A 250,041-nucleotide genomic window follows, 5' to 3' on the forward strand; every position below is an offset into this window, starting at 1 on the left:
TAAGAAAACTAGCTTTTCTATCCTTGGTTCCCTTACTTCCCCTTGAACGCCAAATACTTCCCAGCCTTTACCAAGTTAACATGGACCCCACAATGCTCTCATAACATGCCCTTGGATGCCTCTGCTTCTGCAGCCACCTGTACTGCCAAGCCTCAAGACTCGTGGGAACTTGATAGTCCAATGTCCTAAAGTTCCAGTATTCAAAGGCTGATTAAAATAAAACCAATTACTAAAATTCAGCCTTAACTGTATGTTACTTTGAAAACTGAAAAAAAAAATCTGGTCCATTCGAATTGCATTGACTTGAGATCAATGTTAATATTTTATAACTAGGGACTCTTTATTCTTTACAAAGCCCTTTCCCTGCTTTGTTGTCTTGCTCAGGAGGGTTGATAGTGAGCCTAGAACTTCCTCCAGTGGGACTGCATATGGCAAATCCAGAAAACATCACCCTGACATTTGCTCTCATAGCATATTTACTGCTTGGGAATCTGAAGTCATATCAAGTAACTTTCTAAATCTGTTCCGTGTATTTATGTTCACTTGCCCTGAGCCTTCATAACTTCATGGATTTCAGTCATTTTCTCCTCAGTCCTTACATAGAAGTTCTGAATCTTTTTAGATTGTCCTTTAACCTGGACCTAGCCACCAATCACTTCTAAAAATGGGTCCATGGTACTGACTTCGTACGTGGGAAGAGATGAGCTTCTTTCCCCAGATCTAAATCCCTGCGGGGGAAGGGTAAGATTTAGCCTTATTCTCTTTATACATGTCTGGAGGGAAATTGGTAGCTGTTAAGCACAGGATAAGATAGAATTCACGGGTCTCCGGTCAGGGAGGCGGACAGCTTCACTGAAAAGCCTTTCTCCTCTCTTATGGGTGATGCCTGCAAACTCTCAAGGGCCTGCAGTAATTGTTTGCAGCTTCACTAGATGTCACTTCACTGTGCCCTTCTGAGAAGTCTGTCATCCAGCAATACTCTACACAAATGCTCTCCTAATGAGACAGTGAACTTGAGATACAGACAGACCTTTTCCCAAAGCAATATTTTCATGATCTGCAGAGTAGGAAGAAAAATATTCTTAAAATCAGCAATGAAAGTTCTTAGCCCAATCTCCTCTTAGAAGTGTTTATCTCCTCTCTACTTCCCAGGCCAAAGGTTGTAAATCTGATAGTGCATGCTCGATAATCACTAAATCTTTGGCAGATTATATTTTTCCAAAGATGGCTGCACCAATTTATATATCCCATCCCACATGTTCCCCTTACAATGCAATGGACAATCCTGTCACTAACATGTGGCTCTGAACCTGGGTGAGCTTGAATCCGCCCTCACAGGTAGAGTATGGCAGAAGTGATGCTGAGTGACCTCTGAGGTTAGGTCATACAGAGGATACAGCATCCACCTGGCTCTCTCTTTTAGGACACTCGTCCTTGAAACCCAGCCACCATGCTGCGAGTAAGCCCAACTAGACCATGCAGGGAACTACTGTCTCAACTGGCACCTAATAGTGACTGCTACTCGTAGCTGAGTGAGTGAGCCTTCAGATGATTCCAGTTCCCAGCCTTTCTGTCTCTACCTGATGGCACAGACATCACGGAGCAGGACAAACTATCCTTGCTGTGCCCATTCCAAATTCATTACCCACAGAATATGAGAGCATAATAAATGTCTGTTTTGTTCCAGTAAATTTTCAGGTGATTTGTTATGCAACCATAGGAACTGGAACAAAACATTTCCAGTCATTTTATCTCTCTTTTTATTTGATCTTTATTTGATCTTTATAGTTCTCTTAGAGTGACTTTTCGAACAACCTGAGGTTTACATGCTTGCATCTAGGGTAGTGGTAAGATTATTTCTGTCCATCTGCATTTCAACAAAATAGAATTTTGCTTCTCCAGTTGTAAAATGGGCGAGGGATCAAGAACCAGTGGCCTGCAGGGCTGGTGTGCATCCTAAAGACAAATGAGGAAGAATCTCTTTAGTAAGGAAAAGAGCGGGTGAGGAATAAGCTGGGAATGTCGTGGAAATATTAAGTAGCAGTAAGAATAAGATCTCTCTAATAACCTTTCTGTAATTGAGAGAGTTTTCATTTTAATTCTCACTTCTTTAGTTCCAAAGAGACCCTAACTGGACTTCCCTTTTCTGTCTACATTCGCACCCCCTAGGTATGCTCATCTAGCCTTTAGTTTTGAATCTCTCCTTTCTGACAACTTTCAAATTTTCATCTTCAGCGCAGCCTTGTCCCTAAACTCTTGACTCATGTATCCATCTGCCTATGCGACATCTCCAATTGATGTCGAGCAGGCATCTCAAACTCAGCTTGTCCAAAAAATGGAAACCTGATGTTCCTCCCCAAACCTGTTCCTCTCCCTGCCTTCTCCATCTCAGCTGATGGCAATTCTATCCTTTCCCTGGCTCAGGACAAAATCCCTGACATCTCCTTGATCTCTCCTTCACAAATCACAACATGTCCATCAGCAAATCCTATCAGCTCTAGTCTCAAATCATATCCAAAATCCAACCACTTCTCATGACCTCCACCACTAGCAATCCAGTCTGAGCCAACATCATCTCTTGCCTGGATTATTGCAACAGCCTCCTAACTGGTCTCCCTGCTTCCACCCTTGCCTTCCATCCTAGGGTGGTCTGTTTTCACCCCAGATGCCAGAATGATTCTTTAAGAATGTGAGTCAAATCATATGCTTCCTCTGCTAAGAATCCTCTAAGGCTTTGCATCTCATTCATAATAAAAGCCAAAATCCTTCAAATGGTGAATAAAGCCCTGCATGATTGGCCCCACTGCTCCTTTCTTACCCCTCTCCCCCTTGCTCACTTTGCTCCAGGCTCACTGGCTTCCTGACTGTTCCTAGAAGATGCCAAGCACTCTCCAGCACTAGTGCTTTGGGGCTTGCTCATCTCTCCACCTAGAACTATCTTCTTCCCTTCCCCGCCAACCTGCCCCATGTTTGTATGGCTCATTTCCCACCTCCTTCACCTTATCAATTCCCCAAATTGATAGGGTGATGAGGCCTTGCCTCACTACCCTATTTACAAGAAGAAATACCATGCCCTGGTTCCTCTTTCCTGTTTTATTTTTCTCCAAAGTACATATTGCCCCAACATTACATAAATAAATAATTAAACCTGTTTGTTCATTCACTTGTTGTACATTTAGAATGTATGTTCCATTAGAGCAGGGATATTTGTTTGGGTCTAATTTGCATATTGCTGAATTTCCAATGCCCAGAATAGTTTCTAGCATATAGTAGTCACATAGATGACCAAAAGAGTATACACCTGCTCATGAATGAATGCACAAACAAAGGAACCATTGGACCATAGTCAATTCAAAGCCAAGCACCACCTGAGCAGGAGGCAGAAGACATACAGAGAGCTTTGGACAATGCACACATCTCCCTGGCCTGTTCCTGCTTCCTCAAGTTGCACTGGAAACTCTCCTGGGTGCAGAGTAATGGCAGAAAGACCTGATGGCCTTGGGTCACCTTTATCTCCAAGGAGACACAGCATTTTCAAAAGTGCAAGCTTTGATGCCGGAGGTTTGATTTTAAAGTCCACTAACACTTTGGGTGATTCTGAACAAGTTACCCATGCCAAGTCTTGTTTTCCTTACCTGTAAAATAAAGATAATATCTGTTGTTTTTCATAGGGGATGCAATGACGATTAAATGAGCTAACGTATGGAAACAAGGAGTAAATAAATATAAGTTGTGATTGTATAAGAGAACAATACATTTGTATAAGAGATTGATTTGACCCTACTTACCAATTGACAAAGTCACACATTCATTGTAATTGATGGATATGTAATTTACACATTACATATTTTATTTTACATTACATACAATATTTTAGTACACACCAGTGGCGGTTATTTTACATACATTATTTTATTTTATTCTAATAAAACTCTTGTGAAGTAAATATTACAAGTCATTGTATTTATTTATTTTAAAGAAATTTATTTTTAAGTTGAAACATATTGATTGTACATACTTATGGGGTACAGAGTTATACTTCAATACATGTATACAATGTTTGATGATCAAAGCAGAGTAATTAGGATATTCATCATCACAAAACTTCATCATTTTTTTGGTGATGAGAACATTTGATCTCCTCTCTTTCAGCCATTTGAGGACAGATAATAAATTATAGATACCTAGCACTATTGTACACCACTAGAACTTATGTTTCCTGTCTAGCTGCAATTTTACAACAGTCATTTTAAAGTGACTTCAGATAACCTAAGTGAGGTTCAGAGAGCTGAAGTAACTTGCCCAAACTCACATGGTCATACAGCTAGGAATTACAAAGCCATTTCCAAAACACCAATCAATTCTCTTAGATTTTGAAAATTGACCTCTCTACACATGATAGTTCAATGTGTTAAAGGCAGGTGTTCCACATAAAATGTGGATGAAAGGGACTTTACAGTTGAAAGTGAAATGTTTAATTAAAATTCATAGAAAATGGGGAAAGCCCGATACAAAAAAATACATAATGTATGGTTCCATTCATATGAAATTCTAGAACAGGCAAAAACAAGCTATGGTGATAAAATCAAAATTGTGATTGCATCATGGGGGAGGATTGGGAGTTGGTTGGGAAGGGGCAAAGGGAATTTACTGGGGAGATAGAAATCTTCTAAATCTTTATAGTGGGTTACATGGTATATGCATTTATCAAAACTCATCAGACCATATACTTAAGATGTATGCATTTCACTGTATAAAATTACATTTCAATTTTAAAAGTGTAAAGTCATAGAAAGAAAAATGAATTTTAGACTTGCATCCCAACTGAAAAATAATAGCACTGTTTTAGGGGCTGTTATTGAACCTTAGAAAAATTCAGTGCTGTAGGTTCGGAAATCAAACTCATCTTTGAGATGAATAAGGTGAAGTGCATAACGTGAAGTGACTTTTGTGGTCCACACAAGTAGCAGTGATGGAGCTGGGATTCAAACCCACTCTACTGCAGCTGTCACTGGAGAGGGCTTGTTGTGACAGCGGTGAAGCTGGAAAGCAAAGATTTGGTTCTTCTGTTGCAAATATATACCACGTTTCTAGGCACAGCATCATGCAGTTGAAGAGAATGTATGAATACTAAGTAGCCAGTCCAAACTTTGTTCGAAGAGGTACCTTAGAAGAAAATTACAAATAAAGATAATAATCTGTGGAACCACAGGGACAGAAATAAAGATGAGACTTTGTTTCATATGCCCCAATGCATTTTATTTCTGTTTATTCATATTTCACCTTACTTAAAATTTTTAAAAAATATTTAATATTATCTTCACAGGACTAAATGAAGTAAACATATGGCTTTGAGTTGTAACAAAGAATGAATGTTATATTGAGCAGCCATCATAACCTAGACTGAGTCATTTCAAATGAATCCCATTTAAACTAACGTGGAAGCTTTAGCCATGTTACATTGTGTAGCCTATTTTTAATGCATCTCTCTATGTACGATAGTTTTTACTTAAGGTGGAAGATGAAGCAAGAATAAAAATGTCACAGAATAGTTAGGAGCCTTATGGTACATTATTTCCCAATAGTTCCTTTCTTTAATGATTTGGTTACATCTTTCTTAGTGAGGCAAAATGCTAGGCAATTTAAATTCACACAACCAAATAGTACATAGCCAACTTAGCATGCAGAGGGTTGGAAAAGGAAACTCATATGGATCAGGAAGGATATTAAATGCCATAAAGAAACAACAGAAAGGAAATAATAACAGAATCTTGCTTACCCCTATAACTATGGGGAGTAAATATTTCCTTGATATTTTTCTCAAAAGAGATGTTAAACAGAAAGGCCTCTAAGGAGAAAAGCATTTATTTGGATGAAAGAAACATGAATAAAAGATACATGATATAAATAATGTAATGTCAAAGAATATAAGTGGTGCATGTAAAACTAGAAACACCCTAAACTACAGTGCAGAGGAGTTCACATCTTTTACAGGCCTTAGAACAGTGCTATCCACTAGAACTTTCTGTGATGATGGAAATGTTCTATATCTACTCTGTCCAGTATGGTAAGCTGCTAGCCACATGTAGTTAGGTGAGCATTTGAAATGTGGCTAGAGTGACTAAATTTTAAGTTTCATCTAATTCTAATTCAGTTAAATGTAAATAACTGCATGTGATGAATGGCTATTGCTATTGGACAGTACAACTTTGGAATGGTTTCAAAGAAATAGATAAACATTCAAAACCGACCTTATCTTCAAAGAAACCCCTGCTGACTCAGTCATTTCCCAAACTGACTTTTGAACATCAGACTTGTGTTCTGTATGGTTTAAAGGTTCCTATTTGTTGTAGACACTTGCTGTTCTCAGGGGGAACTTACAGCCAAGTCTGATGAGAGGTTAGCCCACAGTAATGAAATGGACTGTGACATTTGGAGACACTCTCACTCCTTCCTTTGATCCATGAGAATCCCAGAGCATAGCCTGACACACAGTTGATGTAGACCTTTATCTGATTCTTAGATTCTAAACCGAGAAAATAACAAGGTCTCCTGTTGGGTTTCTTGAGAAGAAAATAAAATAGGTCTGACAGCCTGGCCTCCTTTGGCAAGAGCTTGTTGCTCTTACTAACAGATTTCTTCTGTGTGGTCAGCTCCTCTACATGCTACAGCTTTATAATCCTCTATAATATTCTAACTTTCTACCCTCTCCTGAATAAATTTAGTCGTTGGTGGAAATGACCCATAGAATCTATGCAGTGAAATTCATTTCAATCAGCCAATGCATTAGGCTTTAGTTATGAAAAGGCTGTGAAATTTAGCTAGAGATGAAAAGCGGATTTCACTTAATCTACTGGTAATAACTGCCTGGAGCAGTTAATAGTAATAAATTAATAATGTCCTGAGATGCCTCGAAGTACATTTAGGTTTAGTGGAAAATCATGTTGTGATCATTTAGTAATGTCTTCCATGGCCTCATAAATGGGGATTTGTGGCTCCTGTGCTATGTATCTGCCATTCCTATGTGGGGCAATGTAAGGATAAGAGGATACACAATTGAGTAAAATATAATCTAAACACACTAAATATCCTACATGCGAACATCATAGGTACGATATGAGCATGGAGATAATAGAGATCCATTGCAACTGGAAATATTGTGGATGGCACCATGCAAGAGGTGGCATTTGAGCTGAGTCCTCAACAATGAGTGGGCTGGAGAGTGAATAAGGAAGGCAAAGGCATTACCAGCAACAACAGACACAGGAATGCACAGCATGTCAGAGGAAGGGCAAATGTTGCGTGACAAAGAAAGAAAGGGCTACATTAAAAGATAATACAAAAGAGAAAATGCGGAGTCAAATCCAGAAAGGCACTGAGGACTTGCTATGGAGTTATTTTTGGTAGTGACAGGTAACCAGAAAATTTTTTGAGCAAAGTTATAGCATGGTCAGATCTGTATTTCAGAAAGATAAGTTTGACTGCCATGAGTAGTATGGATAGATGAAACAGGATGTCAAAGGTAGCAAGTTATCCAATTAATTTATTTGTAACAGGAGCCTCACAAAATTCCAAAACTAAATTGAGAGGCCTTGCTATTCCCATCACTGTTGGTTGCTACTCCAACAACCATTTTCTCTTCATTATTAATTTATAAAATCTTCATATTGTTCAGACAGCAAAATGAACAAAGAAGTTGGGCCTTTTACCTCAGGAGTGGAATTATTATTGGCTCATAAAATCCATTTAGGTGTATCCCAGTTCTGGACAAAAAAAAAACAAAGCAAAGACTGCTGGGAGGACTTTGGGTATGGTAAAGGTTTTTCTCCATGATAAAAATGTATATGGCAAAAAGATCTACTTCTTCTTTCTGCCCAGAAAACAGCTATGTGAGAATGTGATGCCTAGAACAATGACAGCCACATTGCAACCATGAGACAATAAATTAAGGTGGAAAACATAGCACATAGGAAGATGGCAGAGGGGAAAGATAGCAAAAATATGGGTACTCGATAACATCACTGAGAAATAGCTGTTATGTGACATGATTAAATGTTTGTATTGATTAAGATACTGTTAGTCAAAAGAAGTGTTCTAGTGATATGTTTCATCACACACGCGCGCGCACACACAATATGTGTATAGGGCAAAATCATAATCCTTTAGCAAAATGAAACACATAAGCCATGATCCACAATTCACCCTGGCTCTTTACTTGGCAGCATTTTCCCAACCACAATGCAAGGAGATGAAATGTGAGCTGAGAGCAGTGTATTGTTATGCTGAGGAGACACAGATCCGATTTTAGCACTGCTGAGGGAACTGAAATTTGCGGAGCTGGGTATCAGAGAGAATAAAGTTGGCTAGATATGGAGAGGGTGGAGGAAAATCTGTGTGAGTCTTGGGTTGTTGGTTGAAGGCTAGGCTGCACATGCTCAGGAAAAGACCTCATAAGGCCTAATAGAAAGTGGCTACTGCAGGGCTATGACTTGATGGTAGGTAGTAAAAGTTGTGCAATGTCAGCAGACAGTTACAGCCCAGCCAGAATGGAGAGGACTCATGGAGTACCTCAGGCATTCAGTTGAAATCCCTGAGAGGCCATAATTTAAGAGTAAGAGCCACACCATAGAGTAAGATCCATATCCTAGGAGTAAGGACAAAACCAGAATAGAATTGATCTAGTAAATCTAAAGCAAAGTCTGATAAGATCAAAATTTTTTATTATAATTTAACTGCTTACTAGAACAAAACTAAATAGCCTTTAAACAGTTCAACATATTCAAGACTCCTTACAGTGTATCATCATAATTTCCAGCATACAATAGAAATTACTAGACTCATGAAGAGGAGTAAAAAATGTCACCAACTTGAAAAAGCAACCTGTAGAAACAGACTGTAAGCTATCTCAGATTTCGAATTTGAAGACAAGGACTTTAAAACAGACATAATTATATTTGAGGATTTAAAAGGGAAAAATGAACTTAATAAATAAACAGATGGGGAATTCTCAAAAGAAAAAAAAACACAATAAGAACTAAAGCAAAACAAAGAAAACTATTTAAAAATGGCAATTCAAAAACTGAAAAGTACAATATCTGAAATGAAAATTTCATGGTGTGAGCTTAAAAGAACATGGAGTACTGCAGACTCATCCAAATTGAGGAACAGAGAATCCAGCCTCAATGACCTGTAGGATAATACGAAGTGCTCCAACATACGTGTAACTAGAGTCTGAAAAAGAGAGGAAACTGGGCATAAAAATATTTGAAGACATGGTGCCAAAAAAAAAAAAAAAGTCCCAAATTTGGGGGCAGTGGGAAATAAAGTCCCAAATTTGGGGGCAGTGGGAAATCACACTACAGATCTTTTAAAAAGAAGATGAAAAACTAGGAACATAATAATCAACTGCTAAAAAACAAAGGTAAATAGATCATCTTAAAACAGCCAGAGAGAAAAGACATACAATGGTACAACAATTAAAATGATGGCCTTTCTATATCCAGCAAAGTTATCCTTCAAAAGTGAGGATGAAATAAAAATATTTTTTCAGAAAAATGAAAGTTGACAGAATTATTACTAGCAGACAGACCTACACTACAAGAAATTCTGATAGAAGTTCTTTAGATTAAAGGGAAATTATACCAGATAAAAATTTATATTTGCTAGAGATAGTAAAACTGTAGGTGAATATAAAAGACTATTTTTTATCTTTCTTAATTTCTTACAAGAAACAAGAGTGTGGAAATAATAATAATAAGGTAATTATAGTCTAGAGTTTGGAGGATATGTAGAAATAAATTACAGTATATGAAAATGGAGTACAAAAAACAAAGAAGGAAAATGGAATTATATTATGTAAGTTTCTTATACGTGATGTGATACAGTATTAATCCTAGGTAAAGAAAACATAGGAGAAACACTTCAGGAAATAGGACTGGGCACAGACTTCATGAATACGACCCCAAAAGCACGGGCAACCAAAGAAAAAATAAACAAATGGGATTATATCAAACTAAAAAGCTTCTGCACAGCAAAAGAAACAATTAACAGAGTTAAAAGACAACCAACAGAGTGGGAGAAAATATTTGCAAAATATACATCTGACAAAGGATTAATATCCAGAATATATAAGGAACTCAAACAACTTTACAAGAAAAAAACAATCAACCCAATTAAAAAGTGGGCAAAAGAGCTAAGTAGGCATTTCTCTAAGGAAGATATACAAATGACCAACAAACATATGAAAAAATGCTCAACATCACTCAGCATCCGGGAAATGCAAATCAAAACCACATTGAGATACCATCTAACCCCAGTTAGGATGGCTAAAATCCAAAAGACCCTGAATGATAAATGCTGGCAAGGTTGCGGAGAAAAAGGAACTCTCATACATTGTTGGTGGGACTGCAAAATGGTACAGCCTCTATGGAAAATGGTATGGAGGTTCCTCAAACAATTGCAGATAGATCTACCATACGACCCAGCTATCCCACTGTTGGGAATATACCCAGAGGAATGGAAATCATCAAGTCGAAGGTATACCTGTTCCCCAATGTTCATCGCAGCACTCTTTACAATAGCCAAGAGTTGGAACCAGCCCAAATGTCCATCAACAGATGAGTGGATACGGAAAATGTGGTACATCTACACAATGGAATACTACTCAGCTATAAAAACGAATGAAATACTGCCATTTGCAACAACATGGATGGACCTTGAGAGAATTATATTAAGTGAAACGAGTCAGTCACAGAAAGAGAAATACCACATGTTCTCACTTATTGGTGGGAGATAAAAACTAATATATAATTCACACACACACACACACACACAAAAAAAAAAAAAAAAACCAGGGGGGCGGGAAGAAGATATAACAACCACAATTACTTGAAGTTGATACGACAAGCAAACAGAAAGGACATTGTTGGTGGGGAGGGGGAGAAGGAGGAGGGAGGTAGGTTTTGGTGATGGGCAACAATAATCAGCCACAATGTATATCGACATAATAAAATTTAAAAAATAAATAAATAAACAAAACCATTTTCTTCTCCCACATCAAAAAAATAAAAATAAAATAAATAAAATAAAAAATATAAAAAAATTTTAAAAATTACTTTCGAAAAAAAAATCCTAGGTAAACAGTTACAAGATAAGGATGCATATTTTAATCCCTAGAACAGCTAACTAAAAAAAGAAAATACAAATAGGTCTGGCTAAAAAGTCATTAAAGGAAATAAAAGGAAATAGTGGAAAAATATTTAATTAATACAAAAATAAGGCAGGAAAGGAGGAAAAGAACAAATGAAAAGAATGGAAAACAAAAAGCAAGATGTTAGACTTAAAAAATGTCATATCAGTAATGATTTTAAGTGTAATTCGACTAAACACTCCAATATAAAATGGATATTGTCAGACTAAATGCATGTGTAGTCTACATGAGATACACTTTAAATACTCTCAGATAGGTCTAAAGTAAAAAAATAATAATAATTATGCATGTAAACTATATGCATTGAAAAGTTGGCACAGCTATGTTAATATTAGATTTGCCTAATACTAATATTAGACAATGTAGATTTGAAGACAACAGTTATCACCAGAAATCTTAAAAAGAGAGAAATTTTATAATAATAAGAGTGTTAATTCATCAGGAAAAGAACAATCCTAAATGTGCATATAGCAAAACAAAAAGCAGCTTCAGGAAAGATGGAGCAAAATCTGACAGATATGTAGAAATAGATAAAACCACATTATAGCTGGAGATTTTAAGAACCTCTCTTAGAAACTGATAAAAAGTAGTAATTAAAAGAAAAAGAAAAGGCATAGAAGATTTGGACAATACTGTCAACCTACTTGAACTAATTGACATTTATCAGATATACCCAAAACTGCAGAACTGCATTCTTTTTAGCTACACATGGAACATTCAGCAAGGTAGACCATCTAGGGCTGAAAATAAGTCTTAATAAATTCCAAAACATTGAAATCTTACAGAGAATGTGTCTGACCCAAGTGGAATTAAATTAGAAATCAATAAAATTAGATTTTTAGAAAAGCCTGAAATAGTTGGAAATTAAATAACACTTCTAAATACTCCATGAGTCGTAGAATAAATCACAAGGAAAATTAGAAAATATTTTTAACTGAATGATAATGGAAAACACCACCTATCAAAATGTATGTGATGCAGCCAAACAAGATTTAGAGGAAAATTTATAGCTTTAAATGCTCAATTAGTAAAGAAGAAAGAATTAAAATTTAAAAATCTAACTTTACACCTTAAGAAGCCAGAAGAAGAAAAGCAGTAAGTAGAAGTAAGGAAATAAAAAAAAAAAAAAAAAAGGTAAGAGCAGAAATCAATGAAAAAAAATAGAGAAAATTAAGAAAGTTAAAATTTGATTTCTTAAAATAATTAATAAAATTGACAAGCCTCTAGCAAGACTAAAAAGGAAAAGAAAATTCACAAATTAATTGATAGCAGAAGTGAAAGTGGGGATATCACCATAGGTTCTACAGACATTGAAAGGAAAATAAGGGAACTTTATGAACAAATTTATGCCAATAAATTTGACAACTTAGATGAAATGAACAAATTCTTTGAAAAACACAACTTGCTAAAACTGGCAAAAGAAAAAAATTGCATAGCTTTACATTTGCATAGCTCTGTAACTGCTGAAGAAACTGAATTTGTGATTAAAATTCCTCCCGTAAGAAACTTTAAAGCACAAATATTTACACTGGTATATTGCAACATACATATAAGAAAGCAATATTATCAATCTTACACAAACATTTTCAGAAAATAGAGGCAGGAACACTTTCCAACACTGGACAACTTTTGTAAGGCCAGTTTAGCACTGATACAAAACCTCATAAGAAAATTCAAAGAATAGAAAGTAGTGTACCAATATCCCTGAGGTACATAGGTTCAAAAATCTTTAACAACACATTATCAAGTGAAATCTAACAGTATACAAAAAAGCTTAATGAACCACGAGCAAGTGAGATTTGTTCCTGGATTGTAAAGTAGATTTAACGTTTGAAAATCAATTAATGTAAATCAGTACATTAACAAAATATGGGAGACAAATCAGAATTTTTTTCAATAGGCACAGAAAAGGCATTTGACAAAATACAGTGGATACTCATGATGACTTTGGAAGGTGATGGATATGTTTATTACCTTGATTGTGGCAATAGTTTCACAGGTACATGCATAACCAAATTCATCAAATTGTATACAATAAATATGTGCAATTTTTTGTATATCAATTATGTTTCAATATAACCATTTAAAAAAAACTCTCATTCAAGCCAGAATAAAGAGGAGTTTCCTCCATCTGATAAAAGGCATCAACAAAAAAACCTGCAAATAATGTTTTCCTTAATGGTGAAATATTGAATATTTCCACCCTTGTTACACTTTCCTCTGTGAAATGGAGACGAAAAAAGAAAGGATTACTCCAAGCGCCATAAATGCCACGAGAGGCCCGAAGTGACTGCCTTTCAGCAACTCCCCTGTTAGGAGGAGAAAGCTGAATGTGACAGCCCTGATTTGATTTCTGACCCACTACACACCCTAAGACTGGGAGCAAGATGTCCGTTCTCACCTGAAGACCTACTAATGCATTAAAGCAAGAAAAAGAAATAAAAAGCATAAAGTTTGGAAGGAAGAAGGAAAGCTGTCTTTATTCATCTCAACAAGACTATATATATAAAACATTTTAAAGAACTCACAAAAGAATGGTGGAACTAATACATTTAATAAAGTCACAGGAAAGAAGATCAACATACAAAAATCAGCTTTGTTTCTATATACGTAGAAAATAGGGTCTTAAATGTGGTATGTATGAACAATGAAATACTACTTTGCCATAAAAAGGAATGAAATTCTGCCATTTGCAGCAACATGAATGAACTTAGAGAAAATTATGTTAAGTGAAATAAGCCAAGTACAGAAAGAGAAATACCCCATGTCCTCACTCATAAGTAAGAGCTAAAAAAATAATAATAATAAAATAAATAAACAACAACAAAAAAAGAAAGATACAACAATAACAATAATTCTTAGAACTTTCAAAAGGAGAGAATAGAACTGAGGCCACCAGAGGTCGGAAAGTAGGAAGGAGAAGGGGGTTAGGGAGAAACTGGTAAAGGGCTACAAAAAATGTTTACATTGTGTAATGATAAATTTTTTAAAAAAATACCATCTAAAGTATATATCCAAAAGAATTGAAGGCGGGGATTTGAGCACATATTTGTACACCCATGTTCATAGCAACATTATTCACAATAGTCAAAAGGTGGAAGCAACCCATACATCCATCAACAGATGAATGGATAAACAAAATGTGGCATATACATGCAATGGATTATTATTCAGCCTTAAAAAAGAAGAAAATTCTGACACATGTTACAACATGGATGAACCTTGAAGACATTATGCTAAGTGAAATACGCCAGCCACAAAAGAACAAATACTGTATGATTCCACTTATGTGAGGTTCTAGAATAGTCAAGGTCATAAAGACAGAAAGTAGAATGGTGGTTGCCAGGGCTGGGGGGAGGGGAGAATTGAGAGTTATTGTTTAATTGTATGGAGTTTCAGTTTAGAAAGATGAAAAAAGTTCTGGAGATGAATGTGGTGAGGGTGGCACAACAATGTGAATGTACTTAATGACGCTGAACCGAACACTTAAAAATGGTTAAAATATATATAAAACTTAGGAATAAATTTAGCAACGACTTACACACCAAAACCTATAAAACATTGCTTAGAGAAATTAAAGATTACCTCAGTAAATGGAAGGAAAAAAATAATGTTGGAGACTCACCCTACCTGATTTTAAAACTTATTGTAATGGTACAGTAATCAAGACAATGTGGTATTAGTGGACAGACAGAGGAATAGATTAATAGAACAGATTAGAGAGTCCAGAAATAGAACACACATTTATATTCAATAGATTTTGGACACGTAGCTAAGGTAATTCAAAGCTGGCACACCTGAATAACTATACAAAAAACTATTAACATGAGCTGAATTATAAACCTAAATGCAAAAGCTTCAAGGAGACTACATATGGTTTGGGATTGAGCCCAAGAATTTGTATTTTGAACAAATTTCCCAGGTGATGTTCATGCTGCTGTTCATGCATTCAGGGACCATATTTTATCATTATTTTTTAACAGCCTGGTACAAGAAAAAATACATTTTAACTTTTTTTTTCACTCAAATCTTTTCCTGAATAAATAGAAGGTAAAACAATAACTTTCTAGGAATAAATTAAAACTATTAATAACTTAGAATCAAGTAGAAATGATAGCAGCTGTGAAGAAACACCCTTTTCACACATACAATTGCCAAGATTGAATCATGAAGAACTAGAAAACCTAAAGAGACCAAGAATGAGTAATGAGATTATAGCAGTAATAAAAAGTCTCCCAACAAAGAAAACCCTAGGACCAGACGGCTTCACTGCCAAATTCTGCCAAATGTTTAAAGAACTAATACCAAATCTTCTCAAACTCTTCCAAAAATTGAAGAGGAGGGAATACTTCCAAACTTATTCTAAAGGCCAGGATTATCCTGATACTAAAACCAAAAAAAGACACAACAGAAAAAGAAAACTACAGGCCAATATTCCTAATGAACATAAATGCAAAAATCCTGAACAAAATACTAACAAACCAAATTCGACAACACATTAAAAAGATAATTCACCATGATTAAGTGGGATTCATCCCAGAGATACAGGGATGATTCAATATACACAAATGAATAAATGTGATACATCATATCAACAGAATGAAGGGCAAAAACCATATGATCATTTCAATAGATGCAGGAAAACATTTGATAAAATTCAACACTGCTTCATAATAAAAACACTCAACAAATTATGTATGGAAGGAATGTACCTCAACATAGTAAAGGCCATATACAACAAACCCACAGCTCATGTCCTACTGTGTGTACAAAAGTCAAAGTCCTTTCCTCTTAGATCTGGAGCAAGACAAAGATGGCCACCTTCCCCACTCTTATTCAACATAGAACTGGAAGTTCTAGCCAGTGCAATAAGGCAAGAGAAAGCAATAAAGGGCATCCAAATTGGAAAAAAGGAAGTCAAACTATCCCTATTTGCAGATGAAATGATCATATACATAGAAAACCCTTAAGACGCCACCAAAAAATTACTAGAACTAATAAATGAATTCAGTAAAGTGGCAGGATACAAAATCAACACACAAAAATCAGTAGCCTTCCTATAGGACAATAGCAAAATATCTGATGGAGAAATCAAGAAAGTAATCCCATTCACTATAGCTACCAAAAAAATGTAATACGTATAAAAATGAAAACTATAAAACACTGGTGAAAGAAAATGAAGAAGACATAAAAAAATGGAAACATATCCCATGTTCATGGGTTGGAAAAATTAATATCTTCAAAATATTCATATTAACCAAAGCAATCTACAGATTCAATACCATCTCTATCAAAACACCAATGACATCCTTCACAGAAATAGAAAAAAATCTTAAAATTTGTATTGAACCACAAAAGACCCAGAATAGCCAAAGCAATCTTAAACAAAAAGAACGAAGTTGGAGGCATCTCACTACCTGACTTCAAAATATACTATAAAGCTATAGTAAGCAAAACAGCATGGTACTGGCATAAAAACAGACAAGTAGACCAATGGAACAGAGAGCTCAGAAATAAACCCATGCATTTACAGCCAACTTATTTTTGACAATGGTGCCAAACATACATAATGGGGAAAGGACAGCCTCTTCAATACATGGTTCTGGAAAAACTGTATATTCATATTCAGAAGATTGAAACTAGACTCCTATCTCTCGCCATACACAAAAATCAACACAAAATGGATTAAAACCCTAAATTTAAGACCCAAAGCTATGAAACTACTAGAAGAAAACATAGGGCAAATGCTACACAACATGGGAGTGGGTAGTGCTTTTTTGAACAAGACTGCAAAGGCACAGACAGCTAAAGCAGAAATATGCAAATGGGACTACATCAAACTAAAAAGGTTCTACACAGCAAAGGACAAAATAAGAAAGTAAAGAGACAATCTACAGAACAGGAGAAAGTGTGTGCAAACTACATATCAGGCAAGGGGCTAATATCTAGAACATATGACAAACTCAAACAACTCAATAGCAAAAAAAACAACCCAGGCAAAAGACCTGAACAGACATTTCCAAAAGAAGACATACAGATGGCCAACAGGCACATTTTTAAAAATGCTCAACATAACTAATCATCAAGGAAATTCCAATTAAAACCATGATGAGATACCCTCTCATTCCAGTTAGAATGGTTATCAAAAAGAGAAAGCAACAAATGCTGGCAAAAATGTGGAGAAAAGGGAAGTCTCCTACATTGCAGATGGGAGTGTAAATTGGTACAGCCACTGTTGAAAACAGTATGGAGGTACCTCAGAGAACTAAAAACAGATCCACTTTATGATTCGGCTCTCCCACTACTGGGTATATACCCAAAGGAAATGACATCAATGCAGCCACATGGATGGAACTGGAGACCGTCACATTAAGTGATGTAAGTCAGGCACAGAAAAACAAATACCTCATGTTCTCACTCATATGTGGAATCTAAAAAAAACAAAACAACTAAACAAAAAGTGGTTCTCATAGAAGTAGAGAGCAGAATAATGGCTACCAGAGGCTAGGAGGGAAGGGAGAGTGGTGGATTAAAGGGTACAAAACTATGCTATCTACCCCAAGTGAATCATTGTGCAGTATAAGCATGTATTTAAACAATACACTGTACCCCCAAAATATGTGCAATTAAATATTAAAATAAAATCTAAAAAAGAAACAAAAGAAACATCCTTTTGCACCATGTTGATTTTAGAACTAGAAAGTCACAGTTTTTGGATAAGTCTAACTGGGGGATATCATATACCAAGAGAAATTTATTGCATCAGTGACATGCCCTAACTCAAAGAAAAAATAATAATGCATATAATATGTACCCTTGCTTGTGTGCTCAACATGAAGATATGATATTCAAAATATAATTCAAAGTGGTGGCCCACTCTCGCTAGATTGTGCTTCAAGATGAAATATCACTGCCAATTCCCCAGGTTAGAAAAACCGCTGTGTGCAAAGATTTTCCTATTATTCATCCACATTTTTAGATTTTTGTCATTACAATCACACTCCATACCATGTTTCTTTTTCCTGCTTTCTTTTAAGTTGTATCCCTGTAGTTTGCAGTTACTGCATACTCCTTGAGCAGCAAATGGGCTTCAAGCAAATAGGTTGCATCAAGGAATTTTATAAAGGGGACCTGACAGGTGATGATCTTACAGAGAGGCACGAAGAGTGCCAGGGTTAGAACATCGGCTGTGGAGTCAGGCAACCCTGAGTTCAAATCCTGTTCTACCATTTAAGTAGAAATGATTTCTGGAGCAGTTTCCTCAACCACTTCAAGTCTCAGTTTTCTCATCTGTAAAATGAGTTCTTGTGAAATTAAGTGAGACAATGTGTAGAAAGTACTCAGCCCATTGTGAGTAGCTATCGTTAAATGTCACTGGGATAATACATTAAATTACATAAATGTGCATTTCTTTGTATTTTCACATGAAGCATCTCATTAGCCAATATAAAGCATTAATCTGGGAAGTGGGTTAACAGGAAGTATGTAGTAGTGCAAAGGGGAGGGAAGACAATTAGGAGCATAACTGCAAAAACATAATGTCTCCCATTCTTTTCCCACAGTTCACAGGACCAGCAGTGGAAAGCTCTGCGTGTTCCACCTCCTCAGTACCGCATGCTCTTTCTCTACCTACTGGGCATAAAGTACAATTCTATGACCTCACCTTCCATGCCTACTTCTTGCAGTGTTAAAGGAGAGATCAAGGTGACATAGACTGGACTCATGAGTTTCCACCTGCCTTAGGATGAAATGAATGCTGAAGGTAGGACCCACCAAGGAAGAGAGAGGCGATCTCACAGCTTCCATGGGCAGCGTGGGTCAGGGGCTGGATGGACACTAAGAGGAGTCTGCAGTGCCAAGAAGAATGACATGAATCCAAGTTATCCAGACCCAATCGAGACAAAAAGACTAGTTGCAACAGCCCTATCTGTCAGCAACAGACATAAGCAGAACATCCAGGGATGGGGCCTGTTATTCTCATCTTTGAATCCGTGCCCTTTGCAACCTGACTTTGCAGCCCCTCCTGTTGGGCCAATGTTCCAGCAGACTGAACAGCAAGTGCAAAGGCCCTAGGCAAGAAGAAGCTTGACAGTGCTCAAGAAACAGAGAAGGCCAGTGTGGCTGGAGTGCGGTGAGAAGGGCGTTGGGGAGTGATGTAAGATGAAGTCATTGAGAGTGCACCCCAGACCACATACAGCCTTTTAGACTAGGAAATCCCTGCAACAGTAGGATGAAAACCTAAACCACCATGGCCTGCTCCCACATGAGTACAGCTGGACCTATTGTTAAAATACTAAAATGCTTTCATTCCAGTTGATAAATAGCTATTGTGCTGATCCCCCCAAAAATGTTCACGCAGTCCTGGCCAATCAACCCCCTCTCTAAGGACCCTAAACCTCCCGTGATCCTGTAATTATCAGTCCATTTTTGTGTTGATATAACAGAGTACCTGAGACTGGGTAATTTGTAAAGAATAGAGGCTTATTTGGCTTATGATTCTGGGACAGCTGCATCTGGTGCGGGCCTCAGGCTGCTTCTACTCATGGCAGAAAGTGACAGGCAGCTGGCAGGTACAAGCAGATCACATGGTGAGAGGAAGCAAGAGAGAGAGAGGGGAGGTGCCAGGGTCTTTTAAACAAACAGCTCTTGGGGGAACTAATAGAGCGAGAACTCACTCATTACCCCTACCCCCAGGAAGAGCATTAATCCATTCATGAGAGATCTGCCCCCATGACTCAAATAGCTTCCAACACTGCCACATTGGGGATCAGAGTCCCACATGAGTTTTGAGGGGACAATAACATCCAAACCCTATCACATAATTTAAAGATTCAGGGCACATAGAGGACTCTAACACTCTGATCTAGTGCCACGAGTGTAGAAGTGATTAAAGATTTTGAACATCACTCCTAGGCAAAAGGGAGAGCATTTCTTTATTGACATCTTGATGAAATTTGGAATAAGCATCAATTCACAATCAATCAATATTTATTTATCTCCATCTATAGGTCAGGAGGCTTTATAGGCATCAGGGATGAGTGAGAGCAAACACACCAGTTACTGCCCTCACAAAGCTTAGAGTTTAGCATTTAGGCAAATTATTGCCTGCAGGTAGAAAGTTTTAGACAGTAACTCTCAACTTACACTGCACATCGAGTCATTGGAGAGCTTTAAAAAGTACTAATGACTAGGTCCCACCCCCATAGATCTGCTTTAATTGCTCTGAGGTGTGGCCAGGGCACTGGAAATTTTTAAAAGCTCCCCAGGTGATTCAGTGTGTAGCCAGGGCTGAGAACCTCTCAGAGAGATATGAACCAACATGGATAACAGATTGACTTTTTAGTAAAGTCTGTGGAAGTGAACCTGAGGAGTTAAGTTTTTACTGCATAATAACTAATAAAGAAAAAGTAAGATGAAAATGATTCCTTAAAAGATGTTTTTCAGAGAGTTCTGGAGGTAGAATGGTCCCGTCAAAGTGGCAGTCCTGACTCAACATTAGGCAGGTCAATTACTTGTATTCTACCAAAACATAGCAAAACTCTGGGCTTTTTAAAAATTGAATTCCTCAAGAGAAGGAATTCTAAAAATGAACTCTCCTACTACACCCCACCCACATGACTTGTCCCTTCTTGAGCTGCATGTCCCACCCAAAGCTAGTTGTTCAGCCGAAGGAGCAGGCATATGCTAAGAACTCCAAGCCATGGGTAAGGATTCTAGTCCCAAAGGTTAGGAACCAAGACCCAGTGGATTTAGATTGCTTTCCAGATGGATTTCTTACCTTTCCAATTGCTTTCCAGTTGCTTCCCTAAGCTACCCATCAAGTGACAAATGGTTAAGATGAAACAGAATTAAAAACACCTATAAAAGGTTTGACCCGATGGAGAGTGCAGAGCAAATGTTGAAAGGGAAACACGTACCCAATGCTGGCTGCAGAATAGGTATTTTCTAGATTCATTGGGTCACAGAGAGGCAGCAAAGCACGTTCTAGGACAACGAATGTGCTCGGTGCTAGATCTTGATTATCCATTCCAACGAAGAGGAACAATGTTGTGGGTTTTCCGAAACAGCAGCTAACTCTAATATCAGTTTGGTTTTGACTCCGGAAATCACTACTGGGTAAATAATAAAGATACCCAGTATTGCTGAGCATATTTCAACTGGGTAGTGTGGAATGTGGCCAAGAAGAGAGAAAGTGGCTTAGGATTTCAAAACTCACGGGAAAAGCCCACAGAACAGAAACATTTCAGTGGAAATAACAGAGCCCTGACTTGTGATTTTGAAGGCAAGAATCCTTGTCTCTGGTTTATCATGACCAAATGTGCCACCCTGGGGAAGTAACTTTTCTGTGACTCGGTTTCCTCATTTAAAAAAAATTATTTATTATTTGCATATTCATTCTTACAAATTGTGATATTTCCTTATGCCCTTTGCCCAACCTATCACCTTCAACCTCCCTCCCTTCCTCCCACCCATCTCTAGTAGCCTTAGGTTTATTCTCTCCTTCTGAAAGTTCAATATATTGTTGTAGCATTTTCTTTTTTTCTTTCCTTCTTTCCTTTCTTCCTTCCTTCTTCCCTCCCTCCCTTCTTTCCTAGCAGCCAATTATGAGTGAGAACATGTGGTATTTCTGTTTCTTTCTTTGTCTGGCTTATTTCACTTAACATAATTTTTTCCAGACTCATCCATGTTGTTGCAAATGGCAGAATTTCATTCTTTTTTATGGCTGAGTACTATTCCATTGTGTAGATATACCATGTTTTCCTTATCCAGCTGTCCATCAATGGACACTTAGGTTGGTTCCATATCTTGGCTATTGTAAATAGAGCTGCAGTGAACATGGGAGTGCAGGTATCCCTTCAACATGATAGTTGCCTCATTTTTTAAATGAGAGGATTGGACTTAAATGATCTCCAGTAAGATGAATGGGTAAAATAGAATTTGATATCTTCATGTGAGAAAAAGAGAAAATATTGATATGTGGAGCCTGAAGATTGCTGGAGGGAGAGAGGAGTAGCCAAACTTGCATCTGGAGCCCAAGACACTCCTAGGGGAAGAGATCAAGACCCCCACACTTTGCCTCAAAAATTAAAATTAGCCAGCAGCTGCCAAGGTGAGCCAAGACCCATGTGGCACCAGGGTTCAGTCTAAGGCCCGAAGGGAAGTGCCCAAAGCCCAGCAGCCAATGAGGTGAGCCAAGACCCTTGCAGCACTGGGGTCTAATCTAAGGCCCTGGGGGAAAGGGAAGAGCACACAGCCCAGCAGCTACCAAGGTGAGCCAAGCCCCATGTGGCAGGCACCAGGGCTCAGTCTAAGGCCCTGGGGGAGGGGGGGCAGGGAAGTGCACACAGTCCAGCAGGTGTTGAGGTGAGTCAAGACCTGCACAGCACCAGGGGCTCAGTCTATGGCCATGGAAAGCTGGAACAGGAGCCAAGGTGGTGTAATATAGACACTGCCACACCTTCTGTTACCACAAGAACAGTTCACCACCACAGTAGCAGCCAGGGCCACTCTACAGGCAATTTGCCACTCATTTGACTACATTGATATAAGAAGAATCACGAGAAGAGCCTGCAAATAGAGGAGGAAATCTTTATTCTCATAGCCAACCCCAGAGTAACAGAAAAAGCAAGACCTCTCCCAGGTGACCAAACATCAACAAAAAAAATACTAGAACTACAAACAAACAAGAAGATATGACAGCACCAAAGAAATATAGTAATGCTCCAATTCCAGACCCCATAGAACAGGGAATCCTTGAAATGTCAGAAAAGGAATTCTGAACAATGATCTTAAGAAATCTTGAAGAAATAAAAGACGACTCAAATAGAGAACACAAGAAACAAGAAAAAACATCCAGAATATGAAGAAGGAGATTTACAAAGAAATTCATACCTTAAAAAAGAGTGTAGCAAAATTCCTAGAAATGAAGGATTCACTCAATGAAATAAAAAACACAACAGAGAGTTTGAGCAGCAAACGAGTGCAAGCAGAAGAAAGAATTTCAGATCTTGAAGATGGTCTTTTCAAAATAACCCAGGCAGACAAAAAAAAAAAAGCAAAAAAGAATTTAAAATAATGAAGAAAATCTGAGAGAGATACCCAACAACCTCAAGCACTCTACCATCCGAATTGTGGGTATTCCAGAAGGGGAGGAGAAAGGAAACGGTATTGAAAATCTATTCAAGGAAATAATAACAGAAAACTTGCCAGGTATAGGGAGAGATACAGACCTTCAGATCCAGGAAGCTCAAAGGTCCCCAAACAGACTCAATCCAAAAAGATCCTCTCCAAGACACATTATAGTCAAATTTGCAAAGCTCAAAGACAAAGAGAAAATTCTAAAAGCAGCAAGAGAAAAGCATCAAGTCACCTATAAGGAAACCCCCATTCAGACTAACAGCAGACTTTTCAACTGAAACCTACAGGACAGAAGAAAGTAGAATGATATATTCAAAACAATAAAAGAAAAAAATTGCCAGCCAAGAATTTTTCACCCAGCAAGCCTCTCCCTCAGAAATGAAGCAGAAATAGTGTATTTCCCAGACAAACAAAAATTGTGGGAGTTCACCACCACACGACCAGCTCTGCAAGAAATTCTCAAGGGAGTCCTGCATCTGGAATTTGAATAATGGTAACCACTATCACAAATACACAAGAAAGAGCAAAACCTGCCATTAAAAAAAAAAATGCCAGTGAGAAAGAGTAAGAAGCTAAATCATGCCACCTCAAATTTACAACTAACATTGAAGAAGAGAAATAAAAGGGGAAGTAATGATCAAAAGATAATTGAAACATCTAAACAAAAAGCAATTAAATGGCAGGAATTAAACAATACCTCTCAATAACCACCCTAAATGTGAATGGATTAAACTCCCCATTCAAAAGGCACAGATTGACTGATCAGATTAAAAAGCTAGACCCAAGTATATGCTGTCTTCAAGAGACCCATCTCACCTATAGAGACACACACAGACTAAAAATGAAGGGATGGAAAAAGATATACCATGCAAACAGAAACCCAAAACAAGCAGGAGTAGTTATTCTTATATCAGATAAAATAGACTTTAAACCAAAAAACATAAGAGACAAAGAAGGCCACTATACAATGATAAAAGGATCTATCCAGCTAGAAGACATAACAAACATAAACATGTGTGCACCCAATACTGGAGCACTCAGATATTTAAAGCAAACACTCTGAGACCTAAAGAAAAACATAGGACCTAATACGTTAATAGTGGGGGACCTGAACACCCCTCTCTCAGTATGGGACAGATCTTCCAGGCAACAAATCAACAAAGAGACACAGGATTTAGACTACATCCTAAACCAACTAGACCTGGCAGATATATACAGAACAATTTCACCCAACAAGTAGAGAATATACTTTCTTCTCATCAACACATGGAGCATTCTCCAGGATAGACCACATACTAGGTCACAAATCTAGTCTCAGCAAATTTGAAAAAATCGAAATCATTCCAAGTATCTTTTCAGACCACAGTGGACTAAAACTAGAAATCAATAACAAGCAAAATCTTCGAAAATATACAAATACATGGAAACTAAACAATAGGCTCCTGAATGACCTATGGGTCCAAGAAGAAATTAAAAAGGAAATTAAAAAATTTCTTGAAACTAATGAAAATAAAGATACATCATACCAAAACCTGTGAGATACTGCAAAAGCAGTACTAGGAGGCAAATTTATTGCAATAAATGCTTACATTAAAGGAATGGAAAGACTTCAAATAAACGACCTAACACTACGCCTCAAAGAACTTGAAAAGCAGCGACAATCCAAACTTAAATGTAGTAGATGGAAAGAATTAAGATCAGAGCAGAACTAAATGAAATGGAGACCCAAAAAAGATAGAAAAGATCAATGAAACAAAAAGTTGGTTTTCTGAGAAGATAAATAAAATAAACAAACCATTAACTGGGTTAAAAACTGCCATGCTATGGCAAGGCCTGGAATCCTCACAGCACCAACTGTCTAGCTCTTTTACCTGCCAGTAATCCTGCACCGAGTGGGCTGATTGTTGAGCTAGGGCTGGTCCTGGAGCTCCCAGACTCCTCAAGCCCATTCACAGACTGGGTCACAAACCCTTCATATGCCAGGCTGGGTCACCAGACCCCTTCACTCAGGTCTGTGAGCTAGGTAACCAGCCAAAAGGTCCTTGGATTCATATGTTGGAAAGCATGGCTATGCGGGGCAGATGCCCAAGGCTGACACCCGCCTGCCTGCTTCACTAAAACTCCTCTCTACTCTCTCTCTCTCTCTCTAAAGAATAGCAGCAAAACTAAAAAGATACATTGGCACTCATGCTCACTAACTACACACACATACACACACACACACACACACACACACACACACAATTTGCTTACAAATGATGTGCTAAAACCACTCCCAACTGGACCCAAGGCAAGGGCCCTGACCAAACTATTCTATTTTCCCAACAATCCATCCCTTCAGTGTCCTTGCCATACAATCTACATGTTCAGAATCTTCCATGACATTCCCTTAGCGAGGATAAATGACCCTTACATTTACATACTACACATTCCATCCCAGTCCCAAAAGTCTTTAGCTTGTTGCAGCACCAACTCACAAGTTGAAAGTCTCCTCTGAGACAAAAGGCCAAAGTCCTTCCAGCCATGAACCTGTAAAGAGTCAAAAACAAGTTTATCTACTTCCAAGATACAGTAGGACAGACACTGGGTACACATTCCCATTCCAGAAGGGAGGAATAGAAAGGAAAAACAGCCCCCAAACAAATCCAAAACCCAAACAGGGCAAACATTAAGCACACTGGGGCACCTGGACACCTAAATTGTTGGGCAACCTCACTCCTAAAGCTCCACCAAGTGCAGCCCATTGAGCTGCCCTGGTGCCAGCAGCTTTTCCAGGCTGGCACTGCACATTGCCAGCAGCCCCATAGTTCTGGGCTCCTGGTGGCCGTCCCACCATCCTGGCTTCACTAGACATCTCCTCAGTGGGGGTTCTCTGTAGGGGCTGTGACTCCACTTTTCTGCTCCACACTGCTCCATAGATAACCTCTGCAGTGGGTCCACCCCTGCAGCAGGTCTCTGCCTGAGTCCCCAGGCTTTTTCACACATCTTCCAAAATCTAGGCAGAGGTTGCCATGCCTCCACTGATCTTACATACTGCTGGCCTGCAAACTTAACACAACGTGAATGCCACCAAGGTTTTCAGAATTTTTCCTTTGGAGGTGCTGAGGCAGGATTGCTCCAGCCAGAGTGGCTGGGATGCAGGGAACAGTTTGCCAAGGGCAATGACACCTCAGGTCTGCCCTCCAGAACAAACCTGGGGCATTCTCCCAGCTTCTCAAAGGCCCTCAGGGCCTGTGAAGGGTGGGGCATCCATCCAGACTTCTCAAATGCCTTTAGGACATTCTTTCCCATTGTCTTGGCTCTTAGCATCTGGCTGCCTCACCACCAAGATAATGTCTTTAGCAAACAGTTTATCTGCTTCACCCTTGTGTTTTTCTTGGGCTCTCTGCTTCTCTATCACATGGTCAGGCTGCAGATTTTCCAAATCTTTATGCTCTGCTTCCCTTTACATTCTGGCCTTTTAATTACTTCAATCAGCTCAGCTTACACCAGCTACTCATTCAGTCTCAGGCAGTTTTTTGCAGCATTCTCCTACAGTTAAAACAGCTGTATTTGCCCAGTCCATCAAGGAGTGGCTGCCTCGCCCTTGTGCATATCTGCAGCTCTTTTGTAACCACTGCCACAGAGACAGGCACGTAGTAACAGAGGCTAACTTTTCCACCTTTTCACCAGGTAAAAACATACTTGAAATTCTGCAGTGGCACCCATCCTCTAGTCATCTGCCCATCTGCATGTGGCACTTTTTTCTCAGGTTTTATGGCGCCTGGCTGGCCATTGGGTTTAAGTGGCACCCTCTGAGCCATTTGCCTTCAGACAAACGCAACATGCATTTACTACATTGTCTCTAAAGTACGTTACACCATCCGCCCCTAGATCTCATAGCTGGAGCAGCCAGGGGCTCTCCCTGTTGCTGCAGCTTTACTGTCTCAATTTCTTATGCACACCAGGTCGTGTCTGGAGATGCACAGTTTCCCCAACTCACCACTGGGTTGGTCATCTTCCCCGGTGTGAGAGGTAGAACTGGCCAGTCGCTGCACAGCATCCTTCAGGACATTCATCCATGCTTCCAAGGACTCTGCTTTCTGCCACAAATCTTAATCAGTTTGCAGTGTAGTGAGCAATAGCTAGGCCCCGGTCAGCAGAAAAGTGGCCACTGGGTACCACATGCTCAAGGACAGCCACATTTCCTCTTTCTTCTAAGGGCTTTTGGCTCCTGTACCTGCTCAGAATCCTGTCACAGACTAGGCCAATTGTGGCGTAACCCTGCTGATGATGCCAATTGTGGAGCCATGGCTCTTGGGCTATGGCTAATGTCTGGAATCCCAGCACCAATTGTCTAGCTCTTTTACCTGTCAGTAATCCTGCACTGACTGGGCCGATTGTTGTGCTAGAGCTGGGTCTGGAGTTCCTAGACACTTCAAGCCCATTCACAGACTGGATCACAAATCCTTCATACACCAGGCTGGGTCACCAGATCCCTTCATACAGGTCTATGAGCTAGGTAACTGGCCAAAAGGTCCTTGGAGCCACACATTGGAAAGCATGGCTGTGCGGAGCGGATGCCTGAGGCCAACGCCTGCCTGCCTGCTTCACTAAAACTCCTCTCTACTCTCTTTCTCTAAAGAACACAAGAATAGCAACAAAACTAAAAAGATACATTGGCACACATGCTCACTAACTACACACACACACACACAATTTGCTTACAAAGGATGTGCTAAAACCATTCCCAACTGGACCCAAGGTGAGGGCACTGACCAAACTATTCTATTTTCCCAACAAAAACAAAAAAAGAAAAGATCCAAATAACAAAAATCAGAAATGAAGAGGGAGACATTACAACCGGTACCACAGAAATACAAAGAATCCTTAGAGACCACTATAAACTACTGTATGACAACAAATATGAAGACCTGGAAGATATGGATAAGTTTCTGGACACATACAAACTACCCAGACTGAACCAAGAAGAGATAAAAAATCTGAGCAGACTAATAACAAATAATGAGATTGAAGCGGTAATCAGCAATCTTCCAACAAAGAAAAGACCAGGTCTGGATGGCTTTACAGCTGAATTCTACCAAACCTTTAAAGGAGAATTAATACCAATCCTCCTCAAACTATTCAAAAAAACTGAAACAGAAGCCATTCTATCAAAGTCATTATATGAGGCCAGTATAACTCTCATTCCAAAACCAGATAAAGACAACAAAAAAGAAAATTACAGGCCAATATCCTTGATGAACATAGATGCAAAATTTCTCAACAAAATATTAGCAATCAGAATACAGTAACAAATTTTAAAAAATTATACACCATAATCAAGTGGGATTCATCCCAGGGATGCAAGGATAGTTCAACATACAAAAGTCAATAAATGTGATACATCACATCAACAAACTCAAGGACAAAAACCACATGATTATCTCAATAGATGCTGAAAAAGCATTTGACGGAATTCAACATCCCTTCATGATAAAGACTCTCAACAAATTAGGTATAAAGGAAAATATGCCAACACAATAAAAGTCATCTATGACAAGCCCACCACCAGTAGCATTCTGAGTGGGGAAAAACTGAAGGCTTTTTCCTTAAGAACAGGAACAACACAAGGATGCCCACTCTCACCACTTCTGTTTAACATAGTACCAGAGGTACTAGCCAGAGCAACCAGGCGAAAGGAAGAAATAAAGGGCATCCAGATTGGAAAAGACGAAGTCAAAATGTCCCTATTTGCAGATGACATGATACTATATAGAGAAAAACCTAAAGACTCTATCAAAAACTCCTGGAGCTGGTTAATAATTTCAGTAACATTGCAGGATACAAAATAAATGCCCCCAAATCAGTTGCATTTATATTCTCTGATAATTAGCTAACAGAAAGAGAAATCAAGAAAGTAAGCCCATTTACAACAGTCACAAAAACAAAACAAAACAAAAAAAACCTAGGAATCAACTTAACCAAGGAGGTGAAAGATCTCTACAATGAGAACTAAAAACCACTATTGAAAGATACTAAAGAAGACACAAAAAGATGGAAAGACATTCCACGCTCTTGGATTGGAAGAATTAACATTGTGAAAATATCTATACTACCCAAAGTGATCTACAGATTCAATGTAGTCTCCATCAAAATACCAATGACATTATTCACAGAAATGGAAAAAACAATCTCAACATTCATATGGAACAACAAAAGACCCCGAATAGCCAAAGCAATCCTGAGCAAAAAAAATTAAGCTGGAGGTGTAACACTACCTGACTTCAAATTATATTACAAAACTATAGTAACCAGAATGGCATGGTACTGGCATAGAAATAGACACTCAGATTAGCAAAGCAGAATAGAGAACCCAGAAATCACCCATCAGGCTTACAGCCATCTGATATTTGACAAAGGGGAAAAAAACATACACTGGGGAAAAGACTGCCTCTTCAATAAGTGGTGCTGGGAAAACTGGATATCCGCATGCAGAAGAATGAAACTAGATATGCATATCTCACCATACACTAAAATCAACTCAAAATAGATTAGAGACTTAAGTATAAGACCTGAAACTGTAAAATTACTAAGGGAAAATTTAGGTGAAACACTTCAGGAACTAAGTCTGGGCACAGACTTTATGAACATGAACCTGAAAGCACAAGCAATAAAAGAAAAAAATAAACAAACAGGACTATATCAAACTAAAAAGCTTCTGCGCAGCAAAGGAAACCATCAACAGAGTGAAACTACAACCTACAGAGTAGGAGAAAATTTTTGCTAACTATTCATCTAACAAGGGATTAATATCCAGAATATACAAGGAACTCAAGCAATTACACAGTAAAAAAATAAATAACTCAATTAAAAAATGGGCAAAAGGACTGAACAGACATTTTTCAAAGGAAGACATACAAATGGCCAATAGGTACATGAAAAAATGCTCAACATCACTAGTCATCAGGGAAATGCAAATTGAAACCACATTGAGATATCATCTCACCCCACTTAGACTGGCTATAATCAAAAAGAGAGAATAACAAATGCTGGTGAGAATGTGAAGAGTGCTCCTGCACTCTTGGAGGGACTGTAAATTACTACAACCACTATGGAGAACAGTATGGAGGTTTCTCAAACAACTACAGACAGATCTTCCATACAATCCAGTAATCCCACTTCTGAGTATGTACCCAAAGGAATGGAAATCACCATGTCGAAGGGATACCTGCCCTCCCATGTTCATCGCAGCTCTGTTCACAATAGCCAAGATATGGAACCAATCTAAACGTCCATTGATGGATGATTGGATAAGGAAAATGTGGTGTATATATACACCATGGAATACTACTCTGCCATAAAAAAGAATGAAATTCTCCCATTTGCAACAAAATGGATGAGCTTGGAGAAACTTATGTTGAGTGAAATAAGCAAAGCACAGAGGGATAAATACCACATGTACTCACTCATAAATGGGAGCTAAGAGAGAAAGAAGGAAGGAAAAACCACAGTGGGGTGGTGGACTTGCAGAGGGAGAGAACACATCTAGGGATACAAAGTGGAGTGGGGAAAGGGGGATGGGGAGAAGGGTTGGGGATAATTAGGGGGATAATTGGGCAGGGGACAGGGAGTACAGTCACAATGTGTAGTAATAGGCATGCTGCCAGTATGGATCTGGCCATCACGTCTTAAGCACGAGTGGTGACAATTTGCCCTGTACCCCATGAATATTCATAATCAATCAATCAATAAAAATTAGTCAGGGTGGACTGGGGGTGGCCCTGAGCAAAGCCCAGAGTCAGAAAAGGACCATGAGACCCCTCGGATAAACTCATCACCAAGGAGAAAAGATAGAACCACCAGCCTAGTCTCTGTACAGACTAGGAGCTTGAAAAGGCATGTGCTTTAGGAACAGTCAGGCAGTGCACGCTGGGACTGGATCCAACCCAGGGACTGGGTAGTAGATTTGAGTACTGGAGAAGTGGCTGTGTGGGTGGATATGAGGAACTATGATGGGAGTCCAGGCCAGGTTAGTCTGGAGCCCTCTCCTGGCTGAACTTACCCCTGAGGGCCTTTCTCTTGGTCTTCTGTCTTTGGTGCAAAGTGGTAACCATCTTCAAAACCATACTCCCCTGAAACACGGAAGGCCTCAGCCTCAGTCCTCACATTGGACTGATATCAAGGAGTAGGTGTGGGGTAAAGAAACAAACAAACTGTAAATGACAGCAACACCAGTTGATATAAAATTATTTCTCTGCTGTTAAGTTATATTTGATTATTTTTAGTAATTGCAGAGTATTCCATCATATGGAATATTGAGCTGGTCTCCAAAGGGTTGCACTTTCAACATAAGAGTACGAATGTCCCATGGGACACACAAGGAAAGAGGCACCATGTGAGAGAGCCAGAAATAAAACCAGCAGCAAAATGAAACCCATACAAAACCTCCAATGTTAGAGTCATTATATAAGTTTGACAATAGATTTCAAGGACGAAAGAAAGTCTTAAAAATATGAGGAAAGAAACAGCAGATTTGACACTGGTATAAGTCTCTGAGAAGGCAGTTCACCCTGTAGCCATCTGGAGTTGTAACCATAGGGAAAAAGATAAAACACTTGAAAAATCTGGAAAATCCGAAAGTAACCACTTTGTGTGACAAGTGCACATTAATCAGTCCTTCAACTCATCTCCTTATAGACAAGAAAAGTTAAACCCAAGCTATACATGCAAGCTATTAAAAAAAATCAACACCTGTGTACACTAAAATGTTTTGTATTACAGATGGACTTCCATAAATACAAAAATCAGTTGACGTGTGCTGAAAATGAAGCATCAGATTTCTTGACTTTTTCTTCATGAGTTCACAAAACCAAAACCGGACAGTAAAATATAGCCATCAGGAAGCGACGGTTCACAAGGAGATTTCAGAACATCAGCAATCACATTTCCATACTATTCAAGGAACATGACCCATCCAAATAAGAAAGTCAACTATCACCTTTATGAATAATATTTCAATCTTAACAGTCTTACCACTGGGTTTATATGTACAAGATCCACAATTTTCACAGTTCTCTAAGTCTTTGTTGCTCGAGGTATGTTCCGTGGACCACAGAATAAGCATCACCTGGATATTTGTTAGAAACACAGAATCTCAGGAACCACCCCAGACCTACTAAATTAGACTCTGAATTTTAAAAAGATCTTCAGTGATTCATGTGGTTGTTCAGATTTGAGAAGCACTGGTCTAAAATTCTCACTGTCCTACCTAGTAGGTGATAGCCATGCTTTTAGAGAAATATGTGTGTGTAAAATTGTTTAACTTTTTATTTTGTAATAATGTCAGATTTATGAAAAAGTTGCAAGATAGTACAGTTTGCTCCCATATCTTTACATCTTACATAACCATAATACAATTATCAAAATAAAAATTTATTCAACACTATTATTACAAACCTTATTTAATTTTCACCAAATGTCCTACTAAAGGCTTTTTTTTTTTTTTTCAGTCCAGGACCCAATCCAGGACCACACATTGCCTTTGGCTGCCATGACTCCTTAGTCTCTGTTAATCTGGAACTGTTTACAGCAGTGCTGTTTGTGATGATGAAAATATTTTGTGTCTGCACTGCCCAGTACAGTAGCCACTTGTCACACATGGCTACTGAGCACTTGAAATGTGGCTGGTGCAACAGGGAAACTGAATTTTAAATTTTATTTAACGTAAATTTAAATTTAAATAGAAGATATTACCGTTTTAACATTCCAAACGCAAATGTTTTTAGCCAGGAGATCCCAGTCTGAAAATCTCTTTAAGCAAAGCACAATGAACAGTCATTTCATAAATATGCAAGGAGGACACTTACTCAAGCCTAGTCATAGTATTGCTTGGCAGGACACAAAAGGTCCTTCATAATTCAGCCCTATACGGTCTCTGCAGCCTCACCATCTGCCTCTGCCTACACCACCAGTGCACCCACCGCCCCACCATAATGAGCTCTTCACCATCCCCTGAACAGTGCCAACCCCTCACATGGCAACTCATGCACAGGCTCCTCTGCCTCATAGGCAGGGTGACCATGTAACTCACCATTCACTGGACACTTGCGGGAATGAAAGGGAATGCTGCTAAGAATTACAAGGAAATAACCTGGACTGTTCTGGGAAAACATGGACACCCTACTTATGGATCTTTCCCCTCAGGTAAACTCGTTTTCTTACAGAACAGAGACAAAGGTCATCTATTAGCAGATAAAGTCCTTGCTGTCATGGAGCTTTAAACAAACAAAGATGGAAAATGAGAAAGTAAACAATTAATGAACAAAATAATTAAAGACTGATAAAGTTTTGCAGAAAACTTTGAAACAGTGAAGTAATGCAGAGCATAGAGGAAGAGTGGTCAGGAAGACCTGTTGAGGAGAAGACATTTCGCTGGAGACCTTAATGTCCAGACAGGGCTGGGCATGCCAAGATGTGGGGACAGAGTGGTATTGACAGATGACCCATGAGGTCTTTGCTATGTGAAGGAGCAGACTCCATAAAAAAGGGGGATCCATTGGAGGTTTTCAGCAAGGGGATGAAATGGTCTGATTCACAGTCTAGGGAAAAGAATCAGAAAGAAGGAGACTGTGGCTCCCAAGCCCACTGAAGGAGGGGGATGAATGATGTGTCTGGCAGAGGTCAAAATTAGTAAAGGCAGGAAAAGGGAAACAGGAACACTGGAAAGAACAGTTCTTGTACCTGCTCCAGACTAGAGGTGGTAGAGGTGGTGCTGAGAACAGACAGTGCCAGGACTGGCTCACATGGATGGCAGAGGAATTTTCCTAAAACTCCAGGGAGGTCAGAGGGCAGTAGCAAGAAGACCTGAAATGGAAGAAATCTTGCTTAGTCAAGAAAGGCTAATGTAGAATTTACTTTTAAACAAATTTATTATGATCAAAATTTATCTCAGGCTAAGTAAAGCTCACTGGGAATTGAGCTGACTTGACACTGTAAGTGGAAGAGGCAATTTGGGCTGTTGGATATTTTCTTTCTGCAGAAATGCTCCAGAGTGATGACTATTTGGCAATTCTGTATTTTATGAGCTTTGTATTGAGTTCCATTTATCTATATGTCTATCCTTTTGCCAATAACTCCATCTTTATAAAACATTTTACAAACACTTAGTTTTAGAATAAGTTTTAAAATCAGGCAGTGTGGATCCTCCAACTTTGTTCTTTTTCAAAATTGTTTTTCCTAATCTGCAACTCCATCTTTAAAATCTTTTAAAAAATATTTTGTGGAAAATTTCTCATATTTATTACATATAGCTGATTCACTTACTTACATCTGGAAAAAAGAAAATAAAAAAAAAAAAAGAAGAACTGTCAGTAAGGAATACTTTGGCCTGCAAGGAACGGATTGTTTAATTTTCATGCCTTAAATAAAGAGGAGTTTATGTTTCTCCACAAAGAGGTAGTCTGAAGATAGGTGTCTGCTGGTATTGGTTTGGTGGTTCAACAACGTCAGGGCCAACTTCTCTGTGGGTCTCTTGACTGCTCCCTCGTGGGCACAAAATGACAGCTATAGCTGCTGCCATCTTATCCATTCAAGGTAGAAAAAAAAGAAAAAATTTAAAATGGGAGAAGGGTAACTTATGTCTCCTTGTCCAGAGTTGTGTCAAATAACCTCCTCTGGCTGCAAGAGAGGTTGGGAAAGTGAGCATTTTGGGGTTTTCAGACTGTATAATAGACATAGGCCAGGAAGAAGGAGGTTTGATATGAGCATTGGGAGTGCCAACCTCTGGGGCAACTGCCAAGAAGATTGATGAGAGATAACTAAAAAAAAATTTTTCATTGAATTCTGCCTCCCCCTGTACCCCCCCAAAATTAGCAGAGGAACCAGTGATAAAAATCTTAGGCCATGTCACTTTCCTTCTCAACATAGGATGAGAACCAACTCAGTGCCCCCTGATTTTGCCTCTCCCTGCCATGAGAGTTAATCCTCCCCCAGCATTCTGTAGCACTCACACAGTCTCTGAGAGTCAGAGAGACCAGCTAGAAAAACAAACCGAGTCTATTGCTAAAGGACAAGAGTGACATTATAATCAGTAGACAGTATAGCTCTCTTTAATAAATTTTCAAGGAAAGAATGTTGGATTTCAATGCATGCCCATGAGTTGCCCATTTCAGCCCCTGGATGGGGAAAATTGGGCATTTCTCCATTTCTCTCATTCATTTATAGGACTCCTGGGTGCCAGGCACTGGGGGTTTTCATTCCTCTTCTCTTTGTTATTGTCCTCTGTCCTATTTTCTTAGATTACTATTCTCTCCAAGTGTATATGGGAATATGTGTGTGTGTAAACGTATAAGAGAACATGTCATAACTGCAGCTACCTCCAGGGCCATTAAGAGCACTGCTCACACCCCTCTGAGAAGGAAAGCTTGGGAAGGCATGAAAGAATCAGGACCCAAGAGCCATCTTGAGGAGTGCTCCTTCTTACAATATTCATGTACTTATTCATCCATTTGTTTATTTAATAAATATTTATTGAGCCCATTTGCTAGATTCTGGAGATGTCATGGTGAACATATAGACAAGTCTATCCTCAACAAGCTTATAATTGTTGTGGGACAATGTCTTTGAAATACTAACCAAAGTTATTTTCTCCCAATTGTTCACTTTTTTCTTCTACTCCCACTGAAGTAGCTAGACTTTGCTCATTGCCTCAGGGGAGAGATGTAGATAGCGGATAAAGAAGACTTCCTATACTTTAGGGGAATAGAAATGACATCAGGCATAGTCAAAATGTTGGCATGAACAGGGCTTCATCCCACACAGATACCCCACTAGATGAAAAATGATTCCTCTGAGCTAAAGGGGAGAGACAGGGGATTGTCATAGACCAGTGAGGACAGGAAGGAGCAATCCAGGAGGAATTGGAAGAATACAAGGTGTATCCAATGACCATAGTGAGGAGAACCCAGGAACCAGATGGTAGCCAAGGGTGGGTTTGCCAACACGTTGGGAGCACCACCCATCGCCCACAGCTGGCCCTATACCAACCATCCTTTCTTTGGGCATCCAAAATCCATGCTTTTCTTCTTCTCCATGGGTATAGAGTTAGACTGTATTTCCCAGCCTCCCTTGCCATTGGATGAAGCCACATCATGAGCCAGTGAGTTCTGGCCAATGGTTGCAGGAAGAGCTGAGGTTATAGTGAGAGACTGTAGCCCCACTGGGTGGGTAGCCATGTGCTCACTCAATGTGCTGTCATGCCAGAAGGGATAGCGCCTGACTAGTTAAGCAAATTCAAAACCTAACAAATAAGGACTTTTCCCAGACACGATCTAAGTGCTACGGAGGGTGGGAGAGAGAGGCACTCAAATAATTTCATCCTTTGCCCATTCTTATTAGCTATTAATAATAACAATAGCTAACATTATGGAGCTCCTTGTGCTAGGCCCTGTGCTAAGGAATGCATGTGTGTTCTCTCATTTAAGCTTATTAGAGTTCTGTGAAATAGGTACTACTATTACCTCAGTTTACTAATGTTAAGGCTCAGAGATTAGTACCTTGCCCAAGGTCAGATCTCTAGTAGTATATACTCAAATCCAGCTCTGTCCTGACTCCAGGGACCAGACTTCTACCCATAAAAGCTAGTGCTGTATTGAGAATTTTGAAGAGGCATTGGGCTTAGTGGGGTAGAGTCAGGTGGGTGCAATATGGCAAGTCATGCATTTGCCACCTCTGTATTAGTACTAAATGCTTCCAAAATATATAGATCCTATTTAAATAAAAGTTGATGTTAGGATTAAGCCTCTCTCACCTAGCTATCTTTCTGTAAACTGAGTGCGTTATAATCACGCTGCCTTAGTCTAAATGATAAATCACTGTGAATAGCATTTAACTTAGAATAACAAAAAAGCATAATTATTGTACTTTATAATTTTTAATATGATATTGTTATGGACTGAATGTTTATGTCTCCCCTAAATTCATTTGTTGAAAGCCCACCTGAAACGTATTGGGAAATGGGGCCTTTGGGAGGTAATTAGGATTCGAAGAGGTCATGAGGGCTGCCCTCATGAATAGGACAAGTGCCCTTATAAGAGCCACAAGAGAGCTCATTGCTCACTGCTCCCTGCTCGCTGCCACATGAGAATACAACAAGAATTCAATAGTCTGCAGCTCAGAAGAGAGCCCTCACCAGAGCTCGACCACGCTGGCACCCTGATCTTGGACTTCAGCCTACGGAAATGTAAGAAATAAATTTCTGTTGTTTATGAGCCACCCAGTCTATGGTACTTTGTTATAGCAAACTGAACTAAGACAGATACCATATTCATATTCTAATGGCTGGTTATATTTTTCAGGCTGATTAACCAGAAAGAATATTATTTAAAGAATCTAGTACATGAGGGCCTCCAGACACCTTAACACAAAAATTCTAAAAATATTATAAAAGATTAAAAATCTTTGAGGAATGCCATGAGGGATATTGAAAAACTGACATTTAGGCATTGCGGCCTTTGGAACCAAGGCAAAAGATGCCCAAGCCTATGCTTTTTTTGAAAGGATCATATGGATTTGGACAGGGAGCATCTTGAAAGTTAAAAATAGGAAAGATCTCTGCCTTTCCCTCAAGTTGTTTTTGGGCTGCACAAGTACCTGGAATTCTTTGCACCCCCTTAAGGAGGGGTGGACAACTTGCCATCCTGGCCAGCAGAGCCTGAAAGCTAGATTTAATTTGATTTGGTAGCAATGTAATATTTCTGGGAAAACTGATATTTCTGGGAAAACTGATACAGGCATATCTCGCTTTACTGTGCTTCACTTTACTGTGCTTAGCAGATACTACGTTTTTTGTAAATGGAAGGTTTATGGCAACCAAGTCAAGTAAGTCTCCCGGCACCATTTTTCCAATAACATATATATTTTTTGGCAATAAAGTATTTTCTAAATTAAAAAAAATAAAAAATAAAAATAAAAACCTTTGAGAGCCTCTTCTCTTCAGAGCTTAACTGAGGAGCTGCATCAGGCTAGAAAATGGTTCTGGGGCTAAGCCAAGCTTTAGCCGTCATAGAAAGGCTGCACTGAAACAGAAGAGCATCATGTCTGGGAGCCCAGTGTTAACTGGCATAAACCAGCATTGTTATTCCTGAATGTTCTCATGAGAAAAGGGCATTTAAAATTACTAACATGATTTTCTTGTCCTCATATCCATTCCTTACCCCAGTGGGGGAAAATGTTTATTCTTCTTACGTAGTTTGCTCTTTTTTATGTTGCCAAATGTCTTGTGATAATGTTATATTTGATAGATCTCTTATTGAGAAGTTGCCAGCAACCAAAAGATAATTAGCTCAGTCTTCCAGGCATATAGAAAAACCAGAGGGTAGACTATGTGCAATTCATCGGAAATAGTGTCCAACTGTTCACATCTCAATGAAATTTGCTGGAGTTATGAACAATTCTACATCTTAAAAATGCCTTGTACAATAGAATTTTTTGCTGAAAAGAGAATAGGAGTGTTGCAGGACTACGCAGGTATCTTAGTTTGGGTAGCTATAACAAATCACCATAGACTGGGTGGATTAAACAGCAAACATTTATGTTTTACAGTTCTGGAGGCTGGAAGTCTGAGATCGGGGTGCCAGCCAATTCCGTGTCTGGTGAAGGCCCTCTTCCAGGTTTCAGTCTGCTGACTTCTCTGAGTCATATCACATGATGAAAAGAGAGAAAGCTAGATCTCTGGCCTTTTCTTATAAGGTACTAATCCCATTCATGAGAGCTCTACCCTGGTAATTTAATTGCCTCCCAAAGGCCCCACCTCCAAATATTGTCACATTGGGGATTAGATTTCAACATATGAACTTTGGGGAAACACAAACATTCTGGCCATGACAACAGGGACTCAACAAACATTCAGGAGATGTCTGCTTGGTCAGGCACATTGCCAAACTCTGAGGATATAAAGAATTATAAGACCTAAGGGAATTCACAGTCTAATGAAGGGAGGAGATAAGACTTTATATAGCAACTCTTCTACCCTTCTTTTGTTTTTTTTTGCAGCTGGCCAATAAGGGGAACTGAACCCTTGACTTTGGTGTTATCAGCACCAGCTCTAACCAAGTGAGCTAACCAGCCTATATACTAACTCTTACAGTGAGAAAAAAGTGGTTAGTATATACGAGGGTACTTCAAAAGTTCGTGAAAAAATGGAATTAAAAGATAATACAAATCTTTTCATGAATTCATGTATATTATATTAGTTCTCAACGTTGTGGTCCCTAGACCAACAGCATCGGCGTCAGCTAGGAATTTGTTAAAATGCAGATTCCCAGTCCCTACCCAGCACCTAGCTTAACAACTGCCCTACAGGTGATTCTGATCCACATTAATGTTTAGAAAGCACTGGTTCAGCAAAACATTCTTTCCTCTAGCATAAATAGAAGGAAGCCGAGTAAAAGGGAAGGGAAGATGGTTCTGGAGACAGGAGAGGTGTCGTAGGTTGCACCACAACACACTAGTTGAAAGAAAAGGAAAGGAGGCAGGTAACTTGAGACAATACATAGGCAGGAGGGCCCCTCTCAAAGACAAAGAACCTCTTTGTGTCACTCTGATTCTGAGGATCAAATATCAACTTTCCAAAGTAACTAACTCAAAGACAACCTGCAGTCTTCTGGTTGTAGACACCAGATGAATTGATGCTCTTCCAAAATCCAAACTGTGACATAATTGAAAAATATGGTTATTAAGCAGCTGCTTGTTCATCACTGTGAATTTAAAGACCTTTAGAGAGGTCACATCTTTGCATATGGTCTGATTCTTCCTGAAGCTGTTGGCAACATAGCTGCTTACAGATTGCTGTGCTGTAGCACCAGCATGAGAATTTAAGGAATGCCATGCTATGCCAGCCAGTCCATCTGAGATTTCTTGCTGAGATAGGCCCCAGGGGGGACTTTGTGGAGAAGGCACAGTTCTTCTTTAAAACTTAAAATTAGAAGTTAAGAGTCTACCTAAACACCCACAAAACTTCCCTAATCTGAGTCTATTGTGAATGAATGACCTAAATCACTTTCAGCCAAATTATATGTTGTCTTCACTTCTTCTTGGGTTAGTGATTTCTTTTTGTTGACTTTCTATGCAAAATAGGACAATTTCTCTTTCTATTGACTTTAATTCAATTTTTCTGGTTTTGATCTTCAAAAAAGTCCCCCCATCCCAGTTCTAATAGACAAGATTTCATAAACAACACCTGTTCAAACTATCCTGACTTGATTTTATAAACTTTTGGTCATGTCTCCATGGCCTTTTACTTTCTAAACTAGAAAATGTTTTTATTTTCTCCTGAAAAGAATCCATTTGGAGGAAAGAATTAAACTTGACTACAGATTATCTGGACTTGATTTCCAAATTTCCCACTTGCTAGCTAAGTGAACATGGGCAAATTAACCTCTGAATCAGTTTCTTCTCCATTAAATGTCAATACTAACAAAATATCTCACGTGATAATTATGAGAATTAAATAAGATAAAACGTGTGACTCAGGGCATAGACTAAACTGCTGTAACAAAGAGAACCTAATATATAAGAACTTAAATAAGAAAGAAATCTATTTCTTATGTAATATTCTGGAAGTAATGTGCAATTCAGGTCTCAAAGGAACCTCTATATCCTCCATCCGTAGCTTTCATTTGTGGACGGATCATCTCCCAGCCAGCAGCGTGGGGAAAGAGATAGGGTGGCAGAGAGCTTCCTCTTTAAGGTGTGACCCAGAAACCATACACATCACTGTTGCTTACATCCCATTGGCCAGAATGTGGTCACATGGCCACATCTAGCAGCAAGAGAGGCTGGGAAATGTAGTCTCTATCTGGATGACCATATCTCAGTTAAAATTGTGGGAAAAGTGATCTATTACTAACAGAAAAGAGAAAATAGTTATTGGGAAATAATGAACAATTTATTCCAGTTACTCTCTCACTATTACATAAATTACTATTATGGTTAAACAAAACAAAACAAAACAAAACTTAACATTTTATTCCTGATCCCCCTTCCTACATACAAAGACGCCCATATAGCCAGCACCTTTGATGACTAAAAAATGAGTTCTTCGAAGGCATAGGACAATGTCTTTTTCATCTGCACATCTCCAGAAACTAACACAGAATTATTCTTAATAAATGTCTGAAAAAGTAAACAACGACAGTCACTTCTAGAGCCCTTATATGGGTAAAACCTCTTTAGTAACATGTGGATTATAGACTTTCCATATTTTAATAAACTATGCTACACCATATGCAAGGGTACTTCAGAAAGTTCTTGGAAAAATAGAATCAAAAGATAATACAAATCTTTCCATGAACTTTTTAAAGTACCTTCATATATGGCACTGTTGGCCATACCTACCATATGATTCAAAAGGTTGCGCAGTAAATCACTTTAGTATTTTCTTCCTATGTAGTATTTTTGAGGGAAAAAGAGTGATGTCTTAAAAAATAAAAAATAAAAATTTTTTTTAAATAAGGAAAAAAACCTATCTCTCAAAGCACAATCATGTTCTCTCAAGCTGAAGATTTAAATCAAATATAAAGCCATCAATTAAAAAAAAATTATCATCCATTTTCTTGGCAGTTAGAGGAAACCTAGTGCAGAAGCAGCCATTGGGAACCATATAATTGGGCCTACTCAGCTGTGTAGTAATATTTTGTAAGCCATCTCTCTTTATAACTAGTTCCAGAATGGACCTGTTTTGCCTGAGGTTTGGCAAACCAACCGAAAGGATTCACAATCTCTCAAATCTCAGAATCTACATGTTATTTGTGGCTGCACAAGGTGAGTAGTCTGGGAAAGACTGACTTAACTAGAATGGGAAGGAAATCTAGCTTGAGACTAGAGAGGAATTTAACATTATTGGGCATCTATTCTGTGTCCAACATTGTGCTAGGGCCATTCAAATACATTATCTAACTTAGTTCTGATAACAACCTTAAATGAGATAGGCATGAGATGGGCAGAGGTTGAAGTTGGGCTTTAATGCAGTTTTATTAAGGCCTCAGCTGATCCGATGGGGAGCTCTAGAGCTGTGAGAGTCCTTGAGAGTTGTCCTGAGTGGGGGTGAGTGGGCTGGAATTTTATACTCCCATGTTGACCAGTTGGATGCAGCCTGCAGTAACTGGGGGAAATAAGTTCTTCAGTCCTGAATAGGGATCTTAGCAACATACCACAGGGTCTGCTGCAGTCAACCAACCTGGAAGTAAAAAAGCCAGAATATGAACACAGCTCTAATTTCAAAGCTCATATACTTTTTCACTCATTTGTCCCAGTAAGCAATCAGCCAATTGGGTACCTATTCATTTTACCCTTTTAGAAAATGGGAAGTAGGGAAATGATTTGTATGCTGGTTCTGGAAATATGGCCTTGATGTCTTGACATCATGAGAATTTTCCTAGTTTTATGTAGATAATTCAACCTTGCATAGATTATCCTTTGTTATAATGAAGACCTTTTATAAGGTTACCCACAAGAATTTCTTTACTTCTTAAACTAGATTCAACCAAAACAATAAGTATGCTAAATACTTAAAACATACTCTACGTAGGCTGATTCATTAGATAACTTCGAAATGCTTCATCTTAGAATTCAGGAATAATTGAATAGCATTACTGTGTCAGATGTGTGATATTCATTTTTAAATATATTGATCACCTAATGCCTGGTTAAGGACAGATAGTGGTTCAGAAAAAAGATGTGCAATAATTCAGAAAGCCTTAATGAAATGTATATGCCCCTCACCTCAATATGGAAAGCTATAAAGTATAGCTAAAATCTATCAGCCAGCCATGTTCTTCAACTTGAAAGTTGTCATGAAACAGAAAGTTGTCATGACTGGGCCAAAGTAAACCCACGGCAGATAAAGCATTCATCCATTTAACAAATATTTATGGAAGACCTATGACATGAAAGGATCAGTGTTAAGGACTCTAAGCACCCTAGCCATGACTTTGCTCTTCCAGAGCAATTTGGTCAGCTTTCCAGCAGCATCATAATGGAATCATCTCGCTACCTTGTTTTAGAGCAAGCATCCATTCTTGGTAACAAATGAAGCCAAATATCCTTGTGAAATGTTTTCATATATGTATAAAATTATTATCTAGGGTTTAGATGGTATGAAATTCTGCAATTTGTGTTTAGGAAAATCAAAAGTACTGGCATTTCTGTTCTCCCTTTCAAGCTAGCGTGAGCAAAAAGCAAGTCATGTATTACAAAGTGTACACTGAAAAAGATTGAGATTATTTAAGGACATCTGGAAATATTTTTCACTTGTATATGGTATTACATTATAATTTAGGTCTGCCCTTCACCAAATGTGCCCCAAGCACTGAAATGTTTTCTTTCCTCTAGTGCAATGGTTCTCGTAGGTGGTCCCCAATCAGCAGGCACCAATATCACCTGAGAACTTGTTAGAAATGCAGATTATTGGATCTCTCCAAGATCCACTCAGAAACTGTGGGGGTAGAGCCCAGCAACATGTGTGTTGTTAACAAGCTCTCCAGGAGATTCTGATGCATGCTCAAGTTTCAGAATCATGGTTGTAAGATTACAGATTAAACTATGCTTTTCAATTTCTGTTCAATAAATGTTTATTTGGGGTCATGTAATAATACTACACTTTATTCAACCTTTACCAATGGCACTTGTGCATCATATATAGTTATTTTTAAAAACACATTTACATGATACTTCATATTATGTATGTTGGGTACAATTGTGTTTTCACTAGCTTACTAGATGATTCTGATGAACTCTCAAGTTTAAGAAGTACTGCTCTAACTCATTACCCATTAGTCCTGCCCGAAACAAAAACCTAGTATGATCCATAGTAAAAAAACACAAATGTTGTATACCTCTTTAAAGACAAGAGGCAAACAAAGATCTAAGAATTCTTGGCAGCACAGAGCATCTTGCTGCATTTCCAGGTAATGAAGTGCATCAGCTAGAGTAGCAAATTCTGCATAAGAACACATGGGTTTGAGCCCCAGTTCTTGGACCTCCTGGCTGTTGCTTCTTGGGATGTCATTTAATCTTCATAAGTTATTTCCTCATCTATAAAAGGAGGGTGTTGCCATGAGGATCTCTATAGTGACTTCCAGCTCTTCATTTCTGTGATTCTGAGCATCTCATCAATATGTGTATTACTACCATTTTGGAGATGCCCGTATTATCATTTTTTCCTTTTCATGCTATTACTCAAAAGCATATCAAGAATATCTTACAACTCATTGAGAACACAACCGAAGTGAGCAAAGGATATGCGCAGACATTTCTACAAAGAAGATATACAAAATGGCCAGTAAGCACATGAGAAGACGCTCAGCATCATTAGCCATCAGGGAAATGGGAAATACGATTTTTTTTTTTTTTTTGTCTTTTTTGTGACTGGCGCTCAGCCAGTGAGTGCACCGGCCAGTCCTATATAGGATCCGAACCTGCGGCGGGAGCGTCGCTGCGCTCCCAGCGCCGCACTCTCCAGAGTGCGCCACGGGCTCGGCCCCGGGAAATACAATTTAAAAAATTTTTTTTATTCAAAATATTTTAACATTTACTTGTACGTATTTGTGGGATACAGGGTGTTTTTTCAATTCATGCACATACTGCACAATGATTCACTTAGGGTACAGAGCATAGTTTTGTACCCATTAGTCCACCACTTCTCCTCCTCTCCCCCTGCCCCCCAGCCTCTGGTAACCATTATTCTATACTACTCTCTACTTCTACGATAATCACTTTTTTTTAAGATTCCACGTGTGAGTGATATCACGTGGTATTTGTCTTTCTGTGCCTGAGTTACTTCACTTATGATAGTTTCCAGTTCCATGTTGCTGCAAATGATAGGATGTGATTTTTTTTTACAGCTGAATAGTAATCCATTTGTATATATACCACAGTTTTTTTGTTTTGTTTTGTTTTATCCATGCATCTATTGGGACATTTAGGCTGATTACATATCTTGGCTATTGTGAACAGCGCTTTGATGAACATAGGAGTGCAGGTGTCTTTTTCATATATTATTTCATTTTCTTTGGGTATATACTGGGGGATTGCTGGGGATCTTAAGGTAGATCTATTTTTAGTTCTCTGAGGAACCTCTATACTGTTTTCCACAATGACTGTACCACTTTATATTCCCACCAACAATGTAGAATAATTCCTTTTTTTCCACATCCTTACCAGAATTTGTTATTTTTTGTCTTGTTGATAATAGTCATTCTACTTGCAGTGAGATAGCTCATTATAGTTTTAATTTGCGTCTCCCTGATGATTAGTGATGTTCAGCATTTTTTCATGTGTCTTCTGGCCATTTGCATGTCTTTTGAGAAATGTTTGTTCAAGTATTTTGCCCATTTCTTAATTGGGTTATTTGCTTTTTTGCTCTTGAGTTGTTTGAGTTCCTTATATATTCTGGATAGTAGCCTCTTGTCTGATGTGTAATTTACAAACACTTTTTCCCATTCTGTTGATCGTGTCCCTTGCTGTGCTGAAGCTTTTTAGATTGATGTAGTCCCATTTGTGTATTTTTGTTTTAGTTGCCCGTGCCTTTGTAGTCTCACTCAAAAAAGCGCTGCCCACTCCCATTTTGTGTAGTATTTCTCCTATGTTTTTGAGATACCACTTCACAGACATTAGAATGACTAAAACAAAAAAGACTGACAATAAGTGTTGGCAAGGATGTGGAGAAATCAGAATGCTGATGCACATTAGTGGGAATGTAAAATGGTACAGCTGCTTGGAATACAGTTTGGCAGTTCCTCAAAAAGTTAAACATAGACTTTTCATATGACCCAATAATTGTACTCCCAGGTATAAACCCAAAAGAATTGAAAACATATGTCTCAAAAAGTTCTACACAAATATTTATAGCAGCATTGCTCACAATAGCCAAAAATTGAAAACAATACAAACCTCCATCAATGATGAATGGATAAATAAAATATTGTATACCCATATAATGGAATATTTTTCAACAATAAAAAGGAATGAAGTATGGATACATGTGAAAATGTGGTTGAACCGCCAAAATATCATGCCAATTGAAAGAAGACAGTCACTACATATTGCAAGACTGCCTATTGTATGATTCCAATTGATTTTATATGCAATGTTCAAAATAGGCAAATCCACAAAAATCCATAGAGATGAAAAGCAGATTCATGGTCACTTAGGGCTGGAAAGGCTGAAGGTAAATTGGGCAGGGGTGTCACTGGTAAAGGGTCTGGGGTTTCTTTTTGGATGATGAAAATGTTCTGAAATTGTGGTGACACAATTCTGTAAATATACTGGAAACCATTATATTGCACACTTTAAATAGGTGAGTTTTACGGTATATGAATTATATCTCAATAAAGCTATTACATAAGAACAAAAGCATATCATAACTTTCTCCCCTGCTCCACTTCTCCCCTTGTCATATCCAATGAACATCAGTAAAATACTAAACTAATGCCTTCATAACTGTGGTAGTCTGGAATGACAGTGCCATCCTACTGTATCTCATTCATTATCTGAATACTTAAGCAATCTGGATGCAGTGTAGATGGCCAACACGTAATTCTGTTACTTTTATTCAAACCAAACTCCTAACAAAAGACATTTACTAAGATTAATGCTGGAAGCTGGCTCTTTTTTTATGATTATACTGGAAATGACCATTTCCAGTTAATGGCACACTATGAATTAAGCATAAACAGGACAGCCACAGAATGAGCAAACATTTCTCAATTCTTTGTTTAAGCTTTGAATTCATTCAGTGTGAATTCTAAAAGTGAATGTGAGGGTTTGCAAAAAAGAAACTTTATCCCTTCTTAGCTCATTGGCTTTTTAAGTCACATACAAATAATGCTTTGAAAACCTTTGCTAAATTATGCACAGGAAAATAAATAACAATCTAGGAAGCAAATTTCTAAAAGACTATAATGATGAGACTAATCACTGTCATAAATTGGGCCTTACAGAGCAGGCCAAATGTCTGTGGCAATTATCCATACCTATTTATTTGCTCAAGCTTAGGTAGATAGACCAAAAGACATTCCTCGTGAAAGTCTCCATGACGAAGTTTTCCTTAATCATATCAGAAATTCAAATTTCCTTTCTTAATAACGCAGGGCCAGAGGACATGATTTTCATTATGGAAAGGACCATGGATGCATGAGGACATTCTAGAAATCGGGCCAAATAGTATTTTAAGACATCAAGAGCTAGTAAGAATTTGTATTATATTTAACTGCAGGTTACAGTAAAACAAAATTTTTAAGAAGCGAGAGAATAAATAGTTGATTCCTGATCATTTATTATGGCCTAGCCTATCAGACTGACCAGAAATCACATCTGTAGAGACTATGTTTTGTATAATTGCTAACACTTGAGGGGATGAGTGACTGCTTTAAGAAGCTTAAATTTATAGACTCTGTCCTCATAAAAAATGTAAGCAGGCATAAGTTTTTGTATATAATTTCTTGAATATATCTCAAGGCGGCTCCATAGATAATAGGTTAAGAATCTAAGAAAACTTTTAAGAAGGACCAGATAACCAGATATACCATGACACACCCTGGCTCCAATGAAAAAAATCTGACACCAAATGTTGGCAAGAATATGGAAAAACTGGAAGTGTCGTACACTTTGGGAAACTGACAACTTCTTAAAAAGTTGAACATACATCATCTACACTATGACCCAGCAATTCCACTCCTAGGTATTTACCGCCCCCCAAAACAAAAACGTATGTTTTCTTAGCCTTTTTCTTAGTAGCTAAAAACTAGAAACAACCCAAATGGCCATCAACAAGAGGATGGACAAATAAACTGTGGTATATTCATATAACAGAATTCTACATAGAAGAAATTTTAAAAGTGCTACTTATGTCCACAACAATATGGTTGAATTTCAAAAACATTATACTAAAGGGATGAAGCCAAACACCAGAGAGTAGGAAGTTCTAGAAGAGACCAAACTAACACTCAGCAACAGCAAGCAGAACAATGGTTACTTCTGAAGTGTGTGATGGACTGGAAGGGGCACAGGGGACCTTTCTGGGGTGATGGAGATATTCTATGTCTTGACAGAAGTGTGGATTACACAGGTGTATGCATTTGTCAAAATTGATTGAACCGTGCACTTAAGACCTGTGCATTACACTTTATAAAATGAAGTGAATTTTTAAATAAAAATATTTTTAGAAAACACATGAATTAGGGAATTGTATATTATCAGTAAAGGTAAGAGATTCAGATTTTTTTCTACTACATATTTAGGCATGTGTTAGTAAAAGCAAAGGGAGATGTGGAAAGAGTTGTTTCTTTAAATCACAGAGACGTTATATTTGAATGTGTATAACTGCAGACACACAGAGGATGACACCTTTAGTAGAAATGTGACTTTGTACTTTTATAACATTGTTTTGGTATCTTCCTACATCTCTTGTTTGATTCTCATAGTAACCCTGTAGGGGAAGCAGTATGATTGTCGCACATTGTGCAGATGAGGAAATTGAGGTTCAAAGAGGTTGAGGGGTGTACCCAAGTTCACACAATCCACTTATGGCAGAGCTGGGAACACAACCTTTATTTTCTAAGAGAAATTTAGTACTCTTAGTCCTTTCGGACTGTTATAACAAAATACCATAGACTGGGTAGCTTTTAAACAACAGAGAGTTATTTCCCACAGCTCTGGAGGCTGGGAAGTCCAAGATCAAGGCACTGGCAGGTTCAGTGTCTGGTGAGGGCCCATTTCCTGGCTCACAGATGATGCCTTCTCTCTGTGTGCTCACATGGGGAAAGGAGCAAGGAGGTCTATAAAGTGCCTCTTTCATAAGGGCACTAATATGATTCATGAGGGTTCTGCTTTCATGAAATAATAACCTCCCAAAGACTCCACCTCCTAATACCATCACCTTGGGGGGTTACTATTTCAACATATGAATTTCGAGGGAACACAAGCATTTAGATCATAACACATTCACTTTACCTCCATTGTTTTAGAGAAGGAAAAGTTAAAACAGCCAGAGAAAAAACATGAGTTAGATTCCAGAACACGGATATTATTTACCAAATTAAAAATCGAATGTGTCTAGTACACATTGTTAAGAGCCTCTACAGCATAGGGCTCAATAATACTTTTTTCACTGAAAAATCACAGTTAGCCCATGCCAACAAGTCTCTGGGTTAGTTTGAGTTTTTCTATTAATCAGTATCATGCTTTACTAATAATTTAAGGATATAAGTACTAAAGAGGCTGTGATAGTTAATTTTGTGTGTCAACTTGATTGGGCCACAGAGTGCCCAGACACTTGGTCAAGCATTATTCCGAGTGTGTCTGTGAGGGTGTTTCTGGATGAGATCACCATTTGAATTGGTAGAATGAGTAAAGCAGATTTCTTTCCCTAACATGGCTGGGCCTCATCCAGGAAGGTGAGGGCCTGAATCGAGCAAAAGGCCAACCGTCCTCTGAATAAGAAAGAATTCCTCCGGCCTGACTGCCTTGAGCTGGATCACTGGCTCTTTCTGGGTCTCAATCCTGCTGGCTTTCAGATTGAAACTACACCATTGGCTCTCCTGCCTCTCTGCCTGCTGACTGCAGATCTGGGGACTTGTTATTGTCAGCCTCCATACTTGCGTAAGCCAATTCCTTATAATAAAATCTATATATAAATCTCTTCAATGGTTCTGTTTCTCTGGAGAGCCCTGACTAATAGCGAGGGCCTGGCACAGCAGGGAGAAATCCAGGACATGAAGTGTGGCTCCCTGGGTCATCTGTCCTGTGACGCACATGGACTCTGGCCCAGTGCAATGATGGGGTCTCTAAAGAGATTTGTGGGATACCTCATACAGCAGGGAGATTTTAGTTTATGAATAATCTCCATGTTATGCCCAGATCATTATATAAATTAGACAAAATTCTCCAAGGAGCATGCCTCATAAATCCATAGATTCTAGGTTAGTTTTCCTTAAGTAAACCCAATGCAGAGTCGTTTCTGCTAAAAGTTTTCTATAGGCAAGGACCCTCCTCCTAGCAAATCTCATTAGTTTGTTTACCAGGAGGTCAATCATTGGCATGTTTATAAGAAGATTACATTCACTCATTTGCTTTCATTCTCTCCTAGGAGTGTCTTCCAGGTAACAGGAGAGAAATGGATCACAGTTCAGCTTCTTAACTTATTGCCTCCCCAGGAATGAAATCCAAGCGATACACTACAGTCTAACCCTGCCACATGTCAGATCTCTGGATCTCTAGCCACTGGGGGCTTTTCATGAGGGGACTGGAGGGGACCTCTGAGCAGAGCCATGCCAAGGATCAGGTAATTTGGTCCATGATGCTGGGAGAGACTTAGGGAAGAGAGGTAGGGGGAACTACTGCTACATAAACAAAAAAATGAAATACCAGAGTCCATTTATTGTGGGCTCACTAACACAATCTCATAAAAGAATATTACCTTCGATTTTACTGTTGCGGATCTGAGGCTCAAAGAGGTTGAGTAGCTCGCCCAAGTTCCAACAGTAAGAAAGAGGCTAAGCCAAAATTGAAACACAAAATACTTTGAGGCCCAATCTCTACTGCAAATTGCCCCTCACCCTTTCTGTACCTTAAGATGCTGCAGCTGGGACTCTGCAAACCACATTTTTGTTTTCCAGCTTCACGCTCTACCAATAGAGGATGCTAGAGGAAGACTGCAAGGCTGATGGAGGGAGCAAGGACGTGCTTTTCCCCTTTGCTTCCTGTTCCTGTGTGTCACCCCAGCAACGCCTCTTCACCCCAACATTAGCAGGATCTTTCTTCAGCAGCAGCAGAATCCAGTTTTCAGTTTCTCTGTCTCTTGTAAAAGTAGCCTCATTGCCCTCTCAGTGGCACCAGCACCAGCCAGCCTGGGCCTCCTCAGAGATCTAGGTCGCAGCCCCCAGACCAGAATCTGAGTTTCTAAGTTTTAATAATTCTAACCTCCTCCATCTGTTCCCCCAACCCTAAGGAATGTAGCTTACATCCTGCAATTGCTACCTTCCTGACACCTGTGTTCTCGTTTTGCATTTCTAATTACGTACTTAACAATTCTTTACATTAAATTTCCCCAGTTCAAATAGCTGGCGTGGTGTCTGTCTTCCAACTCTGACTTCTACCATCCATCTCTTCTTCTACCATCCATCTCTGCTGTCTGCTCCTCAACCACGTCCTCCAATACCAAGGCCAAGTGGTCGGACTGTGATTCTCCCCCTAATTTTAGTTGTGTTTGGAGTGTGGAGTCCGAGGAAGAAAAACAAAGTTTATTTAACTAGTATCCTTCTTGTCAATTTACAAATTGACAAATTTGACAACTGACAAATTGACACAATCAAATACAGAACATTTCTATCACCACTTCCCACACACACACACACACAATTTTCTCATGCCTATTTTCAGTTCATCCTTCCCTCCACTCTGGACCCCAGGCAACCAACCACTTATCTGCTTCCTGTCACTACAAAGTAGTTTACATTTTCCAGGATTTTATATAAATGGAATCATACAGTATGTCATCTTCTGTATCTTGCTTCTTTCACTCAGCATAATGACTTCAAGATTTGTCCATGTTGCTACATTTATCAATAGTTTAGTTTTTTTATTGCTAAGTAATAGTCTATCATATGGATGTACCATAATTTTTTTTATCCATTCACTTGGGTAATTTCCTGTTGTGGTTATTATGACTAAAGCTGCTATGAATATTTACGTGTAGTCATGAGCCATAAAATCATGTTTTGGTCGGTGACAGACCACATACACAATGGTGCCCAGAGCAATAGGCTGTACAATATAGCCTAGGTGTGTAGTAAGTTTGCACGACAATAAAATCACCTAACATCGCATTTCTCAGAACATATCCCCATCATTAAGCAGTGTGTGACTGGTATAAACCTTTGTGTGGTAGATACCTAGGACTGAAGATATGTTATTTTTAAATTGAAGTGTAACATACACACAGTAAAGTGCACAAGTCTTAAGTATACAGATCGATAATTTCTTACATCCATATGCACCTGTGTAACACCACCCAGATTAAGATTTAGAACATTTTCAACACCGTGGAAAATACCCCTGTGCCTCTGCCCAATCAGAAGATACCTACAGAGGTCACCACTATTCTAACTTCTGCCTCCATTGATTAGTTTTGCTTTATTCAGACATCATATAAATGGAATTATAGAATATGTGTACACTCTGTTGTGTCTGGCTTCTCTTTCTCAGTATACGTCTATCATATTGTGAATAGTTGTAGTTCATTCTTATTGCAGTTCAGTGCAACATTGTATGAATATACCACATTTATCTATTCATTCTGTTGTTGATAGATGTAAGGATTGATTACAGTTTTCTTTCTCTTATGAATATAACCACTATGGACATTCTTGTACATGACTTTGATAAACATTGTTTTCAATGTTTTCTTGACCCAGGAATGGGATTGTTGGGTCATAGGGAAGGCTTATGTCTAGCTTTCCAACGTGATTATATCAATTTACACACCTACCACCAGTGTATGACAATTCCAATTACTCCATATCCTCATCAATACTTGGCATTGAAGGTCTTTTTAATTTTAGTCATTCTTGTAGTTGTGTAGAGGGACCTCATTGTTTTAACTTGCATTTCCCTGATAAAAAATATGTTGAAGGTACATGAAAAAATGCTCAACATCACTAGTCATCAGGGAAATGCAAATTAAAAGCACATTGAGATATCATCTCACCTCAACTAGACTGGCTGTAATCAAAAAAATGGAGAATAACAAATGCTGAAAAGGGTGTGGAGAGAAGGTAACACTACTACACTCTTGGTGGGACTGTAAATTAGCATAGCCACTACGGAAAACAGTATGGAGGTTTCTCAAACAACTATGGATAGATCTTCCATACAATTCAGCAATCCCACTTCTGGGTATATACCCAAAGGAATGGAAATCATCGTGTCAGAGGGATACCTGCACTTCCATGTTCATCGCAGCTCTGTTTACAATAGCCAAGACATGTAACTAACCTAAATGTCCATCAATGGATGAGTGGATAAGGAAAATGTGGTATCTATACACCATGGGATACTACTCTGTCATAAAAAAGAATGAAATTCTCCCATTTGCAACAACATGGATGAGCTTGGAGAAACTTATGTTGAGTGAAACAAGCAAAGCCCAGAGGGATAAATACCACATGTACTCACTCATAAGTGGGAGCTAAGAGAGAGGGAAGGAAAGAAAGACCACAGTGGTGTGTTGGACTTGCAGAGGGAGAAAGCACACCTAGGGATACAAAATGGAGTGAGGAAAGGGGGATGGGGAAGGAGGTCAGGGATAATTGAGGGGATAATTGGGTGGGGGACACGGGGTATAATCACAATTTGTGGTAATGGGAATGCTGCCGATATGGATTAGGCCATCACATGTTGGGCATGAGTGGTGGCAATCAGCTTTGTATCTCATGAATATTCATAACTAATTTTAAAAGTTTTGCATTAAAAAATATGTCGAGAACTTTTTCATATACTTAGTGGCCATTTGGATATACTCTTTAGGGAAGTGTCTATTCAAGGTTTCTGTCCATTTTTTATGAGTTGTTTGCTTTATTGTTGATTTGTAGGAGTTCTTTCTATATTGTAGATATAAATCATTTTTTAGATATAGGTAATGGCAAATATCTTCTAGTCTGTGGCATTTTCACTCTCTTCAGTGTTTTTTGATGACAGAATTTCTTTTTTTTTTATTCTTTTTATTTTTTTCTGACCAGTAAGGGGATCGCAACCCCCGCATGGTGTCGTCTGCACCACGCTCAGCCAGTGAGCGCACCAGCCATCCCTACATAGGATCCGAACCCGCAGCCTTGGTGCTACCAGTGCTGCACTCTCCCGAGTGAGCCACAGGGCCAGCCCCAGAATTTCTTATTTTAATGAAGCCTAATTTATCAACCTTTGCCTTTATGACGAGTATTATTTGTATCCTCTTTACGAAACCTTTGCTTTTCCCTAGGTTACACTCACTTAAAATTACTTAACTGATGTGAAATTTTAGGGGTGTAAGGACTGAGGTTCACATACTATATGATGAATTTTAGATCCTGTGCTGTACCAGACGGCCCTGGCATCCATATATGGAGAAGGGTGGGACATTCTCACAAAATAAGGAACAAAGAGAGCAGTTTGGGTCAGTCTGGGGTAAAAGGTAGAGAAAAAGCTCAAGAGAGAAGGAAAGAGCATGAGGGAAGTGGGGAAGAGTGGAAAGATGAGATGGAGAGAAGTGGAGAGAGGAAGAGAGGAAGAGGGTGAGTGGTAGAGGGGGAGCCTTCCCAGTCTGAGCCAGGTGTGATGCCTTCTCAGGAATCTGGGCACTCGGGCCCAGAAGGGCCAGCCAAGGGGACAGGACTAGAGTCAGAGAACCAAAAACAAGATAGGGGTCCCTTTCCCAGCCCTCTCAACACTCCCTTCTCTCTGTGTGCTCAGGCCAATGAGCACCACCCTTGAAAAACGTTTTTTAAAACATTGGCTGATTTTGTTATAAGAAATTTTTATTTCCCAAGGATGCACTAACTAAAACATCATGACATTAATGTGTACCTGAAGACACATCTAGGTTATGGCCAATATCCAGACATTAACCTGGGCAAAATGTGTAGTAATTAGAAATGTGGGCTTTGGATTCACATAAACCAGGTGCTGTTACTTACCTGCTCCTATCCTTGGGCAAGTTACTCAACATTAGTTCCCCCAACCCACAACCCACACACACACATACACATCGCCACAAACAACAACCCATGAGTACAGCAATATTTTTATACATTTTTTTTATAATCACTTTTTGGATGATCTCATTCACCCCTACAGCTCTGAATACTATTGATTGATTGATTACTTCCAATGTATATCTCCAATCCGGACCTCTTCCCTGAACTTACATATTCAACTGCTTACTTGACATCCTCTGCTGTCTAATAGGCATCTAAAATGTAATGTATCAAAAATTGAGCTCCTGATATTCTCCCTCATCTAGCACCTCCTGCAACCTTCCCCCTCCCAGGTATTGGCAACCCCTTTCTTCCATTTTCTCAGGCCTTAAACCTGGTGTCCTTCTTGACTTCTCCTTACATTCCTACTTCTCTCTCACAGGCAACACTGGGTTCAGTAGTAAATTCCTTTGGATCTACTTTCAGAATAAATCCAGAATGCCATCAGTTTCCATTACTCCCTATACTATACATTATACTGTTTTGTCTTGTTTATTTATTATTGTCTGTTCCCCTCTTAGAAGGTAAGCTTCAAGAGGGTAAAGAATTTTTGTATACTTTATATACTAATTCTCAGTGCTTAAAACAGTGCCCGGCATGTAACAGGTACTCAATATATATTTGTTGGATAAATGAATCAACAAATAAATACTTATGTAATAGATGAAGAAACCGAGACTCAGAGAAGATGAGTAACTTGCCCAAGGACAGGCGCAGGTAAGTAATGGCACCTAGATTTATGTGAATCCGAAGGCCACATTTATAATTACTACGCATTTTATCCAAGTTAATTTCTAGATATTGGCCATAACTAGATGTGTCTTCAGGTACACATTAATGTTCTTGGAAAAATCAAATTAAAAGATAATACAAGTCTTTCCATAAACTTTTTGAACTACCCTCATTGTACTAAGAGCTTTATTTATTGATTGCTTAATATATGCCACATGCTGTACTAAACGATTTATATCTTTTAACTCATTTAATTTTCTAGGAAGTAGGTGATATTATTTTCTCCATGTTTAAAAGTCTATATTTGCCCAAAGTCACAGAATTAGTATGGAGTAAAAGTTGGATTTGAACCCAAAACCTTATATGTTCTTAACCATATACTTCATCTCATATCATCTAATATAAAAAAACTAATGCCCGTTGGTCATTCTAACACATGATAAGCACTTAATTAAATGTTTCCTCCCAACACTACTAATCAGTTTGTACAATAATGGACAATAATGTGTTTGACAATGGCTTTGAGATCCTCAGTTTCATGGGCATGTTAATAATCATAATAACAGTTCTAATAGAGTTATTATTACTCAACTAGTAGAGCATGTATAAGGGCCAAATGAGGTAAGGCCTAAAGAAGTGGGCTGTAGGTGGCTCCATACTTGTTAGAGAGCATTATCGTTATCACTTTGAAATGAGTCTGGATTTTGGGAATATGACAGAAGCACTTCAAATGAGTTCTGCTCATGAAATACACACTCCAGTTGCACAGAAGTGTTGCACTTTAGAGAAAGTGTTCTTTCTGTGAGATGTTTGACCTTGACTAGGGACTCATGTTTCAACAACTGGCTGTTCATAAACTGGAATGTAAACTGAAGTACCTAACACACAGAAATAAAAATCAAGTATTTCCACAATGGCAGAAATTTTTTAAATGGATTTTGAATAGTTTTCTTTCATTTTCACTGTTGGGTATCTCAATATTCAATTGTCTTATTAAATTTATGGACTGCTGTAAAAGCATTTTTCTTGGGTGCAAAGCATTTGCATCACCATTTTTCAGTTTTGATGTCAGAAAATGTTCCTATACATAACATGCATTCCCAGTATATTTGGGAATTTGACCCGGTATCCCAAATGCCTAGTCTGTGTTTTCTTAGGAGTAAACAAACAGGTAGACAACATGGAATTTGAAGTCAGAAGATGAGCATTAAATTCTGACACATAAGTTTTTAAGACGTTCAGCACTAAAACATGTTTTTTTCTTCTCTGGGTTACTTCACTGACCATCAGTCAGCAGAGTTTTGTCAGGAGCTTTTCACTCAAAACAATACTATACAGAAAACACAGATCTACAACCAACTAAACATCCATTGCCCCAATTGTATGCTTCTCCCTGTACCCTATACACTAAAGAAATGAAAAATATATTTAAAAGTTGTAGTCCTTGCTCTCTAGCAGCCACAATCTATGTCCAAAACTAAACATAGATGACAAATAATTTTGAACAATTATAAATAAAATTTAAAGAAAAATAAACAAGATGAGAATGACCATGATTTAATGTGTGAAAGAAACTTGAAGTGAAGGGAAAAAATTCCAGAATCGTCAGGGAAGAGTTCATTGATGTCGATCAAAGGTAGCTTCATTCATTGCACTGTTTTATTTTCCACCAAAGATTTCATGAGTTTCTGCAGCCACAGCCATCGGATGATCTCTGATAGATATTTCAATGCTCTGTGACTCAGTTTCTTCATATAGCCAATGCAAAATAATACTCCTTTTTTCTTATAAAATCCACAGGGTGATAGTTAGAAAATATTGAGAAATATCTTGTTTTACTTTTGCAGGTATATTTGAGGTCTTAAATTGTTTATAGACACTTTTATCTATGATAATTAAAAATGGCACAGTGAGCCAACTGGTCTTTGCAGGCTAGACTTAAGGTCGTCTAAAATAAAAATCCTATGATAAAGTGGATTCACACAGAATTGTGAATGAAGGTTACAGGTTTTTAAACATTCAGTCAGCATTTTTAATGTATCAGGAGTGGGATGTTGAGAAATAAATCAGTAAAGTGTTTCTAGCAGCAAATAATGGCTTTCTTTCTCTGTCTTTTTTTTTTTTTAAATTAAGTTTTTGAAAAGATCAGGTCAAAATTAATTAACTCTATCGTTGCCAGAAGCATCTGAGCCATTTATTTTTCTCTGTGTGGGAAGCAGAGATTGCCCTGGTCAATTTTCAGGTGAAAGACATTAGAAGGAGTTCTTCCTTCTAATTCAACCCATGGAAGGGGCCTAGGAAAGGTTTGTCAAATAAATTAAAAGGTAAATGAAAGAATCAGTCACTGGTTAAAAATAGATATGTATGTACTAAAAATGATCTTGCTTTTTTGGGAGGGAATGATCTGTCATTATTACTGTATTTGCCAAGTATTTTTCTGTTATAAAAGGGAAGGTATAGGACCTTAGAGTTTGCTTCAAGGTAGCTGCCTGAAAGACAAATTATCAAACAACTTGGGGATATAAGGAGCTCAAGACCTGTCAATATTCTCAGCCCTACTCATAAGCTGAGAACTACAGAAATTCCTAACAAGAAACAGGAATTTACCATGAGGTTTAAATAGTAGCTCCAGTTGAAATAGAATGAGATGAAAAATCTGTGCTGGAGGCAGCTGAGAAACAACAGGAAATTGATAGGGCCCTTGGAAGGGGGTCTCCATGAAGGGCCCCCATCAGACAACTCGACACAGACCCACAGGTGAATAGACAGTTAGAACCAGACCTTATAGCTTGCTGGTAATTATGGTTCAGACAGACTGGATAGGATGGAAAGATATGGAGCAGAGTCGAGGATAGGACTTCCAGGAGTCATCACTACTTGTAGGTCAAGGAAGAGTAAAGGAGACACCAGACCAATGAGCTGAAGCTGGTGGCAGCTACGTGTGCAGAGGAACGAGGACACCTGCCCTGCAGGACTCACAGGGGCCAATCTTCTAGGAAGAAATTCAGCACAGGCCAGTGACAAAGAATTCAGCTCCAGGATCTAAACCCAAGGTAGGTTCCTACTTGAAGTTTAGGAGAGGAATTAAAACGTCCCCCAAGAGGCCACGCACAGTGGTGGGCCAGAGAGGAGGAAAGCCCTAGACAGCTTACTTGACAGCTTCTCTCAGGGGCCTGAAGGGAACTTCAAACTCAGCATATTAGAAACAAAAACTCATGATCGACTCCTGAAAACCGGGTCCTCCACCTTTCATTGCTTCCTAACTCAGCAAATGGAATCCCCATTTCTCAGTCTCATAACCAGAATACTAGGCCTCACCCTGGCTGTCCTCTACCCAACTCTCTGTATCTGTCTCTTCTTAAATGCAACTGTTGCTCTCCATCTCTACTATGATGCTACTTCAAGCCACTGGTTTGTATGGATTCAGAAGTAGCCTCCCAACTAATGTCCCCAACCGCTCTTGGCCCTACAATCTGTTTTCTACCATGCAGACAGAGCAGACCTCTTTCCAAAATGCACATTGACCGTGTAATACCACTGGTCACAACCTTTCAAAGGCCTCTCATTGTCTGGGTGATTTACAAACCCAGAATGCTCTGGCTCCTGCCCACTTCTCTAGCCTCTCCTAGTTCCACACTGCTCCTCGGCAATCTGTTCTGGCCACTGTGTCCTTCTCTTTAAGTCCTTGGCACTCACTAAATTTTGTCTTGCCCATAGGTCTTTTCATTTAGGAATTCCATCTCATCCTTTCAGACTTTAGCTCAAACAGCTTCTCCAGGGAGAACTTTTCTTGACCTTCCTGGTCAGGTAAAGTCTCCCTTTCCCAGGTTCTCATTGTTAGGGAATCTCTCCTGTGTAGCTCTTCTCACAGTTGCTATTTTACATTGACACTCATGATTTGTTTTTAGCACTCTTAGTATTTCTCCTAGATTCTCTAAATTCCATGAGTACAAGGTAAGAGTGTGTTTTTGCTCGCCACTGGACCCCCAGCTCTCACAAGAGAGAAAGCAGGCCAAGCATTGTTGAGAACCGAACGAATGGCAGAGATGGATCCAGAGGGAGAACCAGGGAGCTGTCTTCCTGCCTCTGGTCTCTCTTACAGATGACTAGGAATAAATTAAAAACATGGCTTATTTTGTCACATATTGCTCCACTAGCTCAGGAATGGCTTGGTGAATGCCCTAAGATTTGATTGCAGCAGGGTGAGGTCTCTGGTTTAATTCTGTCAGGAGACAAGGTTTCAGACACTGTTCATCAGCATCTTTTTGGTCTCATTGATAAAATGAGGATTTTTTTTCCTCCTGTAATGTAAGTGGAATCTTAATGACAGCTCATTTTTGAGATGTGTAGAGTACAATGATTGTGAAACCTAAGACAATGGAGAAAAATTCCCATGACAATTTTTATCATTTTAGGCCAGAAATAAAAGAGAAAAGATATTTTAAAGACCTTATTAATGAGATAATCTAGAAGAATCATTGTGAGAAAAAGAATTTTTTAAATAACATGTAATATCTACACGTATTTTCTGCTGGAGAAGAAACTCTCTTTTTCAAGTTCCCATATTAACAACTCACAAAGATAAAATAAGTGAGAAATCATATATTCAGGTTGCTTTAATTCACGATATTCATATTTCAGACCAAAACCTATTTCTATCAAAGTTCCAGATTTAATATATAATTTTCAAATAATCCACAATAAATATTTAAAATACGAATCCATATTACTTTGTTTCTAAAGCCAATGTTTATTTGTTATAATAATGAAGTCTGCTCTTGTTAGGCGTCTTTAGAAATTCCAGAAGGTTTTGTTTTAAAGCATCAAAACTATTGAGAAATAAACAGACAAGCTTTTACAGGCAGAACTCACACACACACTCACAGGCACACACACTCACCCTCACAGCTTTAATAAATCACTAACAATATTAACACAACTCATTTATGGAGTGCTTACTATGTGCCAGCCCCGTGATGAACACTTACTTCATGAATATGATCTCCTGCCATCCACCACAATTTTGTGAAGCAGATTCTATTTCTGTTCTCATTTTATCATTCTTTTTATAACTGACAAAATACTAAGGCTTAAAAGGGTTAAACAAATTGCTTGAGGTCATATCCATGAAGGGAAATAACCTTGGTTAAATAAAACATTTGTCTGAAATGAAACAATTACTATGTGAACAGACTAAATTGTTGGTTGTTGATTGTTGATTGATTTTAGCAGAGTTGCTGAAGGTCTGGCTTTACCATCCACGCATATGCACAGGACCTAAAATACCAAGGGCTGAAAGAAGGAAATAACTACAGAACAAACGAGATGCTGATTAATGCATCACCCTTTCCATCCCAAATAAATATTTCCATTTATCTCATTCATACGATTATAATTCAAAAGCTAAAAACATAACCCTGTAGAAAATATGAATTAATAGCTTGCTGTGAATAAATGTTGACTTGATCTCTGATTAATGTTCTGGAAATGATTAGAGTTGGTTCTGGTGGAGTGGTCTTTCCTGGTTGCTGAATTTTGAGGTGTGCAAATCTAAAGGTCAACATGAATAGACATAATCATCAAACCACTGGGTCAGTTGCACTCTGGATGACCAGCACTCCGGAGGGCCACTGTCATTTACTGTTTCTATTTCCCATGGGAGTTTTAGTTAAATTCTTAAAGTCATGTTAGGAAATGACTAAGAAATTTTGCCTTTCCTGATGTAAAAAGATGCCCAATTCAGGGCCAGGATTTGCAAGGTAATTACCATAGAGCGTGGCATTATTTCCATATTTGTCAGGGACCATCTTTTCCCCTGTAGAAAGTATGTGTCCTCACTCCATTCTACTGCTATGTGCCAGCAAGACCCCTGACGCTGCTCTTGACACAGCCAACATCATTCTTTAAGCATCACAAAGCATATTGTCAAAAAAAAATTCTGCCGGATCACCTCTACCAAACTGACACACATGTTATGTTAATGTCAGAGCCAGACTGGCAAGGCACTAGAATGTCAGAATGCAGTCTGCACTTCTTTACTGTAACCATTGCTGAGCAATCGTATTTCTGATTATGTAATTCTATTTTAGAAGCTGTGATACATACTTCAATATTCCCTGAGCACTACTGGAATACTTTTCTCTTGACCTAGAAAGGGAAAACCATAATAGGCTTCCTGCTGAATTAACTCCCAAAAAAGAACTGTTTGGTAAATTTAGTTATTTAACAACATCTCTATTTCTATTTTCATTAAGAAAAATGTGGCAAAAGGAAAACAAGTTTTGCCTTTGCCTAGTGCTTCTACAGATGAAGCTCATTCTTAGCATTGGGTCATAGAGGCAACTCTGGACTGGGTGCCAGAAACTGAATTCTAGATATCGTGCACCCTTTCAACCTGCTGAGGACCTCATAGATACTCTCCCTCCATGGCTTAGCTTATTCACCTTTGAAATGGGCTCATAGTAGAAATCCTACACCAACTCATTTCTATCATCTGCAGCAATAGTCATTGGTCCAAGTTTTCCAAAAACAAACAACAGGCACTTACCTTAATAAAATAGAAAAGGTAACTGCCAGTACTGGCACTGTAGTTTATTCTATGAGAATCTGACTGAACACTTTAATGTTCTATAGGAGATGATGATGGAAAAAACAGGCAACTTTGCTAGGCTGGGCTCTCTGAGTTAAATATATCTACTGTACTTTTAAAGTCCTGCATTCCATATCTTATTTCCTTATTAATATTCAGAAAGATTCTCAAAAAGTTTTATATGCCTTTATCTTCCTATATGTCTATATAGACACTTCTGTGTGGTTGAAACATGTTTACAGAGAAAGTCACTGAATTAATAGCATTTAGTTGAGACCTTTTTTATTGATAGCTACAAGAACTACATGGTGTCCAAACAACAGTTCATCTAACTTGAAATAAATCTAGATAATAACAAGCTTTCCACACAGCTCACAGAGAGTAATTTAGTCCACAAAGGTCGTTGGATCCGTTCCGTTCCTTATGCCCTGCAGTAGTTAACAAGAGTGTGGATGGCATGTTTATCACTGTAAATGCTAGAATGTTGTTTTTTTCATTCATCACTTCAACTACTTACTTAGTTTGGCATAACAAAGCACAGGCTTAAAATGCAGCAGCAAGATTCTCTTCTAATTAAAAAGCTGTATGCATCTCTGAGAGTTCTGAGCAACGCTTTTTATGTCTTTGTTTACCTTGTTCTAAAATGAAATGACAATTCATTTTTCATAAATAGGCTGAAAATTCTCTGCAGCAGATATTTTTTCCTTTGAAGTAAATTTAAAAGAGGTTTTGAGATGTATATATATTTTTCCTTAAGTAGCAAATGGAAAATACCGCCAAAAGTTTTGCCTTCTGACATCTGGTAGAAAGTCTTGTAAAGCAGGATCCACTCTATAGACAAATGATAAATAAACTCTCTGAAAGCCATAATTTGTATCTCTTTTTAAACATACAATTTTCCACATGCTAGAGTTTGAAGGCTTCTTTCCTGTCATATTGGAAACACAATCAAATCATTGCTTTAGAACAAGAAAGCATGTTGGCTCATGGACTAATAAATTTTATGCTAAAACGTATAAATTTTGAAGTGGGCTGCTTTTCATTTTGAGGTAGCCATGCTTTGAATTTACTTACTAATTTCCTTTACTCAGTGTGGTGCTATAGAAGAACTCTAAAGTAGAAGGCAAGAGACTCCAGGTTCTGGTCTGGCCCCTAGCATTAATTTTTAGGAAATTACTAACTTTTGAGAAAATACTGAAACTCTTTGGGCCTTAGTTCTCACAACTACAAGACTAGACAAGATAGTTTTCAAATCTTCCATGTCTATAATGAGTCTATGATTTTACAATCCAAAGGAAGCAACTTGATGTAAGAAAGATGGTTTGAATTAATAAGGAATATTTGTGAATTCTGGTATTCACTACCAAAAGGAGTAGCTGCCCGTGGTAAAATTTCAGAAAGCACAGCCATGTCTGACATGTGTCTGATAGAAAGGCTATATCTCATTAGATGTATCTCATTCATTAATTAAGATTTGTCTTCCTTAATTTTCCCAGGTATTACACACACGGCAATTTAATCTTTTTTCAATGACATATCTTTTATTTTAGGAAATTGTTTTTCTTAAATATAATAAATAAACTTTTACCATAAAAGGGAAATGACACATGCATTTTTTATTACATTTTTAACTCCCACGGATATATAAAAAGAAAGAAAAGGGATCTATACCTACCACGCAATATGTATACTAAAGTAACTTATAGGCATAATACTTTGCATTTAATTATACTTACCTAGGAGTCTCATACATTTTGAATATTTATCTGTGTTTTATTCATGGAGAAACAGGCAGAGGATAAGCGTGGGACTTACTCATGAATATATAGTAGTTGCTGAGCAGGTCAAGATGAAAATCCTTATTCCACGATCCCAGCAAAAGGTGTTATGCTTAGCTCACCACTGCTACCTTCCCCGGCCTCTGAAATTTTACTATTGCTGTATTTCTAAATGTCTTTATAGCTTTGACAAAAATTTTGACCAAAACCCCTAACAACATCATAAATCATAAGCAAAACTCACAAGCAAAAACAAAATAATATGGGTATAAAATAAGACAAATGGCTAATATCTTTAATTTAAATTTTAAATTTCCAAAACGAATTCATAGAAAATGAAGATAGGATCCTATGAATAAGTCATAGATAAATGAGCATAGTATGTGAACTGGCTATTCAAAAACGAGGAAAACAAATTTAATAAATATATTTTAAAAGTTTAAACTTGTTAATGATAATTTTAAAAAACACAAATTGACACTGCAAGAAATACTTTCTTTAACATGTCAAAGGAGAAAAGATTTTAAAGAACAATAGTATTCAATGAGTGGACACGATGACATAGATATTCTCATATGCTGCTGGGGGGGAATCTAAATAGTCACATTCTTTTCTGAAAAGCATGCAGGGATACAGTGTGCATTAAGAGTCTTAAAAGACGCTCCATACTATTCTGATAATCAATAATTGTTTTCACACTCATTGTTTTTACGATAAGAAAAAATAAAAGAAACAACAAAACATATTATGGAAAAAAAAAAAGTTTCATACTCTCTGGCCCAGTAATTCTCCTTTAGGAATGCACCCAAAAGAAATAACCTAAAAGGCACATATATGAAAGTACTTCAAAAAGTTTGTGGGAGAAGTAGAAGTAAAAGATAATATGAATCTTTCCATGAATTGTTTATGTAAAAAAATTTTTCATTGCAAATATTATTTATAACAGCAGAGGGGGTGGGGGGGGAGAGAGAGAGAGAGAGAGAATAACCTAGATGTCCAAAAATAAAGGAATTGTTACATAAATTATGGCACATTCATAGCATAGAAAGTCATATAGCCCCTAATATTATTTATGAAGTGTTTCCAATAATGTGAAAAATTGATGAAATAGTGTTGGAGGTGGGATCAAGTCACAAAGCAATACATATAACATGATCCCAAGTATGTTCATATTAGACAGATCATAGACCTAAACATAAAAACTAATATCATTAAGGTTTTCAAAGAAAATATAGGACAGTGTTTTCATAACATGGGGTAAGCAAGGATTTCTCAGGCAGAATGTATAAAGTGATAACCATGGAGGAAAATTTTGATAAATTAGACTTTGTCAAACTTTAAAACTTGTGCTCATCAAAAGACAGCATTAATAAAATGAATAGGAAAGCAGCGGAGCCATTTCCCTGGGGTCCTGAGACAGGAGCTAAGGGCCGGCCCCCAGCCCCCTGCAACAACATCTTAGAATGTACTTATTAGCCACTTGTGTTTCTTTGGGGTGTGTGACTTATCTGCTCATGTCCTTCACCACATTTCTGGCTTAGATTTTTCTAATTCATTTTTAAGGGGTTTTCTTTTGCATTAAGGATGTTAACCTTTGAGTGTTAAATTTGTTCGTAATTAATTGACTTTAAACTTAATTTGTGATATTTTCCTTTGTTTCTATGTTGAGAAAATAATTTTCTACCTAAACATTAAATAAGAATAAATAAAATAAAATAAAATAAAAGGTAACACGAAGGTCATGGGTTTGGATCCCTGTACCAGCTAGCTGCAAAAAATAAATAAATAAGTAAAATAAAACATAGTAAGTTACAAAAAAGAAAAAGAATAGGCAAGCCACAGACATACAGAAAATGCCATAAATCATATGTCTGACAAAGGACTTATACTACAACTTAGTAACAGTAATAATCAATTGAAAATAGGTAAAATCACAGCAGACACTTCACAGAGGAAAATATACAAATGACCAACAAGCACGTTAAAAAAGTGTTCCACATCATTAGTCATCAGGGAAATATAAACTAAAATCTCAAAGAAATATTATTACACATCCACTAGAATGGTTAAAACACACATGTACTCTATGACTCAGCAATTGCATTCGGCATTGATCCAAGAGAAATCAAAATTTATATCCAAGAAAAGGCTTGCACAAGAATGTTCACAGCAGTTCAAGTCACAATAGCCCAAAACTGGAATCAATTCAAATGCCCATCAACATAAGAATAAACAAATTATAACATATTCATATAATGGAATACTACTGAGCAACGAAATCATGCAATAGATAAGTCTCAAAGATATGACATTGAATGAAAGAAACACAAAAGACAACATACTGAATTATTTATCTATATGAATTTCTACAATAGGCAACACTAATATGAGGTAAAAAAAAAAAATATATTAAAATAGTGATTACCTCAAGGAAGGGAAGAAGAGCATGAGGGATTGTTTGGAAAGAGACAGGAGGGAATTTTCTGGGTAGATTAATATATTCCCTGTCATGCTAGTGTGCATGTATTCGTTTTTCAGGGCTGCCATAACAAAATACCACAGACTGGGTGGCTAAAACAACCAAAATTTATTTCTCACAGTTTTGAAGGCTGGGACTCCCAGTTCAAGATGCTGTCAAGGCAGGTTTCATTCTGAGGCCTCTTAGCTGGTAGGTGGCTGCAATCACGCTGTGTGACCATGTGGCCTCTTCTTTGTGCATGCGCAGAGAGAGAGAGAGAGAGATTGATCTGGTATCTCCTCCTGTTCTGAGAAGGACACAAGCCCTATCAGATTGAGGCCCCAAACTTATGACCTTACTTAACCTTTATTACATTCTTATAGGCCTGTCTCCAAATACAGTCACACTAGGGGTTAAGGCTTCAACATACAAATTTTAGGGGAACACAATTTAGTCCATAACAGTTCATTTGTCAACACTGTATGGTTAAAAATTTTCTTTTCAATGTTTATAAATTCTACCTTGAAAATTTTGTAAAAAAAATTATAAAAATAAATTGAGGGTTGGAAAGTGGGTAGAAAAATGGATGAAATAATTAGTTGAGATGATAGACTGTTGAACAATTTTGAACTTTGGTGATATGTACATGGGATTCATTATTCTATCTACTTTGTATATGTCTGAAATTTTTTATAATAAAAAGTCTAATAAGCCAAGAAAAATGGCATGTGTCAATAGAAGATACTTCATAGAGATAAAAATTCTGTGTGATGTTCTCCTGAATTAAGCTCTTGTGGGCTATGCTTGTATTGTGTTTCTTGCAGCAGGTCACCTTCTGGGCTTGAGTTACTCATCTAGAGAATGCATTCATTATACAGACTTTTTGGGTGCTAATTAATACAACAGATGCTAGGCGCTAAGGTGGGTTCAACTCACATGATCACAAAAGTTCTGTTCAGCATTTACATTCTATAACCATTTTTGTTATAAAATGCAGGTCACCCTCTCTTTTGCCACATATAATTTTCATTAGTTTTTGCCTTTATATCTTGTGTTTATTGTTCCTTCTTGTGGAGATAAGATTCAACAGGCCAGAGCAACAGTCATCTTTCAGCATATTTGTTTTCTACTGAAGTCTTTTGGTCTAGTAAGATTTCTGGAAGATTAATATGTTCAAGAAAACAGATGGCAGTAGGGGGAATTTTATAAAAAGACGGTACTCCATTTCAAGGAATTAAATTAAAACCCTAGTATAAATAAGTAAATATAACTAAATGAAGAAAAACTCTATGAGTTCAATAGATAATTCTAAAGACAGATTAAACTCAAATAAGTATTAGTGAAAGTAAAGACAGTTCAGTATAAAATATCCAGACTGAAGTACAGTAAATATAAAAAATGGAAAATGCAGAAAATACGTAAGAGACACATGGGATAGAGTGAAAAAGTCAAACACATACATTTAATTAAAGAACTAGAATAGGAGGACAGAGAAAATTGGGCAAAAACAGGATTTGAAGAGAGATTGGCTGAGGATTTGCAAAAATGACCAAACTAAGACTTCAAGTCTTAGTGTCTTGGTCTGTTTTTGTGTTGCTATAACAGAATACCTGAGACTGGGTAATTTATAAAGAAAAGAAGCTTATGTGCTTCTGAGACAGCTTCATTTGGCAGGAGCCTCAGGCTGCTTCCAGTCATGGTGGAAAGCAGAAGGGCAGCAGGTGTGTGTAAGGATATTGCATGGCCAGAGAAGCAGCCAGAGAGAGAGGGGATGTGCCAGGTTCTTTTTGACAACCAGCTTTCATGGAAACTGATTGAGTGAGAACTCACTCCCTGCCTCCAAGGAGGGCATTTATCTATTCATGAGGGATCCACCCCCATGACCCAAACATGTCCCATTAGGGTCTACCTCCCAATACTGCCACATTGGAGATCAGATTTCAACATGAGTTTTGGAGGGCCGAGCATATCCAAACTATAGCATCTAGGCTAAAGAAACTCTAAAATCCCAAGCAGGATGAAAAAAAATCATAGTTGGACTACTGAAAATGAAAGATAAGGAGAAAATGAAAAAGCAGCCAGAAGAAAAAAAAAGAAAGATTATCTTCAAAGACTCAGCCTTGAGACCTTAGTGGACTATTAAACATAAGCAGTGGGAGCTATGGAATCAATGGGATGAGATATTTAAAATGTTGAAAGAAAAACTGCCAGCCAAGAATTCCATACTCAGCAAAAATATCCTTCATAAAAGAAAATGAAATGAAGATGTTTTAAGATAGACAAAAATAGAGAGAATCTGTCACCAGCTGACTCTCACTAAAAAAAATACTAAAGGGAGTTTTTCGGGTAAATAAAAATGACCCCAAATGGAAGCAGGCGGTCATGGCAAGTATAAAGAGCAACAGAAAGGGTAAAAAGGGCACAGATATGTGTAAATATGAACTACATAAAAACAATTGTCTTAGATTTAAAATACAGAGCGAATTAAAATGCATGGCAACAAAAGTGCAGAAGTCGAAGGTAGGGCCAAGAAGTTTAAGTTTTCAAATTCTTACATTATCTGAGAAGTGCTAAAAGTTCTAATTCACAATAAACTCTAATAAGCCAAGAAAACGTGTTGAAATGTTTATAGTAATTACTAAAAGATTAATACCCAAATGTATAACAAGCTAATATAAAGAGATGAAATAATATTTTAAAATACTTAATCAATGAGGACAAGTTATATACATTTTTTCTTTTTTCCTTTTAAGTGGAAGAAGACTCCAGCATCTGTTGGATATAAGTTTCTGGTTATTTTGAGGGGGAAAAAAAAGACAAGAAAAGAAATTAAGTCACAAGTATCGATAATAAATATTGTCAATATATATGTGGCTTATGTAACTACTGTATTTTAGTCCACCAAGTTACAGAAGAAAAATTACCCAGGATAGAAACTTTGTGATAGAGTTCAATAATATATGAAAATTATTTCTAAAGAGAGAAAAGTAATTTCAAAAACATAGCTAGTTCTGGGGAAGCCAATTTCCTCTAAGAAGCTGAAACATTGAGGAGAGTTTATTGCAGAGGAGAGAATGACAAATATTACTTTTTAGGAGATGACGGGAAGCCTGAAGTTTTATTTCTTGAGGCGAAGAAGGATATAATTTACTCAAAGGATGTTTGTTTCCAATTCAGGGAAATAGTATTTCATAGATGTGGTTTTATCCTCTGAGGCTTTACTGTAGCAATGTTCTGTGAGACCATGCTAGAATTAAGAATTTTTATACCTTCAGTAACTGAATCTCCCAGTGGGGATGATCTCTTCAAAGGGGATGTTTTTACTTGGAGATATTACAGCAAAGTCTCTCAAGGAGGGTTATGTGTTTGTACGTAAGTACACATGCACACACACACACACTCACACACACACACTCACACACTCACACACACTCACACACACACTCACACACACTCTCACACACTCACACACACACTCACACATACACACACTCACACACACACATACACACACTCTCACACACACACTCACACGCACACACTCACGCACACTCACACGCACACACTCACACACACACATACACACACTCACTCACTCACACTCACACACACTCACACACATACACACACTCACACACACACACTCACACACTCACACACACTCACACACACACATACACACACTCACACACATACACACACACTCACTCACTCACACTCACACACACACACACACACACTGGCATTAGTGGAAGTAACTGACTTATTATGGACGTTCCACATACTGAGATTTCAAGATAACAGAAATTTCTCTCACAAAGGGCCACCAATGTCTTTTTTAAGAAAACATATTAACTATGTAGTACGGAAATTTAAAAGAAAACTCATATACACTTCCCAATACTGTATATTTAAACCCACTAGAAACAACATAATATATACTTTTACAGACAATTAAGGAATCATTACTACGAGCATTGATTTTACTATCCTATAATGTTCTCAGGGACAATAGAAGTGTTTTTTCTTTTTTTAATTCACCTGTCTAATTTTTATAGTTTCCTGCATCCTCCCTTGACTTCAGGCCACGGCTGCTGTTTTTACTACTCCAGTGTTTCTGCTTTGTCCAGTGTTTTCTCACCTGCTGTAAATTTGGAAGCCAGTATCCCCCACAGAAGTCCATAGGATCTTCGTGGAGAGCTTCCTCTATGTCAAAGCTTCGGAAAGTCTCAGGGATTAACTGGAAAGGATGATCTCACCTGTGAATTAGGTGAATGGTGAACATGAAAAATGCATACACTTTTACGGAAATTGCTTTTCTCCTTTTCCACTTATAGGTTTTGGGTGGTATTTTCTATAGCTGAGGCTTCCTTATAAGCGAACTACATGGAAGCGACAATTATATGGTTGTTGATTTTTATTAATGATGCATGTAATGTCAGAACCTTCTTCTGTCTGAACTTCAACTCTTTAACTCTCTCAGGAAATTGGTTCTATTTAGTTTCTGGATGCAAGGGGGAGGAGTGGGGTGGGAGGTGAGGGAGAAAGGAGCCACTATTGGCTGAGCCACCGTTAGGCATCCTGCTATGTAAAGCTGAGTCATCACTGTGCTACCTCATTTAATTCTTATAGCCAGTCTATGAGGTACACATAGCCAACTCCATTTTACAGTTACGGAGGGGAAAAAGTAACAGAAAAAAAAGCAAGGCTCAGAGAGGTAAGGATCTTGCCAAAACTCACACTGCCAGAAGATAACAGAGCTAGGATTCCAACCCAGGTGTGTCTCACTTCCTCCTTCTTTTCCTTCCACAGTGTCGAAGCTTCAGAAGGTCTCAGGGATTAACTGGAAAGGACCAGTGCTGGGGAAGGTACTATGGTGAAAGCATAGCTCCAGCATTCTGAGCAATATTGCCGTGGCTCTAAAACTGCACAGAGAGGGAAAAGATGGTGTAATAATCTAAAATCCTCTAAAAGTGAAAAATCCTAAGTAATGAACTGTGTATATAGGTGAAAGATTAACAATAGATTTTATATGAATCTGAAGATTCTTCTTACATGGTATTTTTAAACTGCCCTAAAGGGAAATTTTGGATAACTACCAAGGATTAAAATTAACCCACGTAAGGTGGAGGGTGAGGCAAGGTCAGTGGACTTGAACCTCTGGAAACTCTATCTAGTGACTGAGAATCATGTAAATCTGAATAAACTGGCTTGGTGGAGGTGGTAAGATCCTATTGGTAAGTCACAAGTGTGACTTAATTACCCAATTTGAAGATTAAATGGTGTAAGGGAAAAGACTGTAACTACCCTTCTCTGGGAAAGTTTAGAAGATGAGCTTTCACTGAGTATAATTTGAGTTGTAGATGAATTTCCAGTGGAAGGAGAGCATTTGACAAAGGGCAGCATAGAAATGGACAGAAGGGAGAAATTCATGGGTGGGAGGATGAATTCAAATATCCCTTGTGCACAAACAGCAGCTGGCCTCATGGCTGATAGAGCCACTGAAAACCCAAACATAGTGGAAGAACAGCAGAGGACATAGATTCAGGAAGGCTCCCTGAGACCAACAGGAATGGAGAAAACATTAACTATAGGTAATGAAAAGTGATTAAGCAAACTACTCCCCGTGTGCTAGACCCTGTAATTTTGTGCTACCCATTAATGCTTTGTCAAGACTAAAATCATATTCTATTCTGATTATGTTTCCTCCACCCTAAAAAATAACTCTTCTTTTCATTTTCAGCATAGCATTTTTTGGGCGTCTTGTTTTGTCCTGTTTTGGTTCAATTTGGTTTGTGAGTATGTTAGTATCTAATAAGGTGATATACAGGAGACAATGCAGATGCCCCTAGAAAGAAACTGAAGAAGACACGAATAAATAGAAACGTATCTCCTGTTCATGAATTAGAAGAATTAACATTGTTAAAATGTCCATACTACCCAAAGCAATCTACAGGTACAGTGCAGTCCCTATCAAAATTTCAATGACGTATTTCACAAAAAAAAGAAAATAACAATTCTAAGATTTGTATGAAACCACGAGAGACCCCAGATAGCCAAAGCAATCTTGAGCAAAAAGAACAAGACTAGAGACATCACACTAACTGATTTCAAAATATACCACAAAGCTATAGTAATCAATACAGCATCTTACTAGCATAAAAACAAGCACATAGGCCAATGGAACATAATCTAGAGCCCAGATATAAATTCACACATTTACAGTCAGTTGATTTTTGACAAAGGCACCAAGAATGCACAATAGGTAAAATACAGTCTCTTCAATAACTGGTGTTGGGAAAACTGATTATCCACATGCAGAAAGAGTGAAATTGGACCTTATCTCATCCTTCATAAAAAATCAACTCGAAGTAGATTAAAAACTTAAATGTAAGACCTGAAACTATAAAACTACTAGAAGAAAATAGAAGGAAAGCTCCATGACATAGGTCTGAGCAATGATTTTTTGGATATAACTCCCAAAACACAGGCAACAAAAGCAAAAATAGACAAATGGGATTACATCAAATTCAAAATCTTCTGCAGCGCAAAGGAAACCATCAGTAGAGTGAAGAGACAACCTATAAAATGGGAGAAAATATTTGCAAACTGTCTGATAAGGGGTTAATATCCAAAACATATATGGAATTTAACTCAATGGTAAGAAAGCAAATAACCTGATTAAAAAATGAACAAAAATATCTGAAAGGATGTGCCTACATTAATTAGCTTGAATGGACATTTCTCAAAATAAAACATACAAATAGCCAAGAGGTATATAAAAAAATGCTCAACATCACTAATCATCAGGGAAATGCAAATTAAAACCACAATGAGATATTGTCTCATGCCTGTTAGACTGGCTGTTATGAGAAAGAAGAGATAAGCATTGGTGAGGATGTGGAGAAAAGGAAGTCCTTGCACACTGTTGATGGGAATGTCAATTAGTACCACCATATGGAAAACAGTATGGAGGGCTGCGAAAAACTAAACATAGAACTACCATATGACCCCACTACTGGGTATATATATATCCAAAGGAAACTAAATCAGTATGTCAAATTATCTGCAGTCCCTATTCAGTGCAGTATTATTCACAATAGCCAAGATATGGAACCAACCTACGTGTCCATCAACTGATTAGTGGATAAGGAAAATGTGATACATATATGCAATGGAATACTATTCAACCTTTAAAGAGAGGAAATTCTGTCATTTGTGAGAACATGTATGAACCTGGAAAACACTGTGCTAAGTGAAATAAGACAGGCAAAGAAAGGCAAATATTGCATGATCTCACTTACATGTGGAATCTAAAAAAAGGAGAACTCATACAGCAGACAGTAGAATGGTGGTAGTTACCAGGGGCTGGGGGCAAAGTAGGGTTGGGGAATTGGGGAGATGCTGGTCAAAGGATACAGAATTTCTGTTAAGCAGGAGAGATACATTCAAGAGATATAGTGTACAACATGGTGATCATAGTTAGTAACAACATACTGTATACTTGAAAATTGCTGAGTAGATTTTAAGTGTTCTCACCACACAAAATAATAAGTGTGTAAGATAATGCATATGTTAATTAGCTTGATTTAGCCATTCCACAATGTATACATATTTCAAAACACCATAAATATATGAAATTTTCATCTGTCGATTTAAAAAATAAATAAATAAATAAATAAAAGTCTGGCATTTCCTGCCTTTGACCACAGAATCTAACAGACCATCGACCATCTCCACAGAACGGTTTGACTCTGATTCAAAATGCAATAGCCAGAAAACAGTTAAGGACACTATTTTTTAAAATTTAATTTAATTAAAATATATAAATATTTTTATTTATATATATAAATAAATAAAATAAATATATTTGCTATCATATTCTTAACAAAACCCATTGCAGCTCTTTTTAAAGCATGACCTTCTAAATGTCCATAAATTTACTTAGATCAAGGTGAAATATCCTGGGGCAACTCTATCTTTAGAGAACATATTTCATGAGGAATGGACACTCCATATTAAAAAATATTCTTATCCAACTTCCCTGACCACTGCATCTCTCTGTTGTCTTTATTTCACCCTGTACTTACACAGGCACCAAACTCCTCTTCTTTACCAACTCATTAAAAAAATCCAATCACATCGATCTTTATCTGAGTTTGTAATTCAGCCATTTCTCTAATCTCTTTTCCTTCTCCTTTACTGTTTTCTTCAATCTCCTCTCTTTCCTTATTTAAACTAATTCAGTGTGCCCCCTATCAGTCAGGATAGGCAAGGTTCTGCTGTGGTACAACACAATCCCAAGATCAGTGGCATAATACACACATTTACAGAGGAATGAGCCCTTCTTTGATGTCCCTTGACATTAGCAATAGAGGTCATGTGAGTCTAAGCTTAACATTTTTATCTTTCACACCATGGATAGTTATTCAGATATTGAAAATATTATAAGATGCCAAGGTGGACTTTATGGTTCTGTAAAAGGGGCAGTTAACTTTATTTTGTCCTAATGTTCCTAAATCAGTATTTGCTTCAGAATCAGATAGGGACTTCATTTTTTAAATTTTTTCATTTTTTAATTTATCAATATACAATGTCGTTGATTTTTGTGTCCCTTTACCAATTCTTCCTTTTCAAAATGGCGACTTTAAAAAATTCAGATGTGTGAGCCTCATTCACAAATATTTTGATCCAATGGATTTGATGTGGGGTCCAGGACTCTAAATTTTTAAGTAGCTCCTCGGGTAGTTTTGAAAATTATCCAGGTTTGAGAATTACCCTTGTAATCCAGGGGTCAGCAAACTACAGCCTCCAAGCCAAATCCAGCCTGCCCCGTCTTTGTACATAAAATTTTACTGGAATGCAGCCATGCCATTCATTTGTATATGGTGGAGGATTGCTTTTCTGCTATTAATGGCAGAATATGAGTAAAGTGACAGAGACCATATGGCCTGCAAAGACTGAAATACTTACTATCAGATCCTTACAGAAAAAGCTTGTCCACCTCTGCTCTTGTCTGTTTTATAACAAAGTCCCAGAGTTATATTATTACTTGTGATGGGAACTAAGTAACGCAATGTAGATGATCACTAATAAACAACACATAGACAGAATTCTTTACAATCATTTCCCATGAAAAAGGTGATCCTTTTTCACACATACAAATTACCAGCCAAATTAGTTTTTTCCTGAGTTATACTGACCCCTAATGGTAAAATGTTGAATCATGGATGCTTAAGCAGACTAGTTGTTCCCTGCAGTTAATTACTGAAATTAGAGTCATATTTATAGACTTCAAAGTAAGGGATTTAGAAGTAATAGTTTACTTGGTAGAACTGATCAGGACAAAATAGCCTGGGAGAAATTTGGCAATTTTAATGAGAACTAGAATCCCTTCCTTTCACAAAGTTTCATTCTCTTCAAAGACTATTACTCAATGAAGCATTTCCAATTAGTTCATTTATTCCAAGGTGATAAATTTTCCTGGGGACATTATGACCATTTGTGATGCCATATCTCTTTATCTCTTTCTCTCTCCCTTTTATTTTTACTTTTATTTTTTGCAGCTGGCCAGTACGGAGATCCGAACTCTTGACCTTGGTCATATACATATCTAAAGTTAAAGTACAATACTATGTATGTGGTCAAAAGTACCTGTGCATTCACTATGATGAACTGTGAAGGAAGGAAAAAAGGCTCAAACAGGAATCTGGATGCATGCAAACATATGCCAAGATGGTTACCAAAGGGGATTGCATACATGTTGGGAATAATGAGGTAACAGTGATGGAACAATTGGTTTTCAACCTTGACTAGTGCTTAAAATCCTCTGCGGGGCTTTAAAAAGATGACAGCCAGACCCCAACCCCTAAAGATTCTGATCTAATTGGTGTGGGGTGAGGTAGCAGTCTTTATTTTTTTTTAAGTTCTCTAGGTGATTATAACGTGCAACCAAGTTTAAGACTAGAGCAGTGTTTCTCAAATTTTAATATATATTCAAATAACCTGGGGGATCTTTTTAATCTGCAAATTGTGAAATTGTGACCTTGTAGGTCTGTGATGGCATCCAGGAATCTGATTCCTCATAAGCTTCAAGATGATGCTGCCACTGCTGTTTGTGAACCATGCTTTGAGTAGCAAGGAATCAGGTCATCCCTAGCCACAATTTTTATGCTATCTCTTTGTTGCTGAGATCTTAGAGTACATACGTATCACCTGGTAGCTAACTAAACATGCAAATTTGCAGGCTCTGTTCTTAAATTAAAATTCAGTATATCTTAAGTTTTAACAAGTGTCTTTAGTGATTCTGAGATTCTTAAGCTGAGTACTAAATTCCACAAGCTGTAGGAAGTTAATGTGGTTTGGTTATTTGTTGGAGAGAAGGGGTGATGGCTATTTTATTTTATTATGCAAGCATAATTATGGAAGTGTTCAGCTGAGGTACATTCCTCAGTACCAAAGGAGGTACTAAGATGCAAAATTTTTCAAAGGAGTTGGTCAGAAACCTCTTGGACTATCCTTAAACCCTTGATCCACATTGAGGGTACAAAAATAGGTTGTTAGAGATCAGAAGGATTTGAAGAGGTAGAAAGTTCTTAAGGTACCATAAAGATGAAAACGTTTCCCTTTATCTCGGGAGATGATCAGTAGAACTTGATACATACCTTCTGGATTTTGTGGAAGACAAAAGCCTGGCGTCTGACTCCCTCCTGAAGAAAATCTTAAGGGTGAGAGAAGGGATGACTAGCCACTTTGATGGAGGATGTGAAGGAAAGGTCACTTTGCAGTTAGGATTGGCCTGCATTCCCAGAGCTCACTGAGAGAAAGGCTGTGCTGACTACTGTAGATGTTGTGATGACTTGATCCCTAGCTACTGGAAGTGCTGCCAGCAGACAGTCCTCAGCTGTCAGTCCCCACAGGGATTACCTCGGCTAAATAGAGCCAATGACTGACCTAAGTGGGGGGCATAAAGTTCCAGCTCCCCACCCAAGTTCAGGACAACTCAGGTGGGCCGTCCCAGCTTCAGAACTTCCTGTGAGGCTGGTTGGTTGAGGTTTCTGTTGAGACTGTAGAACAGCTCAACTTCTCCTTCTGTCCAGTCTTGCTTCTTTCGTTTTCTTTCCGTAGGTGTTGATACAAAGAGCATTCCCTAGTAAACAGCTTGCGTAGTTATCTCCATCTCAGTCTGCTTCCTAGGAAACCTGACCTGCAACATCCATGGATCAGATGTGGGTCCACAAGCAAGTGAACCAGCGAGGATTATTTTAGGTCTGTCCAACGAGGACCCTGGAAGGATGAACGAACACCAGCAGAGAGGATGCTTAGGGTTTCCCTGGATTCTTTATAGCTGGTGAAGGAGTGAGCAACAGCTGGAATAGAGCTGCATCAGCCCCGGTCAAGGAAATTCTAGATTAAAGATCTACAGTCATGGGGGCAAGGGGAGAGGTATTTTGAAGAACTTACAAAATTGCTCAGGAAGACAAGAGACAGCTTTAACAGTTCACTAAGTCCAAAGAGCACCCACATCCAGCTCACAGCAGTGTCAATCAGACAGAGCCTTTCCTGCTCCCTTTTCTATCTTAGGGCTCCAGATCTGGAAAGATTAGTAACCTCAGTTAGCAGGTGGAGGGGCAAGAACACATGATAGGGTAAGAAAGAAGATGCCAACGCTACCCTGGCGTTAACTTTCTAGAGCAATTTCCCCCTCCCCATTTCTTTTCTCTTTTCATATCACCTAAACCCACCATTCACCCAAATGCTATAATACTCTGCCTTTCCCTTTATTTGGTGAGATGCCCCACAGTTCCTCTGGTGAACGGTCTCCAGTGTCTCTGTCTCCAGTGTCATTGTCCCTGGTGGTCTCACGCTGTAAAGCCTAAAAGCTCTTTGTTGGCTGGCACCATGTCTTGCTGGTTATTCTATCTACATGCACACTGAGAGGCACACAGCAGTCACTCAATACACGTCTCCGATTTCCCAGTTGCCTCAGGAAAGGAACACGAGGTCAGGAGCGGCGGCAGCTACAGAATCAGCGGCAGCGCAGGTGGAGCCCGTGACCTGTGCTTTCTGTCACCCCGCCAGCCTCGCCGGTCACGTCCCATCCCTACGCCTCCAATTCCTCTCTCCTCGTACCGCCCGCTCTCCTCGCCCCGCGCTCCCCTTACTTCGGTCCTGCCCCGCCCCGTCCTGTAGCCCCGCCCCACCCCACTGCCCCGCTCCGCCCCGCCCTCCCTGTTGCCCTGCCGAGCCGCCCCGCTCGCTCCGCCCATCCTACTGCCCCGCCCCGCTCCGCCTCGCTCTCCCTGTTGCCCCGCCCCGTCCTGCTGCCCCGCCCCGTCCTGCAGCCCCGCCCCACCCTGCAGCCCCGCCCCACCCTGCTCGCCCGCCCACCCTACTGCTCCGCTAAGCCTCGCCCCGCCCATCCTACTGCCCCGCCCCTTCCCGCTCGCCCCGCCCCCTGCCGCCGCGCTCCGCCTCGCCCTCCTGTTGCCCCGCCCCGCCCTGCTGCTCCGCCCCGCCCCGCCCCGCCCTGTTGCCCCGCTCGCCCCGCCCTGTTGCCCCGCTCGCCCCGCCCCGCTCCGCTCGCCTCATCCCGCTAGCCTCCCGGTAGCTGCGGCTGCCGGCGCCATGGGGACCGCCTCATCGCTCGTGAACCCCGGAGGCGGGGAGGTGATCGAGGACACGTACGGAGCGGGCGGCGGCGAAGCCTGCGAGATCCCGGTGGAGGTGAAGCCCAAGGCCCGCCTGCTGCGTAACTCGTTCCGCCGGGGTGCGGGGGCGGCGGCGGGGGCCGGGCCCGGGTCGCTGCCCCGCGGGGCGGGCGGCGGCGGGCTGCTGGGGGCCAGCTTCAAGTCCACGGGCTCTTCGGTGCCAGAGCTGGAGTACGCGGCGGCCGAGTTCGAGCGGCTCAAGAAGGAGTACGAGATCTTCCGGGTCAGCAAGAACCAGGAGTTGCTGTCCATGGGCCGCCGAGAGGCCAAGCTGGACACGGAGAACAAGCGGCTGCGGGCCGAGCTGCAGGTAACACCGGGAAACCGAGGCCGGGGCGGCCTGCCCACAGCCGCGCAGCCGCTCGGCCGCACTTGTCCCTCCTGTCTCCTCTCCAAACCAAGAAGTTTCCAAAGTTGGGCGGAAACCTCATTTTAATTTCAGGGACCATATTCTCTCTGGGTGTAAACTGATTCCTTAACAACTCCCCTCCCCATTTTCTATTTCTGGTTCATTCATTCAGACACCTCTAAGCAGTTAGCCCTAGAGGGTCCTGAGCAGCAAATGCCAGTCTCCAGGGGGCTCCTGGGAAGTAGGTTCACACAAAGTACACACACACGACTGCTGAAATCTGTTAGCCACTCGACAAACTCTTCCTAGGAGTTCACACTCCCTTCCCCCCAATTTTACATACCTCCAAGGGCCTCATGTCTCGTTTTTTGTGAAGTTCCATAGGTCTTGGGTTTTAATGATCTGCACATGAATTTTTCTGGAAGCCTCCTGACTTTCACCTTAACTGCTGTTGTTGAAAACCTTCCCTAGATGTAAGGTAGTCAAATTCCTTTAGTCCGTATGATTAATTTACTCTAAAAGCAATTATTGCATGCCCTCCATGTAGCAGATCCATTTTAACTGTGAGCAAAGTTCTAAGACGTCATGCCATTGGTTTGGGGCTCCTCTGATGGTTTCTGTGTTGTTTGTTTATGGCAGCTCAATAGTTCCTGGGCTCAACACAGTAGGAAATGAATAAATACCTGACTGATTTTTCTAAAAGGAAGAAGCCTCCTTCCTTCTAGTTTAGGGTTCTTCTAGTCTGGTTTTTATAACCCCCCTCATTAGCTTTTCTGTAATTAGCACTGTTATCTGGGAAGACACACTAATCCACATTCTATCTGTTGTCTTACTGATTTTCCTACTGGGCAACTTTAATGCACCTGCATGTATAAAATGGACTTGTGCATTTCAGATGTCTAATTTCATGTGTCCAAGCCACTGCCCAACAGACACTGCACATAGGAAACCACTATGAGATGGCAGAGTGCAGTAAAGGTTGACAAATGTCATAATCCCAGGTTACTCCTGTTACCAATCCTGATTTCTTATGTAACCCATTTGGTTCCTTTCTCGCATATGTAGGCACAAAAAACAATTCTTCCGTATTTATTTCAGTCATTCAATCAGACATTTACTAGAGGCCTTCAGTGTATCAGGCACTGTGAATGGCTCAGGGGATAGTGAGATAAATAAAATGTAGTGCCAAGGAGCACAGTCTCCCAGAATTAATTATCCTTCAAGTTAAGCCTTGCAAATTGTACTTATTATTCTGTTAAAGATAGAAAAACTGAGGTGTATGGAAGTTTAAAAGCTAATGCAGTATTTCAAAGAAAAAGTATTAATTTCCATTGAAAGTTAAATTTTGAAGTGTCTTCTTTTGCTATAGTGCAAGCCTGTTTGCATATTTTTCCATTATATGTTTGAATGAAATGGCAACAAGCAATTCTTGAGAACTGGTAAGATAGTAAGCAGATTGTTAAAATTGTAAGATATGTAACATATATGTAAGAATGTAAAATTTGGAAGAAAGACTATTTTTGTTAGGAAATAACAGGGTAAATTATTCCAGGCACTTCAAAAAACTTATCAGAAGATACTCCGGGAAAAAGAAAGTGCCTTAGAAGCAAAATACCAAGCAATGGAGAGAGCAGCTACATTTGAACATGACAGAGATAAAGTTAAAAGGCAATTCAAGGTAAATTCCTTACATTTTTACCCTCAAAGTGATATGGAATAAAAACAGTATATTTTAAAAGTTCATACAATACTGCAAAGGATAAATAGAAGTAAATCATATAGAATTCATGAAAATCATAAGAACTGGAATAGAGTACTTTTAAAATTTTTTTGAGTTTGGACATGGTAAACTTGAGATAGTTTCAAAAAAAGTATAAAAGTGGATATTTTAATAGGGACTTTGAAAAAAAAAAAGGAAGGTGTTTCTGTATGGGAGAAAGCCTTTAGTAATGTTTGGGGATGTTGTGTGTAGGAGAACATTACTGGTATATAATGGGAGGGAGACAAATTTGCTAAATATCATGCAGCACACATAACAGTCCTGCACCATGGACACATATCTGGCCAGAATTGCAGTGGGTTCCAGTTACAAAACTGGAAGGTGAAGGTACTGGAATATTTATCTTACAAAGGAGGAGACTGAGGACAAAATGAATATTGATTTTATGAATGAAAGATTTTCCCCTTAAGAGTTGGTGACACACTTTTTGATTATGAAAAAGATTTCAAAATTAAGATTCTCCTTTTTAAAGATTTTTAGGGAGACCAAAGAAAATGAAATTCAAGACTTATTGAGGGCCAAGCGGGAGTTGGAGACCAAACTTCAGAGGCTACAGGCTCAGGGGATCCAAATATTTGATCCTGGGGAGTCTGATTCAGATGACAACTGTACAGATGTTACTGGTAAATTTCCTATTTATAATTTGAGCTTTCAGCATAGCTGTAAGGATATTGTAGAGCCAACTTTGAATCCTGCTAGGTGAGGGTACTTCAGAAAATTTGTGGAAAAATAGAATTAAAAGATAATACGAATTCTTTCATGAACTTTTTGCAGACCCCTCAGATTCCTTTTACTAACCTATGTTAGGTAGGTCATTGTTTTGACTGTTGTTATGAACAGAATTGCATGTTCTTTCTCTCTTTCTTAGCTGTTAGGGCACCTCTTCTCCACGAACTATATGAAGTCAGGGGCTGAAGTTCCTTCTGTCTTGTTGCTCTGCCAACCCTAACCCATAGCTTTTCTCTCTCTGGTCTAAGATAGCTGCTCCAGGTCCCACCATCACATCTGCATTTTAGCCAAGAAGGAGAAGGAAGGGAAGAACACATTCCTTTCCTCCAAGGTACAACCTGAGAAATATACAGATCACTTCTGCTCAAATCCCATTAGCCAGAACTATACCTAAGAAGACTGGAAGGTGTAATCTATAGCAAGGCAGACATGTTTTCAACTAACATGTGGGATTCAGTTACTAAAGGAAGAAAGGGGGAATGGATATTGGAGTTAGTAATGTCTGCACCATTATTTTTCCACATAATGATGTATTCTTGGCAACTGTCATTTAGAATTACCTGCATTATGTTTTACTGAGTGGTTTCCAATGTACTTCTGTGAACGATTCAAAAAGTTTGTTTTATAATTAAACATATAAAATACGTTTTTCTACAAATAAAGAAAAGCCTTAAATCATAAAATGAAAGGATTCATTGTAGTCACGATAGTAATTGTGACTGATACTGAAAAAAGAAAAAGATTCTATTCTAAATGCAGTGGGGAAATTTAGTCACTCTCGTTTATAAGGAACTGTAATTATATTCTTAAAGACTAATTCACTTTGGAGAAAATATGATAACTGACAATTTCTTCTTAATTTTCATTTTAATATCATTGGAATCTGACCAAAATACTGGGACTTTTAGTACTAACTTTTGAGAAAAAAATGAAGTGATTCTTAGTGGCCAAAAGTGACTGAGAAAATGCTTTTATGCCCTCACATTGGTGTTAGTGATTATTTCAGTATCGACATGATCAAATGTACAGTTTTCCAAAACTATTGTGATTGCCTTGGCAACTTAACAGAAACAAGTTAACATTCCCTTGTAGTTCTTTCTTGTTCATGTATTGGTTTGAACATGAAGAAGGAATGCTTGCAGGAATGTCACCGATTTGAGATGCAAAGAACTACAAATAGGAAGCTAAGTTTTGCTAGAGATTTAGCCCAAATAGCAGTTCACTTGTATCCGGTCAAGGATGCCATGTAGATATTCGGGCAAACATAATTCATTATAAAATCATCAACATGTTTTTAAATAACTATTGATTTGGACATTAATTTTGTTGCTCCAGGAGGTTAAGAAGGATGTACTCCCTGCTGTAAAGAGCTTACATTCTAATGAATTACAAATATTAATTACTAGTGTGTTAGTAACAGTCTGCCTTTGAAGTTCTTTCCTCCAGATCTTAATCGATAACTAAGCTATACAGTTAGGAATGGTTTTTAGAATTTTCTGTGTGTATTTTTAACTACCCTTTTATTAGAATTTCTTTGTTTATTGTATTCTTACTTCTTTTCATCTTTCTCTTTTTAATCCCCTCTTTGAATTTGGGATGATAACCAGAATTATGTTATCCAAAAGAACTTTGCCAAAAGTTGGTGGCAAAGTAGCTTCAAAATCATTGTTTGAATATTTATTGTGTTTACAATATTGCAGTATTTTTTTTTTAAATTAGAAATCCTGTTTAGTATATGTCATGAGTTTTTGAACATTCAGTAATTTGGTTTTCACAAGAGAAAAATCTCTTGCTTTAACAGCTTCTGGAACCCAATGTGAATATTGGACTGGTGGAGCCTTGGGAAGTGAGCCTTCCATAGGGAGTATGATCCAACTGCAACAGTCCTTCAGAGGCCCTGAGTTTGCCCACAGTTCTATAGATGTGGAAGGACCCTTTGCAAACGTTAACAGAGGTAACATATGCCGTGTACAAGTTACTTGCCTAGTGGCAGTGACTGTTCATATTCTGTAGTCTTGTGCTAGAAGAGCAGTCATCAGCAGAGCATGATATTTGTGTTTGGGTGGCTTTCATTGACAAACCATCATGCACTGGTGCTGTAACTAACCAGGGTGATGAGGTTACATAATTCATATTGGGATCAGATGATGCTCCAGCCAACCGAGCCAGCCAGGTTCTCATAACTGTGCTTCTGCTCTAAATTCTCAGGTGAGCAGTAAGTGTCTAATGTAGATTAACTGAGAAACAGTAGGTTTTAGTCTTTCCCTCTGCTTCTGTGATGGTGTGGAAGGTTAGAGCAGGTTATGAAGCAAGATGCAAAAAGCCCTATGAGGTGATGTAATATTCTTAATCAAAAGAATATTTTCATTATTTTTATAGAATCTTATGTCTAAAACAGCTCTAGGATCTGTTCAGAATTTCAATATCAGTGCAGACCTAACAAGTTACAAATAGCTCTACTCTTTTTTCTTAAAACTATAGAATTATTTCTCTATCAGCAAAATGAAAATCATTTTTTAAATTGTGCTTTTTGAATTAGCCAAATATGTCTTAAAATTTTCATTTTTACTAAATAGCATAAGACTCTTTTTCACTTAATGCCATTCTTGAACTTTCTTTTCTTTTTTTCTTTTTTTTTTAAAAAGATGACCGGTAAGGGGATCTTAACCCTTGACTTGGTGTTGTCAGAACCACGCTCTCCCAAGTGAGCCACGGGCCGGCCCTCATTCTTGAACTTTCTTTTGACTCAGTATATTTCAAGAATAATAAGAAGGTAGAACTATGGGTCAGCCTCAGGATGTAGGCTCCCCTCAACTAGCAAACTAACTAAACAGTTCATGTAAAGTAGTCCCATGACATTTGACTGGAACCACTGGTACCCCAGGAAAGACCACTAAGTGGCATTCATTGCTTGAAGCCCCAGGATAGAATTTGAGGTTAGAGAACTAATTGCCTTCTAATATGTTATTGTAGAAGCTATGTCAGTATTAACATGTGAGGGCAGATTCTATTCTATGATGCCTATTGTGTTTTTTCAGACTTTTTGGAATCATGTCAAATGTGTTCTGGTACTTTTTTCATGGACATATGAGAAATTTTATTTTCAGATGACTGGGATGTTGCTGTTGCTAGTTTACTGCAAGTCACTCCCTTGTTTTCCCATTCTTTGTGGAGTAACACTGTCAAATGTTACCTCATTCATACAGATGAGACTCAGCCTGAAATGGATCTTTTCCTTAAGGTGAGGCTATTCATAAATTCTATATTCACCAATTTAAAATACAAGTTAATATTATATTTATCACACTGCTGTATCTAAACCAAATAGTTTACTGCCTACTAGATTATATGTCTTAAACAGTAGGAAACATCTTGGGCTTTTCTTGAGATAAAATCTTATTCAGTATTGCATTATATACAAAGAAGGGTAGGTGGTGAATCGAGGCTTTTTCTTTTTTTTTAATTTCTGGGAGTATCTTTCTTAGGACAGGAGCTGAGACAGTAGAAGAAGGTTCTTACTGGTTGTAGTTTTGAATATCAACTTAAGGTGTTGGAACCTTATGTTTTTTGAATATTTTATTACATATAATCTACAGTATTTAAGACCCTTGTTCATCGTGCCTACTTTAGTTACTGTCTGCCAGCTCTATCCTTGAATTTGTTTCAGATAGTAACAAAACATAATCCTTTCATGTTTTTTAGTTTTTAAGGCAGCCATGGAAGTTATTCTAATGCCGGGGTTGGCAAACTGTAGCCTGTTGGCTAACATGGCCTGTTGCCTGTTTTTGTGTGGCTCATGGCTAAGACTGGTTTTCACATTTTAAATAGTTGAAAAAAAAAATCAAAAGAATAATATTTTGTGACATGTGAAAATTATATGAAATGGAAATTTTAGTGTTTATAAATAAAATTTTATTGGAGTATTGCCACATGCATTTGTTTATGTATCAACTGTAGCTGCATTACAATGGCACTTTAGTGGCAGAGTAAATTGTGACAGAAACTGAATAGACTGCAAAGACCCCTGCTGAAATGGCCAAGTTGTTAAGCTGTTATTATTCTTTTAAAAGTATTTGCCATCTGACCCTTAACAGAAAAAGTTTGCTTGCAACTGTTCCAAGTGAATTTTAAATAAATCTCCATGTCTCATGTGTACCTGCTACATTAACATCCTCCAGATTGTTGATTAATGAATTCATTTAGCTTTCCATTGTGACATTACTCAATTTTGCCTAAAAGATAACATATTTTAAAGCCCAAAGCTTCCATACAGTAATTGAATATAGGTTATTCCCAAGGACATTTTGAGGGTATTACTAATTTCTTGCATAATAATATTCATCAATACTTAGTAACCTAATTTATTATAGACCAACATGCTTTTAACATATCTCTCTTCTTTAGTGTTCTAATATATTGGTGGATGCTATTTACTATGTAAATCTATATTTTGTGGTCTTTATAACAATTAAGTAAATTTTCACAGTAATAATAATGACAAAAAGAAACAAATACCAAACCAAGATAGCCTAATACTTATTCCTGTTGTTTTAAATTTATTATAAATCACTTTCTGAGCTAGGAAAGAGGCAAGTTGTTAAGCTATTATTATGTATGTCTTAGAGGGAAACTTGCCTCTTCAAGATTTTCTTTAAAATGTGATTGTAGTATTAGTTTTTACATTTCATATTAGAAAATATCCAATATAACCAGTTCTAAAGTATGCTTTTTTAAGTAGTGTGAATCTCACTAGACCTTTAGTTAAATATGTTATGCTTTTATATGTTTTAATTTGTTTTTAGGACTATGCACCTAAACTTAAAAGAATGTACGAGACAATGGGATATTTTTTCCATGCTGTTTATTTTCCAATAGATGTTGAAAATCAATATCTCACTCTAAGGAAATGGGAAATTGAGAAGAGTTCTTTGGTTATTTTATTTATGCACTTAACTTTACCAAGGTAAGCTGAAAAAAATCTATAATTTATTACAGGCATTAAGTTGTAAATAGAACTGAGATTGCCAAAAGAACATCAAAGTTAAGCTTTAATTGCATTGTTATAATCAAAAACAACCTTGAAATTTAATAAATTTTATAACTGTTTTACACTTAAATGACATAATGAATTAGAAGTTTTATACTTTTAGACATATTTAATAGGTCATATGATCAACATCATTAATGTAAAGATCATTTTAATCAGGGATTGGCAAACTGGCCTGAAGGCAAAATCCAGCCAGGCGTCTGCTTTTATAAATAAAGTTTTATTGAAACACAGCCATGATAATTCATTTATGTATTTTCCATGACTGCTTTCATATTACACCAACAGAATTGAGCAGTTACAACAAACTGTATGTCCTGCACAGCCTGAAATGTCATTTGTTGTTACATTATTCTTTAATCCTTGAAAACAACTCTTTTCTTTACCTTAAATAAACTTATTTAATAAAATATTGTACATTATTTTTACATTTCTAGCATTTATTTTTGTCTTTCTAATTTTAAACTCTTAATATTTCCCTTCTCATTTCTTTCATATTTAATTACTTTTGCTTGACAGATTTCAGTTTATTTTATTTAAAATTTTTGTATGGGGCCGAGCCCGTGGCGCACTTGGGAGAGGGCGGCGCTGGGAGCAGGGCGACGCTCCCACCGCGGGTTCGGATCCTATATAGGAATGGCCGGTGCACTCACTGGCTGAGTGCCGGTCACGAAAAAGACAAAAATAAATAAATAAATAAATAAATAAATAAAATGCTCTCACGCACACCCCCTCATGCAAGCCCCTGAACCACTCATGAGTCCTATGTTGCCCAGTCCCTGAGAGGGTACCCATGGTGGCAGTGTGGTGGAGCACAAAAAAATAATAAAATAAATAAATAAATAAATAAAATTTTTGTATGTATTTATATGTTTTTTTAGATGGCTGGCTGGTGCAGGCATCCAAACCCTTGAGCTTGGTGTTATCAGCACCACCCCCTCCCAAGTGAGCTAACCTGCCAGCCCTAATATTTTATATTTTTAAAAATGTTATTCTTTTTAAAAAATAAGAATTTTAATTTCTTAAATAAATCTTGTTTTAGCCTTTGCCTTGCCTTTATTTTGCTTAAATTTTTCTTATTCCATTTGTTTATTATTGTATTTTATTACTTGGGTTTTTTCCCATGGCTGTCAAGAAGTGTAGCAGTAGGGATGGCTTCACACCTGAAAGGCTGTTAGAGCCTGTTTCTCTCAGGTTGCTCTTTCACTTCCTCATGGCTCCCCCATCCTTCCCAAAAGGCGAATCTAGAAAAATCTCCCCTGAGCAGCTTGGGAGCTCCATGGAGAAACACTTCTCATCAATAATTACTCCTTGTGTGTAAATGATACAGAGTGACTTAAAACTTTGGGGTTGATAATTCTTGTGTGTTAACTTGGAAATTATATATTTATAAATAGAATTTTGTTTTCCATTTATTTGCAAAGTCTTATGAGTCTGGTTCATTATTTTGAGCCATGTTTAATAATATTTTTGAGATTTTTTTAGGTTTAAAATATAAAAGTAAGTTATATATTCTTTACAGTTTAATTTATTATGCTTACTCTCATTGTTGGTTAATGAACACACTGTATTTTAAGACTAACTTGGAACAGAGCTGTGAAAATACCTATTTTTGGAAAGCTTCACTTGTTCTGCAGCTGGGCCTTTTCTGGCCACTTGTCATTGCAGTAAAACCCCAATATTGGCGTTTATGCTGATCAACAAACTGTTTGCTGCCACGGTGCAGTGTAGCACAAGAAATGCTGATTTCCATTCTAGCTTTTTATTGGAAGACTGTGAAGAAGCTTTTCTGAAAAACCCTGAAGGAAAACCAAGATTAATTTATCATCGTTTGGAGGATGGGAAAATCAGTTCCGACTCTGTCCAGCAATTTATTGATCAAGTTTCCAACCTAAACAAGACCAACAAAGCCAAGGTAACATTCACAGAGTTTTTCACAGAACATGCTTGGCAGAGGGAAGAGCTAGCGCAGAGTACATGAGGTGGGCATGAGCTTGGCGCATTTGGGGTGGGAAGGGAGCCCGTGTGGCTGGAGCAGAGTGAGTGAGGGGGGAGTTGTAGGAGAGGTGGCCCCTGATTAATTGAGAAGAGCCGTGGAGCCCATTTTAAGGACCTTGTTTTTTTTCACTTGGAGTGAGATGGGGAGCCATCGGAGGACTTTAAGAGGAATGACAGGACCTGACATGATCATCTGACAATGATCTCTTTGGCTGCTGTGTTGAGAATAGGCACTAGTTTGGAGGGTAGTGTGCCGAGGCTGAGAGCTGTTGTGGTTGTGCAGGAGAGAGATTACTGGTAGCTCGGACCAAGGTGGTAGTAGAGCAGATGATGAGAAATGGTAGGATTCCAGATAAATTTTGACAGTAGAACAGACTGATTGTGAACTGTGATAAAAAGAGAAGAATAAGTAGCAATATGTGGCCAGAAAGAGTATGATCTGTGAGTGGACAAATCATATTGTTTTCTGTGCTTTTCTCCCAAGACCAGAGTCCTTCTATGTACTGACCAAAGATTCGTATAAGGAGGAGACTTTTTATAGTGACCTTTCCTAAGAGCATTGGGAAAAGCAAAAAGCTGATGATGGGTGTGAGAGAAATTTGCTCATCCCTAGATGCATGGTAGGATAATTTTTAGAATAGAAATGACAGGCTTTTCATTACTGCACATTGAAATAACTTGGTAGATGTTTATAGTTAATGGGAAGAATACAGTTGAAAACAACTCTAGGAGCTGGACAATGTTTTTATTACTCTGTGCCCAACCAGAAAAGATCAAATGAGAATACAAGCATTTTTTTTTTAACATCATTTAGTATTGAAAAGATAGCTTAAGACCAGCATGACATATTAAACCAAAGAGCCTGAGACAAAAAGAAATGTATTTTTATTATAATCTACAGAGCCATTTTATTCTTTGTTTTAATTATTTTAGCATCAGCCTGGTCCACTTAGTCCCACAAAAAATATATATTACTTGATCTTTTGTATGTTTATTCTATTTATCAATATTACTTTTTAGAAATTAGTACACTGGAAGGATGAATTTATTTTATTAAAATAGGAGTAAAATAAGATCTCTCTACCATGATTATAAATATAAATGTAGGATGAATCCCATGCTGGTTCCCTTGATATGTTTTGTAAAATCATTGCCTTATTCTAATTTTATCAAATATTAATCCTTTATTAGTAATACACATGTTTTTTACAAGTGGGTCATTCTTCTTTCAGCAAACTCCATTACTGTTTTACATAGCGAAATATTATTTTGCTCTTTTGTTTTGTAAAGTTACAGCTTTACAGGCATAAAAATTGATTTTGATGCATTTTGAAGGGAATGTATATTGGAAATTCATAAGGCAAAATTTGGACACTAGGGCAAAAAAGTGTATACTTTTTGTTTTATTTGCACCATTGTTCACATTAAATTCCTTGTGTGACCTTGGACAAGTTACTTAACTTGCCTCAGTTTCCTCTTCTGAAAAATGGGGGTAATAATAGTATCTCCCTCATAAGGTTGTTGTGAGGATAAATGAACTAATATATGTAAAGTACTTTGAATAGTTCCTGACACATAAGCACTATGAGTGTTTATCACCACCTCCTGCTATTATTGTTTTTTCTTGTTATTGTTAAACATCTTTTTTTTCCCCAGATCATTGATCACTCAGGAGATCCTGCAGAAGGGGTATATAAAATTTACACTTGTGTAGAAAAGATTATTAAACAGGTAAATATACATTCCCTGTAAGATGTCACTTAAATCATTTTAAGAATGTTTACTACAAAATTGAGTCTTCCAGAGAAAACCACTTGTTTGTGTTTTTGAAAACAATATCTAGGGAAGTGCCCTTGTTTCTGTCTGGGTGATCGTGGTATTACTAGGGCCATGTTTCATCTCTCATCTGTCTCACAGAGCTGTTTGATGCTTCAGCACCTGTGAAGTGTAAAGGTGTTACAAAAGTCCTAGCTAAAAAGTATTTGAGAGAAAAAATTCATTTTATTCAACAGAGAGGATCCTCATAGTCTGTGTGCATTTTGAATTTTTATATATTAGAAATGTCCTTAAATTTTCCCAGCACGTTGTCCCTAACAGCAGAGAGGAATGAAAGCATGCCTCTATGGGGATAAGAACAAGGACCATAGAGGGGTCTTGAGCTGAAAGTTTCTATGAAGTATTATGTATTATCTTGAAAATTTATGTGAGTTATGTATTCTGCTTGATATTATGCCTGTGTTTATGTTTAATATAAAAAATTATTTTAAATTATGTATCAGTAAAAATACTCATAATTATAATAAAAAAAGAAAAAGACCTGCCTGCTCCCATCTTCAAGTAAAATGGGCACAGTAGGAAGCTGTACCATATGTAGCCTGTGGGTACCTGTACTCCTGACACCTTCCCCAGGGAACCAGGGGCCCTATTTGAGAAGTAAGGGATTAGATTACCTTTTCTAATTAAGTTGTATTATAGGTATGATGATTTGTTATTAGAGAAGAAGAGTGATCCCCAAAACATAATGATATGACATCTTCAATACATTTTGTTTAGTACTCTCTAGTATGAAGATTATCATTGTCAATTTTGATCTTCTCAATAACCTTGTGAATTTTAGGACCAAGATAAATAAAATTAATTGAGCAGAACAAATGGCAGCAAGTGAAACGACATATTTACCATCTTTAATGCTTGAAGGACAACATATTTTTAGTGATCTAATATTAAAGACTAGATATGACAGCAGAGATATTTGATATCAAGAAATCCCATCATATAATTAAATTCTTATAGTATATTTCTTAGGCATTACCACAACCTTTATAATTATTCACCAGCCAGATATAACCAAAGATATTGTGTACATTTTTCAGAAAACAAATCCCATGGGAGTCAAATATTCTTCTAACTTTATTATTATTATTTTTTTTGTCATTTTTGTGACCGGCCGCCCAGTGAGCGCACCGGCCATCCCTATATAGGATCTGAACCCGCGGCGGGAACGCTGCTGCGCTCCCAGCGCCGCACTCTCCCGAGTGCACCACGGGGTCGGCCCTAACTTTATTTTTAATAAACAGAAGTCTTTGGTTTTTTTATCTTAATATTTTTATTTCTTTATTTTTAAATTAGTGTTTATTTTTGTAGTTGTAAATTTACTCTTGTAGGCATTATACAAAGGCCAAGGGTTTGGACGTGCCCTACTCAGTAGGTGAAGCCCACTTCATGCTAACCCTGTGTGCTAACCCCTGCTACCAGGTCTTTATGTTCATTTCGTGTGCTTTTTCTTTGTGTTCAGGACATATTGGGCTTTGAGAACACAGACCTGGAGACTAAGGATTTGGGCAGTGAAGATTCCGTCCCAGAAGAAGATGATTTTGGTGATGTCCTGTGGGACATCCATGATGAACAAGAGCAAATGGAAGCTTTTCAGCAGGCTTCTAATTCAGCCCATGAGTTGGGATTTGAGAAAGTAAGCTTTTGGAGTATTGCTCCAATAAAGATCAGTCACCATTTCAAGGCTGTGTTATGATTGTGTTTTCAGCTAAATATAGTCAAGGTTTGTGATTGTGTTGTCTGCTCTCATGGCTTGATTATCCGTGTTGAGACATGCTTAGGTTTGTATCTTATGAAAGATATGTGAGATTCAAATATACTTATGAACACCAACCATTTTTAGTTACAGATTAGGATTTGTCAGCTGCATGTTCATTATGCCACCATCTGCATCTCATCCAAACCAGGATTAGGATAACTAGGAAACATGATAAGAATAGTAGGCTTTCTGTTCTTCCAATTCTTAAAGGAATCAAAATATCAAACCTTCAGAAAACAAAGTACAGTAGTTCATGCAATAGCAGATCAGTCTGTCTTTATTGGTCTAACCAGCATTCTTAAATATCTAAACAGATTAATAGAATTTGAAGTGTACAAAGAAATCTATGTCCACATTCAAAAAATAATGTTAAAAAATTTATGTAAGAAATAATATTTTAAAGAATAGTATAGTAGCTAACATTAACAGTTGTATTATTATTGAACTTTTATGATTTAGACTGTGTTTATGTCCCAGTTCCATCATTTCCTAATTGGATTGTGATCAAGTTACTTGGCCATTCTAAACTTTGACTTTCTTGTCTATAAAATGAGAATAACTAATAGTACCCACCTCATAGGGTTGTTAAGCACTGAGCACAGTACCTGACACATGATAAATGTTGAATTAGTCATTATTTTATAAAAGATGTGTTGCTATTGTTATTTTATAAATGAAGAAACTGAGGTTCAGATTATGGTCTCCTGAGAGCACACAGAGAGTAGACTGCAGATGTGGAATTTGACCCTAGGTCTTTGCTTTTTGTTCTGTAGCAGGGGGCCTTAACTTGGGAGCCATGGATCCATAAATGGGCTTTATGTGGGCCCATGAACTAAATTGTAAGGATTTATGAGGTAATTAATCAGTAAAGCTCTTCCTTTTCTCCCTCAGAAGCATTGTTGCTATCAGGATGATTTGAATTCCTGGAGAATATATTCTGTACTTAGATATAACAAGCAGAAAAATAAAAAATACATACCAAGTAATCATTTATTGTAGTTCCTGGAGAATTTTGCTACCCTAAAGTTAGCACAACCTACATATTTCAAATTTTTAAAATTCCTCATTAGCTACCATTTAGGCCACTGGTACACTTAATAAACTTCTCAACCCCCAAGACAGCTTTGGAAACTTCTTAATAAGTACTAAGATATTTTGGTTTTCTTAGTGTGTCCTTTTCAGCTCTGAATGAGTTTTGAGTGTCTGGGGAAAGCCTGGGGAATATGGGTTCTTGGACTTGGCATGGAACTCACTTAAGTTCAGAAAGCTCCCTGGCAGCCTATTCTAACCTGATTCTCTGGGACAGGTTGGGAGACTCCAGGGCCCCAGAGGAACCCTGCTCTTGTTTGGACCTGATCTCGGCAAGAAATTCCTGGAAACTGAGGTGGTCTCTAGGACAGGTGTTTGTTCTTCTGACCAGGAACTAGGATGCCTGTGGGAATCCTCAAGGCCTTCTGTGGTACTTTCTGTGGTTTAGGGGCTACAGTGTGATACAGCGGACTCCCTGCAGCATTTGCAAAACATCTGAATGTTGTAAAACCCCCACAGGGGTCTGAAGTGTTGTCTCTACCCTTTTACAGCAATGCTATATGTAGAAGAAATTGGGGCCCATTCTTAGTTTACTACTTTAGGCATATTTCACAAACCATAAAAATAAGCAGTTATGAGGGTGCTGTCAACCAAATGGAGATTTCATTTTCTCATACAGCTTTTCTCCAATGTTTTCAGAGGATAACCAGAAGTTGACTGTTTTTAATATTCTCAGACGCATGTGCTTTCTCACAATTTAATTTGTTTTTGTTTCTAGTATTATCAACGCCTTAATGATCTTGTGGCAGCACCAGCCCCGATTCCACCCCTTCTGGTGTCTGGAGGGCCAGGTTCCGGAAAGTCCCTTCTTTTATCAAAGTGGTATGATGCAGTGCAGTTCAATTATTCTTATCGTTGTCATCGTTTGAATTACTGGATTCATTCAGCAAGATGTATTGCATGTCTGCCTTTCTGAATGGCCTGTACTAAAAATTTTTAAAAGCACAAAGGAGTAGAATAATAGGTTCACGCCCTGAAGGTATAGAATTTGGATGTCAGAGAGAAGACAAAGAATGAGAAAGGAAGTGTAAGCATTCATGATTATGAACATAAGTTATGTAGGTAAGAGCTACAGCAATGCTATGTAAGGGAGTAGCAGTGTGTTGTGGAGTTAGGTGGATTATAGAGGGATGTGCCTTTATTTTCAATTATTAGCTTCATCTTAAAAGTTTCATTGGGATTTTAAATATTTGGAACAAGACAAACACAGACTATTTAGGGTAAAATGAATCCTAAAGAACATCAAAATTTAAAATAAACTTTGCTATGAATGCAATCTAGTCCTACAAATTAAGGACTAAGGTTCATATAAGCTAATAAATTTCCTTATAAATTTTTAATTTCATTATATTATTTTAAAATAAGTAAGGAATTTTTTTTCTCACATTTATTATTTACATTGAAGGTTTCGCATATATCGTTGTTTCCTTTTAATTACCCTTTTATTTAAAGTTATATTTGGAAGCTAACATTTTTGTATCAGTTAAAAGTTAATGCTTAGTTTACTAATACCTTAACCTCCAATGTAAATTATTTTGGTTTATGTTAGTTGACATCAATTTGTAATTAAAATGAATCTATAATTTTTTTTAAATGTATTTAAAAGGATCAAAAAATGGAGTAAAAACAGAAGTCTACATATTTATTCAAAAGTGACTGACCATGTCATCGCTGACAGCTAGGCAGCATTTGATGTTTATTGAACTGTGAGTTCTTTTTTGCTGACATTAAAGGAGCTTCATCAGTCTTGTAAAAGTCCTGTCTTTCTTTCAGGATTCAATTACAACAGAAGAATTCACCTAACACGTTGATTCTTTCTCATTTCGTGGGGAGGCCCATGTCAACCAGCTCAGAGTCTTCCTTGATTATTAAACGACTAACTCTAAAGGTGTAGTATGCCATCTTTTAGAATTGTCAGAATTTTATTTAGATTCAGAAATTGTTGGGACTAATAGGTACCTAATGATAAACCAATTTGCAGTATTATTCACTTATTTTGGTTTTGTGTAAGGTTAAAAATAATATTGGGTACAATCAGGTCCTCTTGGTCACTCAGTTTTGGTTTAAAAAATAGGGATAGAGTATAAGTACTTAACGTGTTCTCCTCTTATAGTTGATGCAGCACTCTTGGTCAGTATCTGCTCTGATATTAGATCCTGCTAAGCTTCTGGAAGAATTTCCACGTTGGCTAGAAAAACTCTCTGCTCGTCATCAAGGCAGTATCATCATCATCATTGATTCTATAGATCAAGTGCAGGTACTGTTTTCATTTTGTAAGCTATTTATACATTCAAAAATAGACAAAATATCAGTAATGGCTATAGCAGGCATTTAAATTATATGTTTGTGAGAAGAAAATATTGATGTTGTTTCTTTCGTTTATGTTATTTTAATTTCTAGGGAGGAAGCACGTGCATAAAAAAGATGTCCTCTGTGCCAGTAGATGCTAGAATTTTATTAGGAAAGACCAACTGAATTTACACAATTAGCAGAGACTGTTCATTTTGACATGTTTTTAGGCCCTTAACATTTTCTTAAGTGTCCAGAGTTCAGATTGGTAATAATAGTGTTTTGTGACTTGTTCTTTTAAAATTCTACGATAAATCATCCAAAATAAGATTTTTATCAATAATAATAAGGGAAACTTAACAAGAATTTTATTTTATTCGGGGAGCTATTTTATTTTATTTGGGGAGCTGTTAATTTTGAAATATTTTCATTAATGAATTAAATTTTGTTTTTATATTTTTAAGCAAGTTGAAAAACACATGAAGTGGCTGATAGACCCACTGCCGGTGAATGTGAGAGTAATTGTCTCTGTGAATGTAGAAACGTGCCCTCCGGCCTGGAGGTACGAGGCTAACTTCAGCTCTTTCAGATACATGAAGTGTTTTAAGAACACACCAAAAAGGTTTTTGATAGGAGTTTATGTTTTTTATGTTTTTCATCTAAGTGGCAGTGAGGATGGGGAGAAGTGGATGAATTCAAGAAGAAGATACAATACATAGCATTTGGCGGGAGGTTAGATCTGGGATGTGAAAGAAAAGGACGAGGCTAGGATGACTCCTGAGTTTCTGAGTTAAGAAATTAAGTACATTGTGGTTTCATGAGCTGAAATAGGAAACACAAGGACAGGCAGGCTTATGGGGGAAGGTGGTGAGTTTAGTTCTTGGACATGGTTAGTTTGAGTTGCCAATTGGAGCTTCAAGTAATGATATCTGGTAGGCAATTAAATTTGTGGGTGGGCCAGGCTAGGAATAATAAACCAGACACCTATTATCTTGAAATGCCGGCTGACTTTAACAGGCCTCAAAAGAGGGATACTATGGTTGAATGCCATAGGGCAGTGTTTCTCAACCTATTTTTGTCCCCTAAGGAGCCTTTTTAGACATTTTCTTTCTAATAGCCATCTCCCCCCCAAACCCCTGCCCAAGAAATTTTACTACCACACATATACTGGATATCAGTTTATGTGTATAAACAGATATGTTTGTGAATTTTTGCTTTATACTTAAAAGGAGATTTTTTTCAATATCCACCCCCCCACAAGAAACGATTTTCACTGCCACATTGAGAATGCATGTTGTAATAATTTAATTACAATGGCATTGTGAGTACTTTGCGGGCAAAGATTGTGTTTTGTACCGTCTCTCATAGGTACTAATACCTATGTTTGGTTTTACTGAGTATAGAACACAAACCTAGAAATGTTTTACCACTTCTTGTCTGATGTGTGTGCTATTTATTTTATTACACTTTTTGAGGGCTGGCCCGTGGCTCATTCGGGAGAGTGTGGTGCTGACACTTTTTGTTGTGATTAATTGCTGAAAGTAATGAAACATACGTTAGAATGAATGAATGAAATTAAATTACTTATGATTAACAAATTAGTTTTGCCTATTTTTTAAAGACAGTATAAAAAAATTAATTCTTATAATGGATTTTAACTTGGGTTGTGGATAGATTCCAGTTCTTGTTACATTATTAGAATTTTATTTTTCTTTTCTTTCATTAAAAGGTTGTGGCCTACACTTCATCTGGATCCTTTGAACCCAAAAGATGCAAAATCTATTATAATTGCAGAATGCCACTCTGTAGACATTAAATTGAGTAAAGAGCAGGTATTTTTAATTTTAATGTTATCCTTTACTGTCTATCAGCTTTCCTATAAAATATCTTACATGAGACTTAAAATAGAATATTAGGAGCTATGTTGTTATAAGGAAAATTGGAGTGTAGTAATTACTTTAGTAACTTCATTCTCTCTTAAACTAACAACAGATACAGAAGAAGCAATAAAAAGATTTTTAGTCTTAAGATTTACTTTACTATATATTAAGCAGGTATTTTAAAAGTGAAAAAGTGTCTTTATATTGGCTGTGTCTGCGATCTGCAGTTAGAAGGCTGACCATAGCAACTACACAGCGTAATGTCACTGATGAGTTGGCAGGAATGGTGTTATTTCTGCTGGGATATTTGTTGATGGCTCAGTAGTAAAGACTGCTTAATTCCAGGGTGGTTTTTGTTTTGTTTTTTTTTTTTTTTTGGTAAACTGGTGCAGGAGAAGAAGCTAGAACGACACTGTCGTTCTGCTACAACCTGCAATGCCCTTTATGTCACACTTTTCGGCAAAATGATTGCACGGTAAGTAGTGCTTATTTTACATGACCTTTTGCATGTTTTGTATCTGCTGAGACCACCTCCTCACCTGTGAAATTGAGAACTGATCATTACAAGTTTCCTGAGCCACTCACATTCTGTGTATTCTAATAGTGATACTAACATTCTGTGAGAATGTGACATTCGACTGAAGGTTGATTAGCTGTGACTTACCAGAACTTGTTGATAGATGTGTCTAATTTTCATTACACTAACCCTTTCCCTACTGGGAGCTGCAAAATAAGGCCATTGTCACCCTCATTTGGAGCACACCCATGAGTGCTCATTATCATTTGCTTGAAGCCCTGGCTTTGGGAAAGTGAGTAGACAACTGAGGTGCAGAATGTTAGTCAGGTGTCCTCCAATATCGGTAGGGAGGTGTGTAGGTAGGAATTTTTAATTGTCTCTGTTCTCAAATCCTGATAAAGTTTTTATCCTAAAATGGTTCTAGTTTAGATATCCACTAGTAATCTGCCTTGAGGTAAGCGTTAGAATGTTTTACTACTTTTATTTCTTCTGTACAACTTCACTCTACTTTTTCTATTTTCAGCTAAAAGTAAAAAGGATTAACACTTTTTTTGGTATTCATCACAATAGATAGTAATCCCAGCCAATTCACATTTTCACACACTGAATCAAGAACTCTTGTCTCTTAATTCTACATTCTCATCTTGGCACCAGATTTGAAATGAAAAAGAAATCTTCTGTAACTGTAAATTGTTCATGATATTTTGAGAATCCTTTCCCACAGAGTTGTGGCGATGTGTCTGCCCTCTGTGAACATCAGTAGTATAATAAGTAAAATTAAGAGTGTGAGTCATTTTCCATATATTGCATAATATATATTGAAAGTGTATTTTAAGAGGGACTATGGACCCTTTTCTTTTTTTCTCTCTACTTTATACATCTTTATATTTTAAAAAGAAACTACTGGTAAATATTATGTAATATTTTAAAACAAGTCTGTCTACTGATTTTTCTTTAGCTGATGATTTCAAAATTCTGGCTCTACACAAATTTAATTTGCATGGCCAACTAACAATTACTTATTATTTCCCTGCTTCCTCTATGTAGGCGGGCATGCTTTCGAATGACAAGAACTATGTTTCACTTATTTTTATGTTCCATAATGCATAGTAATTGAAGTCTCAGCATGTTTATTGAATTGAATTAAATGGTATACTAAAATAAACTTGATGACTCTAGTACCCCGTAAAAGTACTATTTTCCTGTATCATGTTTTATTGAATTCCTATTATAAGTTTCAGTACAAGAAATAGAGATCACATTGTTTTTTATCTACCCCAAATTTTTCACAGATATTGGCAGTCTTTAAGAAATTTAATGTATTCTCAATTCCAACAGCGCTGGGAGAGCAGGCAATTTAGATAAGATCCTTCATCAGTGTTTCCAGTGTCATGATACGGTTTCACTGTATAGACTTGTTCTGCGCTCTATCCAGGAGTCTGTGGCAAATGATGTGGATAAAGATCTAATGAAACAGGTAAAGTGCAATAAACTTATGGAAGGAAGATTAGCTTTCCTTGTTTGTATTTGTGTATGAATTGAAGTAAATAATAATTCTTTTTAAATTTGTGCTTAAATATATTTTAAGCATATACAGGAATGAATGCTGGTAGCCATAGTGTACTTGTGAAAATTTGCATTTTCCTGATTATCATTGAGATTTATCATCTTTCCTTATTTATTGACTATCCTTGTTTTCTCTTATGTGAATTGCTGGTTCAAGTCTTACCCATTTTTTAATTGGGTTGTTTGTCTCTTTTCTTATTGAACTGTAGGAGTTCTTAAATGTTCTGCACGTTGAATAACAACCCTTTGTTACAGAGTTTGCAAATAAATGTCTTTTTCTTGTTTCTTGTCTTTTAACTTTATGTTGTCATTCATTACACAAAGTTTTATTTTGATGAAGTCAGTTTTATCAACAGTTTCCTTTGGTTTATGCCTTCTGTATCTTTAAAAAATCCTTTATTTCCATTAAAGTGTTCACATATGTAAAATTTCCTTCACAAAGTTTTACAGTTTTGCTCTTCATGTCTAAGTCCTTAGCTCATGTTGATTTATTTTTGTTTATTGTATGAATAAGGAATTTACTTTTTAATCTTTTGTTAATATGGCTAATGAATTGCTCTTTTTACTAAGTAATACATCTTTTCTGCTGATTTGGAATGCCACCTGACAAATATCAAGCTCACATATAAATGTGGGTCTGTTTCTAGGTTCTTCTGTTCCAGTTTTGCCTATTTTTTGCCAGTACCACACCGAAGTTTACTTTAAAGTTATTAGAACTTTAAAGTAAGCTTTGATATTTGGTTAGGCAAGTTCCCCTTTATTATTATTCTTCACAATTATCTTTGCTAATTTTCCATATTTATTTTTAGAATTGGCTTTGCAAGTGCCATGGTAACTCATTTTAAGATGTTAATTGGGATTGCATTGAATTTAGAGATTAAGTTGGGGAGAATTATCATATAAATCTTCCCCTCCATGGGCAACTAAATAACTCTCCATTATTTAGTCATCTTCTTTAATGCCTTTCAATAATGTTTTATCTTCTTCCTCATAAAGGTCATGCACATCTATTGTTCAGATTTGTTTCTAGGTACTTTATAATTAAAATAACATTTTTAATTGTTTGATGTATTTAATTTTGGTTTTTGAAAATTTATTTTATATTGAGCAACCTTGCTGAACTCTTATAGTTGAACCTGGATCCATTTCTATATTAATTTCTCAGTTGGTGGTTCCTGGGGTTTTGACACCTCATCCCATCCCCAAGCCCACAGCTTCCTTTGTACTTTCTTCATGTCTGTGAGCTGTTTTTCCCATGCACCCCTTCACTGAGGGTATAGCTTTTTGAAGGTCCTGGTATTGGCAAGCATTCTAGTTCCCACTCCTTAAGGGCTCAGCTTCCATCCCCACTGTGGGTGTGAAACCAAAGCACTAAGTTCCTGGCACTGCTGCCTGTCCTCCATCTCCACTTCCCCCAAGACAGTAGTTCCAACACTTAGCCCTCTGATTTTCAGTTTCCTATCATTTTCGGCACCTGGGAGATTTCCCTTTCTTTTTGGCAGGCTGCACTATTGGAAATGTTTTGTTATATGTTGTCAGATATTCATAAGGTGTTTGTAGTAGGAGGGCTGTTTTCTTCCACTGTCTTTCCATAATGGGAATTCTCTCATTAGTTTTAATATCTTTTATGCAATTTTAATTTTCACGAAACTTTTTTGTGTGTGTGTGTTATCTTTGGTGTGCTAAATTTTATATGAGCACTATCTTATTCTTGATCAATGCCTTTTGGACAGCATGTTTTATTGTAAGAAATCTGTTTCTTGGTTTATTAAATCATTTGAATTATAAGTTTTTTAAGAAGTTTATAAGAATTATAGAAATTTTAATGGCTGTTAGTTATAGAGGTGCTTTATGATCACTGTTAATGTGTTTTTCTATCTAGATTCTCTGCCTCGTCAATGTTAGTCACAATGGTGTGAGTGAATCAGAATTGATGGAACTCTATCCTGAGATGTCCTGGGCTGTCTTGACCTCCCTTATTCACAGTTTACACAAAATGTGTTTATTGACTTATGGTTGTGGTTTGCTCAGGTTTCAACATCTACAGGTAAATGTTATTTTAAGCATCTTTTAATATGATTTTTTTACTTATAAATGTCAATATATCATTCTATGTTATTTTATACCATGTTTATTTTAAATGTTTCACTTACAAGACAAAAATATGAAATTTGGTTGTACAATTTTTATTTGCAATGATATTAGGTTAAATGTGGCTAATATTATGTTCATACAGTACCTTTATGAAATGGGTATTACTTTAAAAGGTGGTTTCTGCAGGATGAGTAAGTTCTAGAGATCTGATGTACAACATTGTCCCTATAATTAACAGTATGGCATTGTACACTTAAAAATTTATTTAGAGGGTAGATCTCATATTAAGTGTTCTTACCACGATAAAATTTTTAAAATTTAGGGCCGAGCCCGTGGCGCACTTGGTAGGGTGCTGCGCTGGGAGCGCGGCGATCCTCCCGCCGCGGGTTCGGATCCTATATAGGACTGACCGGTGCACTCACTGGCTGAGTGCCGGTCACGAAAAAACGACAAAAAAAAAAAAAAAAAAAAAAAAAAAAAAAAAATTTTTAAAATTTAGAGAAGAAAAGCCTGTTACAAAGATTAGAAAAACAAAAAAAGGTAGTTTATTTCTGGAAGAGAAAAACATTTTTTTGAACTTTATGTTTCATCGAACTGTTGGTATTATTATATGTATTAAGAGCTTGTACTCTGGAAGTCAGTCAGCATCCTTTCATTACCCAGCTCTTCACAGCTTAATAGCTATCTTATCCCGGGCAAATTTTAAGCCCAGGGCAGACTTTTTCAGTTTACCACAGGGGTTGTGAAGAGAATTAATAAAGATGGTCAGTGGTCCTTGTGAGATACTGGACATGATGTCTAGCACATAGTAGTAAATCTTTAGGAACTGTTGACTAATATACAGTAGGGCCTCTGCATCCATGGGTTCAGCCAACCACAGATCAGAAATATTCAGAAAAAAATTGTGTCTGAACTGAATACATACGGATATTTTTCTTGTCATTATTCCCTAAACAATACAGTGTAATAACTATTTACATAGCATTTATATTGTATTAGGTATTAGTAATCTAGAGATGATTTAAAGTGTATGGGATTTGTGTAGTTTATATGCAAATTCTATGCCATTTTATATCAGGGACTTGAGCATCTGAGGATTTTTATATCCGCAGGAAGTCCTGGAACCAATACCCCACAGATACTGAGGGGAGACTAATTCTTATCATCTACAGTGCCGTGACTGACATATATATGTGTACAAATGAAAATGAAGGCTTTATTTGAGTATCCTGTATTATATTTTTAGATAAGAAATGTTTGTAATTTTACAGCCTTATCTTTCTCCTTTTTGTGTAACACTTGAATATAATTTACTCTTCTTATAACTTTTCACTTCACATATCTGAGATTTTTTAATGTATTAACTAAAAGTTTGAATTGTTTTGAGTTCTTAAATATTAGTACAGGATTTTTTTCCTAATATCAGTTTATCACATAAATATATCCTGAATTTTAAAATATACTAATGTTATTTCTATTGTACAACTATAAAGTTGAAATGATTGTAAATTCCTTTTTACAAATTTATAGTTAGATGTGTAGTGATTTACATAAAATAGAATGCAAAATTTTTTCTTTTTCTCTCTAGGCTTGGGAAACCGTGAGACTGGAGTACATGGAAAGTCCCACCACTATTTCTTCATATAGGCAAAAGCTAATCAACTATTTCACCTTGCAGCTAAGGTACTATAAATTCCATATTATTTTTCTGTAACTTCTGCAACACACCCTACCTTTGTGCCCTTATTTCTTTTTCTTAGATTTTAACTTAAAATATAAAAATTTAATTATTACAACAAAGATTAAATCCTCTCCCTATTCTGTTAATGTCAAAAGAAGAAAAGATGATTTTGTGTTTTAATATTCTGCTGAAGGTTTAAACTGAAGTGAAATTAATGCAGGATCATCTTATTGTTTTTATTTTAGTCCAGTTTAATAGTTTAAAATATGTGTGCATGTATCTGTGTGTATTTGGGTCCAGTGAGTGTTTTTTTTTAAATAGTTCAATTTTAGGAAGATACCTTTAGAGTTTGGTTGATGGTCCTGAATATTACTGAATTTACTTTCATAGGTAAATTGGAAAAGCTTCTGATTTAGGCCTAACCTTCTCAGAATTGGATTATACTTAAAGAGTCAGAGATATGTTAAATATATTTTTCTTCCTTCAACATTGGTCTGAAGCCTTTTAGAAGCAGTTTCATTGTAGGAAGAGATGATTGAGCGTTGACTACTCTTTCTAATAGTCAGGACAGAGTGACTTGGAGAAGTGCAGATGAACTCCCTTGGCTTTATCAGCAGCAGGGAAGTAAACAGAAGTTGCACGATTGCCTTCTCAATCTCTTTGTGTCTCAAAATCTTTATAAGAGGTAAGAAACTTATCATAGAATATCTTTCCCCCAAAAGACAGATTTCAACAGTTGTTCAGTTGTTCAATTTAAGAAAAAACAGCATTTTAAACTTGAAAATTAGTTCAGTTTTGGTGGTACCTGAACTACAGTGTGGGAGAAATTAATAAAGTTTGCAAATTGCTGTGAAATCTACTTTTTCCAAGAGGAAAACATAGAGTATTACTGCTTCATAAAAACAGGGCTGGAATGACCTTGGGACAACTTTTTATCTTATTCTTGCATTTAAGCAGGTCTCAGTCTGAACGTCCCAGAGAGGTAGTGTATGATGTCTGCTTCTCAGGGCCTTCAGGTATCTCAAAGTGTAGATTTCAAACCAGACTCTGGGCTCTAAATAGGATCTGACTGGTATTGAATTTAGAGAAAAGATTACCCTGATTGATAAGTGTATTCTGTTTGTCTCTCCTGGTATGTTTGAGTTTATCAGTGGCAGAACGACCTTTTTACTTCTAACCTACTAAGCCTCAGGAGGGGGTTTTTCTGCCTCACTTAGAAATTTAGACATTTATCGTAAAATAGCTACATAATTTGTTTTGTTCCCAAGTGAACTCTCAAATTTTTGTTGCACCTCCTAAATCATTTCTGATCCCCTTTCCAATTTTTCATGATTTCTTTGAAATCAGGTTTGTTCTTTAGTTTACCAGCTCTCCCATCCTACTTAATATCATTTACAGATGAATAAGCTTACTTTTGTCATTCAATTACATGATAAAAATGCGAAGTGGATACTCTGTGATAGTTTGCCTGTGTTTCGTTAGTTTCTTCTGTTCTAATTTCCATCATTTAAAATAATTTCTTGGGTGAACTCAGCAGTTGACTGCATATCATGAAAGGTTTAAAAAGGATTCAGATAAATTTTCATTGGTGAGTAACCATGATATTAGTAATAGCCAACACTATGGAGTACTTACTATGTGCTGTAATCTTAACTGCAACACCTGAGGCAGTTAATGTTGGTGTCCGCATTTCTGCACATTAGGTCAGACATCATGCTCAAGATCACAGAGCTAGGAAGCAGTGAGACTCAGATGACAATCTGAGTCTTGCCTCACTATACTACACTTGCCTTCTAATAAATTGTCAATAACTTGATATGAATTCTGGCATTTTCACTCTATAGTGGATTTTAAAGTCTGTTTTTCATTAAATTACTGTTATTTGTTGAAACAGAGGACACTTTGCTGAGTTGCTGAGTTATTGGCAGTTTGTTGGGAAGGACAAAAGCGCAATGGCAACAGAATACTTTGATTCATTGAAGCAGTATGAGAAAAACTGTGAAGGCGAGGAGAACATGATTTGCTTAGCTGATCTTTATGAAACCCTGGGGAGATTTCTCAAGGATCTAGGCCTTCTCAGTCAGGTAACCTCAAAGGGGAGTCAGAGACAGGGTGGGTTTTTCATGTTTACTCTTTTCTCCTTCTTCCAAGGAGTTAATGTAGCTTTCATTTTTTGTGCTGAGTTCTTTAATGTTTAATCAGATGACAGATCTTACAGCATTTCACTCACTTTTTTTTTTATAAGATAATTTATTATACATGTATGTGGGGTACAAAGTTGGCTTTCAATAGTTGTGTACAGTGTGTGATGGTCAGATCGGATAGTTAGCTTGTTCATCATTACAATACGTAATCACTCTTTGTGTCTGTTAAACAATTTCTCATTTCGCTCACTTTCATTGGCCTTTGACCTTTTTTCCCCAGGCTGTGGTGCCTTTGCAGAGGTCTCTAGAAATTCGAGAAACAGGTTTAGATCCAGATCACCCAAGAGTAGCTCAGTCCCTCCACCAACTAGCAAGTGTGTATGTGCAGTGGAAGAAGTTTGGCAATGCAGAACAACTGTATAAACAGGCATTGGAAATCTCAGAAAATGCTTATGGTGTGGACCATCTACATACTGCTCGTGAACTTGAGGCACTTGCAACTTTGTATCAGAAACAAAATAAGTAAGATTTAGATCAGTAATATTCTGAATGTATGAATGGGATTTACAGTTTTATAATGTACTCATGTGGTAGGCTTTGCTTTGTGGCTGTGTACTTTTCCTTATCCTATACATCATGTTCAAATAATATTTCTTGGTCTGGGTCTTCATGGGGTAAGCAGAGAAAATTAGAAGTACAAGTTTCATCTCTATTTAAAGATGTGTGAAGGATAGGGCATGGACTTTGGAGTCATATAGTCCTGCGTTTGAATCCTGGCTTATTCACTGACTAGCTTTGTAATATTGAGTGCATTACTAATACAGGGTCATCAAACCATTGCCCACAGGCCGAGTCCAATTCTGTAAATAAGGTTTTATTGGAACACAGCCACATTTTTTTCCCCTTACATATTATCTGTGGTTGCTTCCATGCTTTCATGGCAGAGTTTAGTTGCAACAGAGACCACATGGCCCACAAAGCCTAAAATATTAACTAGCCAAAAATAAATAAAGTTTGCCGATCCCTGCTATAATAAAAAGTCTCTTATATCTAATAGGCACCCACTGAATGGCATCTCTTCCTTTATCAGATATTATTTCTTTTGCTCCATCGTAAGTGATACATATTGGAACTTTTTCTTTTGTCTTTTAGAAGTATTGTTTCACACAAGTTTTATGTGAATTTCACATTTATATTGGACCAAAAATTAGCCTGTGCAGAACGAGATGCATAGCATACTAAAATTTTGAATTTTCATTTAGTTAGGTTGTCCTTTAGAGATTCAGAATGTTAAATAAGTTAAAAACAGTTAAATATCAGTTACTTAAAGGATTGATTTATTTTTTGTCAAATTTTGTTTCATGAATGCTTTTTTTTTGGAGATTTTAAATTTCATATGACTATCACTTCCAGAATAATGCTATAGTTAATAGCCAAAAATGGTTTTACACTATGTAAGAAGTGCTTTCTTTTCACTGAATAATTATGCTTTGAAAATGTTTCTTTTATTTGACTTAATGTACTTTTTTTTTTTAAGATATGAACAAGCTGAGCATTTTAGGAAAAAGTCCTTTAAAATTCGTCAGAAAGCTACAAGGAGAAAAGGCAACTTGGTAATGAGAGATTTCTTTTGTTTTGTGTTTTGAACCAAAGAGGAAAAGAGATTTCTGAATATCTCAAGTACATAAACCTCACATGTTTAAAAGCTTTAGATTTTAAAGTGACTTCTAAAAAAGTACTGATTAACATTTTTTTACTTATAATACATGTTTATTAGTATTACTGAGAAGTACAACTTACTAGACTTTTAAAAAGTTGAACTATAAAGTTCATTTACTAAGACATACAACTTAGTAAACTTTTAAAAAGTTGAACTATAAAGTTCATTTGAAGGTTACACTTTTGGAAGATGGAATTTAAAGCTACTTCAATTGTTTTCTTTAAAGGTTGGAAAAGGGAATAAAAGAAGTTGTTAACGTTTTATATTATATTCAAGTGTGAAGAAATTCTTCCCCTTGAACACAAAAAATTATTTTCATTTTTGTAGGTTATTCATAAAATCTAAATATAGCATATTTGTTTGTTTTAACTGAAAATGCTATGTGTATGTTTAAGTACCTGATGTTTAAGTGTTTTGAGAATGGGGTTGGTAAATATGTACAAGTTAATTCTGTTCTCTAGTCCTTTTTAAGAAGCATTTTGAGACATAGTTTACTGTGCTAAAATATAACATTTTCACAAAATTGTTTTTAATGAATCTTAGAATGTGTTGCCATGTGAAAATATATGTGTGTATTCTTAATAACCATTAAATTAATTCAGTGTGATGCTTAAAATAATTATCATCTAGATTAAAGGGAAAAAAAGGAGAAAGGGTTTTTTTAGGACTCCAATATATTGTTTCAAAATCAAAGATTGCTCCTACTTAGTGATTGTTTTTAATTTTTTGTGTTTGCTCTAGTATGGATTTGCCCTTTTACGTAGACGGGCTCTGCAGTTAGAAGAGCTTACATTAGGTAAGGACACGCCTGATAATGCTCGGACCCTCAATGAACTAGGTGTTCTCTACTATCTACAAAATAACCTGGAGTGAGTAGCATGGCATTTTCTCTACTGTTTTCTTTCACATTGTTTCTCAACTAAAAAGTTATTCTGTAGCTTCCCTAGTATGTATTATATATTTATGAAAAGTGAGTTTGTTTAGATACTGTACATGAGACCTCACAAAAGAAGAAACTTGGGACTAATGGAGAATAAAGAAAAGAATGCAGATGGCTGCTAGTTTTATTCATTAGTTTATTAGGAGACTCAAATGGCATTTTGAGTTAAAAGACTCAAAATAGCATTTATATTTATACTTTCTGAAAAAGAAGTGTTTTTGGATTTCTTCGGATGTCAGAAAAATGTAACAAATATTTAGCACACTTCACACAAGTTTCTTTTATTTAAAATTGTTAGTACTAACTCCTAAGGAAGAACTAGTGAATACCAAAATCTTTTGTTTGACTTTGTCAGATAATTTTGAAATATAAAAAATGTTTTGAAAAATATCTATATATTTGTCTTTTAGAAATGAAGTGGAGAATTGAGGCAGTGATCCCAAAGGCAATCATCCCATACTTTAGGCTCTCAAACTATCAGGAAAAGGGCAGGAAGGAATGGGAATGGGAGAGTGGGTTTTGAGGGGAATCCTTCATTTTAACTTGGATCTGAGAATAAAAATGATTCATTTCTCCACTTAATTAGGGCTCACGATTCTGACGTCTAGAAAATAAATTGTTTAAACCATTTTGGGGTTGTTTTCATAGAATAGCCGACCAGTTTCTGAAGCGTTCCTTAGAAATGAGGGAGCGAGTTCTAGGACCAGATCACCCTGACTGTGCCCAGTCTTTGAATAATCTGGCAGCTCTATGCAATGAAAAGAAACAATATGATAAAGCAGAAGAACTTTATGAAAGAGCTTTAGACATTCGGAGGCGTGCGTTAGCTCCTGATCACCCTTCTTTGGCATATACAGTGAAGCATCTTGCAATCTTGTATAAGAAGATGGTAAGTCATCCTTGGAATGCTTACATGTTTTATAACATATCAATTAAGCCTTAATTACTAGCAACAAAATTATTTGTCTTTCTGATGCATAGATTATTTTATATAAGCTTTTAAAATCATGATTTAATTTTTTAACAAAGAGCTGAGTAGAACATTTAAAAATATTATTTCAGACTTAAGATTCTGGTTTGATTTTGTTAAAATACTTTCCAAATATAAATGTATTCATCAGCATTCTAATTCAAACTTACTTTGTATTTCAGAAATTCTAAAATTCCACCAGTATTAAATTTGCTGTGTAAAGCCACCATAAACATAACAAATACCCAAGTGTCAGGACTGCAGGAGAGGTCTTTGTAGTTTCTTAAATGAACATTTTTATCTCACTCTTTTTTGGCTTTGCCTATAATTAAACGTAAACTTTCTTTGCTGTAGGTTTCTAACCTGAGTGATGTTTGGAATTTTTATAGCTGTTCTCCAAAACAAATGCCAGGGAAGTCTGCTTTCATTTAGTACAGTTACAGAACTTCATAGATTGTCTTTAGCCTTTGTGGGACTCTTTCCAGTGATCCTGGCACTGAAGTTGGTTTTAGTAAGGAGGGTACATTGTTAAGCTATTTCTGCTTAACTTTGAAGAAAAAGAAATAATTAAGAAAACCTGGAAGGGATTTAGTGGAAAATGAGTTTTTTATTTTGTTTTGTTTTGTTTTTTTGGTGGCTGGCCAGTAAAGGGAGAGTTTTTTATTTTGATGTGGTCTCCAAATTATGTGCAGTAGCAATTCTACTTTAACTTGCATCTTTTTACTATATTAGAACAATGAGTAATAATGAGTGATTCTAAAAGGCTTTCTGAATTATCAAAGAAAATGTTTTTATACTTGGTATAGCTTTACTTACATATTCTATTAAATTTTCAGTTATCTATAAAGTTAACCATTAAACTGGGAGGAAATGCTTCTGATTTTTTTTCCCTCAAAATTACCTTTTAATATGAAATTTTATTTATGGAAAAAGCTCTGATAAAAGATAGTATTTATAGCCTTAATATTTTTGTTAGATTTCACTTTTGTTTTTTAGGGAAAACTTGACAAAGCTGTACCTTTGTATGAATTGGCTGTTGAAATTCGACAGAAATCCTTTGGCCCAAAGCACCCTAGTGTAGCTACTGCCTTGGTGAACTTAGCTGTTCTCTATAGCCAAATGGTAAGTTCCCACATTTTAACTCTTTATAAATGAATGATCTTAAGGTATAAAATATAAACATGGAAAAAAAATATATATATATAAACATGAGTTAGATATGGCACAGTAAAAATAAAATTTAAGTTTATTATTTATCTTCTAATGCTTCCTTTAATACTTGAGAAATTATTGAAGTTAGATTTTTAAGATGGTCTCTTCCTCTTAGTGTAAAACACCAACTGTTTAGTTCAGAGCATAGCCTTAGTTTTTAAATTCTGGAGATGTTCTACATCTCTCTATATAATATCGTCTTTAAACTTTTGGCATTTGCCCATTGATGGGTAAGAAACGGGTGTGGGTACCCATTGGGCAATAAAGAAATAGGTTTTGTGCTTATGTTACTGGATTATGGTCAAATGATTACCGAGCCAGGTCTAAAACTTAGGTATCTGACTTTCTCTTCATAAATTAAATTAATAAATTTAATAAATTTAATAAATAAATCTGTTTATTCACTTCTTTTAAGAGGATATTACCATTTTTAAAGTGCTTACAAAGTAGGCCAGCATAGTCTAGAATACATTAATGGTAATTTTAGGAACCTAGTATGTTTAAGTGAGCATTATTACTTTTTTTATAAGAAAAAACACATTGAAGCTTTGCCACTATATGAAAGAGCATTAAAGATTTATGAAGACAGCCTGGGTCGGATGCATCCTCGAGTTGGAGAAACATTAAAAAATTTAGCTGTGCTTAGGTAAGAATTTTTTTTACTTTTCTCATACAGCCCAACTCTTTCAAAATAGCTTGTATTTAAATCATCATAGAGAAGCACAAAATACTTATTGCCGAATATGTTTTCTCTTGGAGCAGGGAGGTGTTGGTTTTTGTTGCTCAACCTCAAGTGATACTAAAGTAATATCCAGAAGTGAAATGAAGGCTGCATGATCTATATTGCAGGGGAGTGTATCATGGCAAATAGTGAAGGATGGTACATTTACCTACCTCTGGGAGTAATATGGGCAATTTGCTGTCCTCAAAGCTAATTTACCATTAAATTTATGTTGACTTTTGCTTGCTCATTTGTGTTTCTCTCAAGATACAGAGAATACCTAACTTCCCTTTGCAGTTTCACTGCATCCATTACAACATAGTCTTAATGGTGTCCATATGAAACACTGAAATGTTCCACAGTACAGATGGAAAGGAGATGAGCTTGGATATTCTATTTTACTGGTCTCCCTAAATGAATGCCCTGGAAAAAGGGGAAAAATGAGCAATTATTCATAACTTGTTTTTCTGTATCCCGTAACATCATTCACAAATGGAAAGAGATTATATTCTCATTTTAAGAGTTTTTTCTTCTCTCAAAGCTATGAAGAAGGGGACTTTGAAAAAGCTGCTGAACTATACAAAAGGGCAATGGAAATAAAAGAAGCAGAAACGTCACTCTTGGGTGGAAAAGCTCCTTCACGACATTCGTCAAGTGGAGACACATTTAGCTTAAAAACTCATTCTCCTAATGTTTTCCTTCAGGTACCAAGGTAATAGCAGCAGTTACAATTCTTTGAAAATGTACCTTAGCATAAAATAATTAGACATTGGAACATTAGAATTTGAAACAAAAGTTTTTAAGAAAATGTATTTTTACTACTTAGTGTGATTTAGTATTTGTATGAAATCGTATTGGACTACATGACATTTGAAGTTGTGATTGTGTCTGTTTTGTTTAAAAGAATTGATTTTCCCATTGTGTGGGATTCAAGGATGTAGACACATTAGAATTCTAAGATGACATGGAGAGTAGATCATGAGAGGATCTGTCTCTGTTTCACAAGACCTGGCGGAGCAATTAAGACAAGGATTCAAGAATTCTATGACTCTGTTTAAATCTCTCAAGAGCTACTTTAGCCTCACCATTCACTTTGTGCTTTTCAGTAGTAGAGTGGCCCAATTCTCTACCTCAAAGGAATGTTTTAAGGATTGAAGGGATAATGTTTATGTAAGGTTTGAATTGTCTCCAATGAAACAAATTATTCACAGGAATACCTGATTGTTACATTTAAAAATTTTTTATTCTACCTTTTCCTTGAGCAGATTGGGCCAGTCCCTCTGATTTCTCTGCCCTTTATGTTGTATTGTTTATTACTGTGTAGTATGTATATGCATAATGTCTGAAGTCATTAATACAGTAAGGGGTCAACTCTTGAGCATTCTTTGACCTTCCCTAAAATATGGATATGACATTCTCCTCTATCTTCTTTCTTAAATGGCCTAAATCTGTCTCTTCATTTACCTCAAACTCAAATTAGTCTGCCATTTTTATACTGAAAATATTTTTTATAGATTCTATAAAAACGGCCACATTTTGGATATTACTTTATGCCATTTTTATGTTTATATATAATACCTTCATCAATTTTAATACTCGTAAGATTCCAACATGTATTAATTGTAAAAGTGAAAGATGTGATAACCATATTTCACTATTTTAAATAAAAGTGCAATTTCAAGGTTTTTTCCCACTGTAGTTTATACAAGAGAGGTACATTTTGCATAATTATTTAAGAAATACATCAAACATTAAAAAAAAGATTTGCATGTTGTCAATACTCACTATGTAGTTTGATCAACTTAACCTTGGTGACTCCATACAGTTTTAGTTAATGTTCTTTGAGGCCTGGCTACTCATATGGTCGTCCACAAGCTGGTGTCATCACCACCCAAGTTTATGAAAAATTCCAACTCAGGCTTCTCCCCAGACCTACTGAATCAGAATCTGCATTTTAGCTAGACCCCAGGTTATTCATATGCACATAAGTTTGAAAGGCAGTGGTATAACTCTAAGGCACTATTGTGTTGACTTAAAATAAATTAGGCAGGATCATAAAAGCATCCACCTTTCCCCTTTTGGGAGAAGTTCAAGAGGGGAAAAAAATAAAATATCTTTCTTGGTTTGCCAGCTATAAAAGGCAGAAAGTAATTGAGTTCACAAATATACCTGACATTGATCTTAGAATTAAGCTATGAGAGCTTAAAGATTGATTATTTAGTGATATAAGTAATTTGATACATTGTAAGTAATGCATTAAGTTCACCACCTTAAAAAAACTGTTTTAGGAAATAATCAGAGACTAGTACTATAGAAGAACCCTGAAAAAAGGAAAAAACTAGCCAAAGGATAGTATGGATGTATTCTTTTACCTCCAAAATTTGGACTTGAAAAACAGACAAAAAAGCAGAAACTTCTAATATTATTCAAAGTGACTTTATGGTAAAACTTAATTATACTTGGGGGATGACAACTCTATACCTTTCAAAAGAATCAAGTATAAATACAATAAACTATATTTTGATCTTAGTGTTTATTGTACTACCAACTCAGATGTTTTTATGTAGAATGCCTACTTCAAAAGGTAAAAACAGCTCAGTTATCTCTTCGAGTGTATTTGTGTGTACATGTGTATTTGAGGTTCTCAAATAGGAGTATTGTGTTTACATTAATACATAACTCATAATGAATAGGTCGACTACAAATCTGAATTGGTAGTATCCAAATTATGCTAGTTATAATTAATGTTCATTCATCAGTACTTTCCAGAAAGGGAAATATGAAAGAAATATGTGATGGGGGGGGTAGGGAGGAGGTATTGAAACTTCATTAACAAATATATATATCCTTAAAATATCCTTAAATATTTTTATTTTATTATTTTTTTTTTTTTTTTGTCGTTTTTTCGTGACCGGCACTCAGCCAGTGAGTGCACCGGTCAGTCCTATATAGGATCCGAACCCGCGGCGGGAGCGTCGCCGCGCTGCCAGCGCAGCACTCTACCAAGTGCGCCACGGGCTCGGCCCATCCTTAAATATTTTTAAGTGGTTACCTTTTTGTATTGATCAGTGTGTTTGTAAGTAAGTATCCAGGGAGTATTATTAAAAGAATAAACCCATAACACATATTCCTTCTGGTACATTTGAATAGAACCATAAATGAACTTCCCATTAACAATGAGAAAAGAAAGTTGAATATATTGTTAGTTTTACTATCATTTAGAATCTTTGTACTAAGGCAGTTTTGAGATTGCTTTTCAGTCTTTCACATAAGAATCAATAGTGTTACATATCTGGTTAAACATGATGGGTTTAGGGCCGACCCTGTGGCTCACTTGGGGGAGTGCGGCACTGGGAGCGCCAAGGCCGCGGGTTCGGATCCTATATAGGGATGGCCGGTGTGCTCACTGGCTGAGCGTGGTGCAGGCAACACCAAGCCGAGGGTTGCAATCCCCTTGCCAGTCACAAAAAAAAAAAAAAAAAAAAACATGATGGGTTTATTTAGTAATGCAAAATTCAGTGATGATTAATTTCCCATAATCAACTGCGTACATAAAGAAGTTTTCATAGCATGCAGACTATCAAGAGAGCCCTCTAGGTATCAACAGATACCTGTTACCAGATTTTTTTCTGTTTAAAAAAAATCCCATAGTTTTTAATAAAATATACTAGACACACACACAAAAAATAAGATTTGGCAAGTTAAAGAGCAGATAAAAGGCCTTTAGAAGATGGTGAATTCTAGATATTATACTTTATCATATAAAATTTTGTAGTTAAACCTTACCAAATTTGCGTACCAGAGTTTCCAGAGGGGAATTAGTTTAGAAAGACTTCATTTTTGAAATTCAAAACATTTTTAGTAACTAGAAAAGCTATTTTACAGTTGAATACCCTAAATTTTTAAAAAATGGTAAAAGACCTACCAAGGCAACATAAATTTCAAGTTAGAAAAACTATCCCCCTACTTTCCTGACTTCACTGTAAACATAAGAATCACAGTATAATCCTAGAATCTCAAAACTAACATATTGAACGTATTTGATATTTGAAACTTTCTGAAATCAGTTTTAGAACTTTATTTTACAAGTGGGGAATGTACTTTTAATTTTTTACTAACATTTTTCCCCCTAGCGGTACAATTTAGGTATTCATGTCTTCAAAGTAAAAATCATCAAAATAGGAGATTAGCACAGAAACAGCCTCTTGTAAAGGTTATACTTGCATGTTATTTATTGGTCTCCAATCCATTGGGAATGTATGTTAGCCAAGGTTCTTTAAGCCTTCATTATTTGTATGAAGTTCCAGAAAAACCCAGTTTATATCAATTTATAGTTTAGTGGTCATGATAAGGGGAAATGATACATCATTTATCTGATGAATATATTTCAGTCATTAGAAAGGCAATTCAGAACTCTTTTATGTCCACTATTCAGGACAAACTTTGCCAATCTCTCACTACCTCGACAATCAAATTTAAATGACGTATTCAGGAGTAGCCCATATGATAGGTATAATCTGGGTGATCTTAGTCTAGGTGGAATGATTTCTATTTCTTGGTCAGTGCAGAGTATAATCTGTTCTTCTGAAAGTACTTTTAACTGTCTATCCATGAAGACAGCTTCCTTTTATTTGCCTTTGTCTTATTTTGAATATACATATAAATCACAAGTTTACAAACTTTTCCAGTGACTTGTATTTCATCAGGAAATATTTGAGAGGATGTTTTTATTTTATAGGTTGACTATTTTAAATTCACTGTTGGTCAAGTTAGTAGTGGGCAATTTTCTTGTAGAGAGCAATTCCAAACACAATAAGTAGATTCTTTCTAGCTCTAATCAACAGGTTGTACCTCTCATCCTTCTCCCTAAATTTGAGGATCATGTACTACTTTACTGTCCATATCCTCAGGCAACAGACCACAAGGGATTACTAGAAAGAAAAAATATAGGATCAGGCTGGTACTACTACTCCCTCGAAAAGACCAAAGCATTTCAATGGCTATGTTTTCAATAATATTTATAACTGCCTACAATAGTCCTTTGAAGTTTTCTTACTACAATGAAACATACATTTTAGTAGAATTATTTAGTTGGAGGGGGGAGCAACAAGTAACATAATATTTCCAAAAAGTAAAACAATTCAGTGAAGATTATATATCAATTAATGTTGCTCTAAGTTTTATCTGCTTTAAGTTTTGTTTTATTTCAAGAGAATAGATTTAACAAAGAAAATAAAATATATGCCAGTCCATTATCTACATATTCTTCATCTTGGCCATGAGGTCTTCCAAGCTTTCACTAGAATCTTCCACTGTTACCTCAGGTATTGAATCTTCTTGCTGTCAACAAATAAGGGAAATATAGTGAAAAAAGAGCCATATGAAAATTCTTGATGCTCAAAAATAAATGATCAGGATGCTTTAACCATTCTCAACAAATTTATAAAGTAAATTTTCTTTAATAAATATGCCTTCTTATTTTTAAGAGACAAAGTCCTTTACTCTCCTCACCAGTCTTTTGATTGACATAGCAGTAATTTCAATAATCTTAACATCTCTACTTACATATTTTTAAATGATATTGTGGCTAAAACTATCAATATACAAAAATGATATCTTCAGTCAAAATCTATTATATTTGATCCATTAATGTGTGAATAAAACCATTTCATGTCCTTGTTTTCAAACACTTTAAAATAAACTATGCATATCTCCATATTAACACTGAATATTTCTGTCTTTATCACATCCTAATGCCTACAGTGTAAATTATCCAAACCAGGAAGTACTGCATTGGTATTACAAAATAGAATGAAGATGAAAGAAGATAAATATACATTTTCTCTTATATGATTATTTACTTATGGGTAAGTCAGATTTTAGAAGTACCTTTTTTGGAATTGTATATGCCACTGTGATTCCTTCAGGTAAGTCAGGAACTGGACCTGAAGAATTTTTTAGTTCCTCTTCTGAAACTTCTGATACTAGCTCAATACCTGTAGAGTTAAATTTGATCCTATAACAGTTTTTAAGAAACTTAATAAGCAATAATTATTCAAAATGTCTATAATCTTATAATTATATTCCCTGCCAAAAAAAGAATTTTTTATGCTACCATTTCAATTTATAAAAAAATTCCTACCCCACTCATTATCTTCATGTATTATCTCTTCCTCTTCTTGTTCAATCTCCTGTTTGGGCAGTGCTGCTACTTTTTTCTGTAGAAATAAAGCAGTAACAAAATGTTTTTTCTCATCACGCTTTTTATCTTACCAAAAGCAGGAAAGGACTTTCATTTTTGAAGTATGGTGAATAAATTAAAACTATAAAAATCCGGAATCCATTTATCTTCCAAATCTGTTTCTATTTTTTTAAGTTATTATCCTATGCAATGTAATCCCTCATACATTCTGACATTGACATATACCTTATATTCTTCCTGCTGCTTCCTGCAATTTCTGTCATCACACTGAGGATTTGGCTTCATGGACATAGTAGGAAAAAAATCCTGCATTGCATTGTATCCAAGGTAAAAACTAACAGTACCAAAATTTAACAGAAACCTAGAAAATAAATCAAAGTTGACTTAAATAAAGAAATAAAACCATAAAAGTACTAGAAGAAAGTAACTGAATTTTTAAAAAATGATTTGGAAGTAGGTAATGATTTTTATAACATGCAGCCCACAAATTTTCCTGTTTATAGGGCCTGGCTCAAAATAAATGATCGAATATTTATTGAATGAATGAAGGAAGGAAAAGATTACTCCATTTCATCAACTGTAGAACACACTATTATTTTTCAAACCTCTAATAAAGATAAAATGCTGGCAATTAAATTATGACATGTCAACAACTTTAAAAAGCATACTGATTTCAGAGACGTAAAAATGTGGAAGTATTTTAAAAGCACCTGAGGTGTGTACCTACTTTAATTTTTAAAAAAATTTTACATATAACTTACTGTAAGGTACATAATCTTAAATGTACAGCTCAATAAAATTTTATACAAGTCTTCTGTGTAACCACAGAAGGAACCAGATCAAGATAGAAAGCATTTCCAGTATCCCATAAAGCTCCTTTGTGCACCCTTCCCAGTCAAATCTGATTCCTTTTAAAAGCTTCTGTAAAGAAGAAAAATCATGTACAAAAGCTAAATGACAAGAGGAAAAATGTTTGCAAATGCATGTTCATATATACATAGAGCAGAGGATATTAGCAGACAATTCACAGAAAAATATAAGTGCTCAACCCTTTTCACAAATAAGTGAAAAATAAAATGCTTGTTTTTTACTGACCAGATTGACAAAGATTAAGAGTTTGATGACACTAAATGTTAAAGGTATGGGTGAACTAGGTACTACACTATGATGGAAATGTACAATCCTTCTGTAGGAGAAATTTAGTAATATCTGTCAAAGTAGATATTGCATAAACTCAAATTCCACTTCTAAAAATTTGTACTATATAAAAATCTAGTATTCAAAGATATATGCAAGATGTTATCTGCAACTTGTTAATAATAACAAAAAAATTTAAGTAGCCTAAATGTCCATTAATAGAGGGCTGGCTAAATATGACACATCTTTAAGAGAACACTTCATAGCCATGATTTTTTTCCATTTTTTTTTTTTGTACCATACTACAAAAAGTTTTGTTTAGACAGGCCACCAGTTTGTACAGGCTATTTGCTCTTAGGTGAAATAGCCCTGGACTGTTGCCTTGAGAATTCTTAAATATGCTTTCTACAGTTTCTTTGCTGGCGACTGACATTTCTCACTGATATCAGGGTGCCTCCTTATATCATGTTGCAGTTTGTTCTTGTTATATTGGAGGCTTAGGAACTATAATTAAGCTTATTAAAATTGTAAAATGAGAAAAAAAATGGCCTTAATTAGGGAACACCCACAGGGGCTCTGCTTTTAATAAAGTATGAGCTGGTTCATATACTCTTTAACATAAATTTTAGCTTTTTTCCTTCTTTTTAGCTATAATTTAGATAGTGTAGTTGCTGGATATGTTTGATTAATGCTTAATCACATTCAGATTATTTTTAGTAAGACTTAAATCAAGGTAGAGAAACAAGTTTGTTCATATCCAAGTCTTCACCCATTGGTCAGACCTGCAGAGATTTAAACCATTTGGTTAATGCTCCATAAATACACCAGTATGACTGTACCATTTAACAAGAACTATTCCAAATGCAGGGAGTAACTGACATTCTTATATATTCATATATGAATATGTACACACAGACGTATATATTAACATGTGATATTAATGTATTTAAATTAAGATATTGATATACATTTATGTGTAAAAGTACACATATACATATTTAAAATAAAATATACACATATGTAGTACACATACATAAAAAATATTTAAAATTAAATGTAAATTTAAAATAACAAAATTCTATACTTAGCCCATAATTTCAATCTTTGAAATGCTTCATGAAATATATTTATTTTTATCAAAAGCATACAAGACTATTCAGAAAAATTAACCCTCACTTACTTTAACACGTTTTGTACCAAGATCCCAGCAACTACTCCCATAGTGGTAGGAAGACTGGCTGCACAAACACCTTCTCGTTTCAGAGTTTTTTCATCAATATTTGCAGCAACTACAAGTGGTGGAGCACACTATATGAACAAGAATAGAAGAAAACACATTTTAAATGAAAGAGGGAAAATGTATGACATGTTCCAAATACAATTCCATCACATTAAGTTTGTTTTCTCTTGTGACTTGTAATACATTTTCAATGCCCCTCTGAACTCTAGTACCTAACAGTGAGAAATAATCCAAAGTGAATAATGCATACCGCAAAACAAGCAGATTCTCCAGGAATTATGAGCTGTATATGCCCTGAAACCGCATTTTCACTGACCCCAGATTCCATCCATGTTTGTCCAAGTTCATTACAAGCCTTAGTAGAAATTAGTTGACAAAGAAGATCATAAAAAAGCACGAAATAATTTACTGTAAATTCTTTTCCTGAAAAATTAGGGTTTAACTAAATGGATTACCAAGGGTTCTTTAAAATTAATTTTTAGAATAAATGAAGAAAGTTGTAAATAATGGAATATCTTGGCAATTACACTCTATCTAAAGAATAAACTGACAGCCTTTAAGAAGCAGCCAGTAATATTTATTAAATTGAACCACAGTTTATTGGATTTGTCAGGTTAATGAAAAGATTTTTCTAAAATAATAGCAGCAACAAAATAATGCCAAACTATCACTTGAAATGTTAAAAACAATAATTCAACACAAAAAATTCATTATTTTTGAGAAACTGTGTTTTTAGGCAATTTATACATATCTATACATTTACAAAATAAAGTAACAAAAGTTAAAACTAGTGCTAAGAAAAAGTAATATATAGAATTTATTTTGAAAATTATATATCAGCAGTATTTGCTAGTTTAGTTTCCTCTTAGCATAAAAGAGAGCAGGATACTGTAACATATGTCACACCAGCAAGGCTAGACAGGTCCCACAGCTATTAGAATAAATTTTAAAAGTAGGCTAAAAGAACATTATAATTAAATAAGATACATAAAAAGTTAAATTCAGAACTATTTTTAGGATGGGGGTTATATACTGATAGTATACAGGAAAATAGATAAATCCATGAGTATAACATCTTACACAGCAGGAATACTCACTGTATTTATTGTCATGCGAGCTTCAAAATTGTCCACACAGCTAAGAACCAGATCAACAGGTTTTCCTTCTTCTAACCCACCATTACTAGTCAAAAAAATAAACTTTATTTGAGAAAAAAAATCAATATGCAAAATACATTCTAATTAGACTCTGTTTAGTCACACATTTATTCTTTCATTAAGTGAGTATAATTATAACATAGTATTTAATATTAAAGATCCCATATATATCAAACATTGAATAACTATGATAAATAAGATCAATGATACTGTAGCAGTACTTCTTTTACGAGAAGTATGAGGGTGAAGGAAGTATAAAGTCTGTTCACAAGTTACCATTTCCCTATCAGCTTTCACAGACTTTTATTCATGCTTCATTACACGTATAAATATAATAAAAGCTAACTGAATTCAATTCACTATTTCAGTGGTGTTCCAAGAGTCACTGAAGAATACTGTTTTCAGACAGAACTGTAATCTAGAACACAGAACGTAAAATTGAGGATCCTTGTTTATATCACTAATTTACAGAGGGTTTTTTTTGTTTGTCTTTTGTTTTTGGTGAGGGCAATATATACTTTTTACTGAGCTTCTAATACATACACATTACACAAAAATTTTTTGAAAACAGAAAAATATTTATCAATCTGCTAATTCATTTAATTAATCAATACATTTTTCCAATAATAGATTTTTTTTAACTTTTTTATTTTTTATTTTTTTGGCAGCTGACCAGTACAGGGATTGAACCCTGGATCTTGGTGTTATCAGCACCACATTCTAACCAACTGAGCTAACCGGCAAGCCCTCAATAACAGATTTTCTAATAATACTTGTTTAACTGAACTAGACATTTCACAAAATATTCATAAAGAAAAATTTTACCTTATTCTATCCATGAAATGTTGAAAGTTTTCCACTGTGGTTATATTGTAATTGTGTACTTCAAAAAGAACATCAGGATTAATGTTCCTAAGAGGGAAAAAGGGAATGATTATAAGAACTACTAGCAGGAATAGTATAAAAAAGCAGAAAGGAAAAAGTTGAAAGAGCTAAAGAGCATTTAATATACATTAGAGAAGTCAAGCTATTCAAAGAAAATCCAAAGTCCTCTTTTACCTTTTTGTTCCACTATAAGGACTAGTTTCAAAAATGTGGATTGTCATAAAGATTACAAAAATGTAATTAACTCTAACTTGTGTCAATCTATGTGCTGGGAAGTAAACTTTTACCACGTCTGGTAGCTATACCTTAACCTGACAGAAGAGTGTCTTTGTTCCTTATTCAATTCAGGACAAGTGTGTTTGGGGCCACAAAGAATGTTCCAAGTGCAGGGGCTGGCAAATCTGGCCTGTCAGCTGATTTTGTACAGCCTTCAAGCTAAGAATGGTTTTTACATTTTTAAGCAATTGAGAAAAATATCAAAAGAAGAATAGTATTTCATGACATGAAAATTATATAAAATTTAAACTGAGTTCAAAAATAAAGGTTTATTAGAGCACAGATATACTCATTTTTGTGTTGGCTACAGCTGCTATCATACTACAACTACATTAGTTGAGCAGCTGCAACAGAGACCACAGGGTCTACTAAAATATCTAGCCCCATGCAGAAAAAGTTTGGCAATCCATGTCCAAGAGGTGGAATTCTTTTATAAGTGAAATCTGCATTTTTATAGAGAAAAATTCAGTTCTATTTCTATATCAAGTTAACTCAAACCAAGTACACAAAGTAAGATTTCACTTGCTATCTTATTTACCTCAAAGTATGTTCTGCTGCTTGAACTTTACTTAATCCTGCTTGATGAGGTTGGAAGAAAAGTCTATTCATGTTGGCCAGTTCCACCTTGTCATAGTCAAAGAGTAGCAACTAAAATGAAAATAGTAGTATTCTGATGAAGAACATACCAAAAAATTAAAAAGAGCAAAGAATAAACTAGCGGACTTGACGTTTGATGGGTTTAACAGTTTGATAATAGTATTGGCTAACACTAAAACAGTAGGTGCCATATTTCAATTCATTGAATGCTCATGTTAGGTAAGTACATTGGTACTGTTAGCCTCCTTTTAGAAATGAGGCAACTAGGTCACTTGTCCAAAGTCCCCTTAGCTAATATGTAGTGGAAATGGAATTTAAATTCAGGCATTCTCAATCCAGCACCTGCACCCTAAACACAATGCTGTGCTGCCTCTCTAAATTATTCACTGAGAAATTAACATTCATTCCATCTCATTGCAATTTTTAAAAATTGTGCCAAAATCCTATTTCATTCCAATTTTTTGCTAAAAGCCAAGAACCCATTGGATAAATTAAATCTTTAAGGAAGAAAAAAACAAATTCTGTAACTTAAATCTATAGTATAATCTGACTTCTTTTGTGAGTATGACACAATATATATCCATGCCATAGCTGAAACATTATTCCAAATAGAATTACTAACCAATCATAATTTTTGTTTCCTGCCATATTCTTGGGCCTATTTCAAACAGCATTTCACACACACACACACACACACACACACACACACACACACACACAACTCTCTCTCTCTCTCTCTCTCTCTCTCTCTCTCTAAAATGGCCGGAAAATCATATCTTATCAGTAAGAACAGGTTAGAGCCATTGATTTCCAAGGTCCCTTTCTGATCTAAAATTCTGTCAGGGTAATACAATTTTCAGCATCCTAAATTTAATAATAAAAAGAAGAATGGGATTTTCTTCTTCTCAATACAGAAACTAAAAAGAAAAAATTTAACCCAGCACATAGTAACACCCAGATAACACATAATATCTTGCTAGAAAAGATCTCAGTTATGCCCTCTAAGAAAATGTTCTAACCTTACTTATAGTCTCCAAAACATGGTTTATTTAAGCTCATTCAACAAATATTTATTAGGTCGGGCCAAGTATACATTTGTGTTTCTTCCTCATAACTTGTTGATGAGTAAGTTTCAGGAAATACTAAACCTGGGAACAGGAGGAGTGAATTGTAACTCTGCTGCTAATTAGCTCTGATCAGAGGTAAATCCCTTTTACTTTTAGGCCTATATTGTCATCTGTAAAATAAAGCAGCTAATCTACATCTGGTGACCCAGGGTGCACCAGATACTTTCAGGGATAAGAAATGTGCTCTGGGTCTCCTATCCTCTAACTTGCCTATTTAACCCCATGAATTAGCTTCTCGTCTATTTGTCCTAAAAGTTTAAGAAAGAGTTTTTGAAACTTAGGTGTGTAGATTTTTAGTTCACAAGCCTGACTGCAAACTGGAATCACTTGGAGAATGTAAAAAAAATACAGATGTCTGTGTCTTATTCCCAGAGATTCTGATTTATTTACTATGGGGGGCAGTCTGGACATCAGAATTTTTGAAAACTTCTAGTGATTCTAATTACAGCAGCATTTGATAACTACTGTTCTAGATCTTCACTATTCAAAATGGGGCCTGATCTAGCAGCATCAGAATTACCTGGAACTTGTTAAAGGAGTAAGAACATTTCCCCAGTTTTAATATGCATATGAAATCACCTAGGGATCTTTTTAAAATACACATTCTGATTTAGTATGTCTGGGGTGGGGCCTCTGAGAGTCTTCATTTCTAAGAAGCTCCCATGCTATGCTGCTGCTACTGTCTTGGGAACCAAACTTGGAGTAGGAAGGCTTTAGTAGTTCTTAAAGCATGGTCCCCAGAATACCAGAATCAGGATCACCTGGGACCTTGTTAGAAATGTCAGTTATTAGGTCGGCCTGACATCTACAGAATCCAAATCACTGGGGTAGGATCTGGCAATCTATGTTTTAAAAAGTCTTCCAATTGATTCTGATAATATACTCAAACTTGAAAACAACTGATTTCAGTGATCTCTAATATCCCTAGTTGATCAATCAGGGTATTTAAGTCAGCTATAAGCAATTTTTGGCCTACTTTGGTAAACCTCTTGAAAGATATTAAAATCTTAATAAACATTTTCAGTATTTTGGTTTATCTTTTCTACACTGATAAATGAGTACCAATTTTGAAACCACTTTAAGAATTTGGAGTGACCACTACTGCTGCTGGAGGCGGCAGCTGCTGCTGCTAGTACCCCCGGGACCCTCTGCAAGGCCACTGCCACCACTGGACCTGTAAGCTGCTGCCACTGAGGAAGCAGAGGACTGAGCTCATGTCATCTGCCAACAGTTCCCGGAATCATTCCCAGTTACCTAGCATGGACCTGCGTGTGAGGGGTCTAGGGACCCAGTCTGTACAATGGGTTTGAAGAGTCTGAGCCCTAGCTCTGACAACATATATGGAAACTTAGTATAACTAAAATAAATAATGAAATATTTTGGCTTTAGTTATGATTTGCCTTACTTAAGAGTACCCCAAACAAAAAAGTCCCTGAACACAATTAGGTAGTCCTTGTTTAATTTGCAATAATATCAACTTTTGTCTGGGCATGTCTCAACCCTTTGGGTAGAAAGAACAAACTGAATAAATACACTACAAACCAATAAACCATTAGTAATGAGAAAAAAATCTAATTTGTACCTGATTTACATCCAGCAGTGAGTAGTTCCCTATAAGATAGGCAACAAAAAATGTTTTTACCTTACCAATGCCACATCTTGTCAGCATTTCAGCAGTCACACTACCAACGCCACCAACACCTACTATTGCTACAGCAAAGGTACGGATTTTCTGTGAAATACAAAATTATATGTGTCAGTAACTTCATCAGATGTCACCAGAAATTATTTTCATTTATTGAAATTGTCTTCAAAAACTTGGAAAGGTTTATCATACCTCATAGTCATTTACAATTCCCATTCGCTTCAATGCCATCAGGCGGCTTAAAACAAAGGGGAAAAAAACATTTTAAAGCTTACAATGTTTAGTTAATAGTGATATAGACAGATATATTTCATCACAGAATAAACACCAAAACTCATTACTAATCCATTAAAAGAAGACTTTCAGCTGGCTTTTACCAGATTAAATTACCTGGGTAACTTTAAAATCACTGATACCTGAGTACCCTCCCAGGTGTAGCCTGTGAAACAAGGTTTTGTTATTGTTATTTTTTTAAAGCTCCTCATATGTTCTAATGTTCAGCCAAGACTGAGATCTACTGACTTAAATGTTAAGGATTAAAGTGAAATCCAACATTTTTCCATGCCTTGTTAGCATGTGTAAATATTTAATGTATTATACTCAGATCGCCATGATCAGAATAAGCTCATGTCTGGAATTCCATTCACTTGTTGCCTCTCCCCATATGGATGTCTGCTTTTAGTAAGCACCGATTGTATGCCAAGGAGTCTAAGAGGTACTTTAGTTACTGCTAATCTATTACACACACACACACACAGTTTAAAACTATATATGTATATATACAATTCCCATTCATTTACACTTTAAGGAATCAAATAGTTCTACCAGGTGTATCAGGAAATTCAGCAGCCCTCTGGCCCCCACCCCATTTTCCTCTTCTCCCTCACTTTCAACTGTATTACATTATCTCTAAGATGCTTTCATTGTTATTTCTTGATTTTCAGTTTTAGGCATTATCGGAAGAATTACTCTTACTATCTGTCCCTACTGCATGTAGACATTTCCCATTCTGCCAGCCTCCTGTATGGTCATTTTGGTTAGATGTAAAATGTTCACAACTGGGCTATGCAGCATATTAGAACTTACCCTTTCCTCTACAACTCCCACCCTTGAAGTTGATAACTGTCCTTATGCTATATATATCACTCATCAGTTTCCTATGTATTTTCAAATTAAACCCCAACACTCCACTAATCTAAAATTCCTCTAGATATGTTCATATGCATGAGGTGTTCTATCAATTTCATTTTTAAAGATGAATCTCCTAGAATCTGACATGGTGTCTCTAGAATTGCTGCAAACACAGCTGCTCCCTTCTTCATTAAACTACAAATTCTCTTCATTTCTTTATCCTGTATTAATCCCCTGCTTCCTATGTACTATAGGTTCAGTGGTTCTAAAGTGTGGTCTATGGATCAGCAACATCATCACCTAGGAATTTGCTAGAAATGCAATTTCTTGGGCCCCAACCCTATAATCACCACTGAATCAGAAACCTTGGGAATAGAGCCTAACAATCTGTTTTAACCAGCCCTCCAAGTAATTCTGATGCACATTAAAGTCTGAAAGCCTCTGCTGTAGATTAATTTATTCTTTTGTGGTTGGAAGAACATCTTCCAGTAGCTTTGCAAAGGATACAACAAAGAAATTTTGTGAACTCACATGTCTGAAAATGTTCTTTATCAAAATTCTATTCTTTGTAAAACAACAAATGGTATATAATTGTATGATGTAAGCTAATGTAAGGTTGAGGTAATAGCTACGCCAATTGTAAAGCTATGCCATTTGTCAGGTTAGGGGTTATGGCCCACAGACCCTTCAAACCTGTTGTACGGACTGGGTCACCAGACCCCTCACATGTCAGGCTGGGTCACCAGACCCCTCACACGCAGGTCCACGCTAGGTAATTGGGAAAGATCCCAGGAGCCATTTGCAGATGATATGACCTCAGTCCGCAGCAGAAGCAGCAGTGGCGGCAGCAATGTCGGTGGCCTCTTGGAGGGTCCCAGGGGCCCTGGCAGCAACAGCTTGCAACAGCCTCCAGCAGCAGTCCTAGCAGACCCTCCAGGGGCATCCTGGGGGTGGGGTGGGGGGCCTGTGAATCGGAGCCACTCATCCTTTATACTTAAGTCCATAACCCAGGACACCTAGGTGCACACACGCATCTATATCGGACAATAGCTAAGGAACACCTGGGCGCATGTGCATATTTACATCAAATGCTTGGCAAGATTCTGAACATCTGAAGGGCTCTGACCATTTTCCTATATTTCCCCTACAGCTACACACTCTAACTTGGTATAGACGTCTAAAGTTGGAAAGAATCTTCCTTCAAAATTTCTAAGGTATTGCTCCAGTGTCTTCTAACTTCTGATATTTCACACTGTGCCTCAGTTTGAATCTGTTCTTAAACATTGTGCTGAGTATTTGATGGACCCTTTCAAACTAGAAACTCACATTTTTCAGTTCTGAGAAATTTCCTTTAAGAATTTGGTGATTTTCTTGTTTGGTTTGTTTTTCCTGGACTATCTTTCTGGAACTCTTACTATTGGAAAGTCGAACCTCCTGGGCTGGTCCTTTACTCTTCTTTCTCCAACTTTGCATTGTTTTAGTTTTCTGCTGGATGATTTCTTTCAACTTTATTTTTCAACCCTTCTATTGAGATTTTCATTTGTTACTGTCTCCATTTGTAAGAACTCTTTTTAATCATCTGAATGATGCTTTTTATGGCACCTTGTTCCTATTTCATTTATAAAATATCTTCTGTGAGGATACTAATAATTTGGGGAGATGTGTTTCCCTTACATAGTCTATCCAAGTTGCTATTTTTATTCTTTCATGTTAGGAGCTTCTCTCATTCTTTGTTCTGCTCATATTTAAAAGTGGGACATTAATAAAGGTAAGGATGTGGGCAATACTTATTTGACTTTGGGCTTCACTGTAGGATGATCTGACCAGGCTGTTCAGTTGAGAAACCCACAAAGTCAGCCGGTATATTTTGGTCTTTCTTCTTAGCTTTATTAGATTCGCTTAAGGAGAATCTTTCAAACTCCAACCGGAAAGGTCCAGGCTGTCCACTGGTGGAAGTTAAGTGAAGAAACAAAGGCTGGGAATCCCAACATGCAGTATGTAGACACAGTTTACCCCTTGCTTTGAGTACAAAGACCTGCTCCAATTATTAACAGAAATCTTGTATTTTACTCTCTCCAGTGAATAAATTTCTAGTATTCTCTCCTGATAGGGAATGGGCATTTGCCCACCCACCTACAGTGGCCCTGGGAACCTGTTTCTTCAACAGACTTTCAACCAAAAGTTTTTTAGCCTTACCTAGAACCCTTCTATAGAAGTACCTATGCCTATTCCTGAGTGGTATACACCGGGATGCAGCCTTCAGATTTGTCTTCCTTGAGTATTAAATCAGTTATCCTTCATCCATCCCTCATTTAGTTTCCAAAATTGTTACTATAAATTAAGTAGACACCCTCTAATTTTTCAGTGGGGGGTTATTCCTTTTAAAAAAATTCCTTTACTATCAGTTTAGTGGAGTTGGATAGAAAATGATAGTAAATTCCTGTAATCAATCTGCCATCTTTACCTTGATGCTCCATTTAATCTCTACAAATAACCGCAAGAAGAATGCATTGCAACCCCCTTTTACAGATGAGGGAAAAGATTCAGGTTAGTTAACTGCCCAAGATCAGCTAACTGGCAAATAGTATTCAGAGCTGGGCTTCTGAACCAGGATTTGAAACCAAATTTCCTGATCTCAAAGCCTCTGCTTGAGTCTCATTTCTCCATATGCTTATATTTATATTCTATACCACATAATTTCACCGTGGTGGTGTTTGATCATCATTCTACATCCATTTAGTCTCCCAAACTAAAGCAAAGGAACTTTGAAGGTCAGGGCCTTTATATTTCTTTTGTATTGCTTGATGCAATTAAAATGGTGTGGAACACAGACAAACTCCTTTCCCATACTTTTTGCGATTAACCCTGTACTTTCCTTATCATAATTCTTACCACCTGAGTTGCAATTGTATGTTTATCTTTCTATCTCATACTCATCTGGTAAGCTCTGGAGGAAAAAGACTGTGTCTACTTTATATCTGCAGTGTCTGCACATAAGAAATATTCAACAAAAGGTAAATAATACCAAGGAAAGCTGAAGATAAAAAAGTGCTCAAATATTTGCTGAATGAACAACGATTCAAAACATTAAGGCTGACCTTTATTAAATGTCCATATGCTAGTGAACAGCTTTGGGTGTCAAGTGCCTTCTCCTATATAGCAATTTTAATAGAGGCAAATGAGAGAAAATACTACGTTTAAACTTGAGTGCTGAAAGTTTTTTGATTATTACAATGTAAAGGATCATCTCACATTAAAATAATTTCTGAAAGATGACTGAAAATATGACCATATTCCTTTGCTTTTTATTTTTTGAGAGAAAATTTCAGTCTTCATTTGTAAAATTAAAAATGTTTAAAGATGTCAAATGGAAGTTTCCACTCATTCTGATTAGAGATGTCAGTTCACGCTTATTTGATCTCTAAAAATTTTGGATTATTAACCCTTTATATTTGGCAACAGTTAAAACAGCACACTGTAAAATTTCCAGAGGCTTTGTATGTCACAAACCACTAAAACCTTTTTTAAAAATCAAAACTCTCATAATCTTTAAAGGAAAAGAGCAACAATAACTAATCTGCCCTATTTCACCTACATTATGACTACCCAGTTTTTAGCCACACTTCTTAATGGCTTATTTTTTTCTGGGGAGAAAGTTCTGTGTGAATCTTGGATTAAGAAAAACCTAATACCAGTCCGGGCCTTATTACTCACTACTATATCTATGGCCTAAGGAAGCTCTCTAAGCCTCAGTCTTCTCACCTAGAAAATGGGTGTAACACCGTAACAATCTCATAGGGTTGTGTTGAGAAGAGACAATGCATGGGATGTGCTTAGCACGTAGTGAAAGCTCAACAACTGCTTGCTACTAAATGGACTGAGCAATAAAGTCTTGTACAAGGTTTGCCATGTACAAGTGCTATTCTAAGAACCTTACACGTACTTTTTCAATCAGAACTACAACAAAGATAGATATTACCATCAACCCCATTTTACAGGTAAGAAACTGAAGCAGAGAGGTTCAGAACTTGCCCAAGGTTACCCAGCTTCTAAGAGAACTGGGATTTAAATCCAGTCGGTCCGGCTGTAGAGCCCTTACCCTTAACCACTGCGCTCCATTCCGCCAGCTGAATTGACAAGCCGTGTCAGGAAAGGAGAGGAACGGGCAGGCCTGGTAAAGTCGAATGATTTGAGATGCTAAAAACACCCTAACACCTCAAATTAAGGCTAATGTCTCTCTCCCTCGCCCCGCCCCCCCCATTTAAGATACATAGAGATGTCTTTATGAAATCCGAAGTTTATGTTTAGCGGGTCTTACACTTGGTGTCATCTTCTGAACCTTCTCACTATCAATTTTACATAGACCGAGGCGGAGTAACTAACAGAGGCAAGGGCGATAGGAAGCCGGACACATGTCCTCAGCAGGCCCAGAAGCAAGCAGCACCATATGGCTGACTCGCTTGGGTCTTCTGAAAATGAGAAAGATCTTCTGACCAGCACTAAGATGTAGCCTTGCCGGTTTGGAAACTGAACCCCCAGACCCAGCACAGGGTGGCGGAAGGCCGTGTGAGCGGGCGGGGAAGCGCCTCACTCCTGACCACACGGAGACCCTGACTCCGGCGCCCTCGCCTGCCTCCGACCCGCGGCGCAGGTCACCTGTACGGATTGGAATCCACCACCTCTGGGCTCATCTTCTCGATGCGGGCCCGGCTGCCCCCTCCATCGCCGCCCCCCAGGACCCGCCGACTTCTCTCCTGGGCGAGTTCCCGCTCCAGCTCCTGTACGCGCTGCTGCAGCCGCTCCACAGACTCGGCCATGGCTGGGACCCCGGCCGCCAACGCTCCCAGCCCTGGCCTTCGCCGCCGCCGCCGCCGCCGCCGCTCCACGCTGCTCGGCTGGGCGGGCGAGGGGTGTGCGAAGAGGCACCCAACCGCCGCCTTCCTAGCCCAGAGCGCCGCCGGGGAAGCGGCCGCAGCGCCACACAGACACGTCTCGGCCGCTCCCACCGGCATCCCGCGGCACCGCTTCCGGTGCGCCGCCGTCATGACTCCCCCTCCGCGGAATCCACCTCTTTTGGGTTCCTTCTTCACTGGATCTGCTAGACCTGGCCGCGGCAGGACCACGGCCATAAGGCCCAGAGCAGGAGGCCTGCGATGGGGCCTTTCTAACCCGGCGGCTAAGAGAAACACCAGGATATTTTATTCCTAGGCTTGACGTCCTGACCGGCCCTTTTCTGAAGGGGATCCTATAGGTCTTCCGCCTGCCTGTGCATTAAATTTGGGGGTGGAGAAGCCTCTGCGTTCTTATTCTCCCGTAGCGACGACGGTGGCTTTGCTTTCTTTAAAATCGAGGCCTCCAAATCCTAACGCTGACTGAAAATGTTAAATCCGAACACACGCTGGGAACTTCTGGCATTTCCCTACTAGAGTGTCCAGGGCCAGCGTTGCTCAGCAACGGCGTCCAGTGTGTGTGATTGGCGGGAGCCAGGCCCCGCCCCGGCCTCTCCCGACGCTTTAGGGCGGCGCTGCTCAACCTTCGGGACTTAGCTGTTGGAGACCCGTGGGTTCCACGTCTCCGTGGCCTGCGGTGTAGGCGGCGGTCATGGCGGCGGGTGCCACCGGCGAGCCGGAGATGGCTGAAGTGCTGCCCCAGCACAAGTTCGACCTCAAGTCCCTAGAGGTCTACCTAAACCAGCACCTGCCTGGTTTTGGGGCCGAGCCCGAAGCCACTCTGACCGTTGCCCAGTACAGGTATCGAGCCCGGCCTTCGCCTCCAGCAGAAACAAATCTGTGCATTGTGCTTTCCTTCCTCTGGCTCTGGGTGGGTTCTGTTTTCTAGATCCTGATTTCTTTTGCTTGCAGTGACGCCCCTGCGGGCAGGAGCTGCTATTGCCGTCCCCCTGCGTTCCGTTCGAGGGGATATTGCTAACTCGAGGGCAGTAATGCAAACACAGTAACATTCACTATTCCACTAGGTGAAGGAATCTTTGTCAAAAGGTTGAAATTGAGTGCCTCGAGGATTCACCGAGGTCATTGAGGGTGGACGTTCTTTGGAAATGGATTCCTTCTCTGACCTTTTGTTGCTATAACCATTAAATCTTTTACTGAGAAGCTGGTGTAATTCCATTTAATCGGCCGTTTTTCCGGCGGCTGCGTTAATGGCACCTGCTGGAAGATCTGGATTCGAATCTTAGATCTTTCGCTTAGCAAGTCACAGCACCATTTGGGGCCTAAGTGGTTTTTTTTGAAGCGAGAGACTAGAATTGAATGAGATAATCCTGAGAGGTTAGTCCCCCCTCACCCCCGTTGAATCTGGCTTTAGTCTGATGCCTTATAATAATAAATTTTTTAAGCCTTATTCTAAAAATCGCATTTTTAGAAACACAGGACTGTAGAAAGAGTCCTAGCTTGCAAAAAGCTACATCTGCCACTTAACGTCTGGGAGTTAAACTATGTTAAGCAAACTCGGAGAACTAGTTTCCTCATTTGTAACACAGGAAAACTGCCTGTTCTGATTAGTGCTGATAATGAAGTAGTATGGGCTGAGATGAAATGAAGGGCTTAAACATTGCAACAGCACTGTATACTAGTGGCATTTTATCACTGGCACTTATATTCTTTAACTACTGATTTTAGTGAAAAGGAAAATAGTAAAGAGATGGGTCAGGGCGAGTTTTGTAGTTGTAGAATAAAAAGGTCCCATATTCTAGCAGATACTGGGAGATGGAGAAGGTGGAATAAAGAATAGCTGAGGTTTCTAGCCTGGAAGCTTTGTGTTGTAAACAAAATTAAACAGATCAAAGTTCAAATTTCAACTGTTCTACTTGCTGTGAAATTGACAAGTTACCCTTTGAGCAACAAGTCCTGCTTTGCCAAGGAGGGCGGTAGTAAATCTCATCTTGTAGGATTGTTGGAGAGTTATCTAACAAAGATATTTAATTCTGAACTAAGTTGAATGTTAAGCATAATCGTGCTCAGTAAATCAAATTAGTTCTGGTATAAAAATTGCTTCTAGGGCGGACTGGTTAGCTCGGTTGGTTAGAGCATGGTGCGGATTAACACCAGGGTCCAGGGTACGATCCCTGTACTGGCCAGCCACCAAAAAAAAAAAAAAAAATTGCTTACAGAAATGTTATGTAAGCTAGATTTCATACATATGTATGGAACTATGGATCCCACAGAGAATACACAGTCATTTCCAGGACACATTAAAAAGTTTATGAAAATTGAAGACACATTAGGCCACCAAGGAAGTCTGAATAATTCCAAAGTATCAATCTTTGAAAAAAACATTTCACAATGTAAATGCCAAAAATTTGACAGAAGACAGCTAACAAATACATGTTGAGAAACTAATTGATTCACTGATTAAAGAGCCGATAATCTATACAGATAATAGTTTATCAAAGTTCATTATACAAAAGCAATTGTACTTTTATACTTTAGCAACAGTTAAAATGAAATTTTCAAAAAGCTATTGTTAATAAGAGCATCAAAACATAAATTACCTAAATATTAATCAAAAAATAAATAAATAAATAAAAGATGTTCAAGACCTTTGTAGAGAAAATGACAAAACTGTATTAGGAACTTAGAAAGAATTTTAAAAATTGAGAGTTGTCATGTACATCAAAAAGAAAATCCAATATTGTAAATTTTTATTTCATCTGATCTATAAATTAAATGCAATAGCAATTGAAATCCTATTTTTTTTCTCTAATTTGAAAAATTGCTCCTAAATTTTATGTGTAAGAGCAAAGATCTAAAAATAGTGGAAACACTTCTAAAGAAAAAGGTTGGAAATTTGAGTTAAGATGGCATGATATTAGCACATAGACGATGAAAAAGAACAGAGTTCACAAAAAGACCCACATACAGAATTTTGATATATGACAGTGCTGGTATTGAGAGTCAGTGGAGGGAAAAGAAGATCTTTTCAAGAAATTATACTGCGATAATTTTTGTCCATATGAAAAAATTGAAATTAGACTCCTTACTCTAGCTTGGCACAGTTCCAGGTGGATAAAAGACTTGAATGTTAAAGGCAAAACTATAAATGTTTGGAAGATACATAAGATACGATCTTTATGACTTTAGATTACAGAAGAAATTCTTTAAAAGGACAAAAGCAGAAACCGTAAAGGAAATGACTGATACATTTTTATTAAGACTCCTTAAAGAAAGTGAAAAGAGAATAGGAAATATTTTCAGTTCATATAATGGATTAAAGATTAATTTCCACAATATGAAGAACTACAATAGCTCAGCAAATGGCTGAAAGACTTGAAGACGCTCGACCTCATTACACTGTAGTAATAAGGGAAAGGCAAATTTGGAAAAACAATGACATACCATTTCACACCAACAAATTGACTTTTTAAAAAAATCTGAATATCAAGCATTGGTCAGGATATTGAGCAACAGGGATTCATGTAGGGGTGTGAACTAGTATAGCCACCATTGGAACACAACTTGGCATCATCTTGTAAAGATGAGATTGAAAAGGTATGCATGCCCCATGACCCAGCAATTCTACGAGTATTCCTAGGTGAATATTCTAGAGAAATTCTTTTACTGGGGTATCAGAAAATAATCTACAAAAATGTACATTGCACTGTTTGTCATAGCAAAAAATCCAGGAAACAACACAGTGTTTATCGATAGTAGAATGGATGAATAAATTGTAGTATAATCATATAATGGAAAATCTTACAGCAGTGAAAATGATTCAGCTACAGCTATACACGAAACATAATCAAAAACGTGTATATTGTTTATGGATATAAACTTCAAGGAAATGATAAATGTAAAATTTAGGACAGTAACTCTGAAAGGGAGGAACACACAGAGGGCTTCAAAGAAATGGTAATTTTCACAGGGTAGTGACTACACTGGTGTTCGTCGTATTATTCCTTATGCCTTATACATTTTTGGAAACATTCTTTTTTATGCAAAATTTATTTTTAATAAATTTTTTAAATCAGGTTGAGCCTCTTCAAGTCTTTCAGCCATTTGTCTGTTGAGCTATTGTAGTTCTTCATAGTTCTGCAAATTAACCTTTAATCCATTATATGCACTGAAAATATTTCCTTTTCTCTTTTCACTTTCTTTAAGGAGTCTTTAAGGAGTCAAAATTTATTTTTAATAAATTTTTATTAAATAGCAAATAATTGTAAATACAAAATATTGAGAGATAATAATGAAAGTATTATTTCACCTGATACAACAAAACTTGTGACTTGAAGCTGAGTGCCTAATATGTATCTGGCACTGTCCCAACCACTGGGGATATAACAAACAGATTTTGCCTTCTTGGAGCTTCCGTTCTATTTGAAGAAGACAGACAATAAACAAAATCCATTTCTAAGTATTACAATGTGGTAGAGGTTGATATGTACTCTAGGGAAAAAGAGAATAGGAAATGTATGGGGGTGGGGCAGGAAGGCTTCATTGAGAAGGTGGCATTCAGCAAAGACGTGAAGGAGATGAGGACGTGCGCAGTGTAAATATCTGGGAGAATATTGCTGTAGACAGAGAGGACCGCTCATGCAAGGGCCCTGAAGGGAGAGTGTGCCTAGTGTGCAGAGGGAAGCAGGCAAAGGTGCCTGCAGTAGTGTAAGCAAGGGCACCAGGGGCCCTGACAGCCCTTTTAAAGACTTTGGTCTTTGATTTGAGATGGGGAGAGATTAGAGGTTTCTAAGCAGAGGAGGGAAGTAATTTGTCTTTTTTTTTTTTAAACAAAATCTCTGCCTATTGTGTTGAGAGTTGACTGAAGGGGGCAAAGGCAGAGGCAAGGAAACCAGTGTTTTACAATGTTCCTGTAGAGATACACGAGAGTACTTCAAAAAGTTAGTGGAAAGGTTCATATTAGTATTTTTTTTTTCTATTTTTACACGAACTTCTGAAAGAACCCTCATATTAGTTGCGTGGGCCGGAATGGTAGAATAAGTGAGCACTGGTCATAGTCTAGGTATATTTTGAAGGATTTACTAGCTGGTTAATGGTGGGGTAGGAAAGGAAGAGACAAAGATTATTCCATTTTTGCCTTGGTAACTGGAAGTATGGGGTTTTCATGAACTGAGATAGAGATGACTATAGAAAAGCAGATTTGAGGGGGAATATCAGGAACTCAGTTGTGGAATGTTAAGTTTCAACATGCCTTTTAGACATCAAAGTGAATATGTACAGTAAGCAGTTGGATATATGAATCTGGAGATCAGGGACTAGACATATAAATTTGGGAGTCATTGACATAGAGAAGGTATTGAAAGCCATGAGATTAGAAAATGAGTGAGTCTATGTAAAGAGGAGGTTTGGTTCGTGGCACCTCAATATTAAGAAGTTGGAGAATTAAGAGAAACCTGTCTGAGAAGATGTAGCCAGACAGGTAGGGGAAAACCATGGTTTGTGTTAGTGACCTTGAAAAAGTAGTTTTAGCGGAAAGATGGGAATGAAAACTTGTTTGAAATGAGTTCGAGACAGAATAAGAGAAAGAGAATTGGAGCAGGAAGCGTAAACAACTCGAGGAGTTTTTCTACAAAGAGGAGGGGGAAATGAGGTCAAGAGAAGGCTTTTAAAAATATATAACAGCATTTTTGTATGCTGATGGCAGTGATCTGGAAGAGAAAAAAATTGTGCAGCTCTTTACAATAGCCAAGAGTTGGAACCAGCCCAAATGCCCATCATCAGATGAGTGGATACGGAAAATGTGGTACATCTACACAATGGAATACTACTCAGCTATAAAAACGAATGAAATACTGCCATTTGCAACAACATGGATGGACCTCGAGAGAATTATATTAAGTGAAACAAGTCAGGCAGAGAAAGAGAAATACCACATGTTCTCACTTATTGGTGGGAGCTAAAAATTAATATATAAATTCACACACACACATACACACATACACACACAGACGGGGGGGGAAGAAGATATAAGAACCACAATTATTTGAAGTTGATACAACAAACAAACAGAAAGGACATGGTTGGGGGGGAGGGGGGGAGGGGGGAGGGAGGTTTTGGTGATGGGGAGTATTAATCAGCTACAATGTATATCGACAAAATAAAATTTTTAAAAAAATAAAAATTAAAAAATTAAAAAAAATTGTGCAGGAGAGAGGACTGGAAGAACAGAAGGCAAGAATAGTCTGGGATCTAATTCACAAGAGAAGGTATTGTCCTTAGGACTGTGAACATTCTTCTGTACACTCTGGAGAGAAGACAGAATAAGTGGGTACAGATGATTGCACGCAGTATATCTAGTAGTGTAAGCTTGCCGAAGTTCTCTTCTGATCACTCCTATTTTTTCATTGAAATAGAAAGCCAGGTAATTAGCTGAGACTGAAGATATATAAGAAAGTGCTGGAGGTTTGGGGAGATAGGAGAAATTTATGAAACAGTCATCCAAGAGCACGGGAGAATAAATGCGCTAAAGAAATATGTTATGACTGCCAGGTGGGGTTCACTTTGAGGTTCATGGTCATGAATTTGAAGCATAGTTATTTTTGTAGATATTACTGGTGCTTTGCCCAGATTCTCTTGGATACCTTTTTACACACCCTGCTTTATCACCTCTTGCTGCCAATAACCAGCACCCATGGCTGTTTTTTGGAGAACTGCCCTTGGGCTACTGGAGCTTCCTTTGGCCTGAATGTTGTAGTCCCTGAGATGGCCCTTGACCAATAGTGATTCAGGCACGTGAACTCTCCGTCAAGAGTAACTGACACTGCAGAGTTCCGCCCATGCCCCACCCCACCCACACCCCCATGAGATCAGGCTGAATGAACCCTCTAAGGGACTTTGTCTTAGATCACACCCTTGCTTGGCTTTCTCCCCTTCCCCTGATCTGCTTCCCTCAATTCCTTCTTAGTTTCCCAAGCCTTTCCTTAATAAGTCGCTTGTACACACATTTTCTTTTTTTCCTCAGGGTCTGCTTCTTGGGAACGTAACCTAAAACAGTAATTATAGCTGTTTATTTCTTTCTCCAGCTACACTGTTATATGAGTGCAAGCAAAGAATTGGATTTAATCAGGATGGGGGTTTTGCGAAGCAAATACCATGAAGCGAGAAAAGGGCAAGTATTTTGCAGGTGTATTCAAGGTAGTGGTTGTGTAATTTGCCATCAAATTTAAGCTAGTTACAGAAGGACGTGGTGCGGGGAGCGGAGATGAAGGGCAGTGTGATCAATGGATGATAGGTCCTAGGAATGAAGGATTGTTGGAAACTAGTACTAGCAAGAGTGAGTGGAAAGATAAGAGATCAGAGATAGGAATGCTTAAAAAGTAGGATTATGCAATACTTGAATTGTTAATATTGATAAGGTATAGGATATAACTCCTAGAATGAGTGGCTGAAATAGTGACAAGGAAAATATCACTAGAGGAGGAAAATTCAATGAACTGACAATCCTGAGTGTTAAAATAGACATCTATGTGGATTTTAAAATCATTAATAAAGATAGGAGTAGTGTTAATGAGAACAACAGTGACTCTAGCTAAAATCCTGAAGAGATGAGGAGGAGTGATCTGAGAATTAGTGATCTGTGTTGCAGGGGCACAGTGGAAGGGTGTCAGGAGTTAGGGGTCAGTTGGGGAGGGGTGGGAATTATAAGGCAGTAGACAAGTGGTAACGAGAATTTGAGACTTCCCAAATTTTTGATGATATAAACAGAAATAAAGAACACAATGAGACCAATTCTGCTACTCTTAAAGCAGCACAGTGCTATGAGTGATAGAAATGGGAAGGGATAGGTATTTGGGACCTAGAAGGGGCAGTCTTAGAGTAAACGCTCTGAGCTTACTTTTTTTTTTTTTCAAATGATGCAATTTAAAAATGCTTTGTTCTCTAACGTGATTTGTACTTTCCACTTATTTACTATATGGGTAAAGTACAGCTGTATTCTCTTTCCCTGTGTATATTCAGGTATTCAAAATATCTGGTAATATGTTAAATAGCAGCTCAAATATGATTTTTAAAAAGCTGCCACTGAGCTGACTTCCTACAAATCAGGGTCGTTCAAATATCATGACAGTGTTCATGTTCAAACGTCATGTTGTGTTTTGGTTGGCTTAGTCTGTTTCTGTAGTTACAGTTCCCAAAGAGGCACCTCCAGAGGAATGAGCAACCACTCCCAGGGGAGCCCCTAGCAAAGAACCTAGCATGGTGCTTGCTGTCTGGTACACTGTGATAATGATGGGATTTTGGACCCTCTCCAGTTCTTTCTGCTGATGTTAAATTCTTCCTTCTCAGTAATCTGATTCTTGACCAGCCATTTGATGATTCCATTGCAGTTGTCAAGAATCTTCTGTTTGACTTCATCTTTGATTCTTCTTTGAAGTTTCTCGTCTTGCACTGTGGCCTATTGAATACACAGGATCTGAGCAATTTCTTAGGTTATATTTCATGTCTTTGCTTCTCATCTTCAACTTCATACTTTTAAGCCTCTTGGAACATATGCTCAGTGTTTTCCATGTTCAAACACTGTGGCATTGGTCTTTTAATCTTCTCTTTTCTTAATCTCTTATCTACTGCAGACACATTAGAGATGCTATTGGCATCAATATCAAAAGTTACTTCAATCTTTGGAAATCCTAAGGGTGCAGGAAGTATGCCTGTGATTTCAAATTTCCCAGTCTGGTTGTTATCCTTCATCACTGTAAATTGATTTCATAAACCAGAATGAGCAAACCAAACTGGGTGTCGGAGTAGATGGTGACAGTCTGAGACTGTTTGGTATGAACAGTTGTATTGCACTTGATCAGAATAGTCATGACTCTGCCATAGGTTTCAATTCCAAAGGAAAAGGAGTGATATTAAAGAGAAGCACATCTGAATATCTTCAAAGTTATTTCTGAACAAGGGACAAGGTGGCTGCCTGGATAGGTGTAAACATACTGACATCCGGATCGGGGTTGATGCTTTTTTTCAATCCCTTTCTGTTGAAAAAGTCCTGTAGGGATTTCTGGGTTTCTGAAGTTTGGAGATGCAGTTGGAACCACCCACTAGGATGATGATGCCGTGGGTCTAAGACTTATCCACCATGATACGAATAAAGGGTTAAAAAAAAAAAAAAAAAAACCTTTTTTCCTTCTCTGTGGACAAATTTCGTTAACTTTCTAATTCTTTTCCTCTGGAAATTTGGTAAAGGTGGTGTACAGCTGTGTTTCTAGGCAATATTTATGGTAAAAGTAACATCTAATTGTTAAACTGCATCAGAATTGGAATGTCTGTAAATGAGCTATACATGTCTGGTGAGAAGTCATAGCTTTGGGCTTCCCTTAGTGAGTTTTTGCCACTGGTTATGTCCCTTGCTAGGGCCTTGGAAGCTGTGCCCAAAGGACTGCTACTAGAGATAATAGTTCCTGTGGAGTATGAGGCTTTGCTGTGGTCTGAATGTTTATGTCCCCCCAAAATTCATATGTTGAAATCCTTACCCCCAAGACGATGATATTAAGAGGTAGATGCCTTAAGGAGATGATTAGATCATGAGGGCAGAGCCCTCATGAATGGGATTAGTGCTATAAAAGAAGCCCCAGAGAAATGCCTTGGCCCTTCTACCACATGAACAAAGAGCAAGAAAGCACCATCTATAAGAAAGTGAACCCTCACCAGACCCCAGATCTGCTGGCTCCTTGATCTTGGACTTCTCAGGCTCCAGAACTGTGAGAAATAAATTTCTATTGTTTATAAGTTATCCAGTCTATGATATTTTGTTGTAGCAGCCCAAATGGACGAAGACGGGCTTCTAAGCCAGCGTGGCATCCATATTCACCTGTTGCCTTGTCTCATTCCTTCATACCTGAGCTGTCACTAAGAGGGGACAGGAGGCATAGAGTAGACCCTAGACTGCTACATGGATTACTGTGAGGACTCTGCTGAAGAAACTCATCTGATGCTGCTCAGCTGCGTACTGTGTTTTGTTAGTGTGCTCGTAAGTGGACTGATGCTAAGTGTCCTGTTAGGGTCTTGTGAGACTGACTGTCTGGTCAAAGTCTGTTCCAACCAAATGCGTGTCCCTTAAATGCAAACATCCCATCTTTGTTAGCAAAGGTGAGGCAAATCAAAAGTACGACCTCTTAGGTTATAGGTCAGCACATGTCTTTCAGCACCAAATGTCTTGTCCAAGTCCTAAGCAACAATTATGACCATGGGCTCATTGATGATTCTTATATTGAAACCATCAGTGGTTCCAGAGTATTTAGAGGGCTGATGCTTGGAGTGGTTGAATTTATCCAGTACTGTGTTGACAGCATTGGTGATGATCTTCCCATGCAGGTGAACTTATGTAGTTGTTTTTTTTTTTTTTTTTTTTTTTTTTGTCTTTGTTAGAACCACGGGGTAGATATTTCCTCAGAAGGGAAGCTTTTAGCTTTTTTTGGTTTTGAGATAAAATTCACATAACATAAAATTCACAATTTTAACAATCTAAAAATGTATAATTCAGTTCTTTTTAGTATATTCACAATGTTGTACAACAATTACCATGGTCTAATTTCAAAACATCTCCATCTCCCCAAGAAGAAACCCATTCCTCCCAATTCCTTTCTCCCCCTATACCCTAGCAGCCACTAATTTACTTTACATCACTATGGATTTGCCTATTCTAGATATTTCATAGAAATGTAATCACATAATATGTGTCTTTTGTGACTGGCTTCTTTCACTTAGAATAATGTTTTCAAGGTTCATTTGTGTCCTAGCATGTATCGACATTTCATTCCTTTTATGGCTGAGTAATATTCTGTTGTATGATATACCACGTTTTGTTTATCCATTCATCTGCTGATATTTATCATTCATCTGCTGACATTTGGGTTGTTTCCAGTATTTGGCTAATGTCAGTAGTGCTGCTGTGAGCATTTATGTACAAGTTTTTATGTGAACTTTATGTTTTCAATTATCTTGCATATATGTAGGAGCGGACTTGCTTAGTCACGTGGTAACTCTGTCTTCAACAAGAAGCTTTTAGTTTTCCCTTTATATTTCATCTGGGTCATTTGCCATCATGAGAGATCAGTGCTTCATATATGAGTTTAGAACTGCCTCATGAAAAATGCGTGTAATCAGACATTTCACATTTTAAAATAATGTTTTAAAGGTTCGTTGCAACTTGAGTCTTTGCAGGATCACAGATAAATTGTCTCATGTCAATAAAGACAGCATGGCTTGAGGTGGTCCCATTTTCTGACCACTGGCAATTATCTCCACTTTCCTACAGAATTAGATGGTGCCAAGATCAGTGCTCTTTGATGTGATTGCTGAGGAGGATGGGTCTGGCTTGTAGGAGAAAGACATAGACACTGGAGCTGCTGCTACATTCAATCTGGGCTTGCTCTTGTTCTTTCCTCATGAAAGATGGAGTCCTGGGAAGAACCTTCAAAGATCTTTTTCCCTACTTTCCCTATTACCTATTATCTTAGGGATTGATTCTTCTCTTTATTTAGTTTAGGGTCTCTGTTTTATACGGTTGCATTTTTCAAAAGCTGGGTGATTCTTAACTGTCCATATTATAAGTAAAGGTGTAGATTGAATAGTTTTGGTAGCTGGAGTGTATATCCTTAGTCCATGTGAGAATTTCTGTTCATCTGGCAGGGAAAGCCAGTGCCCTGGTGTCTGTTAAGTTACCTGGGGCAGTTGCACTTACCTGGCCCAGATGCCCACTCTGGGACCTCGCTGATTAGAGCTCCTGTAGTAGAGAGCTGTACTCAGGTGCTGGCCTCTGTGACGCATTATGGGGGTTATCTCTCCAAGGGCAGATGAGGGGGCACTAACCCAGCTGTTCCAGCATCCTTTAATTCATTTTGTGACTGATCACTTACAGTATCTTCTCTCTTAGATCAAGGCATTTTTCTAGAGGTATTTCTGGTAAAACTTATGATGTGTAGACAGGGGGTAGGGTCTTCTCTTCTACCTGTGTAGGTTATTGATTCTCCAGCTGCCAGTTGCCATCTGCTTTAATAACCTCCAGAAGCTCATGTTGTGAGCTGCTGGTAACACCCCACTTGGCTTTCCAGCATTGAGATGGATTTATTTTCATTTCCTGTTTCTTCTAACATTTCAGTAGGATTTGGAGAAGAAGGAAAAGATAATCCATATAATAAACCTTTTCTTTACTTTTATCTAGATTCGGACAGTCCAATCCAACCTTTTATCTCCAGAAGGGCATTCAAGCATATGTACTCAGGAAAAAACCACCAGGTTCACTTCTACCTAAAGCACATAAGGTATGGTATACAAATATAATGATAAATTCTTTGGTGACACATAAATGCTTTTTACATAAACAAAAACAATTTAAATTTCTTTAAAAAATCATCTTATGATTACTAAATAATAGAAAGTACATTTTATTTCTAGTTAAAATTTCACTTGAATTGTATCCCTTTTTAATTTTAAAAGGATTTGGAGTTGAAAACTTAGGCTATCTTCAGGCTATTAATCTTGAGCAATAGCCAGTCTTCTTGTGGATTTGATTCCTTCCTATTCCTTGGCTAGAATTACAGTCAGCCAGTGAATATTTTCAGTGCTATTCATGTATAGATGTTTTGTTTTTGTCATATATTTAAGTTATTATAACAGTATCTACTCACTGAATTTTTTTTTGACATGCTATGTCTCCATTCATTTAGTTCATCTTTGTTTTCTCTTAGCATATTTTATATTTTCATTGTAGAAATCTTACAAATCTTTCCTTAGATTTATTCTTAGACATTGATGATTTTTGCTGCTGTTGTAATGGTGTTTTATTTATTTATTTATTTCCCACAAAACAAGTCTTAATACATTTAAAAAGACTAAGATCATAGAAAATAAGTTCTCTGACTAATCACAGAGGGAAATTTAGAAAATTTACAAATGTGTAGAGTTAAACAACACGCTTCAGTCTACACTCATACCAGCCTGAACGTGCCTGATCTTGTTTGATCTCAGAAACAACTCTCTTTCCTAAATAAACAATGGGTAGAAAGAAAAATCACAGGGAAATTAGAGAGTACTTTGAGATAAAGATCAAAGTGCAACATCTCAGAATTTATAGGATGCAGGGCTCATGCAGTGCTTAGAGGAAAATTTATACTTGTAAACATCTACATTAAAAATAAGAAAAATCTCAAATCAGTAACGTAAACTTCTACCTTAAGAAAATAGAAAAAGAAAACTAAACCAAAAGCAAATATAAGTAGGAAATAACAAAGATCACAACAGAAATATTTAAAATAGTGAATTAAAAAACAATAGAGAAAATCAACAAAACTGAAAGTTGATTCTTTAAAAAGATCACCAAAATTTGCAAACCTTTATCTAGACTGACCAAGAAAAAAAAAAGAGAAAATTGAAATTACTAAAATCAGAAATAAAGCAGGGACATTATTATATGGTCATTATGGTTTTTCGTGGTGGTAAGATGTAGTTTCTTTCTCTTTCTCATTTGTGTTTTTGTTCTACCACTGGGTTTTGTTCTTTCTTGTGTATTTTTGGTAGCGATTATATATTTTTTCATTCCAGATGCAAGACTCCCTTGAGGATTTCTTGTAAGGTCTAGTCATGTGGTGGTGAACTCCCCACTTTTTTTTTCTGGAAAATACACTATTTTCCCCTCATTTCTTTTTTTTTTTTTTAAAGATGACCGGTAAGGGGATCTTAACCCTTGACTTGGTGTTGTCAGCACCACACTCACCCAGTGAGCGAACCGGCCATCCGTATATGGGATCCGAACCTGGGGCCTTGGTGTTATCAGCACCGCACTCTGCCGAGTGAGCCACGGGCCGGCCCTTCCCCTCATTTCTGAAGGATAGCCTTGCTGAGTATAGTATTCTTGGCTGGCATTTTTTTTTCTTTTAGTGTTTTGAATATATCATCCCATTTTTTTCTGGCCTGGAGAGTTTCTGTTGAGAAGTCTGCTGTTAGTCTGATAGGGGCTCCCTTATAAGTGGCTTGACCTTTTTTTCTTGCTTCTTTTAAGATTTTCTCTTTGTCTTTGAGCTTTGCCAGTTTGACTATAATATGTCTTAGGATATTTTTGGGTTGAATCTGTTTGGAGATCTATGAGCCTCCTGGATCTGAAGGTCCATGTCTGTCCCTATGCCTGGGAAATTTTCCATTATTATTTCGTTGAATAATTTTTCAATGCCTTTTCCTTTCTCCTCTCCTTCTGGAACACCCGTGATTCAAATGTTTGTGTGCTTAAGGTTGTCTGCTAGTTCTCTTAGGTTTTCTTCATTTTTTTGAATTATTTTTTCCTGTTTTTTTTTCTGTCTGCCTGGGTTATTTTGAAAAGACTACCTTCAAGATCAGATATTCTTTTTTCTGCTTATTCTAGTCTGCTGCTTAGGCTATCAGCTGTGGTTTTTATTTTGTTGATTGAATCTTTCAGTTCCATGAGTTCTGCTACATTCTTTTTTAAGGTATTAATCTCTTTGTAAATATCCTCCTTCATATCCTGGATTTTTTTTTTTTTTCCTCATTTCATTATGTTGTCTAACTGAGTCTTCTTGTATCTCAGTGAGTTTCCTTAAGATTGTTGCTTGGAATTCCTTTTCAGTCATTTCAAGGGCTTCCTACTCTATAGAGTCTGGTATCTGAAAACTATTGTATTCTTTTTTTATTGTATTCTTTTGGTGGTGTCATGTTTTCTTGGGTTTTTGTATTTCTATTATCTTCACATTGATGTCTGGTTATCTGGTAGAGCAGTTGTTTCTTCTACTATTTTGGAGTGGGCTTTCAGGAGAGAGACATCCTCTTCTTTTTCTGGTCTCTGCTGGTGACTCTCTGTGTATCAGTGCAGTTGAGTGTCTGGTGGGCCTCCTGCCCGATGGCTGTGGCTACTGCTGTGGTGTCGAGCCATGTTTTCAGCAGCCATGACTGTGGCAGTGGTTGTGGTGGGCCACCCACTCAGAAGTGGTATTTTCAGCATTCTCTCTTGCCTGCTTCCAGGTGGAGGGGACTGCCCTTAGCTCCTGCCTAGGACAGTGGGCATCTTCTCTTGCCTGCTTCTGGGCAGTGGGGGCTGCCTTTGACTCCTGCCTGGCCCCCCAGGCCTACTCTCTTTCCTGCTTCTGGGAGGAGAAGACTGTCCTTGTTTCCTGCCTGGGCCCCTGGGCCTGCTCTTTCGCCTGCTTCTGGATGGAAAGGGCTGCCTTCAGCTCCTCTCACTGAATTATTTTAATATATTTGCTATGGCAATCTTCTAATCTTTTGGTGATAAAAAGAAAGATTTAAATAAGCATTTTATAGTATTCCCTAAATATTAGACTTAGAATTATAAAAGGTTTTTGTTAAGAACTAACTTGTTCTGTTTTCAAGAAAACAGATGTTATCTGTGGATGTTTACAGAACAGGAGAGGATAGAAATAAAAGTACTGGAGAACATTAAAAGCACTATACCTGTATTAATCCGTTTGTGTTGCTATAACAGAAATACCCGAGACTGGGTAATTTATAAAGAGGTTTATTTTGCTTACAATTCTGGGACAGTTGCATCTGGCACGAGCCTCAGGCTGCTTCTACTCATGGCGGAAAATGGCAGGCAGCTGGCAGGTGTGAGCAGATCACATGGCAAGAGGAAGTGAGAGAGAGAGAGAGAGAGAGAGAGGAGGTGCTAGGGTCTTTTTAAACAACCAGCTCTCACAGGGATTAATAGAGCGAGAACTCACTCACTACCCCTCCTCCCCCAGGGAGAGCATTAATCCATTCATGAGGGATCTGCCCCCATGACTCAATCAGTTTCCAACACTGCCACGTAGGGGGTCAAATTTCCACATGAGTTTTAGAGGGGACAGCACATCAAAACTCCATCATTCTGCCCCTGGCCCCCCAAAGCTCATGTTCCTCTCACATACAAAATACAATTATTCTATCCCAAAAGTCCCAAAAGTCTTAGCTTGTTCCAGCACCAACTTAAAAGTCCAAAGTCCAAAGTTTCATCTGAGACCAAAGGCAAAGCTCCTTCTAGCTGTGAACCTGTAAAAATCAATACCAAATTTATCTACTGCAAAGATACAATGATGGAACAGACATTGGATACACATTCCCATTCCAAAAGGGAAGAATAGGCCAGAAGAAAGGAGAAACAGGCCCCAAACAGGTCTGAAAGCCAGCAGGGCAGACATTAAGTCTTAAAGTTCCAAAATAATCTTCTTTGACTACAAGTCCTGCATCCTGGGCACAATTGGGCATCTGGGTCCCCAAAGCATCAGGCAGCCTCACTCTCACAGCTCTGCCAGGCACAGCCCAGTGGGCTGCACTGGTGCCTATGGCTTTTCTAGGCCAGTATTGCACTTTTCCAGTAGCCCTGCAGTAGGGTCCTGGCTACAGCCCCGCTGCCTTGGCTCTACTAGACATTTCCCTGGTGGGGGCTCTCTCTGGGGGCTCCAACTCCATTTTCCTGCTCAGCATTGCTCTAGTAGATGGCCTCTGCAGTGACTCCACCCCTGCAGCAAGTCTCTGCCTGGGCCCCCAGGCAAAATTTTCCATACATCCTCTGGAATCTGGGTGTAGGCTGCCATGCCTCCACTACTCTCATGTCCTGCTTGCCTGCAGACTTAACACAATGTGGACACCACCAAGATTTCCGGCTCCTACTTTCCAGAACTGCTGCATGAATCACACTTGAGGTTGCTCCAGCCAGAGCAGCTGGGATGCAGGGAGCAGGTTCCCGAGGGCAGCTGCGCCCCAGGTCTCTCCTCTGGGACAACTCAGTCCTTGTAGGCCTCAGGGTCTGTGATGGGTGGGGCACCCTTCCAGACTTCTCAAATGCCTGCAGGGCTTTTTTCACATTGTCCTGGTTACTAGCATCTGGCTGCCTTACCACCAAGATAATGTCTTTAGTTACCAGTTTATCTGCTTCACCCTTGCATTGTTCTCCTGCTCTCTGCTTCTCTACTACATGGCCAGGCTGCAAATTTTCCAAATCTTTATGCTTCTGCTTTCCTTTTAAATTCTGACTTTACATCATGCCTTTGCTTCCATAACTCAGAGTAGGCTGATAAAAGTAACCATGCAGCTTCCTTAATGCTTTCCTGCTTAGAATTTTCTTTGGCCAAATGTTCTAGTTCACAACTCTTAAGTCCCACCTTCCACAAAGTCCAAGGGCATGGACACAGTGCAGCCAGGTTCCTTGCTATGGTGTAGCAAGGGTTATCTTTTGTCCAATTCCCAATAAATTCCTCATTTCTATCTGAGGCCTCATCATCCACATGGTCTTTACTGTCCACATTTCTATCAGCATTCTGGTCACAACCATTTAACCAGTCTCTAAAATGTTCCAAACATTCTCTCATCTTTTTGTCTTCTTCTAAGTCCTCCAAACTCCTCTAACCTTTGCCTATTACCCAGTTCCAAAGCTGCATCCACATTTTCAGATGTCTGTATAGCAACATCCAATTTTCTGTATCAATTTTCTGTATTAGTCCATTTGTGTTGCTATAACAGAAATACCTGAGACTGGGTAATTTATAAAGAACAGAGGTTTATTTGGCTTATGATTCTGGGACAGTTGCATCTGGCACAGGCATCAGGCTGCTTCTGCTCATGGCGGAAAGTGGCAGGCAGCCAGCAGGTACAAGCAGATCACATGGCAAGAGGAAGCAAGAGAGAGAGAGAAGGTGCCAGGGTCTTTTTAAACAACCAGCTCTCACAGGAATTAATAGAGCGAGAACTCAGTCACTACCCCTCCTCCCCCAGGGAGAGCATTAATCCATTCATGAAGGATCTGCCCCCATGACTCAATCAGTTTCCAACACTGCCACATTGGGAATCAAATTTCCACATGAGTTTTGGAGCGGACAACACATCCAAACTCCATCAATACCTATTAGTGTATTGCTGTAATCTTGTATATCAGGTGCTTCCCAAACCCAGCTCACCAGGGAAAGACCACTGAGGAATGGGCTTAATATCACAGTAATAGAAAATACAGATTCTGACTTTCTTGATAGCCTCATATTCCCACAAACATGAAGTAATTTGAATGCTTAAGATTAAAAAGTTGGGTAAGTTTTATTAAATCTCAGTATGGCATGGCTGAAGGAGAATCTCCACCCATGCCCAGAGATTTATGCTCTAGTAAACAGCTCTTGGGCTCTCTTCTTGATGATATCCTATCAGCACACATCAGAACATTACTTAATGCTCTCAGTCCAGGTACAGCTCCCAGGATTTAGAGCACTTTGTTTCAGCTCTCTTCATTTTTCCCAAGTCTGCATTGAAAAAAGCAATGCTGCCCCTCTGCCATCTATTTTGTGTCTCCCTAACTCTTCTGTTCTCTTCCCCCAACCGCCCTCCACTCGTTTCCCAACATCAGGGTGGTTATAAACACTTCTTTCTATGGCCATTGGCATTGCTGGCTGCTCTCACCTCAGACATGGGTTTAGCTACTCACCTGTTCTGCTTATTTACAGCAACAGCTGCTTTACTCCTTAAAGTCAAAGTGAGCTGCATGTTTTCCCTTTCTTGGAAGAGGTCAGTTATCGTTGCCTGAGTCTGGGGCAAGGTGACTTAACATGTAGATGAGTCATCCTTACTTGGTCTGTATCACAGCTCTGCTGTAAGCCATGCTGTTCAGGGAAAGGCCCACACAACCGTCCTAGCTGACAAGGCTATTTTCTTCTCACTATCTTATCTGGGCTCCTGGTTCGGTACCAGTTTGCTTTTAGTTGCCTAATTTCTCAGGAGTTTTGTTGAGTTTCACAGTGGCTATGCTACCAGAAAGGATCCCATACTCCTGCGCTGGAAGCACATGGCTTCATTGGTCTCCAGAATGGGCAGGAGCTTTTCCCTTCTCACCACCACCCACCTGCCTCCCCCAGCTCCCTGTTGCTGACTGTGGTAGAGTGCTAGAATAGAGACTTGCCTGAGTCCCCTGGAGAGTTATGAAAGAATGAGAGCAAGCCAGTGAGCAGAACTGCTGAGAACAAAGAAATGGAAACAAAGAGATTTTCATGATAAATTCTGTGAAATATTGTGGTCAGTAACTATTTGCCTTCACATTACCAGAGCCAGGATTAAGCCATCTTTTTATCCTAATTAAATTATCATTTTTTAGTATTGGTCTAATTTCTAATTATAATGATTACAATAAGACTACTATTAAGGAAATCATTACTATTATCCTCTGGATTATTTGTTGACACTGTTTTACAGTTGATTTCTAGCCTTACAGTTAACTCATGAGTAGTTATTAAATTTCTGTATTTCTCATTTTTAATAATCCATCATTCTGTTTAGATCGATAGAGAATTTAAAGTCCAAAAAGCTTTGTTTTCAGTTGGATTCCCCGTTCCCAAGCCTTTGCTGTACTGCAGTGATGCTTCTGTCATTGGAACAGAATTTTACGTGATGGAACATGTGCAGGTAAGTTAACACGTAATCTTATTTTGTTGTTGCTTTTATTTTTAATTATGGAGTTAGTTATGATGTTTTATTATATAAAGTTTTATTATTATATTAATAAATGATATATATTTTTTCCAACATTTTAGGTAACTTAGTTGCTTTTTTAAGGGCTCAAAATTTTGTTTTAATTTGAGCACACACGATGAGGGAGGAACAGAATATAGACTAGGAACAAATTAGTAATTAGGGTGTATTGACTCATTCTTAAATTTTCCACCAGGTGTCAGTAAAGAGCTATATGTAATGGCAATACCCAAATTGTCCAGAAGGTAGCAGGGGTTTGAAAACCGACTCCGCAAAGACTAACAAGTCATTGAGAACAATAACTTTAAATTGTTTTTTAATTTGTGTTTGTAAAATGTAAGCTTAAAATAGTTTTGGCTTTTAGGTTCATCTTGACATGTATTCCCTTTGAAATGTATACTCAGATTAAACATGTTTCACAAATGAATGTTTTTCTAGCATATTACTACGAAGTATTGGTTTTGGTTGCAAAACATTTAAATTATTTGTTGTAATCATTTTCATAGGGTCGAATCTTTCGTAATTTCACAATTCCTGGTGTTAGCCCAGCAGAACGCTCAGCCATATATGTGGCCATGATCGAAACCTTGGCTCAGATACATTCCTTGAATATACAGTCATTGCAGCTGGAAGAATATGGTACAGGTGCTGGGTACTGCAAAAGACAGGTAATGCTTCCACATAGACATCTACTTTTTTCAAGTTCCTGGAAATAATATACATTATTCGTCAAAATAAAAACATTATTGTATAGTTTTCTGAAACTTGGTTATGACTTTTAACATTATCTTTCAGACTGACTTATTTTTAGCATAAAATTATTTAATATTTTTAGATCAGATTTTGTTCAACAAAATCTTCTGTTTCAGACTCTGCATTTACCAATATATTTTCTATACAGTTTCTAAGTAGGGCTAGCAGATGCTATTTATTAAGCTTGACTGTGTGTTTAATACCTGCTGAGTACTGTGTTAAATATCAAGAAAATAGAAATAGGTTCTTCCCCTAAAAGAACTTGTGAGCATTTCTGAGAGATCTATACACGAATCTCATGTACATGAAACTTGAGAATGTATAAAAGAATATATAATCTAGTAGTAAATTGTTTGGCACTCCTCACAAAAGCTGTGCCATCTGGAGGGTCGAGATTGGTGTGCCCTTGCTTAGGTGGGGAAAGCTTCTTGGGAGAGATATGCCTTACAATGAATATTTAAGGAAAGATAAAATTTAGAGTGTTGGAGAAGAGATGGTGAGCATTTCAAATCAAAGGAAAGCAAGACCAGATGTGTATGGGACTATTTCCCTTGGCAAGCATGTCATTTTGGGGGGCTGAGAGAGAGAAAAGAACTAAGGTTTAGAGAGTATGGCACTTTATGCCTGATCAGGTAATACACAAGTAAGCGGCTTACACATAATTTAAACCCAGGTCAGTATGACTCCAGAAATAAAGATCTTTGCTCTATTGCACTATATTGAGCAGAGATACCTTGGGAAATGGAGAGAGATATATAATATAGTAAATAATATGGTTCCACTTTTTGGAGGACTTTGAAGTTGATTTCTTTGCATTCATTTCTAAGAACAATATAATAGTCTTTTCATCTACTCATACCTATAATATATTTAGAAGATTGAAAAGTAAAAATCTCCCTTTTCCTGGCCACCAGTTTCCCTTTCTCAAGGGTTGCTTATTTCTTGTGATCCCTTCCAGAAACTGTCTATGCCTAATTATTTGTGCACATGTATGTGTATGCATTTTTTTTTTCTTCCATAAAATAGTTGCTGAGTAAAGACTAGAACCCACGTCACTTGACATCTAGGCCAGTATATTTTTCCCTGAGAAAAGCAAGGTAAGTAAAACGGAACTAGATGGAAGAGAGACTTAAATGTTTAGGTTTCTAGTTTGATATAAGCGTCTTGAGCGTTTAGGAGTAAAACGAAATTTGATATAATTGAATTTTGTTATATAATTGCTGGATCTTACATTCCACTTTTAGCTCTATTATTTTTCTTATTTATATCTCTTTAGGTATCAATCTGGACAAAGCAATATCAAGCTGCAGCTCATCAGGACATTCCTGCCATGAAACAGCTATCTGAGTGGCTAATGAAAAACTTGCCAGATAATGACAATGAGGAGAAGTTGATTCATGGAGATTTCAGACTAGATAACATAATTTTTCATCCTAAAGAGGTACTATAAGCCAGCTGGACAGTTGGCTCAGTTGGTTCAAGTGCCGCCTTATAGCACCAAGGTCAAGGGTTAGGATCCCTGTACGGGTCAGCTGCCAAAAAAAATAAAATGAACAAAGAGGTTCTATAAGCATGTTTACAATAAATTGAGTAGGTCTGATATGAGACACAAGTACTGAGTAGATGTTCCCCCCAGAGACTGACGGAGCCCAACCCATCCCCATTCTTGCACTTAGGACTGTCTTCACCACTCAAAATTTTTAGAAATGAGGCCTACAGATTTTCTAGCAAACGTAGCTGCCTACCTTTTAGGCTGGTTGTAATGCTAAGTGGTTCTTGATTTACTGCTTAAAAAGGATTTGGGAATTTTGCATCCATGTTGCTGTTTTCTTCAAAGAAGTTTTTCATCTACCACCTAAAATATTTAGCTTATCCATGTTCTTGCTGTTTTTTCTGGTTCATTTACCTTTCTCTGGGTTCTTTTATCCTATGTCATGAAGAATTTTTAATTTATTCTAATTTCAGAAGATAGAATTCCAAAATCCTCTTTTGAGACCTCAAAAGAGTTGCGTGAGATTAATGTAATCTTGCTCTTTGTAAATGTACACAGTGTGCTCTTTATAAAGAGTACAAACAAATCAAAGCTGCAATCCTCCACTGAGCACAGACAATGAGGCCTAGGATTAGAGGGGTATAGTGGGAATGAGGAAGCCTCTACGGTTCTCCTTTCCCTAACCGTATGCCTCTGGGCATGCCACTTGGCACTTAGTATTCCTACATGAATGTGAAAGATTTACAGTTCCCTGAGTCCTGCTTCTCAGAGGAGGATTTTCTGGGTCATTAGTTTTCTCAGAATGCTAAGATGTTTTAGGGCAGGAAGAGCTGCTCTAAATTTATGTGCTAATAAGCTCCAGGGTTTCATGTTCTTTCCCTATAGGAAGAGGACGGGGAAATACCATTATAAATTGCGTTGTTGTCATAATTCAAAGCAATACTACATCAATTGAAAGTCAAAAATAATATAAAGACACATGATCATGTTTACCACCAGGACAGAAAATTTTTCATAGAAAAGTCAATTTGGGTATTAAATTATGTATCTGTAATTTTTTGTGTGTGTAACTTGTTGTGAGTGACACCGGTGAATTCTGAATTTGAACTTTGTCAGCTATGTACCCTTAAATTAGGAAAATTAAACAATGCTAATTTATAACCTGAAAAAATTACAAAAGCTTATATCTCAAAACATAGTAGGATCTGGCTTATACAGTTATCATCCCCTCAGATACCAAAATTCACAAATGCTCAAGTGCATTATATAAAATGGTGTATAGTATTTGCCTATAACCTAGGCACATCCTCCCTTATACTTTAGATCATCTCTAGATTACTTAGAATACCTAATATAATGTAAATGCTATGTAAATAGCTGCTATACTGTATTGTTTTTTAATTGCTTTTTTTTAATTTTTTTTTTTTTTTTTCAAATATTTTCAGTCTACAGTTGGTTGAATCTGCAGATGGGGAACCCACAGATACAGAGGGCTGATAGTATTTGATCTATATCATTTGATTCATTAATATTTTAAGAGCCTATTTTTAAATTTAATATGTTCTATAACTGTAGTACTTTTCTGTTCTTAAGCAAGTAGGGAAAAATCCAGACCTGAATCTCCTAATGGATTATGTGTTGTTTATTGAGATGTTTAAATTTTAGGATTAATCATAATATGCTGAAAACAATGGTAAACTACCATAATTACCAAATTGTTTTTCCCCTTTTGTATTTAATCTCATATTTAAAAATCATTTCTTATAGGACTACAGTTGACAAACAGGTATCATTTTCTGTCAGACAAGCAGGGTTTTCAATAGTTTGGGAGAGATATTTAAAAATATATGTATATCAAAAGGCATAGCTTTTAGTTATTGAGTTGCAATACTAATTTGTTAACATAAATCATTATCTTTTAATGTTTTAGGGTTATATAGTAGTTAGTAAAATGTCTTCTATTTTATACCCAGTAATCTCATAAATATTAGTTAAATCAATTTTGATCAATTTCTGCCTCCTATAAATATTGTAGCTAATTCTTCATGGAAAGTAACATATGGTTGGTAGAATTCAAGTTAACTAGCACTTATTCATTATCAGCTATGTTCCCTGAAACATGGGGCTGGAAAAGAAATATTTAGCTTTAATGAGCTCAAAATAGAGATGGAGAGAAAAGATACCCAGCTAACAGCAAGAGAACAATATATACCCAGGTGCTGAAGTATTTCACACAAAGTGACTGCAAGAGCAGTCAAACAAGGAAAGATATCCACCCTGGACTGGCATTAAGAGCTTTAAATTTTAATTTTAGTTAATAGTTTATCTTTTCTACCTTTTTAAAAAAATTTTACAAGTAAATAGGAAATTAGGCTATTTTTCTTTTTCAAAATATTTTAACATTTGTACATATTTGTAGGGTACAGTGTGTTGTTTCAGTACATGCATATACTGCACAATGATTCGCTTAGGGTAGATAACATAGTTTTGTACCCATTAGTCCACCTCTTTTCCTCCTCCTCCTCCTCCCCCAGCTCCCTACCCTCTGCCTCTGGTAACCATTATTCTGCTGTCTACTTCTATGCGAACCACTTTTTTTTTTTTTTTTTAGATTCCACCTATGAATGGTATCATTCAGTATTTGTCTTTTTGTGCCTGACTTTGTTAATGTGATGGTTTCCAGTTCCATCCATGTTTCTGCAAATGATAGGATATCTTTTTTTTTTTTTTTAATCTATACCTTAGTAGTATGTATCACACAGTTTTTTAATCCATTCATCCGTTTATGGACATTTAGGTTGATTCCATCTCTGGCTATTGTGAATAGTGCTGCAATGAACATGGGAGTGCAGGTCTTTTTGACATATTGATTTCATTTTGTTTGGGTATATACTCAGTAGTGGGATAGCTGGGTTGTAGGGTAAATCTATTTTTAGTTCTCTGAGGAAACTCCATACTGTTTTCCACAGTGGCTGTACCAATTTACATTCCTACCGGCAATGTAGGAAAGTTCCTTATTCTTCTCATCCCCACCAGCATTTGCTATTTTTGGTCTTGTTGGTAATAGTCATTCTAACTGGAGTGAGATGATATCATTGTGGTTTTAATTTGCATTTCCCTGATGATTAGTGATGTTGAACATCTTTTCATGTGCCAGTTGGCCATTTGTATGTCTTCTTTTGAGAAATGTCTGTTCAGGTCCTTTGCCCATTTTTTGATTGGGTTATTTGGCTTTTTGCAATTGAGTTAAGTTTCATATTTATACTGGATATTAGCTCATTGTCTGATGTGTGGTTTGCGAACACTTGCTCCCATTTTGTAGGTTGTCTCTTCACTTTATTGACAGTGTTTCTCACTGTACAGAAGCTTTTTAGTTTGATGTAGTCCAATTTATGTATTTTTGCTTTAGTTTCCTGTTCCTTTGTAGTCTCACTCAAAAAAGCACTGTCCACTCCCATTTTGTGTAGTGTTTCCCCTATGTTTTCTTCTAGTAGTTTCATAGATGCGGGTCTTAAATTTAGGTCTTTGATCCATTTTGAATTGATTTTTGTGTATGGTGAGAGGTAGAGGTCTAGTTTCAATCTTCTGCATGTGGATATCCAGTTTTTCCAGCACCATTTGTTGAGGAGACTGTTTCTTTTTTCATCAGGTCCACAAATTACAGAGTCAGCCCCTGGGTTATATAGCAAGTTGAGTATGTGTATGTATATGCTTACTTGTGTATATATTTCTAGGGATATGATTGAAAGCTTTCTTTTTTTTCTTTAAGGTTAAGGATTTTGTCTTTATTTTTTCTTATCTTTGCATCTAGAGTTCATATGGTACATGATCAATAAATGAGAACCTACTAGACTAGGAGCTCCTTTAAAGCAGAGATGAATCTTTTCATCTTTATGTAGCAGGTGCTTACATGATTCTGAATGAATCTATGTTGAAAGAATTGATTTTAGTCAATTAATCACTAAGTAACTATTTCCATCTTATACATTTATGCTTAATGTTAATTCCCTAGCAGTGCGACCTTAAATCAAATTACTTAGCTCCTCTCTATGCCTGTTTTTAACTTTTTATTTTGAAATAAATATAGACTCACAAGAAGTTATAAAAATAGTACAGAGTAGTCCTGCATATCTATCATTCACATTCCCCAAAATGGATCTTACACAACTGCAGTATATTGTCAAAGCCAGGAAATTGACACTGTGTGCCTTTTAAATTGAAAAAAAAAAAACCAAAAAACCTGAAATTACAGCTTTGCTGGGCAGCTAAAATGAAGTAATTGATATGGAGCAACTAGCTGGTCACTGCACATTGCTGATGCCCAACTTATTTCAGTTACACTCCCTTTTCCATTCTGGTTTCCTGGTTTCCCCTCTGATTACCTAGTCTACTTTTCTAAGGCTGCCTGTCAAGCTCTATCTTTCAGAAAAATATTAAGGTATAAATAAATCTTTTATAATATGTACTAAAATTTAAACAGTGGTTGTAAGGGAAGAAATTATAGGAAACTTATAATCATACATTTCTGTAATGTTTAAGGTTTGAGGTTTTTTGTTTTTTAAAACAACAGCATATTTTATTTTTATCTTGAAAGCATAATAAGGAAGAAAACAAAAACAATTTTAAATGACAAATCTTCTAGGAATGTGTGGGGTAATCCAGTAAGTGATTACTAATGGGTGTGGCAAAACAGCAGCATATTAAAATTCAGTTTCACAATGCCTAGTTATTTCCAGTTACTTATTTGTCAAGCATTTAAAGCATGTTTGAGCGAGTATTTCAGTAGTACAGCATGCTCACTACAATGTTTAAAAGAAATACAGTTTTCCTGGAAAATATTGTTGATTTTCCAAATATAAATCTTCCTGGTGGAGCAATGTTTAAGATTTTGGAGTTTGATGTAAAACCAGAATAATGGCATTTCGACTTGAAAAACATACATATTTAATTAGAAAAAGATAAATTGAGAGATATTTCATCTGCATTCATTCCTTAGTACTCAAATGGATTTAAGGTAACAGATGTCATCTGCCTTGCAGCCTTTTATGTATAACTTATGAAGAAAAAAATAATTTAATATGCAAAATAAAACTTGTATCTTTAAGGGATTTTTGTTTTTAATTTCCCCATGGTCTCTAAAATATCAGTGTAGCTGGAGAAAAGCATAGTTATAAAATTTAATTTTATAATTACAAAATATGTAGGGATTTTTTTTCAAACATTTTACTGTACAGATATTTTTAAAATGTTCTTTAGTAAATGCTTTTTAGTAGTTAATTAATTTGTGCTGTTACAACATATTACTACTATACATGGGGTGGCTTAAACAACAAACACTTGGGCCGACCCTGTGGCTCACTTGGGAGAGTGCGGCGCTGGGAGCGCCGAGGCCGCAGGTTCGGATCCTACATGGGGATGGCCCGTGCGCTCACTGGCTGAGCGTGGTGCGGACGACACTGAGCCAAGGGGTTACGATCCCCTTACTAGTCACAAAAAAAAAAAGCAACAAATACTTATTTCTCACAGTTATGAAGGCTGGGAAGTCCAAGATCAAGGTGCTGAGAGACCAAGTGTCAGTGAGGCCTGCTTCCTGGTTTGCAGATGGCCATTTTCTTGCTGTGTTCTCACATGGTGGAGAGAGAGAAAAAAAAAAAAAGGAAGAAAGTTCTTTCTTTTCTCTTCTTATAAAGGCATAAATCCCATCTCAAGGGCCTTACCCTCATGACCTAATTACCTCCCAAAGGCCCCAATCCCTAATACCATCCATTGAGGGTTAAGATTTCAACATACAGATTTTGGGGGAACACAAATATTCTTTATCTACTATTTTTTTTGATTATGTTTTGTTTTGAAAGGTAATACTCGTACATATTAATAAAATTCAATAGTGTAAAAAAGATACATAGAAAAATAAACCTTTCTCTATAGAAGATAATCAACAAAATGAAAAGCTTTCAGTTGTGCTGAGGTCTCAGAAAAATTGTCAGAAATGATTTTATTAATAAGTTCTTTAGCGGCAGGAAGATAAACTAATAAATGTTTATGTCAACCACTAGGAGTTATGTTGAGCTTTTTATAGCTGTGAACACAAACGGTTGAATGTCCTGTGTTCTTAACATAAGGACATGTATTCCTTTGATACATGTTGTTACGAAGTAGGAAGATAAAAGCTTTCTGTTTTATTGGTTCCAAATGACATAATGATTACTTTATCATGTTGCTGTATAATGGTGAATTTTTTATTCATAAAAAGCCAGTATCTTTTATAACAATTATTATTATTATTATTTTTTTTGTCTTTTTGTGACCGGTAAGGGGATCGCAACCCTTGGCTTGGTGTCGCCCGAACCGCACTCAGCCAGTGAGCACACCGGCCATTCCTATATAGGATCCGAACCAGCGGAGGGAGCGCCGCTGTGCTCCCAAGTGCTGCACTCTCCCGAGTGCGCCACGGGGCAGCACAACAATTATGTTTTTAATCTATAGCATGAAATAACTTATTTTAAAAAGTACTATTGCTGTAACAGTGTATATTTGTTACGTGGTTAGCGTCATCACCCAACCAAATGCTTAATTATATATAGCATAGCATGGATTCTTGAAGTATAAGTAATTAGTAATAATTAGAATTTCTTCTTTACAATTACTCCCAGTTGAGAAATTTCAACTACTTTTGCCTCTGCTCATTAGTAGAGATATTAAGGCTGTGTAAAATAAAATGCAGATGGATTGATGGCCAGTAATGGAACCAGAGGACTTGGCTCTACACAATCAGGGTAATTGGTTATTTCATAAATGAGATGTGCCACGATGGGTAAAGACCTCAACTATGGCATCAGATTGACTTTTGATGGAAAATAGGATTTTGAACATACTCTATTTCATTTTTATTTCCGTATTTTATTTGTTTTGAATTTTAATATGTTAAAGACCTCTATTTTTTTATTTCAGTCCCGAGTCACAGCAGTAGTGGACTGGGAGCTCTCAACCATTGGTCATCCTTTGTCAGACTTAGCTCATCTTTCCATGTTCTACTTTTGGCCAAGGACAGTTCCACTGATAAATCAATATCCTGATATTCAAGAAAATATAGGTATAAAAACATAATGTTGTCTAAATTGCTATTAAGATAAAATTAAAATTAATAATTAAAAATATATAATTATCTTTGCAATTTGAGAGAAATCAGTTCTTTATTGATTTTTCTGAATTTAGCATTCCAGAAAAGTAATCTTTTCTATATAATGTTCTTTTGGGAATCAACACTTAGAATATGTTTTGTTGTGTGGATTAATGGCTATATGTTTTATATATATAAATAAAACAAAATATAGTATATATTATATTATATACATTATATATATATGTTCCATATTGACATTTTGAAATATTCACCATGACATTTTTATTAAAGTTTATATTACATGCTCTTTTCATAGGGATACCATCAATGGAAGAACTGATTTCTATATATTGCCGCTGCAGGGGAATTAGTTCTATTCTTCCTAACTGGAATTTCTTCCTTTCCCTTTCATATTTTAAAATGGCTGGAATAGCACAGGTAATTAATTGTATTATACATGGATTTAACCATTGTTTACTATTGCACTGTTGGTAATATTTTCTGGTCTTCAGGGTTTTTATATTCTTTATCCTTAGATCATTTTGCTTCTCATAATGACAAGTATGAAAGATGGGTAAAATATAAATCCAGAATTTATAGATAGGAATTTGGCAAGGGAAAAATTTGAGTAGCAAAGTGTGTTATCACTTTTTTGTACAATAAACTTACAAAATGGAGGGAGGGAGAGGGAAAGATGAAATGACAAAAAGATAAAAGCATGTGAGAATTGGTCATTTCCTGAATATCCAGTTTAAGAAAAAGCTAAAATCTTTTGATTATCTCTGCTTCAGACTATAAAATCACTTATTAACCAGGGCTGATGATAAGGGAAGAATTATCTTTGTATTTCCTAGAGGCTAACACAGTACCTAGCATATAATATGCTCTCAATATGTTTTTAAGTGAATAGATGAATGAAATTTTTCATACCCCTGCTTTATTTCTTTTTCTTTTTTTCTTTTTTTTTTTTTTTTTCTGACCAGTAAGGGTATCGCAACCTTTGGCATGGTCTGCACCACGCTCAGCCAGTGAGCGCACTGGCCATCCCTATATAGGATCCGAACCTGCGGCCTCAGCACTACCAGCGCCACACTCTCCCGAGTGAGCCACGGGGCCAGCCCAAAATTTTTCATTTTCTAACAGCCATATTTATATGATTACTTTTGAGAGGAAATTGAGCACAAATTTAGTTCTTTTCTAAGTACGTTTAATTCAAACAAATGCCTTCTTTTTAATACTAATCCAGTTTTCAGGTACTCTGAATCTTGGGGTTTAAGAAACTGAGATGCTTCATCAGTGGCAAGGGGCTAGGATTTAGAGGAAGAATAGGTAAATAAGAGATTTTAGAAACAAAAAAGAGTGAGAAAAGAAAGATTAAGGAAAATTCTGGTTATTTTTTCTTGTACTCAGAGTTCATGCTATTCACGAACAACTGAAATGTGTCTTCTAGGAAATAGTTTTGTTAAATCTCATCCTGTATTCTAAGAGTTGATCATGCTGAATGAATGGGTTTCTCAAAATGGGTACGTTTCTGTATCTGTCAGTTTCCACAGATTGCATACCAAATAGGCTTTAAGTTTAAAATGGCTTTTCATTTCAGATAAAAGTTTGACATGGATTGATTGAAATTAAAATGTACATCATAAACTATATGGCAGTAACTTTAGAAATGATATACATTCCATTCTAACTGAAAATAGGAAATTGGAAATGGTGGAAAATGATTATAGTGTTTTATTGCATAAAGAATTATATAATGAAGATAAAATAATGGAATTCAGTTGTTTGTGTTTGGGGGATAGAGAGGGTTTATTACGTTGGAAGTACAGAAATGAAGAATTATGATATAAAAACGGATTAGCATTGAACTAACACTGTTCAAAGGAGACAGTTTTACCTAAATAAGAGGTCCAAAAATTGTAAAATATTCTTAGAGGTCAGCTCATTGTGCTTTCTTTTGTCTTTGATCTTATTTGGTTTCTTTAGATATACCCCTGCTATAGAGGGAGGTGAGTGATCTTTAGAGGTGATGTAACTTGCAAATTTGGTGTTTTCGGTAACTGATGAGATCATTTTTAAGTTTGGTTTGATTATCAGTTACAGTTCTGCTAGGATGAGAGTGTATTAACTAGATGATGCAAGTATGACTCTTTAATTTGAGAGGTATAATTATCTTTGCATATAATTACTTTTGCAAATGCATTGATAATCTGATTTACACCTTTATACCCTCTGAGTTTAGTACTCCATATAGCTGAGAAACAGTGGAAAGACTGATTGGAGGGTTGAAGGACAGTTTTCAATGAATTTTAATTGCTCTATGTTAATTTACTTACAGGGAGTATATAGTAGATATCTTCTGGGAAATAATTCATCTGAGGATAGCTTTCTGTTTGCCAATGTTGTGCAACCTTTGGCAGAAACTGGATTACAACTCTCAAAAAGGTAAGGAAAACAGATTCCTTGGCTAACTCAAAAAGTGCCTTTAATAGGTGTATGAAAGTTGGCTAGAGAGTAAGAATTATTTTTATTGCTTACACCAGGATCCCTGCTACCAATCTCAGTAGTCTTTTTGGTAAATCTCTTAAATACCTAAAAATAAACTAACCTGGAATATAAAGAAAATTCCCATATTTATGGTTGAAGGTACTTTTTTTTTTTTTGCCATCTTGAATGTGTAAACTTTTAAGAATATAGATAAAACTCCCAAATGTTTTCTTCTAATATTTGTTACTTAAATATACCCATTTAAAATCGTGTGCTATATAAGATGACTTATATAGCACACGATGTGCTATATAAGATGGCTTATTAATTTAGAAATATTGCTTTCTTCCACCGTCACATCTCATGAAATTTTATTCAGACATTTCATAAGCATCTTTGAAATTCATGCCTCCATCAGTGAAACACTTTTTGAGGCATGTAACATTCCCATTACTTACTGAATGCATGTATGATGGTGTCCCCAGAAATTCTGCCTAAGCCACAAGAATCCGTGGCATAATGTTAGGACAGTTGTGTTTTTTTTACAATTCATCTTCTGGATGGATATTTGTGATCTCCACAACATAACAACTGACTGTGTTGTGCTTCACAATGACCTTAAAAGGTCCTCTTTATAATGACATCCAGCAGTTATATTTATGAGGCACATACTAAGAATAGTGATTAAGCTCAATTTCTTTGTTTCCTCTTTTAGAGATTCTGACAGATTACTTCAATAAAGATTTAAAACTGATATTGATTGAGGTCATGCCAGGCTTATATGTTTTCCCCAAATAGTTCTTTAAGCATTAAAGTTTCATTTTCAATATAAAGTGATTCTGCATTCACCTCATAATATGAAAGACTTAAAAAAAAAAAAGTACAAAATATGGCAACTCCTTCTGAGGGATATTTTTGGGGAGCTGGGGGAGGCTTTACATTGTGTTTAGAAATGTATAATAATGAATTTGAACATCTTTGTAAAAGACATTTGTTTGGTTGGGGGGGTTTTTTTGGGTAAAGGACTTTCAGTGCTGCACTACCACAGACTGATACCACCAGACAGTTGTTTGTACAGACTAGGAAAGGCCAGGAAGTTCTGACTAAGGTGAAGCATTTCATGAAACAACACATCCTTCCTGCTGAAAAGGTGAGTATTGTACAAACAATCTATTTGTGCTAAAGGCCTATTGATGGATACTTCTGTTATCTCTGCTTAACGCATTTGTGCTAAAGGCCTATTGATGGATACTTCTGTTATCTCTGCTTAACGCATTTGTGCTAAAGGCCTATTGATGGATACTTGTGGTATCTCTGCTTGTAGAACTATAGTGTCATTTTCTTTGCAGTCAGTCCCTACCCAGATTCCTCACCTCACCTTAGCACTGAGACTGAAAAATTCCAATCTTCTAACATATGCCAAGGGAAGGCACAGATAAGTCGGTGGAATTTAAATTAAGCCAAAAGGAATTAGTAGTTTATAAAGTTGGTAGTCTAAATATATTAGAGTAAAACACTGCTTTGGGGGTGTTTTCTTAAGGCAATGACTTTCAGCTTTTTTTTTTTTTTTTTTGATATGGATCCCTTTGAGAACTGTAGACTATACAAGATGGACATACCCAGAAAAGTTTACTTATCATTTCAGGCTGTTTACAGATACTGCCCTTCTTTCTCATAAGCTACTATTTTAAGGTGCTAAGTTTCAGTAAGTTAACTGAGGGTAGAGAGGCAACATGGTACCTTCATTTATTCAGTTAACAAATAATTATTGGGTACCCAGTGATGTGTTAGACACCTGGGGAGCCACTGAATGTAAAAGAAAGAACAAGACAGACAGGGCTTCAGCTCCTATGGAGCTTATACTTCAGCAGGAAAGGAAGACATTAAATAAGAGATGATAAGTGCCAAGAAAGAAAGAATAGATAAAAGCTCTTATGAAATATGTAAGAGAGGGGGAGGTGGGACCGGGTATGTATGTGGGTAGAATACTGGTGTAGAAATTGTAAGGGCTTGATTCTAGTCGATTCCCGCCACAAGTTAGGTAATCTTGTGTCAGGCAGTCTTATCTGGCCCCATTTTCTTCATCTACAGTGTGAGTAGGTATAACTAGATATACAGTAAATCTATGATTCCGAGGGGTCTAGAGCTACACTGGCAAAATCAAATAGAGAACTGAAAAAGACCAAAATTCTTGCAACAAAAGTGTTCAGAACTGATACGTTTGTAGGGCAATTAGTTGTTGTTGCTTGAATTAAATAATTACTATATTTTTAGTAAATATCTGGTTTGAGATTACAGGAGGGGGACACATCAGGAAACTAAAGGTTTTGAAAAGAGAATAGAAATTAGATTTAGAAAGCAGATTGGATATCCCTACCCAAGGATAAATTGTAACAGAGAAAACTACATCTCAAAAGAATTTTTAAATAAGAGAAGGTTGTAACATAGACAGTAACCATTTTTTCACAGTAGAGTCCCCTGTGATTGGCTGGTCTGGAGAGCAAGAATGAGAAGAGGAAGAGAAATCAAGATGTTTGGTTGAAAAATTACCTACAGACGGGCTGCTTGGGTGAACAACTCTGCATAGCAATGTTTGCTTTAGACAGAAGTCTGCAATAGTACTCTTTTAAAAAAGCGAATGATCTGTTTTTGAGAAGCCATGGCTTCAGAAGCATGAGGGTTAGTCCCCTGGAATAGGGTCTTCCACAATTTGGCTTTTTTTTTTTTTTTGGTGGGGAGTTGAGCAGAGACCCTCGCTTGCCTGTCAGCCTACCTGATTCCTACCTGCTTACTCTAAAATGAAGCCTGTCTGTTAGCTTGCTAGTTCTTGCAACCAGCCCATCATTCAGAGGAGAGGCCAGAATTGGCAGAGGAGAGCAAGCAGGCTTTCTCTCTCATTCATAAATGTGAATAGGCATTCAAGGGAAACTGCAGCTTAGAAGAGGAGTGTCACAGGTTGGGATGTGATACATCTGCTGAACTTAGTATCGTGCATCTATTAAAATGTTTACAAAGAATGCGCAATAAAATAAAATGGTTTATAATAAGTAAAAAGTAGCCTATAGCTTTAAGGGGAAGATTGTCAGTGTTTTGTGTGGCAAGGAAAACCACGATTATATGATCTTTGCAGATCTTTCAAATCTGGGACATATCCACATCTGATAATATGAGCTTCTTTTAGAAACTGTACCAATGTCAGTAAAAATGTTTATCCTGTATAATGACTCTGAACACTACTCGTCCTTGTCTGTGGAACATATACATTTGGAGTGATATCTAGAGAAAAGTAAATAGCTATTTCAAAATGGAAAGGGGGAAAACTTATATAAAATTTAATCCAATATTATTATAACTAAGTTTACAAAAAACCAAACCGTCATGTCTAGAAAATAAGATTATATCATATAATACACAAATATTTAAATATTTACAGTCTGTATCTTTAGCTACTGAGATTCTTGATTATATTTTTCTTTTCATTTTTACATATTTTTCAAATTTTCTATAATGAGAATAAGTAAGTTTCATTTCAACTATGCTAATGACCTCTTGCAACTCCTTAAATATCATAAAATGACAACATATAAACCTATTATCTATGAAAATGTTAAAAGCCTATTCTTCTTTTTTAAAATGGATAAGGGACCTCAAAAATATCACTAAAATCGTAACTAGCAACATCACATATTACTGAGAACACACTTTTAACATGATGGTAACATTAATCATACTTTCCTTCTGAGTCTAATAATGTGCTGGGGAGGAACTGTTGCTTTTTTCTAGTAGACTTAAGTTTAAAGTGAAAAACATATACCAAAATTATTTGTAGGCTTAGATTTAAGATTCTGAACCAACATACTCCGAAGTAGTATCTCAATCAGTGAATGAGGAAGTAACATGTTAAAGGTGATATTTTGGGAAGGCACCATGTATATGTTCTGCTTTTGTCTTTCACCAATAAGTTATTTTTCATACTGTAAGAACTAAAGATGGCTCTTTGTAATGATGTATTTTATTTATTCTGATTCCTTCCATGCCATAAATAAGTTTTGCAAATCTCCAAATGGATAAACTTTAGAACATGAAGTATTAAATAATACAAGTTTTTAAATAATTATATAAATGCTGGCATCATATCAAAGCTACCCAGAAATGAGGAAATTGTAAATGTTTTGCATAATATATTTTTTATCAATCACAATAGCATTGACTATTTCCATGGCATTATGAGGGATGGAAATAATAAGTAACCCCAAACAGGAACAACTTTAGCTGACTTCCTGACTGAGTTGACAAGGGCCGTTCGTCCTGGTGCCTTTGAAAGAGCAGACCTTTGCCTTCTTGAAATTTTCACTGTATACCACAGTACTCTGAACTAACTATGTTTCAGTGAAAGGGACATTCTAGTACATTGCTTGTGTGAGTGTAAATTGGTAAAACAGTTTTGGAAAATAATTTGATAATATGGATTGATAGTTTTGACAATGTTCATAGACTTTAATCCAGTAATTCTACTATCCTACATGTGATAGGTACAGAGATGGTATAACAGCAAAATATTGGAGAATGCCATTATAGTTCAGTATTTTCAATCTATCTTTATACTTTTCGTTGCACAAATTAGGGATTGTTATTGTTTTATTGGGCTAGTTTTTAATTTAGATTTATCCACATATTTATCACTTTATTACTATTCCTTCTTGCAACACAAATGTTTCTTCTAGGATAAATTTTCTTTAGTGAGAATCTTCCAGTGAACTTTTCTTTTGCTTATCTTTCTCTTTTATTTATTTATTTATTGGTAAAACCTTTAATTTGCGCTAATTCTTGAAAGGTAGTTTTATTGGATATAGAATTCTAGGTTGACAGGTATTTCCTCTCAGCAATTGAAGATATTATCTCAGTGATTTCTGGCTTCATTTGCTGCTGTGGGAAGTCAGGTCTCAATGTTAATTGTTGTTTAGTTATCAGTAGTCTTTCTTTTTTCCCTCCTCTTTATCCTTTTAAGAGATTTTCTTTCTCTTGGATGTTCTGCAGTTTTCCTGTGCTCTGGCTTCATTGTGCTTTCTGAAGTTGAGGATTGGTGTCTTTTATAAGTTCTGGAAGCTTCTTAGAATAATTTTTCCAAATATCGCCTCTCTCATCTAGGGATCCAATTAGACTTATGTTAGAGCTTCTCTCTGAATCTATCATATCCCTTAACCACTCATCTCTTACTTTTCTTGAATTTCTGTCCTTTATCCTGAGTAATTTCTTCAGATCTTTCTTCCAGTTTATTTTGTTTTCAGCTGTATTTAATCTGCGTTTCAACCATCCATAGAATAGTAGTTCTCAAAGTCTGGAGTGTGTTGGAATTGCTTACAGAGCTAAGAGGGAACACAGAAGCCCAGGCTCTCTGAAGTAGGATAGGACCTAGGCCCCTGTGTTTTTACCAAGTATCCCAAGTGATTCTGACGACCACCAAAACTTGAGAACCACTGCCATAGAGTTTTTAACTTTCATCACTATGGTTTTCTTTTCCTCAAGTTGCATTCAGTTCTTTTTTAAATTTTCCTGTTTACTTTTGATAGTCGTTTGTAATACTTTTAATTCCCTCCTTTATTCTTGAAATTTACTGAACACAAATATCTTATACCCTGTACCTGATCATTTATCTATAGCCTTTGGGAAGTGTGATTCTGTTTGTTCAATTATTGTTTTTGCTAATTCTTGCTAATGGTGGCTTGTTTCCTTGAGTGATAAGTAATTTTTCATTCTGAACTCATGTTTTTAGAATGGAATTTTATCTGTGGGAGTTATTAAGCCTTTTGTTTAAAGCTCTTTTCTCTAGAGAGGATTTGCTTTTGCTTCTGCCAGGTGTTTATAGGCATTGTCACCAGGAAAACTGTAATCTTAATTTTTGGCTTGAAGTTGAAGAGCCCCACAAGTCTGTGAATTCTGTCCTGAACTTGGGTGAAGGCAGGCTTCAGGTTAGAAATATGTTTTGTTTTGTTTTATCTTTTCTATTCCACCAAGAACTAAGACCTATGTGTAAGTCTTAGTCTCAGTCCACCTCCAAGGGCAAAGGGGTTTTTTTACTTTGTTTTTTTCTTTTTTTCAGTTAGGTTTTATCCATCAAGCATCCTGGCTTTGGTGGAGGGAAGAGGTGATCTCGGATCCTCCCTCTTGCCATTTTTGGGGGCATTTGGCTATATCTCCTGATCCCTGCTTATGTGGTTCATCAAAACCCAGGGCCTAGAATAACAGATCGGCCTGCATCCCCTGGACAAACTTGGCTCCAGTGCTCGCCCACAGCTGGAAAGTCAGTGTTTTTTGTTCCTAGCCTCTAAGGAATTTTCTTATTTTCCTTCCAGCATGGCTATGCATTACTAAATATATTTCTAAATTGTTTTTAATATTTTACCTAGCATTTCTACTTGAGGGGTTTCTATGTCCATGTAGTGTGCCATATTGCTGGAAATGGAACACTAAAATCTTGGCATAAGATTTTAGAAATCTACTGTCTAGTACTGAGGCAGCATAATTTTGTGAGGAGCAAATCTTTAGAATTCTTTATGCTTCTACATCTGTTTTTAAAAAGATATGTTACTGATTTAATAGCAGCTAAAGAAAGATTCTTCACCTAAAAATGTTTCTTTTGGATATCAGCAGTTTATGACATTGTTTGCTTTGTATTAACTTTAGCTAATTAATTTTTTTCCTCTTATCACTTTAAGGAGGTAATTGAGTTCTTTGTTCAAAATGAAAATTCACTGGAGAAGTGGAGAAAACCTTTAGTGATTGATAAACTCAAGGTAAAAAAAAAAATAAGAAAATCTTTAACATTGGATAATTCATTTGCAAGTGTTTTTTGAGACCTTAGTTTTGTTGTTGTTTTTGTTATGTATGTAGAGGATAATTATATCAATAATAACTTTTAAAAAGAAACTTAAAAAATATAATCTATAATATACAAATTAAGCTACATAGTGTTCTATATATGGTATGCAATAAAAACAGCCTCTTACAGCTGTTTAAAGAAAAAAATATGATCAAAACTAGTCATTATCAGTTATCACTGAATTGAAACTGTTGTCAAAGCAGGGCATTTGTCCCACATGGGTTTAATCCAAATTTCATATTCTCAAATCTTAACAGCAACATATATAAGAAACTGAAATGCACAAATAGCATATTTGGCATAATTATACTCAGATGTGGGAAATTTTGTAACAGTTCTGATTAAATAAAAAGTTCTCAAGTACCAAATTTAGTTTTTCAGCCAAATTTAAGGAAACTTGGAGGAAAAAGCATTTCTTTTCTTTAAGAGTTAAGATGATAAGTTGATTTATAATGAATTAGTAACTGCTTGATTTTGTACACTTTAGGATACAATGAAATAAATAACTCTGTTTTTTTTAATTTCAAAAAGCATAAATACCAATATTTTTTGAAAGGTAAACTATTTTAGGTCATGGTAAATTATGATCACTCTGGCATGTTCATCCCCTTGACAGGAAATGGCCAAAGCAGAGGGCCTCTGGAACTTGTTTTTACCAGCTGTAAGCGGTCTCAGCCAGGTGGACTATGCCTTGATTGCTGAAGAAACAGGAAGATGCTTTTTTGCTGCAGATGTCTTTAACTGCCAAGCACCAGGTTACTACATTAATTAACAACAGAATTTCCTCTAATAGTTTGAGCAGTGTTTAAAATCTGTTTTATGACAAGGAAGTTTTTCTATGCAAAGTCATTGATTTATAAATTTGGCTATAATTTTACTTTTCAGTTATTTTGGTTTAAATATTAAAAAAAAGGTTTGACATTCTCATTAGGCTATTCTTCTGTTAAACATCATTACATTAAGAATATTGGTGAGGACAATTCTCTACCAAAGGGATTGGTAAAATAAGGATCCCAGTTTCCTGAGTGGGGATTGGATATTTTTATGGCTAGTTGGAATGGATATGTATTAGTCCATTTCTATTGCTTATAACAAAGTACGTGGAACTGGGTAATTTATAAAGAAAATGAAATTTATTGCTTACAGTTTCAGAGGCTGGGAAGTCCAAAGTCCAGGGAACACAGCTGGCGAAGACTTCTTTGGTGGTCACTTCAGTGACAACAGGGTATCATATTGCAAAAATGGCAGGCAGAGAGAGAGGACTTCTCATGTGCTCTTCTTTTAAAGCCCTCAGAACCACGCCCCTGACCACCATTATTAATCCACTCACTGTGGCAAGGTCCTACAGTCTAATCACCTCTTCAAGGTCCCACTTTTCATTTACCATAATAGGATTTCCCACCCTCAACATCTAACAGTGGGGATTAGGTTTGGGGGGGGACATTCAACCTAAGGGAGGATAGGTAGTTCCAAATCTTTTCAGTAGCCTCACTATCTCTCCATTCATTCACCAAGTATTTATCGATTCCCTGCTGTGTGCCAAGCACTGATGTTCTAGAGATGATTTGTCAGTGAATAAAATGCACAAATTTGCCTGCTTTCAAGGATCTAATTCTAATAGAGACAAAAATAAACAATAAATATAATAAGTAAATTATGTAGTAAGTTGGAAGATGGAAAGTGTTTTGGGGAAAAAAAGAGCAGGGTAGGGGAGCTTTGCAATGCTGAGGGAATATGGGTTACAATTTAAAATAGAATGGTCAGGATAGGCCTCATTGAGAAAACATTTGATAAAGACATTTGATAAAGACTTAAAAAGGTGATTGAGTTACCTGTGCCATCATCTGGGGGAAGAGTTTTCATGGCAGAGGGAACAGAAAATACAAAGGCTCTACAGGGCAAAACTGTGATTGGTGTATTCTAGGAATAGCCAAGGAGGCTGGTGTGGCCAGGGAAGAATAGCAGGAGAAGAGATCAGAGAGGAAAGGGCCTCATGTGTTGGGGACGTATACCTTCAGTGGAATGAGGAGCCAGACATTGGGCATTTTGAGTAGAGTAGTGACAATATGAAACTTCAGTTTTAAAAGGATCACTTTAGCTGCCCTGTTGAGAATTGACAAAAGAAGGGAAGGAGGAAAGCAGGGAGCCTGTTGCAGTAATGCTGGTGAGAGGTGATGGTGGTTCAGACTGGGGTAGTAGCAATGGAGGGGGTGGTAAGTGGCAAGATTATGAATGTATTCCAAAGGCAGAGCCAAGAGGATTTCTTGACTGGATATAGGGTACTAATGGGGGAGTCAAGGATGCCTCCAAAGGCTTTGATGTGAAAAAGTGGAAAAATGAAGAAAGGACGTCAAGGTTTCTTAAAGTAAAATGGAAGGAGTAAACCTAGAATGTAATCTATACTGGAGGTGTTTTTAAACCTGGATTTGCAGAAGAGCCATCTAAGTAATTTTTGAAAAATCCAGGTTCCCAGGCTCCATCCCTAGAGATTCTGATCCAGTGTATCTAGGGTAGACTCTGGGAATGTCTCTCTTTTTTTTCCAGGTTACCGTGGTTATTCTAATGCTACCAGTGAAGGACTAGCACTTGATTTGTAATAGGTTGATTATGGTACAATATCCAATACGAGTATTGTCCCTACACAAGTTAGGCCACAGTATTGCCTTTTGTGCTTATTGTATGGCCCTGGTGCTAAAGCTATCCCAAAGAGAGTTATTACAGGATTAAGCTGCCAAAAAGAGGTATATGGGACTATATTGGACTTCTGAGAGAAAACGCATTCTGGATTTTGCAAAGTGGTTCCACACTGGACTTTGACTCTCTCATTTTTGGCACTATTAAGATAGTTTGTAAACTTCTGGTGATGGTTGAACTTGGCCCTGGCATGGTTTTCCCTCCTCCAAACACTGATTTATGAAATTACTGCTGTACTATATTGTAATACAATAATGAGGCTATTGTAAAAGTAATCTAGACGCAAGAGTTTCTAAAGATTTCATATCAATTGTGTGTCTGTTACATCATACTACATAGGTAGCATGTCTTTGTGGAAAGAGAACTGAACAGATTTTGTGGAAAGGGAACTGTGGAAGGATAGTCTTTTAGTTTACAACTCTTTTGATTGCTACGCCTAGTAAGAAATATATTTTATATTATGATCCAGTATATAGTATATGAAGTTGTGTGTATGTGTTCATGGATGGATGGATGAAGGGATAGATAAATAGATATACTTGTATATTACTGAAACAAAGGTTTCATGAAACAATACTTTTCCATACTACGCACAGGGCATTCAGATATTCACCACTGAGTTTAATCTAATGTAGTGTATTTTGTTCTATTTTACTTTTTAGAGAATGCTAGCCATATTCCATTAAATTTACTTCATTATGCACCAGTGTGTTATAATATGAAAAATAATGCTACAGAAGACTTTCTCCTTTGCAGACCCAGCTCTGCCACTATTTTCCATTTGACCTGTGAACTCACTTTTCACTAGATGGTCATGGATTTTTTTCTAGTATTAAAATTTCATGAGTCTCACAGTTGTACTATCTAAATGATATATCCAAATTGCTGAAATTTTAAAACAGGGCAGGGAAGTATATTTTCTTTGACTAAAGAATGATCAGCAACTCTCCTAAGCAAGCAAGATGAGTAAAATTGTAAGTACAAAACTAGGTGTTTTCTTTTTGTGGCAGAGATATCTTCATGAAGCCCTTGGCATTGTGTTTTGGAGCATTTCCAAAGCAGATAGAGAAGGGAATGTAACTGATGCTGATTAAATACTTTGAGAGATTTCTTAAATATGAAAGATTAATTTCCACCCAGATCATTTTCCAAGTAGTTATAAAAGCCTATGGGAAACATATGTAGTCTTCCAATTTGTCTTTTTTTTTTTTTTTTTTTTTTTTGCCCTTCAGTAAGTCATACAGTATTGTATACCAGAATGTTGAAAATAGCAATTAAATGCTAAAGCTATTCTAACTGGAAAGTTTTGGGGCCTTTGGGCTGATTTTTTTTTAAATAGGAAAAAAAAATTTTGTTGAATTAATTTATATAGGCTTTTCCCCCCAATCCAAAAATGATAAACTTAGCCAGCTTCTCAGAATAAACTAATTATTTTTAGAATTTTTTAGTTCAATATTTACCTTATTTGAACTATAACAAGTAACACTGAATTTAAAACAAGTAAAAGAAAACAGTGAACATTATTAATTATAACTTAGGACTCATATTCTCCCTCAGTCAAAAAGAATATTAAGCTTGTATTAATCTACTAGGAATTTTGTGCATCTTGATATAAAATTGGCTATTAGGAGTATCCTAATATCCTGAGAAATTTAACTTAGACTTAACTCAGTTTTCATAGGCATTTCAAAGTCACTGTAAGAAGCGATATTGAAAAATTCTTCCTCAAAATCTGCTGAGTAATCAGTACTCAAGGGAAAGGTTTTAGACAGTTATTTTTAGAAATTTGATAGGAATGAAAATCAGAGGAAGGCATCTAGAACATTTTGCTCCATAGCAGATCTGAAGCATTCTTTTTTAGCCAAGGGTGACATTACGGTGTGTCATGTATTAAACAACCTCTGGGAGTTGAAGAGGGCCTTTGATGTTCCCTACTGCCATTTTCTGTCCAGGGCAGGGATTCTAGCTTTAGCATCCTTGAGAGATGACCTAGTACTTTAATAGGTGGTATGGGGTGCACAAAAATAAGAGCAATGGTAGAGATACAAAGACAATTGTTGCTATGTGGGTTCAGAAGAAGTCAGGGGTATTTCTTACTGGGTAATCAGAGATTCTCCTCAGAGGAGGTGGCTAGTAAGCAGGAATTTACTTATGAATGATTGGTAGAATTTCACCTGAGAGAAGGCTTGGCCCAAGCAAACACATGGAAGTTAGAAAGCACAGGGTGTGTTTGAGGAACAGCAAATAGACTTAAGGGCTGGAATCTCAGTAGGACATGTAATGTTCTTTGTTCCCCAGGAGCATTGCAATCACCTCTAACAGGGCACATTTGCAATATGACTGGCAAGGTTTAGGCTAGTAAGTTTTTCCTTCAGTCCTAATTGAGTTAAACCTCATTAAAGCCATGCTTCATTGGGATGGACTAGACCTTCAAGAGTCTGTGATTCAGAACAATTTGAATAAATATGCACCAAATGCCATGTACTTGTAACTTTTCATGCCATGTCATCATTGTAAGTAATATGTACTATATGTTTCAAAAATATTTTTGTTAGCAAACATTTGCTTTAAAACAATGCATGTCTGTATTATCTACATAAAATTGTGGATTTCATTCATATTGGTAAATTTTTTAAATGCAAAACAGATGTTCTTTCTTATGTATAGACACTGGGAACATGGAGGTACTGCACCTATATGGAAGTGAGGAGCAAAAGCAGCAATGGCTTGAGCCTCTTCTTCAAGGGAACATTGCCTCCTGCTTCTGTATGACAGGTAAAAGCACATCACCGTTCTCCGGTTGTGCACTCAGTCATCCGGAAGTTGTTATAAATGAGATGAAGAAGTGTGGGATGTGGCTCTGTGTTTCAATCAAATTTGCCCATGGCCAGAAATTTGACTATGTTTTGAGCCCAGTTTTAAATTGGGACATTTTTAAGTGTGCAGAATAAAATTGTCCTCCCCTTTGGGAGGACACCAGATGATGTTTTATGGTAGCTTGTTTTAGCATTAGCAGCAGAGTAAACTTAGTTTCATAGTCTTTTGACTTGCATTTCTAAAATTGCCATCTATGGATATTTAAGATCTTTTTTACCCTTATGTATGAAATATTCACCTTTGTGATAATTTTATGTTGATACTTACAAAATACTCAACTCTTCTATAAACCCATAACCACATTCATGTAACCTTTATTATAATATATTGCCATATTATTGTTTTATTATTAGTTCCTGTTAACCTCTTCCTGTGCCTAATTTATAAACTAAACTTTATCACAGGCATGTATGTATGGGAGAAAAAACGTAGTGAATTTATATATATATATATATATATATATATATATATATATATATATATATAAAGAGTTCTGTACTCTCCACAGTTTCAGGCATCCGGTGGTGGTCCTGGAATGTATCCCATGTGGATAAGGGGGGACTACTGCAAATTGGTGAAAGCGTTTGTGATGGAATTCGCAAGGCACAGTTAGAAATTACTTAAGACAGTAAACAATATGGTGGGGCACTGGCCAGTATTTATTACAGATTTCCACTGTGAGAAGTAGAAAATAATATTTTCATCTACTTTTAATGATTGGAGAAAAAAACTGAGTGAGTTATATCCCAAGTCATATATCAATGAAGAAGCCAAGAACACAGTTCAAAATACTAATCCCCAGTGTTCTATATACTTCATTCATTTATTCTTCCAATGCGCATTTATTGAATACCTACTATGTGTAGGGTATGGGAGAATCAGGGTGGAATGAGGGAAGGATAGGAAGATGAAAAAGACGAGGATGCCTCTGTTATCAAAGAGTTTACATTCTCTTATCTAAGCCTATTTTGCAAACTATCTGCCTGCCTGTAAATTCAGCCTTTGTTTATTTATAGAGCCTGATGTAGCTTCAAGTGATGCCACAAATATTGAATGTAGCATCCAACGAGATGGAGATAGCTATGTAATTAATGGCAAGAAATGGTGGAGCAGTGGTGAGTGTTCAGCATAATCTTTTCATTTAACAGATTGATTCTTTGTGCCAGATGCTGTGCTAGAATCCTTTGATATAGTTATTGTTTCATAATCATAATTCTTAGAATTTTACTTTTGAAAACATTTTCAAATTTAGAAATAGTAATTAAAAGGAAAAGTAACTTTAAAATAACATGGCCTGATTAGTTGATGTTTATTTTAAGAGCAGAAAACACGTTTTTTTTTTTAATTTGAGAGATAAAATTTGTTAGTGTGTACTGTTTTTGACCAATGTAATTCGTATCAAAATTTAATTTTAATAGGGGCATATTACATGGATTATAATAACTTTTTTATAATTTTTAAAAAGATTAGCTGTATATGTTATTAAAAATAATTTATTGTGGTACATATTTTTATTGCTTAAAAATACAAGCACTTTATGCATGGGAGAATACATTTTTTAGTCATCCCTCAGTAACAGACTCATAAATGGATGAGTTCTTTAGGAAGTTATAAAAATTGGAACCCACATAAATTTGGTAATCTCAGGACTGCTTCTAGAGCATACATGATAAACCTAACATTATCAGGATAACTAGTTGATACTAAAAAAAGTTGACATCATGGAAGCAAATTATGTGTGTAGAAACATAATAGGAATGTACTGAAAGACCAGAAAAGCTTATTTTTGTATTTTGTATTTTTTTTGGTCGTTAGCTGTTATTTTTTCTGGAATTTTATAAAATTACTTACACATCACTAAGCATCAGGGAAATGCAAATCAAAACCACATTGAGATTTTATCTCACCCCAGTTAGACTGGCCATTGTCAAAAAGACAGAGAATAACAAATGCTGGCAAGGATGCGGAAAAAGGGGAACCCTCTTAACTGTTGGTGGGACTGTAAATTAGTGCAGCCATTATGGAAAGCAGTATGGAGGTTCCTTAAACAACTACAGACAGAACTGCTATATGATCCAACAATCCCACTGCTGGATGTATACCCAAAGGAATGGAAATCATCATGTTGAAGAGATACCTGCACTCCCATGTTTATTGCAGGTCTATTTACAATAGATCAGTAGAGTTGGGACCAACCTAAATGTCCATGGACAGACAACTGGATAAGGAAAATGTGTTACACACACACACACACACACACACACACACAAACACAGTGGAATACTTTGCTGTAAAAAAGAAAGAAGTTCTTCCATTCACAGCAACATGGATGAACTTAGAGAAAATTATAAGTGACGTAAGCCAGGCACAGAAAGAGAAATACTGCATGTCCTCACTCATAAGTGGGAGCTAAAGAAAAAGAAAGAAAGAAAGGAAAATACAACAATCACAATAATTCACTGAACTTTCAAAAGGAGAGAACAGAATTGAGGCCAACAGAAGTGGGAAAGGGGGAGGGTGGGATTTAGCAAGAAATTGGTAAAGGGCCACAAAAAATGCTTACAATGTGTAAGGTTGACTATACTAATTATCCTCATTTGAGTATCACATTATTGCACACAAGTATTGATATTCAACACTGTATTCCACAAATATGTACAATCAATTATGTTTCAATAAAAAAAATAGGAAAAAAAATTGTTTTGCTGCATAATTATTCAAGTACTAAAATTATGCAGGAAAATTGTTCTTGTATTAAAATTTAGATGATTGAAAATAATTATAAGTGCCTCAAAATGATCCTCTTTATTAGTCTGTTTTAGATGGTCTAACTTATAGCATAGTAGGCTTTTTTCTTTTTAAAAGCTTTTTTTATTTTTAAATTATTATAAATTCACAGGAAGTTACAAAAATAGTAAAGAATAGTCCTGAGTATCCTTCACCCAGTTTCCTGGAATGGTTCCATCTTACATAATTATGGTATAATATCAAAACCAGGAAACTCAAATTGGCACAATGTATGTGTATAGTTCTATGTCATGGTATCACATGTGTAGGTTGGTGTAATCAGTACTGCAATCAAGATGCAAAACTATTTCATCACCACAAAGATCTTCCTCTTTATAGCATAGTGGTTTTTATTTTTTTATTTTTTATGCCTGTCACTACTATTTTCCTGTATTGTTACTTTTAATTTTGAGGTTTTGTATACTTATCATCTTGTTTCCTCTTCTCCTTGGCTTCTATCCTTGCCCCACTCCTTAACCCTTTCTTTGTTACAAGTTGCAACCATAGTATTTGTGATTTCAGTGTCCGAATAATGCAGATGTTTTATCTGAGGGGAAGCATCATTCATGTGTATCCAAGCAAAAGGCAGAGCAGTTTTACATTTAAATGCTAAAAGTACTGGTTGGCTCTGTAGGACTCTCAGAATCGAAAGCAATCTCCTCCACATTTTGTCTTTGTCTTCTCCAGGACCCATATTTCTTGGCCACTTTCATAATGTAGTTTTTAAAAGAGGCTCCCATAAAAACATATAGGACTGGGTTGAGGCAGCTGTGAAAGAGTGCGATGCTCTCTGTGATTTGGATGGCAACATCCATGCGTTTGCTCAGGTCACAGTCGGTGATCAAGGAGTAGATGATGTCTATGGCTCGGCAGAACTTGACAATGTTATAAGGCAGCTGAGTGACAATGAAAACTATAACCACTGTGAGCAGAACTTTGAGGGGTCGAGATTTCTTAATGTTTGGTGTCTTGATGAGTGTCCTTGCTGTGATAAAGTAGCACACCCCCATAATAAGGAAGGGCACTACAAATCCGATGCAGATCTCTAGCATTTGAATCAGTGCTTTCATTGATGTTCCTAGGTGGTGAGGAAAGATGGGAATGCATCTATCATTGCCATTTACTGTGTAAAAAACCAGCTGGGGTATACTCAGCAGGATGGCAGCCATCCAGACACAGAAACAGATGATCCAGCCTGGTTTTCCCACTCCTGATTGACCAGGGGCTTTAGTTACTGCCGAGTATCTGTCTATGCTGATACAAGCCAGAAACTGCATTCCAGAGACAAAGTTTACTGTGTACAAGGCTGAAGTTACTTTGCACATCATTTTCCCTAAAACCCAACCATGAACTGCGTTAACTGCCCAAAAAGGCAGAGTGAAAAGGAGGAGTAAATCTGCCACTGCCAAATTCAGGATGTACACGTCTGTTTTGGTTCTCTGTTTCTTGTAATAGGTGTAAATTGCCACTACTATGGAATTTCCTGCAAGTCCAATGATGAAAGCTATCGTGAGGAAGGCAGGCAGGAAAATGCTTGCAAATTTTCTGACTTCTTCTTTTATGCAGATCACTTCGTACTGACTGTAGTCGTGAGTGCCATTCGTTTCATTTTCCTCATAGTAGTAATCTATTGACTGGTTCTGTTCCAAAGCCATGGCTGCAGTCTAGATGGCAAAAAGAGTACAGGATTCTCGTTTTAATAGTGCTTAAAAGGAAACAGTTTTATCCAGCACATGTTTTATTGTTTCCCCAGATAACAGATCTTTGCTGTAACATATCTGAGACTGAATCTGGCACTCTTTGAAATGCTTTAATGGGAGCCACATTGGAGCATATTCCCAAGATTAGTCATTCATTCTCTGTTTTTAAAACACTGTGTGTAGGAGCTGGGATTTACACAGGGATGATAAACATAAAATCCTGGGGAATTTTATAAATATTTAAATCCTATGTAAAAAGTTTTTAAAATATGAAAAATTTAGTCAGAGTTCAAATAAAAATAAAAAGTTTATAATCTTTACCTACATAACTTTGTGAGTCTTATGGAGTATATCTACCATAAATTAAATTAAAAATTTAAATAAATTATTTTATTTAAAATTTATTTTATTTTTTATTTTTATGTTACTTGTTTACAAATTTAATTTAAATAAGCTAAATAAATTTTCTCACCATTTGTACTGAATTTCACTAGTTAGTTTCCATAAAACAAGGTCTCCTTTGGTCAACTTCCCTCCAAAACCTATTACTAGTTGCTTATTGTAAACTATCTTTTGGTAGCACCACTGTCCTCCTCATTATCCAAGTTGTGATCTGCACCATCCTTGACTTCTCTCTTACCTTCACCCCTGATTTCTAAGCAGTCCCTACGTTCTGACTTTACCTTCCAAATACATCTGGAATCTGTCTCCTCCTTTTAATCTGCACTCTTTGGCACATGTGCACAATTTGACCATTGTGCTTCTCACCTGGCCTACTGAAGTATCTTTCTAACTGTTATCCTACTGTTGTGATTTCTCCTTACTACCTCTTCGTCAAAAACATTTTTCTTACTGCCACCCAACTGTTTCTATCTCTAAATTGCCAATTTGTCACTCCCCTACTGAGCTCCTCACCTGGAAGACACATCACTTCACCTGAAAGACATAACCCAAGCTCCTTAGCATGATGTCCAAGGCGCTCTCTGTAATGTGGTGCCACCCACCTCTCCGTACTCTGTGCCCCACATTGTAGACAATGCTAGTACTGATGTTCCAGCAGTTGTCTGGCACACACCACGCAGCAGCATGTGTCTGCATCAGTGCTCATTCTATTCTTTTATCTGACATAGTTTCCTGCCCTTCCCTTGAAGGGCCAATTCCTACTCAGTTAATTTGGATGTCACCTCCCCAGAAGAATCAAGTATCAATCTCTACATACCTCTCAAAGAAAAGATGTGTTTCCCAGACTACCTTGTCTCTCTGTGCTCTAAGTTCCCCAAAGTGTGATCTGTTTGATTTGTGTTTGTATTTAAAACCTTCTTACCATGCCTGGCACACACTAGCTTCTCAGTAAATATTTGTCAAATTAAAGTTTTTCCAGCAGGTATAAAGCTGTTACTCTGGGATGGATAGATGATATGCCAGAAATCTCCTGTCTCAACAAATTGTACTATATTGGCTATTAGCACCCCATAGTATTAAGATAAGCTTACATAGAATTCACAAGTTTTAAAATATACATAGTAATGACTTCCAATGTTGTTATTATAGTACTGAGTTTTGGTTTGCTTTTTTCTTTTTTTAGCCTTTCTTCCTTTTGATATTTTTATCCTTTGAAGAATTTTAAATAATCTTATGGAATCAGTAATGAAAACATTATTTTCAAAACAGTGTGTCAACTTATGGTACATTGTCAAAAGGACATTCTTATACTTGCTAATCCATTTTGAATGAGTAAAGCAAAGTAAAGAAGGCCCCCTGAGGAAAGATACCTCATAAAAGAACTGCTTTCATTACGCAAAAACCAGGTGCCAACAGTTTAAAATGATAATATTTATAATTCAGATTATTTGAAAAGTTCCAATCAGGAAGACTACTCTGGTCTACATTTTCTTATGCATTAATTATTAACACAATATGAACTTTGTTCTCTTTTTTTTTTCATCACAGAAGTGTTGAACCTGATGATAAGGAATAATATGAGCAAATAATATAAGATATTAAAGAAGTATATTTTTAGGAATTAACTTTACTGAAAATGTGAATAAATAATAGTAGGAATGGAAATTATTTGTGGAAATGATCCTTCTGGCAGATACATAGAAATACTTTTAAATGTCTTTACAATTAATATAAGGAAAAAATTAGTGTTTGTGAAAGAAAGCAGAAAAAAATGGTATAGCAAAACCTATTTTCTCATTATCAAAGTTTTACTGACAAGTAATGCTATTTAAAATGATACTCTCTTCTTGCTATATTCAGATTTTCATTTTAAAGTGTACAGCTGTTTTGAAATAGCACTTTTTGAACATGTAAACATTTAAACTTTTATGCATCAAGACTCCCACTCTATAGGTAAATATACAAAGTCTTTGGGCTTAAAGAAACATTATACCCAAGTCAGAATGAGGAAAGAAAGAACCAACCTGTGTCAGTCAGCAGAGGAGCTGTCTTGAGTGCAGAGTGAAATCAAATGCCCTCTCTAACTCCAACTGCTTTTGCGACTGCTTTTGTTTTCACTTTGCACCCCGCCTTTATCTTGCATCCAGGAGGGCTTTCCTGAAATTTAACCTTGTGAGCACTTGATTTTCTTATTTTTTTGTAAAACCATCCTGTGAAGTCAAATTTAAGTTCTTAAGTGTCCTAGGTAACAAATCTGAAAGAATTCCATCTTATTTTTAAAACTAAAACCTTTTAGAGTTTCCTGTAGGGAATAAGTGCCTGCAGCTAAGCAACTGACTGCCAAACCAAAAGGAGAATCCATCCCAGCGCATTCAGGCAGCCAGCCAGCGAGCCCTTGTAGAGGTCCTCTCTCAAGTTATCTCATCTAGTAAAGAAAACAAAAATGATTTTAACCCAGAGAATTATCTTTTTGAAGATTAAATTATGAAAGACTAAATTATAAGTAATCATTAGGCATTTGTAGTAGAACTTAATATTTTTATGCCACATCATTTAATATTTTACTTAATCTATTAGTCCCTTCCTGGCTTCATTGTACCCTTTCTCTGTCCTTGACCCAGAATGTGTCTTCCCCCATGGATTTAAATTCTTTTGCCTTCTTGTAACCTCTTTCTTCAAAGGCCGGAATATATACCTTCAAAATCTTTCTGTCTAGGGAGGCTGTTTATTTTTCCCACACTTCCAAACAAACAGAAGAGAAAGAAGAGAAACATATGCAAATTTGGCCTTCGTGGTCTATTTGAACTTGATTCGCCTCACATTTGCATGGCAGTTGCTTTATTTATTTTCTCATGCAAGGCCAGGCTCAGTCTCCACCTGCAGGTTATTTCAGACCCGTGTCATTTTTTCTCCAAGTAACTGACCTAACTAACCCTCTTGTTGATTGACAGAAGAGCCTCATTAGGGCCTCTGTGTTCCTTTATATACCCTCAGAATATGGCTGAGGGTACAGCCAGATTCTCCTCCTTGTTATCTACCACTCTTTGAAGAAGCATCATCTGCATACAGCTAAACCAGCTCACCAAGAAAAAAAAAAGTGCCTGGATTTGTGGCGTTTGCTATTTTCCATGGTGTAACTATTCCCACCATGACCAATTTCAAGCTACCAACATAAAGTCACTGAATGCAAAGTTGCTAAGAGGTGAACGTAATTAGCATTCCTAAGCAGGCTCTAGCACAGTTCTTCCAAAAGAGGCATCCCCTCTCCCTACCATGACTGATCATTCCTCTGATCTCTTTCTACCTTCTAAAGGATACTGCTCTTAATGTTATCCCTGCCGAGGCTAGACTATCTGGTCTCTCCTCTTACCTCTTATTCTTCATGATCTTCTATGTATTGGGGCAGGAGGAAAGGAGCAAGCAACCCTCCACTGAATTCTCACAGTGGCCTACAAGATCCCACAGGTCTGCTACCATCCCTCATTGTCTCTCTGATCTCACTTCCTACTACTTGCTCCTTTGCCCACTTGTTCTGCCACATCACTCTCTTTGCTATTTTGAAGCACACCGGGCACAGTCCTGCTCAGGGCTTTCATGCTGGCTTTTCTGTTTGCCTGGAATGTGCTTTCTCTTAATATTTGCAAGGCTTATTCCCTCATCTCTTTCAAGTCTTTGCCCAATCATCACCTTCTCATTGGCCTACTGAAATAGGCCTTTGCCCACCTATACTCCCAATCCACCTTACCCATTGCACTAACTATATTGTAATGTACCGTATCATTTATAGTATGTTTTCTGTCTACTGTCTCTCACCCTGTATTAGAATGTAAGCTTCATCAGAACAAAGACTTTAGTTTGCTTTGTTCACTGATATATCCTAAGTGCCTAGAACAGTGCCTGGCACGTAATAGGTGCTCAATAAATATTTTGAATTAATAAAAAATCCTACTGTTTATTTTGATTATTATCCCATTTTACTTGCCCTTGATACGATACTTGTGCTTCTTTAATGACTAGTCTATGACTGCAGCCTCCATAATTATCAATTACATAATTTCTTTGATCTATCTGTATGATATACAAGACTAACTTGTGGGTCTTTGCACTTACTGTTACTCCTATCTAAAATACTCCTCCAATTCCACTTTAGATCCCTAACTCCTATTTAGGATTCAAATTCAGGTCTGACCTTATCATTAATTAATCCAGGAAGCCTTTGTAACCCTTCTAGATTATATCAAATATACCTACTCTTTATTCCTATAGCACCAACTCACTCTATTGTTAGTACTTATTAAAATTTTGTCTTCCATAGCTATCTTGTACCCTGCTGTATCTGCAGCATTTAGCTTATCCTCCACAGACATGTAAGTTCAGCAGTGGAGCTGGAATTTTGAATTCAGTTCTTTAGTCTTAAACTTTCCATTTTATCATACTAGCTCGTATACATCTTTGTTATTCCATGATCCCATCTATTATAGAATCTTGATACTGTTTTATAGATATTTGAAATTATCCTCTCTTTCCCTTGTTTACCCCTCCCCCAACTACCACATGCTTTCTTATAAATAGCATTCCTTTCTTGTAAATCGGTTTTAATACTATAATCTTTACATCTTTTGAATTTGCATATCATTTTTGCTAACTCAAACACATACCAGCCCTTGGGGCATAAAAGATCTCAGGATGGAGCAGCTTCTAGTAGTATGTGTATGAATGCTGTGAATAAATCATGGTGAAGCTAGCTCACTGGCAGGCCTTTCCAGTATTTTCCTCTTCTCCAGACAAAACTAGGAGAGATGGTGGTAATGGGGGGAGATTTGACAAAATATAAAAGGCAATCACGGGCCGAGCCCGTGGCGCACTCAGGAGAATGCGGCGCTGGGAGCGTGGCGAGGCTCCCACTGCGGGTTCGGATCCTATATAGGAATGGCCAGTGCACTCACTGGCTGAGTACGGGTCATGAAAAAGACAAAAAATAAAAAATAAAAAATAAAAGGCAATCACATATATTGAAGAATAGGGAGAGGTATCGCTCACCTTTGGCAAGTTTTCAAAGTACTGACTTTATGTTTCTTTAGTGCCTTCTTTTCTGTACCTCTCTTCCACTTCTACTCATATCCCTAAGAACTGAGTCCTTATGATTTCAGTTTGCTGCTCACCACAAATGGTCTCCCACTCTTACCTTTCCTGACATAGCAATGTCCCTTGTTCCTGAAGAATCTTTATTTCCACACCCCTTCTCATCCCTCCTCCTCTAGTGTCATTTTCCTCAGTAATAGATGTTTGGAAAGCAATTTGTCTAAACTATATACTACATTATCACTGAAAATATCATTGATATTTACATGTGTATTGAGCATTTAAATAATCTTATGATTTCTCTTAATTGTCTGTATTATATATTGAATTCATGTTGTATATGATTTTTTTACTTAACATTTTTGCTTGAAAAAAATCCTTAAGTTATTCCAAACTCACTATAAATGGTATTTTTTGTAGCTAAATAGTATCTTGTTGTATGGATTATTATAATTTGCTTTACCATTCTCCTATCATAGACCTTTTAGAACTGTTATTACAAATAATGTTATGGAGAGCATCTTTGTAGATATTGGAGGAAACTGAACTTAATCTAATCTTACTGTAGAATGTTGAAGAATGTTACTAACCAAATATAACTATCCCTTTTTTTCTTACACAAAAGATAGCATTCTTACTATTCACACTGAATAATAATCCTGGAGTTCTTTCGTATCAGTGCACAGAAAGCTGCTTTATTCTTTTTAGAACAGTTCCATTATGTGGACATATCACATTGTAGTTCAACAATCTGCTCTTGTTGAACAGCCTCCTATTGTCTCCTATAGGATTATGCCCATTTCTTTGAAAATACAAACAATGCTACTGCAATGAATAATCTTGTTCATCTGTCATTTTATACAGAAACGTCTGTATCTGTAGTATAAACCCCAGAAGTTGAATTCATGGGTCAAATATTAAATGAATCCATAATTTTGGTGGATATTGCCCAATTCTGGTAATGTGGGATGGTATTACTTTGTTCTTCCACTAGTAATGTATGGAAGTGCCTATTCCGCTAAAACCTTGCCGTCAGAATGTGCTGTTTTACCACCCCTTTGTTTTCTAAATGACTTTTGACAGATTCGGTATTTCCTTACCCTGCCCTTGCCAGTCATATGTAAAATACTGGATAATAAACTGCTGTAGAGTATTATCTTTGCTAGTTAATAGGTAAAATGGCATTTCATTATTGCTTTACTCTGCATGTATTTGATTTGTGATAAAGTTAAACGTTTTAAAAAACCTCTTTATTCTTATTTTCTCTTTTTACAGTTGTGTTCTGCCCATTTTTACACTGACTTTTAGGTATTCTTTATATTCTAAGGATATCAGTATTGTATACATTTTATCATAAATGTTGAAATATTTTCCCCAAATTGGTTTTTGCTTTTTAATTTTGTTTTTTAATGTACAACAGTTGTATGTAGACAAACTGATCTTTTCCTTTTGATTTCATTTATCATTTTTAAGATTTAAAACTCTTTCCAATCCAGAGATTTGATAAATATTAGATTATTTTTCTTCTTTTTTTATGGTTTACGTATTTAAATTATTTTAAAAAATTTAACTCTGATCTACTTGGAATTTTGATCCAGTCATGTTCTGTAATAACAACAGCAATAGCAGCAGCATGTAACATTTATTAAATACTTATTAGTTAGATATAAACCTTCCTAGAGGTTGATTCAGTGAATTTCAAGTGGTCTTTCCCCCATTAAAATTAACACATGCTTCAAGACAACACATGGGATTATTATTTTTTTTATTACCTATGGAATTGTATGATAAACATTGTTATATACAAGTGAGAATTTTATTGTAAATGGTGTTTAACTCAAAATGGTTTTTATTTCAATTTGAATTGTTAATATTAAAGCTAAAACCAAATGAAGTTTAAGTATTTCAGCTCAGAAATTCAATGAGGGTAGAAGAAACAGCCTTGAGGCTTTGTGGATGACTAACTGTGCTTTGTATTACGTAATTGTTTCTATCACTTCCTTAATTGTTACAGACCACATTCATACCAAATAGTCATGTTTTTTTCTCCTCTTGTCAACTTACCTTTTTTGTTAGAAAATGATTTTATTTGATAACCATGTGGTTGTAAGAGGCTAAGAAATTAAAAATTATCAGCAAACATCAGGGAGATGTAATTTTCAGCCTGACAATTCTGGCACTTAAACAGTCTTGAAATACCACAGAGCCTAGATTACAAACAATCTTTTTATCTTTGTCATGTGTTTTCATTCACAAAGGTCTGTGACACAGCAGATATGTTTAAATGTTCTCTGGTCTATTCAGATTTCCCCTAATATATTTCACTTATGACATTTGGCATCCTGTTCATTAACTAAAATGATAAAAAAGAAAAAAAAAAAAACTCTTTAGAAGAAGGGTGTTTCAGCTGCTGCACCTGCCAAATTCTGCTTACAGCAAAGAGGAGATGATATATTTGTGAGGGGTTTTTCTTATTTTTCTGAATCATTAAGTTTAAGTCAAAATATTTCAAATTTTACAAATTACGCACCCACCCTTACTTCCTCTATTTAACGATTACAAAAAGAGAGCCAAGTTAGAAGTTTTATTTTCTAGAATCTGAATTGTTCTCCATATTAGATTGAGCAAGGCAGAATCAAAGAATTATTTGCCTTGTTTCTTGATTTTCTTCAGAATTTACCTGTCTGAAATCTATTGGGCATTTATATAATGCTGGGGCAATAGTATTTCATGATAGAAAGAACAAGGCAAGAAATGATATTAGGAAGTATTAGAGAAAAAATATATGTATTCTGAATATTAGAAAAAGAGGGCTTCTCCTTCCCCCTTCTTCCATCCATTTCCTTCCTCTTTCCCCTCTCCTCTCCCTCCCAACTGTTCTGCAACATCCTAGAATGTAAAAAATATTAATAAAATTACATTTTCTTTAAAAAAAAAAAAGAAAGAAAGAAAGAAAAAGGGCTTTGCCCCAGAATTCAAAGGAATTGTAGAGAAAATTTTACTTTTTAAAGATTTTATTGTGTGTTATTTCAGACCAGTAAAACCTTAAAAGATTTACCTAAAATGTTCTTGAGTGCCAGGATGAAAAGGAAAGTTCTCTAATGAAAATGAACCCCAAATATGCCTCATGTCCTAATCTGACTTTCAGAAGTACACCCACCAAGGAGACAATGCATTATGTGGGACAAAGTAACCTCAGCCCTTCAGCCAATAGGCCTCACGGTAGCGGTCAACACTTCCTACAACTAAAAACCACAAAAACAGCCCCAAGAAGAAAAATATCCATTTGAAAAATTAAAAGTGAGCCACTCTGTAAAAGATCCTTCCTCTATAATGTCTAACTAAAAATCAAAGCATGCTTGCATATTATTGCACAGCTAGGGCCAATGAAGGGTAAAAATTTCCTACAGCTGAGCATTTTCAGATAAGGAATTCTAGCTGAGATCCACAATGAAATGTAAGTATTATAATCTGCTGTTGAATCATCCTAAATTCTTTGGGTTATTTAAGAATCTAATTCTCAGATTAGTGCACTTCATTTTTGTCTTAGTTTATTTGGGCTGCTGTAACACAATACTATAAACTGGGTAGCTTATAAACAATGGAAATTTATTCTCACAGTTTGGGAGGCTGGGAAGTCCAAGACCAGGTTTCTGGTGAGGACTCTCTTGCTCTTAGATGGCACCTTCTTGCTGTGTCCTCATGGTAGAAGGGATGACCACATTCCCTCAGGCCTCTTTTATAAGGATGTTAATCCCATTTTAATCATCAAATCTCCTCCTTTAGGACATAATTACCTCCCCAAGGCTCCAACTCCAAATACCATCAAGTCATGGTTAGGATTTCAACATATGAATTCAGCAGGGGGTGGGGAGGACACAAACATTCAGGCCATAGTAATTTTTTTTAACCTGTTAGCACCTTTAAAACTCAGAAAGACACACTCTTATGAATAAAAACAATGATACACAGTTTGGAAATTCAGACAAGTTTCAATAAATGAGGACAGTCAAGTAGACTCACGATGAAAAGTATGACATCTGAGACTTTTACAACTTTGAAATATGTGAATGAGGGATTTTTTTTTTCTCTTTGGGCAAATGAAAATGGTCCTTTCAGAAGTGACTAAAAAGTAGATTCCAGTAAATTGAAGAAACCCAAATTACAATCATTTTAAAACTATTTCATTTTAATGTTTATATTTTACTTTGCATGTATAATTCACAGTACAGAAAAATTGAGGGGATAAGAATTTTAAGCTTGTGGTTTTATTGGTTTTGAAATTTTAGAGCATCTGTGATTTCTAATTCTGCTTATACGACCATATTTAGAGGTGAGCATTGCATTTCTCAAACTTCAGCTGAAAAATATATTCATATTCAAATATACATGATTATATAAGAAACTATCACACTGGGTAGATGAAGACCTGGTTTTTGTAAAGTTTAAAGGCAAGAACTCTAGGGGAGTTCCCCTTCTCCTAGGGTTGGAGTGTTGGAGTAAACACTTAAAATTGACCTTCCCACATATAATAGTTAAAGAGCTACAAAAAAAAAAAAATAACTACCTGAAATTCTCTGAGGAATGAACAAAAGCAAGCTGATTTTGTAGGGGAGTCAAAACGTGGAAGATGAGATAGGCACAGGTGAGTTTTCCATTTTTAGACTTTAGCCTGAGAACATAGTGTGGTACCAAAAAGCTGAAGCTTCTCTGGAAAACTCAGGTGTCTGTGTCCTGGGGAGCCAGAGGACAGTATCAGGGGTAGCCATTGCTGTGGAAAATAAGCGGGGTGGGTGATTATTCCTAAAAAGGAGAAAGCTAGAAAAGGGAGCTCTGGTAAACTTTGTCCAGGTCTGTGGCTAACTTCTGAACCAAAGTCATGCACAGGGCAAACTCAAAGCATATCACAGCTAAGTAACGAACTAAATTGAAAATTGTTATTCTACCCACCTAACTGAGACAGACTCTGCAGTTCTACTCTACCTAAGTTAATGGCCTGATAAAATAAAAATATCAGCCCTTTTTGGAGGAATATGACAAAATCCAGAGTTTTAAGACAAAAGATTGACAATGTCCAGAATACAATCTGAAATTTCTCAACAAATGAAGAATAAGGAAGATGTGGCCCATTTTCAAAGGGAATGGCCAACCCCCAAATGAGTCAGATATTGGAATTATGGGACAAGGACTTAAGACCGCTGTTATAAGTTTGCTCAATGCGATTAAGAAAAATAAAAAGATAGGAAATATCAGAAGAGAAATAGAAAACATAAAAAAGAACCAAACAGACATATTACAACCAAAAGTAAAATATCTGAAAATAAATTCACAATAGTCATAATGGAGATGACAGAAGAAAGAGTTAATGAAAATAGACTGATGGAAATTATCCAATTTGAAGAAAAAATTGAAAGAAACAGAGTCTTAGGGACTCTTTAGTGAAAAGGTCTGAAATGTGTGTAACTGGAATTCCAGAAGAAGAGGAGAGAGGGAGAGATTAATATTTTTAAAAAGAACAATAAGAGAAAATCTTCACGACATTGGTCTGGGCTGTGATTTCTTGGATATGACCCAAAAGTATAGGCAAACACAAGCAAAAATAGACAAATGGTATTGCATCCAACTAAAAAGCTTTTGTACAACAAAGGAAACAATAAAGTGAAGATAAACCACACATTGGGAGGCAAATATTTGCAAATCATATATAGGATAAGGGGCCAATCTTCCAAACAATAAGAGGAACTCAAACCAGTCAATAATAAAACAAAAATGCGTAAAAATGGGAAAGGACTTGAATAGACATTCCTCAAAAGAAGACATACAAAAAGGCCAACAGATACATGAAAAAAAAAAAAAGCTCAACATCTCTAATCATTAGAGAAATGCAAATTAAGACTACAGTGAGATATCATGTCACACCTGTTACATTGGCTATTATCAAAAAGATGAAATACAAGTGTTGGTGAGGGTGTGGAGAAAAGGGAATGCTTATACCTTGTCGGTGGTATTGTAAGTTAGTACAGCCATTTTGTTACTTTTGTTTTTTATTTAAATTTATTAATTTGTTTTTTACATTCTAAGATATTGTGGAGCAGTTGAAGGGGAAGGAGAGAGGGGAAGGGGGAAATAGGATGGGAGAAGGAGGAAGTGGGGATGGTCAAGGCCCATGGCACCTTCCTCATTCCTGCATGGGAGACCAGGGGGCTTCTAGCGGTAGCTCAGTTATTGCTGGGCTGGATGGAGATGTCAGGGAGGTGTGGCCGAAGACTTCGGCCACCCACCACCCCGGCTCAGGAGCCAGGGTGTTTCCAGTGATGAATTGGTGCTCATTGCTGGGCTAGTTTCAGATGTTGGGGGACATGGCCAAGCCCAGTGGCCCACCCCCACTACCCCAACTTGGGAGCCCAGGGCACTTCCAGCGGCGGCTTGGTGGTTGTTGCTGGGCTGGTTGCAGATGTTGGCATGGCATGGCTAAGGCCCTCAGCTGCCCACCACCCCAGCTCAGGAGCCCAGGGTGCTTCTAGCAGCAGCTCAGTTGGTCATCAGTGGGCTGGTTGCAGATGTCAGGGGTTGTGGCTGAAGCCCTTGGCACCCAATCACCCCAGCTCTGGAGCCCAGGGTATTTCCTGCCATGGCTCAGTGGTCATTGCTAGACTGGTTGCAGATGTTGGGAGAGCATGACTGTGGCCCTTGGTCCCCCACTGCCCCAGCTTAGGAGCCTGGGGCACTTCCAGTGGCAACCTGGTGGTCATCGTTGGGCTGGGTGTGGTCAGCAGGGGGGCATGACTGAGGCCCCCAGCCCTCCTCCCTCCCTTAATTGGGGGCTCAGGGGACTTCCAGTCCTTCTAGGTTTTATAGGTGTTCTTTGGTGGTGTTAGACCTTTACTAGTTGATATCAAACTTTGTCTCTGATCTGTGGGTATTTTGTTTTTTCTTTCAGTTCCGTGTTGGATTATTCACTGTTCCCACCACTTAACTCTGCACTGGAACTAATTTGTTTTCCTTTGGTTACTTCTAAAATGGGGGAACTTCCTGTGGGGACCAGCACTTGAGCCCTGTAGTTGAGCTAAATTGCTGCTTTGCCGCTGATTCCCTGGGGAAAGCTTTTTGTGTAGCTCAGGTTTTAATTCTTGACCTCGTATGTACTTCCGGGTCTTGTGAGTTCTGGTACATGTGGGTTGTGTGGGAACTCTGGCCTTGGCCTGAGTCTTTTCAGTAAACTGCACTCCGTGCAGTTCTGTATTTCTGACCAGTCTCCACTGAGTGGTCCTGCGCTGATTGGGAGGCAGGTCAGCTGTCCCTGCTGTGCCCCAGTGCTTCCCTGGTGGGCCCATCTCCCCTGCTGCCAGCACTTCAAACACTTTCCATGTGACGGGCCATGTGCCATTCCCTTGTGATGACTCACCGGCCTCTGAGTGGCTCCTTTTTTCAGTTGTCTGTGGCCCCTGGCTCCTAGGTGGGTCCCCAAGAACCCTATTAGTGGTCTTGCTGGCCTGGGGGCCACCAAGGCCCTCTTCTCTCCTGATGCCTCCAAGTAACTTCATATGAAGGGCACCGCAGCGGCTTTTGCCAGCTCTTGCTCCGTGCACTCACCAGCTCAAGGCTTGATGCGGCTAGTAGCCCCAGCTTGGCTGTCATTGTTTTTTAATAGTTGTAAATTGGTTGATTTGTGGGAGAGAGTGATGCTGGGGACCACCTATTCTGCCATCTTGACCAGAAGCCAGTATGGCCATTTTTGAAAACAGTATGGAGGTTCCTCAAAAATCTAAAATTAGAAACACCATGTGGCACTAGAGCTCAGGGGAAGAGGAGGAGAGACCTACAGAGTGCACAAAGGCAGGAAAAGCCCCGATGAGAGAAAGAAAAAACGCTCCAATCATTTCAAATCCCAGCCACTTCAAGGAACTCCACCCAGAGGAACTGAAATCAGTATGTCAAAGAAATATCTGCACTCTTATGTTCATTGCAGCATTATTCATAATAGCCAAGATATGGAATCAACCTAAATGTCCGTCAGTGGAAGAATGGATTAAAGAAATGTGGTATATATACAGGATGGAATATTGCCTTAAAAACAAACACAAAAGGAAAATGAAATTCTGTCATTTGCAACAATATGGGTGAAGTAGGAAGACATGTTAAGTGAGGTGAGTCAGGCACAGAAAGATGAATACCATATGATCTAACTTACATGTAGAATCTAAAAACGCCAAACTCGTAGGAGAGTAGAATGATGGTTACCAGGGGCTGGGTGGACAGGGGAAGGGTTGATGTTGGTCAATGGGTGCAAAATGTCAGTTAGATAGGAATAAGTCTGGAATTGTATTGTACAGCATGGTGACTATTGTTAATAATAATGTACTGTATATTTCAAAGTAACTAAAATGGAGGGTTTTAAGTGTTCTCACCACAAGGAAATGATAAATATTTGAGGTGATGAATATGCTAGTTAGCCTGATTTGATCATTTCACAATATATACATATATCAAAACATCACATTGTACCCTATGAATATATACAATTATTACTTACTAAATAAAAATAAAATAAAACTTAAAAACAAAACTCTAAAAATTCTAAAACTGCCATTTATTATTAGTTGATAAAAAGTAAGTGTGCTTAACCTGAATTAAGGGCCTTTGTTATCTAATGTCAGTTTACATACTACAGACTTTTTGAGGCATTGTATTCTACTTGAACATTACATTTTTCTCAGTTATATTTATGAAAATGCTTGCATTTTTCTTTTAATGAAAAACAGATTTATTTCTTTTCAATATAATAGCTTCCCATTTTATTTTATTTGAAACAATTGAATTTAGAAATGAGATTATGTTCAAATTCCCAGAAGAGTGAAGAAAATGGTTTTGGTTTCTGTCTCATACATAATACAGACAATAAATCATGTATTGGGGAAGAAAATGGGAGACAATTTGCCTAACATATTAGTTATCTGATTACAGTGTAGCATCTATTGGCCAGATTAAAATTTTTTTCCTTAATTTCCTGTTCCAGTTAATTAAAAGGCCTCTCCCTTCCTTCCTAGTCATAGATAAAATCACATATACGTGTATATGATTGCGTATTCTTACAATTCTGATGGTTGCAACTTTGGAGAAAACAGTCTTGTGATTCAGGCTCTAAGTCAGTCCAAGGTAAATCCGTATCCCACCATCAGCTTGGTGATGAACAGAATCACCCATTTTAGGTACACTGCCTTCCTCCCTAACCTCTTTTTTCCAGATTAAATCTATTTTAGGTATTTTTATCAGTTTAAGTGTTTTATCAGGCTTAGTGTACATGTAGGATTTCTGAAGGTGTGTATTATCACATAGAAGTGTGGAAATGCCCCAGTATAAGCGTGAAATGACTCCTCCACAGCCTGCAGATTAAATGTTCAGATTAAAAGGTTAGGAAAGAAAAATAAAGAAAACGTATTATAGTTCATTTAGCAAGCTTCTCAGTCTCCTTCTCCTACAATTGGGATCTACAGATTTGTTTACAAAATGGTAGGTTAGTTTCTTCTTTAATGTTTTTTAAAGTTATTGTTATTATTATCCAATTAGAAACCATAACAAATGAGAAAATATCCAAGAGCATACTGTTTCCTCTTCCTCCACATCCCAATACCATACCCTAGAGAAAACTCTTTTAACTGTTTCTGGTTTTAGTTCTCTGGTTTCTCCTATAATTTTAGGTAAAATGCTTTTTTCTCTCTCTCAATTTATTCATTTTATACACTATCCATTGGCTGTCCAATTTGAGAAGTAACAATTGAGCTCATTTATACTATAACTCTCTGCCCTTTCTTAATGTAGATATTTTATTATTTTAATTTTTTAATTTTTTTAAACCTTAAATAACTGTTGTCTCTCTGCATCCTCATTTGACAGAATCTCTTCAAATGAAGAGATTCAAGGTCTGCTTTCTAATACAAGGATATGAATTCTCTTACCCTCTTCTCTATGTTTTTCCTTCCCTTCCTTATTGTAACATGCATCAGCTGCAGCTTCTACTTCTGCGTTGTTAGGATTACTAACATTTATGTTCTTTCTTGCAACCGCAATCATTGCTGACCAAAGGATGACTCCACACTTTGTAAACCAGCACAAAGCACTTAACTTATAGGACTATGTAAATACTGTTCAATGTTGGTCTAAGTAGTGTGTTAGATTTTGTGTCATTCTGTAACTAATGCAATATAAAATCATCTGGGCCATTCTAAGAAATGTTTCTACCATCAAGGTTAACTAGGTACACTCTGTATTTTACTTAAATTCATGCCATATGATATTTGTTTTATATTTGGATCACAGTTCACTTGTACATTTAAAAATTGTTCTCCTGGAGTTTCTAACTGCCATTTTTCTTTAATTGCATCATTTGCTTTTATATCTCCTTCCCCTTAACACGTGCACCTCTAAATTGCATCTTTAATTCTACTGACTGACTTTCTTTTCTGAAGCCCTCTCTCTTGAAATCTTTAGTCTTCCTTTTCCAGTCTCGACTGATTATCCTAGGATTTCCTACAATCTGGAATGATTATCATTTAGGCATACCTTGGTGCAATTATCCTAGGATTTCCATATATTTCTTTCCTAAGACCCACTATCTTTTTTTTTTTTTTAATTTCATTTTGTCGATATACATTGTGGCTGATTATTGCTCCCCATCACCAAAACCTCCCTCCCTTCTCCCTCCCCCCCTCTCCCCCAACAATGTCCTTTCTGTTTGCTTGTCGTATCAACTTCAAGTAATTGTGGTTGTTATATCTTCTTCCGCCCCCCCCCCGGTTTTGTGTGTGTGTGTGTGTGTGTGTGTGTGTGTGTGTGTGTGTGTGTGTGTGAATTTATTTATTTATTTATTTATCTATTTTATTATTTTTTTTTTTAATTTTTATTTTGTCGATATACATTGTGGCTGATAGTTGCTCCCCATCACCAAAACCTCCCTCCCTTCTCCCTCCCCCCCTCCCCCCCAACAATGTCCTTTCTGTTTGCTTCTCGTATCAACTTCAAATAATTGTGGTTGTTATATCTTCTTCCCCCCCCCGGTTTTGTGTGTGTGTGTGTGTGTGTGTGTGAATTTATATATTAATTTTTAGCTCCCACCAATAAGTGAGAACATGTGGTATTTCTCTTTCTGTGCCTGACTTGTTTCACTTAATATAATTCTCTCAAGGTCCATCCATGTTGTTGCAAATGGCAGTATTTCATTCGTTTTTATAGCTGAGTAGTATTCCATTGTGTAGATGTACCACATTTTCCGTATCCACTCATCTGATGATGGGCATTTGGGCTGGTTCCAACTCTTGGCTATTGTAAAGAGTGCTGCGATGAACATTGGGGAACAGGTATACCTTCGACTTGATGATTTCCATTCCTCTGGGTATATTCCCAACAGTGGGATAGCTGGGTCGTATGGTAGGTCTATCTGCAATTGTTTGAGGAACCTCCATACCATTTTCCATAGAGGCTGCACCATTTTGCCATCCCACCAACAATGTATGAGAGTTCCTTTTTCTAAGCAACCTCGCCAGCATTTATCGTTCAGAGTCTTTTGGATTTTAGCCATCCTAACTGGGGTTAGATGGTATCTCAGTGTGGTTTTGATTTGCATTTCCCGGATGCTGAGTGATGTTGAGCATTTTTTCATATGTCTGTTGGCCATTTGTATATCTTCCTTAGAGAAATGCCTACTTAGCTCTTTTGCCCATTTTTTAATTGGGTTGCTTGTTTTCTTCTTGTAAAGTTGTTTGAGTTCCTTATATATTCTGGATATTAATCCTTTGTCAGATGTATATTTTGCAAATATTTTCTCCCACTCTGTTGGTTGTCTTTTAACTCTGTTAATTGTTTCTTTTGCTGTGCAGAAGCTTTTTAGTTTGATATAATCCCATTTGTTTATTTTTCCTTTGGTTGCCCGTGCTTTTGGGGTCGTATTCATGAAGTCTGTGTCCAGTCCTATTTCCTGAAGTGTTTCTCCTATGTTTTCTTTAAGAAGTTTTATTGTTTCGGGGTGTATATTTAAATCCTTAATCCATTTTGAGTTGATTTTAGTATATGGTGAGAGGTATGGATCTAGTTTCATTCTCCTGCATATGGATATCCAGTTATACCAGCACCATTTGCTGAAGAGGCCGTCCCTTCCTCAGTGACTAGGCTTGGTGCCTTTGTCAAAGATCAGATGGCAGTAAGTGTGTGGGGTGATTTCTGGATTCTCTATTCTATTCCATTGGTCAGTGTGTCTGTTTTTATGCCAGTACCATACTGTTTTGGTTATTATAGATTTGTAGTATAGCTTAAAGTCAGGTAGTGTTATGCCTCCAGCTTTATTTTTTTTGCTCAGCATTGCTTTGGCTATGCGTGGTCTTTTATTGTTCCATATAAATGACTGGATAGTTTTTTCCATTTCTGAGAAAAATGTCTTTGGAATTTTGATGGGGATTGCATTGAATTTGTATATCACTTTGGGTAGTATGGACATTTTCACTATGTTGATTCTTCCAATCCAAGAGCATAGGATATCTTTCCATCTTCTTGTATCCTCTCTAATTTCTCTCAGCAGTGGTTTGTAGTTCTCATTATAGAGATTTTTCACCTCCTTGGTTAACTCAATTCCTAAGTATTTTATTTTTTTGGTGGCTATTGTAAATGGGCAGGCTTTCTTGATTTCTCGTTCTGCATGTTCACTATTGGAGCAAAGAAATGCTACTGATTTTTGTGTGTTGATTTTGTATCCTGGTACTGTGCTGAAATCATTTATCAATTCCAAGAGTTTTTTTGTAGAGGTTTTAGGCTGTTCGATATATAGGATCATGTCATCTGCAAACAGGGACAGTTTGACTTCCTCTTTTCCAATCTGGATGCCCTTTATTTCCTTCTCTTCTCTGATTGCTCTGGCTAGTACTGCCAACACTATGTTGAATAGGAGTGGTGAGAGTGGGCATCCTTGTCTAGTTCCTGTTCTTAAAGGAAAAGCTTTCAGCTTTTGCCCATTCAGGATGATATTGGCTGTAGGTTTGGCATATATGGCTTTAATTATGTTGAGATACTTTCCCTCTATACCTAACTTATAGAGGGTCTTTGTCATGAATGAGTGCTGAATTTTATCAAATGCTTTTTCAGCATCTATAGAGATGATCATATGGTCCTTGTGTTTGAGTTTATTAATATGGTGTATCACATTTATTGATTTGCGTATGTTGAACCAACCTTGCATCCCTGGGATGAATCCCACTTGATCGTGATGAATAATTTTACGTATGTGTTGCTGTATTCTGTTTGCTAGTAATTTAGTGAGGATTTTTGCATCTATATTCATCAAGGATATTGGCCTGTAGTTTTCTTTTTTGGTTATATCTTTACCTGGTTTTGGTATCAGGATGATGTTTGCTTCATAGAATGAGTTTGGGAGATTTGCGTCCGTTTCAATCTTTTGGAATAGTTTGTAAAGAATCGGTGTCAATTCCTCTTTGAATGTTTGGTAAAATTCTGCTGTGAATCGATCTGGTCCTGGGCTTTTCTTTGTTGGGAGCCTTCTGATAACAGCTTCAATCTTCTTTATTGTTATTGGTCTGTTCAAATTTTCTACGTCTTCACGGTTCAGTTTTGGGAGCTTGTGTGTGTCCAGAAATTTATCCATTTCCTCCAGATTTTCAAATTTGTTGGCGTATAGTTGTTTATAGTAGTCTCGAATGATTCCTTGTATTTCAGATGAATCAGTTGTAATATCGCCTTTTTCATTTCTAATTTTTGTTATTTGAGTCTTCTCTCTTCTTTTTTTTGTTAGCCATGCTAATGGTTTGTCAATTTTATTTATCTTTTCAAAAAACCAACTTTTTGATTAGTTGATCTTTTGAATTGTTTTTTGGTTTTCAATTTCATTCAGTTCTGCTCTGATCTTAATGATTTCTTTCCGTCTGCTAACTTTAGGTTTGGATTGTTCTTGTTTTTCTAGTTCTTTAAGGTGAAGTGTTAGGTTGTTCGCTTGCCATTTTTCCAGTCTTCTGAAGTGAGTGTTTAATGCAATAAATTTTCCCCTCAATACTGCTTTTGCAGTATCCCACAGGTTTTGGTATGATGTATCATTGTTTTCATTAGTTTCAATAAATTTTTTGATTTCCTGCTTGATTTCTTCTTGGACCCATATGTCATTAAGTAGAATGCTGTTTAATTTCCATGTGTTTGTATAGTTTCCAGAGTTTCGTTTGTTATTAATTTCTAGTTTTAATCCATTGTGGTCTGAGAGGATACTTGGGATAATTCCAATTTTTTTGAATTTATTGAGACTTGATTTGTGACCTAATATGTGATCTATCCTGGAGAATGATCCATGTGCTGATGAGAAGAATGAATATTCTGAGGTTGTTGGGTGGAATGTTCTGTAGATATCTGCCAATTCCAATTGGTCTAGAGTCTTGTTTAGATCTTGTGTTTCTCTACTGATTCTTTGCCTAGATGATCTGTCTAATATTGACAGTGGGGTGTTCAGGTCCCCTGCTATTATGGTATTAGTGTCTATTTCCTTCTTTAGGTCTAATAGAGTTTGTTTTATAAATCTGGCTGCTCCAACATTGGGTGCGTACATGTTTATGATTGTTATGTCTTCTTGATGGATCAGTCCTTTTATCATTAAGTAGTGTCACTCATTGTCTCTTTTTATGGTTTTTAGTTTGAAGTCTATTTTGTCAGATATCAGAATAGCTACTCCAGCTCGTTTTTCTTTTCTGTTTGCATGGTAAATCTTTTTCCATCCTTTCACTCTTAGTCTATGTGAATCTTTATGGGTGAGGTGGGTCTCTTGTAGGCAGCCTATAGTTGGGTCCTCCTTTTTGATCCAGTCAGCCAGTCTGTGTCTTTTGATTGGGGAATTTAAGCCTTTTACATTAAGAGTTGTTATTGAAAGGTGTTGATTTATTCCTAGCATTTTATTGGTTGTTTGGTTGTCTTAGGTGTCTTTTGTTCCTTGCTTTCTGATTTACTGTTTGTTTTCTGTGTTTGTTGGTTCCTTAGGTTGTAGATAGCATTTTTGTTTGCTTGTTTTCTCTTCATGAATGCCATTTTTATTATACTAGTGGGTATTGATTTTTCTTGGGTTTTTATGGCAGTGGTAGTTATTTTTCAGGAACCAAACCCAGTACTCCCTTGAGGATTTCTTGTAAGGGTAGTCGTGTGGTAGTGAACTCCCGCAGTTTTTGTTTGTCTGAGAAATATACTATTTGCCCTTCATTTCGGAAGGATAGCCTTGCAGGGTAGAGTATTCTTGGCTGGCAATCTTTGTCTTTTAGTATTTTTGAAAATATCATCCCATTCCTTTCTAGCTTTTAGGGTTTGTGATGAAAAGTCTGATGTTAGCCTGATTGGGGTTCCCTTATAGGTGATTTGACACTTCTCTCTTGCAGCTTTTAAGATTCTCTCTTTGTCTCTGAGTTTTGCCAATTTGACTATGACATGTCTTGGAGAAGGCCTTTTTGGGTTGAATACCTTTGGAGATCATTGAGCTTCCAGGATGTGAAGATCTGTGACTTTTCCTATACCTGGGAAGTTTTCTGCCACTATTTTGTTGAATATGTTTTCAATGCAATCTCCATTTTCCTCCCCTTCTGGAATACCCATGACTCGGATATTTGAGCGCTTAAGGTTGTCTGATATCTCTCTCAGATTTTCTTCAATGTCCTTGATTCTTTTTTCTTTCTTTTTGTCTGCTTGTGTTATTTCAAACAGCCCATCTTCAAGTTCAGAGGTTCTCTCTTCAACTTCGACAGGCCTGCTGGTCAAACTCTCCATTGTGTTTTTTAGTTCGCTGAATAACTTCTTCAATTCAGCAAGTTCTGCTACATTTTTTTTCAGGACATTGATTTCTTTGTACATTTCCTCTTTCAGATCCTGTATACTTTTCCTCATTTCATCATGATGTCTAGCTGTGTTTTCTTGTATCTCATTCAGTTTCCTTAGAATTATCACTTGAAATTCCTTGTCAGTCATTTCAAGGGCTTCTTGTTCTATAGGATCTAGAGTTTGAGATTTATTAACTTTTGGTGGTGTACTTTCTTGATTTTTTGTATTTCTGGTATCTTTTTTTTGATGTTTATTCATTGTGGCAGTGGGTTTCACAGTCCACCAGTTTGAGACTAATGACTAACTAGGATGTTGCTGTGGTTGCCAATTTCGTATGGCTACCTCCGTGACTGCTCAGTTGGCCTCTAGTGCCTTGTGTGTGTGGTTGCCTCGGGTCTTGGGCTTCTCTGGGGAGCCACCTTTCTGGTCAGCTTGGACTCTGCTGGGCTGGTGGATCACGTACCACAGGGTGTGTGATCACTGTTGAGCTTTCACTCCCTGTGCAGGACTTCTCCCTGTTCCTTGTGCTCTGGCCCAGGCTGTTGGATTGTGCAGTGGCGACCCCACAGGGTGTGTGGTTTCTGTCGAGTCTCCACCTCCCTGGCCGCACATCTCCCCACTCTGTGCACACTGTGCTGGGCTGGGGCGTGTCTTCTGCACCCCTCGTCTATCAGCTGGGCCTTCAAGACCCTGCCCGGCACCGCCTCACCCAGGAAGTCTACCAGGTTTCTGCTAGGCACAGACGACTGGTCGCTCTGGGTGCCTTTGTAGCACTGTGTAGATCTTTCTCGGGACTTGTTCACCTTTGTATCCCCCCAGTATAAACCGAGTCTAGCGCCCGCCTGCAGCCAGCTCTCCGGAAGGTTCAAGCGGACCTGGGAACTCTCCTACCACACTATTCCCAACCAGAAATTTGTTAGGCTTTTTTCTGAACTGGTGGCCGCAGAGATGGTATCTGCCTCCCAGTAACAGGAAGTTTACCGGGGGCCGGAGTCCAGGGTGTGGTGGAGTGACAGTCGGCCCGCCTGTACTTCCTTGCCCTCCCGACACTGCCCGAGGACGCCCCCCGCCACCAACCTGCCAGAGAACCGCGGAGGGAGTGGGAGGGGAGGCCGGCCCGCAGGCTCCGGAAAGCCCCGTGCCGGGCCAAGCAGGTGGGAAGGCTCAGTGAGGGCCGAGCCGGGCGGAGCTGCCAGCACCTTGGAAACTGGAGGCAGCCCCGGGGCGGTGAGTGGCCTGGTGATGCAGGCGGGAGCCGGGTGGGCATTCACCCCCCGAACAGAGCTGTGCCAGGGGTCACTCACAGTGTTGTGCCAGGTCGGGCGCTCACTCTCTGCCTCTGGTTTGCCGCCTTCCCCGTTCTCGGCTGCTGCCGCCTTGGGCTGTTCAGTCACGGCGCGGCTCGGGCGCTCCCAGGAATCTTCTTTAATGCTGGCCTGAAACCTCGAATCCTGAATAAGGCAGCTGGCCGCCTTCAGCGCGGCCCTGGCCTCCGGGATCCTGTCTGCATCCACAGCAGCCCTGGTGCCGTGTTCCCTGTTTCGAGACTCACTTTTGCAGCTAAGAAACAATTCTTTTCCTGCTCCACACTTCAAAGCTGTTGCCTGTAAATGAGGCAGCCTCTCCTGCCGAGGGCAAAGTAGCAGTCACCCCCCACGACCGGCCACCAGCAGTGGTCCTCCCTTAAGAGATGGCAAGAGGAAGGTCCACAAGTTTCCCGGCTGCCTGAGGCCCCGTGGCTGCCTTTTCCACCTCAGCTACTCCGCGCCAACCGCCGCAGCCACCGCTATCTTGAAACGCCCCCTCGACCCACTATCTTTTGGATCCTAGGACTTCCTTTTTCTTGATTTACTCCCTTATTTTACTTGAGAACATTCTTAACTTTTTGAGGAAAAAAGTGCATAATAGGTAAATTCTCTGAGATCTTGCATATTATGAATATGTATTTATTCTGCCTTCGCAGAAACTGATAGTTTGGATAGGTATAGAATTCTAGGTTGGACTATTCGTTTTCATCCAGCATCCCTTGTGGTTGATGAGAATTCTGATGCCAGTCTAATCCTCATTCCTTTTAGGTGGCATGTTTGTCTCTGAAACCTTTTAGGATTTTCTCTTTATTACTGATGTTTTGAAATGTCACAAGCACATATCTGATAGATTCTTCTTGCCAGTCAATGGCTCTTTCAATCTGAAGATTTTCTTCAGTTTTAGAACATTTTCTTTAATATATATTTCCTGATAAAATCTTTCCTTCTTTTTTCTGTTTTCTCTTTCTTGGGTTCCTTTTACTCTGATGTTGGACCTCACGTTTTGGCTTTAAGTGTCTCATCTTTGCTCTCCTAGTTTTAGACTCTTTTTCCCCTACTTAAGAGAATTTTTTAGATTTAATTTTTAGTGTTTCTGTTAAACTTTGTGTTTTAACAATTATATGCTAATCTCTAAACATTTTTATGCTCTTGTTCTCAGGTTGTTCCTGTTTCATTGCACCCATTTCTGGTTTTATGGTTACAATACATTTAGATCTCTCATATTACATTAACTAGAGTTTTTGTTGTGTGGTTTAGCTCAATTTTTGTTTGTTTGTTAGGTTCTCTCTGTTTTCTGTTTTATTTCATTCCTTTGTGGTCAGTTTTCTAGCTTACTTTGGCCAGTCATTCTATTTAATGCTGAGGGTTCTCTTCACATGCCACAGATCCTTGGTTTTCTGTTTATACTTGAAAAAAGAAAGGATAACTGGTTGAAGTTTTCTCTGTTATTAATACAGAGCTCTTTTCCAGCCATGTTTCTTTTCTGCACAGGAATTCTTTTAGAAAACTCTTAGAGGAGCAGGGCTCAGATTCACTTTAGGGTCAACTGATGAGAGGCTAATTTTGAGTTTTTTGTTTGTTTGTTGTGTTTTGTTTTTGTTTTGTTTTTGGTGGCTGGCCTGTTTGGGGATCCAAACCCTTGACTATGGTCAGCACCATGTTCTAACAAAGTGAGCTAACCAGCCAGCCCTCAATTTCTTTTTAACACACTATATATATTCTCCTTCAGTCTAAGCATCAGATACCTACCTTGAGAGTACCAACTGCTACATTTGCCTGCTTATAAATCTTTGACTAATCCCTCTTTTTTAATCTCACTTCTTAGTCCTACTTTCTGAATCTGAGGCCAGAACCCTCTCTTTCAATTCCTTACATCGTTTTCTAGACCCTAACTTCTCTGCCCATTTCATTGGTTAACTTGCCTCCACCTGTTTTCCAGGTATTTATTGGAATCTGTCATCAGCTGGTGGCCACTAACACTCCCAATCCTGTGCCTCATCTTCTCCACTTCCTTTTCTGTTATAGTTATGCCTTCATTGTACTTTTATATTTTTATTTCAATGGGATCTCAGGAGCAATGGGAGGCAAACACATATTTCTGCCATTTTGAATCTCTCCAAGTTGGCTTGAGAAAAGCTACCAGCTTAGTTTCCATTCTGAACTTTAGGAAATTCTTGATTATTTCCATTGTATAGTCTTCTCTGTTTATTTAGTATCTCCGTGGATAGACTGAAAAGTCTACAAGAGCTATAGTTATACATGCTGTTTCATTTGTTTCTTCTATAGAGCCAGAGACTCAACTGTAAGGAGTTTCAGGATCTCAAATGTCGGTGCTAGTGTTTAAGTGCTAGACCCCTTCTCTCTAACTTTACTCTTCAGTTCTGTCTCCTCTCCTGTTTCTTTAAGTCTACTTGCCTTGGTCTCTGTTTCTTGCCCAATCACCTTTCTTCTCCTAGGACTGCTTCTTCAGTAGGTCCTCTTCCCAATCCTTTCTCAGTCTATGGAGGTAAAGCAGCTTTTTCCTCTCAGTCCTCCCTTCCCTTACTCCTGACATTCACCATCATGTGAGCTGTTTGCAGACACTTAATAGGCCATCCATATTTCTCCTTCGTATTCCTTCTCTGCAGTAAGGTTTCCCAGGAATAACTGAATAATTTTGAGACTCAACAATTTTCAATTCATGGCCAATATTTCTTAATCCCTATTCCCATTCCTTCTTTTCCTCATATTATTTTGAAACAAACACGAGATAACACATCATTTCCTTCTCAAATATTTTAGTATGTACCTCAATAAGGGCTCTTTAAAAAATATAACCACAATACCATTATCACACCTAAAATTACTTATTATCATTGCATATCTAGTAAGTATTCATATTTCTAATTGTTTCGTAATTGCTATTACTTTTTGTTTGATGAATTAGGTTCCAAGGAAAGTGTAAAAATTGCTATTGGTCGATATGCCTTTTAAGTCTTTTTTAATCTATAAGCTACCTCTCCATCTCTCTTTTTTCTTTTTATTGCAATTTAATTGTTGGAGAAACTGGGTTTGTTGCCTTGTTGGTTTTTCACAGTCTAGATTTTATGATTTCATTCCCTGCAGTGTTCTTTACCATGTTCCATGGAGTTTATCCTTTCAACTCCTGGGATTTTATGGTGTTATTCAACCATTTGACATAATTTCTAATATTTCTTTAGTATCTCATGTCTTATATGATCTTTATATGATCTCAAATCTCTCAGACTCTTTTTATAAGAAATTAGAAAAAAAAATCTAATAATTTATCTGAGACTTTGTATAGATGTGTTTAACTTAGTCTAATCCAGTTGTTTGTGGCCTTGTAATTAGAAAGCCTGTTAAATGGTAGTCTCCCTGAGGGACCAGGGGCTTAGACTTACTAGTGAACATGAAATATACTTTTTGCAAGAAAGCCCCTTGGGGAATTGCCAGAGACCTCTGTACTGTGATAAAATCAAATATTATATTAAAATGAGAATAACTTATTTTCACATTTATGACCCTAAATAAACCAATAAATGAGAACCTAGGCTTAATAAAGGTGGAATCAGAGCCTCATATATGTGTACATATAAAATTTATATTATATATAAGGCATATAATTATATTAGACATATAAAATTTCACAACCTTTCTAGCAAGCTAATGTCTGAAATTGTGTATGGGAGAGCATCATTTTGTCTTAAGAGTTGTAGCTGTTTCATGCTTCTATAACTTTTTGTTATTTTTGTGCAGCAACTGTCATTGATGGAGTCCATTCTTGGCCTTGCCTAATCATTTTTCTTGGGTGACAGTGTTGTTCGTAAGCTTTATTATTTTAATGAATCAAGAATTTTCTCCCTATTTGTTTTTTGCCAAAAATAAACTTGGAAGGATTAGAACCTTCAGGGTGAAATGTCAAACTGGAAATTTCCTTTTATCATGTTTTCTGCTCATTTCCCCCTGGTTTTAGGAGCTGGGAATCCCAAGTGCAAAATTGCAATTGTTTTGGGAAGAACTAAAACAACTTCTGTATCCAGGTAATAAAACAATTTTGATTGAGAACTCTATGTAGGAATAAGAGTCAATCTTTCTCTCTACCCACTTAATTTACTTAAAATGCACCATTTGGGCTCACAAATCATAGTGTAAAATTTTTATTATCAGATTAAATGTCATGTATTTGTATTTCACAAGTATTTTGCTAAAAGATATATTTGGAAAACATTTTAGGGAGTGTTGCTGTACATTCTTCACTGTGGAATTTCTGGCATTAGAAAGTGTTGTGGAATCACGGAGCTGTTCCAATCAGATAATTTAACATAGAATTCTTCAGAACTGCCTGTAATAATGAAGTGATTAGGTGTTTAGATTGAAGGCAATAGTCTTGAAATGTTTAATTTTGTATACCAGTTCCCAGTTACCATTTTGAGCAATGAGAGCCATCAAACAACTTCCACTTATTTACAAATCATTGTTTTGGTTCCAGATCACAGCCTGCATCAGACTGTGCTTGGTGTATGTCTTTTACACAGTTCCCATTCCAGCCATCATTGCTTACATGATTATGTGACAACAGCAACAACAAAGAGGCAATTGCAACTCTACCTAACATTTGTTTTATTTTTCCTCTTAGCAAACTTTTCCTAAGAGTGTTTTTCTTTTGACTAGACACAAACAGCACAGCATGATTCTTGTTCCTATGAACACACCTGGAGTACAAGTAATAAGGCCTTTGTCAGTTTTTGGCTACATGGGTAAGTACCCAATAAACATATCCATGCATTAGCAAGCAGGAAGCCTAGAATATGCAGTAACATTGAAGGGAATAGATAGCATTTTAATGGATGAGATGTAAAATGCCAGTGGAGTTGAGAATGGAGAAAATAAAAAGAGGTAGGGCAGCATTCTACTTCATTTTGTTCACTTTTTGGGAAAGGGCAGATTGTATTCAAGGAATTGCAACTCTAACCACCAGTCTTCTCTCTATCATTCATGAGAATGGGTCAATGAAATAGACATAGATAAATTAAAACTAGGTAATCCACCATAAAATTCATTTTTGTCTCCAAGTTTAGCTTCCTTAATCAATCAGCCTACAGGATCAATATGCAATGACTTTTCATTTATTTGAGTGTAAAACTTTTCCTTCCTTCTGCCCATGGGTGGAATTTCTAAGAAGCAAGGAAACTTTGTTTCCTGCCACCCACTCTGTGCACATCCGTTGTATCTGTGCTACTCAGGCCCTCCACTCAGCAAGTATTTATTGAGTGTCAAGTACTGTTCTAGGTGTTTGGAATGCATTAGTGAACACAACTAAGATCCTTGCCCTCATGGAGCTTACATGCTGGTGAAAGGAGGTGGTTTACTACAAATATATAAATAAGTAAAATAGCATGTTAGCAGATGGTAAATGCTATGAGAAAGTTGATTGGATTTCAGGTTCTGTGGTGACACTGGCTTTCTCTCTGCTGTTGAATATGACTAATGATACATTCAAGTAGCAGATATAAGACTTGCAGTTTTATAGAACATTTGACATCCTCACCTCCTGTAGGATGCAGCTATAGGAACATACCCACAGGTTAAGTGTAGGTTGTTGAGTTGTAGAGCAATGGCCTGAAAGACACTAAAAATGGTTTTGTAATACAGGTTAGCTACAAGTACCCACCATTGCAGAGCTTATGTTTGAATTTTCAGTGTAACAAACTCACCAACATCTCTCTAACTCATTATGTCCAAGGCCAAAGGGAACAGGGTCGAGAAGGTTATCATTAATGTCTGTTCTGCAGGAAGAGCATGTGGAATTAGCCTGAGCTTATCTCTAGAACTCAGCAGGGAGGAGGGTTGATGCAAAGACACAAGCGTGAATATGTTCCTAGTATCAGCGGTTCAGATGCCAGCATTTTCAAGAGGCAAACACACTGTGGAACAAGTGTAGACTGGGAGTAAACATACCTCAAGGTCCAGGCTCTGCTTTGTCACTAATGCTGAACCGGCTTTGTCTCTTCAAGTAGGCCCTTTGCATTTTCAGGCATCTGTTTCTACAAAGATAAAATAAGAAATATGAATTACATTACTCACTTGCAGTTGTTGAAACATTGAACCTTTTTTCTCCACATTAAATTTTCTTTGGATTTTTTTTTTTTTTTCCAAGCATAATTTTCTTTTCTAATCAAAATTTTCTTTGGAGTCCATATATAAAACATTTCAGAGGAGAAGCAATAATAGAACCATTATAAAATAGTCTGGTTGGAATTGTGGAGACCAGTCTTGCTTTTTCATAGTTCTACAACTTCAGAGAATAAATCAGAAAATCTCTGGATCAAATGATTTCTAAAATCTCTTCTAACTTAAACAGTTGATGAGTTTTCTGGACTGCTGGGTATTGAGGGTTCAGGACTGAGGTCTGCCTAGGAATGTCCATGACATATGGATCTTTTAAATCCTACTTTCTTTGAGTAATTATAGTTCAGCAGATTAATTACATGTGATCTCTTTTTTGGTCAACTGATTTTTATCTTTAAAATTTTATTTTCTGTTTTATAGATCATTTCCATGGAGGACATTTTGAGATCCATTTTAATCAAGTGCGAGTTCCTGCAACAAATTTAATATTAGGTAAGACAAGTTTGGAAAAATGATTCTTAATATTTTCAGGTCTAAATCTGGAAAAGATATGCAGCTTACCTTAATTTAGATACTTTCCTCTCTTATTCATTTATCAAGGAAAAATTTTTCATTTTTTCATTTTGTGGATTTTCTTACATGAAATAAGATTTTATTTAATTGTTGGATATGGTTTTATATATCACATCAATTGAAAACATAGCTAAATATAAAAATTACACAATTCAGAGCAACACTCTTTTACCTAAGCATGATCTGTAGGCCTCTACTTGTTTTAAGAAAACCTCAATACTTTTTGAATTCAAGTCTTATATACAAGTTAGAAGCATAAATAACTTTCAACACTGCATGCCTGGAACGTCTCCACCCTCTTGCTTATTGGAATCCTACCCAACATTCAAAAAACATTAAATGCCTCCTTTTTCGGGAATGTTTTTGTCTTTCTTTCTCACCCCATCCACTCAACAAGCCCCTAATACCTGCCAGGCCCTAAGAGTACAGTGGTGAACAGACAATCTCTCCTTCCTTTACCTTTGTTTCTCTCTGTAGCCTTTATCTTTGTCTCTGCTTCTGAATTCTAAATTCCTAGTATAGGGACTGTGTCTTGTACACCTTTGTAACTATTGCAGCACTAATAAAGTAGCTTATGTATACAGTAAGTACTCAAAGACAGCTTTTAAATTTGATTGGAGTGTTTAATGATGGTGGTTTTTAAGACATAGAGATCAAAATTCCCATAAATGTATAATAAGCCTTATTCTACAACTGACTTTTTTCTTACCAGAATGCCGTTTTTATTGAGGGATGCTCATTTTCCCAGGATTTGTATAAATAACAAGAGGGCCATTTTCATGTTCTTTTTTTTTTCTCACAGGTGAAGGCAGGGGATTTGAAATTTCCCAAGGCCGCCTTGGGCCTGGCAGAATCCACCACTGTATGAGAACAGTAGGTGTGGCAGAATGTGCTCTGCAGATCATGTGCGAACGGGCAGCACAAAGGGTAGCCTTTAAGAAGAAACTGTATGCACACGTAAGGATGGTTACTTACTTGGATTTGTTGTAGCCCAGTGCACTATACTAACCTCGAACAAAAACATTACTTGCTGGGAGAGAGATTTCCTCTACATGAACAAAGTGATTCTTTTCCATAACGCCTGTTTATGTTTGTACTTAAATATAGTCTGATGAGAGGTATTTATCTTTGTGAAAGATTAAATAGCTCCTATACTGCTTCAACACCTCCACACACAAGGAGTGTGGACAATTCCTTCGACTTTCTCAGACTTTTGTTCTCTAGAGAACGTGGTACCTTGGAACTCTCTGTGGACATTAAGAGTCTGTCATAAGGAAGAGGGATTTTCCTTGTTCTTTCGTTTTCTGGAAGGAATTGGGACAAATAAGTGTAAAGGTATTAGAAAACAGCGCCAAAACTCAGTGAGAGGAGGAACATTCTGATAGAGAAATTTCAAAATGGAGTGGACTGCTTCAGAAGGAAGTGAGTTCCATGTTACTGGAGAAATGCAAATAGAAATGGGACCCGCATTTGATGGGATGTTCACAGTTTTTTGAAGTTTCATCTGTGGTTTACAAAGCACTATAAACATAGTTATATGTGGGCAATATAATCAAAATTAGGAAATGTATCAAGAGGGAAAAGAGGTTATCATTTCAGATGTCCTTGGAAAGCTTTTTACAGAGAAGTGGGATATCCAGATCATCCCCAAAAAGCCCTACTAGTTTTTTAAGAAGGCAAGAAAAAATTGTTAAATATTTAATATTTATTATTGCTGATATGTTAGTTTAGGTCAAACTTGTGGTGATAGAATTGTATTGTGTTTGCTAGACTTGTATATTTTAGTATCTTGGTCCCCTTGTAAAGTATATTTATGACCATCGTAAAATATTGCAGTATATTTTTTACTTTAAATTCTTATAGGCTGGGCTGGCTGGTTCACTCAGTTGTTTAGAGCACAATGTTATAACACCAAGGTCAAGGATTTGGATCCCCACACCGGCCAGCCACCAAAAAAAAAAAAATTCTTATAGGCTGTATTCGCTTTTTGTGAAGTATTATTCAGCATAGATATGATTTATTTGTATAATTGTTCTTATGAGAAAATACAGACTGCTTTATGACACCACACCTGGGAGTAATTTGTGGGGAACCTCTTTAGTATATGATGAAGGTGAAGGCAAGAGGGTCAGGTGTCAAATGGGCACTGCAGGAAGAGGTGAGAAAATGTAACCTTTTGGGGCCATGGTTAGAGCCCCTGCTGCTGCCACCAAACAGGTACTAAAGAGTTGCTCTTGGCACCAACCATTACTTCTTCCCCTTTTCTCTTTTCAAGCTTGCCTTGCAAACCCTGGAGTGAGGTGAAGGGTAGACACAGTAAAGTTCACAGACATGCATCTCGAACACACAAAATCACTCTTCCCTTCTGCCTTTTTAAAGTTAATGTGTCATACAGAGCAAGCCTGGGCTTTCTAAAAATATGCCTCTCTTCACTGGAAACTTTTCACATCTGGCACAAATAAAATGATCTGGCAGAAGCAAAAAGAGATGCATGAGCATGTCAAAAACAAAACTCTGCCCTTTTTTTTTTTTTTTCCAGTTTGTGAAAGGAACATTCCATTTCCCTGAATTTGTAGACTCCTTCCAGCTACCTTATAAATTATTCCAGGCTCTAAATCAAAAAGTTGCCAATTAAAGTTCTGTCTTTGTAAATAAATTTGGCAGTTCCCTAGAGAACTCAGATTCTGCTCACTTAACCCTTTTCAGCAAATCTAGGGTCTGCAGAGACCCTGCTGAGAACACTTTATTCTAGAGCTGAGAAGTAAATGCATTTTGAGTCTGTTCATGAAGTTTGGATTACCCAGTTTACAACCATCAAAGAAATATTCTTTGACTGCCGGCAGCTTGTTTGAAATTGTTAATTCAGAGCCATGTTTCAACCTCTAGAACAGTACCGTCCAATAGAAATATACTGAGTCACAAATGTAATTTTAAATTCTCTAGTAGCAACATCTTTAAAAAGTAAAAATAAATAGATGAAATTAATTTTAATGACGTATTTTATTTAACCCAATATATCCAAAATGTTATTTCAACATGAAATCAATATAAAATATTATTAATGAGATATTTTATATCCTTTCTTAATGCTGATTTTTCAAGATTACACCTATAGTATGTCTCAATTCAGACTAGGCATATTTCGTTAGTGGCTGTCATACTAAACATCATTGCTCTAGGGAAACTCTAAACATGTGCTGTTGAAGAAATGTACTAGAGCAAACATGGCCAAACATAAAAATAGCTGTGGAAGGTTAATGTGGCTTGAATCAAATCACTGTAATAGTCATCTGGTCTAACTCATCATAACAAACCAATTATTCATTATAAACACCAATTCTGTGTTTACAATTGGGAACCCAAAGAACCCATTACAGTCAACTAGAAGCATTTATTTCGTATGTCCCCTGAGTTTCAGTGCTGAATTCTGAATGTCTGGATGCTTGTGGAATTTGTGATAAGGTTTGGTTTTCATAGTTTCCACTTACCTCCCCTGTTCTCTTCCAAGTTCTGAAAGATGGGGAAAACTCAGAGAATGTTCATTAAGTTAAATGAGAAGCACGTACCAGGTTTTTAAAATTATTTTTATTTTGAGATAATTATAGATTAACATGTAGATATAAGAAATACAGAGAGATCCCTTGTACTCTTTACCCAGTTTCCTCCAATGGTAACATCTTGCAAAACTATATGAGAACCCAGATGTTGTCATAGCTACTCAACATTTCCATCACTACAAGGAGCCTTCCTGTTGCCCTTTTATAACCACATCTACTTTGCTCCCACCCCCACCTTCTCATTATTTCCTGGCAACCACTAATCTGTTCTTCATTTTCATAATTTTGCCTTCCAAGAATAGAATCTTATAGTATATGAACTTTTGGGATTGGCTTTTTTTCACTCAGCATAATTCTTTGGATATTCACCCAGGTTATGTGTATTAGTTGTTGGTTCCTTTTTTTGTTGAGTAATATTCCTTGGTATGGATATACTACAGGATGTCTGGTTGTTTCTAGTCTGGGACTGTTACAAATAAAGCTGCTATAAAACACTTGAGTAGGTTTTTGTGTGAACTTAAGTTTTCATTTCTGAGATAAATGCCCAAGAGTGCAGTTACTGGGTCATAGGGTTGTTGCAAGCTTAGTTTCTTAAGAAACTGCCAAATTATTTTATATTTTTCACCCTCACTAACTCTGTGTGAGTGATCCAGTCTCTCCACATCTCTACCAACATATGGTGTCATCATGATTTTCTTATTTTAGCCATTCTGATAGGCTTGTAGTGATATCTCATTCTGGCTTTAATTTATATTACCCTAATGGTTTATCACGTTGAACATCTTCTCATGTGCTCATCTGTCATCTTATGTCCTCTTTCAGTTTATATCTTATGCCCATGTTCTAACTGGACTGTTCGTTTTTTTACTGTTGAGTTTGAGCATTCTTTATATATTCTAAAGACCATCCTCTGACAGACATGTGGTTTGCAAATATTTTCTCCCACTCAGCTTTTCTTTTTATCCTCTTAACAAGGTCTTTCACAGATGAGAAGTATTTCATTTTAATGAACTCTAATTTGTCAAGTTTTGCTTTTATGGGTCATGCTTTGGTGTCAAGTCTAAGAACTCTTTGCCTTGCCCTATATCCTGAATACTTTATTCTATAATTTTTTTCTACAAAAGTTTGACATTTTACATTTGAGTCTACAATACATACATTTTGAGTTAATTTTTGTATAAGGTATGAGACTTAGGTCAAGGTTTATTTTTTGGGTTATGGGCCTCCATTGCTTCAGCAACATTTGTTGAAAAGGCTATGTTTCCTTCATTGGATTGCTTTTGTGCCTTTTTCAAAAACTAGTCAGACATATTTGTATGGGTCTATTTCTGGGTGTTTTGTCTTAATTTTCCGTGTGTCTGTCTCTCTGCCAGCACCTCATCATCTTGATTACTGTAGTTACGTAACTAGTCTTGAAATAAACTAGACTGATTCCTCTTAATTTATTCTTCTCTTTCGAAAATGTTTCAGCTATTCTGGTTCCTTTGCCTTTCCATATAATTTTTAAATTAATCTTGTCTATATCTGCAAAAAAGTTTTGCTGAAATTTTGATAGGAAATGTGTTAAACCTATACTCATATATCAGTTTAGGGAGAATTGGTATCTTTACTATGTTGAGTTTTGTATTCCATGAACATGGTATGTCTATCCATTTATTTAACTTTGCTTTCTCTCATCATCTGTGTGTAGCTTTCAGCATATAGGACCTATACATGTTTTGTTATGTTTACACATAAATATTTCAGTTTATGAGCAGTTATAAATGGTATTGTGTTATTAATTTGTGTCCATGTGTCTATTACTAGTATATAAAAATCTGTTAATTTTGGTATGTTTATTTTGTATTCTGTGACCTTGCTGAACTCACTTATGAGTTCTAGGAGTTTTTGTAGATAGGTTAGGATTTTACATAGATAATCATGTCATCTGCAAATAAAATACAGTTTTATTTCTTCTTTTCTGATATGTATACCTTTTATTTCCTGTCCTTGCCTTACTGAAGTAACTAGAACTTCCACCACTAGGTTGAATAAGAGTGGTGAGAACTGACATCCTTATCTTGTTTCTGATCTTAGGGGAACTTTAAGTATAATGATAACTGTAAGTTTTTTACAGATTTTTTTTATCAAGTTGAGTTCCCTTCTACAACTTTTTTTCTGAGACTTTTTATCATGAATGAGCATTGACTTTTGACCAGTCCTTTTTCCTTATTGATTTATATAACCATGTGATTTTTCTTCCTTAGCTTGTAAATATTGTGAAATACATTGATTGATTTTCATATACTGAACCAGCTTTGCATCCTTGAAATAATCCCACTTTGTCATGCTATATAATTATTTTTATATATTGCTGAATTCTATTTGCTAATCTTTTGTCAATGATTTTTGCACCTGTATGCATGAGGGATATTGATCCATAGTTTCCTTTTTTGTATTTATCTGGTTTTGTATTTATCAAGGCAACACTGGCTTTCCAAAATGATTTGGGAAGTATTCCACTCCTTTTACTTTCTGGAAGAGACAGTCTGGAATTGGTGTCAATTTTTCTTTAAACATTTAGTAAAGTTCTTCAGTGAAAGTATCTGGGACTAGAGATTTGAGGAATTGGGGGAGTGTTAAATTTTAAATTAAAGTTTGTAATAGTTTTAGGGCTTTTCAAATTATTTATTTTATATTGGATGAGTTGTGGTCATTTATGTTTTTTGAGGAAGTAGTCCATTTTGTCCAAGCTGTCAATTTTATATGTTTAGAGTTGTTCACATATTTTTCTATTATCCTATTGATGTCTGCAGGGTTTACAGTCATATCCCCTGTTTCATTCTTGATATTGATAATTTGTGCCTCATTTTTCTTTTGTCTTGCTAGAGGTTTAGCAATTTTATTGATCTTTTTCAAAGAGTATAATTATTATTAATATGTAAAATTATACAATATAGTAATTAATATGTTATGTCTTAACATTAACAAGATCTTTGTTTCATTGATTTTCTCCAAGTTTTTTGTTTTCAATTTTATTTATTCTTGCTCATTATTTCCTTTTGCTTTCTTTGGGTTTATTTTACTCTTCTTTTTCTAGGTTCTTAAGGTAGCACAGATTATCAATTTGATATTTTTCTTTTTCTCTAACATGTGCATTTAGTGCTGTATATTTACCTCTCAGCACTGCTTTACCTGTGTCTCACAAATTTTGATATGTTGCATTTTCATGTTCATTCAGTTTTGTGTGTTTTTAAATTTCCCTTGAGACTCCTCTTTGATCCACGGATTATTTAGAATTGTGTCACTTGATTTCCAAGTAGTTTGGAGAAGTTCCTATTTTCTTTCTGTTTCTAGTTTGATGCCATCATGATCACAGAACAAACTTTGTATTATTTCAGTTCTTCTAAGTTTGCTGAGGCTTATTTTATGGCCCAGGATATGGTTTATCTTATTTTGTGGGTACATGAAAACAATGTGTATTCTGTTGGTGGTGGTGGAGTGTACTATAAATGTCAATTAGATCCTTTTGGTTGATAGTGTAGAGTTCATCTATGTCCTTGAAGATTTTCTGTTTAATTGTTCTGTCAATTTTGAGAGAGGGATGTTGAAGTCTTCAACTGTAATTGTGGATTTGTCTACTGCTTCTTTCAGTCATTTGAGATTTTTTACGTACATTTCCAGCAGGTCTGTTGTTTTGTCCCTACACATTTAGGATTGCTATGTCTTCTTAATGGAATGACCCTTTTATCGTTAATAAAATGACCCTCTCTGTCTCTGCTAATTTTCTTTGCTCTGAAGTTTACTTTATCTGATATTTGATTAATATTTGCATGCTATATCTTATTTTTTAAAAAGTTTTTTTTGCTTTCAACCTGTTTATATAATTATATTTGAACTTTCTTCTAGATAGCATGTAATTTTGTCATAATTTTTAATCCACTGTATCATTCTTTGTCTTTATAATAATTAATATGTTAGGGAGTAAGTGTGCCATTTTATTTTTTGTTTTCTGTTTGTTCTGTTGTTTCTGTTTTCTTTTTTTCGTGCAGTGCTGTGGGTTAATTTAATGTTTTTAGAACTCAATTTGATTTATTTATAGTGTTTCTTGAGTGTATTTCTTTGTATAGCTCTTGTGGTGCTTGCTCTAGGTATTACATTATATATACATAATGTACACTGTATATACAACTATATGTATTTTATAAGAGTCTACTGGTGTCATAATCTTACCAGTTTGAGTATAGAAATTTCACCTCCCTTTAAGTCCCTTCCCCCATTTATACTTGTCTTACCTATTTCCTCTATATACATTTAGAATGACAGTATTATAATTTTTGCCTTCACCATCAAACATAATTTAGAAAATTCAAGAGGAATAAGAAAAACAGTTGTATTTAACCATGTTTTTACTTACCATTTTCTTTCTTCTTTCATGATTTTCCAAGGTTTCTTCTTTCGTCCTTTCCTTTCAGTTTCGAGAACTTCCTTTAGTCATTCTTTTAGGGTCTACGGGTGGTGAATTCTGTTTTTCTTCATCTGAGAATGTCTTGATTTCTCTTCATTCCTCAAGGATATCCTCTTTGGGTATAGAATTCGATGTTGACAATTTCTTTTTTTTTTTTTTTCCCAGCACTTGAAAAATATTGTGCCCTTCTGATACTTCGCTCTCTCTCTGTCCTTCTGCTCCCTCCATGTATATGTCTCCCTTACAGGTAAGATATCATTATTCTCTGGCTGCTTTCAGGATTTTTTTCTTCATGTTTAGTTTTCAGAAGTTTAATTACGATGTGTGTTGGTATGGTTTTCTTGGGTTTGTCCTACTTTGGAATCACCTAGCTTCTTGAATCTGTAGGCTTAGGTCTCTTGCCAAAGTTGCGAACTTTTCAACCATTATTTCTTCAAGTACTTTTAAAAAATTAAATTTATGTTTTTCTTAATTGAAACATAATTGTATAGGTTTATGGGGTACAATGTGATATTTGGGTACATGTATACAATGTACAATGATCAAATCAGGGTAATTAGCATATCCATCACATCAAACATTTGTTATTTCTTTGTGTGGGGAACATTCAAAATTCTCTTTACTAGCAATTTGAAATTATACAATAAATTGTTGTTAACTGTAGTCTCCCTTTAGTGCTATAGAACAGTAGAACTTAATCTTCCTATCTAGCTGCAATTCTGTATTCACTGACTATGATTTCCCTGTGTCCCCTCCCCCTTACCTTTTCCAGCCCCTAGTAACCACTCTTCTATGAGATCAACTTTTTTAGCTTTCACATGTGAGTGAGAACACACAGTATTTCTTTTTCTATGCCTAGCTTATTTTACTTAACATAATTTTCTCCTTGCTCATCCATGCTGCTACAAATGGCAGGATTTCTTTCTTATGGCTGAGTAGTATTCCATTGTGTATATATATCACATTTTCTTATATGTTGGCTATTTGTTTCTTGGCTATTGTGAATCAAGCTGTGATAAACATGGGAATGCAAGTATCCCTTTGATATGTTGATTTTCTTTACTTTGGATATATACCCAGTGGTCAGATTGCCGGATTGTATGGTAGTTTTATTCATAGTTTTTTGAGAAACCTCCATACTGTTTCCATAATGGCTGTACTGATTTACAATCCACCAACAATATATGAGTTCCCTTTTTTTCCACATCCTCACCAGCATTTATTTTCTATCTTTTTCATAATAGCAATTCTAACTAGGGTGAGATGATATCTCATTGTGGTTTTGATTTGCATTTCTCTGATGATTAGTGATGTTGCACATTTTTAGTTATTTGTTTAAATTTATTTATTCACATATTTATTGTTACAAATCATATTCTTTATGCCCCTTATCCAATCTCCCCTCTCCCCCTCCTCCCTTCATGTTTCACATTTTTCAAATATCTGTTGACCATTCATGCGTCTTCTTTTAAGAAATCTATTTAGCTTATATGCCCATATTTTAATCAGATTGTTTGTTCTTTGCTACTGAGTTGTTTGAGTTCCTTGTATATTCTGGATATTAATCCCTTATAGGATGAACAGTTTGCAGATATTTTCTCCTATTCTGGAGGATGTCTCTTCACTCTGTGGATCATTTCTTTTGCTGTGCAGAAACTGTTTGGTTTGATATAATCTCATATATTTGTTTTTGCTTTTTTTTTTGCCTATGCTTTTGAGGTCTCATTCATAAAACCTTTGCACAGTCCAATGTCCTAAAGCATTTTCCCTGTGTTTTCTTCTGTTTGTTTCATAGATTCAGGTCTCATATTTCAGTCTTTAATCCATTTTGAGTTGATTTTTTTAAATGGTGATAGGTGGGGGTCTAGCTTCATTCTTCTACATATAGATTTCCAGTTTTCCCAGTACCATTTATTGAAGAAACTGTCCTTTCCCCAATGTATGTCCTTGGTGCCTTTGTCAAAAATCAGTTGGCTGCAGGTACATGGATTTATTTCTGGATTCTCTATTCTGTTCCATTGGTCTATGTGTCTGTTTTTGTGCCAGTACCATGCTGTTTTGGTTACTATTGCTTTGTAATATACTTTGAAGTCAGTCAATGTGATGCTTCCCACTTTGCTGTTTTTGCTCAATATTGCTTTGGCTATTCAGGGTCTTTTGTGGTTTCTTATAAATTTTAGGATTATTTTTTCTTTTTCCATGAAGAATGTCATTGTTAGTTTGATGGGACTGCATTATATCCATAGATCGCTTTGGGTAGTATGGTCATTTAATAGTATTGATTCGTCTGATCCAGAAACATGGATTGTCTTTTCATCATTTGTATCTTCCTTAATTTCTTTAATCAGCATTTTACAGTTTTCCTTGTAGAGATCTTTTCCTTCCTTCATTACATTTATTTCTAGGCTTTCTTTTTGTCTCTATTGTAAATGGGATTGCTTTCTTGATTTCTTTTTTGCTAGCTCATTGCTGATGTATAGGAATTCTACTGATTTTTGTATGTTGATTTTGTATCCTGAAACTCTATTGGGTTTGTTTATCAGGTCTAAGTGTCTTTTTAGTAGAGTCTTTAGGTTTCTCTCTATATAAAATCATGTCATCTGCAAACAGGGACAATTTGACTTCCTTCTTTCCAATTTGAATGTCCTTTATTTATTTCTCTTGCCTGGTTGTTCTGCCTAGTACTTCTGGTACTATGTTAAACAAGAGTGGTGAGAGTGGGCATCCTTGTCTTGTTCCATTGCTTAGGAAAAAAGGTTCAGCTTTTCTCCATTCACTATGATGTTAGCTGTGGATTTGTCATATATAGCATTTATTACGTTGAGATACTTCCCATAATTTGTTGATTGTTTCTGTCATAAAAGGATATTTAGTTTTATCACATGCTTTTTATGTGTCTATCAAGGTGATCATATTTTTTTTGTTTTATTCTCTTGTGATGTATCACATTTTTTGAAGTCCAATGCGCTATCCATTGCGCTACGGAGCCACCTATGTATCACATTTTTTGATTTGCATATGGTGAACCATTTTTGCATCCCTGGCATAAATCCCACTGGATCATGATCTATAAACCTTTTGATGTGCTGCTGGATTTGGTTTGCTAGTATTTTATTGAGGATTTTTGCAGCTCCATTCATTAGGGATATTGCTCTATAGTTTTCTTTTTTTGTTGTGTCCTGTGTGGTTTTGGTATCAGGGTAATGTTCGACTCATAGAATGAGTTTAGACGAATTCTGTCCACTTCAATTATTTGAAATAGTAGGAAAAAACGTTGGTATTAGTTCTTTAACATTTTGGTAGAACTTGGTAGTAAACCTATCTGTTTCTGGGTGTTTTATTGTTGGGAGATGTTTTATTACTGATTCATCTCATTATTCAATCTTATTATTTGTTATTGGTCTGTTCAGTTTTTCTGTTTCTTCTTGAGTCAATCTTAGTATGTCATATGTGTCCAAATATTCTTCCATTTTCTCTAGGTGTTCAAATTTGCTGGTATATAATTGTTCATAATAGTCTCTAATGATCTCTTGTATTTCAGTGGTATCAGTGGTAATGTATTCTTTTGCATTTCTGATTTTATTTGAGTCTTTTCTCTTTTTTCTTGGTTAGTCTAGCTAATGGTTTGTCAATTTTATCTTTTCAAAAACCAATCTTTTTGTTTAACTGATATTTTGTGTTGTATTTTTGTTCTTAATTTCATTTATTTCTGCTCTGATTATTATTGGGGTTTTTTTGTTTGTTTTCTTTTTTACTTACCTTGAGTTTTGTTTGTTCTTGCTTTTCTAGTTCCTTTAGGTGCATCATTAGGTTGTTTTTTGAAATCTTTCTATTTATTTTATGTAGGTGTTTATTGCTATACAATTTCCTCTTTATACAGCCTTGGCTGTATCCCACAGGTTTTGGTATATTGTGTTTCTGTCTTCTTTCAAGAAATTTATTAATTTCCTTCTTAATCTCTTTCTTCACATGTTGGTCATTCAGGAGCATGTTGGTTAATTTTCATGTATCTGCAGTTTCAAAAGTTTTTCTTGTTATTGATTTCTAGTTTAACGCATTGTGGTCAGAAAAGATACTTGATATAATTTTGATTTTGTTGAACTTGTTTTGTGGCCTAACATATGGTCAGTCCTGGAGAATGTTCCATATGCTGGTGAAAAGAATGTATATTCTGCTGCTGTTGAATAAAATGTTCTGTATGTGTCCGTTCCATTTGGTCTATGATACAATTTAAAATCCAATGTTTCTTTGTTGATTAACTGTCTTATTGATTTGTCCAATGCTGAGAGTAGGTGTTGAAGTCCCCAACTATTATTGTGTTAGTGTCTGTCTTTCCCTTTAGTTCTGATATTATTTGCTTGGGTACATGTATATTTATAATTGTTATATCCTGTTGCTGAATTGATCCTTTTATCATTATGTGTTGCTCTTCTTCATCTCTTTGTACACTTTTTGATTTAAAGGCACATTATAGTCAAACAGTCAAGCTATTTGTGCTTGCTTTTGGTTTCCATTTGTGTGGAATATCTTTTTTGTATCCCTTCATTTTCAGTCTATGTATTTCTTTATAGGTAAAGTGAGTTTCTTGAAGGAAGCATCAAGTTGGGTCATGTTTTTTTAACCCATTCATTCTATGTCTTTTAATTGAGGCACTTAATCTGTTTATAAGGTTATTATTGATAGGTGAGATCTTAACTCTCTTGTTATTTTGTTGATGGTATTCTGATTGATTTGTATACCCATTGTTCCTTCCTCTCTCTCTTATTGCTTATTTTATGTGGTTTGGTGGTTTTCTGTGTTAATATGATTTTATTTCTCACTCTTTCTAATTTGTGTATCTTCTGTACCAGTGAGTTTTATGCGATTGTGTTCTTAATGTTTATATCACTCTTTCTCTTCTGGATGTAGGACTCCCTAAACATTTCTTGTAAGGCCAGTCCTAGTGGTGATGAATTTCCTTAGTTTTTGCTTGTCTGAGAAAGCCTTTATTTCTCCTTAATTTCTGAAGGATAGCTTTGCTGGGTATAGAATTGGCTAGCAGTTTTTATCTTTTAGTGCTCTAAATATATAGTCTCGTTCTCTCCTGGCCTATAATGTTTCTGCTGAGACATCTGCTCTTAGTTTAATGGGGACTCCCTCATATGTGACTTGATGCCTTTCTCTTGATGTTTTTAGAATTTTCTCTTTATCTTTGACTTTTGACAGTTTGACTATAATGTGCCTCAGTGAGGACCTTTTAGGATTGAATCTATTTGGGGTGGGTCCTTTGAGCTTCCTGGATTTGGGTGTCCATATTTCTAGCAAAACTTGGGAAGTATTCCACTATTATTTCATTAAATAGATTTTCTTTTTTTTTTTCTTTTTCTTCTTCTTCAACACCCATAATTCAAATATTTGTTCAGTTAATATTCCTATAATCTTCATAATAATTTTATGTTCAGTCCCATAAGTCCTGTAAGCTTTATTCTTTTCTTTTCTTTCTTTTTTTTTTTAATGTATGACTGGTTTTTATTTCAAAAACCCTATATTCAAGTTCTGCAGTTTATTCCTTCTGCTCAATCTAGTCTGTTGTTGAAACTTCCTGTTATATTTTTTATTTCATTCATTGAATTCTTCAGCCTTAAGATTTATTTTTATTCCTTTGTTGTTGTTTTTTTAATGATATATCTGTCTCTTTGTAAAATTTTTCATTCAGATCATGAGTATTTGGATGCAACAGGGCAGCCTTCTGTGTGGCAGTGGCTCTTGAGGGTGTGGTAGGGTGAGGCTGTTCCCAGGATGGCTATCAGAGATAAGCTTGGGTGTAGAGAACCAGCCTGCTATATGGTGGTGGTTCCTCGGGGTTGTTGAACCATCCCCATGCTGAAATTGTGCTGAGAATTATCTAGTTTACTTATAAGCAGCTCCAGTACCATACATTTAGTCAAGTTTCAGTGAGAGCATATGAGGACCAATGAGGAGTAGTTTGACAGTAAGACAGATGTTCAGTTCAGCTATCTTGACCACAGACATTAAAATATCCCAAACAAATTACTTTTCTGAGCAAATAAGATTTCTCTCTAAAACCCTCCAATTTTAGCTGTATTATGGCCATATGGCTAGGCTGGTATATATCAAATGAATTTCCATTTCCATTTAAAAATATATATAGAGAGTAAGACTTTATCAACAATCCTTGGCCTAGAGAATGTTTTCACCAAACTGCAAGGCCATGTTTCATGTACACACCAGACTCTAGCTTATCTCCTTCTTTTTTCTCCCCTCCAGGAGGTTGTAGCTCACTGGATTGCTGAAAGCCGCATTGCCATTGAGGAGATCCGTTTGTTGACCCTGAAAGCCGCCCACCTCATTGACACTCTGGGCAGTGCTGGTGCTAAGAAGGAGGTAAGACTTCCCCCCATCACCTCCCAAGACCACCAACTGCTGAGCCTTCTCCAGTTCTCCTGCCCATTGGGCATTTCTGGTTTCCTGGCACTTTGATGGCACTCAGAAGCTCCCGTGTGGTTTTAGTTTAAAGATTATAAATGTCTGTCACTTGCTAGTTTTTTCACCAGGCTGCTTTAGGGAATGATTTTTAGGATGCAGAATATCTTTAGCATCCATGAGATGTAGCAACTAGGCTTTATACAGACCTGGAATTAACTGTACTCACTATGCCACTTTCTGCTAGCCTTGTGACCATGAGCAAAGTATCTAACCTTTCCGCCTATGGCCTAGGGTTCTGTGAAGAGTAACCAAGATGATATATGTATAATGCATAGCACAATGCTGCCACATAGTAAAGGCACCCCTGCCTTCTTATGTTTCTGGCTTGTATGGAATAAGGACATAATCATTTGATTCTAAAATCCCATAAAATTGCTAAGAAAAAATTGATTAGTGGAGAAAAGACCCTTGAACTCTTTTTATGATTTCTAAGGTGATAAGTGTGACTTATCAGCTGCCTAAAATCCTTTTGGAAACAGGCAAATCATAAATAAATGAATAAAATGTGATTTGGAAGAGGTATCTCTTTCCAACAGAAGGTCTATATTGACTGAAATATGACCATTAACTGGCATTACAGCAGACCTCTTTGTTGGCTTTCATCAGAGATCCTGTTTTAGGGGTGACTTGGGTGTGGAAAAGTTTCATTGTCTCATTTCACAAAGAAAATACAGATTATATCAAATCCTGCCACATTGTGTATATTCTAAGAAAGGAGCATTCTTTTCATATCTTGCTTATGTAGATTGCAATGGTCAAAGTGGCTGCCCCACGAGCTGTCTGCAAAATCATTGACCTGGCCATTCAGGTGTGTGGAGGTGCAGGTGTTTCCCAGGATTACCCTCTGGCTAACATGTGAGTAGATGCCATTTAAACTATCATCTACATTTGATAGGCTTGGAGTTAAAAATCTTCAGATGTCTTGACATTAAATGTAAAATAAGGAAATAAAGATACTTTAAAGTGTAGTAGAAGACTAAATGAAGTGATATAGGTACTTTAATATAGAGCTCAGCACCAAGAAGTAGTTGCTTTTATTATTACAATCATCATTTCACTCCATTATGTTAACTTTTACACTTAGGGGACCCTCTGAGGATCCTGGGCTATAGATATATAGCATGGGGTTTTGCCCAGGGCACAGAGACAGTCAACAGGGGCCCAGAGCCAGGCTCTGTGTGCACTTAAGACAGTTTACCATCCACACAGGGAGGCCACAGCTGCATCTGCAGTGCACATGCCAGCGAGCATCCAGATTCTGGTGGCTGGGAGGCAAGAAAGAACATTCTACCTTCTGTGCACACTTAGTCACAGTGCCTCCTTCTCCATCACAGTGGAAATAGAGTCTCATGCCCCACCAATTTTTACCTTGAGAAAGAATTAAATATATAGTATCATACCAGTCACTGCCTATTGGCTTACCAAAGATATTTCTTAGTTCTAGCAACTTGTAGTAACCTGTAGCAAACCAAGAATGAGATTAACCCAACTGCACTTTGCCAATTAAGATTTTGCTTTCCCATCCTTTTACTGACCACCTGCCAAAAAAAAAAAGATACCACTTTCCCAAATTGGGAAATTTAAAATAACATTTCAGAAGCCCTTTGGCTTACTTTCCTTTATTTTCCTTGTACTCTTTTTCTTATCCCTGCCTTGGCAGGATTACAAGAATTAATATAGTCTTGACTGAGAGTCAGAGTGACTAATGTTAAAGTACCATGTTTCTCTTTGGCAGCTCTTGTGATCTCTGCTCTTTTTGTTTTTCCAGGTATGCCCTAACCCGGTCTTTGCGCTTAGCAGACGGACCTGATGAAGTCCACCTCTCAGCAATTGCAAAAATGGAGCTGCAGGACCAAGCCAAAGGGTTGACAGCCAAGATGTAAGGAGAGTAACACCACCATCTCTCTTGGGCAGAAACTCTCCTTTATACAAATTTAACCTGCCCCAGCATTTGAATCTCATATTTTGCAGCAGGTTGAGCACAGGGTTAAATATTCACTTGTGGTAAAGATTTAGTCTGTTTTGATAAGTGGCTTTTATAGTCTCTAGGGTTAAATAAGAACTTCTGTAGCTGTTGTCATTTAGTCTATTTCCTAAGTAGCTTAGCATTAACTTTTTAAACACAACTTGAAAAGAGATCATGAAGTAAATTGGAGTGCCAAAGCATAGACAAATATTTTTACTTTCTAATTTTCAGGAATTGTTCTGATTTTCAGGAATTGTTCTATGTAAGTAAGTAACTCCAGGAATTGCTTTGGAAAAAAATACAGTGGGATCCCTTTTTCTTTGTTTTATTTTATTTTTTTTTTATGGTACTCCTTTTTAACACTGTTTTTTTTAGGGGTTAGTTTAACACTTTGCAGTAATGTTTGCTCTAGAGAAAGAAGCATGACTGGGTTGTTTTAGAATTCATGCAATTATAAGATTCTTCATAATTCAACAGGAAGCAGTTATGCATAAAATCTGAATGCAGTGAAAGTTTACTAGAAAACATGGCATATTATAAGGAAATATAATTAAGAACCACTTTAATTATTTATAAAACATTGATGAGAACACTGGACAGTTTGAGCTACAAGAAAGTTTTTTTTTGTTTCCAAAAGGAATTAAAGACAGTCTGCTCTGAATGCCATCATGTTAATAGCAACACCCCATGGTGTTAATAGCAAATGTTCTTGTGGCTGTCTGTGTCAGCTCTGTCCTATATAGTATAGCTATTGGCTGCATGTGACTATCAAGCACTTGAAATGTGGCTAGTGCAGCTGAGGAACTGAATTTTTAATTTTTTAAAATTTTAATTAATTTGAATATCAATTCTCAACTCAGTTATTGGAAAACTTTTAAGTATGCTTGGAATAAATTGGGTATGTGAACCATAGTTTTTCAATTGTACCCAGTTACTTTTTCAACTGTAAATTTTATGACATCTAAATACAGAGCAAGTATTTTGAATGAAAATTTAGTATCCAAATAAAAAAATAGAGTAAGTATAAAATACATACCAGATTTTGAAGAGTTAGCATGAAAAAAATGCAGAATATCTCATTAATATTTGCTTATATTGTTACACATTAAAATTATATTGTAGATATATTGAGTTAAATAAAATATATTATTAAAATTAATTCCGACTGTTTCCTGTTGCCTTTTTCATGTGGATGCCATTGGAATGACAACTGGTAAATTTTTAAATTTTCAAATAAAAGTATTTTTATTCCTAAAACTTTTAACCTTGTTTAGTTAGAAAGTATGCATATCACATGAATTTGTTGATGTCCAGAAAGTCTTTCCATCATGATTTAAATTTCTTCTTGGGGAGGGGAGCATGAATTTAGCAAAAACCTGGACTCTGATCCATGTGTGGGGTGGGGCCTCTCAAACATCTGTCATTGAGCCTTAACCTCTCTGTACTCATTTTTCCTTCTATACATTGGGATTAATTTTTACTCCTAGAGGACACTTATCTTCTGAGGGTGTGTTCTGAAAATCACCGAAGCCATGTAGAAGCACCTTGAAATTTATAAGGTCTCCTTATTTAAAGTGGATAAAATCTTATACCGCAAACTATTTAACCTTAAGTTGTGATTAAGAAGAAATCAGGATTGATTTTGATCAGAATTAGTGGCTATGTTTGGTAATTCTTTTCTCTTTGAGGAAAGCTTGCTAAAGAGTTTGTTGATTTATTTCAATTAATCTGTCTTGTGCACAGCCATCCCCAAGGCACATCACTTTATGAGATCCAAACTTACTTCTCTCCCTACCCTTAATTTATTCAGATAGAATCATGTCGAAAAGAACAGGAAGGATTGTTTTGAAAGGGAAAAGTCTCTAGAGAATAAAGTGAGAAGACGAAGGGACACATTGCCCCAGTGAGCAAATGGATTGACACTAAGCAGCCATTCACCTGGTACAGTCAGCCGGGTTTGTCACGTGCTTGGAACCACATGGTTTTAAAATGAGAAGGTGCAGAGGCTGCTGGCTCAGTTGGTTGGAGCGAGGTGTTATAAAACCAAGTCATGGATTCAGATACCTGTACTGGCCAACCACCAAACAGAATTCAAAAAAATGAGAAGCTTCCCTTTGTAATAACCACATGGCAGGAAGGGAGGAAGCAGGAGGATGCTCACCAGACAGGGCTTCACCCATCAGGACCCTTCCAAGATTTGCTGTGTGGCCAGTGGCAGGGCAGGAGGGGCCTGGAGAGTGCTGGCCAGGGAAGACACCGTAAGGCTCCATACACAAAAGGTCACGGTCTTTCTCCAGCAAAACCTTTAGGATGCACAGAGTTATCCAGGCCTGCCCAGGGAAGGAGCCAGTTAAGAATCTCTGGCAGTTGACATTCTCATCCCCCCGGCTCACTCCATCATGGTCTGCTGGCTGCTGTTCCAACAACCAAGCACCCCTAGGCCTCTGACCCTTGATTCTTACTGTTTCCTCTGCCTGAAAGATCTACTTTGAGGTTTTCCAGATGTCTGCTCAAAAGTCACCTTATTATTCTTTCTTGGCCACTGCTCTAGAGAAGCACCACATGCTTTGTCATTCTCCACCTCATTATCTGCCTTTCTTTTCTCACAGCACTAACCACTGACATATTTCATAACAGGCACTCAACAGAGTATGTATGAATGAATGAATAAATGAGTGGGCACGGACGCTTTCCTGATTCCTACTTTGCAGCACAGCAATCGGTGAGAGGGCGTAGCATTCATTTACAGGTCCACAAACAGAACAGAGTCTGCCAACAGAACAAAGCTGAAGCCTGGGCCCCAGCCTATGAGCCCAGAGGTTGGACAAGAGACCCAGAATGGGTTATGGGTTATGAGTAGCTGGAGAAAAGCTAAGCCTGACAAAGAGCATCAGTGCTCCAGCAGTGGGGGGTGCAGAGCAGTCGGGCAAGTCAGTTGATGAAACAGATATTTAATGAGCATTTAACAATCCAGGGGGATGTGCTTTTAATTTTTTTCTCCTGATGTCTAATCCATTTTAATCAGCCAGAGAGCTGTGATTAGATACAGAAGGAAGTCAGGATACCTAAGAGAAACAAAACCACTTCTGGTTATTGTTAGAATTTTCCAATTTTCCAAATAAGCAGGATTCTAGGAAGTGTCCTCACTTACATCAGGGCAAAGAGCATTTTGGACTTAAGATCCTGCCATAATATTTTTTCTTTTTCTGAGCACCTTTTTCTCATTGTAGTGTTATATTTATCATGAAGAAAAACCCTCGTACATTCTAGCATGAATGTGGGCAGGAGAAGCTCCAGGAAGCAAGGGCTTTTCTCTGCTTTATCTCACCCCCAAAATACGTGAACAAGGGTGACTGTCCTGAAGCATGCCTCACTCTTGGGACACCCTGAATAAGTACTGGTCAAGTAGAGAACAGCTGTGTGGACAGGGTCTCCAGAAGATGTTCTACCAGCCCCTCTTCACACGCTGCGTGGGTGGAATGAACGTGGAGATTGCAGACACCTCTCCCCAACACTTACCTCTCCGGCTTCAATTTCTACTGCTCTTTTTCTTTGCTCCATAGTAGCTATATTACTGTTGTCTAATATCCCAGATATATTCCAACGTCGGGGTCTTTGTACTTGCGTTTCTGTTTGCCTAGAAAGCTCTCCCTCTACTCCATGTCCTCAAGGCTTGCTCCTTTTCTGCAAATGTAACTTTCCAGGGACTCCTGTGACCCCACCTAAATTTCTATACTCCCTAACAGTCACATCCACCCCTTACCCTCCCTTCCCTGCTTTGCTTTTCTGCTTAGAACTTTTCACCATGTAACATACTATGTATTTTTCTTTTTTCTTGTTCTTGTTGTCCCCTCTCCTCCATCTGCTAAAACATATGCTTTAGCAGAGAGGGGATTTTGTCTGTTGTGCTCACTGCCACATCCCTCCCTAGTAGCTGGAACAATGCCTGGAGCATGCATAATAGGTCCCCAATAAATACTTCTTGAATGCATGAATGCACGCCAGCTTCAGGAGGGCAGGGACCCAGGATGTTTGCTTAAGTTCTATATCAGAAGTGTGACAGCACAGGCTCGTGTTTACTCACTGGCCATGCAGACACTGAAAAGAAGACTGAAAGCAGCAGTTCTGACCCTGGCTGGGCATCAGGATCGCCTGAAGAGCTTGATATAGACACAGCTGCCCCAGCCCCGGTGATTGTGACTTCACCAGGAATTCTAGTGAAACAAGGGTCGAGAGTAGGGATTTGCTTCCTGACAAATTGTGATCATATTGATCAGAGTGCTTGACTGCAAACACTAGGGAGAAACCGGCTAATGTGATGAAAAGGGAATCGGCTGGGTGGGCATGGGAGGGGAAAACTAATGAAGTGTGGAGGTTCTCACCAAGACACAGGCAGCAAGGCAGGTCTTTGCAGCTGGGACCAGGGCAGGCCAGTGGAAGAGTGAGCCACTCCTGCGGCGGTGACCTCCATCTGACCTGGTCCCCCAGTTCACTCTGTCCTTGCCTGGCTTGCTTTGGCTGAGAGGAGTACATGGTTGGCCAAGTTTAGGTTACAGGCCCGGAAGAGGGAAGCTTTCTTCCAGTGCTATCAACAGAAGTACGATGCAAATCAGATGTGTAATTTAAAATTTTCTAGTGCCACATTAAAAAAAAGTAAAAAGAAACATGAAATTAATTTTAATATATTTCATCTAACCTAATATATCCAAATATTATTTCAACATGTGATCAATATTTAAAAGTCAGTGATATATTTTACACTTTTCCCCTCAAATCCAGTATATTTTACATTTACAGCACATCTCAATTTGGAAGCTAAGTTTTCAGTAGAAATACTTGATCTGTAAAAAGTTAACTGTATGTAGATTTCATAAAACAGCTAAAATAGTAGGTTCACATACCCAAGTTGTTCTAAACATATTGAAAAGTTTTCAAAACGCTAAACTTAGCAAACTAAACTGAGCATCAGTTTTTAAATTTAAATAAGCTAAGTAAAATTAAATATAAAAATTCCCTTCCTCAGTCACACTAGACACATTTCAAGTGTTTAAAAGTCACATGTGAGGGGCCGGCCCATGGCTCACTTGGGAGAGCGTGGTGCTGACATCAAGTCAATGGTTGGGATCCCCTTACCGGTCACCTTTAAAAAAAAAAATAGAGTCACATGTGGCCAGTGGCTACAGCACTGGACAGCTCAGCTCTAGCCTCTTGGTCCTCACAGCCTGAGAGGTCACCAGGATACCCTCCCACCAAAATCGTACTCAGTGGGGGAAGAGGACTTGGGGCATTATTAGAAATGGAAAATGGAGGCTGAGCAGCCTAAAATAATTGCCCACTATGGTAACAAAGGGAGGATAGTGATTTTATATCTTTCATGCTTTTGTCTGGTGAAGGAGAAAAGTTAACTCTAGTCCACCTCCTGTATTTAAGAAAAAACAAAAACAAAAACAAAAAAAGCCAGCAGGACAAGGAATTATTAAGCATTTCTAGTTTGCCAAGGATCCTGTGGTATAGACCTTCCTAAAGATTATTTGAAGGAAAACTGGTATTTTTTCAGGATGGTTAAGGTTTCCGACTAGAAAAAAATGTTAGCTCCAATGCATAGGAATTGAAGTGTGTGAACTCAGTTTCTTAAGATCACACAGTTGATGTATGAGACAAAGTTCTCCCAGCTCAGTGGGGAATGAATAATAATCTTGTCACAGGAAATAAAATATTTTTTATAAAATTCAGAACTGTAATCAGTATTTTTTCCCAATTCATCCTCTGGAAAATTGTTTATGATGAGGTTTTGGCTTCAGGGGAAATGGTCTCTAAATGGCTTACTTGCTGCATTTCATTCAGTTTAGACCATCATAACTCCCATCTCTGACCCTAAGATGCTAAATGAACTTTTTACTATTAAGGACCTAAGTCACAAAGTTAGGTGAAGGGACGGCCCACTCATCAGACGTCAGTGGTCCCTGTGTAGAAGAGTAAGCTCCCCTTCTCAAGGGTGCCGAGGAGCAAACGAGCTTCCTTTCACAGCCTGCTCTCACGGTGGCTGTGGCCACGCTTCTCAGGCTCCTCAGCACAGGTCTGCTGGAGACCCTGGCAGTCTCCCTCCTCGTATGATTGAGGTAAGGTTCTAAATTCTAAAGCCAGCTGCAACCTTTCTGCAGAGATCTTCCGCCAGTCTTCCAAGACAGCTGGATTAACTGAATTCCAAAGGAGTAAATAATCTGACAGGCAAACAAACCCCCTACTATGCTGTGATCTTCACATGCTAAGGTAAATATTTTCTTTATTGTATTTTTAATCTTTCTTTTGCCAGCAAAGTTTGAGGGAAAAAAACATCTGGAAGAAAAGAAGAAACAGCCACTCACAGAAACATTAACATTTTGCCAGTTGTGGAGCACAAATGCTGAGGGGTTTAAAACATTTCCTTCCTGTTAAGTGACTGCCGACTCAGGATTCTTTGAAGTTGATCATATTGAAAGGATTTCTTATTTATATCTAGTTGAAGCAACACAATACTAGACCAACTGGAACTGAAAGAACATCAATTTTAGAGAGGAGATAAAGGGCAGCTGCAATCTTGGGCAATTCCTTACTGACACCCGTGGGGGATGGACATGTGATAAGGCCCCTGGTGTCCTTGTCCTTAGGAAGTAGTTCATCCAGCTGACAACTCAGTCTAAGAACCCCACCCATCCGTATAGACAGGGCAGATTTCCATCCGCCCCACAATCTTGAAAAAATAGACTGGTTCTTACACAGCAAACAAAGGAAAAACATTTTTAAGATTTCTCTTTTAAGATGCCATTCCCACTGTAGAAGCTTGAGGACAGTGTGCAAAGATGGGTCTGAAGCAACTTTATCCGAAGAACCTAGAAGCAGGAAATGACAATAGGTGGAACTTACTTGGAGGCGGCAGTCCCAACCCCAAAAGGCTGAAAGCTGACATTGCTGGAAACAGAATCTTCAAAGATTGGCCTACAGCAGGAATTTGTAATTTTGGAAATTAGCTCACACAGCAGTGACTCATACACAGCCCTGGGCTTTATTAATGTCAACTGGTAAAGATTACTGTTTCTCATTACAGTCCATCTTGTAACATGTGAGTTTGAACTATTTTTTTTTAATCATGAACTAATTTATACAAACACAGTTTAAGTCATTCACCAAATATTTATCGAGTGCCTATTTTGTTCTAAGTATAATGCTATGTTCTGAGGGATCTAAGGATGAACAAGACAGACATGATCCCTGCACTCACTTCCTGTGGGGGGATGGTCAGTGTTTTAAACCAAGTGTTCTCATAAGATGTCCACGATATCAAGGAGTCATGGAAGGCTCCCAGGCCTGAGGGATGTGGGTGCGAGTAGAGAAAAATGTTCCAGATAGAACAAGTGTATGTAAAGTCTGTGGCAAAAAGCTTGGCAAGTTCTAGAAGCTGAAAACTACTATTGTTGGGAAAAAAGACAGCAGAGATAGCAGTGCAAAGCTAGGCAAATACGCCAATTGTGAGGCAAATCATAACTAAAGCCAAAATGTTTCATTATTTTAGTTATACTAAGTTTCCATTTATAGTCAGAGCTAGGGTTCAGACCCTTCAAACCCATTGTACAGACTGGGTCACCAGACCCCTCACACGCAGGTCCATGCTAAGTAATTGGGAAAGATCCGGGGAGCTGCTGGCAGACGACACGAGCTCAGTCCTCAGCAGCAGCAGCTTACAGGTCCAGCAGCTTGCAGGTCCGGCAGTGGCGGTGGCCTTGCAGAGGGTCCCGGGGGCACTAGCAGCAACAGCTTCCAACAGCAGTAGTGGCCTCCCCATGCCCCCCGGGGGTATCCTGGGGGCGGGGGCACTGTGGATCACAGCCACTCATCCTTCATACTTAAGTCATAACCCAGGACACCTGGGTGCACATGCGCAATTACACTAGACAATAACCAAGGAACACCTGGGCGCACGTGCATGTTTACATCAAATGCTCAGCAAGATCCTGAACATCTGAGGGGCCCTGACCATTTTCCTATATTTTCCCAACATAGCAGGGAGAGATGAAGCCAGAGAAAGAAGGGGCCATATCATGAAGGACCTCACAATCCAAGATGAGGCATTGGCCTTGGTCCTAAGCAGTGGGGAGTCACTGAATGGTGGCAGAAATACTACTCCATAAAGAATGGATTGGATTTGGGCCGGCCCGTGGCTCACTCGGGAGAGTGCTGCACTGGTAGCGCCGAGGCTGTGGGTTCGGATCCTACATAGGGATGGCCCCTGCGCTCACTGGCTGAGCGTGGTGCGGACAACACCGAGCGAGGGGTTACGATCCCCTTACCAGTCACCAAAAAAAAAAAAAAAAAAAAAAATGGATTGGATTCAGGCCATATGAGAAGCAGGGAGATCAGTTAGAATCCTATTGCATGGATCCAAGGAAGACATGTTACAGACCTAGAAGATGGTGCATGCATTGGGTTTTAAAGATATTTAAGATGTAGAAATAACAATACAATTAATTAAAAGCAGCGTGGTGAGAGAGATGTTAAAATCAAGGGCAATGCTCAGCACTGGTGTGGCAACTACCTAGATTAGAAGGATCACTTAGTTTTATTTAATGAATTTTCTAGTTTTATTTTTCGCATTTAAGTCTTTGACATGGCTGTGATGTATGTGCATGTAAGAAATGAGGCAGGGACCCATTACATAGATCCTTTCCTATACGGAGTAGGGCTCTGTAAAATGGCTAGACCATCGCCCCAACAACTTAATGAACGCATTTCTTTTCCCATGCAAATACACACACATGCTTAGTGGAAAGGCCATCGCTATTACATGCTGTTTATCGTTGTTGGGAAAATATAAAAATCGGTCAGGGCCCCTCCCATGGTCGGAGTCTTGCTGAGCATCTGATGTGGGTGCGCGCGTGCGCCCCGGTGTTTAGGGTTGTGGACGTAGGTGTAGGGGACCAAGGGCTCTGATATGCGAAGCTTGGAGAGACGCTCCAGGAAGCCATTAGGGCGGCTACTCTTAGCTCTGAATAAAGCCTATTATTTCCTCACCCACGGCTCCCAGGCCCTTTTGCTATTGCCTAGCTCACAGGCCTGCATGTGGAGGGTTTGTGACCCAGTCTGGACAATGGGCTCGAGGGGTCTGTGAGGCCTAGCCTTAGCTCTACAATCATATACTTGGATTGATTTTTTTAGACCATTCAGCTCTACTGTCCTTTTGTTTACAGTGCCTGTACCACACTTTCAATTTTATGTAGCTTTTCAATATATCTTAAAATCTGGTTGAGCAACTCCTTATCTGTTTCCTCCCACATATTTTTATAGTATCCTCACCAATGAGCCATAAATCATTTTGTTGGGATTTTGATTGGAATTACATTGTGTTTATGCACAACTTACACCTGTGCAATATCTAATCCTCCTACCCAGGAATAACGTGTCTCTCCATTCCAGGCTTTGTTTATGTCACTCGGTAGACGGCCAGGCCAGTCTTCATACAGATCTTCCATAATTCCTATTAAGGTTATTCCTAAGTATTTTATATTTCTTTTGTTATTGTGGATAATATATTTTCTATCATATTTCCCACACACTGTATGTGCAAAAGCTACTTTTTTAAAGTCTGGGTTTTACTGATTTTTAATTTTCCCTTAATATGCATTGATTTTTAAAAAATTACTTTTAATCAAAGGAGAGTTCAAGTGTCAAATTACATTCCAAAGTTAGTTGTGAAAAACATCAGTGGTTTCCCCTCTCCACCCTCCCAACATAATTTCCCATTCCCACTGGCAGCCACTTAAAAACATTCGAGCTAATTGATAAACATGGCTACCTATTCCCGTGTCTCTAAATAATACAGTCAAAATGCTGCTCACCTCTCAATGTTTTATTTTGAAAATCTACAAAGCTTGAGAAAAGTTACAGCAAGAGTATAATGAACACCTGTATACCTTTATCTAGATTCAAATTTGCTTTCTCTCTCTCTCTCTCAGCTATTTGAGAGTTAGTTGTAGACATCATGTCTCTCACTTGAGAAATTTGACACTGATAAAATACTACCCTCTCATATAGGTCCATTATATTTCTGCTTCTTGGTTTTTCAGTTTTAGTCATTATCTATTGATTTTTGAATTTAGAAGGTGAGAATTTAGCTTTCTTTCACTTTCTCCTGCCAGCAAACTTACACACTTTCACACACATACTTCCTGTTTTTTCATCCTCCCAATATAATCCCATTGGTACTATAATTATGTAAGTACCAGTCAGGACCTTACCTTACTGTCATATGTAGTAGGATTATCTTGCTGTGGACTCTTCTAAACTCATCCCCTGGGTGTGTCAATCTCCTTCCTGGCAGTATGTTCAAACAGGTAGATTGCCTATCAATTTCATATTCTTAAAGAATTTGTTTCCAGAACCTCTGACCTGCTCTGGTCTGGACGGGTTGCTCTCTAAGTCAGCAGCAAGCTGTTGTCCTAATTAAGGATTTCTTTTCAGCATCATTTGGAGATTCCCACCTTCTTGGTTAGCCTCCTTTGGTACAAAACATCCTTCCAGAACTTCTTACAGAAGCATTCATGGGAGCTAAATCTGAAAACTTGAGTGTGTGAAAATGTCTTAATTGTCTCCACTTAAACGATAGTTTGGCTGGATATAGAATCCTGGGCTGGGAAATCATTTTCCCTCAGATTTCTAAAGGCATCACTCTCTTCTAAATTTCAGTGTTATGGAGCAATCCAGTGCTATTTCTGATTCTTCTTCCTTTCTAGGAAATATTTTCCCCTTCTCCTGATACATCCTGGAAGCTCAAAGGATCTTGTTTCCATATTGTAAATTTCACACTGATGGGCATTTGTAAGGGTTTATTGTCATAGACTGGGCTGCGAAAGTGTTTGAATTCTTTATTTTGTCTTCTGCTCCTTTTAAAAACTAGTATCTATTTGTAGAGCTAGAGCTACGGTCTGGAGCTCACAGACCCCTCGAGCCTGTTCACAAACCCTTCACACGCAGGTCTGTGAGCTGGGTAACCGGCAAAAAGGTTCTTAGAGCCTTGCTTGAAGTAGGAAGTCTTTATTCAGCACACACACACCTAATACCTAGGCAGTCCACACAGAGAAACTCAGAAACTCAACTGCTACTGGCAAGGTCCAAAGTAAAACTGAAAACTGAGCAGCTGCCAGCAGAGTAAACATGCTCTATTGTTAGAGGGGAGCTCTCTGCCACCAGCCTGCTTCACAAACTGCAGAATACACACAAGCAATTAACTAGAAAGATACATGGGTGCACATGTGTACTAACCCCAGCCACACACAACTTGTTTACAAGAAATGTGCTGCTCCACCCCACAGCCAGACCTGACCAGAGAGAGCCTGACTAAATTATTCTATTTTCCCCACACTTTTTCTGGATCTAAATTTTTTGGATAATGGGCCTCCTGGATCGGGCCTCTCTCATTTACCTTTGTCTATTTTTTCACCTCTATCTTTTTATTCTGCTTCTTAATATTTCCTCAACTTTCTCTCTTAATGTCTTATAATGTTTTTCATTTCTGCTATTTTTATTACTTTTAAAAATAAATACGATCTGATTTTAATTCTCTGAAAAAACCCCCACTATTTTTTCAAAGTGGCATCCTGTTTTGTAGATGCAATGTTTACCTCTGAGGGTATTAATGATAGCTTTCTTTTGCAATGCTTTCTTCTTTCATTGTCTGTTTTCTCCAAATTGCCTTTTTCTTCCTGTTTCGGCCTCTTTCACCTTTCTATGCTCACCCCTGAAGTGTACACATGTCAGCATTCAAACTCACGTCTGACCCTTCAAAGGCTGTCCATCACGTTAAGCTGCTTTAGGAAAGCCTCTGACACAGGAAGGGTGTGGTAACATCCAGTTATCAACTGATATAAAGTTTTCTGCTCCAAACTCTAGAGGTGCTTACTCTGAACTTGCCTTATTTTAGGGCTGACAAGATTGTCTAAGGCCAACTCTTATGTATAAAACCAGGAAATATATTGCATTTCCTGCCTTGGAATACTGGGAAACCTGATAGATGCATACAAAGGGATATATGGAGTCATGTGAAATATAAAGACGTGAGACTGGGGTTTGAGCTTAAGTTCTAATTAAAGCAACTTTCCTGAATTTATACACAACTAAATATTTGTAGAATTACTTCCATATGACCTTTCCTTTGGAAGACAGATGACTCATTGCTTCACTGACCAAGCCACATCTTCATCAACTTTTCCCTTAAATAAAGAGAACGTGGGGTTCACTTCTTCTGCTCACAGACTTTGCACAGGGGATAGGGAATGAGGCAAATGTTCTTTGCAGACATTAGATTTTATGTACACTGCCACTGGATAATAACCAAAGACTCTTTACACACAATAACACACAATTTGTTATATAAACCATATACCTATTCAATGTTCAAAATGTAAGCATAAACATTAATTCTTATTTGTATTGAAGGAAGTGCTTTTTACAAGGGTATAGGGAAAATACAGCCAAAAAGTCAAGTTAAGAAACAAGGGGAACAGAGTCAAACAGGATATCTGTGGTTATGCACCTGGGCCCCGGCCCGAGGCAAAGGGCGGATAGTTCCCAGAAATAGACAAGTCAGTTAAAGTTTCAAGAGTGCCCCTCAGCTGTTTCAAGGACTCCCACTTGACCGAAGTTCACCCCTGGCTTGATTTAAACTAACCAATTACCTTGCTTCTCGCTTCTGTACCCGCGCTTTTTGCTATAAAAAGGACCCAGGAGCTCTACTCGGCGCGCCAGTCTTTCGAAAGACTGAGTCGCCCGGGTACCTGTGTGTTCAATAAACCTCTTGTTTTTGCATCCGAAGCCGTGGTCTCGCTGTTCCTTGGGAGGGTCTCCCTGAACTGACTGACTACCCACTGCGGGAGTCTTTCATTTGGGGGCTCGTCCGGGATCGGAGACCCCCACCCAGGGACCACCGACCCACCAACGGGAGGTAAGCTGGCCAGCAGTCGTTCTGTGTCTCGTTTCTGTGTCTCGTCTCTGTGTCTGACTCAGTGATTTCGACTGTCTTTTCTGAGCGCGCGCATTTTGGTTTCAGTTTGTTCCGGGTTAGTCGCTCTGGGAGCGAAGTGCGGGTAGCGAACAGACGTGTTCGGGGGCTCGCCACCCGGCAATCCTGGGAGACGTCCCAGGATCAGGGGAGGACCAGGGACGCCTGGTGGACCCCTTGGCAGAGGATTATTGTGTTTTGGTCTCACCGCGTCTCGGGAGGCGCGCTCTGCCATCGGACTCTTTCTTCTATTTCTACGGCACTCGGTCTCGTCGCCGTTTCTGGTTTCTTTTTGTCTTAGTTGTGATAGGTCTTTGCGTCGTCGTTCCCCTATTGGAAATTTTCGAGATGGGGCAAAGTGCCCTTACGCCCCTCTCCCTTACTCTAGATCATTGGAAAGATGTCAAAGCCAGGGCTCACAATCTGTCCATGGAGATCAAAAAAGGAAAATGGCAGACTTTCTGTTCGTCTGAGTGGCCCACATTCGGCGTAGGTTGGCCGCCAGAGGGAACCTTTGATCTTACTGTCATTTTTGCAGTTAAAAAGATTGTTTTTCAGGAGACCGGAGGACACCCGGACCAGGTTGCCTATGTCGTGGTATGGCAAGACCTCGCCCAGAATCCCCCTCCCTGGGTGCCACCCTCCAGCAAAGTCGCTGTTGTTTCGGGATCAGAAAATACTCAAAGGCCACCTACAAGGAAGCCTTCCGCCCCTCCCCAACCCCCCGTCCTCCCGACACCAGACGACTCGCTCCTTCTCTCTGAGCCCCCGCCCTACCCGGCGGCCCTGCCGCCTCCTCTGGCCCCTCAGGCGATCGGACCGGTGCCGGGCCAGGCGCCCGATAGTTCCGATCCTGAGGGACCAGCCGCTAGGACCAGGAGTCGCCGTGCCCGCAGTCCGGCAGACGACTCAGGTCCTGACTCCACTGTGATTTTACCCCTCCGAGCCATAGGACCCCCAGCCGAGCCCAACGGCCTAGTTCCTCTACAATATTGGCCTTTTTCCTCAGCAGATCTTTACAATTGGAAGTCTAACCACCCGTCTTTTTCTGAAAAACCAGCAGGACTCACGGGACTTCTTGAGTCCCTTATGTTCTCTCACCAGCCCACTTGGGACGATTGCCAACAGCTACTCCAGATCCTCTTCACCACTGAAGAGCGAGAAAGGATTCTTCTGGAGGCCCGCAAGAACGTTCTCGGGGACAACGGGGCCCCTACACAACTCGAGAACCTCATTAATGAGGCCTTCCCCCTCAATCGACCTCAATGGGATTACAACACGGCCGAAGGTAGGGAGCGTCTTCTGGTCTACCGCCGGACTCTAGTGGCAGGTCTCAAAGGGGCAGCCCGGCGCCCCACCAATTTGGCCAAGGTAAGAGAGGTCTTGCAGGGACCGGCAGAACCCCCTTCGGTTTTCTTAGAACGCCTAATGGAGGCCTATAGAAGGTACACTCCGTTTGAACCCTCTTCTGAGGGGCAGCAGGCTGCGGTCACAATGGCCTTCATCGGCCAGTCAGCCCCAGACATTAAAAAAAGGTTACAAAGACTAGAGGGGCTCCAAGACCTTTCCTTACAAGACTTAGTAAAGGAGGCAGAAAAGGTGTACCACAAGAGAGAAACAGAAGAAGAAAGACAGGAAAGAGAAAAAAAAGAGACAGAAGAGAGAGAGAGGCGGCGTGATAAACGCCAAGAAAAAAATTTAACTAGGATTTTGGCCGCAGTGGTAGGTGAAAGAGGGTCTAGAGATAGGCAGACAGGGAACCTGAGCAACCGGGCAAAGAAAACACCTAGGGATGGAAGACCCCCTCTAGACAAAGACCAATGCGCGTACTGTAAAGAGAAGGGTCACTGGGCAAGAGAATGTCCCCGGAAAAAGAACATCAGAGAAGCCAAGGTTCTATCCCTAGATGACTAGGGGAGTCGGGGTTCGGACCCCCTCCCCGAACCTAGGGTAACATTGACAGTGGAGGGGACCCCCATCGAGTTTCTGGTCGATACCGGGGCTGAACATTCGGTGCTGACCCAACCCATGGGGAAGGTAGGGTCCAGGCGGACAGTCGTAGTAGGAGCGACCGGCAGCAAAGTCTACCCCTGGACCACTCAGAGACTTTTAAGGGTCGGACATAGGCAAGTGACCCATTCCTTTTTGGTCATACCTGAGTGCCCTGCTCCTCTGTTGGGCCGGGACATCCTGACCAAACTAAAGGCTCAAATCCAGTTTTCTACAGAGGGCCCACAAGTAACATGGGGAGATCACTCTACCATGTGCCTGGTCCTAAACCTAGAAGAAGAATACCGGCTGTATGAAAAGCCGGCCTCTCCCTCCATCGACCCATCCTGGCTCCAACTTTTTCCCACCGTATGGGCAGAAAAGACAGGTATGGGACTGGCCAATAACGTCCCACCAGTAGTAGTAGAGCTGAAATCGGGTGCCTCACCGGTGGCTGTCCGACAGTATCCAATGACTAAAGAAGCCCGGGAAGGCATCAGACCCCACATCCAAAGGTTCTTAGACCTAGGGGTCTTAGTGCCCTGCCAGTCGCCCTGGAACACCCCTCTGCTACCAGTAAAAAAGCCAGGGACCAATGACTATCGGCCAGTCCAAGACTTGAGAGAAATTAACAAAAGGGTGCAAGACATTCATCCCTCAGTCCCAAACCCATACAGCCTCCTGAGTTCCCTTCCGCCTAGTCACACTTGGTACTCAGTCTTGGATCTCAAGGATGCCTTTTTTTGCCTCAAACTACACCCCAACAGCCAGCCACTGTTCGCGTTCGAGTGGAGAGACCCAGAAAAAGGTAACACTGGTCAGCTGACCTGGACACGGCTGCCACAGGGGTTCAAGAACTCACCCACTCTCTTCGACGAGGCCCTCCACCGGGATTTAACTCCTTTTAGGGCTCTCAACCCCCAGGTCATATTACTCCAATATGTGGACGACCTCCTAGTGGCAGCTCCCACATATGAAGGCTGCAAAAGAGGGACACAAAAGCTCTTGCAGGAACTGAGTAAGTTGGGGTACCGGGTATCAGCTAAAAAGGCCCAGTTATGCCAGAAAGAGGTCACCTATTTGGGGTACCTGCTCAAGGAGGGAAAAAGATGGCTGACCCCGGCCCGGAAAGCTACAGTTATGAAGATCCCTACTCCCATAACCCCCAGGCAGGTCCGCGAATTTCTGGGTACTGCCGGATTCTGCAGGCTCTGGATTCCTGGGTTTGCTTCCCTGGCTGCACCCTTGTACCCCCTGACAAGGGAAAACATTCCTTTTACCTGGACTGAGGAGCATCAAAAGGCTTTTGACCACATAAAAAAAGCCTTGCTGTCTGCCCCCGCCTTGGCTCTCCCAGACCTCACCAAACCATTTACTCTATACGTAGATGAGAGGGCCGGTGTGGCCCGAGGAGTGCTTACTCAGACCCTAGGACCATGGCGACGGCCAGTAGCTTATCTATCAAAAAAACTGGATCCAGTGGCCAGTGGGTGGCCAACCTGCCTAAAAGCGGTTGCTGCAGTGGCACTCCTCCTCAAAGACGCTGATAAGTTAACCTTGGGGCAAAATGTGACTGTGATTGCTTCCCACAGCCTCGAAAGTATTGTGCGGCAGCCCCCCCAATCGGTGGATGACCAATGCCAGAATGACTCATTACCAGAGTTTGCTGCTAAACGAAAGGATATCTTTCGCGCCCCCTGCTGTCCTGAACCCAGCTACCCTACTACCAGTCGAGTCAGAATCCACCCCAGTACACCAATGCTCAGAAATCCTTGCTGAAGAAGCTGGGACTCGACGGGACCTGAAGGACCAGCCATTGCCCGGAGTGCCTGCCTGGTATACAGACGGTAGCAGCTTCATTGTGGAAGGTAAGCGGAGAGCAGGGGCCGCCATCGTAGATGGCAAACGGACGGTATGGGCAAGCAGCCTGCCAGAAGGGACATCAGCCCAGAAGGCCGAGCTAATCGCCTTGACGCAGGCATTACGCCTAGCCGAAGGAAAAAACATCAACATCTACACGGACAGCAGGTATGCTTTTGCCACTGCTCACATTCATGGGGCAATATATAAACAGAGGGGACTGCTCACTTCGGCTGGAAAAGACATTAAAAACAAAGAAGAAATTCTGGCTCTGCTAGAGGCCATTCACCTCCCTAAGCAGGTCGCCATTATCCACTGCCCGGGCCACCAGAGAGGAAATAACCCTGTGGCGGCCGGGAACCGGAGGGCCGACGAGGCTGCAAAACAAGCCGCCCTGTCGGTCAGGGTGCTAGCAGAAACTATAAAGCTTCAAGAGCCAATCGAGCCTGCTCAAGCTAGGACCAAGCCAAGAGAGCTCACTCCTGACCAGGGAAAAGAATTCATTTAGCGGTTACATCAGCTAACACACTTAGGACCAGAAAAGCTCCTTCAACTAACGAGCCGCACCAGCCTCTCCATCCCGAATCTCCGGTCCACCGTTCAAGAAGTCGCCAATCGGTGTCCGGCTTGTGCCATGACTAATGCGACTACCACCTACCGAGAGACCGGAAAAAGACAACGGGGAGATCGACCCGGCGTATACTGGGAAGTAGACTTTACAGAGGTAAAGCCTGGCCGGTATGGGAACAGGTATCTGCTAGTATTTGTAGATACTTTCTCTGGATGGGTAGAAGCTTTTCCTACCAAAACGGAAACGGCCCTGACTGTATGTAAAAAGATACTAGAAGAAATCCTGCCCCGTTTCGGGATCCCCAAGGTGATCGGGTCAGATAATGGCCCAGCCTTTGTTGCTCAGGTAAGCCAGGGACTGGCCACACAACTGGGGATAAATTGGAAGTTACATTGTGCGTATAGGCCCCAGAGCTCAGGTCAAGTAGAGAGAATGAATAGAACCATCAAAGAGACCTTAACTAAATTGGCCTTAGAGACCGGTGGAAAAGACTGGGTGGCCCTCCTTCCCTTAGCGCTGTTCAGAGCCAGGAATACCCCTGGCCAGTACGGTCTAACTCCCTATGAAATCCTCTACGGGGGACCCCCCCCATACTTGAGTTGGGAGAAACACTGGGTCCCGATGATAATTTTCTCCCTGTCTTATTTACCCATTTAAAGGCTCTAGAAGTTGTGAAGACCCAGATTTGGGACCAGATCAAAGAGGCATATCAGCCCGGTACCATAGCTGTCCCCCACCCGTTCCAGGTCGGAGACCGAGTGCTGGTCAGACGCCATCGACCCAGCAACCTTGAGCCTCGGTGGAAAGGCCCGTATCTGGTATTGCTGACCACCCCGACCGCAGTAAAAGTTGATGGCATCGCTGCCTGGGTCCATGCTTCCCATCTCAAGCCTGCACCACCCCCGGCACCAAACGAGACCTGGGAGCTGGAAAGGACTGATCATCCTCTTAAGCTGCGTATTCGGCGGCGGAAAAATGAGTCCACCGGGTAAGAACCCCCACCGGCCTGTGATCCTCACCTGGAAGGTACTGTCCCAAACTGGAGAAGTTGTCTGGACCAAACAGGCTACCCAGCCTCCTTGGACTTGGTGGCCCGATCTTAAACCTGATGTATGTGCCCTGGCGGCGGGTATTGAAACCTGGGATATCCCGGGATCCAGTGTATCGGCCTCCAAGGCCCAGATCAGACCCCCTGATTCAGACTATACAAAAGCTTATAATCAGATCACCTGGGGGGTCCCAGGGTGCAGCTATCCCCGAGCTAGAAACAGGCTTGCCGCTTCCCCCTTCTACGTGTGCCCCCGGGATGGCCGGACCCTTTCAGAAGCTAGAAGGTGCGGAGGGCTGGAATCCCTATATTGCAAAGAATGGGGTTGTGAAACCACGGGGACAGTCTACTGGGGACCTAGTTCCTCATGGGACCTCATAACTGTAGAACGTAACGGTAGCAGTAAAAGCTGTGACAACTCCGGCTGGTGTAACCCCCTTAAAATAAAATTCACAGAGAAAGGAAAAAATTCCAGAGATTGGGCACAAGGAAGAACCTGGGGACTAAGGTTCTATTTGACGGGAAACGATCCAGGTGTACAGTTTACCATTCGCCTAGAGATCACCAATATGCCAACTGTGGCAGTGGGCCCCGACCCCGTCCTTGCAGAACAGGGACCTCCTAGCAACAAGCTGTTCCCAATGACTAGCAGGCAACCCCCCGCGGCACAAAGGAGCACTGCTACACAGAGCCTCCTATCACCAGGCACTCTACCCCCCACCACGGGTGACAGGCTCTTTGGTCTTGTACAGGGGGCCTTCCTAGCTCTAAATGCCACCAACCCGAACGCCACAGAGCATTGCTGGCTCTGTCTGGCCATAAGCCCCCCCTACTATGAAGGAATAGCCTTTTTGGGAGAGGCCAATTATACCAGCGCCGAGAGTTGCCGTTGGGGGACCCAGGGAAAGCTTACTCTCACAGAGGTCACAGGACAAGGGTTATGTATAGGAACAATACCTTCTACCCATCAACATCTTTGCAACCAGACCCTATCCATCAATTCCTCCGGGGACCATCAGTACCTTCTCCCCTCCAACCATAGCTGGTGGGCTTGCAGCACCGGTCTCACCCCTTGCGTTTCCCTCTCAGTTTTTAATCAGTCTAAGGATTTCTGTGTCCAGGTTCAGCTGATTCCTCGCATCTATTACCATCCTGAAGAAACTTTGTTGCAGGCCTATGACAACCCTCATCCCAGGTTTAAGAGAGAACCTCTCACACTTACCCTAGCTGTCCTACTGGGAATTGTGGCAGGTATAGGTACCGGCTCGGCTGCTCTGATTAAAGGACCTATAGACCTCCAGCGGGGCCTAACCGAGCTCCAGACTGCCATGGACACTGACCTCCGGGCCCTCCAGGATTCAGTCAGCAAGTTAGAGGACTCATTGACTTCTCTATCTGAGGTAGTACTCCAAAATAGGCGAGGCCTTGACTTACTGTTTTTAAGAGAGGGAGGCCTCTGCGCGGCCCTCAGAGAGGAGTGCTGTTTTTATGTAGACCATTCAGGTGTGATACGAGACACCATGGCCAAACTCAAACAAAGACTAGATAAAAGACAGTTAGAGCGCCAAAAAGATCAAAACTGGTTTGAAGGTTGGTTCAATAGCTCCCCTTGGTTCACTACCCTACTGTCAACCATCGCCGGGCCCCTATTACTCCTCCTTCTGTTGTTCACCCTTGGGCCCTACGTCATCAATAGACTAGTCCAATTCATCAATGATAGGGTAAGTGCAGTTAAGATTCTGGTCCTTAGGCAAAAATACCAAACCTTAAATGGCGAAGATAACTTTTAATTCCGCTCTAAGATTAGAGCGATCCACAAGAGAAATGGGGGAATGAAGGAAGTGCTTTTTACAAGGGTATAGGGAAAATACAGCCAAAAAGTCAAGTTAAGAAACAAGGGGAACAGAGTCAAACAGGATATCTGTGGTTATGCACCTGGGCCCCGGCCCGAGGCAAAGGGCGGATAGTTCCCAGAAATAGACAAGTCAGTTAAAGTTTCAAGAGTGCCCCTCAGCTGTTTCAAGGACTCCCACTTGACCGAAGTTCACCCCTGGCTTGATTTAAACTAACCAATTACCTTGCTTCTCGCTTCTGTACCCGCGCTTTTTGCTATAAAAAGGACCCAGGAGCTCTACTCGGCGCGCCAGTCTTTCGAAAGACTGAGTCGCCCGGGTACCTGTGTGTTCAATAAACCTCTTGTTTTTGCATCCGAAGCCGTGGTCTCGCTGTTCCTTGGGAGGGTCTCCCTGAACTGACTGACTACCCACTGCGGGAGTCTTTCAGTATATATAACTTAGACTTTCTATTTACAGTTCTAGGGCATTTCTCTTCCCTTACCAAGTTATTTCCCTAAACTGGGGATTTGTAAGAATGATGGAAATATCAACCATTCAGGGTTGATGGGAATGAGGATGGACCATTTAGAATCAATCCTTGAGCATCCAGCAGTGATTCTGGTATAATCTGGATACCCAAAATTTAACATATACTTAGAAAACAATAACAAAACTGGAAACACTTCCAGGAGCCATCCAGTTACCTAGTTCTAACCCAATGCCCATTCCAAGTTTCGGTGTGTGACGTAGGCCAGCCCTGGGGGTCTGCCTTCCCAGCTTCAGGACAGGCTGTCAGTTGTTTACTGAAGGTGCTGAAGCTGACTTTATACCAAGTCCAATCAAGGGTCAGGTGGCTGTGGTTCTGACCTGCCCTTTGTCCTACTAATCTATGAACAAGCTCTCCCCTCACTTCTGTTGCTGGTCCTCCAGCCAATACCAGTGTTATTAGTTTGCTCGCTGCCATTAACAAAATACTATCGCCTGAGTGGCTTAAACAGCAGAAATTTCTCACAGTTCTGGAGACTGGGAAGTTCGAGGTCAAGGTCCCAGCAAGGTAGGTTTCATTCTGAGGACTCTTTTGGCTTCTAGGCAGCCACCATCCAGTGGTGTGCTCACATGACGTCTTTGTGCACGTGGACAGAGGGTGCAGGTGGGGAGTGGGCTCTCTGGCGTCTCTTATAAGGCATGAATCCCATTATGAGGGCCCCATCCTCATAACCTCATCTAACCCTAATTACCTCCCAAAGGCCCCATCTCCAAATATTATCATATTGGGGATTCAGCTTCAACATACAAATTTCGGGGGGACATACCATTCAGTCTATAACTAGTTTCCCTGAAATCCTTGTCTTCCTCTTTCCCCTCACAAACGTGTCATGAGCATATGATCATGAAACTACTACATATTGTAAAAGGAGTACAGTCAATTAAAAATACAACTGATTTAACAACTAATTGGACATCCATCCAATTCCTTGTTAACACTGGTTTCTATCTTATTTCAAGGGGACTGAACTTGACATCCCCACCCCATCCCCCGAGGTAGCAAACTGGAAACCCTTGGGCCAAATCTAATGCACAGCTACATTTTGTATGGCCCACTTGGTTTTGGAAACTGAACAGGTTGCTCATATGTAAAAATCTGATTTCACATGGAAATCCAGACTTCCTGCTTTTCTGGGGCACGGGAGCATTTGGCACACTGTGATTACTCCTCCTCCAGGAGGACTCTAGTGGAGCCTAGCAGGGGCTGCTCCTGACAGGCATGGACCCTCCTTCCCCTCACATATTCACTTCTGCTGCCTGGCCCTTGCAGGCCAAGTTTTCAGCTCTGGTCTCCTCTTAAGGGAGTGGAAGCTGGTCACTGTTGTTCAGTTAGTCCTGCTGGAAATCAAGCTTCCCAAGGAATTCTGAATGCTCTCGCTTTTTTCCAATCAACTAACTTTTAATTCTCTAACCAAACTCTAAATTCCACATTTCTCTCTATGATGAAACTGGGTTGACTTTGTGAATAGTCTGTGTTTTAGTTTCTAAACACAACTCCTCATTCAACTCAGTTGCTGGCATTCTTCTCAATTTGGAAGTTAATTTAAGTCATTCTCTGGGTCTTGCCTTGAGCCTCATCTGCTGGCAAAAAGGCAGCAGCAGAAGGGAAAAGATGTTTTGGTGTGCAGGAAACAGATGGTCTTGCTGACCAAAGGTTATATCCACTTGTGAATCTGAAGCCAAGATAATTACTCTTTAGTTAGGGGTTACATAGCAACACAACCACTTAAAAAATTTTTTTTAAATTAGAAATCACTTTATGTAGACCTAAAGGTCCTTGGAATTTGTTTTTCCCTATCCGTGATGCCAAGTATAAAGATAACGAGAAAATTACTGTGTGGATAGTTGCTGACTTAGAGTACTAGTATTATTATTATGCCTCACAGTTCCCAAAGCCCTTTCACAGCCATGTTTAACCCTTTTAACAACCCTGTGAGGGATGGGTTAAGAATTGTCAATCCTGGGCCGAGCCCGTGGCGCACTTGGTAGAGTGCTGCACTGGCAGCGTGGCGACGCTCCCGCCGCGGGTTCGGATCCTATATAGGACTGACCGGTGTACTCACTGGCTGAGTGCCGGTCACGAAAAAACGACAAAAAAAAAAAAAATAATAATAAAAATAAGAATTGTCAATCCTATTTTATAGATAAGGAAACAAACTAAAAGGAGTCTTTGCATTCCTTAGTCACATCCCCACTGGCCAATAAAAGGGAAATATTTATATAAAAAGCCATGCATTCCTAACAATTCAACTGGGTGGTTGAATTCCTAGTCAACAGGTTGCCAGAAACAGACTTGAGTTTATCTGCAGTATTTTTTCAAAGTGCTCTTCCCAAAATCCTAATAAAACTTTGTTACTTACACAGATTTTTCATCATAACAGATGTAAACATCATGAGAGGGATCACAGAATTTCTGGACCAAAAGGGATTCTTGAGCTAATCATCTCGAGACAATCCTCAGGTTTACAGATGAGGGCTGAGTGGTCTCTTCCCCTGCATTAGCTCCTTAGACTGTTTCACTAGTGTGTCTTTCAGTTTTGCCGCCTCTGACCACCCTTCCCCGCAACAAACACAACAAATCGATCATACCGTCTACTGTTTATTGTAAAACACAGATCTTCCTGAATCACGATTAGGCCTGGATGCCTATGCCTTGGCCTGGCACTCAGAACACTGCCCAACGCCCCCCTCCCGGTCTTAGGTTGGGTTCTTTCTCTGGACTCTTACACGACAACCATGCCAGACAACCCCCACCCCTTCGGGTGTCCCATATTTTCTTTCCTGTTATCCTGCCCATGCTGTCTCATTTTTATATCTCAGGACTGAAGCAAACTGCTTCATGCTTAAGTCTAAGATAAAGCTTAAACCCCCCAAAATAAAAACTCAGTTTTTCCAGTCACATACACTTGCTTGAGATTGCTACTGTGTTAAGATAGTGGCTTAGAACACAGACTTTAGCATCACGTAGAAGTTTTGAGTTTTACTCTATTACATAGATTTTTGTGAGTTGCTTTACTTCTCTGAATCCCAGGTTCTTCAACTGGAAGATAGGAGTTTTGTCAGTACCAAGTCCAT

General features: G+C 37.8%; 4 protein-coding genes across 5 annotated transcripts; 2 read left to right on the forward strand and 2 right to left on the reverse strand.

Moving 5' to 3' along the window:
* Positions 1 to 79,264: 79,264 nt before the first annotated feature.
* On the forward strand, positions 79,265 to 113,178 carry NPHP3 (nephrocystin 3). Its single transcript, XM_063114389.1, has 27 exons — positions 79,265 to 79,690; positions 81,282 to 81,407; positions 81,982 to 82,132; positions 84,040 to 84,192; positions 85,346 to 85,479; positions 87,041 to 87,201; positions 89,044 to 89,200; positions 90,940 to 91,014; positions 92,579 to 92,752; positions 94,683 to 94,786; positions 95,738 to 95,852; positions 96,078 to 96,221; positions 96,718 to 96,815; positions 97,983 to 98,085; positions 98,526 to 98,608; positions 99,989 to 100,127; positions 102,099 to 102,263; positions 103,899 to 103,993; positions 104,554 to 104,676; positions 105,886 to 106,075; positions 106,416 to 106,657; positions 107,673 to 107,748; positions 108,597 to 108,724; positions 109,444 to 109,684; positions 110,762 to 110,887; positions 111,508 to 111,623; positions 112,240 to 113,178. The coding sequence occupies exons 1-27, from the start codon at positions 79,298 to 79,300 to the stop codon at positions 112,412 to 112,414; spliced, it is 3,987 nt and encodes a 1,328-aa protein (XP_062970459.1). The 5' UTR covers positions 79,265 to 79,297; the 3' UTR covers positions 112,415 to 113,178.
* A 2,662-nt stretch (positions 113,179 to 115,840) lies between these two features.
* UBA5 (ubiquitin like modifier activating enzyme 5) lies at positions 115,841 to 132,107 on the reverse strand. 2 transcript variants are annotated; one of them, XM_063114286.1, is made up of 12 exons: positions 131,752 to 132,107; positions 126,157 to 126,202; positions 125,962 to 126,051; positions 123,134 to 123,243; positions 122,260 to 122,346; positions 121,375 to 121,459; positions 120,528 to 120,632; positions 120,218 to 120,345; positions 118,126 to 118,261; positions 117,841 to 117,916; positions 117,588 to 117,694; positions 115,844 to 117,038 (listed from the first exon to the last, which is right to left on the reverse strand). In XM_063114286.1, exons 1-12 carry the CDS (start codon positions 132,105 to 132,107, stop codon positions 116,955 to 116,957), a joined length of 1,410 nt encoding a protein of 469 aa, XP_062970356.1. In that variant the 3' UTR covers positions 115,844 to 116,954. The 2 variants fall into 2 exon arrangements, with proteins under 2 accessions (XP_062970357.1, XP_062970356.1); XM_063114287.1 differs by lacking the exon at positions 120,528 to 120,632 and having other exon boundaries at positions 115,841 to 117,038.
* Positions 132,108 to 132,665: 558 nt separating this feature from the next.
* On the forward strand, positions 132,666 to 227,057 carry ACAD11 (acyl-CoA dehydrogenase family member 11). The gene is made up of 20 exons (XM_063114071.1): positions 132,666 to 132,845; positions 144,220 to 144,319; positions 151,317 to 151,442; positions 152,015 to 152,176; positions 153,538 to 153,702; positions 160,705 to 160,846; positions 161,193 to 161,314; positions 163,215 to 163,321; positions 164,387 to 164,513; positions 170,080 to 170,157; positions 170,860 to 170,998; positions 175,605 to 175,712; positions 176,831 to 176,929; positions 206,906 to 206,972; positions 207,604 to 207,689; positions 209,482 to 209,553; positions 210,437 to 210,591; positions 223,906 to 224,022; positions 224,870 to 224,979; positions 225,893 to 227,057. The coding sequence occupies exons 1-20, from the start codon at positions 132,697 to 132,699 to the stop codon at positions 226,005 to 226,007; spliced, it is 2,346 nt and encodes a 781-aa protein (XP_062970141.1). The 5' UTR covers positions 132,666 to 132,696; the 3' UTR covers positions 226,008 to 227,057.
* On the reverse strand, positions 178,719 to 182,780 carry ACKR4 (atypical chemokine receptor 4). Its single transcript, XM_063114072.1, has 2 exons — positions 182,728 to 182,780; positions 178,719 to 180,265 (listed from the first exon to the last, which is right to left on the reverse strand). The coding sequence occupies exon 2, from the start codon at positions 180,254 to 180,256 to the stop codon at positions 179,204 to 179,206; it is 1,053 nt and encodes a 350-aa protein (XP_062970142.1). The 5' UTR covers positions 180,257 to 180,265; positions 182,728 to 182,780; the 3' UTR covers positions 178,719 to 179,203.
* Positions 227,058 to 250,041: the final 22,984 nt, after the last annotated feature.

Source organism: Cynocephalus volans, chromosome 11 (genome assembly GCF_027409185.1).
Source record: "Cynocephalus volans isolate mCynVol1 chromosome 11, mCynVol1.pri, whole genome shotgun sequence".
Taxonomy (NCBI): Eukaryota; Metazoa; Chordata; class Mammalia; order Dermoptera; family Cynocephalidae; genus Cynocephalus; species Cynocephalus volans.

What these genes read in the sequence shown, in the direction of transcription:
- NPHP3 (XM_063114389.1), top strand. Translation starts at nt 79,298, where the DNA reads ATGGGGACCGCCTCATCGCTCGTGAACCCCGGAGGCGGGGAGGTGATC. An exon ending in AAATGGATCTTTTCCTTAAG is followed by an intron (nt 85,480 to 87,040) that starts GTGAGGCTATTC and finishes ATTTGTTTTTAG; the next exon opens with GACTATGCACCTAAACTTAA. An exon ending in TCAGGTTTCAACATCTACAG is followed by an intron (nt 102,264 to 103,898) that starts GTAAATGTTATT and finishes TTTTCTCTCTAG; the next exon opens with GCTTGGGAAACCGTGAGACT.
- UBA5 (XM_063114286.1), bottom strand. Translation starts at nt 132,107, where the DNA reads ATGCCGGTGGGAGCGGCCGAGACGTGTCTGTGTGGCGCTGCGGCCGCT. An exon ending in CAAGATGTGGCATTGGTAAG is followed by an intron (nt 123,244 to 125,961) that starts GTAAAAACATTT and finishes TTTTCATTTTAG; the next exon opens with TTGCTACTCTTTGACTATGA. An exon ending in GCAGCAGAACATACTTTGAG is followed by an intron (nt 122,347 to 123,133) that starts GTAAATAAGATA and finishes TTTCCCTCTTAG; the next exon opens with GAACATTAATCCTGATGTTC.
- ACAD11 (XM_063114071.1), top strand. Translation starts at nt 132,697, where the DNA reads ATGGCGGCGGGTGCCACCGGCGAGCCGGAGATGGCTGAAGTGCTGCCC. An exon ending in TTCTACCTAAAGCACATAAG is followed by an intron (nt 144,320 to 151,316) that starts GTATGGTATACA and finishes CATTCTGTTTAG; the next exon opens with ATCGATAGAGAATTTAAAGT. An exon ending in AGAAGAAACTGTATGCACAC is followed by an intron (nt 210,592 to 223,905) that starts GTAAGGATGGTT and finishes TCTCCCCTCCAG; the next exon opens with GAGGTTGTAGCTCACTGGAT.
- ACKR4 (XM_063114072.1), bottom strand. Translation starts at nt 180,256, where the DNA reads ATGGCTTTGGAACAGAACCAGTCAATAGATTACTACTATGAGGAAAAT.